The 265,387-nt window shown below is 62.4% G+C and overlaps 19 protein-coding genes and 2 non-coding genes across 34 annotated transcripts; 12 read left to right on the forward strand and 9 right to left on the reverse strand.

The window, feature by feature from the left end:
* Nucleotides 1-12,511: 12,511 nt before the first annotated feature.
* AP2M1 (adaptor related protein complex 2 subunit mu 1) lies at nt 12,512-29,183 on the forward strand. The gene is made up of 10 exons (XM_010225797.2): nt 12,512-12,630; nt 17,838-18,103; nt 19,569-19,651; nt 23,764-23,899; nt 24,003-24,144; nt 26,600-26,719; nt 27,244-27,379; nt 28,103-28,200; nt 28,296-28,407; nt 28,736-29,183. Exons 1-10 carry the CDS (start codon nt 12,557-12,559, stop codon nt 28,868-28,870), a joined length of 1,302 nt encoding a protein of 433 aa, XP_010224099.1. The 5' UTR covers nt 12,512-12,556; the 3' UTR covers nt 28,871-29,183.
* Nucleotides 29,184-30,143: 960 nt separating this feature from the next.
* Nucleotides 30,144-40,427, forward strand: ABCF3 (ATP binding cassette subfamily F member 3). Of its 2 annotated transcripts, XM_088523829.1 has the most exons (21): nt 30,144-30,279; nt 30,453-30,600; nt 30,688-30,767; nt 30,993-31,045; nt 32,806-32,903; nt 33,005-33,127; nt 33,389-33,655; nt 33,857-33,937; nt 34,114-34,173; nt 34,589-34,645; nt 34,854-34,876; nt 35,546-35,601; nt 35,698-35,898; nt 36,134-36,210; nt 36,471-36,515; nt 36,825-36,957; nt 37,579-37,667; nt 37,846-37,937; nt 38,665-38,797; nt 39,173-39,260; nt 40,100-40,427. In XM_088523829.1, the coding sequence occupies exons 1-21, from the start codon at nt 30,207-30,209 to the stop codon at nt 40,256-40,258; spliced, it is 2,136 nt and encodes a 711-aa protein (XP_088379955.1). In that variant the 5' UTR covers nt 30,144-30,206; the 3' UTR covers nt 40,259-40,427. The 2 variants fall into 2 exon arrangements, with proteins under 2 accessions (XP_088379955.1, XP_088379956.1); XM_088523830.1 differs by lacking the exon at nt 34,589-34,645 and having other exon boundaries at nt 40,100-40,426.
* A 1,161-nt stretch (nt 40,428-41,588) lies between these two features.
* LOC104578247 (PHD finger protein 13-like) lies at nt 41,589-46,836 on the forward strand. Its single transcript, XM_088523811.1, has 5 exons — nt 41,589-41,729; nt 44,166-44,258; nt 44,430-45,045; nt 45,343-45,381; nt 45,546-46,836. The coding sequence occupies exons 1-5, from the start codon at nt 41,589-41,591 to the stop codon at nt 45,770-45,772; spliced, it is 1,116 nt and encodes a 371-aa protein (XP_088379937.1). The 3' UTR covers nt 45,773-46,836.
* Nucleotides 46,837-48,894: 2,058 nt separating this feature from the next.
* LOC148594788 (uncharacterized) lies at nt 48,895-50,077 on the reverse strand. The gene has a single exon (XM_088523944.1). The coding sequence runs from the start codon at nt 50,075-50,077 to the stop codon at nt 48,950-48,952; it is 1,128 nt and encodes a 375-aa protein (XP_088380070.1). The 3' UTR covers nt 48,895-48,949.
* A 5,199-nt stretch (nt 50,078-55,276) lies between these two features.
* Nucleotides 55,277-62,865, forward strand: VWA5B2 (von Willebrand factor A domain containing 5B2). Its single transcript, XM_088523945.1, has 22 exons — nt 55,277-55,420; nt 55,525-55,686; nt 55,759-55,978; nt 56,072-56,226; nt 56,569-56,700; nt 56,820-56,944; nt 57,017-57,184; nt 57,259-57,369; nt 57,457-57,668; nt 57,862-57,976; nt 58,064-58,249; nt 58,326-58,509; nt 58,597-58,892; nt 59,922-59,988; nt 60,058-60,357; nt 60,454-60,798; nt 60,871-61,008; nt 61,094-61,213; nt 61,483-61,560; nt 61,705-61,774; nt 62,029-62,137; nt 62,272-62,865. The coding sequence occupies exons 1-22, from the start codon at nt 55,282-55,284 to the stop codon at nt 62,863-62,865; spliced, it is 4,026 nt and encodes a 1,341-aa protein (XP_088380071.1). The 5' UTR covers nt 55,277-55,281.
* Nucleotides 62,866-63,434: 569 nt separating this feature from the next.
* On the reverse strand, nt 63,435-66,649 carry ALG3 (ALG3 alpha-1,3- mannosyltransferase). The gene is made up of 9 exons (XM_088523812.1): nt 66,497-66,649; nt 65,652-65,751; nt 65,430-65,577; nt 65,151-65,311; nt 64,800-64,920; nt 64,377-64,582; nt 64,089-64,166; nt 63,709-63,852; nt 63,435-63,615 (listed from the first exon to the last, which is right to left on the reverse strand). Exons 1-9 carry the CDS (start codon nt 66,645-66,647, stop codon nt 63,435-63,437), a joined length of 1,290 nt encoding a protein of 429 aa, XP_088379938.1. The 5' UTR covers nt 66,648-66,649.
* Nucleotides 66,650-66,711: 62 nt separating this feature from the next.
* EEF1AKMT4 (EEF1A lysine methyltransferase 4) lies at nt 66,712-71,233 on the forward strand. The gene is made up of 3 exons (XM_088523813.1): nt 66,712-66,871; nt 68,491-68,774; nt 70,940-71,233. Exons 1-3 carry the CDS (start codon nt 66,712-66,714, stop codon nt 71,231-71,233), a joined length of 738 nt encoding a protein of 245 aa, XP_088379939.1.
* A 2,879-nt stretch (nt 71,234-74,112) lies between these two features.
* On the reverse strand, nt 74,113-76,606 carry CAMK2N2 (calcium/calmodulin dependent protein kinase II inhibitor 2). The gene is made up of 2 exons (XM_088523946.1): nt 76,353-76,606; nt 74,113-74,292 (listed from the first exon to the last, which is right to left on the reverse strand). The coding sequence occupies exons 1-2, from the start codon at nt 76,519-76,521 to the stop codon at nt 74,222-74,224; spliced, it is 240 nt and encodes a 79-aa protein (XP_088380072.1). The 5' UTR covers nt 76,522-76,606; the 3' UTR covers nt 74,113-74,221.
* A 6,182-nt stretch (nt 76,607-82,788) lies between these two features.
* Nucleotides 82,789-84,202, reverse strand: LOC148594792 (mitochondrial ubiquitin ligase activator of nfkb 1-A-like). The gene is made up of 4 exons (XM_088523947.1): nt 84,084-84,202; nt 83,865-83,952; nt 83,658-83,778; nt 82,789-83,514 (listed from the first exon to the last, which is right to left on the reverse strand). The coding sequence occupies exons 1-4, from the start codon at nt 84,198-84,200 to the stop codon at nt 82,815-82,817; spliced, it is 1,026 nt and encodes a 341-aa protein (XP_088380073.1). The 5' UTR covers nt 84,201-84,202; the 3' UTR covers nt 82,789-82,814.
* A 1,282-nt stretch (nt 84,203-85,484) lies between these two features.
* On the reverse strand, nt 85,485-93,360 carry ECE2 (endothelin converting enzyme 2). Of its 3 annotated transcripts, none has more exons than XM_088523831.1 (19): nt 93,235-93,360; nt 91,504-91,590; nt 90,964-91,108; nt 90,457-90,672; nt 90,240-90,364; nt 89,957-90,103; nt 89,818-89,883; nt 89,466-89,654; nt 88,944-89,086; nt 88,712-88,826; nt 88,354-88,464; nt 88,100-88,198; nt 87,903-87,980; nt 87,592-87,695; nt 87,323-87,433; nt 86,890-86,957; nt 86,030-86,220; nt 85,857-85,952; nt 85,485-85,666 (listed from the first exon to the last, which is right to left on the reverse strand). In XM_088523831.1, the coding sequence occupies exons 1-19, from the start codon at nt 93,274-93,276 to the stop codon at nt 85,490-85,492; spliced, it is 2,310 nt and encodes a 769-aa protein (XP_088379957.1). In that variant the 5' UTR covers nt 93,277-93,360; the 3' UTR covers nt 85,485-85,489. The 3 variants fall into 3 exon arrangements, 2 of the variants coding, with proteins under 2 accessions (XP_088379957.1, XP_088379958.1); XM_088523832.1 differs by having other exon boundaries at nt 89,957-90,106; nt 93,235-93,291; XR_015913316.1 differs by lacking the exon at nt 85,485-85,666 and adding an exon at nt 86,647-86,705 and having other exon boundaries at nt 85,878-85,952; nt 89,957-90,106.
* Nucleotides 93,361-95,358: 1,998 nt separating this feature from the next.
* On the forward strand, nt 95,359-102,999 carry PSMD2 (proteasome 26S subunit ubiquitin receptor, non-ATPase 2). Its single transcript, XM_088523846.1, has 21 exons — nt 95,359-95,495; nt 96,193-96,249; nt 96,489-96,653; nt 96,850-96,971; nt 97,329-97,553; nt 97,657-97,815; nt 98,266-98,410; nt 98,614-98,674; nt 98,974-99,120; nt 99,312-99,418; nt 99,830-99,957; nt 100,034-100,121; nt 100,437-100,599; nt 100,716-100,817; nt 100,908-101,053; nt 101,279-101,362; nt 101,540-101,708; nt 102,003-102,097; nt 102,260-102,386; nt 102,485-102,603; nt 102,685-102,999. Exons 1-21 carry the CDS (start codon nt 95,361-95,363, stop codon nt 102,865-102,867), a joined length of 2,727 nt encoding a protein of 908 aa, XP_088379972.1. The 5' UTR covers nt 95,359-95,360; the 3' UTR covers nt 102,868-102,999.
* A 1,175-nt stretch (nt 103,000-104,174) lies between these two features.
* On the forward strand, nt 104,175-124,518 carry EIF4G1 (eukaryotic translation initiation factor 4 gamma 1). 9 transcript variants are annotated; one of them, XM_088523833.1, is made up of 34 exons: nt 104,175-104,253; nt 106,633-106,741; nt 106,850-106,936; nt 107,283-107,315; nt 108,303-108,323; nt 109,023-109,196; nt 109,521-109,620; nt 111,575-111,687; nt 112,634-112,726; nt 112,803-112,869; nt 113,218-114,105; nt 115,451-115,539; nt 115,745-115,931; nt 116,321-116,454; nt 116,716-116,856; nt 117,074-117,247; nt 117,334-117,531; nt 117,802-117,948; nt 118,043-118,279; nt 118,369-118,473; nt 118,964-119,117; nt 119,250-119,350; nt 119,473-119,575; nt 119,695-119,797; nt 120,661-120,917; nt 121,003-121,118; nt 121,279-121,451; nt 121,962-122,087; nt 122,180-122,261; nt 122,537-122,635; nt 122,749-122,883; nt 122,973-123,054; nt 123,125-123,265; nt 123,389-124,518. In XM_088523833.1, exons 2-34 carry the CDS (start codon nt 106,667-106,669, stop codon nt 123,568-123,570), a joined length of 4,917 nt encoding a protein of 1,638 aa, XP_088379959.1. In that variant the 5' UTR covers nt 104,175-104,253; nt 106,633-106,666; the 3' UTR covers nt 123,571-124,518. The 9 variants fall into 9 exon arrangements, with proteins under 9 accessions (XP_088379959.1, XP_088379961.1, XP_088379963.1 ...); XM_088523835.1 differs by having other exon boundaries at nt 119,707-119,797; XM_088523837.1 differs by having other exon boundaries at nt 116,737-116,856.
* LOC148594793 (small nucleolar RNA SNORD66) lies at nt 115,586-115,662 on the forward strand. The gene has a single exon (XR_015913324.1). It is a non-coding gene; the product is annotated as a small nucleolar RNA SNORD66 (small nucleolar RNA).
* LOC148594794 (small nucleolar RNA SNORD66) lies at nt 116,906-116,980 on the forward strand. Its single transcript, XR_015913325.1, has one exon. It is a non-coding gene; the product is annotated as a small nucleolar RNA SNORD66 (small nucleolar RNA).
* Nucleotides 124,519-126,586: 2,068 nt separating the features above from the next.
* FAM131A (family with sequence similarity 131 member A) lies at nt 126,587-130,928 on the forward strand. The gene is made up of 6 exons (XM_088523845.1): nt 126,587-126,632; nt 128,468-128,598; nt 129,606-129,699; nt 129,993-130,175; nt 130,258-130,379; nt 130,474-130,928. Exons 1-6 carry the CDS (start codon nt 126,602-126,604, stop codon nt 130,900-130,902), a joined length of 990 nt encoding a protein of 329 aa, XP_088379971.1. The 5' UTR covers nt 126,587-126,601; the 3' UTR covers nt 130,903-130,928.
* Nucleotides 130,929-133,002: 2,074 nt separating this feature from the next.
* Nucleotides 133,003-134,366, forward strand: LOC148594796 (heat shock protein beta-7-like). Its single transcript, XM_088523844.1, has 3 exons — nt 133,003-133,150; nt 133,694-133,845; nt 134,178-134,366. Exons 1-3 carry the CDS (start codon nt 133,003-133,005, stop codon nt 134,364-134,366), a joined length of 489 nt encoding a protein of 162 aa, XP_088379970.1.
* A 602-nt stretch (nt 134,367-134,968) lies between these two features.
* CLCN2 (chloride voltage-gated channel 2) lies at nt 134,969-147,950 on the reverse strand. Its single transcript, XM_088523843.1, has 23 exons — nt 147,831-147,950; nt 142,958-143,117; nt 142,343-142,474; nt 142,084-142,212; nt 141,611-141,744; nt 141,462-141,539; nt 141,292-141,370; nt 140,432-140,557; nt 140,216-140,300; nt 139,991-140,092; nt 139,790-139,874; nt 139,546-139,695; nt 139,088-139,157; nt 138,881-138,991; nt 138,279-138,492; nt 137,990-138,123; nt 137,591-137,760; nt 137,388-137,493; nt 137,243-137,316; nt 135,707-135,745; nt 135,394-135,498; nt 135,242-135,328; nt 134,969-135,172 (listed from the first exon to the last, which is right to left on the reverse strand). The coding sequence occupies exons 1-23, from the start codon at nt 147,879-147,881 to the stop codon at nt 134,969-134,971; spliced, it is 2,625 nt and encodes an 874-aa protein (XP_088379969.1). The 5' UTR covers nt 147,882-147,950.
* Nucleotides 147,951-150,602: 2,652 nt separating this feature from the next.
* CHRD (chordin) lies at nt 150,603-157,369 on the reverse strand. Its single transcript, XM_088523814.1, has 23 exons — nt 157,234-157,369; nt 156,606-156,709; nt 155,937-156,063; nt 155,501-155,647; nt 155,306-155,423; nt 154,786-154,885; nt 154,546-154,687; nt 154,329-154,469; nt 153,714-153,796; nt 153,474-153,621; nt 153,269-153,375; nt 153,072-153,188; nt 152,828-152,984; nt 152,495-152,742; nt 152,295-152,408; nt 151,912-152,124; nt 151,736-151,829; nt 151,572-151,628; nt 151,393-151,496; nt 151,190-151,292; nt 150,959-151,113; nt 150,747-150,840; nt 150,603-150,661 (listed from the first exon to the last, which is right to left on the reverse strand). Exons 1-23 carry the CDS (start codon nt 157,367-157,369, stop codon nt 150,603-150,605), a joined length of 2,868 nt encoding a protein of 955 aa, XP_088379940.1.
* A 6,312-nt stretch (nt 157,370-163,681) lies between these two features.
* Nucleotides 163,682-165,456, forward strand: THPO (thrombopoietin). The gene is made up of 5 exons (XM_088523815.1): nt 163,682-163,721; nt 164,539-164,666; nt 164,752-164,838; nt 165,038-165,202; nt 165,277-165,456. Exons 1-5 carry the CDS (start codon nt 163,682-163,684, stop codon nt 165,454-165,456), a joined length of 600 nt encoding a protein of 199 aa, XP_088379941.1.
* A 757-nt stretch (nt 165,457-166,213) lies between these two features.
* Nucleotides 166,214-167,827, reverse strand: POLR2H (RNA polymerase II, I and III subunit H). 2 transcript variants are annotated; one of them, XM_088523948.1, is made up of 5 exons: nt 167,744-167,827; nt 167,190-167,273; nt 166,942-167,035; nt 166,713-166,796; nt 166,214-166,613 (listed from the first exon to the last, which is right to left on the reverse strand). In XM_088523948.1, exons 1-5 carry the CDS (start codon nt 167,814-167,816, stop codon nt 166,496-166,498), a joined length of 453 nt encoding a protein of 150 aa, XP_088380074.1. In that variant the 5' UTR covers nt 167,817-167,827; the 3' UTR covers nt 166,214-166,495. The 2 variants fall into 2 exon arrangements, with proteins under 2 accessions (XP_088380074.1, XP_088380075.1); XM_088523949.1 differs by lacking the exons at nt 166,713-166,796; nt 166,942-167,035.
* Nucleotides 167,828-185,749: 17,922 nt separating this feature from the next.
* On the reverse strand, nt 185,750-198,210 carry EPHB3 (EPH receptor B3). Of its 2 annotated transcripts, none has more exons than XM_088523847.1 (15): nt 198,064-198,210; nt 197,002-197,674; nt 190,676-190,831; nt 190,212-190,547; nt 189,167-189,291; nt 188,818-188,986; nt 188,618-188,723; nt 188,180-188,232; nt 187,861-187,983; nt 187,518-187,765; nt 187,070-187,285; nt 186,829-186,978; nt 186,547-186,740; nt 186,239-186,394; nt 185,750-185,941 (listed from the first exon to the last, which is right to left on the reverse strand). In XM_088523847.1, exons 1-15 carry the CDS (start codon nt 198,118-198,120, stop codon nt 185,833-185,835), a joined length of 2,871 nt encoding a protein of 956 aa, XP_088379973.1. In that variant the 5' UTR covers nt 198,121-198,210; the 3' UTR covers nt 185,750-185,832. The 2 variants fall into 2 exon arrangements, with proteins under 2 accessions (XP_088379973.1, XP_010223870.2); XM_010225568.2 differs by having other exon boundaries at nt 188,180-188,277.
* Between the last annotated feature and the right edge of the window lie 67,177 nt (nt 198,211-265,387).

Genomic DNA, 265,387 nt, shown 5'->3' on the forward strand with positions numbered 1-265,387 from the left:
AGGACCCTCCTTCCCAGCGCCCTGGCAGCAAGGCCGGGGGTTGGGTCCCTTCTCCTGCATCCAGCCCCCCGCCGAGGCCCCACACCTGCCCACGGTGTGTGATGTGCGGGGGAGAACGCAAGGACGGAGCTCTGCTTGCTCTGCCCCAGGGAGCACCCGCTGTGCTCTTTGCCCTCCCTGCTGCCATCGCCTGGTTAGGGACTCTCCCATGCCAGGGGCCGTGTCCGCGGCTGGCGCCTTCCCCTGCTGCTCTGCCCTGCTGCCGCTCTGCGCTGAGACGTCCCCCAAAGGCACCGCGGGCAGTAAGGGCCGCTGGCGGGCGAGGAGGGCCGCTTCGGTTCCCTTTCCTGCCCTGAGGCAGGGCGGAGGGCTCCGGGCTCTGCTGGCCTGTGTGGGGCAGCAGATGGGCTCCTGGTGCAGAAAACTGCAGCACGGGGCCTGGCCTGCTGCTGCCTGAATGTGAACTGCTCCCCGAGGAGACACAAACTCCTCTGCGAATTAGGACCGTGGTGGTGAATGCAGGGCCCTGGCCTCAGTGCCACAGAGGACTGAGATGCCAGTTGGGTCTGTTTGCTCTGATGCTCCCTGTGCTGCCATTTCTCTTCCTCTTGGGGGTCCACGGCACCTTTCCTCCTGTCTCCCTCCGGGATGGGCGAGGAGCTGTGCCTTGGTGGCGGCAGCCCCGTCCTCGCTGCGGGGCTGAGCACGGTACAGCACAGATGCGCTCGACCCCGCTGGTGCTAGCGCCCCGCGTCCTCTCCTCTCGCCGACCGTGGCTTTTCTCTGGATCAATGTTGCCTCCTTTGGCCTTTCTTATGTTTGAAGGGGTTTTTTTTATACTTTGGAGATGAGATGTATTTTGCTCCTCAGGGGTCTGCGTGGTGCCTGCGCCCCCTGCACCAGCTCCTCTCCCCTGACTCCCCAAGCCTCTCCACCCCTGTGCCTGCTGGTGCCGGTTTGCCCAGCCTCTGCCATCCCGGTGTCCCCTGATCTCGGTGCTGGCAAGATGCCACCTCTCCCCTCACTCCTGCCTCTTGTAACGCCTTCCCCCCAACCACTGCACCCTGCTCTGCCCACTGGGTTTTATAAAAACAAAGCCAGTTTCCTTGTTTTTATTTATAAACATAGTTTTATTGGATGCCTGCCTTACGTTGTATTTTTTTCCCAGTCCCCTCTTCTTTCCTCTCCCCGCGCCCCGTGTTTCGCTTGGCAGCAGGGGCATCCCGGGCCGCAGCCGCTCCGCTTGCTGTCCCAGGGCTGCTGCAACCTGCGCTCTGCCAGCCCAGCCGCCTGCTGCTGCTGCGAGGCAGGGGGAAGCAGGGGGCTAAACGGTGAAAAACGATGCTCTGCCCCCGCGGAGGGGACACGGGCCGCGCGGGGCAGGGAGCGCTCGGGCGGCTGCTCCACCCCGAGTCCCTCGCCCGTGGTGCGGGGAGCGGAGGGGACGCGGGCCGTGCTGGGAGGGCGGCCTTTCCCCGTGGGGCACGAGGAGAGCGGGAGTTCCTGGCCCTGAGTGCGCCGGGCGGAGGGAAGGCCCCGAGCCCTCCCCGCGCCGTGGGGCGCCCCGGGTCCTCACAGCCGCGCGCGCGCGGGCCTGCTGCCCTCGGAACTACAACTCCCAGCACGCCCCGCGCCGTGGGACTACGGCTCCCAGCACGCTCCACGCCGGCTCCCCCCCTCCCCGGCGGGCTGCAAAGCACCGCCCTTCGCCCGCCCGTCCGCGGCGGCGCATGCGCAGAGGCGCCGGGGCGCGGGCGGGGCATGCGCGGCGGCGGCTCTGCAGTGACAGGGGGGGCGCGGAGGGAAGGGGGGGCGGCGGCCGCCATCTTGGGCGCTGGGCAGCGAGCGGCGGCGGCGGGAGGCGGCAGGTGAGGCGGCGCCGCGCGGCCCTTCCCGCCGCGCGCGGCCGGGGGCGCGGAGCGGCCCGCTCCCCCCGCGGGGCCGCTCCCGAGGGCGGCGGGGAGGCGCTCGCCTCTTTCCGGGGGCCGGGCCGTGGCGGGCGGTGGCTCCCTCCGGGCTGGGGGGCTGCGGGCCTCTCCCGCCGGGTGAGGCCCCCACGGCGGCCGCTCTTGAGGGCTCCCTGGGCGGTCCCGGGGCCTGTCCAGGGTCGCAGGGACATTGGTGGGGGACAGGGGTCTCCGGGGGGGCCGTGAGCTGGGCCTGCTCTCGGGTGGCCCTTGCCGCAGTCCGCCCTCGCGGAGGGGACGGTATCGCCCCTCGTTGCCTCCCGCTCTGCGGCGGCGGCGGCTCCGTGTCCGCCGTGCGGGGGAGGGCGCGGGGATGAGACCCGCGCGGCCCTTGGCGATGGGAGCAGCCCGCGCCGCTGCACCGGGTCACCCCGAGCAAAGGTCCTGCCGTGGGAGCTGCAGGAATTGCCCGCAAAATGACTTGTCTGGCTGCTGGTAGCGCTGCGAATTAGCGAGGTCGTGGGCTTCACCTTCCTGCTTCCTCTCCGGCAGAGCTGCTGAGGCAGAACACGGTTCTGCCAGTGCCGAACCGTGCTGGTTCGGGGGCTCGAAATGGGCCCTCGTCCAACAGCTCTTCTAAATTCATTTCCCCTTCCTTTCTTTCAGGGCCTGGGCTTTGGGAGTATGTAAAGCTACAGGAAATGCAGCCTCTGTTTATTATGCAGCACAGTTGACTCTTGCGTAGGAAATGAGTCTTGTTTTATCTGTCCTCCTCTCAGTATGCTGTGAGGTTCGATGATTACTTTTTTTTTTTTGCCTATTGCTTTAGTATGACAAAGCTGCCATCGAGTTTTAGCCTCAGGATGCCAAAATCTGAACCTGGAACTTTCTCAGATAGGTGAGCCTGGATTGTGCTTGGAAGTCGAGATATTATGGATTTCTGCTTGAATATAGATTCATGTAGTGGAATCTTGTTAGGGAATATCTCCTTGAATGCTATGAGAGCTATAATTGCCATTCTGTTTTGTAGTGCTAGACTTGTCCCTGCCAGTTTTGCTTGCAGGGACAGTATCTCATCTGGTGAGATGCTGCCAAACTGCCTATTTCCATATTTTCCCTGTCAGAAGGAAGGCATCACTCTTCTGTTGGGAATGCCATGTTACTGACATCTAGTGACAGGGAGACCTGGCATTCTTCAGGCTGCAAACTGGCCCTTTTTCCCTTCCAGAAGAGAGGCCATTTCAGATATCTCTGAAGGGGATTATGGTCAAATGCTCCCCTCTGAGACAGCACCTCTGGCTTTTCAAGAATTGAGTCTTGAGGCTCTGGAGGATTGTGTCTTTGTCTTTAAAACACAGATGACTGGAAATACTCTGCTTCCTAATGTCTCTTTTCCCTAATGAAGTGTGAATGAGCCCTGAACAAAACATGCTTTGTATAGAGACTTCCTTTGACCCTAGTTAATCTTTCCTTATCGATGCAGGGGTGAGACAAGACTGTCTTATGCAACACAAAATGTCTTGCATCAATGTTAAGCTTATATTGCTGAAGACCATTAATGTATGTTAAGTATGTTCTAAAGGTTAACTGAAGGGCAGGCAGAAGTACAGTGTAGAGTGCAAAATATAATAGGTCTGCTTTTTTTTTTTTTTTTTTCCTTCCTTTAGTAGATCTCCTACAGTGTTGCAGGGTCATGGAAGGGTTGAGATTGAAAGGGACCATCTACTCCAGCCTCCCCACTCTGCTCATCTAGAACATATTGTTGAGGTCTGTGTCCAGATAGTTTTCAAATATCTCCAGTGGCTGAGGCTCTTCAGGCAACCTGCTCCAGTGCCCAGTCCCCCTCACAGTCAGGAGGTTTTTCCTTATATTCAGGTGAAGCTTTCCATGTTTCGGTTTGTGCCGTTACCTCTCATCCTATCGCTGCGCAACACAGAAGAGTCTGGCCCATCTCCTTTACGCCTTCCCTTCAGATATAAGATTCCCTCTTAGTCTTCCCTTTTCCAGGTTGAACAGTCCCCGCTCTTTCAGCCTTTCCTCATACGAGAGATGCTCAAGTCTCTTAATCGTCTTTGTAGCTCTAGGCTGGACTTGCTCCAGTGCTTCCTTGCGTCTGTTGTACTGGGGAGCTCAGAACTGCACAGCCCTCCAGCTGTGGCCATGCCAAGGCTGAGTAGAGGGGAAGGTCATCTCCCTCAACCTGCTGGCAATGCCCAGGATCCCACTGGTGGTCTTGGCCACGCTTGCGGTCACTCTGCAGCCCACCAAGATTCCCAGGTCCTTCTCCATAGAGCTGCTTTCCAGCAGAGTCGAAAGTTTCTAGCAAGCCATGTCTTATTTTGTCCTCAGCAGGAGGTTGGCATCTTGGCTGGAAGCTCACAAGCTGCAGCGTGGGGTGAAACACAGTTGTCTGTTCCAAAGTCACAGCAGAGGGAGATACCAGCAAGTTGGGGCAACTAGGCCATTAGTGATCCACAGAATATGAGCTCTTACTCAAATGCAGTCCCTGTCTGCGACCTTTTCTGCTAGATCATGAACAGGGCACAAGGTACTATGCAAGGTACCAGCTCAAGAGCAAGCAGTCCAGCAGTGGCTTTGGAGTCAATTTAAAACTGCCTTGAAGCAAAACGATGGTAAGGTGGAGAGATGTTAGAAGCTGTTTCTTTGATGCTCTGCAGGAAGGAGGGAGCTTGGCATCTTCCCTGTGTCAGTGTTATTTCGTGCTATCCGCTAGGCTGGTTGTGTGCAGTGTGTTGCAGGGAATAGGCTATAGGAGGAGAGCCTGATGAGGGCTGAGTGTGCTTCTCCTCTGCCCACCGCTTGTGGGGATTTATGGGATTGGGTTTAAAATAGGAACGGTTTCTCTGAAACCGATGGGTTTATCTTGGTAGCTGTTTAGCTCATGATATACCTCTTAATTAAATTATGTTGCCTGTCTTCATCAGGCTGAAGTGATTGCAGCTACTCTTGTTCAAAACCAACCACAGCCTGTGGCCTCCTGGAAAGTGGCTAATGCAGCCCTCTAAGCAAAGCTTAGGGCTTGGATTAGCTGGTGGCATGATGACAGCACCGTAAGCCTTAAGCCTTTTGATAATGGCTGGTGCTAGCCTGAAAAGACTAGTTTACTAAAATAACTCCTCCTCTTTTTTCGGTGCAGCCCAACTAATCCCCCTCGTTCTTTGACTCTTGTCACTTTTCCAAGATCATACTGAATTCTGGAACGCAGAAATTGTTATGGTTGGTGACTTCGTCTCCAGCCCCCTACAGCGGAGGGGCAATAGCTCTCTTGGTTTCCTCCTGGATGAGAACTCAAGCAGCTAATGTACCTTGAACTGCTTAGTTGGATAAGCTCATTAATGCACAGAAGTCTTACTTACTGTTTAGTCTGAATTCAAACTTTCTTTTAATAGACTGCTAAATAGGTTGGTTGCTTTACAGCAGCTTATTAACTGACTTGTGATTGTGGTTTCCTAGATGTGCTGTGTAGATGACAGAAATTAGTATTCAAGCTTCTTTTTTTTTATGCTCAACGATGCCTTAACGAAGTGACAAAATCAAATAGCTCCGACTGGTGGATCTGCTGTGGATCTGCTCTGCTTGGTGCAAAGGAAGGTGAATGAAGCTAGCAACTTGCCTCGCAGTGGGGTGTCTCCTAAATGCCTTTGCAGATGAGCAGAAGATTTTGTGATTCTTTTTGTAAAGCTTCAGTTATTTGCTCTGCCCATAGCTTGTGGGAGGAGAACCAACCAGGCCATGGAGCATACTTATTTTGACTACCTGTACTACTAGACTTCTACTCTGCAGAGAGATATTTCTGTAGCAAGAGTAACATCTGCAGGGCTGACTTTGCGTGATACTGTTTGTCCTAAAGGCGTAGTCAAAGATGAATGGACAAGTGCGTTCTGTGCTACTGGGATCTGGCAAGCACGGGTGCTGTTAAGAGCCTATTGGTACTAGATAGTGATGTCAAACTAGTTATACTGCTGGAGTAGTATGAGAATTCTTGCCCTCGCTGTCAGGTTGTTTCTGAGCACTTACTCTTGAGCTGCTGTTATCACTGTACCTCAGAGGAGGGAACACAGAGGTCTTGCTAAACAGACCTGACATAACAGCAGGACAAGGCCACGAGTTCAGCACTTGTTCTCTGGGCCAAAGGGGAGCTATGAGAAATGGGCCTGTGAGAATACAGACAAATTGGCTCTTTCCTAAGGCAAAAATACCAATATACACTCCAAGTTTAAGGTGGCTATAGGCACGTTGCTGATGACATGTTCCTTTGAAGCAGTACCTTGTCCTTTAAGGACTGGAACAAGTGTCTTGTGCCTGGATGTGAAGCAGTAACTACTGCAGCTGTGTTGCCTTATACCACTAATACTATGACTAATAATTCATTATTTTTCCTGAGCACTGAATTTGAGCAGATTTTTTTTTAACCTTTTCAAAGAGCTGGGAGGTATGTGCAAATACAATTGGAAAAGCAGATGGCTGTTCTAAAGTCTCTATGGTATAAATTGAAATTACCACTGTTTCTGCTGGTGCAGGGTAGGATGGATGGTTTATGTGGTGTTGCTTAGAAGACTTTGGGATACGGGATATCAATGTAGGAAGTCACTCATTTGAATGTCTGTATACATGTGGGACTTGGACTAGGTTTAGACTCTGTCCTTCATACCCTAACCAACAAATCAGCTCAGCATGAAAGTGGTGTTTTGTTCCTGGCACAATACGAGTCTCCTCAAGGGAGGTGAGTATGGGAAGCTAAAGTACAACACAAGTTGCACCTTTTCATGTGGTGCTTCTGGAAGAGTCTGCAGATACTGAAGGGCCATCTTGACTCTAGAAGAGACAGCACCTCAGCCTGTGTTCTTTGGCAGTGCCTGTGGGAAGAGGGAATCAGTTACAACTGACTGTCCTTTTCCTACATCTGTCTTGTGTAGCCTGAGAAAGCTCCATGCTATATGTTGTTCTCTTTCCCTTCAGCTATTCTAGGTCAAAATCCAAGAAGAGGCAATGGAAATGAGCTGGGGCCCTTCCTTTCTACAGGAGGGAGTTACTGAAGCTCTGCTAAATGCAGGGTTAGTGATGCCTTGCCTTACTGCATCCCAGAAGATGTGAAGCTACTGACTGGGATTGATGCTGCTGATTGCATCCTTGCAACCTCCAGTGGATTTAGAGGCCTGTTTTGGCGTGTGCTCTGTGTCATGCTGGATCCTCTTGCATCCTAAGTATGGTTTGAAATAAGTCACAGTGCAAGTACTGTATAGCAGCATAGGGAGCCTACTGACCAGAAGTATTTGTAAGAGCATCATCTGAGTGTTAAGTGTCACTGCTACCCCAGTAGAAAGCTGTTTGAAGAATTAAGGGGTCTGTTATGAGAGGATATCTGTTTCTGAATTAAGATGATTAGTCGCTAACTGGTGCTAATTCTGTATCTATTATGCTTTTTTCCTGAACCTTAGTATGGATGGATATATTCCAGCTATAGCTATCAAGATAGCATGGGTTACCATATGTTCACGCTTGTGAATTGGAAGAGGCTGAGTTACAAAGCTCAAAAAGCAGTTGATGGGCTGTTCACCCCATCTTCAGATAGGCTTACCTCAAATTCCAGTCACTTAACAATGAACAAAGGTAGCAGCTTCAGGCTCCTCTCTAAGACTGTCTTGCAGTGAGCTCTTAGCCTGAGGTAGCTCAAAAGCAGTGTAGGGCAAGCTCCCTAGAGAAGGCTCACTGGGGAGAGGAGCAGAGTGAGTCACTGAAGGCTGATTGAGCAATACTCTTACTGGGAAGCTTTGAGTCATGTTGCTAATGTACAGGCAGCAGATGAACCCATCTCCTGCGGTGGATTTCTTATTCTGGGCCTTCTGATTGCAAGAGCTGTGAGTCATGGAATGTCGGTTCCAAATTAATCTGAGCTCTGTTTCTGCAGCTCCTTAACCACTGCAAGCACCAGGGTGTTTCATTTTTCAAGGCCCATCTTAAAGGAGCAGAAAACTATTCATTGTCACAGAAGATGTGGAGGATCATACCAAATCTGAACTGCACCACTCAAACCCCATTCTAGTTGCAATGTCACCTTGAAATAGTTGAAATAAGCAAGTGTGAAACAGAGGAGATGGCCAAAACAAAGCAGGCTTATTTTCCTTCCCTCTGCTTCAAGGAGAGCCATTGTCTCTTTAGAGAGCCGTTCTGTTTTGCTAAGCTCTAAGCAACTTTCTCTTGCATGCTTTCCTTTGTGTAGCTTTCTTATTATCTGTTCATATATCCTTGGGCTGGTAATTCCAGCTCTTGAGTTTCCCATCTATGTAAACATGCTCTGATTAGCTGGTGGGAGTAACTCTAATGGGGGCTGGGAGCACAGTGGTCACTCTAACCTTATGTCTGCGAGGGATGTAATGCTGGGATTGATGAGAAGACTGGAATGTCTTAAGTCTTCCCCAAACTTTCCTCTGCAGGTTCCCTTGGTTCCTGTTTGATGGAAAAGTTTAGCTGTTACTGCTTGGAAAATATTTTCTCCCTTAACCATAACCAAAGTGAGCTGGGTGTAAGTATGGCTTTGCTGTCCCAGACTCAGTTTGCTGTAAAGCTGAGTTGTTGATGTTAATGCTTGTATCATTTAGACTTTTCCAAGATGTTTGACTGAAGAAGTCAAGCAAAAAGAGAAGCCTGATTATAATTTTATTCTCGATCTCGTTCCTGATGCCTTTGGATGGGAATGCAGCAAGAGCTTTATAGTGTGTCTCTGAACTACCAAAGAGAGTTGATGTGTGATGGATACAGCTGAGTCGATCATCTAGAACTGTTTTCTGTGTTCACTGACCCTAGACTCTGCAGCTTTCTGCAGTGCTGGGGAAACACATGACCAATTGCCTGGGGTAGGGAGGTGGAAAGCTGCTGTACTTAAGGTGTAATCTGCAGAGCTGTACAGTGTCAGGCTTGGTGGACTTAAAAACCATAGCTGGAATGGAGACAAGCTGTATTATATGTCAAATAGTGCTAGTCAATATCTTTCAGGTATGCTTAGGCTTGTGAAACAAACTGGCAGAATGTTCCTAATTCTTTGGATACAACTGCACTAAGTAAAACTTAATGAGTTTTTTCTAACTTTCAGGAAAGTTTAGCCTTATCTTAGTCAATGTGTAAGTATTGAGACCTTAGGAGATTTCTAAGTTGCAACAAAAATTTTTGTTGCACAATCCTCTACCCATTTTGTAGTAGTGGGTATATATTATTGGGTTTCTTTAGTATTATTTTTTTTCAGAAAGCAATTGCCTTGTCTTGCTAACAAGGTACTATGTCTTGTGTATGCTGTGTGTCTGATCCTGGTGCTCATCAAAACAGGTGTTTCCTCATGCTAAAAATAGAATAAATAACTTAAGTGGCATTAAAACCCAAGAGGGAGATTGTGTGTTGGAGATTTTCTTTTTTATTTCTCCTTTAATAGTAGGATATGCTTTCTAGGAATCTTCTGGAAAGGGCTGTGGGATTCAATGATCCAGTCTTGACTAGTTACATAAGCTTCCAGGAAATTCTTTATGCCATAGAACGCAAGTCTTAAAGAGGATGCAGGAACTCTACTTGTAGTAGCAATAGTCTGTATCTGAATGTGGAAATCAACATGGTAGCTGTCTGAAGAGATATCATTGTCTCTTATCTGGAATGAAGAAATACTAATTTTGCAGGAGGCCAATTTCTGGCCTCCCACATCCCAGTTAGGGAAATATGTTTCATTCATGCGACTGTGATATTCTCACTTTCTTAGGTCTTTGGTTCTGACCAATTGGATGGTTTTTGTCCTCTGGTGAGGGGCTGTTGGCCTTGTTGCCTTCTGTGCTGTGTGGACTCATTCCTCCTGTGTAAGGCAATGTGAAGCTTCATAAGGCTTTCCTTGTTCTGTAATTATGTGGGTGTCTCAGTGTTGGCTCTGGGTTAATTGGTTTGGTTGCTGCAGGGGGGTGCAAGAGACTTTTCATGAGAGTGTCATGTAATATTCATGGCCTGAAGTTACATACTGCATTTAGTGGGAATGTAAGCAGTAATTCTAGGTGAGGTTTGGGAGCTCCGCAGTACTGAGGCAGAGGTGTTGGAGCTGAACTACCACCAGCATGTTGAAGTCTGAATTGAACTATGCTCTGCTGCTACAGAAAATGGTTTTCAAACGTGTTTGAAAGCTTCTTCCGTGATAGATGGAGCCTCAGGCCATTAAAAATGTTGACTACAGTGCTCCATGCAGCTTTGAGCAGGTGGCAAGAGGCAGCATATTATTCTCGAGTGGCTGCTGACACTTTACAGTGTGGGAGTAAGTCAGCAAGCTCACTGCGGAGCGGTGAGAAACACAGATAAATTTTCTTGAGTTTCTGACTTAAGGACTTGGTTTTTCTTTCAGAAAGCAGAAGCCATCTGGTAGCTGAAGATACTCTGAGGACTCCTTAAGTGTAGCCACCAAATGTTGCTCCTGGTATAAAGGCTTATGTGTGTGTTTTTTGTTTCTTTTTAACCTGAAATAAGTAATGGCTGTCCTGTGAGAATCTTGTCTTGCAGAGAACTTGGATCTGCAATGCCTCCTCCTTCAATGCAGGCTTAAGCTTCTGCAACGTAACTTTTGAGGATATGTTACTGTTAATAGTGCAGACGGCTACTGTGGAAATCCTTTCATCCTCTGATAAATGTGTTGCTTCTGTTTGTTTTGTTGCTGGTGTTTTGGTTTTGTGTTTTTCCTCTGACCTTTGAGATGATCTGAGGTTAGGTCGCTTCAACCTCGTTGTTGCTGTGTCCCAACGCAAGCACGTATCAGTCCCCTGTCACCAGGCAGCTGCTGTCCTTCCCACCCCCTGGAAAGGGGGTGTAGCCAACCCACCCTAACAGCAGCGTGGCGTGGGTTCGTTATCGCTGCTGTGCAGTGTCAAGCTGAGGAACCTCTATGATCTTCATGCACTTGTCCTATTGCACTTGTGCTGTTTTGGGGGCTAAGCCCCAAGCAGCTGCTAGAGGACATACTGTGGCTTGCACCTAAGCAAAGTAGGACATATAACTACAGGAATCCTTCTCATCTGAGAAAGAGCTGTATTAGAGATGTTACTGAGGCATAAGACACTGCCGCTTTTGTAGCTCTCTTTAGTCTTCCTCTAAAGAAAGAGAAGGTTAGCAGTTTCAGGGGGTGACTTCTGAGATGGTAGCCCCAATTAAGTGGCTCAGGGATGAGGTCTTCCCTTGCAGTGGTACCTTGTGACCAGACTGCCATCTGAGCCGTGATGCAGAGCTCACACCCATAGCTCAGTGCTGCAGGTAGATATCAACAGAAACCGAAACATGGATGCATGGAATTCCTTTTTGAAAAAGCAGGCAAGATGCCAGAGACCAGAGTAACTAGAGGGACCCCAGCTTCTCTGATCATGGCTTGCTCCTAATGCTGAGCCTGTATCTTCCTTGCATTTAAGAGGGAGGCCTGACTACTTAGAGCTTCATTACGGTTTTATCCATGCTGATGAATGGAATAAGAAATAAGCCCTCATTTGTCTTGGTGTTTATTTTAAGCTTCAGGCCTGTCTACAAATTGCATAACACTCAATGCCTCGCTTTGATCTGTATTATTGGATGCACGGTAGCTGTATTTACTCACCTGGACCTAACCTCTTGAGCTGAATTTGTACTAAAGGCAAGCTTGGGAAGCTGCTCACTGAGATCCTTGCCAGGATTCCTGTACTGGCTCCTTGGATTTGGAAGGGTGTAGGTACATCTGTGTACCTATGGTACCATATGGTACATCTGTATTCTGCATTAGGAAAGCAATTTCCAAATGAAACCCCAGAAGAGCAAGTAGTATAGTCTCCAACTGCAGCAATAAGAATCCATCTACCTCCCAGAGTAAACCACTGTTTCTAACAGTCTTTTCTAAGCAAGGAGAGATGTCTGTGCTCCCCATTCAGGCTGGAAGGATGAGGCACTTCCAAGCAACTCCTGAGTAGTTAGCTGCCCTGCTGGGCCACCACAGTTTGTGGCTACCTATGTTTACACTCTGCATATTTAAATTTACATATTAGCAGTGTTATTTGCAATAGTTTTCAAGGTGATGGAGAGTTTTTGTTACCTCAGCTCAAAAATGTGAATAATTTTTGATGTGATTGTTTTAACTTTAGTACACCTCTGAGGCTAGTATGTAGATGTAAGGTTACTGATACAGGGTTGAGATCTCCTGTAGAGCTGCAGGTCAAGGAATTTGGCTGCTGTGGTATAGCTAGCCTGGGTAGCAGGATGGTGGAGTTGACTCTCTTGGTGGTTGGAGTTCCTCTGAACAAACTAAAGTGTGTGAGTGGATTTTTTTTTTTTCTAATCTCCAGTGCTGTATCTGGTTTAGTGGTAATAGAGCAGTTGCCAAAAGAGTTGATCTAAAGTCAAAATCTTTGGAATGCTGCTCTGGCAAGAGGAGCTAATCTTTTAACTCCATAGGATAAGTCTCACAGGTATTGTAAGGAGTAACTTCTCTCTCTGCCTGGGGCTGTGTGTGTGGCACAAAGCTATCTATACGCTGACTAACAGCAAATGGATGTCAAAATCTGTGTCTGCTGTACTGCTTATTGCCATGCAGCCTAACGTGCACTTTATTGCTTCAGGTCTTAAGCAACATGGAAAGGGAAGACTGAAGTTCCATCATGATCGGAGGCTTATTCATCTATAATCACAAAGGAGAGGTTTTAATCTCTCGAGTCTACCGGGATGACATTGGGTAAGTGCTTCTGCTGCATCCTTGGTTTTGCATTTCTACCTCACTTCAGTGCAGGCAACATCCCAGAGCTGCTTGCTTTTTTATTTATTATTTTTATTAGCTGTGCATGCATGTGAGATTGCAACTCAACTTGCTGCTCTAGGCTTAGCACAGAAATATTCAGGAGTTTACTAAGCACTGATCAACTTCAGATGGTAGCAAAGGATGGCTTGCAGGCAAAGCTAGGACTTCTTTTCAGATGGTAAAGATCTGACCATCACTCTGAATGCTTCAACAGCCACGGCAGGAGCCTACCAGCCTCACTTTTTTATACAAGAGTAGTAGTGTAGAAACTTCCATGCCCTGTAACCACGGTTCTGATTTGGGTTTCAATCACAAGTTTCTAGCATTAAGTACAGGTATGCAGAAAACTTTGTCCCTGATATTGGTACCCTACAAAGGTATCACCTCTGCGAACAGTCTCACCGTTACTACCTGTGTACTCTGAAAAATGAACGTTTTTGGTCTTGGCTGCTTTGCATGTACAAAGCATGTATCCGTGGGGTACGTGAAGTCATGGGAAACTCTGAAAGCCTTCAGTAGGTTGCAGGTGTCTCACTGCACCTCAGACAGTGTTACATTGCTCATTTAGACTAGATCTGTACGCTCCTTGGGTTGCAATTGAGTTCCTGTCTGGGAAGTAAAACTTCATGTTTTGTGGGCAGTAGATAGTGCTTTAGGGAAGCTAATATCAAGTGATTGTACTGCTTGGCCAAAAACCATAAGTGACTTTCTCACATGCCAGGACTGTTTCTAGTGTTTTTTCATTAGTATTCTGCATTAAGTGGAAGTTAGGAAATGATCTTAGCAGAGTCAAAACCTAACTAATGGAAGCACGAGAGTGGTAGGAGTTAATCACAAGCACAACAAACATCATTTTTGGCTCATTAAGGACACGGTATAGTTCTGAAAAAGTCTCCAAGATGCACAGTGGTGGTATGTGCTGTGAGATAACTGGTTGCCGCAAATGACACTAAACTGTCAAGCAAGTTTGCCTTCAAACTGCTCCAGTCCAAAGATGGTTGTGGATTGTCCAGTGCTTAAATATGAGGTAAAGCTGTTTTTTAAAAAAAAATGTAAAAATAAAATTGGCTGCAAAGTTCCTGTCTATCCTCTGCTGCGCCAGCTCTTCTGAGAGTTTGCTGCTGAAGCTCTTCAAAGCAGTTAACATGCCCAATCTGCCTTTGTAAAGTTCTCCTTAGTAGGTGTTATGGTGGCTGAAGCAGGTCAGGCTATATAATAGGTAAGTTTCAAGAATGTGTCATGTTTGGCTAGGGACACTGTTAACTAGTTTTTTGGCAATAAGTTCTTCTATTGCTTGCAAACTTGGAGCACTTAAGATAGTTGTGCTCGAACTGATGTTGATTCAGAAATTCATCAACTTTAATTTGAAAAGACTTCTTGCCGTGAGAGTGTAAACTGGTGAGTGAAGTTAATCTAATGTAGTGCTCTTGCACTTGTGTTTGTCTTGGCTCATTGCTCTTGTAAACTGAGAGACTTATGTTCAATATGTGAAAAGTACTGACTAACCAACAGGCCAGGCAAGAGTAGAAAATGAGACATTCTGCTTCACCCTGTCTTAAAACCTTTTCATCTGGAAAAGGATGCCCAAAGTTCAAGTCCTTTCACTATACTTTTAGTTCAGTGTTGCCTTGATTGAAATCCTTCACTCAAATTCCGTGAGAGTGCCTTTCTGTCAGTCTTGTGACTTAGGTGGAGCTCATGCCCACTGTTAGTCAAGGTTGCTCCCCACGGTGTTGGATTCACTCTAATACAGACCTTGAAACTTTGTGATTATTTAACATGCGACCTTATAAAGCAAATCATTTTAGAAAGACGGTCTTTTGTTGTTGCGGTGGAATAGAGTAACTGAACTAGTATATTTATTTCCATAGTAGGAAAGTAGAACTGAATATTGGTCACTTGCTAGTCTTGATACATCAATACCAAGTCTGTTTGAGAGTTTTAGTAGTGTGGCCTTCAGAAAGAGGTAAGGAATTGTCACAACACTGTAAGCTCGTAGTTGCCTCTGTAGAAGTTCTGTTGCTACGCAAAGAGCCTTAGGGTGCCATGCAACTCAATTCCTTAATAGTTCTGAAGTGCTTGGTGTTGGAAACAAGCTTAGCTGCCGCCTGTCTTCATGTGGACTCCGAGTGATTGACCCTTTAGACTCCTTGGTCTTGGCACTAGCCCCTGGTGTTCTGAAGCCTCAACATACCTGTCGGGAGAGATTAAAAGCTATTCGTGGTAATGAGAAACTCTCCCTTTGTGCAGTTTAAAGCTCCAAATAAGCACATACTAGCTCAAATGTTAATAAGCAAAGTGGCAGTCAATGAAGAAACCATCCCCTTGACTGGTTTAAATGCAGAAATAGCACAAAACTTGAATTTTCTTTGCTTGCAATTTAAAAGAATGGCTTTAATGCATGTAGTGCATCAGTCCATACAGCAACTAGCTGCATGCATAAGCAGCCTCTTAACTATAGGCAAAGCACTATGCATTTAATTCGGGATACCATGGAGGGACCTTCAGGTGCCTTGTTCTTCAGTGACATGGTTAGTGGGAGATTCTACCTGCATCTAAATATTTAGCTTTTTGATAAAAATAAGGTGTATGAAACTGAGCAGCTTAAATGACAAACTGCATGTACTTTAAACATAGTAGGCATTTGATTGCTGAACTTCTAATACATCACTTCTGCTTTACAGTTCTTGATCCTTAAGGAAAAAGGGTAAGCTGGATAGAGCAGTGTCTGAATTAGCAGGCTGTGCCATGTCTCTTTGGACCTGCTCCAGCTCTATCAAACTTGCTGGATTTCCTTGTTGGCTAGACCAATCCAGAAAGTATCAGTCTGAACAGCTTCATATGAGTATTGTGATAGAAATGCCCACTTAGACTTGGAGGCAGACTGAGAAGAAGGTACTTGATACTGTGAGGTCCCCCACTGTGCCTCAGATTGAGGGCTTTGAATTTTTTTTTTCCCCCCTTTGCAGAGCATGCTGGATATCACTGATACGATATAGATGCAGTTTATCTAGACCAAACATCAAACTGAGCCTGAGATGGAACCAAGCACAAGTCTATCAACACTGACAATGTGACCATGGCATGCCAGTGTTGTGCCTTGCAGGGGCTTCATTGCTGCCACGGCTTATTTTCCAGGCAATACCTTGTTGGCCTCTTGTGCCCAGGAGCAGGGGGAGGGGGTCTGTTTGGTCTCTCCTTATCTCTTTGGATTCATTGTGCCTTGTGTGTGTGTTTCTAACCCTTTCTCTTGTTGCTGTCACTCCTCCTTTCTCCGCTGGCGCCATTTCTGTCCATCCCATCTCATTGGCTGCTGTAGCAATAGGTAAGAGACGCGTGGTAGGCCCTGATGGCACTGCACAGCGGGCAATTGTGTGTGTGTTAGAAAAGCTTCACCAACCTGAGGCTTCCCTCTAGCATAAACCAGTCTCCTGGTTTGGGTATTTGTTCTGTTGGGTTAAGGGATGGCTTAGTGGCCAGAACAAGCTGTACTTTCCTTGCAAGGCTTACTGGATGGGAAAAATGGGAGTTGGTTATTGTTGTTTTACAACAGATTGAACTACTCTTGCAGAAAATTTAAGGTAGAAATCAAATATGAATTTTAGTCATTTACAAGAGTCCTGGAGCAATAAAACCTGCAATGTTTCTGAGAGTTGTAATTTCACTTATGGGGCAAAGCTTCTGCATGTGTACGCAGGGAGCAATCTTAACACCAATCACAGTAGCGTATTTTCCTTTGAATATGCCTGTGTTTTTTCCCATGTGGGACCATCTACTGGACTGCTGATAACTCTCAATGATTGTGGGGTTCTGTATGCCTGTATCACAGCTTCCAAGGATATTATTAATATCTGCTTCTGAATATGGTTCTGAAAAATCATATCTTGTCCTTGATGCTGCAGTGGGGAGATCCGTGTTCCACATAGTCTCTAAAGAAGACTATGAAGGAAGCACAACTAGATGAGTCTTGAACTGGTGTCTAGACTTTTGCTTGAAGTCTCAAGATTTTCACTGAAAACCTCCAGATGTCTGCTGATGTTCTTAGTGTTTGTAGATTAAATCTAGGAAACTTATCCTGACTAGTAGTTACAGGACAACATAACTCTGGCATGGAAAAGCTATTATGCAGAATGTCACCTGTACATCCCTTGTACCTACAGGATTTGTTCCATGTCATCACTAGCATGGACAGTGGAAAAAGGCTTGAATTAACGGTCATGGCAGGTGAAACTTGCACAGTAGTTTCTCTGCACTGTGCAGAGCTTTCTTACTATAATAAATGGTATTAGACCATCCAGTGCATGTTATGCATTGTCACTAGCATGCTGTACCATGGAGACCATAAGTCTGCCTGCCAGAGAGCTGCTCCAGAGCACAGCAGACTTGAGAGGACACTGTAACTGGAAAGCTCAGAAGGTTCCTAATCCTGCCTGCTGCTTTGAGCCTGCCCTCCGTAGTGCCTGGGGTGTGGAGGTGAGATGGATCTGAGAACTAAAGCTTTCAAGAGCAGTTTTCCCTTTTAGCGTGCACCTGGGCACTGATGTCAGATGACCAGGTTAGGATTTGCTGATTTCTCCTTTTATATATACATATATATTTTTTTATTTTTCCCCCATCAGTGATATATCTGTGAGAAACTGCCTTCAAAGCTACAGTTGCCCGTGATATAGATATCCTCTGCCTTGGGGCAAGAGTATGAAGGCCTGGGTGTGTGGAGTAGACTGGAACCAACTATTTGGTTAAAAAAAAAAAAAAAAAAAAAAAAATCTGTGCTCTTTGAGTGAGCCACAGCCTGTTCTAGTCCCTGTGGTATGCTATGGCAGTAGATCAGGCAGTAGATCACTAGCAAAATGACTCAAAGGGAAGTTTCTCAGCCATCTGACTCCAGATGGAGGTTAGCTTCTCCTGTGGCTAGTTAGTGCAAAGCTCCTTAGAGAGCAGTAGCTATTTACTATGTGAGGGTTCGATGTCTAATTCTACTCGAAGCCTTCAGTTGCCCCCTTGGCTAAGACATCCCCACGCCTCCTTCCCAGGAGGGATGGGTGTACGTAGTTCAACGTCGGGCTGTAGTTCCGCCAGCAGAACTATGCAGCCAGTTTATTTTCTGCGTGCTGTGCTCACTTCCCTTTGTGGTGATCTCGTAGGCGGAATGCCGTGGACGCCTTCCGCGTCAATGTCATCCACGCACGGCAGCAGGTACGCTCGCCTGTCACCAACATCGCCCGCACCAGTTTCTTCCATGTCAAGCGCTCCAACATCTGGCTGGCTGCCGTCACCAAGCAAAATGTCAATGCTGCCATGGTGTTTGAGTTTCTCTACAAGATGTGTGACGTGATGACTGCCTACTTTGGGAAGATCAGTGAGGAAAACATCAAGAACAACTTTGTGCTGATCTATGAGCTGTTGGATGGTAAGACGTTTCCCTTCTAATCTGCTGTGAGGCACTGCACTTGGTCATTCTCTAGCCTTTAGTTTAGCCTCATGAAGAAATAATCATCAAAATATATTTTTGATGTTATTGTGTGATTGAAATTTAAAAAGACTTGTGCTGCTTTTCTACTTCCACCTATAGATAATGTCTTAAACCCATAGCCATGTGTTAACCGTGGCCTGCTCAGCTGAAGCATGGTGCTGTGAGCTTGTATAAACGAGGCAGCTGGTATTGGATCCCCGCTCCTGGGTGGTTCCTGTGTACATGCAGGGCTGCCCTTATACTGAGGTGTGTGAATGGCACTATCAGAAGCTCTATTTAAAGCCAGTCATCTCAGCTGGAGCCCAGCTGGCTCCAGCCACCTGGTCACACTCAGTACAGTTTCCACTCTAAATAGTATCTTTGTGGCAATTCTGGGGGAACAGAAAGAAAGCAATAAAACCCAACTTGCTCTGTCCCACCCCTACCTAACCCAAAGATACAGCTCTAATTTTTACTGTGGAATGATAGAGTGTCCCTTCAGCTGTCCATAATATCAGCCCATGTGTGGAAACTGCCCTTGAGCTGTCTTTGTTTGGCATAACACGAACACTTTGTGTTAGAAATGCTTCAGCTTGTTCCCTAGACAAGGAGCACAAATGTGGGTGTCCCAGGGATTCTTAGCCAAGGGTCACAGTGACTGATGGTTCTTTATTCCCCTTGGGCAGATGGAGAAGCTGCTGTTTCTCTGCCTTGGTCAGACAGTGCTGCCTTCTAAGTAGGCACAGCGAGATCAGCACCTGCCAATGTGCTGTTACTCAGTGTTCATGTCTGTGGGCTCCTGTCTCCTCTGGATCCCGTGCGGGCTACTCCCTTCCTCGACGGAGGTTTGAAGTGCATTGGCTGTCTGTAGTTAATAGCTGGTTGTCACATTGATCACCCTGCAATGTCACTACTCTGCTGTTATTTTTTTAGGTTTTGACTTTTATTACATTTTCATGGGAAAATCAAAGCCTAAAGAAAATGCTGCAAAGATGGATTATTCTGCTGTTGGATTAAAGCCTCTTCACTGACCCCTGGATGTTGTGGGAGAGGAAAAAGCTCTTCTCAGTGTGCTCTGGATGCTTGTTCTATTTAACTGATACTTAGATGTGAAGAGCAGACCTGCTTCAGACAGGGGGAAAGAAAAGCAGATTTGTAACTCTAGACAGCTTTAGCTCCCACTCTTCCCCTCCTCCTCTAAATAAATAAGTAGAATCTCTCATTTGAATGTGTCAGCTTGACAAAGCTTTTCTTCTGTGGGTGCAGAATGCTCCAGGGACTTGTCGAAAGGTTTAATATGTAAGCAGTATCTGTGCAATAATTTGCTCTGTGCTTATAAGACAGTGGTTAGCATGATTGGTTTGCTTGTATCTTGCTGCTCTGACCTGTGTCTCTGAGCTAATTGCTTTTTACCCTTCTGTAGAAATCCTGGACTTTGGCTATCCCCAAAACTCGGAAACAGGGGCACTGAAAACCTTTATCACTCAGCAAGGCATCAAGAGTCAGGTAACTGGCGGGATTGGTGGCTACATCACTGCTCTGCTGGTTCATTTCTGTAAGGCTGTGCAAGAAGTACAATCTCTGACTACCAACTGACCATGGCATCTACACTGAGAGTAGTCTGAATAGTTTGAGGAAATGCTGGCAGGAGTATTGGCTTGATGCCATCTCATTCTCTGCATTTATGTGACCCGATGTGTGCTGGGTCCTGCTGAGGTGAGGGAGGAAGGGCCCTGGGCTGGGATAACACCAGTCCCTTGCATATAAATGTTTGCTGGCTTCAATCTCGTGATCTTTGTCAGATGAAGCTTTTGATAGAATAATTATCTACATACTGAATCAGAGATAGTTCTCCTAGATGTGCATGTAATTGAGCAGGTCTGTTCCTCTGGCCCCTAGTGCTTTTGTGTCTGCCTTGTGATGGAATATTCTTCAGCCTCATAGAAGTTCCTCTTAATCAGTGATCTGTTGCCACTTCCAACATCTTTACGTGCCAGCAGACATAGCAATACAGTCTTGGCTTTTTCAAGTTACACAGGAGGTTGCAATACTGTGCATTTGTCACAGGAGCAATCCTTTCATCAAAGTTTATTAAAGAATATTAAGAAAAATATATCATTGTGTCAGGGGAAAAAGGAAACTGGGGGGTAAAAGACATTTTAATTGGACTATTCCTGGGAATATTTTTTTAAACCAGTTATAATCCTGCTGAAGTCCTAAAAACTTAACTTGCCATCATAGGTAGTTTGTGCTGGACCTCTGAAACGAAAGCATTGTTACAGGCGTCGTTTCTTGTGTGCCTCATTGGTCAAGTGGCACCCTTCCATCTTACAAGGTCTTCCAATTCATAACAAGGGCTCAGTCTAAAACTTGGTCATCTCCCCTGTGTGGTAGGTGAGTTGGGAGAGACGCTGGGAGTTGACACCACGGTGTAAATGGAAGCAAAGTGCTAAACAAACTGCCTCACCACTGTTCTTGCTAAGGATAAGCAGAGGTCACAATCTCTTGAGACTTGGTTCAACTCTTTTGATCAGCTCTGCTTTCCTAAGAATTTATTTTCAAACATATAATTAGTAGCAAGGCTAGGTGCATCTCTGGCTCCAGAGGTGAAACAGAAGCATTCAGCTGTCCAAGAGACACATTTCCTGCCAGAACAGCAAATGACCGTGCAAAAGGATGTGTATCAGTGGCCAGATGTGAGTGCATCCGCTACTCGTCCCCATCCTCAACCCCAGTATAAGCCACTCTGGTGTTCTGCACTGGGACAGTTTGAGCAGTCAGCACTCAGGGTAGCTGAGTCAGCTCCTGTACCTAGGAAAACTTAAAACTAACCACCACCCTCGCTTCCTTCCCCTTTTTCCTCTTTAGTCTGTTTTGACAAGCTCTTAAGCTATTTGTATGCAAGCCACTTTCCCCTTCCCCCACCAAAAAAAAAAAAAAAAAAAAAGCTTTGGCCAACAGATTCTCAAAAGTAATTGTGCAAAACCACTCTGCTCCATGTCCTGGAATTGTGGGAACCCAAGTCTGCTAGAAAGAAGCACGAGCAAACCTTTCCAGGCACAGTATGGCAGGGAAACAATTCAGACCACACTTGCCAAGTTTCCATGTCTGCTCTCTGCTTGGCTACGCTTAGCTTCTAACTCCTGCTTCATTTGTATCTGATTTCTGGCACATGTTATAGGCCAAAATGTGAGACTAGGGTGGTCTGTCATCTGTAGTCCTTTATCCCTGTGTGGTTCATGATGGTGCATTCTTTGAAGTCTTTATGTATTTGAAGACTAAAATCTGCAATTATGGCAGACTTGGCAAACTCTCAGCCTTATCATTTTGTTCTCAAAGAAAATGAGGCTTGCTGGGCTGCTGCCATTTGAATTGCCACCCTGTATGCTATAGGAGCCATTTCAGGCTTGATGAGCTTAGACCCATTCAAAAATAAAGATATATCCTAACACTGCAAAGGAATAGAGTAATGCAGTATGCTAGATGACTTTTAAGAGGTGCTGTTGTGCAAGGTGGGGCTGTACAGCTGCAGATCACGCTCTTTTTCCACAGTGTACAGCTCAGGTACCTTCTTCCAGGAGGGGTTAAACTTGGCCTTGCTGCTCTAGGTGGAGTGATGCTCAGTGTGCTGCTTGTCTTCAGTTGCTGTCTCCCCACACTTAGTGAGCCAGTCGAGTGCTGCTTTCCCTTCAAAGTACTTTGTGAGAGTTTGATGTACTCAGCTCCTAGGTTCGGAGTTTTCTCCAAGTCTTGGATATACAGTAGTAGTCTTTTTTTAGAAGAGGTCTGTCACCAGCTGGAAGTCTGCCAGAGCCCAGGAAACCTCATAGAATCATTATGTTTGGAGAAGACCTTCAAGATCTTTCAAGTCCAACTATAAGGTGTGGTAGTGCCTGTCTCTTACATAACCCAACATGCTGGCAACTGAGTAATCAAGGAATTAGATATTCTTGCCCTGTTTTAGTGACTACGTTGTCTAGTTCAGGGAAGCTTCCAGTCTGGAATAATTTCAGACTGGGGTGAAGTCCTCCTTATATGCAGCTGGGTGACTGCAGCTTTCAGCGTTGCTCAGCCCTCTGCTTCCAGACAGATCCACCCAGTCCCCTTTTGTAGCAGCCAGTAGACATTCACAACACTCCTGCTCAGGAGAAGAGAGCTTCTGCACGTGATCAGAGTCCTTTGGAGTGACTGATGCTGCTTTGCAAGCTGGAGTAGAGTAGTCTGTCTGCTTGTTCCCCTCCTTCCTCTTTCTCAAGCCTGGACAAAGTGCTGAATAAGGCAAATAAGGAGGCTTTTTATTTTGTGGGACAAACAAGGGAGTTTCTTTACACTGCATCGAGCATTTAATCTAGGCAGTTTCCAATGGAATGAAAAAAGGCTCTCTCAGATGTTTCTGTAATGGTTTGGCCAGCTCAAGCAGTGACCAGGTCTATGACAAGAGCCCTGTGAAACAGAACTGCTGCTGGTTTAGAACCGAGCTCAAGCACTGCCACCCTGCGGCCACAGTGCAAGGCTGCTGGCGTAGGGGCCATTTCTGCTTTCTTCTCTTCTGGTTGAAGGGGCAGAGATACCTCTTTATGTCTGTTAAGAGGCCTAATAAATCTGCTTCCTATAAGATACTAAAATGGTCATAGTGTTGGGTACACAGTACCCTTCATTGACTGATCCTGTGCCACAGTGAACATCTGGGGCTTGTTTTAGGAATCGCAACATGAGATGTCTGCTCCGCATAGGAGCGTTACTGGAAGGGGTGTTACAGGGAGCCTGTCTGTCACTCCATCCTCCTGTTTGAGTGGTACTTGATAGACCAAGCCTGAAAAGCCGTTTCACTGTTGGGAGTACTGGGTTTCCTGAACTAAAGATCAAAGCCTCTTCCCTTGTTTTTTGCTGCCTAACTAGTGATGAGCTGACCTGCTTTGTTCCTGTCCTGAGGTAGCCTTAAGCCTAACCTGCCTTTTTCTCCCTTCCTCCCCTTTCTTGCTATTGACCTGCTTGCCTGTTAACCCTGTGTGCGCCACACTTGCTGCTATACATCTACTACTTCACTTTCTGCGTGTGACTGGACCCCGCCTATAGCATCAGGTAGGAGACCTCGCTGTGCCTCTCAACATAATCCTTAATGCTTTTAGGAGGGTTGTAGCCTAAACGCTACTAGGTATGTCAGCGCAGAATTGTTGTCCCAAACTGCATGCTGGCAAGAAGCAGCCCTTGGAGACTGGGTGCCTCATGGCTCTACAGTCTCATGTTGGACAAGGGTGACAAAGTGGCCTGGCAGCTGCCTCTTCTCTAACCTACAGATTAATATAATGGTCTGTCAAACATGACTTAAGTCATCAGTGCACCCTTTCACACCTGAAGTGTGCCCAGAAAGGCAGTAAATAGAATGGAAGTTAAGAGATGGAAATTTTCCTGCTGTCTTGAGGACTAATTTCTAGTCAGGCATAGAATTCACTGCATTGAGCGCATGTTTGGTGATCCAGTCATGGGATATGTGACAGCACGTCTGAGTGGCAAAAGCAGTTGTGTACTGTAATCAGCAAGTGCTTTCTCTTAATTTAGACCAAGCTTCCTTAGTCTTGTTTATCTAGAGGTTTAAGTTGTCATCTCCTTTCCTTCAGACCAAGGAGGAGCAGTCCCAAATCACCAGCCAGGTGACTGGGCAGATTGGATGGAGACGTGAAGGGATCAAATATCGTCGCAACGAGCTGTTTCTTGATGTGCTAGAGAGTGTGAATCTCCTGATGTCCCCCCAGGGTAAGTGGGAGGTGCTAAGCTGCTGTCCTTCTCCCCTTTCAGGGTAATAAGGGGAGACTTGTATGACCTGTATGTGTTCTGAACTGAGTTCTTCTCATGCTAGGTCAAGTTTTGAGTGCCCATGTCTCTGGCAGAGTGGTGATGAAGAGCTATCTGAGTGGAATGCCAGAGTGCAAGTTTGGCATGAATGACAAGATTGTCATCGAAAAACAGGGCAAAGGGACTGCGGATGAAACGGGGAAAAGGTAAGAAGTGCTGGGGTAAAAGCCACTTGCCACCTGGGACCCTTGTGGAAGGGCATCACTTAGTAGCTGTTCTGATCTGACCAATGATGCTTATCTTTCCTTCCCTTCAGGTATTACTGCTATTTTTTTCTTCTGGGTAGGTCAGTTATAGTGCAAGATAACAACTTTAGGGCCTTGTATAAAGGGTTTCTCTGTAGCAGGGCCAGTGTAGGTTAGGGGTCATCTTAGGTGTCTGACACCTACACACAGGCAAATGTCAGGAGCAGTGGGAACTCCTGGGTTGTCATCTTTCTTGAAGTATTAAGACTCAAATATAGTATTAAATGTGGAGTTTTTACAGCTGGAAACCTTCTCCCCACGCTGCCCCCAAAAAAAAGAAATCTCCCAGAATCTCTAGCAGCTCTAGCTGATATAGAGGCCCTTACGGGTTACAGCAGTAGCACTGCCAAGGAACAGTGAGGGAACCCTTCCAGCCATAAAATGCTCTACCCAGACTGTTCCCACTAAGTGGAACAGCTGATAGGACTAATCTCTGGGTGAGCCCCTCCTGTTGGTGCAGGATGGTGAGTGGCAGTGTGGCCTGGAGACTCACCCTGGTGGCCGGCTGCCTTCATCCCCAGCTGTGCCTCTGTCAGTACCTATCTTACGCTGAAGACAGGTGTTATGCTTTTTCCAGCCTTAAAGTCTAGGGTGGAGAGAGCAAGGCACAGGAACTGCCATTTTTTCCCACTAACCATTTGTGACTCAACTTTTTTTTTTTTTTTTTTTTGCGCTGGCCCCCAGTGAATTGGGAAGGTAGATAATCTGCTTCAGCTGTGTGTGCACTCTGCTTCCCTCCCTGTCTATTGCTTTGACTTGTGCATGTTACTCAGATCTCAGTCACTTTCCACGATGGTTCCTATAAACTGAGATAAGCTGCTCTTTGCCTTTTCTCTCAGAACCAAGCCAAGAGCTATCACTTCTCTGTCATGTTTTAATTCTTCTTTCCAGTACCTGGATCTAGTTAGTAAAATGGACTGGCCGGTGGGGAAGTATTCTAGTGAAAATGTCATCTGTGTAAGCTTATGAACAGTCAGGCTTACGAACATGTCACAGAACTTCTGTGCTGCATGAGTACCTTCAGCTATAAAAATGCCGTTTTAAGCTACAGAAGCAGGAGGGAGCTGAGACTCTTGCTGGCTGGCCCTCCCTAACTGCTGTTCTCCAGTAGGCATGAGTGTGGAAATGACATTTTCCAGAAGTATGTAGTAATAAGGTGACCAAAACGAGCAGCTGTTAGTTGTGTTTTGGCCTCTAGCATGTGACAGTACTGCACATCTGCTTGAGTCCTGGACCAGTGCTAGGCAGCAGGGCTTTCCTAGCAGCACCCCAAAGAAACCAAAAGACAAGTCTGCTAATGTTGGCTGCCACCTGGGCAATAGACCAGAAAAGGTTAATTCTAGTTTACGAAGCACAAGCCACACAGCTGGGATGTGTAAAGTAAACAACCATTCAAACAACCATTTGAATTCAGCCATTCAAACAGCCGCTCTGGGTCTGCTTATCACATGTGCAGGTAATGGTTGATCTCAGTAGGGCCGAGAGGGCTCAGTAGGGCCCATGTTGTTTATACTACTATCTCTTCGCACTTAAATAGTGGTCCCGTTGTTCACAGTAGTTGAGGCAGCCTAAATGTCATTCTGCACTGCTGGGCCTTCTCAACGCTACTGCCTCTTCTGTTGTTGCCTCCCTCTCGCTTCTTAGCTCCTCTCAGTACCTGAGACATTCTTTGCTAACTCTGGGGCTAGTAGTGAGGAAGATGGTGACAGACTGGAACACGGTGCAGGTTGAGTACTGGCCAGTGCACCTAGCTGCGCAGACATTAGCTGGCCAGATTTTAGCAGTAAAGAAACTGAAAATGTTTGTGGCAAGATATTCTTGTCCTCAGCAACTTGGTTGCCACACTGGCCTGAGGAGGAAGAGTTTGGCCCTGAGTCAAACCACTAGCTAGCAATGTGGAAATCCTCAGCTGTAAGGAAGTTTTGGAGCAGCAAGACTCCAAACAGGGTTATCTCCAGCTGTGTGGCAGTGGGATAGCTTTGTGGAAAGGAAAGTGCTTTTCTCCCCTTGGGCTGCACTGCAAGAAGACTTGGGCTAGCAGAGTTACCCTTGCAGTACTGAGCATTGCATTCCTGGCTGTGACTGAAAGGTGCTGCTCTTCCCTGAGAGAGGAGGTTAGAGGAGGGAGAGAATTCTTTTAAATGAGCTTCTTCAGGTCTGATCTTGGGGTTGTGACACAAAGGAAGTCTAACCCAGCAGGCCCTTGTCCCCTAAATCTCTCCCTGCCTCCCCATTTCCTGGACACCTGCAATGGCAACATGCTCTGTAGAAAATAGCTTCTGTCTGAGCAGACTCTGCCTGCACCAGGGCACTGGGGCTGCAGCTCGCACTTGTTTAACTCTCTCTCCTGTTTTAGTGGCAAACAGTCAATTGCCATCGACGACTGCACTTTCCACCAGTGTGTGAGACTCAGCAAGTTTGACTCTGAGAGGAGCATCAGCTTCATTCCACCAGATGGAGAGTTTGAACTCATGAGGTACGGTGATAGGGAGCAAACAGTCTGATCTTGGCATCTGCCTGCTGCTACAGTCCTGTTACCTCTCCAGGTTACAGTCCTCTTCAGGCAGTTATTGCCCTTGAGCAAACAGCAAGCACGCGCTCCCTTCCTTTTCACAGAGCAGTCTGAGGTGTCCTATGAGACCTTTTACAGATGCAGTAGACGTCTGACTCCATGTATGTTTGTTTTTATACACCCATAGTATTGGATGTGGATTTCCTTACCCTACTCTGACTGTTTAGCAGTGCCTAAAACTGGTATCTTCGAGCAGGGTCACTTTGTAGGACTAAGATACTGAACTTGAGACTCAAGAAGTCATCAGTATCATACGACAGCACAGTCTAAGTGCTGTTCAATTTGGCATTGATTGTCTTCATAGCTGATGCTTTTAAACTGTTCTTGTGTTTGAAGGCTGTCCCCTTAGGAAGGACCCTATGTGAGGTCCCAATTTGAGGCCCTAAGAGCTAGCTCTTCTCAGAGTTCACTCTTGCCTCTCCCTGCAGATACCGAACCACTAAGGACATCATCCTTCCCTTCCGTGTGATTCCTCTGGTGCGGGAGGTGGGTCGGACCAAACTGGAAGTGAAGGTGGTGATTAAATCAAACTTCAAACCTTCCTTGCTTGCCCAGAAGATAGAGGTAAGAGAATAAAACTTAAGGCCTCTGCCTAAGAACTGTGTCTCACAGATAATTCCTTAAGTCTGTACAGGACTAAAAGTGAACTGCAAGCCCTAGGCATGTGCCTTGCTGCTCTGCTGGAGGCGAAGCCCTGTGAAGTAGGGAGGTGGAAGCTGTTCTTGGTTGCCAATGCCAGAGCAACCAAGAACACTGTACCTTGGCAGAGGATACGTTCCCTGCAGTATCTGCCTGGAAGAGTGCAAAACAACTGTCTGCTGCTTTGGCACTCTAAAAAAGTCATGTTGTCCTGTCTGCATGGGTCTAACAGTACATCACACAGGCAGTGGGCTATGAGATGTTTAAGACAGGCCAAGGGTAGATGCTCAGTCTAGCCCCCTTTTGAGGAGGGGCTTTTGCTGCCCAGAACTCAGTCAGGATGATCTGCCTGCATCCTGCCCAAGCTCATCTGTCTGACTAAGGTTTCCTGCTGCACATCTGCATCCTGAAGGGCTGTGTCCTGTTCCTCACTGTGGAATTTAAAGGCTTGTTTGAGCCTTCTCTCAATGCAGAAAGACAGCCTGTGATGCCTTACGGTAGCTGAGCTAACTGGACTCTGAGATGTGAAGGCTGAGGGGACCAAGACAGCAGCTGGAGTGTCCTGGGAGGGGACCTCTTCCCGTGACCCTGCCTGGAGTGCTCAGGCTGCAGTCTCCTGGCCCCTGCTCACTGGACTCTTCCTTCCAGGTGCGGATCCCAACCCCCCTCAATACCAGTGGAGTGCAAGTCATCTGTATGAAAGGGAAGGCAAAGTACAAGGCCAGTGAGAATGCCATAGTCTGGAAGTAAGTGGGCAGGGCTGGGAAGGCAGAGGCTCTGTGCTGAGCACAGCTAACAAATAGACTCGGGTATTTGTTCACCTCTGGGCTTCCTCTGATAGGATTAAACGTATGGCTGGAATGAAGGAATCCCAGATCAGTGCAGAGATTGAGCTGCTGCCCACCAATGACAAGAAGAAGTGGGCTCGGCCCCCGATCTCCATGAACTTTGAGGTGAGTCAGTCTGTCTTTCAGGACACAGCTAACTTGAGAAGTTTTGTCAGTCCCTTCTACGCTTACAGAAACTATGGAAGTTTGAGACCTCCCTGTCCCTGACTGCTCTGTCACTTTCTAGCCCAAATCTACACAGGTGTCCCAACTAATGGAAGAAAACTGCCCCTAAAGCTAGTGGGGTTTGTCACCATGCACACAGGGTGTAGAGAAAGGAAGTGACTGGTGTCCCTCTCCTAGATACTTGGCTGTAGTTATTCAGGCTATTTTGTGTGCAGACTTTGTAATTCCTCCATGCCAATGCTCTCTATTGCCTTCCCCTTTCTCATAGGTCCCATTTGCACCCTCCGGGCTGAAGGTGCGTTACCTGAAAGTCTTTGAGCCAAAGCTGAACTACAGTGACCATGATGTGATAAAATGGGTGAGGTACATTGGCAGGAGTGGGATCTACGAGACCAGATGCTAGCCCCAGCAAGCTGGCGGGCTCCCTCTTCAAGCCATCCGACGTGTCTCTTCAGTCTTCAAGTACATTCAGAGAAAAATCTGCCTGGCCCCTCTACAGATTGAAAGACCTTGTGGCCCACCTTGGGAATGGACTCGCCTGCCTGTCTCAGTTACCACCCGTGCTGCAGCTGAAGTTCAGAACCGAGTCAGAAAGCAGGATGCTGGCAGCATCCCTGCACATGTCCCAGGGTCGGGAAGGGCTAGTCTAACTCCCATCCTCTCATGATCTTTCTAGGGAACGTCCACCATTAAACTCCTCTTCTGTTGGTGTCTCACTACTTGCATCAAATCCTAGTATTTTTGAAGTTCTTGTGCATATGTACCCGTAGAGTAGACCTAAACATAGACTGGACAAATCCGAATTGAAGTTACCCTGGCTTCTGTACTAGCTATTGCTGTTGTGGTAGATGTTGCTGGCCAGTCTGAGATGCCTGAGGTGGTGAGTTTGTCAGGCCTCCACCAGAGGAGACCTCGCCACCTTCCTATATTTCTTGCAAAGTCTTCAGTATAGAGTCCTGCCATGAGAAGGTTTGTGAACAGAAAGGATGAGGGTTTAGACTCTTGCTGGTGTGTGTGTGGGTGGCACAGCATTTCAGGTCCTTAGAGCACTTACCCCCACTTGCTGCTGGCTTGAGCCAGACTTTCTTCCCTAAACAAATTGGAAACTTGGCCCCTCTATCCCAGGGAGTCAGGCTGGTGACCAGGGTCTGTCCTCTAGAATCTAAAATGCAGGTGGCAGTGAGAGCCCCTGCCCTCCCCACACTTGCACCAACTGCTCTGGGGCCATAGGAATGCTGCTGCTACCCACCATCCTGCTTCTGGTAGTGTGGTCTCCATTTTGTACACTCTGTGATTTGTCCAGCTCTAATCTAATAAAAGTATGTAGAACCAACCAACCTGCCTGCCTGTGCTGCTCTCTGGGGACTTCCACGGGGACCCGGGTGGGGACCCACGCGTGAGACCGCACGTGTGTTGCTCCCCCAGCCCTGGCGTTAGCGGGGGCAAAGAGGAGGGGGAGGCCCCTGCGTGTTTCATTCCCGCTGTGGCCCCCTCTACCTCTCCGGGGAAAGGGAGGGCACCGTGGGGAGGCGCTGGGGCCCGCGCGGCCTCCGGCGGCTCCGTCCCCAGGGGCGCCCCGCGCGGGCCCCAGCGCCGACTACATTTCCCAGCAGCTCCCGCGCGCATGGCGGCTGCCCGCCCGCTTCCCGGCGGCCCCCGCGCGCGCCGCCGTCCCTTCCGCCTGGCCGCTCCGCCGGGCTCCGTGTGGCGGCGGGCCCGGGTCGGGCTCCGCGGCCGCCATGGCGTCGTGCGCCGACATCCTCCGCAGCGAGTTCCCCGACCTGGACGGCGAGCTCTTCGCTTACGTGACGGGTGAGCGGCGGCTCGGCGTCCCTCCCCGCCGCCGCCTCGTGTCGCGACACGCGGCCGCTATCGCGACACGCGGCGGAGTCGCCACGGGGTGGGGGTGAGGGCGGAGTCGCGACACGCGGGCGGAGTCGCGACACGGGGCGCGCGGGGCTCTGCAGGCGGCGCGTCGCCCGCAGGGATCCTGCACGGCGGCAGCGCCGACTTCGAGAGCGTGGACGACCTGGTGGAGGCGGTGGGCGAGCTGCTGCGCGAGGTGTCGCAGGACGCCAAGGACGACGGCGCCATCCGCGACGTGTGCGAGCGCCTCTTCAACACGCTGCAGCTGTAAGGGACCCCGGCCCGGCACGGCACGGCATGGCACGGCACGGCCCCGCTGCCACCCGGCCTCACCCTCCTCCTCCTCCCACGCAGGGACGAGCGCAGGGCCCAGGGCTGCAGCCAGGTGCTGCTCGACGCCCCCATCCAGCTCTCCCAGATCACCGACAACTACGGTGAGTGGCCCCCTGGCACCCCGGCTTCACAGGGAGGGTTCCAGGTCTGTCCCCACAGGGACGCTTGGTGGGGACAGGTTGGGATGCCCCTTTTCCAGGCTCGCCTCCCTGTGAGAGTCGTTTCCAGCCCCTGGCTGCTTGCAGGGGGAGAATTGGAAGGGCGGGAGCCTCCAGCGCTGACTGGAGCCTCTCTGGGCCGCGTTTTCACTCTACGACTCTTTGCAGATGCCAGCGTGGACCTGTTGCCAGGGCTGTTGCTGAAGAGAGACCAGACCTCGGTGAGCGGAGGGCCGGGACGTCCGTGTTGCCGCGCGCTCTGCCTGACTGCAAGCCGGGAACGCGGGCGCCCGCTCCCCGCGGCCTCGGCAGGGGCCGGGCAGGGGGCCGCCGCGGCGGGGCCCGCGGCTGTGCGCCCACGGCTGCGCTGCCGCTTCGGAGCGTCGCTGTGTTGCGTGAAACTGGTTGCTCTCAGTGCGGTGAAGAGGGTCAACAGGAGTTAACAACGCACTGATTCACAGCGTCTATTTTGCTATAACGTAGTAATGAGCTTCCAAGTGTGGCTGATGCAGAGGTAGTGCTTGGAGCGCAGCCTTGTTGACTTCCTAAGGGCCTTTGGCTCCTGCTGCCCGGCCTTTGAGAAATCAGAACTTCCTATCATTGACTTCATTGACTTCATATCATACTGTGGTTAATGATTAGGTGTCAGGATGTTGGAAATGGGGAATGAGCGTGGAGCAGGGAGCCGCCCTTTTCCAGAGAGCTGCTGCAGGGAGACTCTAAGTCCTGCTTTGGAGTGGCTGTGGTTGCTGGGGATTTGAGCAGCAGAGAAGTTTGGAAACTTCTGTGTGGCCTATGGGAAATGAGAACATCTTTGCTAGTGGAAATGTGTACGTAGTCAGGATGACTGGGTTTCCTTCTGCATTGGACACGTGTGTTTTTGGGAGGTGCAGGAATGCATCTGCGAAGCAAAGATGGAAAGAGCTTTACAGGCTGGGGGCGTTTCTCCACCAGGTAGGTTGCTTGGGGAGCCCTCCCTTCGTGGGGTAACGTGCTGAGCACAGGAACTCGCAGCTTGGAGACTGAGACCTAATGTGATCCCTGCAGGTCTGAATGGGGATGTTAGGCAAGAGCTGGATGTGTTGCTTGTTTTGGCATTGGAGTAGTTGTTCCTGGGTTCGCTGACTGGTTCTTGTGTCCATGGCTCCAAGGGGATGTTCAGAGAAACTGGAAAAGATTCAGGGAATGCCCAGGGGAGCCTCTCAGTTTTTTGGAAGACAGGCCACAGATTTGAGGCCAGAGATTTGGGAGATTTGAGGACTTCAGCTTAGTTTACAGGATGATTCAGTCTGTTTGTAGGAACTGGGCTACAAATGCAGCAACAAGGCGCTCCTCAGTCTAGCATGCAGGTCTGTAACATGCTCCAGTGGCCTAGAAATATATAGGAGTGTTCTTGGTCAGCCACAAATATTTGACTTGACACAGGAATAAGCTGGAGTGTCTGCAAGCCTAGCCAAGGCCAGAGGCCAGATTAAAACAGTTGGCTCCTTCTTACCTTCAGACTTAATTAGGTGCTTTTCGTCTCTGTCTTGATTGATCTACTGCCTAACTTGGTTTTGTCCCAAATGGGCTAGAGTTTAACATGCTGGGGAAAGGAAATGCATGATGTCCAGGGAGGTGTAGGGTACAGACCAGGCACTGGACCAGGGCAGGTTCTAGCAGCAGAAGTGACTTGGCTGACCCAGGCTCCTGAAACGAGAGAAAGTGGCTGTGAAGAAGAGCACAGGGTTGCAGTCAGCCAAACCTTTTGCCTTGCTTAGGCAGAACTGTTGTATGTAAGAAGTTAAGTTCGTTCCTGAGCCAACTGCCGAGCCTGATCAGCTTCCCTAACTTGTACTTGAATCTGTCCCCGCTCCCCTGTCCTGCCTCCCTCCTGCCCCTCCAGGCACGGGGGATTGATCTCTCCTTTCTTGCAGTCGGGTTCTCTGGACATCTGCTGAAGATGCCCTCTGTTCTTTAAATTCTATTCCTTGTGCCCTAGGTGGTAAATGCCAAGAAACTGGAAAAGGCGGAAGCTAGGCTGAAAGCCAAGCAGGACAAGAGGATGGAGCGGGATTCCCTAAAATCTTCCGGTCCTCTGTGAGTACAAAGGGTGCCTGGGAATGCCCCCAGCCAGCTGACTGTGCTGGAGCTGGAGCTTTCCTGTTAAACTCCCTTCTCTGCCTCCTGCCTGCCTGCAGGGTCCTTGAGGAGGCATCTGCCAGCCAAGCTGCCAGCAAGAAGGAGACCCGCATGGAGTCATCAGGCAAGAACAAGTCATATGATGTGCGCATCGAGAATTTCGATGTGTCCTTTGGCGAGCGGTGAGTGCAGATGGCCCTGCCTGGGCTTTCAGGCTGGGGTAATGAGACCGCATCAAAGTGGTTGGGAATGACAGAGGGTGTGGGAAGGCTCTGGGAGCAGGCTGGACCCCCCTAATCCTGTTGGCTCCGGGCAGGAAAAGCCTTCACGGGTTGCTTGGCTCCTCTACAGCCTGAAGTCTGCTTGGGGCAGGCGGCTGCTGGTTGCCTCCTCCTCCACAGGACACTCTGAGCAGGAGCTGCCTGCCTGTTTTCCCGCCTCAGGGTGTTACTTACGGGAGCGGAGCTGAACCTGGCGTTCGGACGGCGCTACGGGCTGGTGGGCAGGAACGGGCTGGGCAAGACAACGCTGCTCAAGATGATCGCGAGCCAGAGCCTGCGCATCCCCTCGCACATCAGCATCCTGCACGTGGAGCAGGAGGTGGTGGGCGACGAGACGCCAGCCCTGCACAGCGTGCTGGAGTGCGACACCACTCGCGAGAGCCTGCTGCGGGAGGAGAAGGAGCTGACTGCCAGGGTTAATGCTGGCAGGTGAGATGGGGCGTCTGGGGTTTCAGCCCTCCTATGGTCTTTTGGCTGTAATGGTTTGGTCTGAGATCCTGCTCTTCCGATGGAAGGCTCCAGCAGGGCTGCATTTCACCCACTTTAGTCCTACCTGGGGAGATCAGCCTCCCCCACCACCCAAACCTTGACTTCAGTCAGTCCCACGTGCTCCTCTTTGTCCTTCTCCAGGGGAGAAGGGACGGAAGGTGCCAGACTATCGGAGATCTATGCAAAGTTGGAGGAGATCGAGGCAGACAAGGCACCAGCAAGGTGAGACAGTCCTGCAGGCACTGCTGCCTGTCTGTTTGTATCACCAGAATGTGGCAGTGGTTTGGGGTATGCCGTATAGCAGAGTGCCCCCGACAGTGGCCGTGGGTTTGGTAGCTTGGTCTGTGCTCTGCAGCTACATGGTGTAGGTGAGTTGCAGTTCTCCCCCTTTTCTCCAGGGCATCTGTCATTCTCGCTGGACTGGGCTTCAACACAAAGATGCAACAACAGAAAACCAAGTAAGTCTCTGGGCGTCAAAATATAATGGGTCTGGAGAGATCCTGTGTCCCAGCCATTGGCCTTGGTGGCCAGCAGGGTTATTTCTCTCCTAGCAAAGCCCCAGGCGCTGCCATGGCTGTGGCTTGGCCTGACGCACAGAGAGCAGCTGTAACTGGGAGGGGAGCCCAGCAGGAGGCTCTGGGTCTGTTCCTGCCCTTTTGGTGCAGTCTCCTGCCTGGGGGGTGCCAAGCCAGCTGCCTGCTGGCCTGGGGAGGAGCTGGGCCTGGCAGGACTCGTGCCGTGCCCATGGACAACAAGCAGAGATAAGAGGGCTGTGGAGGAGTGTGGGAGCAGACAGCCTGGCAGGCAAGCAAACTCAGAGTTTTTCTACATTAAGCACTAACATCCCCTATGTGCAACCTCTTCTCTCCTCAGAGAGTTTTCCGGAGGCTGGAGAATGAGACTGGCTTTGGCCAGAGCCCTTTTTGCTAGGTATGTGCCCAGGTGTTTGTGCCAGAGCTTTAGCATGGGGTGCTCTCCCTGCTGTCAGAAGTGCAGGGGAGCTGCCTGGGGGGTTCTCACAGCTCAGCTTGGAACGGGGGGAGTTTGAGGCATTGCAGCTCTGTGTGTGTCGTAAAACGTGCTCTGCGTTAACCCTCTGCTGTTTTTCCTTCTGATGCCTGTGTCTTGCTTTTCCTAGGCCAGATCTCCTTTTGCTGGATGGTAAGTTGATACTGTGGATCTCCTGCAGCACTGCTGCTGGACCTGCCCGTGCCCTTGCTGGCGTTGGGAACGGAGCGTGGCCTTTAACTCCCTGCCCAAAATAGCCCTGTGTGACACAGCCGGCGATAGCAGGGCTGTCAGCGCTCCCCTGGCACGGTAGGGACAGAGCTGGGACCATCAGGAGCTGTGAAATCACTCAAGCAACCACTTCCACTGAGCTCAGCAGATGCTCATCTTGAGGGACTGCCCCATGCCTCAGTAAGGGGATCAACATGTCATCCTGCCCCAGACAGTCCCCTTCTCCCCTCTGTCCCCTTGATGGGATCCTGGCTTCCGGCTGACTGCAAGGGGAAATTCATTTTGCTGCAGGGAATGAGGCAGGAGGCATCACTGGAGCTGGGGCTCAGCTGGTATCCTGCAGAGGTGCCCAGCTTTGATGTGGAGCGCTGAGTTAGACACTGCTGCAGGGTGTCGGGTGCCTGTATTGGCTGTGGGGAACATCCCTGGCTGATCCCTGGCCCTCAACACACCTGCATTCACGAGTGCCCCTGAACTGTGGAAGAAGCTCTTCCTCCTTGGGATGCCAATCACTTGTCCTTCCTGCGTAAAGATACGTGATGCAGCCATCCTAATTCCTCCTGACCTCAGTGCTTTTCGCTTTTCCCTTAGAGCCAACAAACATGCTGGATGTGAGGGCCATTTTGTGGCTGGAGAACTACCTGCAGGTATGGGGGTGACAGGAGGCCCTGGGGCAGTGCAAGGCTCACTCAAGGCTGCTGTGCTAAAGCACAGAGTTGCTCAGGTGTCCCTGTCTCCTGCAGACTTGGCAGTCAACCATCCTAGTGGTATCCCACGACAGGAACTTCCTGAATGCAGTGGCCACAGACATCATCCACCTGCACTCCCAGCGGCTGGACACGTACCGTGGGGACTTCGAGAACTTCCTCAAGATCAAGGAGGAGCGACTGAAGAACCAGCAGCGAGAGTACGAAGCCCAGCAGCAGTACCGCGAACATATCCAGGTACTGGGAGAAACCAGCAGTGTCTGGGCACTGTTCTCCTAGTCTTGTTCCTTTCCCCATACTTCTAGTGAGCCTCTCAAGTTGCCCTGCTTCCAGGAATCTCTGCTCTTTGAGCTTTTGCTGTTGCCCAGTCTTGAGAGGACTGTGGAAGCGGCTCTGGTGTTGCAGGAGGCTCAGCAGCAGAGCAGCGAGGCCCAGGCCAACAGGCTGTGACTGTGATGCTCTTCCCTGCTAGGTATTCATCGACCGCTTTCGCTACAACGCAAACCGGGCGTCCCAAGTGCAGAGCAAGCTCAAGCTGTTGGAGAAGCTGTGAGTGCCTGTTCCTTTTCTCTCCTCTCTGGAGATGGGTCAGGGGCTGTGATTATAGAGAGAAACAGATGCTCCAAGGGGGCTTGAAAGATGATGTGTATCCAGAGGGTGGGAGTGGTTTGGGCTCTGGGTGCCCTGTCTCTGATCAGAAGCTTTTGTTGGGATAAGACTTTGTGGGGCTGGAAACTGTATTCAGGATTCTGGTGGGGAAAAGAGCCACCATGCAGCACATCTTAGTTCTGTGTTTTCTTCTCATGTAGGCCAGAGCTGAAACCTGTGGACAAGGAGTCTGAGGTGATAATGAAGTAAGTGATCCTGAGCACTTGCTTGGAGGGCACTGACTCTACTCGTGATGTGAGCTGCTCCTGGGTCTTGTCCCAGCTGGGATAACCACCGCTTCCTGTGGGTCAGCCTTGTTCTGACATGGAGCCTAGAGAGAATCCTGCCTTCAGACTTAGCTTGCTTCTGGGGCCAGGGCTGCAGATCCGTGTCCTCTTCTTGTGACTGTCCTTCCCAAGGTCCTTGGGGAGCCTCCCTTAGGGGTCATACCAGTTGTGCTGGGAGCAGGATCTCTCATGTTTCTGGACATCTCTTACCCCTTCCTGCCTTCCCAGGTTCCCTGATGGCTTTGAGAAGTTCTCCCCACCCATCCTGCAGCTAGATGAAGTAGATTTCTATTACGACCCTGATCACTACATCTTCCGTTCCCTCTCTGTCTCTGCGGACTTGGAGTCCCGCATCTGTGTGGTATGTGGAATTGCAAAATAACAGTGGCTACAAGGGACTATGGGAGGTCTGCTCCAACTCCCTGCTCAAAACAGAGGCAACTTTAATGTTAAATTAGGTTGCTCAAACCTTCATCCAGCTGAGTTTTGGACAGCTCAAAGAATGACAAATTCCTCCACCTCCTTGGTGGGGGAAACTGGCTCTGTTGCAGTGCTTTATCATCCTCATCGTGAGGATTTTTTTCCTAGTACCAGTTAGAATTTGTAAGTTCTGTCTGTTGCCCTTTATCCTTTCACTGGACATCTCCGAGAGAGATTGGGTCTATCTTTTCTGTAACTCCCTATCAGTTGAAAACAGCAGCATGGGCTTATGCTGAGTTGAGCCAGGCAGCAGCTTTGTGCTTGGAAATGGGGCTGGGACAAGGTGATCCCTAAAGTCAGGGGTAGGGTAAGAACATATTATAGCACTGCTGTCTGTCCTACTCCTCAGTGGTGGAAGTGCAGCTTCCAGGATGCTGGGAGCCACTGATGAGACTCCCACCTTGCCACCTTCCACAGCTTGATCATCAGTCCCCTGATCTCTGCCCTGCTCTCTGAAGTGCTTTCATTGGTTTCATGTTCTCCAATGCTGCTGCTTCTCTAGGTTGGGGAGAACGGAGCCGGCAAGTCAACCATGCTGAAGATCTTGATGGGGGAGCTGGCACCAGTCAGAGGGATCAGACACGCTCACAGGTAGCCGGTGGGATGGCCTGGGGTGACAGGGAGGAGCAGGGCAGATGGGCTGTGTTGTGGAGTGATAGCTGCCCGAGTGACAGGGACAGCCATGCATGTGCCCCCTCCTGCAGCTGCGGCTGAGAGAGCTCTGGTTATAGGGCCCAGGTATCAATGCCTCGTCTCTCTCATACTGCAGAAACCTAAAGATCGGCTACTTTAGCCAGCACCATGTGGATCAGCTGGACTTGAACATCAGTGCTGTAGAGTTACTGGCAAAGAAGTTCCCAGGTGAGTTGCAGAGATGCCAGGAGATGTGGCCAGCTCTTAGTTCCTGAGCTAGGTAGGGCTGGCATCAGGGCAAAACTAAGTGGGCCTGTGCCACTTCCTTCCCCGTGCAGAGAACAGCACTGGCTGGGTAGAAGGCTCTGTCACTGAAGTACTTTGAGGGGAAACCTTTTGCTCTGGGTCAAGTCCTCATGGCAAGCACAAGTTCAGATGCCTGCCTTGAAAAATAAGCTAGTTTACAGGAGGATTTATCAATCTGTTACAAGCTCTGTGGCCAGCAGCCTGTAGCTCCTGGGCTAGTGCTGCATGATAGCCATGTTTCAGAGGTAGGTATCTGCTTTGTGAATCACTTTGCTTGCCAGTCACAGAACGAGCCATAGCTTTGCCTGACCCCCTCCTTCCAGCTGTCAAAACCTCCAGCTTCCTTCTCCACAACTTGAGATTATCTAACTTGGTGACAGAGAATTCAGGGAAGTGTCACTTGGAGTCAACACAATCAGCTGCCCTGCAGTCCCTGTCCTGGTTGTGTCAGTCAGGTTTCCCCGCAAATCCCCGCTTGGGAATTGCCTGAGCGTGGCTGCTGAATTCCTTCCCTCCCTGCTACCGCCGCACAGGCTGCCTGGCCCTGGCGCAGGACCAGGTCACAGCAAAGGGCTCTGTGTCACACCAGGAGGGCCGGAGGCTCTGGGGTGCTCACGTGCCACAGCTGTGTTGTGACACGCTCTTGCAGGGAGGACAGAGGAGGAGTACCGGCATCAGCTGGGGAGCTACGGTGTCTCGGGAGAGCTGGCCGTGCGCCCTGTTGCCAGCCTGTCTGGAGGTCAGAAGAGTCGAGTGGCCTTTGCCCAGATGACTATGCCCTGGTAATTTTCTCCCAGATGCTGTTAATATTTACATGGGTGCATCCCTGGAAACTGCTTCACTGGGGGAAAGGCAGGCATCGAAGGACCTTCTGCTCTCCGGGAAGCCCAGTCTTCGGGACTTTTGTGGGGAGGGAAGTTGTCACCCTGCGGGGACCGCGTCAAGGAGGCAGATGACTTTCTCCTGCTGCTTTGAGCTCTTGGGTGCTGCAGAACTGGGCAACACTGATCTTGGGGCCACGCAAATGCCTGTGGCTCTGAGTAGCTAGAGCAGTAGCCTGGATTCCTGCCCCGTGCAGGGGTTCTTGCAGCACTAAGGGGTGCAGATTCAGCCTGGGTTTGTCCCTGTGCAATCCTCAGAGTTGCCTTCTCTTCCAGTCCGAACTTCTACATCCTAGATGAGCCGACAAATCACCTGGACATGGAGACCATTGAGGCACTGGCAAAGGCACTGAATAAATTCCGGGTAAGATTCTCTAAGTGAGATATCTCGTTTTTCTCAACACTCCCTGCAACCTCTGGCTTGGGTTGCTTTGTATCTCAGCCAACGTGGTAGCCTCAAGTCCCTGGCAGATGGTGGGGAGAATCTGTTGCATTTTGGCCATAGCTGTTTGTCCTGGTATGGGGTTTGCTTCATGTATGAACTTTGGCACCTTGTCCTCCATCTTGGCCAGTCTGTGATTTCTCATGTGCTTCTGTGTTGTTGCATGCAGTGCGCAGCCCTGCCCTGATGTCCTTTGGTTATTCCTTAAACAAAGCTCGTTTTGATCTCCAGACTCAGCTTGCAGATGCCACAGTGATGCGCCGAAATCTTTCCATTTTGGTGTCCAGGTTGGGTTCGTTTTCCTACAACAGAAAAGCTTAATTGTCATTGAAAGGGATCTCCAGAGATTTCTGGTCCATCCCTTTATTTAAAGTAAGGCCTGCTTGGATGAGGTTGCCCAGGGCCTTGTGCAGTCAGCTTCACACTGTTACTGACTCCACCTGGGATCTCTGTCCTTGAGGCTTAGCAGAGATCTGCACAGCCAGTAAGAAACTGCACTTGCTCCAAGAAGCAAAGCAAAATATGTTCTTGCTGCATGTGCAAGAACATGTGTTCTATCTATCCTACCTGCAAGAAGGAGATTCCAGGCACTGCTGGAAAAGCAGGAGTTCTCTAGAGCTTTTCCCTGAAAGGGGTGAAAACCTGACATCCTCTGCAGCCAGACTGGTCCTCTTCACATCACCGTGAGCTGGATCCCAGCTTGTGCTAGAGCCCTGGGTTGTGGTCCACTAAGTAAGTCTCCCTGCGTTGTGCTTCCACAGGGCGGTATAATCCTGGTGTCCCATGACGAGCGCTTCATCCACCTGGTGTGCCAAGAGCTGTGGGTATGCGAGAATGGCACCGTGACGCGCATCGAAGGAGGCTTCAACCAGTACAGAGACATCCTGACGGAGCAGTTCCGGAAGGAGGGTTTCCTATAAAGAAGGCGGGAGCGGGACTGCACGAGCGGGCTGGAGTGCCAAGCTCGGCCCCCTCAGTGTCTGTCCGAACTGTGCCTGGCAGAGCGCTGAGGACGCCGCTGTCCCCATGGATCGTCAGCCGTGCCATCAAACTGCCATCTGAACTGCCCTCCCCTCCCGGGCCTGGAAGAAAGGAACGGGACAGCCCCTGCGCAGCTCTTCTGCCTGGCCTGGCCGGGCAGAGCGGGAGGAGAGCAAGGGGCCTGGCACGGTGCGTGGCCGGGGACACGCGGCGGGCATCGCTCGTAACGGGCACCGCCTGCGTGGCGCTCCCGAACGCTGCTGCGGGCCTGGCCGCTCCGGCTCAGCCCCTGGAAATGCTACACCTGGAGCTGCTGCTCTGCTGGGATGAGGGAAGCAGTTTGGACCTCCCGCATCCCTGCTTTAACTCACAGTGCCCTGAAGGGCAGGAGGGCTCTCCCCTGTTTTTTTTTTTTTTTTTTTTTTTTTTCTGCCCATGCTTTTTTTTTTCTTTTTCTCTCCAACTGGCTGAACACCAGTCAGATTCCTGTAAAATGTTTCCCCTCTCTGCTCTTAATACACTGCCCTCCCCTCCGCCACCCTAAGAGGGGAACGAGGCCTTTGCTGCTAATGGTGACCCTGTCTTTTCACTTGGGGCGGGTTTGGTTTGTCGTTCCCTTTCCCAGCCTGGTGTTTGTGTCACCGAAGGGGAGATCCTGCCTTGGCCCGGGGCCTGGGCCGCATCCACGCACCCTTTCCCCCGCAGGCCTCGATCCCCGTTGCCTCCCTGCCTGCGTTTCATTTCAAAGCCATGAAACGCTCTGCGTTGCGGGCTGCGAGGGGCCGCACTCCCTGCCGATCAGCACAGCGGTTGCAGTGTAAATAAAACCGGGGCGCAGCGGGCGCAGAGCCTTTCCTTTCCTCAGCATGCAGGGCTCCAGTGGGGCCGGAGCTGCTTCCTAGCGGCCCTGGCAGTCCCTGGGCTTTGGAAAAACGGATGTGGGTTGGGGTAGCAGGAGCGGCGCGGGGGCCGCGGGAGGGAGCCCCGCGTGCCCGGCGCTGCGTGCCCCGGTGCCCGGTCCGTGCCGGGCCGCGCGGGTGCCCGTGCCCGGTGCTGGCCCCCCGGGGGGAGCGGGCGCGCTCCGGCTCCGCTTCCCGCGGCCGCCCCGCGCCGCCCGCCCCCCGCCGCGCCCCGCCCCGCCGCCACCAGGTGGTCCCGCCCCTGCGGCCGGGGCGGCGCTCGCAGCCTCGCTCCGGCCGGCGGCACCGAGCGCGCCCCCCTCCCTCCCTCCCTCCGCGGCTGCCTCCCGCCGCCCGCACCGCCCGCGGCATGAGCGGGGAGGCGGCAGGTGAGGGCCGCGCCGCCGCCGCCCCCCCCGGCGCGCCGCCCGCGCGGCCCCGCTCCCGCGGCGCGCCCCGCTCCGCCGCCGCCAGCCCCGTGCCCAGCCCCGGCTCGCCCGCGCGCGACGAGGTGAGGCCCGGCCCGGCGCGGTTCGGTTCGGTACGGCCCGGCCGCGGGGCCTCCGCTGCCCCGGGCGGCGGTGTTGGCGGGGGAGGGGCGGCGGAGCGAGTGTGAGTGTGAGTGTGCCCGAGCGCGGCCGCGTGGTGCTGCCCGCGGGGGGCTGGGTGAGTGTGCGGGGGGGCGCCGCGTGCGAGGGAAACTTGTGTGCGGGGGTGGTGCTGGGGGTGCGGGGTGTGTGTGTGTGTGTGTGTGTGTGTCTGAGTGTGTGTGTGAGTGTGTGTGCGCGCGTGGTGCGAGAGTGCCCGGGGCGGGGGTGCCTGGGGGTAGCGCTGTGTGTGCGCGCGCGTGTGTGTGTGTGTGTGCGCGTGTGTGCAGGGGGTTGTGCGAGGGTACCCGGTGAGTGCGGGGGGGGAAGTGCAGCGATCGCGGTGTGTGTGTGCGGGATGGGGGGTGCCGGGGGGGGTAGCGCTCTGTGTGTGTGTGTGTGTGTGTGTGTGTGTGTGTGTGTGTGTCGGGGGGCTGTAGCGGGGTGCGGGGCGGGAGGCTGTGCCTGTTTCCGGCGGTGCGGGGCCGCGCCGGGTGCGGGTGCCCCGGGCTGGGGAGGCGCCGCGGGGGTGTCGGCGGGTTGTGCGGGGCCGCCCGCTGCGTGTGTGTGTGTGTCGTGGGGGTGGGGGGAGGCACTGCCTGTTCTCTGTGTGTGTGTTGCGGTGTGTGTGTGTGGAGGGGGGTGTTGTGTGGCGGTGCCGGCTCTGTGTGTGTCGGGGGGGTTGTGTGGCGGTGTCTGGTGCGTGTGTATGTCCAGGGCGGGGGTAGCCGTGTGGCTGCCCGGGCGGGGGTGTGTGGAGGTGCGGGGGGACACACGAGTGTGTGTGTGTGTGTGTGCGGCTGTACCGCGTGTGTGTGCGCGCGGTTGTGCCGTGCGCGCGGGGGGCTGCGGCCCCTCCCGGGGCGGCCGGCTCGGGGCAGGACCGGGAGCGCGGGCGCCATCTTGGGAGCCATCAGGTGCCGGGCCGGGACCCCTCGTGTCCCCCCCGCCGCCGCCCGCGCGCGGGGCCCCTCGCGGGGGTGACGGGGAAGGGCCGCGGTGCCGGGGGGGATCGCGGGGGTGTCGCGCGTGGCGGGGGCTCGCGAGGCGGGGGCGCACGCGGGGCGGCGGGAGGGTGCCGGGGGGGCTGGCGCTGTGCGGGGTGCCCGCTCCCCGCAGCGGGTGTGTGTGTGTGTGCGGGGGGGGTTCAGCCGGGTGAGCTCGTGTGTGTGCGGGGGGGGCTCAAAACGGCGGGCGGTCTCGGTCCCTCCTGGCTGTTGGGGGCCTTGGGAACCGCCGGAGCAGAGGGGGCTGCTCCCGTGGGGCAGGGGCTCCCCGAGGTGCCCCCGCGAGCGGTGCGGGGTGGGCAGGCTCCCCCGTCCCCCATCGCTGCCCGCGGCCGGGCGGCCACGCGCCGGGCGGCCGAGCTCCCTTCGCACAGGAGCCTCCCGCGCCCTGCGCGCAGCCCCTGCCCGTGCCGGCCTTCCCGGCTCGTGCCAATTCGGTAGTTAACCCCGGCAGTTCCTCCCCTTGCCCTGTGTAAAGCGGAGAGGAGGAAGAGGCCCCGAGCAGCGGGGCTCTGGCTGCGCTTTCGCTCGGGGCCTCCCGCACCGCTGCCCCGTCGGGGCGTCCCTGCCGCCGCCGCGGTGCCCGCGGCTCGCTGGGGATCTCCGCAAGGGCCCCGAGCCCCGGCCGTGGCTGCGGGGTGCGTTGCCAGCCAGCCGGCTGCACTCCGGTGCCCCTCGCCGATGGAAACGTGGTGGTGGGATTAGCCTGGCTGGGCCCTAGGGGGCTCGTGCTTTGCTGTTTCGCTAAATACCTGTTGCTGGCTGGGGTGGGCTGGTGATTTTCCACCCTTTGTCTCTGGGGCTCGCTGTGCAGCGGGATCCTGGTGCTTCCCTGGGAGGGAATCCTTTCCAGTGGATCCCGTCTCCGGCTGCTATTCGGCTGTGAGAGCCGGAGGGCATTCAGCAAGGGTGGGTCCCCAGAGTTTAATCTCCAAGACTTTGTCCCCAGCTACACTGAACTCTTCTGGTTAATGCTAGAGTAGCAGGGGAATCCTCAAGCGCTCGATGGGGTCCCAGCTGTGATGGCTTTACTCCTGTGGCACAGAGTCGATGGGCTGTGTGGCTGGGGGTGGATTTCCCCCAGCATCAGGGACCCTGGTGGCTTGGAAACCACAGTGCAGCATGAGCCTGCATTTACTGGGAGTTCCCTCTGATCACTGGGTTTTAAAGGAAAGGACTGTTGCTATCAGGCTAGATCATACATGCGTGAAGGATGGATGTTCGGATGACCTGAGAATCAGGTGCTGGTATAATTGTCCACTAATCCAGGACTGTGTGCTGGGGTTGGTTGTGATATGTTACTTGGTTCCAGTGGAGGCACCTGGAGAGTAATCCAAGTGTCATTTGTTGCAGCCATTGCAGAAGCGACAGAGAACTGTGGAAGATTTCAACCAGTTCTGCACCTTTGTTTTGGCCTATGCAGGCTACATCCCGTACCCTGAGGAGGTAAGCAGGGCTCGAGGGTGCTCCTGTGCTAGGGGGCTCTCTGCCATGGGCAGGCCCAGATCCTTAGCTGTCCTTTTACTGGACAAGGGGGTACGTTGGCCCCTTCCCCTTTTCTGCTGAATATCAGAGCTGTGGTCTCTGGTGCTAGTTCTGCATCTTTCTCTCCTGCAGAATGAGCCCTGGACCCACCGGGGCAGCATGAGTCCCCAGAACAGCACGGGCAGCACTCAGGACAGTGATAGCTGGGCCTCATCCCACTCCTCCGATGGTCACATCCTGGCAGATGACAAGAGGAGCAGGAATGCCATGGCCAAGGGGGCTGTGGACAACAGCCTGTTCATGAACTGTCCTGCCTTCACCACCAGCTTCTATGATGTCAGGCCCCAGCAAACGAAAAGGAAGAAACCGCCAGCAAAGAAACTAATTTTAGAGAAGGAGACAGAGAAGAGAGTCCCACTGAGCACTGGGAAAAGCTGTGGGATTGATCAGGATCGGGCGAAGGAGACGATTGCACTGGGGGGACAGGAGCCTCCCATTAAAGAGCAGGTCTTGGAGCCTTCCATCAACCCGGCTGGGGACCCCCAACCCAATTCCCTCCTGGAGGAGCTGATGAAGGAGGAGAAGGACTGGATGCCTGGAGCACAGGGGACTGAGAAGCCAGCAGGAGACGATCCTCAACTAAAGGAGCACGACCCATGTCCTGGAGGGAGGAAAAGCCCCAGTTCTTGTAGTACCCTGGACCAAAGCGAGGGGGAAGATACAAGCAGAGCAAGTTCTCAGCTTAGTGGTGAGTAAGCAAGCGGGTGTATCTAGGAAGTATGGAGGTGGTATGATGTGCTGTGGTTAATGCCACATCTTGTCCCTGTGCTATCCGTGCTCCCCAGCTGCAGGGAGCGCTTGTAGATAGTCCTTGCCTCTCCCGGGTCCCATACATTAGGGACCTGCGAGAACAGGAGAGGAAAGCCCAGGGAGATGGTCCATTCTTTGGGAGGAACATTCTATTCTATAGACTTGAAACGTGGCTCAAAGTGGGGTGTAGGGGTTCCTTGCCGAGCTGGTCTTTATTTTATCTTTTTCTCTCTAGCTGTTGAATTCTCAGCTGCTCCCAACACCAAAGCAGAAGGTAAGTGGGTGACTCTTCTGTTCAGCCCTGGTGGCACTGGCTAAGACTTGTTTAAGGCAGTGCTGGGGTCTTGGAGGCTTCGCTCCCATGGGACTAGCCTGGCCCCAGCTCTGGAAGTGGCCAGTAAGATGGTTCCTGACTAGTATTTGTCTGTCCCTGAGCAGAGGATGACGCCTGGGACCTGATCACCTGCTTCTGCCTGAAGCCCTTCGCAGGGAGACCCATGATTGAATGTAACGAGTGTGCTACCTGGATCCACCTCTCGTGTGCCAAGATCCGCAAATCCAACGTGCCTGAGGTTTTCATCTGCCAGCGATGTCGCGATGCCAAGCAGGAGATTCGCCGCTCGAACCGAGCTCGGACGGTGCCCCGCAAGCGCTTCTGTGACTGAAGCTCTTCCAGAGAAGGGAGGTCGGGGGTCCTCTTCTTAAGCCGAAGACTGTAGCCCAGTTTGGCGAGACAATCAATGCACAAAGTGATGGTTGAGGGAGGGACAGCCCACGGCGTTCGAGGGCCCCCCGTGCACTTCCAGCTCCTGGAAGCTGCCACGTGCTTCCTCCCTGGGGCTTGTGTTGACCGTGGAGCTTAGTTACCCCAGAGGTGTGGGGGGAAAGGAGGGTGGTCCAGCCATGCACTAGGTCACTCAAACATCTCTGTCCTTGCACAAACCCAGCTCAGTGCCTTTCCCCCTGGGCAGCCAAGGAGAACCTAGCTCCAGTAGTTTCCCTGTGGTGTGGTGGAAGCTTACACTTATCCCAAGATGTGACTCCTCTTCCTCCTTTTTTTCTCACCGTTTTCCTTTCCTTGCCTAGGACTTTCAGGTGGGCTGTGATGGTAAAGCCCCAATGACTCGAGTTCTCCTCCAGTAAGTAGAGCCCAGGCAAACTTCCTTCATGAAGCTCTCTGCTCCCTGGAGAGGGAGGGCAAGGAGTCAGTCCTGCTAACCCCTGAGTTAGCCTGGGCTGCTGTCTTGGAGAAGCTGTCTGATCAGCCTTGTAGGATGCACGGGGCAGATGTTCTTTTTGTCCCACAGTGCTCCTGGTTTTGGTTGCTGCGCCTGAGGCCTCAGGATAGTTTTGATAGGTCAGGAACAGAGCGCAGCAAAAGTGTTGGGTAGCACAGGTCAGTGGTTTGCCCCCATCCCTGACTGAGCTCTGAGGTACTGCAGTTGTGTATGTACCCACTGAGAGCCACTGTAAATAAGTTGTGGAACAACCTTTTAGCCTATTACCAAGGCAGTTCTTGCTAACGAGTCCTCCCTGGTTTAGATTTTTCCAGTTGCACTGAAGTCTCCTGTGTGAAAGGGACATGGGATTTGTGGTAGGGGACTTGAACAGTTATCCTCAAAGTTGGCCACAGGTAGGGGCTTGGGAGCCCTTTGGAAGGCAGGAGCAGGAGAGTGTTCCAGTTAGTTTTCCATATTTTCCACTTGCAGATTAAAGCAGTTGAATCTTGTGCCCTGTGGCTGTCTCCTGCGTGCAGGTCTGTGTGGTGAAACACCTGCTTCAACGTCAGCTGGATGCTGAGACCTGCACTCAGAGATCGCCAGGCACAGGCAGGGCTGTGTCTCCGGGCTGCCCTGCCTTGCAGAGCGCTGTTTTTCTCCTGGGCACATAGAGTGAAAGCTGGTGTCCCACCAAGAGTGGGCCTGGAGCCCTTCTGCTATGCAACTGCTGCTCCCAAGACACGGGACGTGCCCTCACCAGGCCCCTTGTAGGTTCCCGAGTGGAAGGTGATCCCCGCGGCCTTCCTGCCTGCGAGCGGTGCGTGTGTGATCCCCGCAGCCCCGTGCGCACCAGCTCTTGGACCTCACCTCCTGCCTCCCCACGAGCCCTCCAAAGAGCCTGGCCCACGTGCCTTCTGCACCTTCTGCGGGGCACACAGCCCCGCTCCTGTCCTGGGGACACTTGGCTCAGCCCTTGGCTCTCTGCTGGCCAGCAGGGCATAGGACAGTCCGGATTTGCCAATCTTGTGGCTTTTTTTCTAAACTGGGTTCTTTCCTACTTGCACATCTGGTTACCGTGGGACCACAGCTGGGGGAGGGTGTGGGGCAGCTGCCTGTCGCTCAGCACCCCCACGCTGGTCCTGTGCCTCTCTCCTCCTGTGGAAAGCCTGGGCCCCAAAAGTGCTTTATGTTTTTATAGTTACTTTGTATTGATATGTAAAATAGCAAATTCTGGTCCTTGCCCTGTGGAGTGTGGCTGGAGTCATCTGTATATAATAAAGTACTTTTGCCATAACTTTACTGTCTTCAGCATGATTCTGTGGCCTCTCTGTAACCTTCCTCTGGGCCTTCTAAGAGTTTCCCGGGCTCCATGTCGTCTGCTGTGGCTGCCCCCTCGGGGGCTCAGAGGTGAGGCTGGGGCTCGGGGAGGCTGGGGAGATGGAGGGCTGGGATGGCAGCTCGGGAGGTGAGGGGGAGCGGGACGCGATGGAAATGGGAAAGCCGGGGTCGGTTTGGAAGGACTGGAGGGGACGGAGTGTTGGCAACGGGACCCCCGGCGGACACAGCCCTGCAAAGCAGATGCCACCTACACCCCAGGCTGGACTGGAGCTCCATGTGACTTTGCCAAGTGGTTTCCTCTGCCCAACTGCTTGAAGGTCTCGTCCCCGCAGCAGCGCATGGCTGGGTGTGAGGCCTGTCCCCAAGTGCCACCACCCAGCCCTGCGCTTCCCTCCAGGAAAGCACGGCTCCCTCCCAGGCCAGCGCTGAAGGGCACAAGTGACAGCACTGATCCAAGTAATGCTTTATTTAACAGAGAAGGTGCCGTTGGTAACGGCACAGTAGCTGCCTCCTTTCCCTGCCGCAGAGCTCGGGAAGGTTTTACAGGAACATCTGGGGGTTTGTGATCACGGAGTCAACCTCTTGGGCTCTGTCTTCCCAAATTTGCAGCCAGGTCTCATGGAGCTGCCATTTCAAAGCAAATCCCTCTGCTTCAGGAATGTCATGGGCTGACTCCAAAGGAACAGAAGGTCTGAAGACAGGAAGGGGGCAAATTCCCTTGCTGTGGGTGTTAAGGCACATAATGGTTCAGCTCAAAAGCCGCGGTTTGTTCTCGGGTCTGACAAATCTTCCTTGGCTCTGTGTCCAGTATGGAGTGAAATTTAGTCCTGACAGCAGTTACATTTTCTTTTTTCTTTTTCTTTTTCTTTTTTTTTTTTTTTTGGTCATTCTGTTTTCTCTGCAAAGTAAGCCTGGTATTTCAGCATAGAGACATCACTGGCTTTCCCTGGAGATCCAGATGTGTGCGGGCTTTTATCAGACAGTGTAACAGGCTGAAACTGGAGATGTGATTGGGAGCACAGCGCGGGGCAGTGCTGGGGTTGAGAGCTGGCCTGGCTCCAGGCCACTTTTTCTTCAGCAGGACAGAAAGAAGTCACTACTTGCAGGGATCCTTGTTCAACAAGGGCCTGGCTACTGAAAATTCTTTAATTCGGGCACAGTGTGCTAGGGCTGAGCCAGAGAATGGCCTAAGAACAGCAGAAAATGCAGGCATCATTTCTGTACTAGGGGCCAAAGCTGGGATTAAGCGGACAACCCAAATGTGAGGGAGCAAGGAAGAAGGCTCTATTCTTCCTTGGCCCAGACAGAGCTGCCTGCCTTCTCTTCCAGGTGGGGAATCACCGCCTCAACGTAGAACTTCTCCAGCTTGGGCACCGTCTGCTCCCAGAAGTGGGGATCGAAATCCACAGGCGCCACGGCCGTCTCCCTGTTGGTGTGCACCACGAAGTCGGCGCTCTGGAAGCCGGCGGCCGCGAGCTGGCACTGCACCTGCGTGTAGTAGGGATGATCCCTCTTCAGCGAGTAGGAGTCCTCGCGCAGCTCCAGGCAGAAATCTTTGTCCTTGCAGGCTTCTCTCACCGTCTTGTTTCTGTGCTTGTAGGGACACTTGACCTCCAGTAGCCCCAGGGAATTCCCTGTATCTGCCTCTTTGATGACTCCATCTGGGCTGGCTGCAAGCCACTCTTTCCCTTTGTGGATGAAGAGGCCACAGTCTTCCACCTTCACAGGCCTGCCCATCTTCTGGGACTTGAGCTGCTCGTAGGCCTGCACGGCTGCCTTCTCGTTGCGGATGCCCCACGACATGGCTGGCGTCTGCACCCCAGGGCCGGAGCTCACGACCGCTTTGAGGTACGACTGAGGCACCTCATCCGTCTTCCCATTGGCAAACTTGCTCTTGGCGATCCTGGGCGCCACGGAGGCCGTGATGCGGTTCTTCCGCCACTCGTACCAGGTGGGATTGCTCAGCTGGCCCCGCGTCTCCCTCTCCACTTGCTCGATGTCCTGGCTCTTGAGGGGAGGCAGAAAACTGCCCAAGGCTCCATTGAGGTGAGAGCCAGGAGGTTTCCTTGGGGAACTGGGGTCAGACCTGGCCTGAGCTGTGGCCCCTCTGGCCTCATGTTGCTTCTTCTGGGCTGCAGAGGAGCTGGGGGCGGACGCTCTGCCCTGCTCCCCGCAGTCTCCTCGGGCACCACGGGGTGCTGCGGCTCTCGGCTGGGACGAGCTCGGCTTGGCCTCCGGCTGCTGCTTTGGGACGGCAGCGGCAGCACCCGGGGTGCTCCTGGAGCGGCTCCCTGCGGCCTTGGCGTGGGCAGCAGAGGCGGAAGGTGGCGGCGCAGCAGGGACGGCTTTGGATGCGGTCGTGGCGGGCCGAGGGGATGAGGTGCTGGTGGCTTCTTTCCTGGGTCTCCCCATTGCTGCAGGTGCTGCGGGCATAAAGAAAACCGGGATCAGGTCCCTGCACCCCAGTACCCCGTCCCTGCCTCCCGGCCCGTCCTTCCTGTGCCTGCAGCGAGGGGCACTCGGGGCCTCCAGCGGCCGGGGGGAGCTCGGGGCGGGCAGCACCGGGACTCCCGGGAAGGGCCCGAGGGCGCAGGCCGGGGACAAGCCCGGGCAGGGCCGCGTTCCCGGCCCCGCTCCCCGCCTCGTCCCGGCCCCGCTCCCCGCCTCGGTCCCGGTCCCGGCCCAGGATGCGGCAGTACCGGGGCCGCTCTCACCGCGCTGCCGCCGCCGCCGCCGCTCCCGGAAGCGCGACCCGCCCGCCCCGTCCCACGTGCCCGGGCCCGGGGCGGAGCTGGGGCCGGTCGGGGCGGCGGGGCGGGATGTGGGGCCGGGGCCCGGGGCCCTGCGGGCTCCTCCCGCTAGAGGGAGGCAGCGGCGCGGCCAACCCCCCCGGCCGGGGCAGGACGGCGGCAGCCCCCCGCCTCCCCGGTGTGGGGAGAACCCCCCTTCGGCGGCAGCCACCGGCGCCGGAGACTCGCTTCGATCCTCCGTCCGTCTGTCCATCCCTCCCCCGTCTGCCCGCCCGTGCCACCATCCCCGGGGCTGCGGCTGCGCCCGGGAAGCAGCAGCGCTGGCCGCTCTCCCGGGCCGCTCCAGGGTCCGGCCGCGCTCCGGAGCTTCCCCCAGGCGCTCGCTTCGCACCAGGAGCTGCACGGCCGGGCGCTCAGACCCTGCGAGGCCCCGGGAAGCGCAAGGCGGCCGGGTGCCGGGTAGGACCTTCCTGCCCGGGAAGAGCATTTCCGTGGCCAGGCCCCCCGGTCCCGTTTTAGGCTATTTGCTCGGACTGTGCTAAAGCCATCCGGCTGCTCAGTGCTTTAGGTCTTGGCAGCACCCGTGGGCTGCACCGCTCCGGCCAGCCATATCCCCAGGGATAACGGGGCTCGCCAAACCCGGGACAGGGTAGAAGTGATGTGGCGGGGACACGCAGTCCGTAGCCCTGCCCCAGCTCCCCGAGGCAGTACGAAGCCCAGCGGAGTGGGGTGCTGAGCACTGCACTGGCTCCGGAGGCGTTTGCAGGGTTTGCGTGAGCGGTTGCAGGGCTTGGCACTGCGCGGGGGTTGAAAGTAGTGCCCAGCTTGTCCCAGGGGAGGCAGCTCCGTGGCATCAATCCAAGACTCCCATTTGGAAGCCTTTCTCGGTGTCTGCTTGGCCTAGAAAGAATATCTCGCAGCAAAATCAAAGCCTGCATGTTCGCCAGGGCCAGGGCGGCGCAGGGGGGCCGGCTCCCGCGGTGCCCCCGAGGGTGGCCCAGACCCCTGCAGTGCGTGTCGGGCACGCAGCAACCTGCCGAGGTGGCACCCGTCATGCGTGTAGGGTAATATATAGGTTAGCCGCTATGCTACACTGTGCTGCAGTCGGGAACGACGAGGAAGGGCGGCAGCTCGAGCGAACGCCTCCGGGCGAGACGCAGCGGGATAACACGGGGTGTCCAGCCCAGGGGATGTTCGGGCTGAGGGGCTCATCCAGGGCGGGATATGAGGGGCGGCAGGAGGCGGCGTGTCCCCCCAGCCAGCGGCTCGCACGTGGTCGGCACCGCGGAGGAGGCGGCTGCGGCTGGAGGCAGCAGCAGAGCCCTGTGTGCAGCCGTGGAGCTCAGCGCGGTGGCGAGCCCCAGATCTGCCGTTTTTCCCTGGTGCAACGTGGGGGCGTCGCAGGAGCGGCTGCGTCTGAGCAATCCCCGCTGGGACGCGCTGGGAAGCGCCGGCGGCTCCGCGAGCTTTCCCGTGCGTGGCCCGGCTCGGCCGCGCTCTCCCGGCGGGCTGTTTCGGCACGGTGTCACCCCAGGCTGAGCTGGCACCCCACGTCTCCCCTCTGCTCTGCTGCCCTTCGGGGCTGGGATGTCGCTCTAACGCTCGAGGCTGGTGCGGGTGGATCCCGGGAGAGCGCCCGGGTCTGGGTGCTCGGCTCCGCTCCACGGGCTCCCTGCCCCGTCCTCTCGCCGCAGCCTCGGGACAGCTGAGACCTCTCCTAGCACTGCGGGTTGTGACCCTTGTTAGGCGGCAGCATTAGCCCGGGGGCGTTGGGCCAGCACACGGGGCTTGTGTTTCACCCCGCGCCTTGCCTGGAATAGGAGAGGCGGTACAAACCGGGCCGTCCCGGGCAGCCAAAGCCCCGGCGCACTTGTCTGTGCCGCAGCAGCAGCCGGAGGGCCCGGCGAGGCGGGCGGCCCCAGGGCGGCGGCGCGGGGGCGCGTGTCCCTTTAACGAGGCTGGGCTTGGAGCAGCGCTCGCTCCTGGCACCGGGTAGCGAGGGATGGAGCGGCGGCGCTGACGGAGCCGGCGCCACACGGGAGGCTGCCGCAGGGAGAGGCGGAGGCGCCGGGCACGCAGCGCCCGTCACCGTGCCCCCCCGCCGGGTACCCCAAACCCAGGGCCGCGGCGCAGCCCAGCCCCACGTGCGGAGGAGGCTCCGCGGAGCCGGGCCCGTGGCATCCACAGCCTCCAGGTAAGGGCCCCTTGCCGGCCGGGGCAGGGATGGAGAGGGGTGTCCAAGATCCTGGGGGATCTCCTGCACGGGGGGATGGCACCGCTGTGGGGTGCACAGCTGCCTTGGGGGGTGCCAAGTAGGGGCAAGGGGCAATGAGGCAGCAAGGCCACAAAGGTGCCCAAGTACGGCCAGGTTTAGTAACTGTCATATGTGCGCTGGGATGCAGGGAATCTGTCCTGGGCTAATGGGCACAGTAGAACCCACCACTGGGACATGTCTGTGCCAGCAGGGCTGGGGCCTGTTTCCTGGGGGTGACTGTGCGGGGCGGGTTGAGGCAGGTGGCACCTGCTTTCTGGCACGGGACTGCAGTTTTGCAAGGGGTTGGTGGGCTGGGAGGCGTAAGCCATGGTGCCGACAGAGACCAGTGCCTCGCTCGGGAAGGATGCGCAGGGTGGTTTGGACTGCTCGCTGCCAACTCCCCCCGATGCTGCGGGGTGGCCGGGGGGGTCCCAGGCCTCAGTGCATGTGCTGGCCTGGGTGCACTTGTGCGCTGGGCACCACCTCCCCTGCAGAGAAGTAGCGGAGAAGCGCACGGGAGCATTGGGGACTGCAAAGGGCGATGCCAGGGCAGGGCCATGCCCAGCGCCTGCAGCCTCCGGGGACACTCTCCTCCCGTGGAGAGGCTGCGCGCTGGCCGCGCTGCGCCTGCTTCCCGGCCCTCCTGCCGTGGCCACGCAGCCGGCACCGCTCGGGGTGTCAGGGGAAAGTTTGGCAACTCCGTGCACAGCCGGTGACAACCTCCTGGCTCCAGGAGCAGCGTGCGCCAAAGCCTCCTGGCAGCAGCCACCGGCTCCCAGGGAAGGAGGAACTTCCCCATCTGAAGAAGTGATCCCCATGCAGAGGAAATTCCTTTTTGCCTGAGCCAAATGATTTCTGAACTTGGGAGCATCCTGTGTTGCTCCTGCCATGAGCCCTCAGCCCCCAGCACATTGGGCAGCTTTTGGGAAAGGAGGAAGAAGAGGGGGCAGCGAAGGCACCAGGCTGTACCTCTGGGTCTAGGCCTAGTCATGAGTCCCGAGATGCTGCTACAGCACAGAGCTGCCAGGGGGACGAGGAGGGTGCATGGGGTGAGCGCTGCGCATCTGCTTTTATTCATTACCCCGGGCTTAGTGCGCCCTGCGCGCCGCGCGGCACGGCCAGATGGGCCCTGTTTACTCTGCTAGTGCAAATGTAAGGAGAAGCGATAAAAAGCAGCCGGGCGGCTTCTCGGTGAGTCTCTGGTAAACAACTAAGTGGTGTCCTGGGTGATGGGCACTTCGCAAATAGCAGGCAGGTTGCTGAGCATCCAGCCCAGCGCCCGGAAGCGCTTTGGGGCAAAATCCATCTTTAGCGGTTTGGCATAGCCCAGCCGTGGAGCCGTGGTGCCCGATGCCCGTTTGGGCTCATTAGATGCCGTGAGCAGGGCAGGGCCGTCGGGCGATGCTGTGGCCTGGGTTGTGCAGGGCCTGTGCCACCCTGCCAGCTGGGAGGTGAGTTTGTGGGGGCTCAGCTCTGCGTGTGGGGATGAAGCACCTGGGGACCTGGCGGTGGCTGGCGGCAGGTTGGCCCCCTGCCTTGCGCCAGCCCTGGCTCTGCCTCTGCCTCCATGGGTTTCACCCTCCTCTGCTCCCAAGGATGCTCTGGGCAGAGGCACCTTTTGCTCTGTGATCCAAGGGCACCTGGAGGCTCCTGTTATAGGAGGTGGCCCGAGGTGCCCCTGGGGCGAAGGCCGCTGGAGCGAGGGGAAGGCAGCGGGTTCGCTTGCTCCTGCCCTTGTCCTTGCTGCCAAGCCTGGTGCCATCGGGGCATCTCGCGTGGGTGGCAGGAGCGAGACACGGAGATGCAGAGCCGAGCCTGGGGCAGGGCACCCCAGCAGTCCGCGCGCGGTGAAGGACAGCTCAGCGTGACCGAGTCCTTTATGAGCCTGTGTGACAGCGCAGGATGGGATGACGCTGGAGAGACCCCTTGGCTCTGAGCAGTGTTAGCTCCCGGAGGGAAAGGAGAAGTCAGTGGGCGAAGGAAGGGGCTGGTGCCTCGTTTGAAGGCAGCCCGGCTGGAATCCCTTCCCAGGCCGGCGGCGAGGGCAGCGCTCCAGTATCTCATGGTGCGGGGTCATTCACCCAGAGGCAGAGAGCATAAGCCAGGAGTCCCCCTTTCACACAGCTCCTCCGTGTCTGTTGACCTTGTCACTAATGATTAAGCCCCCGCAAACACTGTGACCTGTTTTGTCCTAGCTACCCCATGGGTTGCAAGTTTTTCTTGCTCTTTTTTTTTTTTTTTTTCCCCCCACATGTGTCCCTGGTAACTCCTGCAGCTGGACAAAGATGGAGCAGGAGATGCTCCCCTGGTAAACCGGTGTGGGAGACGGTCTAGGAGGACTGAGGCCACAGAGGCAGCCGGGTTTATTTAACAGGGGGTGGAGGGGCTCCATGCAGGCTGAGGATCGTCCCCAGGGCTGCTTTCCAGGGGGAACACGATGCAGGTGCTCCAGGACCAGAGTAATGTCCCCAGCCCTCCCCGTGGTGCATCCCCGTGTTGCACCATGGTGCCTGGGGCAGCCAAGGACAGCGTGTGGCTGCTGCCAGCACCTTGTGGTGGAGCCGGCGGTGGCAGCCAGCAGTGCTCGTGCTCTGCCGCAGGGCGCCGGGGCCATGCCGGGGCTGTACGCACTGGCCACGTGGGCGGCCCTGCCGCTCAAGAGCTCCAGCGTGAAGGCCTGCGCCAACGGCTACTCGCTGGCCATCACCGCCCACCTCATCTACACCAACCCGCACGAGGAACCCGTCGAAGGTAAGGGGGGCGCTTCCCGGGATGCTGCGAACGCCTCCCGGGAGAGGCCGGGCAGCCGGACCCCGCGGCGTTCCTGTTCCTGGAGGCTCAATGCCGCCTCGCAGGCATCTTCATCTACCCGCTGGAGGAGTCGGAGGTGGTGGCGGCCTTCGAGGCAGCGGCGGGCGGCCGGCGGGTGACGTTCCGCATGCAGAGCCGGCGGCGGGCGCAGGGCTGCTGCCTGCAGCGCGGCACCGACGCGGGGCGCCCGCGGTGCTGCGAGGGCGGTAAGGACGGCGCGGGCGGCCGCGCGGCGCGGGGAGGCCGCCCGCTCAGGCGCCGTCTTGCCCCCCTCGCAGGCCACCTGGTGCTGGACGAGGCGTCCGAGCGCCGCACGTTCGCCATGGGCACGGGCGCGCTGGGCCCCGGCGCGAGCGTGGCGGTGCGCGTGAGCACCGCGCGGGAGCTGCCCACGCTGCGCGGCGGCGCCCTGCGCCTCGCCTTCCCCGCCGTGCTGACGCCGCGCGTCGCCGCCGAGCGCGGGCCCGCGGGCCTGTGCGACGACAGGTTGGCCCTATGGTGATTTTCACGGCTTCCTGAGTCTCTGCCGGGGCGCGGGGGAAACGCGGGCGGCCCCGGCGCTGCCTCATCCTGGTTCTGCCCCTGCTCCAGCCCCACGAGCTGCTTCAGGGGCCCTGGCGCGCGGAGCGAACCAGTGGCCGGCGCGTCACCCCAGGACACCGACGTCCTCCGCGGGCTGCCCTGCAACCCGTTTCCCTACGAGTTCACCTTCGAGCTGCTGGTGAAGGGGCCCTGTTTGCTAGCAGGTAGGATGGGACCATCCCCATCTTTATTATCTCTGCTCTGCAGTGGGGTGATGAGCGGGGGGGGCGCCTGGATTTCTGGAGGAAATGAGCCCACCTGCCCCAGCGGAGCCGGGCGGGTAGGCTGAGACCCGCCTCCAACTCAGTGCACATGTGGTGGCACTTCAGCTGCCGGCGATCAGTGCGCACGGCTGCTTGCTTCCCTCGGAGGAGGGAGAGGCAGCTGCAGAGGAGAGCAGGGGAGGCTGGTTGATGTTCCCTGGACGCAGCCGTGGTTTTCCCCTGGGAGGCGGCGGGGCGGAGGTTGCGGTGCGGGCACAAGGGACACGGGCGCTGTGCCGGCAGGCCTGGAGAGCCCGTCGCACGCGCTGCGCGCCGACGCCGACCCCTGGGCCAGCTCTGCCTCCACCGTGTGCGTCACCCTGGCGGAGCAGCACCGCTTCGACAGGGACATTGAGATCATCCTCTACCCGTGCGGTAAGGGCGCCCGCAAAGGCGGCACCTCTTGGGGAGCTCGGGAACGACCCCAAAAGCCTCCAGGGGTCTTTGTCCCGCGGGAGCCGCGTGGCCGCCCCGGCAGCCCCCTGTGCCCGCAGAGCCGCACCGGCCGCACCTCGTGCTGGAGGAGGGCACCATGAGCTACCCGGAGTACGAGGCGCACGTGCGGAGCCGCCGCGACTACGCCCGCGTGGCCGCCAAGGACGGCAGCGGCGACAGACAGGTACCGGGCGGCGGGACGGGGCGCGCGGCCGCTGCGGCGGGTGCGAGGCTGCCCCTGCCGCCCTGCTCGCAGGTGGCCTTCGTGCAGAAGCGCTTCCACAAGGACATCTTCCCCAACCCCGTGCTGATGCTGAACTTCTGCCCCGCCGCTGAGGCCGGCCCCAGTGACCTGCAGAGCGTCACCCGCGAGCTCCTCTTCCTTGTCGACCGTGCCGGTGGCCTCCACTTTGACGGGCTCAAGGTGAGGGACGGCTTCGGCGCCAGGGCTGCCCCGAGAGCCGCCCCAGCCCCACGCCGCGCTGCCCGGCCCCGCAGGAGGCCTTGCTGGTGGCCGTGAAGAGCCTCCCGCCGGGGACCCTGCTCAACATCGCCGGCTTCGGCGCCGACGTCAAGCCGCTCTTCCCGGCCAGCCGGCTCTGCGGCGACGTGAGTGCTCGCCCGGACCGGCCTCCCCGGCTTTGACCCTCTCCTTGCGCACGGCACCGGTGCCATCGTCTCTCTCCGCGCCGACAGGACACGCTGCGGCGAGCGTGCGAGCACCTCGTTGGGCTGCGCGCCGAGCCGGGCGGCAGCGACCTGCTGGCGGCCGTGAGCTGGGCGCTGGCGCAGCCCCTGCACCGCGGCTACCCCCGGCAGCTCTTCCTGCTCAGCAGCGCCGCCGCCGTCCCCGCCGGCGCCGCGGGCCGCATCCTGCAGCTGGTGCGGCGGCAGGCCAGCACGCTCCGGTACGGAGGGCGCCGGGCGGGAAAAGGGCTGCGGGGGGGACGCCGCTCACTCCCCCGGTGCGGCAGCCGGATGCCCCCTTCTGCATCCCCAAGTGTCGCCTCCAACGCCCCCGCGAGCGGAGCCTGCTCCTCTAGTGTTGCTGGCGGCACGGCTGTTGCAGGGCCTCTTTGCAGCGTGTTGTGCTCTCTGCAGGTGCTTCAGCTTTGGCCTGGGCCCGCGGGCTGCCCGGCGGCTGCTGCTGGGCATGGCTGAGGCCAGCCGGGGCTGTGCCGAGTTCCTCGGGCCAGCGGAGCGGCTGCAGCCCAAGGTATGGACCGTGGGGGGCTGCGGGGCAATGGGGTGGGCGGCCGGGCGCCGCTGTGCCCTGTACCAGTGGCTCCTCTCCCTGCCGCAGCTCATCAAGTGCCTGAAGAAGGCGATGGAGCCGGCCCTGAGCGACATCACCATCGACTGGTACGTGCCCGACAGCCTGGAGGCGCTGCTCTCGCCCACCGAGATCGCCACGCTCTACCCGGGCGACCGCCTCGTCACCTACTGCACCCTCTACAACGTGGCCCGCTTCCGCCTCCAGCGCCTGCCGGTGAGAGCCGGGCCGCGCGCGGCTTCGCGGTGCCGCGTCCCCCGTGGCGCTGATGGCTGTGCCTGCTCCGCGCCAGGGCCGGGGCCGGCCGCGCTGCGGCTCCCGCGGCTCCGCGTTCCCCTCCCAGGAGGAGGCGCTGAGCCCCGAGGGGTCACAGCCGCCAGCGGCCGCCGGAAGCCAGGAGCCCTCCCGAGGCACCGCCGAGTCCTGCGAGGTCTCCCTGGAGCTCTCCGCTGGTGGCACGGAGGAGTCGGAGAGGAGTGAGTGGGGCAGGGGATGCCGGGGTGGCTGGACGGGAGCCACTGGGCTCCGGCTGGCCGTGACGAGGCCGTGCGCCCGCCGGGCAGGTGCGGAGCCCATCTCAGGAGGCGACATCTGGAAGCGGATCTACCAGGCGTCCTACATCCAGGAGCAGTACGTGCTGACGCACTGCTCGGTCAGCACCGACCGCAGCGCCGGGCTGCTCTCCCGCAGCTCCACCAGCAGCGAGTCCACGGGCTCCCGCGACGTGGCCCCTGCCAACGGCACCGCGCCAGCCCCCGCCTCCAGCGGCAACTCGCAGCAGGGCCAGAAGAGCCTGTCCCTCTGCGAGTCCTCCACCAAGTCGGCCCCGCTGCCCCCGGCGCCCGCCGCGGCCACCAAGGTGAGGCCGGTGCGCGGCCAGCGCCGACGGGGTGCCCGTGGGCTGGGGGTCTCTCCTGCTCTAGCCGGGCTCCTGCAGCCTGCCAGCCCGGAGGCTGCTCTGGAGTGCACAGGTCTGGGTTTTAAGTTTCTCCAGCGGTTTTGCCTTATGAGAACTGGACAGCAGGGGCCCTAAGTGCCACTCACCCAGCTCAGCAGGCAGCTGTGGCTGGGGAAAGCCTTAAGCAGCTCCAAGCCCTGCCCGCCCCGTGCTGCGGGGTGCAGCTGGGAAGAGCTGCGCCCGCTCCAGGTAAGGGACCAGCGGCCCCTTCCAGCCCTTGGCCAAAGCCTCCCTGTGCCGCGCTCGGCCGCGTCCCTCCTGCTGCTGGTGTTACCCCAGCCCGATGGTCGCGCTGGGGACGGCCGCTCCCCCTGTGAAGGTTTCGGCTCTGACACCAGGTAAGGCCACCTGTCCCCAGGCACCTGCCACCACCTCTATCTGCGGTTACATAACAGGCACAGCTGGTGGCCTCCGCAACCCAAATGTCACGCGTAGGAGCCTTCCCTGCAGCATAAGCGATCCCCTCCCCACGCACCCGTCGCCTGGGGCCAGCAGTGCTGGGGAGAATGAGTGCTGATGCCCAGCTGCCTGCCAATCCCTTCCCAACATCCAAGCCACGGCCCCTCACTGGATCCAGGATTCCCAATGCACTCCAGTAGCAGCTCCCCAGGGCTCCAGGTCACTTGGCAGTAGAGCGAGAAAGCAGTGAGTGGTTCCTCCCAAACCCAGCTCCTCGCAAGCTGCTCCATTTACATGCAGGTGCTAACTTTCCAGCAGTCACAGTGGTTTCCCTGCTCTCTTCTCAGTGCTCCTGTGCTTGGAGATGTTATTTCAACCCCAAGGTTTCTAGCCGAGCTGTTGCTCGGTGTCACTACCGAGGGCCCTGCTGCTCTGTGCTGAGTGGCTGCAGCACAGTCCATCCTTTAGTAACCAAACCAAGCCTCCCACACCAGTAAAAAGGCACCGAAACCGATCCTGCCTTAATGCCAGAGTGGCTCAAACCCCAGGGACGTTTGCACGCTCATTGCATACTGCAGCAAGCCCTTCCCTGGCGTATGCGAGTGCTGCTGGCACATCTGCCGGCTTTGGGGGCCTGGCCGAGGCTGGACGTCACCTTTTGGGACAGCCTGCGCCCCGGGAGGGCAGCAGCAACCGGCAGGCCGGGAGCCCCGGGAGCTGCAGGCGCCTTCCCCTCCGCAGGTGCCAACGGCCCGGAGCGCCGAGGAGCTGGCGCGGAGGAAGAAGGCGCTGGCGCGAGCGGCCCTGGCCGGCCGCAGCTTCTCCTCGCCGCACGGAGAGCTGGACGCGCACCGGCTCCGCCGGGCCCTCGAGAAGGTGTCGCAGAAGAGGAACCAGTCGCTGGAGGGGAAGCTGGATGAGCTGGGCCCCCAGACGCAGCGGCTGCAGCGGAGCATGGGCGAGTCAAGTGAGCGCTGGCTCCGTGCGGCGGCCACGCGGGCACATGCGTGTCCCTGCCGGGCTCGGGGCGGTCCTGCTGACACCGCACCTCGCTCCCGCTCAGACAACCTGCTCTCGCCGACCCACCTGGACTGGGACATGTTGGTGGAGCCCTCCTACCTCTTCAGCGCGTCCCCGGCCTCCGAGGCGAGGGAGCCCGGCCAGGGCGAGGGCAGCGCGCCCCTGCGCTGCCAGGTGGTGATCCACGCGCTGCGCGCGGGGAAGCCGGTGTCCTGGGAAGTCACGGCCTCGCTGGAAGCGCTGCTCCGGCCCCAGAACGGGACAGGCAAAGAGGAGCCCCCGCCGCGGGTGGGCAAGACGTGGGAGAAGCCGCTGCACCACTTGGCTGCGCGCTCCGTCATCCGGGACCACGAGAACGCGGCGCAGCGGGAAGCGGAGCTGGAGCAGGGTGGGTGCAGGAGCCGGCGCGCGGCCCCGGCCTCCCCCGCTCACCCGCCTCTGACGCCCGTCTTGGGGGCAGGATTCGCCCGCCGCTTTCGCCTCAAGGCCATGCAAACCAGCAAAGCCTGCAACGTGCCTTCCCTGTACACGTGCGCGGTGCCCGTGGACGCCACCACGCGCGCAGCCCTGCCCGCCGCCCTGGAGGTGTGGAGCGCAGGTAGGGAGCGCTGTGCCCTGCACGTGGGGCAGCGCCGAGGGCGCCGAGCCCGGCGCGTCGCCCACGCGGAGCCGGTCTCTCACAGCCAGCTCTGCCGGTCACCCGCGCGCGGCCCCGGCCGACGGCTGGCGCCGCAGGAGCCCCTCGGCAGCCCTAGGCCGGCAGCAGGATGCGGAAGAGCCGGATGAGGCGCTCGGCACCGCAGGTACCAGTCGGGCCCCGTGTGGGGCTCGTGCTCCTGCCTGGCCTCTCCGGGGAGCTGTCTGAGCAATCCCAGGGATCTGGGCTATGCGGAGCTGTGGGCTCAGGGCGCTGCAGGGCCCCGTCCCTGCCTCGGGGAGCAGCGAGCCCGGCCCCAAGGCCCTGGGCACAGGGCAGAGGCACCAGCCGTGGGGCTGCTGGCGGCTCCGCAGCCCTGGCAGCAGCTCTGCGCCGCGCGGGAGCCCCGGCGCCCTCAGGGTTCTCTCGCCGCAGAGCGGGACGAGCCCCCCGCGTCCCCGGGCAGCGCGTCCTCCGCCACCTCCGGCTGGGAGAAGCAGACCAGCGCCAACGGTACATGCAGGGCGGAGGGGTGCTGAGGGTTGGGGGGACGGGGTGGGCGCCTTTGGTGCCAGCGCTGTCCTGTGCCCCTGGGCACCCTCGTGTGCCTTCAGGTGCAGCACGGCCCATGTGCACTCACCCCTCTCCCCCTCTCAGGGCCTCCGACCAGCCCCTCCACCACCTCCATGGGTTCCCAGAGATCCACGGAGAGCGTTGGTGGCTCCAGGTGAGGCTGCCCCGCTCCGGTGCCCAGGGCTGAGGCGCTGCAAGGGGCACGGGGGGGGCACTGCTGCTTGCTGGGCACAGATCGGCCGCCCCAGCACTTCCCTCGGTACAAGGGCTGCTCCAGCCCCTTCCTTGGCGCAGCCTGGCCCAGATCCGGCTCCTCTCTGGAAAAGGCAGCGGAACCACTTGCTCATGGAGCCGGCTGGGCCAGGCCGCTTCCCGCAGCCCCCGTAACGAGCCCGTTTGTGGGGACAGGTCCAGCGTGGGCAGGCGCCGGGGGCCCGGCCTGGCGCTGCTCCCGCACTGCCTCAGCCCGGAGAGCGACTGCGCCAGCAGCAGCGCCAGCCACGACTACCTCCCCCTGGTAAGGAGCGCTGGCCCGTGCTGGGCGCCTTCCCCGCTTCCCTGTGCCCAGCGAGGCGGGCAGGGGCTGCGGGATGGAGCACGGAGACCGCGCAGCCCCTGCCCCGCGTGGCCGCCCACCCGCCGTCCCCGCAGGTGCAGCTGCAGCAAGCGCAGGGCCCCTTCGAGCTCAGCGAGGGCTTCTGCGCCGTGGTGCAGATCCCGCTGGAGCGCCTGCGCCGGGCCTCCCCGTACGCCTCGCACCGCGCCAGCCTCAGCCCGCTGTCCCCAGGGGCCAGGGGCAGCCCCGAGGCGGCGGCGCCGGCTCCCGCGGGCAGCCCCGCGCCCGGCTCGCCGCCCTCGCGCAGCACCTGCTCCGAGGTGCCCAGCGCGGCCGCGTGGGCGCAGGCCGACAGCGGCCACGGCTCCGAGTCCGACACGGGCCCCTCCTCGGCCGCCGCCTCCGAGGCCAGCGTGAACTGGCAGGACGCGGGGCCGGAGGAGCTGGAAGGCGCCAGCTGGGCCACGGCCGTGGCCCTGGCGTGGCTGGAGCACCGCTGTGCCGCCTTCTTCGACGAGTGGGAGCTGGTGGCGGCCAAGGCGGACGCGTGGCTGCAGGCGCAGCGGCTGCCCCACGGCGTGGACGTGGGCTGCCTCAAAGGGGCGGCCCGGCACCTCTTCCTGCTGCTGCGCCACTGGGACGAGAACATCAAGCTGAACATGCTGTGCTACAACCCCAACAACGTGTGACGGGGCCAATAAAGACGTGTGGCTCCGTGCCGCCTGCGCTCGGCCCGTGCTGCCCTGCTCTGTGCTGGGGTCCTCCCCCTTTGCTGCCACCTCTCCCGAGCTGGGAACAGAAAAAAGGGACTAGGGAAAGTCCTGCTGGTGGGACCAGGCTGCAGGTAGGAGCCCTGGGCTGCACCATGATGGTTTAAACCCTAAGGAAAGGGATTTTTTTTGCAGAGCCTCTGTCTTAACTTGAGGCCAGAGGCTGCTCCCCGGCTCCAGGCAGGGCTCTCCGAAGGCTATGCCAGCTCCCGGGCCCCGGTGGCTGCTGGGGTGACCTGACAGGACAACTGTCCTGGCACAGCCACAGCACGAGGACACCGCGGCCGGGACAGGGCACACGCAGCCCCCTTTATTGGAGAAGTCCCTCGGGACACTACCCGGGTGGCCCCAAACTGCCCCCTTCAAGCAGTTCTGGGGCTCGCGGCCTTTCTGGGGAGGCCGAGGGCAGCGTGGGAGCCGGGTAGGGAAAGGTGACCCCGGAGGGGCAGTCCCAGAGGCCAGTTCCCGTGGTCCAGCCGGCGGGGCGCTCACTGCACCTTCCTGGGGAGCGGCGCAGGCCTCCTGACGGGCTCGGCGTCGAGCGGGGCCGCTGTGCCGAGCCAGAGCTGGAGCAGGACGAGGCCGTGGCACACGTGCAGCGAGAGGGAGCTGCACGCCGTGGAGGGGTACGTGTTCCAGCAGAGCTCGATGACGCCCAGCAGCAGCACCCTGCGGCACCAAGAGCTTCAGCTTAGCCCGGCGGCAACGCGGCAGCCCCGCGGGCCGCTGCCCCCACGTGTCCCGGGCCCGGCCAGCACCTACTTGGGCATGTGGGCGAGCTTGGCGGTCGGCGTGCACCACAGCAGGTAGGGCAGCGTGTGGAAGTACCACACGTAGAACTGGTAGTGCAGCGAGCGGCTGCAGCAGACGCCCAGGAAGTTGGAGGAGAAGAGCACGAAGACGATCTGTGCGCGGGCATTAAGGCGACAAACGCAGGAGGCTGCCAGTCACACCCGGCAATGACCCCCCAGCCCTGCGGAAAAGCTGCTTCCCAACAGGTCGGGTTGTTGGGGCAGCTCTGCCCGCTCGGGTGCCGCCGCGCCCGGGATGATCAGGCCAGGCCTCACTGTGGGGCAGGGCTGGGAGCCCAAGGATGCGGAGCCCAAGGTCTCCCCGCCTTCCCCCTGCTCTGGCAAAGGATATTGTTGGCGGACAAGGGAGGGGACGGGGGTTTTCTTTCGGCAGGATCCTTTAGCAGGGTCAGGATGCTCTCTCTGGACCTGCTAGGGAAGTAGAGCTGTTGATCTCAAATGCCACCAGGCTTTTCCACCCCAGCCTTCCCATCAGACACGACCACCCCAAAGGGACAGCAACGTCTCCCAACTCACACCTGCCACTCTGGGGGCAGGAGGGCCGCTGGGCCATGTCCTGTGTCCCAGAGCCTGGTGGCAGGAGCAGCATTAGCAACAGCAGGACATCCTGGGCCTCACCTGTGCCACCGATGCAGGGCAAAGAGCCCCAGGCCAGCCAGGTGAGCCAGGAGCAGCGTGGCGTGGAAAGCGCGATGCTGGAAAACCTCTTCGGGCAGGAAGCGCCAGTTCACCGTCCATTTGAACTGGAACTGGCGGCCCAGGTCGAAGGAGCGGCTGAGGTAGCCCACGGGGTTCACCAGCAGGAAGGGCAGCCCCAGCAGAACCTGCAGGGCACACGGTGGCCCCCTCACAGCAGCCGCAGGCCCCGGCACCCCGCGATGCCCGGCAGCAGCGTGGGGAAGGCCTGGGACAGGCAGCAGCCCCAGGATCAGCGCGTTCCGCAGTGTCGGCTCATGGCACGGGGCCAGGCCGGGCACTGGTGCCGCAGCAAAGCCACTGCCTGCCCCGGAGCTAACGTGTTGGGAGCGGGCAGGGACCCACCTGGAGCAGGGCACAGATGCAGAGCTTGGGGATGCAGCCCAGGAGACCGAAACGCTTGAGGAGGAGGAAGAGAAGTCCTGGCGCGAAGAGCAGGATGTTCATCTTCACTGACACGGCCAGGCTGAGTGGGAAGGAGAGCTGAAGCTATGGCCTCCTGGCGCTGCGTGCAGCCTCCTCCATGAGCCTGAGCCCCTGCACGACCCCCTCCACAGACAGGGTCCCCCCTCCTGCCCATGGCAGGAGCTGCTGGGACAAGGGACCTCGGAGCAACGAGCCCTCCTGCTGCAACGTTGCGGGCCGGGCAAGCAGCGACGCTATGTTCATGATGTCCCAGCCCACATGGATCCTCACCTGAAGATGAGGCAGCCCCAAGACCAGCGCTCGTCCAGGAAGAGGTTGATGGCGAGGAAGAGGATGGCCATGGCGACGGTGTCGTTGAAGAGCCGCAGGACGAAGATGGAGTGGATGCGGTAGGAGGCGCAGCACATGAAGAAGAAAACGTACGGGGGGACCTTGTGGGGACGGAGGGACATGCGGGCACTCAGCACCATCAGCAGCCTGTCCTGGAGCCACCGCTGCTGCCTGCAGCCTCCCGGGAGGCTCGGGGCAGCCTCCGCAGCCCCGCGCTACCTTGTTGGTTCGGCAGTAGATGCGGAAGACGAGCAGCAGGTGCAGGAGGTAGAGGCCGGCAAAGAGGTACTGCGCCAGGCGCACGTCGCTGCCGCGGCCCGTGGCGTAGTAGAGGCCCAGGAAGATGTAGACGAAGCCGGCGGGGTAGCTGCGGAGCGGGCAGTGAGTGCGGGGCCCGGTGCCGTGCGCGGGGCCCGGTGCGCTCGCCCGGCCGCTACTCACACGAGCGGCCCCGTGGCGCCCTGCAGCCGCGTGTAGTCCATGGTGCCGTTGGCGAAGCCCTCCACCTCCTCCATGTAGGCCCGCCAGTCGATCTCGGTGTCTGCGCGCGGGCGCCTCAGCCACGGCACGGGGACGGCGCTGCCCGGGAGGACCAGCGGGCGCCAGCGCCGCCCCAGGCCCCGTCCCTGTTCCCCGTCCCCATCTGAGCCCGTCCCTGTCCGAGCCTCCCGGGGCCCCATTCTTGTCTCATTGACCCCCTCCATGTCCCCCCATCCCCATCCAAGCGCCTCCCCCGTTGCTGTCTGAGCCCCCAGGGCCCCCTTTCTTGTCCCACTGACCCCCATCCCTGTCCCATCGCCCCCTCCATGCCCCCTCGACCCCGTCCGAGCCCCCTGGGCCCCATTCTTTTCCCGCTGAACCCCATCCCTGACTCATTACCGCCCCGCCGTGTCCTCCCGACCCGCTCCGTGTCCCTGTGACCCGCTCTGAGCCCCCCCGGGCCCCGTTCTTGTCCCACCGAACCCCGTCCCCATCCCATTGCCCCCTCTGTGTCCCCTCGATCCCGTCCGAGCCCCCCGGGCCCCGTTCTTGTCCCACCGAACCCCATCCCCGTCCCATTGCCCCCTCTGTGTCCCCTCGATCCCGTCCGAGCCCCCTGGGCCCCGTTCTTGTCCCACCGAACCCCATCCCCGTCCCATTGCCCCCTCTGTGTCCCCTCGACCCCGTCCGAGCCCCCCGGGCCCCGTTCTTGTCCCTCCGACACCCCCGCCCCGTCCTCCTCCTCGTCCCACCGCCCCCTCCGCGTCCCCGCGCCCGTCCCCGCGCGTTGGCTCCCCCGCACGCACAGGGCACCCTGCGGATGACCCAGAGGTTGAGGCCGCCCTCGGCCACGCACAGGCAGGCGGCCACGAGCGCGGTGTAGCGGGGCTCCAGCAGCGCCGCGCGCCGCTCGCGCCAGGCCCGCCGCAGCGCCGCCGCCCCGCGCCCCGCCGCCATGGCCGCCGCTGCCGGCCGGGCCGCTTTGCGGGGCGCACCGCCGGAAGCGGCGCGCGCGGGCGGCATGGCGGGGGCCGGGCCGCGCTACGGCGCGCGCGGCTTCTGGGACGGGCGGTACCGCGGGGCCGGCGGCGCCGCCGCGCGCGAGTGGCTCGGGCCGCTGCGCCGCTTCCGCCCGCACCTGCTGCCCGAGCTGCGCCCCGCCGACCGCATCCTCGTGCTCGGTACGTGCGCGCCGGCACCGCGCGGGGCCCGGCGACACGGCGGGAGCCGCCGCGAGGGGCCCGGTGACACGGCGGGAGCCCCCCCTGCCCGCGCGTGGCCCGGTGACACGGCGGTGACACGGAGCCCCCGCTCCCGCGGAGGTGGGAGCCGCTCCCGGTACCCGGCGGGAGGTGGCGCTGGGGGCGCCCGGGCTCCGCCGAGCCGGGCCCGGTGCCGGCAGCCGGGGGAGCCGGGCTGCAGCCGGGGGTGGGCGGGATTCACCCTGGAACCGGGAATCCCGGCGCAGGGATCGGGGCTGGGGCGGGCGGCGCCGGGGCTCGAAACGTCCCCCGGGGCTGGCGGCGGGAGGGCCGGGGTGCGCGGGGACGGCGGGGCCCGGAGGAGCCGCCGCGCTGGGGTTGGTGACCCGGGGGTGCCGGGACCTTGTGCTGCCGAACCCCGCGGCTGGCCCGGCCCGGCCCGGCCCGGTTCGGTTCGGCCCGTGCGGGGCTGCGAGGGCGTCGGAGCCGCCGCGGGGGCTGGTGCGGGCCCCGTCCCCACGGGCCCTGCAGTGTTTTCCCCTGGCCGCGAGCGGGGAGGTCCTGTCCGAGCCGGGGTTTAGCCGGGGAGAGGGCTATAGGCTCGGTTTAATCCTACCTGGGGCTTTAGCTGTTTCTGATCTGGCCGTTGCCGCAGATTTAACCTGGCAGTTTTTTAATCCGAGTTCTCCCCGGGGCGGGAGCCTCGGAGCAGGTTCGGATTAACGGGGTCTAATCGCCTGATCCTGTTAGCGGATCAATCTGTGTGATCTGTGATTAATAGCATCCCAATCCCCCTTGTCCCCCGGGACCAGGCAGCGCCTGCAGCCCCTCTCTCCAAATCCCTCATGGAGAGGAGCCCCGGGAGGAGCCGGCGGCAGGCGCGGAGCCCTTCCCGGTGCCCGTGGCATTCCCGGTGCCCGCGGCATTCCCAGGCGAGGAGCTCCCGGCTGAGGCTGCCTCGACGGACGCTGCTCCCTCCCCTCCTCCCCGCATCCCTCCATCCTCCCCCGCCGCTGCCTCCCGGTTAAGTCCTGCCAGATGGTGCCGGGCTGCCGTAATCTGCTCATTTGCCAGTGGCCTCCGCTGCCGCGCGGCAGCCCCCGCGGCCCCACGGGGCTCCCGGGACGGCGCCGGGAAGGGGGGCAGCGCCGGAGGGGCCCCTCTGCTGCCATATGCTGCAGAGCAGGGGGGGACGTGGGGCTGCCCTCCGTGGCTTCCACGTCTGGAGCCGCTCTGCGCTTCCGAGGGGGTCCCGCTCCGGGGGGGATCCGGCCGCGGGATCCCCGCGGCCGGATCCCCCCCGGAGCGGGACCCCCTCGGAAGCGCCTTGGGTGTCCCGTGGAGGCCTTGCAGACACCCGCCTGGCATCAAAGCGGTGAACAAGACCTAGAGCAACGTCGTTAATTAGCAGCACTTTGGCACTGCCAGCCGTGCAGTGACCCCCCTCCCAGTGTCTCCCTAGGGCTCCAAGAGGGTGGCAACAGGGCTCGGGGTGGCGGGGAGCCCCGTGCCCATCACGGCTCTGCCCTTAGAGCCGCGTGGGGCTCTGTGGGGCTGCCCGGCGCCGCCGTCCGAGCGCTGCCCGTGCCCCCCGGCAGGCTGCGGCACCAGCGCCCTGAGCCACGACCTCCACGAGCTGGGCTACACGGACATCACGAGCATCGACTTCTCGCCCGCGTGCATCGAGGCCATGCGCGCCCGCTACGCGCACTGCGCCGGCCTGCGCTGGGCCGTCATGGACATGCGCGCCCTGCGCTTCCCCGACGCCTCCTTCGACGTGGTGCTGGAGAAGGGCGCCCTGGACGTGCTCCTCGTGGGCGAGAAGGACCCGTGGCGCGTGTCGGCGCAGGCCACCGCGGCGATGCACCGCGTGCTGGCGGAGGTACGGCGCGCGCGGGGCTCTCCTCGGGGACACCCCCCCTTCCCCCAGGCTGCCACCTGCCCCGAGGGACCCGCTTGTCCCCTCGGGGGTGCAGAGGGACCCAGGTCCTGTTGCAGGACAGTGGGTGGTGGCAATTCCCCCGTTTGCAGCCTGACTGTTAAGGGGCGTTACCCAGAGCTGCCCCTTCCCTGCAGGGCCGCAGGGGGGGCCTGGGTCTGCCCGGGGACATCAGGGCACCGCGGGGAGGGGGCGGCGGTGGCCCCGGGCAAGGTGACAACGCTGCGTTAGTCACCGCCCTGCGGCTCCCGGCTCATTAGCCGGGGACCCCGCGTTGTCCGGCTCGGCGTTGCCGTGGAAACCCTCGTCCCCATCGAGCAGCTCCGCTGCGTTGCCACGGGGACGGGCGATGCCTCCGGCCCCGATTAATTGGCAGCGGTGGCGGGAGCCGCATTGAGCGTCCCCCCCTCCCCGCTCCCTCCATCCCTCCCTCCTCCGCGCCGCAGGGGAACGGCCGGCACCGAGAGCCGCGGTGCCGGCGCCCACCTTCGGGGCGGGCGGACGTGTCCGCGTGGGCGGCACCGGGGCCGGGGCTGTCGCCGCGTCCCGGCTGTGCCCTGCCGGGGATGCTGCCCGTCCTTGTCGTTTGGGAACGGGGAGGATTTAGCCCCCGCCGCCTTTAATCCTCTGCTCAATCCCTGCGCTCCCTGCGCAGTGCTGGATGCAGCGCTCCCGGCACGGGAACCGCTCGTCCCTCTGCCCTCCGTGCCGGGGCCTGGCATGTCCCCAGCCGCTCTCCACAGAGATGCCCTGTCCCTTCCCGCGTGTTTGTTTCTTTCCCAAGTGGTGGCACCCAGGCTCGTGGGATGCTCCATGAGGGGGGTGTTTTTGTGCCCGGCAGGGGAGTCTTTGGGCCTGCTCTGTCCCTAGAGCCCCCTTTTTCATCTCGGGGGCTCCCATTGGGACCAGGGAAGCTCCGGGGCCCGTGGTGGTGGCTGGCAACGGCGCGGAACCGCTGTGCCGTGACCCGCCAACTGCTGCCCGCAATCCTCTTAGGGCACCGTGCGGGGCTCTCGCTTTAATGGGATCAGTTCTGCTCCCGGTGCCGGGGGGGACGTGAGGCCCGGCACATCCACCCGCCCATGGGGATCCCCAGCCCCGCACGGCCTCGGGGCCGTCCCGGAGCTGTCCCGGCCCTTCCGCTCCATCCCTGTCCCCCACCCGCGCTGACTCCTGGAGTTGGGAAGGTTTTCGGGAGCCAGGGAGATTTTTCCAGCGCCCGTCTCTTAGCAACAGCCGTTGCTGCTCCATTAATGAGCGGCGGGATGTGGGGCGCGCGCCGGGACGCGGGACCGGCACGGCGGGATGTGGGGTGCCCCGCGCGCCGCTCGGCTGCCGTCGCTGCCGCCGAGACCCCTCGTCCCCATATCCACATCTGCCCTCCCGCTGCAGGATGGGGACCGGAGAGGGCGACGCTTCCTGCCTGCCTTCCCCTTTGCCGGGAGGATGCCGAGGTCTCCCGCATGGAGACCCGCGGTGCCTGCTCTGGGCTCCTCTCCCTTCCCCTGCTCTGCCCTTCCCAAACAGGGATCTCACCGTGCGCTTTAGCTCTGGCCCCGGGCCTCGGAGCCCTGCCGCTTCCCGTGGGGATTAACCCAGAGCTCGGGAAAGCCCGGGGGCTCCGTCCCCCTCCCGCGGCTCCCGGGCAGGTCCCGCTGCGGGGGATCCCCATCCCGGCGCGTCCCGGCACATCCCGGCGCGGGCAGGGAGGGAGGGAGGCGCCGGGGGCTGGCTGCTCGCCCCGGCGCTGCCTTTGCATGCCGAGCACGCGGCCGCTGGCCGTAAAAGCCTTTTGACATTGGATAAAGCCAAGCAAGAAAATTGATGTTCTTTTCCATCCTATTAGCGGGGGCTTAGTTCCAGCGAGGAGAAAACGGTGATTAAAAGGGTCGAGTCCTTGGCGATTCGGAGGGCCCCGCTCCCGCCGCGGCGCTGCGAGACGAGGGGGGTCCCGCGCTGCTCTGGGGGCCCCGTGCTTGGGGGGCAGAGGTGGAGAAGGAGGTTTGGGGCCATGGGGGCGCACAGGGGGGTGTCTGGTACATGGGGAGGTCAGACCCTGGGCTGTCCCCAGCGGGCGTCACCGCGTGTCCCCGCTCTTCTGTGCGCAGGTGAGCCGCGTGCTGCGCCCGGGCGGCCGCTTCGTCTCCATCAGCTTCGCGCAGCCCCACTTCCGCAAGCCCCACTACGCGCAGGAGGCCTTCGGCTGGTCGCTGCGGCACGTGGCCTACGGGGACGCCTTCCACTACTTCCTCTACGTGATGCGCAAGGGCGAGCGCCTCGCGTCGCCCGACCTGGCCCTGGGCCGCAAGCTGCACCAGCCGCCCCCGGCGCCGGCCCCCGCGGCCCCGACGCTGCCCCCGGAGCCTGAGGACGAGGACTTTCTGCAGGCCATAGAGCTGTGAGGCCGCTGCGCCGAGCCGTGCCGCGCCGGGCCGTGCCGGGCTGCAGCACCCGGCACCCTAAAGCCTTAAGGAGCAGCCCTGCAGGTCAGCCCTCCCCCGGGGACATATTTGGGGCATGGCCCAGCCCCAAGCAGGGGCGTCAGGGGATGCCATGGATGCCCTGGGAGCAGGACAGGGTCCCGACAGCTGGATGGAGGAGGGGAAATGGGAATTGCCACCTGGGTCCTGTCTCAGGGCCTTGGTGATGGGTTTTTCTTCCCTTCTCCCCCCGTGCCTCTCCTCGGCTCCTCTGGAGCCCAGCCAGGGCTCTGGGCTTTGTGGCTGGTAATGAAACGGAATCGGGTTTAATTCCATCCATCCATCTTGCGGGGGACCTGCTCCCGCCTCCCTCCTCCGCCTGCCTCCCCGCGCGCCGCCCGCGCCGGCTCCGGCGGAGGCTCCGCGGCAGTGCGGAGGCGCGGGAGGCTGCGCTGGGGCTGCTCCCGCCCTCCTTCCCTCCCTCCTTCCTTCCCAGCTGCGAGCAAATCCCGCTCCGGCCGCGCAGGATGCAAGCGCGGTGCTGGGGCAGCGTCCCCCTCTCCTGCAGCACTTTTGTGTCACCCCCCCAGGACTGGGACACAGGGTCCTGGGCTCTGCAGGAGCCTTTCCCTCCCCGTGGCAAATTGCGGTTGATCCCTCCTTTCCGTGCCCGGCTTTGCTGCGGCGCCACGGGGCTGGGGTTGACGTGTCCCCCTTGCTGCCCGTCCCCTTGGTGCTGCGATGCTCACAGGTGTCACCGGCGCCGGGGCAGCCTGGGCTCCCCTGGGACAGACACGGGATGCCCCACGCCTGGGGGCTGCCCCTTGTCTCCAGCAGCTGCTGGCGCCGCTCCGGCCTTCCCAGTGCGTCCGGACAGTTTCCCTGCTGCCGGGCGGGGGGCTCCGCGCGGCCCCGCGTGGAGCTCGCCCTGGCCCACGTGCCACCGTTCTGCACAGGGACATCTCCGCTGTGGCGCCGGGCAGCGGGGCAGGGGCGGTTCCCACCCTGTCCCTTGTCCCCCGCAGCCCGCGGTGGCACCCAGGTGTCTCCGGGATCCAGGGGGATGCGCCGGCGCCGCGGGGCTGGTGCCGCGCGTGCCGTGGGGGTGGCAGCGGCGCGTGCCGCGTTCGGCGCCGCGGGGGCGGCCGTGGCGCCTGAGCGGGCGCGCGGCGGGGCCGGGGGCGTCGTGGCGGCTGCCTCGGCGGCTCGTCCCGGCAGCGGCGCCTGCCCCGCGTACATGTGGGGTTTGCCCCATGCGTGTGTGCGGTTCGGCCCCATGCGTGTGTGCGGTTCGGCCCCACGCGTGTGTGCGGTTCGGCCCCACACATGTGCGGTTCGGCCCACGCCGCTGCCCTCCCTCCCAGCGCTGCCGCCGTGCAAAGAGCCCGGGGGAGCTCGGGATGCCCCTCGCCCTGCTCAGCCCCGGGGGGCAGCGATGCCGGGGGGCGGCAGGGGGAAGGGACAGCTCCGCGGAGGGACGGCAGTAAAATATTTAACGGGCACGAGCTGCCGGGCTGCTATTTCTGGCGAGAGGCAAAAGTGGGTCAGCCGGGAGCTGCACCCCCCTCGCCGGGAGCCGCCGAAGGGCTCGGGGCTCCGTGTCCCCCTGGCCCGGCCACCGCTGCCCGCGTGGCCACAGCCCTGGGATCCATCCCACTGCAGCGCCCCGCTCCAATCGGGAAGGGGTCGGGGAAAGAAAGGAGCAGGCAGCTGCCGGCCTCGAGTTGGTACATGAATGTATTTTATTCATTGCGTTTTGTTCACCAGTACAGTGAAAAATGGCATTTAAATTTACAATGGATCAGTCGTAGAACATCATGACACAAGTATCTTTTTTTTTCTTCTTTTTTTTTGTTGTTTTTGTTTTTTTTTTTTTTTGCGTTGTTGTCTCCATAAATGCCACTTGTAGGTTATTGAAAAAGATGACGAGTTTCTCATGCACATCAGACTCCCCCGAGAAGCTTCTTAAAAAATAAAATTAAATTAAAGTACAAAATTAAAAACAACAACTCAGAACGGCCCTTTTACCACCCCCCTTCCCACCTCCCGCTCCCTCCCCGGACCCCCAAAACCCTGGAGAAAGAGGCAGCGGCTGCCCCGGGGGGCCGCGGCCGCCCCCCGCCGCGCTGCCGGCCCCGGCGCTGCCCGCGCCCGCGGGAGAGGAGCTGCGGAGGCTCCTGCGGATGGAGCGTGCAAAACCCTAACGACATTCACGACGTCCCGTCCGATACTGCTGCCGGCTGCGGAGGCCCCGCCGTGGATTTCGCAGGTCGCCTGGCCTCGCCGTGGGAAATCCGGGCTCGGGGCCTCCGGGGTTTGCTTCCCACGGTTTATATTTTTCTCGTGCTCCCTCTATCTCTCTCTCGCTTTTTTTTCTCTTTTTTTTTTTCTTATGGAAAAAAATATGAACCATTTTTTTTGTTTTGTTTTGTTTTGTTTCCCCCGATGCAGTATTTCGACATCCCAGCGTCAGCAGATCGTTTTTAACAAAGATTCGGATATAAAAATACAAATATGAGGAGTTTTTTTTTCTTTTTTTTTCTGTTTAAAAAGAAGCGTGCCGGAGTGGGGATGACCCACGGCACCAGGACAGGGCGCCCGGGCCACCAAGCTCATGCAAAAAACGATGGAGCAAAAAATGTCTCTGGACAGCAGCCCTCGGTGTCGGCGGGCGCCGGCCCCGCGCGCCCGGGCCCCGCTCGGCCCCGCGCGGCGCCCCCCGCGCGCCGGGACGGGGCCACGGGGATGGGGGGGGTGCGCGTGGGCCGGGGGGGGGTCTCTGCCCGGGGTAAAGTGCGTGGCGCGGGGGGGGGGGGGCCGGGGGCGGCGGGCAGAGCCCCCGGGCGGCCCGCGGGGCCGGGGGGGGCGCGGGCAGGGCCCCCCCCTGCTCGTCCTCAGTCCAGCCAACATGCACGGCCGAGGGGGCGGCGAGCGGGGCGCGGCGAGCGGGTCCTGGCGGCGGCTCCCGGCTTATACCCCCGACGGCGACTTCTCCGTCATGCCCTTGAGCACCTCGTCTATCCGGTCATCTTCGATCACCACTGCGGGGACAGGCGCGCGGGGCGGGCGTGGGCGGGGGGCCGCGGGCGCGCGGGGACGCGGGCAGGGGTGGACACGGGCACGGGCGCACATGCGTGGGGAGGGGGACGCGGACAAACATGCAGCGACACGGGACGCACGCGGGGACACACGCAGGAGTGACACACACACACACACACACGCACGGAGGCGGTCAGAGCCCAGCTGCCCTCCCCAGGCCCCCCATCCCAATCCCTGGTGTCCTGGGGGGCACCCGGCTCTTCCCGCTGCCCCGAGCCTCCCATCTCTGCCCCACTGATTGCCCCACGGACGGACGTGTCCCCGCGCTGGAGGACGGGTTTCGGGGAGCAAGGGGAGCAGGGCAAATGGGGCGATCGAGGGGCAGAAGAGGGGCCACCCCATCCCCGGCTTGGGTAGAGGCAGCCCCCGTGATGCAGCAAGGCAGCCGCCTTCAGAGCGGGATGATTCGGGAAAAAGGGGGGTAGGAAAGACCAGGAAGGACCCCCCCCCCTCCTCTCTGCGGCAGGAGCTGATGAGAGCAACAGGACTGGAATGGGTAATGACCCAGCCGGGGAGGGGGGGCCGCCGCCGCGGGGGTGGCAGCCGGGCCCCCGTCAGCAGCAGCGCCTGGGCACCGCGGGCGGCATCGCCGTGGGGGGCTCCATGGACCCACGGGGGGCCTCGGCAGACCCCCATGAGCTGTGCCCTGGGGGGAGCTGCACGCGTCTCGTTAGCATTGCCTAGGGGGGCTGGAGAGACCCCCAGCAGCATCGCCATGCGGGGGCTGCACAGACCCCATTAGCGTCGCCTTGGGGGGCAGGATAGACCCTCACCATCATCGCCATGAGGGGCTGGGAAGACCCCTGCCAGCATCACCCACGGGAGAGATGCCCCCATGGGCACCACTCCGGGGGGAACAGCAGGGTCAGGGAGACCCCCCCTCCACCATCCTCACACTGGGGGCAGATCAGCAGCCCCCAACCCCTGCCGAGGGGGTCTGCTGGACCCATCACCCTGCGGGGGGGTGGGCTGGAGCAGGCGGCGGCTGCTCCCTGGGGCTGGGGTGCGTTTGTGCACCCCGAGGTGCAAAAACAATAACAAATAATAAGGTCTCTGTCTCCCTTGCTCCTTTTCCCACTGCAGCTCACGGGAGGGGACTGGAGGGGGGGGGGTTGTTTTGGGATGGGGGGTTAAATTGTCCTTGGGGGGGCTCAGGCATCGGAGGGGATTGACTGGGAGCCATCGGGGCGCGGGGGGTGGTGTTTATTTGGGTGCTGAGTGAAGCGGGGGAGTTGCTGGCGGGGGTCGCTGCGGCAGGCGGGGAGGGAGGGAAGGAACGGGGGGTTGATCAGCATCCCTGGGGGTGCTGCTGGGGGCTCTGCGGCAGGCAGAGATGTGGAGGGGCAGAGCTCTGGGGGTTGTTTATGGAGAAGAGGGGCAGTGCCAGGGGCTCGGGGGGCTGTCGGGGATGCTGTCCCTGCAGTGGGGGCTGTCGATGGGCAGCCGGGTGCTGGGGGGCAGTCCTAGGGGCGCAGCGGGATGGAGAGGGGGATGTTTAGAGGGGATGTGGGGCAGTCCCGGGGATGCCGCCGTCCCGGGGGTGATGCCGCTGCGGTTGGGGGGCAGCCCCGGGCTGCAGGCAGCGCTGCGCTTGGCGGGCAGCACTGGAGATGGAGGGCAGCCCCACGGGGGGCGTCGCGGGGGCTATGTCGGGAATCCCGCAGTGTCGGGGGCAGCACGGGGGTCCCCGGGGGCCGTGCCGGAGCTACCGGGGGTTCCCGGGGGGGGTGCCGGGGGCAGCGGCGGCGAGGCAGGGGGATGCCGGGGGTCCCGAGGAGATGCCGAGAGGAATAGGGGGAAAGGCGGGGGGGGATGCCGGGGGTCCCGAGGGGATGCCAGAGAGATGCCGAGGGGATGCCGGGGGTCCCCAGGGGATGCCGCGAAGATGCCGGAGGGATGCCGGGGGTCCCCAGGGGATGCCGAGGGGATGCCGGGCGTCCCCAGGGATGCGGGGGGCTGCCGGGGGGCAGCGCCGGGGGTCGGGCGCGGGCGGTGCGGGTACCTCTCTTGGCTCGGCCGATCTGGCCCAGCTTGGGGGGCCGCTTGCCCTGGTTGCCCCCGAAGAAGGCGTTGGTGTCCTGCAGGCGGCAGCTGAAGGGCAGCTCCCCCGCCTCGGGCTCGGCGCCGTAGCGGCCCACCTTGTCCTCGCCGTAGGGCAGCACCTGCGACATGGCGGGGCCGAGCGGGCCGAGCCGCGCCGCGCCGAGCCGGGAGCCAGTCTGCGGCGGCGGCGACGGCGGCGGGGAGGAAACCCGGGCGGAAGGATGAAGTCATGCATCCGGGGGGAGCGGGGACCCCCCCGGCTCGGCGCGGCTCGGCGCGGCTCGGCGCGGCGCGGGGGGGTCGCTGCGCCGCCCGCGCCGCCGCTACCGGGACGGGACGGGTCGGGTCCCCCCCCCGCGTAGGCGGGACGGGCCCCTCTGCCCCGTATCCCGCTCCCGGCGCCGCCGGGGCTGGCAGCGCCGCGCGGCCCGTGCCCCGGCTCTTACATAACCGCAGCGGGAGCCCTGGGCACTGGGACAGGTTCCCTGCCCGATGTCCCTGCACAGCTGGTGCCCTGGCCCTAAAGTGTCCGGGACAGCTCCCCGACATGGCCGGTATCCCATCCAGGACTGGTAGCCCATCCCTGACACGGGTGGGACCCCAGTGCAGCCGGTACCCCCAAACAGCACGGTTGTGTATCCCTAGCCATAGCACAATGGGGTTCCCCAGAGCCAGGTAGCTCCTGGCCTGGTCCCCCCCAGCCTCCCAAGGGGAAGACCAGCAGTGCCCCACAACGGCTGGCTCTACTCCCCTCCGCACCCCCGGGTTATGTCCCAGCCCTGTCCCCCAGCCAGGCTACCCCAGCCCCCAGGGCTCTGCACCCCCCCAATCCTGCCCTGCTCCCAGGGCCAGTCCCCGCTGTGAGCCCCCACCAGCACCTCTTGCCCTGGTACCATCCATCCAGCCCCTGAGGTCCCGGTGCTGAGGGGGACAGCAGTCCTGCCCCGCTGTGCAGGACTGTGCAGGCTGTGCTCCCCGCCAGCCTCCTGTGTGGGTCTGTGCACGCGTGTGTTGGTGCATGCATGTGCACAGGCACATACACACGTTTATGCACATATGGCTGTGTGTGTACACGTGTTTGTGGGACTGCGGCACAGGTGCAAGTGCCTGGGCAGGTGGATAGGGGCCCACATACCCAGCCCACACGGAAGGGGGAATCCTGGCAGGCTACTTGCCCCACGGTTTGGCGTTTCCCCAGGAGGTGGTGAGGGTTGAACACGCTCCCAGGGGGGCTCTGCTGATAAGGGAAGCCAGGGGTGTCCATCTTCTGTGGGGACTTGAAACTGGTCACCAAAGGGACACTTAAAACTCACCACAGGGGGCTGAGCAGCCCTGCTAGAGCCCTGGTTGTTTCTCCTCCTCCCTGCACACCCCACCCAGCTCCCTTCTCCTGTATATTCCATGCTTAGGGACCTGTTAAATGGCCTCAATGGCCCTAACCAGTCTCACCTGGGACCCCCATCACCTGTGGGCCAGGGGCTCCATTTAAACTCCAGTCTCTCCAGCCCACTTTTATTCTCTCTCTCTCTCTATATGAGGGCTGTAAAGGTCCCCTGGCTCTGGTGTTCCTTTTAGTCCCTGCCTAATCCTACTTCATGGGGCACCCTACTGCTGCCCTCCCCCCCTGCCCTAGATCTCTCTGTTAGGATGAGGGGTGCTGGGTTCTCTGCAAAGCCAGAGGCCTCTGCAGAAGCAGCATTTCCAGCCTCTCCTCTCAGTGCTGGCCTGTGAGTGCTGCTTTCTGGGTTTCTCAGATGGGTACGAGTTGGGATTATATAGAGGGCCCTGGGGTCTGCCTCTGCTTGCTGTTGTTGCTGCTGGCTCTGCATCCTGTGCTTTGAGATCCCAGATGAAAGGTGATGGAGAAGAACATTCTCTGGGTAGGTCCATGCACAGGGAGCGGGTATTTCTATTTTGGGCGGGCTTGGACATGCTTTTCCTTTGTGTTCATCTCTGCAGCGAGCTGGTCCCTGCTGTCCCCTCTGAGATCAGAGGTGGGGAGGGATGGAGGTAGAAATGTGCCCTCTCTGCTGGCAAGGCAGCAGCTTTATCCCTGCCTTTGCTTGGGCTCAAACTTTTCATGTGACAGCTCCTGCTCCTGCGAAAAGCGCCCGGGAAAATAGGCGAGAGGCCCACGCTGAGATGTGGCCTGCTTTCCCCGTCGCCGGGCCCACGTGGCGCTGCCCGTGGGCAGGGACAGGCCGCGGCGCGCCGGCCGGGGGGCGGCGAGAGGAGCAGATGGGCGCGTGGGAGGCGCGGGGAGCAGCGGGGCCGGGGGCGCTCCGGGAGCTGCTCCTGTGGCACCCTGCGCGCGCGGTGGGTTGCTCGGCCATGGGGCTGTGACCAGAGGGTACTTGGGGCGCCCGAGGGGCACATCCAGGCTGCCGGGATGGGGCTGGAGCAGAGCAGGGCTGTGCTGCCCGGCACGTCCTCGGGACAGCTCCAGGGCCGGCTCCCTGAGCGCGGGGTGACAAGGCCTTTTGTCACCAGGGGGAGAGGGAAGGAGGCACCTTGGGCACGAAGATGCTGGTGGGATGGGGATGCAGGAGGGATCCAGTCTGTTATCCCTGGTGCTGGGGGTGACGTTCCCCCTTGCCATGACCGTGCACCCCCCCCTTTTCCCGGCTCTCATCACACATTCACTATCCGCCTCTTAGCATCCACGTAATCTCTTTTCTCGCTTCCTTTGCAGCCTTTTGTCCAATGCAAAGTGGGAAGAAGGGATGTGGGAGTGGGGGAGGCAGCAGCTTCTCCCTGCCTGGGCTCATCAGACCTGGGCTCCAGCCTCCGGGCTGAGACAGGGCACGTCTCTGTAGCCACTTCACAGGCGATGCTGGGGCTGGTGGCTGGTCACAGCCGCTGGTTAGCGGAGGGGACATGGAGTTGGCGATGGAGGTCATCCTACTTATGTGGCTTGCTTTGCTCCTGTGGTCTTGGGCGATGCTCAAGGAGCCTGGTGGCTCTGGCTGTGACCTCAAGTTGAACGCTACCCCTTGAGGTCCTGCATCCTCGCACGTGCATTGGGGTGGTGGCTCTGGAGGCCTTGACACGGGTGATGGGCTTTAGCCCAAGGTCACTGACGCTTCAAGTGGTTTCACAGGTGAAAACACCCGTGAAGCTGGTGGTGGGGCATGTCCAGCCTGGGCTATGTGGGGACACCCGGGAGCACCTGAAGATCCCCAAGACCTGCCAAGGATGAGATGGGGTCTGAGGCTTTGCCAATCTGTCAGGCAGCAGCTGGGTAAAAGCAGGCTCAGAGGAGGAGGCAGGCAGCCCTGGGCCTGCTGCTGGGCCTTATGGTGAGCTCTCCTACACAGATGACTCTGGAGATCACAGTTTTCTTCTACCCTGGCCCAAGCAGAAGCTGCTGCTTCAGCCCCATCTGGTTCCCCTGGCCTTGGAGGCAGCTGTAATGAGACTCCAAACCTGTCCTGGGTTCCTCTTGCCACCTAGCACAAAGTTTCCAGGTATCTTAGGGGAGGCCACATCAGGTGCATCCCTCCTGCCTCGTCCCAGTCATCCCCAGCATGTTGTGTAACCGGCCTGACCGGATCTCCCTCTCGAGCGGTGCCCTCGGGGCTGCTGCTGGGAGAGCAGGGCCAGGTGCCCTTGGGCTGGCCGGGCTGGGTGCGCGGCGGGAGGGTGTTTGGGGGCTGCAGAGGCGCGTTTGGAGGCTGCTCTCGGTGTCTCCAGCTCTTCCATCTGTTTTGCTCCCGGCTCTGCCAAGAAACGTGAAATGGCACTTCTGCTCCGTGCCGGTGGTGGCCGTGGCCTGGGGCTCCTCGCTGGCACCGTGTCCCTGCTGTCTGCCTGTCCCAGGGCTCCTCTCCAGCCAGGTGTGCGGCGCGGGCGAAGGGCGTCCCCAAGGTCGGGGCCCTCCGAGCAGGGTGTTTCCCTCCCTTGCTGTTCCCAGGTGGCTCCCTGCAGCCAAATGGCTCCTGGGACACCAGCAGGGACATGAGCCCAGTGTCCCTGGGGCCGTGCTGCCAGCACGGGTGGTGGTGCTGGCTCTCATGGCCCTTACTGCTGGGGGTTAGTGGTGAGGGTTGGGGGAGGCAGTGATGGGTGAAGATGGGAGGGCCGGGGCAGTGTCATTGGTGAAATGAGTTTGTCTGCCTCAGCACGCTCCAGTCTGGGGGACGCAGCTCTGCTGGGAGCTCCCCCATGGTCTCCTCCAGGGCAGCTGATGGGTGATGGCACCGTCCCCATCCCTTGAAGTGGCCCCGGGCAGAGCTGCAGTCTCGGCTGTGGGGGGCCGCGGAGGGGACCCGAATGGAGGCCGCTGGCGCGGTGGATGGACGGGCCTCGCTGCCGGGCGCGGAGCTCCGGGCTCGTCTGCCACCACGTCACCATGGCAACAGACGGGGACGAGCGGAGCCGGGCGCTGCCACGCGGGGCCCCGCGGATGGGGACCCGCCACCCCTGCCGCGACGGGCACAGCCCCGGGCCGGCCCGTGCGCTGGGTCCGGCACTGCCTGCTCCGGCCGCTCCTGCTGTGGGGACAGCGGCTCTGCCTGGGGACGCTGGTGCCGCCACAGGGCCCCTGTGCCAGGCACTTTGGCACCGTGTGGCCCTGGCTAGGGCCGTGCCGAGCAGTTGAGTCATGCTGGAGGCCGGAGCGGTGCCAGGCAGTGCCGTGTCCCTGCAGGGGCTGGGCCGGGGCCGCCTCGGGTGACGGTGGCTCCCTGCAGGCCCCAGCACGGGGCTGTCTGAGGGGAGCTGTGTCCTGGCACCAGGTGGCAGGAGGGCTGTGGGGGTGTCCCCAGGCACAGGGCGACTCCGGGACACGCCAGGATGTGTTTCCCGGTGCCCTCAGCACCCATGGGCAGAGATGGGCCTTGGCCACAAGCCACCCACAAGGGAACGAGCAGAGCAGTCTCCGGGAGCGCGGGTGCCTCCTGCCCTCGCCGGCCCACGCGCCCACTCGCGCCAACTGCTCTTGGCACGCGGGGAATGTGTTCCCGGCAGCCCGGCCCTCTCCCATCTGGTATTTATCTCCTTCCCGAAATTCCTCCCTCTGTGGGGGGGACGCCGGGGCTCCGGAGGGGAGCGCATCCCGCTGCTCGCTCCCAGCCTGCTGCCGTGGGGGGGGGTCCTGCGCAGGGTCGGGCTCGCATGGCCACCCAGCGCTGCCCCCATCCCGACTCCGGGTGCCCTGGAGCCGGAGCGTTGCCCAGGCAACCGCAGGCAGGCGGTGAAGGGGAGTGGTCCAGGGGAGCCGTCACCATGGAGACGGGGAGAGCACGGTTGCTGTGGTAACGGGCCCCCTCCTCGCACCCGCCACACCCTGCGCACGGTGACACCCTGGGTGGCCGGGGAAGGGCCCCTGTCAGCCCCGGTGCCGTCACCCCCCGCTCATCCCTTGTGCCCCCGGGTTCCGCAGGGCGCTGGTAGCCCCGGCACGGCTGCCCCTTTGGAGCCCTCCAGCTGCCGCCTCCTCCCTGCGCTGTGCGTTAGTGTGACGGGGTGGGGACACCCGCCAGCCCTCCCTCCCTTCCCGGGAAGGCTTCTCTGCTCCCAGGGCGTCAATGGGACCCCAGTCCCCCCTTTTCAGCGACCCACAGAAAGGCACGAGGCTCCGCTCCATTCGTTGACTTTATCAATCCACAAGCAGCAGCAAGTGCCCCCGGGATGGGGACAGGAAAGCTGAGCTCCGGGGCTGGCACGCATGGGCCTCGCTGAGGGCTGCGGGTGCCTGCACTGCCCGGTGTCTGTCCTCTGCCTCACACACAGATGGGGGCTCCAGGCTGCGGGACGGCGCCACCGCAGCGTCACATCCTGCTTGCGGGACGGAGCAGCGGGGGACAACGGCCCAATCCGGCTCTTCCCTGAAACGGGGACTCTGTCCCCCAAACGCCCCCGCGCAGTTTGTGTAGTGGCCGTGGCCACAGCAGTTAAGGGTAGAAGAACGGTGGAGCTGCAGCCAGGTGCGTGTCCTCCCACCTTCCCCAGATGTGTCTGCCCTGTCCTGGTACCTCCCCCCTGTCACTCGTTCTGGGCACAAAGCCACGTGCTACAAAAGCAAAACAAGGAAAAAAACCCACACAGCTCCCGGGAGGAGGGGTCCCTGCCTCGAGTCAGAGCTGCAAAAACGGTTCAAACAGCCCCTGGCAAAGCAGCTGTCCTGGGTGCTGCAGGGAGCTTCTCCCCAGGGCCGGCACCAGGGAACGGAGCGCGTTTCCTCCCAAGCAGTGACGTTCAGGGGGCTCCCTCCAGCAGGCAGAATTCCAAGAGGAGAGTGGGGGTATAAACCTGCCCTGGCTTTGTAGGGAATGCCCCTGACCGCTGAAAAACACGAGAGAGGCAAACCAGGAGCCCTGCCTCCCCAAGAGGAACCACACACCTGCATGCGAGCGGGCAGCAGATGTTACGTTCGTGCAGGCCCGAGGCTCGGCGTGGCGCCGCCCCTGCCCCCGGGCGCTCACGCTTGGTACAGGGGCACCACGCGCTCGATGGGCCCCCGGCAGATGGGGCAGAGGCGGGCGGGCAAGGCCTGGAAGCAGCGGAAGCAGCAGCAGATGTGGCCGCAGCCCAGCAGGACGCACTCGCGGGGCCGCGCCAGGCAGATCACGCACGAGTCCTCGAGCACGCCGTCGCCGAGCTCCTCGCCGTCGGGCTCCTTGTCCTCCTCGGGCTCGTGCCGGAGGCGCGCGTGCCGGTAGGCCCGGCAGAGCGCGTGCAGGAGGACGGCGACGCCGGCCAGGGCGCAGAGCGCCGCCGCCGCCTTCCAGAGCCTGCGGCTCGACTCCAGCTCCGCCAGCACCGTCTGCCAGTCCCCCAGGCACAAGAAGTACTCGGCACCGCGGCCCGGCGGCTGCAGGTGCAGGGAGCCGTCGGGGTGCAGCGCCAGCTCCCCGATGCCCGTCAGCCCGGCCCCCACTCGCAGCATCTCCTCTGTCTCCAGGATGCCCTTGGGCTTCTCCCCGCTCAGGTAGTGGCCCAGCAGGTCGCGGAAGCCGTGCGCCGGCTGCTGGAAGCGCTCGTACACCGTCTCCAGGGGCAGCTGCGCGGCTCGCAGCGGGCTCTCCACGCTCACCCGCGTCGCCGCCGCGGCGTCCGCCGAGGCCAGCAGGAAGGGGACGGTGTAGACCTGCTCCGAGAGCACCCGCTCGCTGTCGCTCCTGCAAGCAGCCAAGGGCACAGCGCTGAGAACGCTGGCAGCCTGGAACAGCCCCGAGCTGCCTCCTGCCTCCCAAAGAGCCCTGGGGAAGGCAGCTGGAGCCCCAGTGCAAGCCCAGCCCTGCTGTGACACCGCGTCGCTCACCAGCTCCAGGCCAGGCTGTTCCAGACCAGCCGATGTTCCTTGAGGAGCAGTTTCTGGATGACACCCTGCATCTCCTCGTGGTAATGGCTGGACAGCGCGGCCTTGGCTGGCAGCACTATGCCTGAGGGCGAGGGGAGGCATCAGGGCCGAGCGAGGAGGGCCCTGGTCCCCGTGCGGGGGCCACGGGGAGCCTGTAGGCGCCCTTACCTTCCAGGGCGACGTACGACAGGCACCTCCCCTCGGCCGCGGACACCAGCGCGGGCAAATCGTCATCTACCCGGAGCTTGGGGGCCTCCTGGAAGAGCAGGGGCCGCGTGTGAGGAGGGCAGGGGACACGGGGGGCTCAGGACGCGGCTGGAGGATGCAGCCGCGGGCCCGGGTCAGCCGGGCCGCGGGGCAGGGGGCGGGAGGGCCGGGAGCCGCTACCTGGATGCGCGCCGCCACCCTGGCCTTCCTGCGGTACAGGTAGTAGCAGAGGCCCGAGAGGGCGACACTGGAGCCCAGGCAGAGCAGCTCCCCGGCCGTGATGGGCGCCGTGTCCATGGCGGCGGGGACGGTTCGCGCGGGGCCCCGCGCGCCGCCGGCTGCGCTCAGGCCACGCCGGGGCCGCTCGGCCCGGACCCGGGCTCGGCTCCCGCAGCCAGGCCCGGCCCGGACCCGCCGCCGCGGCGCCCCACACCGCCGGAGGCGCCCGGGCCGCGCCGCGCTGCCTGCTGGGAAATGGAGTGTGCCCCTCCTCGTGGCAGCGCCGGCGGCACCCGCGCTGAACTACAGCTCCCGTCGGGCCTTGCGCCGAGCACCCCTGGAGTCGCCTCCCCGGGAGACCTCAGGACTGCAACTCCCGTCGGCCTTTGCGCCGTCTCGCCCCCCCCCCCCATGGCTGCCCGCGCCTGCGCGCTGGGCGCGGTGAGGGCGGTGAGGGCAGCATGGCGGCCGGGGCCCCGTGCAGCCCGGGCGGGCGCGGGGCCGCCGTGGGAGCGGGAGGGCGCCGGGCCGGCCCCACCGCATCCGCAGCACAACCGGCCCCGCGCCGTGCCGGTGTCTAGGGGGCGGCAGGGCTCCCCGTTGTCCCCACGCTGCCATGCCCGGAGCAGGGCACGCAGTCTCCTGCCTGGCTCTGAGGCTGCCACGTTCCCTGGAGACCATCCCTGCCTGGGAGACCTCCTGTCCCCGAGGAGGGCTGGTCTCCGGCGTGTCCCCAACCCTGTGTGTTTGTGCCACTGTCTTTGTGCCCAGTCTGGGTTCTCTTTCCATCCCAACGCTGTGAAGGACTTGGAGCCACTAGCATTAAGTGGAAACTGCTTTTAATCATTAAATAAATTCAGCAACAGCCACCCACAGCCCAAGGCACCAGTTCCCTCTGCCGCCCACTGGTCCCGGCAGACGTGGATGGGGAAGCCAAGCTGGTTCAGGAGGGGATGGAGTTAAGAGCAGGAGCCGGGCGGCTCCCAGCCTGGTCGCTCTGCCTCCCGCAGCCCGGCCTGGGGACAGGGGGACCGTGTCCCTGCGCGGGGCAGCAGGCAGGGGTGGCGGCAGCGGAGCGGGATCTGGCCCTCCCGCTGCGCGTGGGGCCCATCCGACCTGCCGGCTCTGCGGGGCCGTGATGCCGGGGGTGCCGCGTTCCCGGGGGGCCACGGCGTCGTGGGGTCGGGGCGGCGGGCGCAGCAGCTCCGCTCCGTGCCCGGCGCGGGGCCGCAGGAGCCGGGATGCGGGAGGAGCTGGGATGGAGGGGCACGGCGGCGGCGCGCGGGGGGCGCCCGGCAGGCGGCCCCGCTCCGCGCGCGAGGCTGGGGTGCGGCGGGACACGCGGCGCTCTGTCCCCGGCGCCGTCCCTACCAGACCTCACAGTGCTTGCCGGGGTTCATGGGCGAGCCCAGGGGGCAGCCGAAGTGTTCCACAAAGTCCCGGGAGTTGCTGAGGGTGCCGATGACGCGGTACTTGTCGGGGCTGTGCGGGTCGGTGACCAGCCCTTCGTGGGAGCTCTCGGGCGTCCGCACGGAGCACCACACCTGCCGGAGCGGAGCGGCCTTAGGGACGGGACGGCCCCGCTGGGAGCAGCGGGGGGCCGGGATGGGGGTTTCCCCAGGCTTCTGGAGCAGCAGGATTGCGGGATAATGGGACAGGGAGCTGCAGAGGAGCAGCTCGGAAGGGACAGGGTGGCCCTGGCGTCTCGGCGCTCCCCGTCCCGCTCGGCGGTACCTGTGCGAAGCCCACGAAGAAGAGCTGGTGGTTGGTGAGCCCCAGGGCGGGCAGGCGCTTCTCCTCGCCGTTCTTCTGCAGCCACGACTTGTAGGCCTGCGGGGGAAGCGCCGTGAGGGGCGGCGCGGGGCGCAGGACGCCGTGCCCGCCGCGCCGCGCGCGGGGCCACTCACGTTGTAGGCGGCCTTGAGCCCGCCGTTGTCGGCGATGTTCTCGCCCAGCGTCTGCCGGCCGTTCACCTTCTCGCGGTGCACGGTGTAGCGGCCGTACTGCTCCGTCATGCACTCCGTGCGGTTCTTGAAGGCCTCCAGCGAGGAGTTCTGCCACCAGGGCCGCAGGTTGCCCTCCTTGTCGTACTCGCGCCCTGCGGGAGGGGGCCGTGGGGCAGCGGGACGGGGGGCAGCAGCCCCGCGCCCCAGCCAGCCCCCCATGGAGGAGATCCCCAGAGAGATGCCCCGGTGTGAGCGTTAGGGCTTCGGGGATGCGCTGGGGGACGTCGAGGGCACTGGAGCCTTCATGTTCATGCCAGCCCCTGCTCCAAGCTGTCTCTGGCCTCAGCTACATGCTTGGGCCCCAAACACCCCTGCTGCTCCAAACCCCCTGACTTGTGTCACCCCTGGTTCTCCCATCGCCCCCAGCTCGTCCCTGCTGGCCCCAGGGCTATGGTGAAGGTGCAAAGCAGAGCAGATGCGCGAGAGCCCTGTGCCGTGCCCCGAGGGGAGGATGAGGATGAGGATGCGGATGCGGATGAGGCGGTGGGGAGCCCGAGCTGCAGACACTGTGTCCTCACCAAGCAGATGGAGCGAAAGCTGCACAGAGAAGCCAGGGGGAGGTATCGGCGGGTGCCACCTGGGGAGACAGGACGATAGAAGGGGAAACCTGCGAGCTGGGGGGTGCAGCGCGGCCGGGGCACGGACACACAGGATGCGATGGATGGCGAAGCGGTCTCCCCGCGTGCCCCTCTTCCCACACCGAGGGCCCAGGGGCGGGCAGAGGGGTCGGGGGCAGGAGGTGCCACGGGCGGCAGTCTCACCTTGGTCATCAAACGCGTGCGTCAGCTCGTGCCCCATCACCACGCCGATGCCGCCGAAGTTGAGGGCTCTGTGAGGCAGCGGGGGAGCCGGGTGAGTGTCCCCGCGCCCGCTCAGCCTCTCGGCTGGCTGCCCATGTGTGCCAGGAGCTGCCACCACATCCTGAGCTCCCGCTGCGCATCCCGGGCACCGCACCACATCCCCAGCCCCGCTGCCCACTTGGCAGCTTGGGGACACCGGTGGCCTCATGGGGACTTTGCAGGGCATTATAGACGCCAGACGCAAGGCCTGGATGGAGCTTTGCCCCCCCGGGTTTTCCTTCCACAGCGGCTCTTCCCCGCCAGAGAGGGGGCCGTGGGCTCCGGCCCTAAGGGCTGCATCCTGCCATCGCCCCCCATGCCCCCGCTCTTTGGAGGTGTCCCCGGCTGTGCTCACTTGGGGTGGTTGCGGGCGTAGAAGGGGGCCTGCAGGATGCCGGCGGGGAAGACGATGCCGTTCTTGGTGGGCAGGTAGTAGGCGTTGACGGTCTGCGGGGTCATGCTCCACCTGGGGCAGGGACCGGGCACTGGGGACGCAGCACGGGCTGGGCAGGGACGTGTCCCCGCCTGCTGTGTCCCCCAGCATCGTCCCGTGGGACGTGCAGCGTGGTGCTGGGGCTGGCGCGCTCCCGCGTTCCCCCCAGGCCGCGTCCCACAGCTCCTTACTGGTCCCGGTTGGGGGGTTTCCGGAGCTGGTCGGCCATGACTTTGGCAGAGAAGTTGTAGAAGTTGAGCATGTTCTGAAAGAAGGAGTCCTCGGAGACCTCGTACTGGACGAGGAAGAGGACGGGATGAGGATGGAGCCCAGCCCGGGGCTCTTCTCCGCCACCAGCGATGGCTACTGAGATGTCTGGTAATGTCCTCCCCTATCGTGCTGGCCTCCCACCCAGCTCTGCCGCCCACAGGACTGCCCAAAGGGTCCCAAACTCCCTCCTTGGGGGTCTGCAGGGCTTGGCGGGAGCTGGGTGCTCTCCTACCCCGTCATAGACGTCGTCCAGCTCCTTGTTGTCCAGGATGAAGTCTGGGAAGCCGATCATGTCATAGATGGCATCTGCCTGAATGGAGAGAGGCCCCAGGCAGTGCCTGGTGGTGAGATGGGACCAGGGCATTTGCCGGGGGTCTCCCACCCACTGGCCTCCCCGAGCCCAGGGACAAGCCTGTCCTTCTGGATTACCTTCTCCTTCGCAGCCTCTCTGGTCTTCTCATCCATCCAGTCGAGCTGGTCCAGGGACACCTCGAAAGCCGTCCGGATCTCGCTGATCATCTCCTCAGCCTGGGGAAAGAAGGGAACAAACCTCTACCCACAGCACCAGCTGTGCCCATGCCACCCCAGACACCCCTCACGCAGGGACAGGGTGGTCAGGGGGCGGCTATGGGGAATCCCCCAGGGGAAGCGGTGGGGAATGAAGGGGGCACAAGTGTCCTCACGATGGCCTTGCTGTCACGGTCGAAGGTGGCTTTGACGAAGAGGGAGCCCAAGGCAAAGCCCAGCGTGTCATCCGTGTTGGAGATGCAGGTTTGCCAGCGGGGTGTGCAGGACTGTGGGGGGTGAGACGGAGTCGTGAGACCCTCAGGACACCCCAGCAGCCCCAGTCTCCCCTGCTCCCCTCCCCGCGCCCGTCAGCAGCTTAAACCCCTGCACCCCAGGAGACGGTCTGTGGTCTGCAGCATCCTGTGTCGCTGCTTCCCAAGGGCATCCCAAGGTCAGGGGTGGTCCCGACTGCCCCTGTGTTGGTGTTGGTCCAGGCTGTGGGTGGAGGGGGCTCATCCTGTGCCCCACTGTTACCTTCCTGGTGCCATAGAGCGTCTCCAGCAGCCTCTCCTGGGCCGTCTCGAAGCGCTGGTCCAGGCTGGAGGCAGTTTTCTGCACCAGGTTCCAGATCAGGTAGTTGTTCAGGACACTGCGAGGGGCACAGAGATGCCACAGCTCACCGTGGCCTCAGTCCACACGGGATCCCCCATCCTCCAGCCAGTGGCCTGTCCCAGACGTGTCCCTGCCACCCCTGCGGGCTCCTCACCTGCGCTCGGTGCTGTTGATGAGCTCAGAGAGCTGCTGCAGGTAGGCGTCCCCGTACACCACCACGGGCTCCGTGTCGGCCAGCTCCAGCGGGGCCAGGGCATAGGCCAGGTAATCCAGCCAGTCGATGGCCGGGGCCAGGGCCTGCGGGGACACGGGGCGCTCAGCATGGCTCTGCTGCGCACAGGGAGCAGGGACCGCCAGAGAAGGGCCTCGAATCCCTCCGCACCCTGCAGCTCTCCGTGCTCCAGGCTGAGGAGAGGATCCCCCCGCCGTGCCCAGTGGGAGACGGGGACCCCTCCGGTGAGGAGCGGCAGCTCCTGCCAAATCCTAATGACAAAGTGAAGGGCACCTCGCTGCCAGCACCTGCCCTGGCACCTGCAGGAGGGTCAGAGCTGCCCGAGGTGGGGGTTTCTGTCCCTGTGTGTCCTTGGGGAGCAATGCTGATGGACAACCTCTCCAGGTATCCAGGGTTTTCCCAAGCTCTTCCCTGCTGATGGGACCCTAGGCTGTGTCAGGCTACCTGCAGCTCGGCGATGCTCATTTTGTGGTAGATCTTCTCGTCGTCCCGCCGCTCGGCCTGGGGCACGGTGATGTTGGCCAGCTGTGTTTCGAAGTCCAGGACCTGCTGCATCTGGAGCTGGGTGGGCTCCTTGGCACCTCCCAGCAGCATGCCCAGCTCCACCATGTAGTCCAGGTACGCCGCCAGCACCTGGTAGGACCGCGCACCCGGCCTCAGCAATGTCCCCAGGTCATCTGCTCAGGGGCTCAGACCCACTGCCCGCGTGGGCAGCGTGCCCGTTGCAGCCTGATGCGGTGCTGGACATGCGCTGGCCCCGTTTCCCCACAACACCATGGGTTTCCCCCAGCCTCACCTTCTCATTGGCAGTCTTGTTCAGGTAGTAATCCCGGGATGGCAGGAAAAGCCCCGACTGGTCCACCTGGGGGAGGAGAGAGGCAGCGTGAACAACCGGTGCCACCGGTGCCTGCGGCCCCCGGTGCCTTGGAGCTGACCTGGATGATGTTGCTGTTGGAGCTCTTGGAGTCTGCACCCACATACACCGTGAAGAAGGGGGTCGCCCGGTATGTGCCAGACACCATCTTGAGGACCTCCATGAAGTTGCTCTGGTTCCAGGGCCCCGTGATGTTCCAGCCACCGATCTGCTGGCAAACAGACCCGGTGCCTCAGGGGCTGTCCCGCGTTTCCAGGGGACGTTTCCATCTCCAGTCACCCAATGTAACTGTGCCCAGGCCTGGTGGGGCTGAGACCTGACACGCGTGAGCCCTCTGCGCCCACCTTGTCGATGAGCTCCATGAGCGGCTGGGAGCCCAGCTCTTCTATCCGCTGCTCCTTGAGGCAGGACAGGTAGTAGCGCTGCGTCTTCCTCTCCGCCTCGCTGCTGGAGTTGAAGGTGGCATTCTCTGCAGGAGAGCCAGCCCGCAGGTGCCACCATGCGTGGGGAGCACGGAGGCGCCCCGAGAGCAGGTGACTGCTGCCGGACCCTCGCGCCCACCTAGGAGGTGCTTCATGATGGCCTGGTTCTGGTCCCAGATGCTGTTGAAGGTGCTCCACTTGGAGCGGCCGTTGGGCAGCGGGTTCCTCTTGATCCAGCCGCCGCAGGAGTACTGGTAGAAGTCCTGGCATGGGTCCATCTCCGAATCCAGCGCCTCCAGGATCTTGCTGGCCACGCGCACGCAGGCGTCCGTCAGGCACGTGCTGTGAGAGGGATCTGGCAGGGAGGGCATGCCCGGCGGTGGGCACGTGTGCGGGGGGACGCCGAGGCACGGAGTGGGGCAGAGCTGGGGCAACCCCCCCGGCCTCCAGCCTCCCCTCTGCACCATGAAGGAGGCACTGATGGCTGGGGGGCATCAGGGGGCTGTTGGGAGGTCTCTCTGGCGTTGTATCCCAGTGTGGATTGCCCCAGAGGAAGGTCCCTGGGATATGTTGAAGCCAGAGGCCCCATCCCTTCCCGTCCTGCCACCCCCGTGGCTGGGGGCCACCACCCGGGGTCTCTCCCTACCTCTGCGGTACTGCATGGCCAGAGCGACGACGGCGATGCCGAGCAGCAGGGCCAGGGAGACGGCGACGGCGCAGAGCACCAGCTCCAGCTGCGTGCGGGCGGCCAGGCGGCTCAGCAGCGGCGCCGTCCCCTTCCGAAAGCCCACCTAGCAAGGGCATAGCGTGGGTCACGGCACACGGACGCCCGTGGACCCCCGCCTCCGTGCGTCTCGGCAGCGCATGAGGATGGGAAGACGCATGGGAACACGGAGGGGAGCAGCCAAGCACTGCCGGGAAGTGGCCTCCAAGGAGGGAGCAAGATGGGTACCCGAGCACCCCCTTGGGGCTGCCGGGATGCGGTGTCCCTGGAGGGGACACGGAGGGGGACACTCCTCCCCAGCACAAGGACAGACCCTCTGCAGCATTTTGGCTGCCTCCCAGTGCCACCCTGCAAAGGGCCAGCGTGGCCCTGGGGGCTCTGGGCCCCGCTGCGTTGCCCCTCGCACACACAGGCACTGGAGATGCTGGGGGCTCGGAGGGGACGCCCGGGGACAGAGCTCACCTCCACGCTGTCCGGAGAGGCGCCACCGTCCCCTGCCGCCTCGGGGCCCTCGTCGTCCTGCAGCGTGGCGCGCTTGTAGTCGGGCATCTGCCGGTGGAGAGAGCGGGCTCGGACAGGGCCGGGGTGCCCGGCAGCGCGGCACGGGCGCTCACAGCGCTGGGAGGCACCAGCCCGGCTCCGGCAGCGCCCCGGGCTCTCTCCCCGGTGCTTTGGCCTTCCTCGCCCTCGATGCCCCTCCTCATCATCCCGGGGGGCCCGGGGCGGGCAGCCGGAGCATCCCTCCACGTCGCCATGGCGGCAAAGGCATCCGCCAGGTGCCACATCGCCGCGGAGACGTGGTCCCCGTCGCCAGGCAACCGGCTGCACCGTTGCCTAGTGCCGCTGCCTCGCCCCTCCCCCTGCCTGGAACTTTCCATGCAGATGTGCACGGCGCTCCGAAACATCTGGAAGCACCGGCAGCCCCCGCGGGAGCCCCCGGCCCCACACGCTCACCCACGGGCAGGCACAGCCTCGCGGGGGTAGACGGGGGACAAAGAGGGATTTGGCGAACCCGGCCGGAATCCCCCCGCACACCCAGCTTTCCGGGGCAGCCCTGTGTGGGCTGTTTGTACCCAGCCAGACATGAGGGCTGCCAAGAAATCAACTAAGAAAGAAGCAGTGGAGATGAGCCAGGAACTTGGTGGGGGGGAACGAGCTGGAGGAAAAGGCTGGATGCTTCGGTAGAAGAGAATCGACAATGCTGATGTCAAATACATCCTTAGGCTTCAGAGTTAACACCCTGTTGGGTTGTGGCTCATCCTTCTTGCCCAAAGCTGCAGACTCAGGCAGATGCCGTGGGGCTGTCTGCAGGCCCGGTGTCGGGGACCGTGGAGGACCCAGGGACATGGGGGGAGGATGCCAGGAAGGGGGTGAAGGGCGGCAGGTGCCCCTGCCCAGCCAGGGTGGGGGCACCACGGGGGGCTGTCCGGGCAGGAACCCGCACGAGGTGACTGGCAGCGATAGCTGGCAGGAAACCCCTCACTGGGTGGGTTCCCTGGAGCCGCCGGCATCGGCGAGGGATGATTTGGTGTTTCCTGACACTCAGCAAGCTGGGCTCCCCCACCATGGGCCCTCCTGCCTGGGGTGGCCCTGTCCCCCCACCACCCAGCTGTACCCCCTCCCCTGCACCGGGGACACCCCCCAAGGCCAGCCTGAGGCTCCTGCTGCAACCCGCCGTGGCCTGCGGAGCCAACCCATGGCTGCCAGCAGGGCTGGCTCAGGGCCCCCACAGGCGGCCGTGCTCTGCCCTCCGGCTGGCTCCGTGCCCTCCAGAGCAGGGGCTGGGGGTGCCCACCATGCCTCCTGCAGCGACCCAGTTCCCCTGCCCTGCACAGGAATCCCTTCTCCCCTTTGGGTCCCTCCAGCAAGGGGTCTCCCTTGCCCCCAAGCCTCCCTAACCCCCAGTTTCCTGCAGCCCCCAGGCCCATCCAGCCCCCTGCATCCACTCCTCTCTCCCAGCCCTCTGAGCCCTCCCAGGGCCCGGAGGGCCCCCCCAGGCTCCTGGGGTCCCCCAAAACCCTCCCAGCTCCTGGTGCCCCCCCAGCTGCCTCCCAGCGCACGCGGGGGCTCCTCCCCGCGGCTCTCCCTACTCCCCCGGCCCCATCTCCCTTCCCGACCTTTCCTCATCCCCCCGCCCCGTCCCCTTCTCCCACCCGCTGCCCCCCTGGGCCCACCCGCGCCGCCGGCACTCACGGCGTGTCCGAGCTCCTGGAGGGCCACGTTCATCCTGGCCATCCCGGGCCCCTCCCGCCTAGCTCCGCTCCCCGCCCGGGCCGCGCCGGGCCCCCGCCGCCGCCGCCGCCGCAGCGCCGCCTGCCTCCGCCGCCGCCGCTGCCATGGCCCGCGCCGCGCCGCCCCCGGGGCACCGGCGCTGATGGGGCCGGCGGCGGCCGCCCCGCCGAGGTGGGTCGGGGCTCGCGGAGCCGCGGATGTCTGGGCACCGGCGGAGGGAAGCGGGCGCGGCCGCACCGGGGGTCGGCACCGCCTGGGGCCGGGGCCCCGGCGGCGGGAGCGGGGACAGCGGCGTGCGCAGCCCGGCCACTCCGCTCCGCTCCGGTCCCCGCCGCCAAGGTGACCGCGAGGGGCCGCGGTCGCCGTGCGCACGGGCGGGCCCGCAGCGGCACCGGCGCCCGCAGCGACACCGGCACCCGCAGTGGTACCCGCCTCTGCCCCTGCCCCGCAGCAGCGCTCGCGCCCGCACCGGCCCCGGGAGCCGCTTGGCGCAGGGAGCAGCGCTCGCCCCGGGGCTCGCACTCCGGCACCCGGGCGGGAGCCGCCCGCAGCCGCAGCAGTGCGGCCCTGCACCGGTACCTCGGCACCCGCACAGGCGGTGACACCGGCGCACACACAGACAGGCGCACACCCAGCGCCTGCGCTACACCAACGCACAGGCGGATGCACATACACACACAGGCCCGTGCCAATACACCCTGACACACAGTCGCACACACTCTGCACACCCCCACCGCCAGCCCTGGGCAATGTGTACCCTCCTGTCGCGCTCAGCTGCCCTTGCATGCGCACAGCTACTCGCACAGCCTCAAACACCAGCACAGTCAGCAACACGCCAAGAGGGTCCCGCTGCACCGAGGCACGCTGCTGCTGGACAGCACCCACTTGGTGCGGGTAGTGGGATGCTGAGGGTGTCAAGGTACAGGGACCTTGTGGCTACACCGTGGCTTCAGCCAGTCCTTCCAGAAGACCTGCAGTAGGAGCAGCTCCTGGTGACGCAGAGCACATGCTGGCACTGCCCTTGGCACGGTGTTGTGCATGTACCGTGTGGCTTCCTGCTGCTTGCCTGCTTGCAGGTGTCACACGTGCACACATGCACACACATTGCTCAGGTCTGTGGTGCCCAGCACATGTTGCAGTAGCAATGGTTCAACACTGGCATGAATGACTGGCACCCCGACAGCTCCCCCTGTGCCCCATGGAGTGGGGGAGTCACCATGGAACCAGCTGTGCCCCTGGTGCAGATTGTCAGTCTGCTCTGCAGGGCTGGGGGCCAGACTCAAGGGGCAGGTGTGGGTATGCGTCAGCTCTGCATGTAGGTGCACAGTAACCCACCTGGCCCTGGCTTGGTCACCCCCTGCATTGGGGTGAGCCCCACGGGTGCTCCCGCTGCCCAGGGCTGGTGGTGCAGGATGAGGCAGCATCACCTGCCTGAACTGGGGGCCTGCTGCCCCGGGACACCAGGCATGTGCAGGGCTACAGGCACAGCGGTGTGCGCGGACACAAGCGCACGCGTGTCTGTGGTGTGTTGGGTCCAGCGCTTGTCCTGGGGGATGTGTCCACGCTTACGCTGCGGTGCCCTGGCAGCCCTGGGCACATGAGGGTGGGCAAGGGACATCGCTGCCAGCTACGGCCCTGCCCAGGGACCGGCACCCCTGGGTCCCCCGGCTCCAAGGTGCCAGCCCTCCCGTATCCCCACGATGCCACTGCCGGCTCTGGGCTGCCAGGGCTGCTGTGTCCACTGACCCCGCACCCCTCCAAGAGTGCCACCGCTCCCGGAGGTGCCAGCACTCGCAGGTCCCCCGGCCTTGTCCCCGCCCGGGGGTGCCACCCTGCCAGGGCTCGGCATGGCGAGCTCCGCCGCTCCGGGGTCCCCTGTGCCCGGGGTGCCAGCGCAGCCGCCCCGCAGCCGCTGCCCGGTGCCCGGTGCCCGCGGGGCCGCCCGGTTGCGCCACGTGGGGGCCGCCCCGCCCCCAGCCCCGCCCCCCGCCTCGTGGCCCCGCCCCCCGCCTCGTGGCCCCGCCCCCCGGGCGCGCGGCGCTGCCGTCACGGAGGCCGCGCAGGCGCAGAGCGCGGCCGGAGCGGCCATGGACGCGGGCGGCGGCGGCGGGCAGAGCCGCGTGCAGGGCGGCCCCGGCTCGGGCGGCGACGAGAAGCCCGCGCCGCCCTGGGGCCGGGACCGCCGCGACGGCCCCGCGGCGCCCGAGAAGGAGCAGGAGCTGGTGAGCGCCACCCTTCCCCCCTTCCCGCCCCGTTCCCGGCGCGGAGCTGAGTCACGGCCGGGCCCGGCGCCGCCGCCCCCGCCCGCCGCGGTCCTACGTCACTGCCACGGGCGTGACGTCAGCGCAGCGGCGGGACCCCCCTCCGGCGGGCGGCCGTGACGTGCCGTGGTGCGGGGGCGCTCCGCGCGGGGGGCGCATGACGTCAGCAGGGTAGGGACGTCCTTTCGGGAGGGGGGCGTGACGTCATGGGGTGCCCGGGTGATGACGCTGAGGGGTCCCTGCGTGACGCGGGTGCTGCTGGGGGCTCATGGGGTGTGACGTCACCGGGGACAGGCCATACTGCCAGTTGGGGAGCTGTGATGTCATCAGAGGGTGCATGTGACAGCGAGTGCTGAGGGGCTCCCCTGGAGGGGGAACCCCAGGTGTGACATCAGCGGTGGGTGACGTAACGAGGGTGTGCGGGTGACATCGGGATCCCTGCCGGCAGCAACGGGACCTGTGCTGTGTCACCTCTCCTCCCCCAAGGGACGCCAGCGACCCCTCCCGGGTGGGAGACACAGCCATGGGGACACCCAAACCCAAACTTGGGAAGCGCGGGGGTTTCCTAGGGATGAGCTGCCGCCCTGGGGAGCGCTCCGGAGCGGGGGTGTCCATGCGGGGCAGCCCTAACTCTGCCTTCTCCTGTGTCCCGGTGCAGTCCGAGGAAGACAAGCAGCTGCAGGATGAGCTGGAGATGCTGGTGGAGCGCTTGGGGGTAGGTTCACGCAACCCAGCCATGGCCCAGAGCTGTGGGAAGGCAGTTTCCTTCCCCAGTGCGTGCCTCGGCTCTTCCAGAGCATGGGAATGTGCCTGGTGGCACTGCTGCAGCCTGGCTGCCTTGGTGGGGGGCCAGCTGCATGGCTGTGGGGCAGGAGGGCCCTTCGTTTGGGTCTGGATGCAGCTTTTGGGGAGGGCGACCCAGGAACCCACCTGACAGGCAATCTTCCTCTGCAGGAGAAGGATACGTCCCTCTATCGCCCTGCCCTGGAAGAGCTGCGGAGGCAAATCCGTTCTTCCACGACCTCCATGACCTCTGTTCCCAAACCCCTCAAATTCCTGCGGCCGCATTACGGCAAGCTGAAGGAGATCTATGAAAACATGGCTCCCGGAGAGAACAAGGTAAATGCAGGACAGCACAGGGGCAGGTGACCGCAGAGCCGTGCCAGGCTGCCAGGGGTAACGTCACCCTTTCTAACTTGCCAGGGCCGTGCCTGCTCCCTCCGTGACTACTTGTGGGTGCAGGGAGGGCCCTCCTGGCTGGCGCGGGCTGCCCCTTGCCCGGGCTGTGTGTGAACATGCGCTGCTCTCCCCGCAGCGCTTCGCAGCAGACATCATCTCCGTTCTGGCCATGACCATGAGCGGGGAGCGCGAGTGTCTGAAGTACCGGCTGCTGGGCTCCCAGGAGGAGCTGGCGTCCTGGGGACACGAATATGTCAGGTGAGGCTGGCTGAGAGCAGGGCTTGGGAGGGATGGGTGTTTGGGGTGCTCCTCCATCCTGGTCCCTTCTCGGAGGTGTCCGAGGGCATTGGTTCAGATGTCCCTGTCACGTCTGTATGAGTGTTTCCTCACCCTCTGCCAGCTGCAGATATCTTGCTGCCAAAGAGAACTGAGATGTCTGGCCTCTGCAATCTCTGCTGTTAACTCTCTGGCTCCCCTGGGTTTACTACAAGCTCTCACAGGAGAGCAGGACTGCTTATGTCCCCCACAAACAACACACAGGTCCAGCTATCTGGCAGCAGCTGCTCTGTGTGCTTGGGGCTGGACGAAGCTGTTGACATCCCTCTGTCCCTGCAGGCACCTGGCAGGAGAGGTGGCCAAGGAGTGGCAGGAAATCGATGAAGCTGACAAGACCCAGAGGGAAACATTGCTTACCCTGGTCAAGGAGATTGTCCCCTACAACATGGCTCATAATGCGGAGCACGAGGCCTGTGACCTGCTCATGGAGATTGAGCAGATGGACATGCTGGAGAAGTACATCGACGACAATGCCTACTCCAAAGTGTGCCTCTACCTGACGAGGTGAGGGGCTGGCAGGCCTGTGCGTTGTCCTTGGCAGGCCGGGCTGGCCCTGCCTCACCGTTTCATGCATTTGCTCACTCTTATGTTCATCTCCTCCTCAAAGCTGTGTAAGCTACGTCCCAGAGCCGGAGAACTCGGCTCTGCTGCGCTGTGCCCTGGGCATCTTCCGCAAGTTTAACCGTTACCCTGAAGCCCTGCGCCTGGCCCTGATACTCAACGATGTGGAGCTCGTGGAGGACATCTTCACTTCCTGCAAAGATGTGTGGGTGGAAACTCACTGCCCTGTGCACAGGGCCTTCACAGAGGTCATCCGAGTCTAACTTGAGATCCTTCCCTGTCTGTAGTGTCTGAGACACAAATTCATCCCACTTGTATTAGGAGCACAGTCACCCTATGCTCCCTACATAGCACAGTGGAGACAGAAAAGTAGATTTAGACCTCAATAAATAAAAGCAGTTGATGATGGCAAAGGCCCTGTCTCTGTCCAGGGCCCCCCTGTCCAGCCAGATGAGATCCTGTCACCACGAGAAGTGTCTGGGGGCTTGGGCAGAGATTCTTACCCCTACAGTTGAGAGGGGCAGGAAAATGGGCTGGTTCTTGTGTGTTTGAATGGCAGAGCAGGTTGATGCCTGTCTGTGCTGATTTTTTAGCATGCCTCTGTCCTGGGACTGGCTCAGGTCTGGGCACTTGTAAAACTTTTCCCTCTTTCCAGAGTTGTCCAGAAGCAGATGGCTTTTATGCTGGGCCGCCACGGGGTCTTCCTGGAGCTGAATGAGGATGTGGAAGAGTATGAGGACCTGACTGAGATCATGTCCAATGTTCAACTCAACAGCAACTTCCTGGCTTTGGCCAGAGAGGTGAGTAACCTGTCTGGGAAAAAAGTCCATGAGCTGTCCTGGACTATGGCCTTGCCTGGCCCTGTGCCTGCAGAATTGCTGGAAAAGGGATACTTCATCCCCAGCTTGGCTAGGTGCTGTGTGGAGAAGAGGGTGCTCTTGTGGGGCAGTGCTATGTGGTGCATCTGTGAGGAGGTAACTCTCTTCTCCCCTTGTCTCTGCAGCTGGACATCATGGAGCCCAAAGTGCCAGATGATATTTACAAAACCCACCTGGAAAATAACCGTAAGGGCTTGTGTCGTGGCCTCTGTTGTCCCTGACCGCGGGGAGTTCCTGGGGTTCGGAGGTGTCTCCTGGCATTGCAGGGAGCCTCTGTAACTGGGGCGGGCAGACAGCTTTCCTCCTGTCTGTGGACTGCCCACCTGGAGTATCCTCAGCTGCATACGGTGGATTTGGGCTCCTCCTTGCTGCTGGTAGCAGACAGACCCTTGTGCTTCCCAAGCCATGGGGCAGTTGTATGGTGGAGGGCTGGGCTGCAGGCCGGGCTGTTTTTCTGCCTGGCTCACTCTGACATCGTTCCCCAGGGTTTGGAGGCAGCGGTTCCCAAGTGGACTCGGCGCGGATGAATCTGGCCTCCTCCTTTGTAAACGGCTTTGTGAATGCTGCCTTTGGCCAGGACAAGCTGCTGACAGACGATGGCAATAAATGGTTATACAAGAACAAGGACCACGGTGAGGGAGTCGTCGGGGCAGGGGTTGGAGGTGCCCCTGGGTTTTCCTGCTACTCTGTCCTCTTCAGCCCTGCTGAGAGTGGGGCCTGCTGGGCACAGCTGTGGCATCTCTGTGTCCCTGGGCACCACCTTCCCTCGGCAGGGCACGTCGATACGGGGGCTGACGTGGGCTCTCTTCCCCTGGCACTGCAGGAATGCTGAGTGCTGCTGCCTCTCTGGGCACTATCCTGCTGTGGGACGTGGATGGGGGGCTCACGCAGATCGACAAGTACCTGTATTCCTCAGAGGATTACATCAAGGTCAGTGGCACCCATCCCAGCCTAGGCTGTGCCCAGGGCTCCTGCTCGTATCCCACCTGCTGCTGGCCAGATGTGAGGTTGTCTTGGGGGAACATCTGACCTCATCCTGGTCTGCTGTACGGCTTGGCCCCAGCCGGGAAGAGGGGCTTGGAGACCGCATGTCCCACATGTTTGTGAAGTTCTCAGCAAGGCTGGTGGCTCTTGGGGACTCTGTGACGGCATCCCCTTGTTGCAGAGCTACCAGCTTTGGTCTAATGAGCTGGATTGAGGGTCCCGTTGCTATTTTGGACTTGCAAGTGAATGATGCTAGCTTGTCTGTTCTGGGGAATAGGTATAAATTATGGAGTGACATTAGTTGTAGAAAGATATATGTGTTGATAGTTGGTGTGTGACAGTGCTTCTGCTTTGTAGTCGGGAGCCCTTCTGGCTTGTGGCATCGTCAACTCAGGTGTGAGGAACGAGTGCGACCCTGCCCTGGCCCTCCTGTCAGACTACGTCCTCCACAACAGCAACACTATGAGGATTGGAGCCATTTTTGGGTAAGAGCTTGGCCCCAGCCTCTGCTGACTGCCCAGGGCAGCACAGCGTCCTCCTAACGCTCCTCTGGCTCTGCAGGCTGGGACTAGCCTACGCGGGCTCCAACCGTGAGGACGTCCTGACTTTGCTGCTACCTGTGATGGGAGACTCCAAGTCCAGTATGGAGGTAAGGAGTGAAGAGGGACTGGAGTGTGGACCCTGTTTGGTCCCAGGCAACTCCTGATGGTCTGTCCTGCTGTCAGTTTGGCCTCTGGGTGCTGGAAGATTACCACCCTGTTTTTTCCTCCCTTGAGCTGCTCGCAGATTGGGGCTGGTGCTGATGCAGGAGAGTGGGAAATGATCAGCCTCCCATTATCCCAAATTTCTGCACAAAGCAGGGCCTGGGCACTTTGTCCTCTTGAACTGTGTGGGCCTGCGCGTGGAGCTGTGCTCCAGCTCACACTGAGCTGGCCTGCAACGTTTTCCTTCCCTACTTTACCAGGTGGCTGGTGTGACTGCCCTGGCCTGTGGGATGATATCTGTGGGTTCCTGCAATGGTGATGTCACCTCAACCATCCTCCAGACCATCATGGAGAAATCAGAAGCAGAGCTGAAGGATACGTATGCTCGGTGGTTGCCCCTTGGCCTGGGTCTGAACCACTTGGGTAAGGCTGGGCAGTGCCAGTGGCTTTGTGGCACTGGGGACTTGCAGGTGGCGACTGGGAGTGAGAGCATCCTTGGTCACTTGTGTTCTGACCACGACATCTTCCTATCTTGGCAGGGAAGGGAGAGGCAATTGAGGCCATCTTGGCAGCGCTGGAGGTGGTGTCAGAGCCATTCCGCAGCTTTGCCAACACGCTGGTGGATATCTGTGCCTATGCAGGTGAGTTGGGCTGGCTGAGGTTGCAGGGGAAGGCAGGAACAGGTCCTGGGTCCTCCCTCTGCTGATCCTGCTCAATTGCTCTCCTTCCAGGCTCAGGGAATGTCCTGAAGGTGCAGCAGCTCTTGCACATCTGCAGTGAGCACTTTGACTCTAAGGAGAAAGAGGAGGATAAGGATAAGAAGGACAAGAAAGAGAAAGAGAAGAAGGAAAGCTCAGCTGACATGGGAGCCCACCAGGTGGGGAAACCTAGGCTGGGAGCCCTGTCCCTAGGGGCAGTTGCTGACTTTAGGGGGTTGTTCGCCAGCCTCCTGTGAGATTGAGGCTGCAGGAAAACAGCCCCTAGTAGCATCTCCTACTTTCTCTACCCCAAATCAGTAGGTTTTGGGTGGGCACAAGGACTGTAAGGACCTGATTTGAGTGCTCTCTCTCTGCTCTTGGCTCAGTGTCTGTGTCCCTTGCAGGGTGTAGCAGTGCTGGGGATCGCACTCATTGCCATGGGTGAGGAGATTGGTGCAGAGATGGCCCTGCGTACGTTCGGCCACCTGGTAAGTGATGCTGAGGAGACAGCACAGAGCAGGGAAGGGGCTTGGGGAGGGACAGACAAGGTCTCTTCATCTATGTCCACCTCTGTGGACCTTGCTGCCCTCAGTAAGGCAGGCTATGGGCACCCCAAATAGGTGCCCTGCCCCTGCCTGGGGTCTAACACCCTCCTCCCTGTGCAGCTGCGGTACGGGGAGCCGACCCTGCGCCGAGCTGTGCCTCTGGCCCTGGCGCTCATCTCCGTCTCCAACCCCCGGCTCAACATCCTCGACACCCTCAGCAAGTTCTCCCACGACGCTGACCCCGAGGTCTCCTACAACTCCATCTTTGCCATGGGCATGGTGGGCAGTGGTAAGTCTGGGAGGGGGTCTGCATGCGGCTGCCGCTCGGGATGTCTGTGCACTCACCTCCTGTGGCCCTTGTCCTGGGGTATCAGCACGGCTGGGGACACTGCCCCGGGCACTTCACTGATCAGAGTGGTGGACACGGCCTTGGGGGTGAGGGGAACTGCACTCCCTGGAAGCTGCATATTTGCCCGTTCCAGGGTTTGTGGCTGGTTGCCCTGCACCCTCATGAGGGAAAGTGGAAAACTGGGGCTGTGTTGGTAGTGTACCCTCATCTCTGCCTCCACCTTCTCTTCCCCAGGTACCAACAACGCCCGGCTGGCAGCGATGCTGCGACAGCTGGCCCAGTACCATGCCAAAGACCCCAACAACCTCTTCATGGTGCGGCTGGCCCAGGTGACAATCCTGCACTCGCTGCTCATGGAGGGAAAGGGGAGGATGGGGTGCCCGTCCTGGGTGTGTGGGGGGAGCGCTGGCTCTGTGCTCTCGGCCCCTTCTTGGGTAGGTCTGAGAGGTGCCCGGTTCCCTAGTTCTCATGTGCTGTTTCTGCCTCCATAGGGCCTGACCCACCTGGGTAAGGGGACTCTTACCCTGTGCCCCTACCACAGTGATCGCCAGCTCATGAGCCAGGTGGCTGTGGCCGGGCTGCTCACTGTCCTTGTGTCCTTCCTGGACGTGCGCAACAGTGAGTAGTGTGGGGACATCCCCTCCCTGCCACCCCTCTGCCCTCCCCTGTGGGGCCCTGATCTGCGCTGACCGAAGACCCTTGTGTCTCCCTTCCAGTTATCCTGGGCAAGTCCCACTACGTTCTCTACGGGCTCGTTGCTGCCATGCAGCCCCGCATGCTGGTCACCTTTGACGAGGAGCTGCGACCGCTCCCCGTATCGGTGCGGGTAGGACAGGTAAGGGGGCAACCGGGGGCGAGGACAGGGTGCGTGGGGTCCCTGTGGGGTCGTGGCCTTCATCTCCCTCCTCTCTTGCAGGCTGTGGATGTGGTGGGCCAGGCAGGAAAGCCAAAAACCATTACTGGCTTCCAGACTCACACAACGCCAGTGCTGCTGGCCCATGGCGAGCGGGCAGAGCTGGCCACGGAGGAGCATGTGCCCGTGACCCCCATCCTGGAGGGTTTCGTCATCCTACGCAAGAACCCCAACTACGATGTTTGAGGCAGCGGGGCCAGGGAAAGGGGTGGGGGACAGGACTTATAGGGCAAGTTTCAGGGGGTGGGAAGGGTGGAAGGTGGTTTGTTTGTTTGTTTTTGTTACTGAGCGGTGAGAAAATAAATTCTCCGAAGACTCTGGTGCTGTCCTGGCACTCTGGGCGCTCCTCCCCTGGGCCAGGTAGCGCGAGCTGCCCTGGGACCGTCTCTATTAACCCTGGAGCCCTGAGCTGAGGGGTTGCCCAGAGGTGCCAAGGGCGGCCCAGGCGCCCGCGGGCTCCTCCTCGCGCCCCTTTCCTTTCTCCGTGCCCGGTGCAGGGCCGTGTCCCCGCAGTGCCCTGCGTGCAGGGTGTGCCCGCCTGGCGCCCACGCTGCCCTTGTGCAACTTCCTGCCCTCCGCGGCGCCGCCTCCCTGCCCCGCGCTGCCCCGGGTGCCCGGTGTGGCCCGGCATGAGCCCGGCCTTTCACCAAGGGGAGACTCTGCTGACTAAGAGGGAGCTTGGCTACTCTCTGGTGCCTGAGCTCCAGGAGGGCCAGTCCTCGGGAGCCGTAGGGGGCTGGGAGCAGAGTTCAAATCAGTCTTGGAGCAAGCTGAAGGAAGGGGGTAAGGAGGGGAATACCCAGTGCTGTTTCTAAGGCTACTGGTGTCCTAGAACTGCCTGAGTTGCCCAAGCCCCTGGCAGCCCCTGGGCACGGTAGGTCCCTGCCGCAGGGGCTGGGGGTGCTGCATCCCAGCCCAGGGGAGGGGGGCAGGATCGATCCCAGCTGTAGGGTGCTCCATGCACTCCCCATGCTCGGGGGTGGACATAGGGGGTGGTGGGTGTCTTGTCGCATCGGGTGCTGGATTAGTGTCCCAGGGAGGGCCGCGGTGATCCCCGTGGGTGCCATGGGCTGTGACCTGAGGGGTCCTGGATGGGTGCTGGTGAGGTGCGGAGTGCTGCATCCTGCAGGGTGCCGAGTTGATGGTGCTGGGTCGTGGGTGGTGGCCGGATCCCGGGTGGGTGCCCGGTACCGAGTGGGTGCTGCCATCCCGCGTCCCGAGTGGGTGCCGGGGCGGCACGTGGGCCGCGCAGCGCCGCGGTGGGCGTGGCCATGGCGATAGGCGTGGCCTACCGCGGGAGGGAGGGGCTCCCCGCGAGCCCCGCCCGCGGTGGGCGGGGCGGAGCGGAGCCCCCGCCCCATCACGTGATGGCGGCGCGGGGCGGGGCGGCGGCGTCACGTGCGGCGGGCGGTGCCCAGGGCGGCCTCCGGCGGCGGCGGCGGCGGGTCCCGCCCGCGCCCCTCCCCCGCGGCGGCGCGTGGCCCCGCCCCTGCGCGCGGCGCCGCTCCGGAAATGGTCGTGCTGCGCTGCGCTGCGGCTGCGTCGGGCCGCGCGCGCTGAAGGAGACTGAAGGTAACCGGGATGGGGGCGGGGCGCCGCGCCGGGGAGGGGGGGGGAGTGGAGGGGGGGGGGGCACCGGTACCGGTACCGCCCGCGCCGCTCCGGGCCCGGCCGCGCAGCCCCCTCCCCCCCGCCGCGCTCGCCGCCGTCGCCGCCACCACGTGGGCGCCGCCCCGGCGCCGGCCCCCGCCCCTCCCCCACCGCGCGCCCCGGCCCGGCCCGGCCCGGCCCGGCCCGCGCGGCCGCCGCTCGGCGCCCACGTGTCGCCGCCGCCGCCGCCCGCGCACGTGCTGGTGCCGCCGCCGCGCCCCGCTAGGCCCCGCCGCCCCACGTGCTCCGCTCCGCGCCGCCGGTGCCGGTGCGTCCCGGCGCGCCATGGCGGCGGCCGGCAGTGACACGTGTCCTTGGCAGAGGCCGCCGCCGCCGCCGGGGGGAGCGGGCCCGGCCGGATGCGGCACCGGCAGCGCCCGCCGCGGCGCCCCGGCCTCCCCCAGCCCCCCCCTCCCCCGGCCGGGTCCGCCGATCCGGGCGGGCCCCGGCGGCGCCGCTCCCGGTGCCGCGGGCCGCCCCCCGCCTCGATGGGGCGGCGGGTGAGTCAGGCCGCGCCGCGGGGCCGGTCGGGCCGGTCCGCGGGGCTGCGTCAGCCGCGGCCGCCCCGCGCGTCCCGGGCGCGGGTGCCGGGGGGGGCCGCGCGCCCCGCGGGGCGCCGCGGGGACGGGGGGGGAACGCGGCGGGCGGAGTGTCCCGTTCTCCTCCCCGCACCGCCCCGGCCGCGGCGCCGCGAGACGCCCAAATGGCGGCTCGGGCCGGGGGGCCCCGCGCCCGGGGGACACCGGGCAGGGCGGCGGGGCCGGGGCGCCCCTGGGTGCGGCCCTGCCCCGGGCTCGGCCCCGCACTGCAGCGCGGCCGGCAGCCCCGCGCACGCGGTGCCCTCCCCGCGGCGCCCGGTGCCCTCCCCGCGGCGCCCGGTGCCCTCCCCGCGGCGCCCGGTGCCCTCCCCGCGGCGCCCGGTGCCCTCCCCGCGCCGGCCGTGCCCTCCCCGCGCGCCCCGGCTGATTTTTCTCTCCCCCCCCCCACCCGCCCCGCTCTCCTTCCCTTTTCTCCCCGTCTCTTCCCCTCGTCTCTCCCTGCTGCTCTCGCTCCAAGTCATTCGGATGAGAGGTCCCTGCAGGCCCGCTCAGCCGGCCCAGGTTTTTCCCGCGGGGGGGTGAGTATCTGCCCCGGTGCCGCGGCTGCCGCACCGGGGAGCCGGGCTCGCCGCGGGCCCGTGTCCGTGTTTTAATCCTTCTCCCCCGTCTTTTTTATTTTTTTTTTTCCCCAAGTAACTTGTGCCAAGGCCAATGTGTCTTTTTAAAATGGCCCACGCTGCCGCTCGCCGGGGCGCCGCAGCGGCCCTGCCGAGCAGGGGGCCAGGGCGAGCGCCGTGGGGCGCAGCCTGCCCCGCGGTCTCAGGGTGCAGCGGGGTCGATGCCGCCCTGGGCTCGTGGTGCCGGGGGTGCCCCGGAGGCCCCGCGGGGCGCGTGTCCCCCCCGTGCTGGTGGCAGGGCCCCCGCGGGCGCAGGGACAGCAGGGAATCCTGCGGCGCTGGGGGCGGCGGGTGCCGACGCGCTCGGGTTACAGCGCGGCCCCGCCGGCCGCTCCTCGGGGGGGTCCCGCCGCGCCGCCCGGGGGGCAGCTCTCGGCGCGGGGGGCAGCTCGGCCGCTTCCCGCCCCGGCGCCCTTTGCCCTCGGGCGGAGAGAGCGGCACCGGGTGCCAAGTCCCTGCCGGGATCCTCATCCTGGGATCCGCGCGGGGCCGCGTGCGGCCCGGCAGCCCCGGGCAGCGGCGCCGGCGCGGGGGGCCGCGGCAGCAGCTCCCTGCCCTCCCCGGTAGGCGTTTGTGGTGCGCGCCGGGGCCGCGGCGCTGCCGGCAGGAACAGGTTTGGCCGGCCAGGGAAAGCGTTTAGTAGGTCAGCCGGGGTGGAGCTGGTCCCTGGCCGACGCCGGGGGGCCCACCCAGCCCCCCGGAGCTGCTGTGGGTCCGGCCGTCGCGGCTGGGTGCCGTGACGGGGCCCGGGGCTCCCCGTGGCTGCGGCTCTGCCTGTGCCGGGTCACCCAGCCCGGCTGCCCCGGGCCAGCTCGGAGCAGCCGTGCGGCGGATGGGACAGTCCCCGTGTTCGTGTCCTTGCCTCTCCGGCCCATGGGGGACAGGAGGTTCCTGGATACCGGTGCCAGGGCTGTGGGGACAGCGGAGCTCTGTGTCCCTGCCCCGGGTGGGTTGCGGGGCCAGGACGCCCCGTTTGAGGCGCTTCCTTGGTGAGGTGGCACATGTGTGGGCCGGGGCTCCTGGGGGTCACCGACGCGGCCGTGCTGCCCGCCTGCGGCTTATGCCCGCTCTCCGTGTGCCTGCAGATAGCGAGGGGATCCTTATGCACAACCACATGAAATGAACAAAGCTCCACAGCCCACAGGAGGAGCCCCGACAGCCCCGCACCCTGCCCCTTCTCCCGGACTTCCACAGGTAACGGCCCGCGGGCGGCGCGGGGGTTCCCGGGATTGGCGGGGGGCTCCCCGGGGCGGCGCGGGGCCGCGGTCCCGCCTGGCCTCACCGACGCTTCCCTCCCTGCAGTCAACGTTCCCACCCGCTCAGACGGCACCTGTGGTTTTTAACCCGGCACCGACCTCACAAATGAATACGCCTTCCCAGCCGCGACAGGTAAGGGGTTCGCCCCGGGCAGAGGGGGTACGTCTGGGAGCTCATCCCAGGCTTTGGGAGCTTGTGTGCGACTCCCGGAGCCGCCTGGCCGCCCGCTGTGCGCTCCTCCCGTGGCCACGTCCGTAAACGGGAGCAAGGAGCCCCGTCATTCCCTGCGGGACCTGCGTGCCAGGGGCAGCTGCTTGAGCCCGGGGTTGTGGCTGGCCCTGTGCGTGTGCCCTGGGGCCTTGCCCCCTCCTCGCTGGCCCTGGGGGGGTGGCATGTGTCCCCAGCGGCGGTGCCCACCAAGTGACTGCTCTTCTCTCCTTCCTCCCTCTCCCTGAACCCTGCTCTCCTCCTCTCTCAGTTTCCAGCAGGGCCTCGTGCTATTCACCAGCAGGTACTAACCAGCCCCTGCACCCCGCATGCTGAGCCCGGGGCAGCACCCTGCACTGCCCACGAGCGCCCGCCTGGGCATGGGGGTCCCGGGGGCACGCGGGGAGCGGGGGGCGCCCGCTTGGCTGCCCGGGGGTTTCGCTGCCGTGTCCCCGAGTTCCTCGGGGTCGCTTGTGCATGAAGCCTGGAGCATGCGGCTGTGTCTGTGCTAACCCCCTGCCCAGGCCACCGCTTCTGCCTGTGTCTCCACTCTTGGGGGGGTTCCCAGTGTTACAGCTGCCCCCTGAGGTGTCTCAGGGCTGCTGTTGCTGGCCTAGTCCAGCTAAAATGGCATCCTGGGGCGATAAAAACCTTTTGCCATGGTCCTGGCTTCCCGCTGTGCCAGGATGGGGTGGTCTGGAAGGACCCAGTGGGTCTGCTAGGCTGGAGCTGTGGAGGAGCTGGAACCCCATAGCCTCTTGGGCCCTGGAGGCCCCAGGCGGAGGCTGGGCCCTGGGAGGCTGGATGTGGCCCCTGGGTGCTGGTGGTGCTGCTCTTGCAAACCATCCTGCTTCATGCATCCTCCAGGAGCGCAGGCGAAGGCTCTGAGCCACCGTGTGCCCCCCTGTACTGCAGGGGCTGCTAGGGACAGACTTAGTGCACTCGCTGTCCCTTGGCGTGTCCAGGGACCTCCAGAGGGTAGGGGGGCTTCAAAGCACCCCTGGCCGAGCGGCAGCTCCCCGTGTCCCCTGGCACTGGTGGGTTTGGGCCGCGGGGACGGCGGGAAGGGCTCCCCGTCCTCCTGCTTCTCTGCTGATGGCCGGGACGTCGCTGCGCCCGGCCCGGGCTGCGCGGCCGCTTTCCCCCTCTGTGGCCCCAGGCTGGCGCTGCCCCCGCTCCCTGTCCCGTCCTCCACCCAGCACCTGCTCCCGGGTCCTGTCTCAACACGGTGCCGGGTAACTCCTGTCTCTCTCTCTCCCCTCTCCCTCTGTATGCGTGCGCTCGCTAACAGGGAGGATTCAGGTCTCTTCAGGTAACGCTTTTTTCCGTGCCGCTTCCCAGCCTTGCCCTGGGCGAACGGGGCGCGCGCGCGGACGCTTCCGCTCCGGGCGCTCTCGGACGCGCTCGAGCAGTTTGTCGGCGCTGCCCGGCCTCCTGTTCCGGTTGCAGCATCCTAGTGAGGCCAGGGATGTATCTGTAGAGCAAAGAACCCGGGAGGGAGGGAGGGAGGGAAGCCGGCGCCTGGAGGGTGTAGCCGGCTCCGCACATGCCGGCTGTCCGGCTCCGGCACGGCTCCGTGCCAGCAGGACTACAGGTCCCAGCATTCCGTGCGTGCGCCGGCTCCGGTGCGGTGCACGCCGGGATCCGCCGGGATCCGCCGCCGGAGCTGCGTGCGGCCGTGGCCGGCCCCGCGCGCTGGAGCTGCCGGCCCCGCGGGCTGGGAGGGGGCTGCGCCGGGCATGAGCTGGGTCGGATGGAGCCAGGCGGCGCCGCAGGTGCGTGCGGGCGCCGGGAGGGCGGCTGCGCGGGGGGAGCCCGCGGGGCTGCCTCGGGGGGTCTCCCCTCTCCAACCCTGTGCCCCGGCCGGCCCCTCTCTCCCTGCGCCCCGGCGGATCCGCGGGGCGATTCCCGCCCCGTCCGGGGAAGGGGTAGGAGGAGGGAGCCGGGCCGGGCCGCGGGGCGGCTGCCGTGGGCGCTCCCGGCCTCACGCGCTGCCCCGTCTCTCCCCAAGCATTTCTACCAGAACAGGGCCCAGCCTCCCACGAGCGCGTCCCGCGTGCAGAGTAACACGACGGCCCGGCCCGGCCCGCCTGCCCATGTGTATCCAGCTGCTTCCCAGGTGATGATGATACCCTCCCAGATATCCTACACACCTTCCCAAGGAGCGTATTACATTCCCGGACAGGTGAGGGCTGTGTCCTGGGCATCCCTGGGTCTGGAGGGTGGGCTGGGGGTTGGAGCCTGGGGGGAAGAGGGGGTCCCCGGGCTCTGCAAGCGTGACCTGATCGGAGCAGGGTGCTGCTTGTCACTGCACAGAGGCAGTGCTGGTTCTCCCCTTCCTTCCACTTCTCCAGTGCTGCTGGCAGTACTGGGATGCACAATGCCTATTTTTCCAGGATCCTGCTCCCTGCCCTCCTGCCAGGGACAACAGTTACGCAGCCGTGAGGTTCAGGGGTACCTCCATGCCCTGCAGAGGGTGGTAACAGACTTTATTTCTGCCTCATTGCAGGGTCGCTCCACGTACGTTGTCCCAACCCAGCAGTACCCAGTGCAGCCCGGTGCCCCCGGTTTTTACCCTGGAGCCAGCCCTACGGAGTTCGGGACTTACGGTACGGACTGCGGGAATCTTTGCTTGCTGTTGGTTTTCCATCTGCAGCGCTTCATCCCTTTTGCTACTCTGACTTTGGGCTGCCTGCAGCTCCCCCAGATTCAGGAGCTGAGTGCAGACACCTCCCTTGCCCAGGCTGCTGAGAGAAGGGGCCTTTCTGTACCCAGTGGCCCCCTGACAGACTGTTTTGGGCTCAGGAGATGTTAGTGTCTCCCTCCAAAGTGTGCTACCTGGTGCATCGTGTCCCACCTGCCCGTCCTCCCACCCATTTTTCCAAATCTGCCCCGTTTAATGTTTAACCGGCCTGGCAGGGAGGCAGGGCAGACTTTATCCCCTGCTCCCGCTCCGGCCACTATGGAAGGCAGGGAGCAGTCGCTGTGTCTCTGCTGCCCCCCAGACTTCGCTCCTATTTTGTCCCCTGTCCCCCGCTGCACCTCCCAGAGCTGATGGGGAAGGGGCTGGGGCCGCGGGCGCTCCGTGCCTGCCCTCTCCCGGAGCTGGGGAGCGCTGGTGCAGGCAGCCCCCCTTCTTCCCCCGCTCACATGTGGCCACCCGGTTCGTGACTATATTTAGGCTAGGTCTGTCCCGGGAGGCCTTGCACACACAGAAATGTGAGCTGAGGCCTCCGTCCCGTCCCCGGCACGGCAGCAAAGCAATCCGGGCCGGAGATGGGTTTCTCTTGAGCCAGGTATGTGTCTGTGCTCCCTCCCTTTTGTCCCATGTCTGACGTGGGCCCCTCGGAGGAAGGAAGTGGCCCCAGGCAGCAGCCGGCCGGCTGGCTCCACCGCGCGCTCAGGCCGTGGCCTGTCTGCTCCTCCGTGCCCCGTCACGGGCAGTTCCATGGGCCTCTCTGCTCCGGAGGTCTCTCCCCTTGGCCCCTTTGCCCTCAGCATGGCCATTCCTGGGAATTGTGGCCCTCCCGCAGCCCGTGGCCGAGCGCCAGCACCTGGAGCCACCCGCACTGCCCGCTCCGGCGTCCCTGGGTCCTCCCTGCGGCGCTGGCGCTGCCCACGTGCGCGGGCTGCGCGCGGGGCCGCCCCGGCATTCCCGCCGGCTCGTTTTTCCCTGCCGCTGCCCCCGGAAGGGGCTGCTTCCGCCCGGCGAGCTGGACTGGCCCCGTGTCCCGCCCGGGCACGGGGAGTCCCGGCGGGTGCTCACGGGGCACGGGCGCTCGCGCCCTGCGGCCTTGGCATGGCTGGGAAAGGGCTGGAGCTGGGAGGGGGCAGGGCCCAGCTGTGCCTGTCTCTCCCTGCGCGCTGGCATCGGTGTCACCGGCCCTTCCCGGGAGGGCCCGAGGTGTCCGGCAGCTGCCAGGCCGCTTCCCTCGGCCTGTTTTCCTCTTTTCCCTCCTTGCCATAGTTTTGCGGGGGATGCTCTTGGGGACCACCCAAAGAGCGGAGCATCCTTGCAGGGAGATGCCAGGCCCGGATCAGGGCCCAGCGCTGCCTCGGGTCCCGGCATCCCTCCGTGCCGTGGCCTTGGCCCGCTGTGGCACCCCGGGTGGTAGCCGGGGGGTCAGGCCCGTGGGGCCGAGCGGAGCGTGGGTGGGAATGAAGGGTGCGGACGGGCTGCGCGGAGCCGCCCTGGGGCTGCCGCCGGCCCGCGGGAGATAAGGGAGCCGGCAGGAGCCGGGACTCGCGCGCCCGTCCGCGGCCCTGCGCTCCGGAGGGGCCCTTCCGCGCACAGAGCCGGGGGGCCCCGCGGTGGCCGCGAGTTTGGGGCCTGACGGCAGGCGTGGGGCAGCGGCTGGGCGTGGGGGCGGCGCGGGGACGCGCTGCTTCACGGGGAAGGAATTCAGCCGGGCCTGTCGGGCAGGTTGGGGCGATCCGGCGCGGATGCAGTCGGGGTTCGCTGGAGGGTGGCACGCGCTCCCCTCGCTCCTGGGAGCGCCCCGGCGTTCGGAGGCGCCGGGGTCCCCGCGGCCGGCGGCTCTCACCCTCGCTCCTCTCCTGCAGCGGGTGCCTATTACCCGGCCCAGGGGGTGCAGCAGTTCCCGGCGGGGGTGCCCGCGGCCCAGGTCATGATGAGCCAGCAGCCGCCCATTCCCCCCAAGCGCGAGCGCAAGACGGTAAGAGCCGCGGGCGCCGGGGGCTGCGCCGTGCGCGCGTGGGGCCCGGCGGGCACCGGCCCCCTTCGCCCCGGGTCTGGCGTGGGGATGCGGAGCCGGCTCGGGGCGGCACTGGGCGCAGGGGTGCCGGGGCGCCGGGCTCGGCGCGGGGCCGGGGGCTGCGGGCGCCGTTGTGCTGAGTCACGGCTCCCGGGGGTGGCGGTGCCGCGGCTGCCAACTGCTGTCTGCTCCCGGAGATGCCGCCGCTCGGAGGCCGCGCGCGGGGCCTATTTATAGCGGGGAGCCGAGCGGCTGCCTGCCCGGCCCCGTGCCGGGGGGTGGGCTGCGAGTGCGGTGCTGGCGTTTTCCTGGGAATGCTGGCGTTTTCCCGGGGATGCTGTTGGAGGGCAGTGGTTGGGCGCGTGGCTGGTGGGGAGAGCGCAGCCCCTGGCAGTGCCCTGGGAGCATTGGCTGTGTGTGGGGATGGAGATGAGCCCCCTGCCCGCTCTGCGTCCCGGCTCCTCTGCTCATCCCACATCTGCGGGGGTGCCATGGGGTCCCCCAGCACGTGCCCAGCCCCGGAGGCGGGCAGTGCCTGGGCCATTGTGACACTCCAGAAGGCTGGGGTGGCCTGTCCCCAGCCCTGGGGACACGGCGCTGCTTCTGGAGCCCCCGGCAGCAGCTGCCAAGGCTCCCCTGCCCCGCAGTGTCCCCTCCTGCCGGGCACGGGGCGGGCACCTTGTCCGCGGGGCGCTTGGCTCCACGGCGAGGGGCGATGGCGCCTGCCGGCCCCCGCGCCCTGTGAGGCCGGGGCGAGCGCGGCGCCGGATGAGCCCCTCGCCCTCGTGCTCGGAGAAGGGGGTGTCCCGGCGCCGCTGGGCCCAGGGCAGTGGGGGGCACCTGCATGTCGTGACCCCCGCCCTGCTGACGGCTTCCCTCTCCTTCCTGCTTCCTGGCACGCGGGCAGATCCGAATAAGAGACCCTAACCAAGGCGGCAAGGATATCACTGAGGAAATCATGTCTGGAGCGAGGACCTCGTCCACCCCCACCCCTCCCCAGGTGAGAGGGCTCCGTGCCCCCCGGCCGGGCAGCACGGGATGCCCAGGGCCCTGCTGAGGTCCCTCCTTGCCCCCAGGCTGGAAGCGGTTTGGAGCCCCAGGCCAACGGAGAGACCCCCCATGTAGCAGTTATTGTCCGGCCAGGTAGGTGTGCGTGGCGGGGTGGCTGGTGTGGGGCACCCCGTGTGCTCGGTGCTGCGGGGAGGGATGCGGCTGCCCCATGAGCCCAGGGTGGAGCGGGAGGCTGGCACATTCCCTGTGTGTGTGAGGAGCAGCGTGTCCCTGTGGTGCTCGGGACTGTTTGCAGCCCTTGCCTTGTCCCCTCGCCTGTGCTCCAGGTCCCCTGTCAGACCAAGGTCCCCTGCTGTCCCATGGTGCGTCTGTCGGCACCAGCCTGGGGTGCTGGGCACGTCGGCTCTTGCAGATGGGGGTCTGGGGAGGATCAGGGCGCTGGGCGTGTTGGGAAGCCCCTCAATGCCGTTGGCCTTGCAGACGACCGCCCCAAGCCCGCGCTCGTGGTGAGCAAGCCCGTGTCCCTGGAGCCCAGCAAGTCGGCGTCGCCGTCGCCTCCCCCGCCCCTCATTCCCGAGGTGGAGCCCGTGCTGCTCTCGGCCGTGACGCTGGTGCCAATGGAGCCCCCCGTGGATGCGGACACTAAAGCGGAGCTGGGCGAGGCGCCGCCCGAGCCGCACAAGACTTTTAGCGCCGTCACTACAGTGCCAGGGGTCGTGGATGTGCCCCTCGTGCCTGCCCCCGACGTGGACACTGTGGTCCTGGAGGAGGAAGCCGCCATCCCCCTCCTCGAGCCCGCCCCGGAGGCGCCCGAGCTGCCCGAGGCGCAGCCGGCGCCCGTCGCGGCGCCCCCGGTGCCAGCCGTGCCCCCGGAGCCGGCCCCGGCGGCGTCGCCTCCGCTGGTACCGCCGGCCCCCGAGGCGCCCGCCAAACCCGCCTCCCCCAGCCCCCCGCCGCCCGCGCAGGAGCCCTGTCCCGAGGACACGGCCGGCGCCGCCGAGGCCAACGGGCTCTCCGAGGAGCTGCCCGAGCCGGTCCCCGAGGTGCCCGCGTGCCAGCTGGTGCCCGAGTCAGCCCCCGAGCCGGTGCCTGCGCCCGTCCTGGACTCCCCCATCGCCCAGCCCGAGGAGCTGCCCCTGCCCAACGGGGTGGAGGGCGCCGACAAAGCGGAGCCGAGCGAGGAGCAGCCAGAGTCGGACGTGAGCCCCATCTCGGAGCCCGAGGAGCCAGCCCAGCCGGACATCCCCGGCTCGCCGCCGGCGGAGGAGGAGGAGGAGGAGGAGGAGAGCGAAGGCCCTGCTGAGGCCCAGGAGCGGAGTTCGAGCCCGGCCCCTCCCCCTTCACAGACCTCGGAGGCGACCGCGCCAGGTTGGGACGTGCGGAGCCGTGGGGAGGGGGAGCGTGGGGGGTCCCACGGGTGGGTGTTGGGGTGACACGTGCATAGGGGCTGCTCTGTGGGGTGCCGGGAACAGGGGCTGGAGGGTGAATAAGGAGGAACAAGAGGAACAAGACAGATTCCTTGGGCGTGTGGATATGAGATGAGGGGAAGTGAGGTGACATCGTGGGTGACTGAGTGCCTGTGGTTAGTCGGATGGGGGGAGATGTGTGGGGAGTATGTTTTTATGGGGCACCTTGCCCAAGAATATGTTGTGAGTGTGGGGGCTGCACAGGAGTTTGGGAGTTGCTCTGGGACATGTGGATGTTGCAGTGGGAGGACAGGGAATGGACTGAGTGTGTCTATGTAGGATCAGGTGTGTGGGGTGGGGGTGCTGGAGTGGTGTGTGGGGAGGCATCCTGAGGCGTTCTGGGCCATGGCAGGGCAATGGGATGTGCACTAGGGATGTGTGGATGAGGGGGAAAAGTGCCAGAGGGGCTGTGTGCGTATGGGGCACCCTATGCAGGGCCCATCCGTAGGGCCCGTGCAGAGAATGTGGTGTCCTGGGGAGGACTGGGTGTTACATCCTCCTTGAATCACCGTGCAAAGATGCATGGGGACGTACGTGTGTGCGTAGGGGTGCAGTGAGCAGACGGGGTGCGCTGGGGCGGCGGGGGGAGATGGGGTGCAGAGCCCGTGCCACACAGCCTGTGCGGGGAAGCAGTGGGTAGAGGAGGGTGGCCTGGGGGTGCTGGGGGCTCTGGGAGCCTCCAGGAGGTATGCAGGGTGCCAGGAAGGGTCCCAGGAGCTCTGAGGATGAGTGTGTAAGTGGGAGAGGTTTGTCTGGGGTGGTTCTGTGAAGGGGGCGCTTGGCAGAAGGCAGGGGCGCGGGGTGCAGTTTTGGGGTGCTCAGGGAAGGCACTGGTGCTGCAGGCAGCCGTGTGTGTCTGCAGGCTGAGCGGGGCTGGAATCACAGGATGGCTGAGGTTGGAAGGGACCTCTAGGGATCATATAGTCCAGCCCCCCTGCTCCAGCAGGGACACTAGAGCACGTGGCGCAGGGCGGCATCCAGGCAGGTTTGGAAGATCTCCAGAGAAGGAGACTCCACAACCTCTCTGGGCAGCCTGTTCAACCTGTCCCCTAGGTTAGGGGCACACAATGCTGGGGCTCAGAGGGGACTGGCCTGGGACAGTGGGACCATGTTCCAAGGCTTCCACTGGCCGTGTCCTCATGTTCACCCAGTGTTACTGTGCCTCCCTGGGGACACTGGAGCTGGTGTCAGGGTGTGTGGGGGACTGCGTTGCTACCTGGCCCCTACGTCCTTGTCTCTCCTCCCAGTCGCCGTGTCGGTGCCAAAGAAAAAGCGACGGATGAAGGAATTGAACAAGAAGGAGGCAGTAGGCGATTTGCTGGATGCCTTTAAAGAGGTGAGTGTCCCTGGGGACTCCGGAGCATCACTCCACCTTGCAGCCCTTGTTGTGATGAACTCTGCTTTGTGCCATCGTGTCTGGGCCACTGATGCTCTGTGATGGTGATGAGGATCTGAGCGGGGTGCAGGGCACCTGGGCTTGGGGCAGAAGGGACAAGGCTGGGCTTGTGGCATGACGCTGTCCCCATCCCTCCTGATGGCAGTCTCAGATCAGTGACAGTGCCTCGGAGGCAGAGAACAAGCCCCCTACATCCGCCCCTGCCCGCGAAGCAGAGGACACAGCCCCAGCCCGTCCCCAGGAGGAGTCGGAGGAGACGTGGGAGGAAAAAGAGGACAAGCTGGCCCCAGAGAAGGGCAAGGCTGCGGATCAGAAGTACCGCTACAAGGAAGGTGAGCTGTGTTTTGGCCACGTGGCAGCCTCCTTTGGCATCTTGTGAGGTCTCTGCTAGGAGCAGCTGCCTCTGGACCCAGTGGCGGGGATGGTGTTGTTCAGTGTTCCTAAACCTCACACACTTCTGGCTTCTCCCTGAGTCTGGCATGGGGTCAGGGACAGAGACCAGCCTGGGGGTCCTGGATAAGACAGGACTGGTGGCCTCAGACTTCCCACCCCTGTTTAAGTGAGCAGGAGTGGCATTCATGGCGTGCCAGAGCAACACAGCTCCATGGTCACCGGAATTTTTACGATCTGGTCTCCATGTAGGCCCAGGTTGGCCCCATGGCTCAGGGTAGAAAGAATGGGACAAGCTGTATCAAGGTCTCTCTCTTCCTTCCATCTGCAGAGCAATGGAAGCCCCTGAACCCTGAGGAGAAGAAGCGATATGACCGTGAGTTCCTGCTGGGTTTCCAGTTCATCTTTGCCAGCATGCAGAAACCCGAGGGACTGCCCCAAATCATGGACGTGGTGCTGGACAAGGTGGGTGGTGTCCTGGGCATAGGGGAGCGTGGGTGCTGCCTGGGGAGCGGGGCTGGTGCCTCAGCTCTGCTCTGGCAAGGCAAGGGCCTCTGTCTGCCCCACTGCAGCATTTGCAGCGAGCCTTGTGCCTGAGCAGAGCCCTGGTGGCAGCCTGTGCTCGTGCCCTGCTTCTGGGCACGGCCAAGGCTGTTTTCTGCTTCCTTGTCCCGGTGATAAGGCAGGGGAATGGACGCACCATTCCCTGCCCCTGGGCATCCTCAGCCCTGTCTCGTTCCTTCGCAGGCCAACAAGACGCCTTTGCGGGCGCTGGACCCCATCCGCCTCAGCGGCATGAACTGCAGCCCCGACTTCACCCCCTCCTTTGCCAACCTCGGCCGACCCGTCATGGGTAACCGGGGCCTGGTGAGTATCTGCTGGTGTCTCCTGCACCCCACGCTGTCCCCCTCCGCCTCTCCGTGATGATCATGCTTTCGAGCCACTGTGTCTGGGCCACTGATGTCCATGATGGAGTTGAGGATCTGAGCAGGTGGACGGGGACACCCCAGGAGCCAGCCTGGCTGGTGTTGCCCCGCCGAGAGCAGATGGGGCAAAAGCCTGATGTTCCCCCACCCCGTGTCAGCCCTCAGGGTTGGGTCCCCGCCGCTCCCAGCAGAGCCAGAGGAAGGAGCCCCGCAAAATCATTGCCACTGTGTCCCTCAATGAGGATGTCAAGCTGAACAAGGCCGAGAAGGCCTGGAAGCCCAGCAGCAAGCGTGCCTCGGAGGAGGAGGATCCCGAGAACATCAAGACGCAGGTGGGAGCTGGCACAAGCAGGCAGCACCACTGGTGCCCGCTGCTCAGGGGATGATGCCTAACTCGCTAACTCTGCTGTCCTCCCAGGAACTGCTCCGCCGCGTCCGCAGCATCCTCAACAAGCTGACACCCCAGATGTTTCAGCAGCTGATGAAGCAGGTGATGGAGTTGTCCATTGACACGGAGGAGCGGCTCAAGGGTGTCATCGACCTCGTCTTCGAGAAGGCCATCTCGGAGCCAAACTTCTCTGTTGCCTATGCTAACATGTGCCGTTGCCTTATGGGGGTGAGCAAGAGCTGTGGGGCTACTCTGGTCCTGGAGCTGTCGAGAAATGTTTGGGGACTTTAGCTGAGCTCTAGGGGGGTGCAGAACCTGCCTCCAAGATGGGGAATCTGAAGCATGTGGCTGGCAGGTTGAGCCAGATGCCCTTGCGGGGAGTCATTAGGTGCAGGGTGGCTTTTGCCTGGGTTGAACAGTGCTTGGGACTTTGCCTACATTATTTTGGGGGAGGCTTGTGACTCATATTCCGTTCCTGGGTTGTACTTCTCCCTGCAGCTCAAAGTGCCCACGACAGACAAACCCACGGTGACTGTGAACTTCCGCAAACTGCTGCTCAACCGCTGTCAGAAGGAGTTTGAGAAGGACAAGGATGACGACGAGATCTTTGAGAAACGGCAGAAGGAAATGGACGATGCCAGTGCTGTGAGTTGGGTCGGGAGGCCGTGGTTTGAGGCTGCAGTGAGAGTCCTCAGCGCAGCTCTGCGGACTGACCTGCCCTGTTGTGCTCCCCGTGCAGCCCGAGGAGAAGGCCCGCATGAAGGACGAGCTGGAGGAGGCGCGGGACAAGGCCCGCCGGCGATCCCTGGGCAACATCAAGTTCATTGGGGAGCTGTTCAAACTGAAGATGCTGACGGAGGCCATCATGCATGATTGTGTGGTGAAGCTGCTCAAAAACCATGATGAAGAATCTCTTGAGTGCCTTTGCCGCTTGCTTACCACCATTGGCAAGGACTTGGACTTCGAGAAAGCGAAGGTATCGTATCCTTGCGCTGCGTTATCCTGCTTTGTTTTGCTTTGCCTTGCCTCTGGGAGGGATTAGATCATGGCTCTATCCCCTTACAGCCCAGGATGGACCAGTACTTCAACCAGATGGAGAAGATCATCAAAGAGAAGAAGACATCATCCCGCATCCGTTTCATGCTTCAGGATGTGATTGACCTCAGACGGGTAAGATGCATGGCCTGCTGTTGCCCAGGGACTGTTCTTCGTCCTCTGCTTGGCCCCATGGAGCTGCTGACTTGTGTCCTCCAAGTGCTAGTAGTCTGTGTCATTGCATCCCCACACAGAAGGACGCAGGGGGATGTAATTTGTGGCAGCCCCAGAGACACCATGCTAGCCCCTAGCCCTTGGTTAGCATGGCAGCAGTAGGGGGCACACAGTAACTGGCAGCTGTTTAATGCAGGAGGGCTCCAAAAACTGAGTCCTACTGTGCCAAAAGCTGCCACAGTGCTCAGGAAGCTGTACAGGCTGAGTAGCCCTGAGCAGGGGGACCAGCCTGCAGCTGTGAGGGGGCACAGCTGGGGAATGGGGAGCCCTGTGTTAAGCTTTTTGCCCCCACAAGTGGAGTGTGGTATCAGGGCACACCTGGGAGATGGTCTCCACTGACCAACACTCCAGCTGGCTCAGTGTCCCTTCTCTTTTCCTGTGCCTTCTGCAGAATAGCTGGGTGCCGCGGCGAGGAGACCAGGGCCCCAAAACCATTGACCAGATCCACAAGGAAGCAGAAATGGAAGAGCATCGGGAACACATTAAAGTGCAGCAGTTAATGTCAAAGGACAAGAGGAGAGGACCCCCCGGACCATCCTCCAGCAGTGAGCGACTGGGCTAGGGGACACCTGAGCCTCCCAGAGGCTGGTTCTTCCCTGGGCTCTCAAAGTCCCGGGCTCCGTGGAGGTGCTGCCTTTGGTGGGACTGTTCTTTATGTCTGTCCCCGTTGTGTGCAGGTGGACGCGGGAGCCTGGTCGCGGATGATGGCTGGAACACGGTGCCCATCAGCAAGGGCAACCGGCCCATCGACACCAGCCGGCTGACAAAGATCACCAAGGTGAACCCGGCTCCTGGGGGTGCCGAGGCTGCTTGTGTGTGGCTGAGCTGGCTGCCTGGCCCGGGTCGTGCCCCCCTCCCTCAGTGTAGGGCTTGGAGCCAACTCTGTGTCTCTCCCCGTAGCCTGGATCAATCGACTCCAACAACCAGCTCTTTGCGCCAGGCGGGCGGCTGAGCTGGGGCAAAGGCAGCAGCGGAGGCTCTGGTGCGAAGCCTGCAGATTCAGGTAGGCAGCGTGGAGCTGGCTCAGCGTCACGGTAAGGGGACAGAGCGGGGACCCTTTCCAAGGCAGCTCCTCTCTTGGGGACGTGCTGAGCTCTGAGACTCCCCTCTTTTCACACCCAGCATCTGATTCAGGGCGACCGGCCACGAGCACCTTGAACCGCTTCTCAGCGCTCCAGCAGTCCACCCCTGCCGAGAGCCTGGAGTCCCGTCGCGTGGTGCAGAGGTGAGTGCCACGGCCCCGGGCCCTGGGGAGGGCTTGGACTGCGGTTGTCTGGTACCTGCTTGGTGGGCTGGGGTGTTGGCAGGCTGAGGAGAAAATCCCTAAGTTGGAGAGCAGTTTGTTGGGCAGTAGACAAGCCTGGAGCCCAGCATTTGGGCTGGGATAACCAACCTTTGTGTTAGGAAGGAGCTGTGGGATCCTGGTTGGAGGATCCCTGGGCTGCCTGAGGACAGGGCAGGGTCTGGGCTCTCACCCTGTTGCCTGGCACTTAGGAGGCTGCATCTGGGCACCATGTCCAGTTTGGTGATCCCAGGACAAGAGAGAGATTGATGGACAGGAGCAAATCCTGTGGAGGCTGTGAGGATAGTCAGGGCTGAAGCACAGAATGTCTGAGGAGAGTCAAAGTTGGGTTTGTTTAACTAGGAGAGGAGGAGGCAAAGAGGGATCTTTGTGCTGTGTGCAGCTAGGAGCCAGAGTTGTCTTGAAGAGAGAGGGGGAACAGGGCAAGAGACTGTGGGCATAAGAGGGAATTTCTGTTTAAATGCAGGGAAAAATATTTTCACCTGGAGGGTGGTTAAATACTGGAACAGGGACCAGAGAACAGCTCTCCTTGGCCGCCTAGGCCTTCTGCTTCCAGAACACCTTAAACTTGGGTGTGCTCTGTGCTGCAGGAGAAGTTGGACAGCTAGAGCCCATCCTTCCGCAAAGGCCCTGTCCCTGGCTGCAGCTCTAAAGGGCAGCTCGTGGCTTGTCACTGGGACTGTCCCATGTGCCTCTAGGGATGAGACAGCCCTGCCTTGTGTAGCTCCCCTCTCCGAGGTCAGGGAGGGTGGTGATGAGCTTCTTCACGTTGTCCTCTCTCTTAGGAGCAGCTCCAGCCGCGACCGGTCAGAGAAGGCTGGGGACAGAGGGGACCGGGAGTCGCGTTCGGAAAAGGGCAGCGACCGCCTGGAGCGCCCTGACCGGGGGGAACGAGGAGAGAGGAACAGGTCCGCCCTCACCAAGAGGAGCTTCAGCAAAGAGACAGAAGACCGGAGTCGGGAACGGGAGAAGCAGGGCGGCCCCGAGGCCGTGCGCAAGGTTGCTAGCATGTCGGAGGAGCGGGACAGGAGCCGAGAGACGAGTGAGTCTGGGAGCAAAGGTGCTCGCTGGTGTCTGGCTGTGGGCTGGGTCCCAGGCAGAGCCTGATGCCTTTTCTCTGCTCGCAGCTAAGCAAGAGCCAGCCCCTCCTGCAGAACCCCCCAAGCCCACACTATCAGAAGAAGAGCTTGAGAAGAAATCCAAGGCAATCATAGAGGAATACCTGCACATCAACGACATGAAGGTGAGAGGAAGGGGCAGCCAGGCACGTGCCATGTGCTCCCCATAGCACCCCATCCCCTTCCCCAGGCAGCAGCACTTTGGGCAGGATGTTGGCAGCGCCTGGATGAGGAGGGGGGATCTGGGCCTGGCCATGGGGCAGCTCTGACACCCTGTCCCTGCAGGAGGCCCTGCAGTGCGTGCAGGAGCTGGGCAGCCCCTCCTCGCTGTACGTGTTTGTGCGGAACGGCATTGAGTCCACGCTGGAGAGGAGCACCATTTCCCGCGAGCACATGGGGGTCCTGCTGTTCCAGCTGGTGAAGGCGGGCACGCTCTCCAAGGAGCAGTACTACAAAGGGTGAGGGACCGCGGTGCCCCCCGCTCTGTGCTGCTTGGCAAGGGCACAGCTAACGGGGCAAGGGACGATGCTCTGTGTTCAGCATCCAGCTCTGTTGCTGGCTACTGAGTCCAGCTTTGGGCTATCTAGTACAAGAGAAAATGACTGAACCTGGTGGTGGGGGGGACACGGGAGGGATACAAAGCTGAGGGAGCTGGGCTTGTGCCCGTGCAGAGAGGGAGGATCTTACTGCTGCCTTCAGCTACCTGATGGTGAGTTAGACGGTGCTTTCTCACTGGTGCCTGTGAAGGGACATGAGGCAACGGGCACAGGTTGAGCAGGGGGAACCAAATGCCCACATGGTGGGTGTGTGATTTCCAGTCCTAGGGATGCTCAAAGTTTGGCTGGGTAACCTGCCCTAGTTTTGAATTCAGTCCTGGTTGAGCTGAGGCTGTGGGGGCTACCTATTCTGCTGCCCAAGGCTGGGGCTCCCTGCTCGATCCCAAGCCCAACCCTGCCTCTGCCCTGCAGGCTCCGGGAGATCCTGGAGATTGCAGAAGACATGGAGATCGACATCCCCCACATCTGGCTGTACCTGGCTGAGCTCATCACGCCCATCCTGCACGAGGAAGGCATTCCCATGGAGGAGCTCTTCAGGTGAGGGCAGTGCCCCTTGGCAGGGCTGGAAGGGGATCTCAGAGCTGAATCTTTGGGGCAGGAATTTTAATCCTGTTGCTTGTGCCCTGTAGGGAGATAACAAAGCCCTTGGTGCCCATCGGGAAGGCCACCACGCTGCTGGTTGAGGTTCTGGGCTTGTTGTGCAAGGGGATGGTAAGTGTGTGTGGGGCTCCCATACCTGGCGCCTCTGCCTTGGACTGGCAACCCTGCCGTGGGCTCCCTGTCCCCCTCTTTAGGCAGCAGGTTGGCACACGGGGTTCAAAGCACTTTGTAGCTGGAGAGCGTGACAGTGTCTAGACCTGGGTGTCCCTTGCTGTGCTCGGTCCCCGCGGTGCCGCACTCGGGCTGCAGCATCTCCTGCCTGGGTGGGGAGCAGCGCTTCCAGCGGGGACCACGGCACCAGGGTGCTGACACTGGCTGCCTTACAGAGCCAGAAAAAAGCAGGAAAGCTGTGGCGGGATGGAGGCCTGAGCTGGAAGGAATTCCTGCCTGAGGACCAGGATGTCAACAAATTTGTCACGGAGCAGGTGAGAGCTTGACTGTGGTGAGAGGCAGAGAGAAGCTGTGTGGGGACCCTGCTGCCAGGAGCATGTGCTCCCAGACTTTGCCTTAAGCAGCTCCTCTCTCCCTGGTCCCCCAGAAATTGGAGTACACCATGGGAGACAGCTCGGACACGCCGAGCCGCAAGGAGCTGACCTCGGAGGAGCTGTGCAAGCAAATGGACAAACTGCTGAAGGAGAACTCAAACAACCAAAGAATATACGACTGGATCGAGGTGAGAGCATGGGCAGGGCTCCTGTGGGTGTGGGAGGGTCTTCCTGGCTCTGTCCTCCCCTCACGGGCCCCCTCTGTTCCCTCCTTCAGGCCAACCTGAGTGAGCAGCAGGTCTCATCCAACACGTTTATCAGGGCGCTGATGACGTCCGTGTGCCACTCGGCCATAGTCTGTGAGTAGGGGGCCGCGGTGGGGACACGCGCGGGCGCTGCCTGCCCCCCTCTCACGCTCCTCTCCTGCAGTCGAGAACCCGTACCGCGTGGACGCCCAGGTCATCCGCAGCCGGGCCAAGCTGCTGCAGAAGTACATGCGGGACGAGCAGAAGGAGCTCCAGGCACTCTACGCCCTGCAGGCCTTGGTGGTGAAGTTGGACCAGCCTCCGAGTGAGTGTTGTGCATGGCACGGGGACAACCAGGAGGCCTGGGAGAGGGGTGTCAGGCATGTCCCCCCCCAGCTCTGCTGGCGGCTGGGCAATAGCAGGGTTCTCCTTTGTCCCCCCCGCCCAGACCTGCTGAGGATGTTCTTCGATGCCCTCTACGACGAGGACGTCATCAAAGAGGAGGCCTTCTACAAGTGGGAGTCGAGCAAGGACGCAGCCGAGCAGCAGGGCAAAGGGGTGGCCCTCAAATCAGTGACAGCGTTTTTCACCTGGCTCCGGGAAGCCGAGGACGAGTCGGACAACAACTGAGCAGCCGTGAGAAGGAGGAAGGGGGGAGAGAGCAGGGCAACCCGGGGTGCGACTCCATCCCCTCCCGCCCCTGCCCCGTACCCCCGGCCCCCTGGACTTGCTCATGCCGGGGTCGAGGGGCCTGCTGTGCCCCCCAGCAGCCCTCCTCTCTCTCTCTCTTCTTTATTTCTCTCTCCCCTCTTCCCCCGTCCCGGTTTTGTTTGCGAGGCCTGTACTAGTTTGTCACGATGATAATAAACGGATGCTGATGGAGGCGGCTGTCGCTGTGGGTCCGCTCTGGGCCCCTCCTCTACCCCCTCCCAGCGCAGGGACCCCCGGTCACCAGGAGGGGGGCAGAGAGCCCCTTAGACTCATGTCATGGGGAGAGGGGACGGGATGGGGACAATCTCTCCCCTCCTCTCCCCCCTCTTCTTTCTCCTCCCCACTTGCTGAAATATAGAGAGATTATATATATATATAAACTTATTAAATTTGGTTTGGGGACAGGAGCGTGATTTCTCCCCCTCCCCTGTCCTCTCTTTCCCCATCACTGCCTGGACTCCCTCCCTCCCCCAGTTTTTTATTTTAAATGGATCATTCCCCCCCCCAGCTCCTGCTCTGACACCTGGGGAGGGTGCCGGGGAGGAGGGGGGGTGACCCCTTCTCTCGGGGCCAGGCCAAGTCCCTGTCCTCCCCTCAACAGCCTCATTCCTCCCCCAAACGTTTAAGGCCACAATTGGGCAAGCGACGGGGCGGCCCCGCATCCGTGTCCCCTGTATTTATAGAGCGCCGGATGTGACGAGCCGCACGTGTAATTATTAAAACAAGGATTCAATTACTGGTCACGTGAATTTGTAAATAATTTTTTTTTTGCTTTCTTTTTTTTTTTTCTTTATGGAGTATTTAATTGAAGATTTAAAGGCATCTTTTCACCTTAAAAACTGGAAATAAAAGAACATTGCTAAATAACGCCCCCGTGTGCCGCTGTTGCCGCCCTGTCCCCTGTGTCTCGTGCCCGGGGTGCTGCGGGGCTGCCCGGGGCCTGCGTGGGCTGCCGCGGCGGTGGCCGGGCCCGCCGAGGGCAGGGGTAGGTAGGTGCCACGCTCCGCAGGGGCCGTCCCCGAGACGGGGAGCGCGGGGGCGCCGGCAGCAGCCCCGTGCCCCTGGAGCGGGGTCGGCCCGCGTGGCCCTGGGCTCGGGGCATGAGCTCTGCCTGGCGCTTGCCCGCACCGTGGGGCAGGACAGGGGCTGCAGGAGGGTGTTCCCAACCTTTCCTCCCTTCCTGGGCCTCTCTTTCATGCCTGGTTAGCCAGAAATGCCCAGAAATGCCCCATGTGCTGGGGCAAGGCTGAGTGCCTGGGCCCGCGGCGGTGCCCCCTGCTCTCCCTGGAGCTGCCCCCAGGGCAGGTCCTGGCGGGGCTGAGGCCAGGGCTGCCCCCCAGGCCTGGGGCTGGTGTTCAGTGTCTTGGGCTGGTGCTTGCTGAGTCACGCTGGCCGGGGCCCAGAGGGCACAGAATGATTAACCGGAGGCTGTTCCCCAGATTGGAGTCTGAGCTGCAGCCCTGGCAGGACTAATGCTGGGAAGTGCTTGGCAGGAACACGCCTGGCAGGGCCCATGGGCAGGTACCAGGAGGGAGGCCCCTGAGCTGCACCCGTTTCCTGCTGGGCGCTGGGGGAGGCACGGTTCTTGCAGGTGTGTGCTGGAGGAAGGACGCTCCAACTCTAATAGTTGTCAGTAGGTTTCAGAGTGAACAAATATCTGTGTTGGCTGCAGGCTACCTTAGCCCCTCACCCTGCAGCCTCATTCTGTAGATCTGCTTGCGGAGGCTCCCTCTGATCAGGACATCTCTGCAGGGAGAGCAGAGGACGGGGGCACAGTGGGGGCCTTGGTGACCCGAAGTGTCTGAGGCTGAGATCCCACAGGTGCCTGTTGTGGCACGTCTGGCCTGGGTGCGGGGGGAGCAGGGGGCCTCATCCAGCCGTGGCTGCCCCGCTGCTGCTGCTGCTCTTTCTGGGGCTGTTGGAGCTGAGCAGACGCCACGGAGCTCCCCGGCAGCATCGCTGCCCAGTGCGGGGCTCATGGGGGATGCAGGACCAGGGCAAAATGCCTCCCTGGCAGAGCTGAGTCCTAAAGGCCGCAGAGACTCATTGGTCGTCCCGAGCAGCCCTGACCCTGTGGGTCGAACCCTCCTCTAGCAGGACAGAGGCTGGTACCTTGTTCGGCTCAGGCCAGGCCAACAGGCAAGGCCCTTCCCTGGTCCCTTGCTGCTGGAGGGGGGCCAGCCAGATGTGCGTGTACCCAGATGTGACACGGGTACAAGGGGACATGCGGCTGTGCGTGCCCCATGCGTGTGTGCGCGAGGGGGTGTGTGGGGCTGTGCGGGGGCCCCCGTCCCTCTGCCCTGTGTCACCGCGAGGGCTGGCGCAGGGGGGAGCGGGCAGCCCCGGTGGCACCGTGCTGCCTGGGGCTGCACGGGGGCTGCTCCGCGGGCTGGGGGGCTCCGGCAGCCCCGGGGGGTCCCGCGGGGCCCGGCGCTGTCCGCGGTGCTGGGCGCTCTCCGAGGTGCCTGCCCTTCCTCCCCTCCTCCTCTTCCTCCGCCCCAGCCTTCCGCTCCATCCATCTCCCTGTCTTCCTTCATCCCCTTCATCCCCTCTTCCTCTTGCCCTCTTCCTTTATCCTCCCCTCCTTCTTACTTCATCCCCCTTCTCTCTCTTCATCTCCCCTTCCTCCTCCTCATTCCCAACCTTCCTCCTCACCCCCCCCGCCTCCCTCTCCCCCAGCCTTCCTCCCCTGCTCCTCCTCCTCCTCGCCAGCCTCCCTCCCTCCCCCATCCTCCTCCTCTTCCTCCCGCCGCCCTCCTCCCCCTCTCCCTCCTCTTCCTCCCCCCGCAGTGACGTCGCTGGACGTGCAGCTCCCCGGCCCGGCGCTCGCAGCGGCCGCTCGGGGCTCGGCCGCGGGCGGGCCCGGCCCCGGCGCGTCCCATGCGGCCGGGGGGCGATGCGGGCGGCGCGGAGCCGCCGATAGTGCCCGCACCGGGGCCCCCCCGGGAGCATGGGCTGCATCGGCTCCAAAACCACCATCGGTGCGTGAGCGGCGCGGGGGGGGCGCTGCCGGGGCGGGGGGGGGTGCTGCTGCGGGGGGCTCTATGGAATGGGGTGGCTGGTGGAGAGGAGGGTTTGGGGTTCGGGCTGCTCCAGGGGAGCGGGGGGGCCTGGGGGTCGTGCGGGGGGTGCATGGGCTCCGGGGGACCCAGTGGAGGCGGGGGGTGAGGCCTGGGGGGGCCGCTGGAGCCTCTGGGGCTGGGGGGGTTGTGCGGGGCGGGGGGCACCACTGTGGGGTGGCAGTATGAGGGGGCGAGGAGGGCGCTGCGGGTGCAAGGGGTATGGGGCTTGCGAGGGTGCAGGGCTGCTGTGGGGAGCTGGGGGGTCAGGGGGAGCACTGGGGCTGGTGGGGGGCTGTGCAGGGCTCGGGGGTGCTGTGGGGAGCAGTGGGGATGCTGCAGATGTCCCGGGGGTGCAGCAGGACGGGTGGGGGCTGCGGGGACGACGGGCGGCTGTGGGGGCTCTAGCTGCATGTTGGGACCCCGGGGGTGCTGCAGACGGCCTGGGGGTGTCCTGGGGGTGTAGGAAGGGGTGCTGGGCTGTCACCCGGGGTGCCTGCAGCCGAGGTGGGGGGTGATGCCAGCAACAGCTGCCCCAGGGGCTGCCCCAGCTGGGGTCAGAGGGAGTGCGTCACCCCTCCGTGTGTCACCCCGCTGTGTGCCACCCCCTCCGTGTGTCACCCCGCTGTGTGCCACCCCGCGTGTGCCACCCCGATGCCGGTTTGCATCAGCCAGGCCTGGTTCTGTGCGGCTGCGAGGAGGCTCCTCGGGAGATGTTTTTCCTGGCCCTTGGTGGGGCAGGCTGGGCTGGAGGCCGCACGGGCACCTGGGTTGCCGGGAGAGGGGGTGGGAAGGGGCCCCCTTCCTGCTGGGACCCCCGGCATGTCCCGGTTTGGGGTGTCAGTGCCAGACAACCGGGCTGCTGGCCTGGAGGATGGTGCCGATGCTCCCCCCCCCGCCCCTTCTTGCCCCTCTCTCCCCTAGCCGGAGGGCAGGGAATTTGGAGCAGTGTGTGTGGAGGAAGGGGCTGAAGGTGACACACGAGCAGCAGCCCCCGCAGTGGGACCCGCTCAGCTGCCCTCCGCACACCCGCAGCCGGGCCCATAGCCGGTCCAGCTGCCCCCCAGTGCCCAAAGCAGCACCCCATAGCCGGTCCAGCTGCCCCCTGGTGCCCAAAGCCCCCACCCCATTGCTCCCCATCTCCTGGGAGCCTGCACCCCATCCCGGGGTGACTCCCGATGCACTGGTGCCTTGGTGCCAAGGCCGCTGCTCTGCTGGCAGATGGTGCCGCTAGCTGCTGCCCTTCCCTGTCCATGTCCCTGTCCCCAGAGCAGGTCCCTGGGCTGGGCTCCCCGGGGCCGCTCACGACTCCCAGCCCCGGGGCTGCCCCTTCCCACCCCACGGCAGGCCGGAGGTGCCAAGGGCCCTGCCGAAATGCGCGCCAAGCCGGGAGAGGTGCCCGGGCCCCGTTGCCAGCCGGGCCTGCGCGTTCCTGCCGGTCCCGGCGGGAGGGCTGCCCGGCCCTGAGTCACCCCCCTGCTGCTGCCCTCCCCTTGCTGCGGCGCCCGGCCGCTCCGCAGGGCCCCTCGTGTGCCCGAGGGCGCAGGGTCCCGCTGTGGGATGGAGCACTGGGGTAGCAGTCTGCGCCCGCTGCATCCCTGCAATGAGCTGAGGCAACGCTCAGACGGGCTGAGAAAACTGGTCACAAAGCACTGGGCGAAGCTGCCAGGCGCAGGCAGGGGGGCCATGGGGCAGCGGAGGGTGTCCGCGGCGGGGAGGCCGTCGTGCCGCTCACGCCGCCCCGGCTCTTCCCGCAGTGGCCGTGGACGCGACGCTGCACGTGGAGTGGAAGGAGGTGAAGGCGCTGCCCGCGCTGAGCGCCGCCCGGCCGGCCCTGCTGCACCGCCTGGCGCGACAGGCCTCCTTCGACAGCCAGGACTTCCTCGAGGTACCGCCGTGCCCGCCACGGGGACGGGGACGGGGATGGGGACAGGGACGGGGACGGGGACGGGCAGCACCCCGCGCGCGGCCGCTGCGTGTGCGAGCCGGGGACGCCGGCCCCGCCGCGCACCCGGCACCTTGGCCGCCCCTGCCCGGTCCTGCCAGCTCGCTGCCGTCTCCGGAGCTGCTCTGACGTCAGCTCCGAGCCGGGGCTGTATCCTGGGAGAAATCAGTCCATGGTGCCTCGTTGCCATGGCGATACAATTTGTTGCAAGCCTCCGAGTCCCGAATCGCATTCGTGGCGGCTGCGGGCACAGGGCCCCGGCGTGGCCGTGCCGGGGCGAGGGCCGCGGGTGGCCCCACAGGCGCTGCGGGGACACGGAGGCCCCTGCACGGGGGCTGCTGCTGCCCCACGCTGCAATGCCTGGGGAGCTGGGTGCGTGTGCGTGTGTGTGCACACTCAGCCAGGGTTGCACACATGTCACAGGGCTGCATGGGTTAGGACAGGGCATGCACATGTGCATGTTCAGTGAGTGCACGCATGTATTTGTGCATGCGTGTGGACACGTGTGGGTGCCTGCATGAGTGCACGTGTGCACATGTGACTGTGGGCACAACCAGCGTGCGCAAATGTGCCTGTGCACCATGAACGCGTGTGCATGCAGAGGCGCTGCATGCGTGCACATCTGCGCACAGGGAGCACACGCGTGTGTGAGCGTGCACACTGTGCATGAAGCAGCAGCGAACACGTGCAAACAGCGTGAGCAGGCGCAAGCTGTGTGTGCGCAGGGTGTGTGCGCAGGGTGTGTGAGTGCCCATGGCGGGTGCGTTCTCCCGGCACCGTGTGTTGGCTTGCAGCATGCTCAAGCACATGGCATGTACAGGTGTGTTGGGAGTGCGCACGGAGCCGGCCTGTATGCCCGGAGGAGGAGGAGGAGGAAGAAGAAGGAGGTGCTCAGGGTGGGCAGGGGCTGGCGGGTGCTGGGGTCGTGATGGCCCTGCTGCCTCATGCAGGTCAATGTTGAAGACACCGTCGAGATGCTGCCCAAGTCACGGCGCGCGCTGACCATCCAGGAGATCGCCGCCCTGGCCCGCTCCTCGCTGCACGGTAGCCACCACGCAGGGGCTCGCGGCGGCGCTTCAGCAGGGGGGTCCTGGGCAGAGGGGCACCCTGGGGCAGAGCAGGGTCCCCCTACGGGAGAAGGGGCTGAAGCGGAGAGCACCCCTGGGGGAACGTGAGAGCACCGGGGACCCCTCATGCTTCAGGGTGTGGGGACCTCGAGGTACCAGCGCCTGGAGCAGGGTGCCAGGACTGCGGCCGGTCGGGCTCCTTGGGGCAGCATCTCGAGGCGCTGCGGGGATGCGGGGAGGGCGGCGGGCGCTGACGCGGCGTCGCTCCAGGCATCTCGCAGGTGGTGAAGGAGCACGTGACGAAGCCGACGGCCATGGCGCAGGGCCGCGTGGCCCACCTCATCGAGTGGAAGGGCTGGTGCAAGCCCGAGGAGCCGCCCGCCGCGCTGGAGAGCGCCTTCAGCTCCTACTGCCACCTCAGCGAGGGCGAGCAGGAGGCCCGCTTCGCCGCAGGTGGGCCCGGCGCCGCGCGGGGGGACACGCGGGGACACGGGTGGGGACACCCGCGTGACCGCCGTGGCGCTGCCCGCGCCAGGCGTGGCCGAGCAGTTCGCCATCGCGGAGGCCAAGCTGCGCGCCTGGTCCTCGGTGGACGGGGACGACTCCAACGACGAGTCCTATGACGAGGACTTGGTGCCCTCGGCGGAGAGCTCCCAGGCCACCGGTGAGCGGGCGGGAGCCGGGCTGGGGACACGCGGCGGCGGGAAGGGCCGGGGCGCCGTGCTGATCCCTGCGCCGGTGCCTTGCAGAGCCGCCGGGGCCGGTGGCCGCGGGCGCGCTGCTGCGCGACCTCCTGCACAGCCACTGGTGCGAGCTGAGCGCGCGGCACGGCTCGTGCGAGCCCGAGAGCGACTCGTCGCGCACCCTCTCGCCCGAGACCCTCTGCTCGAGCCTCTGCAGCCTCGAGATGGTGTCGCCCTCCGAACTCACTGCCAAACTGCTGGGCTCCCTGGGGGGCGAGGACCTGCTGCTGCCCCCGCTGCCGCCGCCGGGCAGCCAAAGTGCCTTGCGGGGCCTGGCGCGGCTGCGCCGCCGGGACCCCCTGTACGCCGTGTCCTGCCTCTCGCCCGCCGACGACGAGCTGCTGCTCGGCAAGGACTTCCCGCTGCGCCGCAAGGTCTCCGACGTCGCCTCCTCCGGGGTGGTGTCGCTGGAGGAGGACGAGGCCGAGGAGCCGTGAGGAGCCGCGTGGGGAGGACGGCGCCGCTGCCCCATCCTGCGAGAGCCGGGCGCGGAGGAGGGACCGGGGACCCTGCCTGCCTCCCCCCAGGCCGCCCCCGCCGTTTCTGCTTGTCCACGTCTCTCTTCCCTCGTCTGTTTTTTTTTTTTGCATGAGCTGGGAGGGGGCAGCTGGGAAGGGGCTTGGCGGGGGGGGGCAGGTCTGAATCCACCCCCGTGCCTGCCCCCCCGGACCCCTGCAGACTGACGGACCCGTGTGCCGGGGTCCGCGCGCTGCCCTCCTGCCCCCGGCACGGCTGCACGGCGTGGAGCATCCCCGCCGCCTGCTCCCGGCCCCGCGCCGCGGCCGGGGGGACATTGCGGGAGCCAGGAGCAGCGGGAAGAGGGGGTGTTTTCTCGCCTCTCCCTGACCGGCTTTTATTGGACTGAGTTTTATACTGTGAACTGATGCCTGGCAGGGGCCGTGGTGGTGCTGAGCCCCGGCGCCGCGTCCGCCCGGGGCTGTCCCTGTGCGCACACGCGGGGGCAGCCGCGCGGCCCCTGCCATCCCGACGGGCGTCTCGCGCCACCAGCAGCAGCAGCGGGTCCCGTCCTGCGCCCTGGGCCACCGCGGGCCAGGGAGGGACCCGGGTCCTGGGTGCCGAGCTTGGGGGGCACCCGGTGAGCATGAGGGGGGTGGTGGGTCCCTGCGCGCCCCCTCGTCCCCGAGTCGCTCCCCTGCCCCCAGCAGGGAACCAAGTGCCTACACGGAGGGTCAGGCCTGCCCGGTGCCGCCCGCTCCCCTTGCTGCTCAGGGTGCCTGGGGCAGCGGGGGCCCCCCGGCCGCAAGGAGTCCGGGCCCGGTTTGGGGGTGGGGGATGCCGCCTTCACCCCCGCTTGCCCCCTGCCCCGTCCCGCATGGCACGCGCTCCCGCGGGGCTGCTCGCCGCCCGCGCCAGCCTCTGCATGACGCCCCCCCGGGGCCACCGCTGCTTCCCCGCGCCGAGCCCCAGCTCCTGCCCCGCTAACCGTATCCCGCAGCCCCTTGCTGCCCCCCACCCAGAGCCTCTGCCCCGCCATGGGGTGCCCTGCACGGCCACGCCATTGGCAGGGGGTGCAGTCGGGGAAGGGAGGCTGCAGTCCTGACGCGCCGGTGAGGGGCTCCCTGCCAGCTGGCCCAGCTGCACCGCCAGATACGCACATGTGGGGTGCCTGTCGTTGCCCTCTGCAGCCCCCCGACCCCTCCAGAGCTTTCGGGCCTGCAAGGTGGGGAGCTGGGGGGGGAGTCAGTCCTGCCTGTGGCACCCGCCAACCTGCCCCTTGGGTGCTGCGATGGGGGTGGGTGAGGGGGCAAGGGGAGCCTGCAGCGGAGGGGCTTTGCTCTGAATGTGTGTGTGTGTGTGTGTGTGTATATGCGTGCATGTGGTGTTTGCACACGTGTGTATGCACGGACACACATGTGTGCACACAGGCGTGCGTATGGGTGTGCATTCGTGTCTGTGTGTGTGTGTGCACAGGAGCGTGTGGTGTTTGCACACATGTGTATGCACGGGCACACACGTGTGCACACAGGTGTGGGTGTGCATCCATGTCTGTGTGTGTGCACGGGAGCGTGTGGTGTTTGCACATGTGTGTATGCACGGGCACACACGTGTGCACACAGGTGTGGGTGTGCATCCATGTGTGCGTCAGTGCAGGGCCCTCCTTGCACGCCCGTGTGCATTTGTGTGTGTGTGTGTGCACGCGCCCATAGCCGTGTGCCGAGGAGCTCCCGCAGTGGGGCCGTGCCATGGGGTGCCCGCACCGTTGTGTCCTGCCAGGCCTCCAATAAAGTCAGTCGTGTGAGCAGCGCCCCGAGCGCCTCCTTTGCAGTTTGGGGACCACGCGGCGCTGGCCGTTGTGGTGGGGCTGTGGTGACATGTCCCCTTCGTGCACGTCCCCGCCGCGGCCTCGCAGGGTGACAGCGAGGCCCCAGCCCTTATCTCGCATTCCTGGGCCGACGTGGCCGTGCGGCAGCTCCCGGGCTAATTATGGGCATGGGGAGACTGCGGGCGCCCGGCCGGCCCCCTGCCCCGCACTGCGCGGCCGTCGCGGGGGGCTCGCGGTCCCCCGGCGCAGGGACATGGCCTCGCGCAGCGCGGCCGCCGCGTACCGCGCCGAGCGCGTCAGCACCTACAGCCAGGGCGCAGGTGGCAGCGAGCCCCGCTTCGAGGGAGACCCCCGGCTCGGCCCCTTCGCCCCTCGTGCGCACGAGGCCTTCGCGTGCCCAGGTACCGAGAGGAGGGGATGGGGGGGACGCTCCTCTGCACCCATTTCTCCTCCCTCCAGCTGTGCCCAGCTGCCTTGTCCCATGCATGGAGCGGGGACATCTTTGCATGCCGTCCCCAACCGCTGGCCTGGGCCTGGGGGGGAGCCTAGGCTGTCCCCGTTGTGCCCTGTGTCCCCTCAGCTCCCACCAGCCCCCCTCCACATCCCCTAGGGCTCCCTGCTGTCTCTCTGCACCCCCGGGGACCCTCCTAAGCCCTTCTGCACCCCCTGTGTCTCCAGCCCTCCATATCCCTTCCCACTGCCTTCGCCCCCCACCTCCAATATCTCCAGACCCCCCACCTTGCCCCTGCTACCCCCCCATCTCTCCTAACGCTCCCTGAATTTCCTGTTTCCTCCCTATACATCCAGTCCCCGAACCGGCCTGGCCACCCCTGTGTCCCCAGCCCTCCCTGCTGCCCCCCAGACCCCTTCCACAGACACCCTGCTCCTCCTCAGCACTGCAGACCCCCCCCGTGCCCCACAGCCCCCTGACGCGGTGCCCGCAGGCGCCCCGGGCACCATGTGTCCCTGCAGCCTGGGCACCTGGGTGCGGGCCCAGGGTGACACCTACCAGGTGGTGGCCGACGTGAGCCAGTTCGAGCCCCCCGACATCGTGGTGACCACGTCCAACTGCCACGTGGCCATCCAGGCCGAGAAGGTGAGTGGGAACGGGGGGGCCAGAGCCTCCTGCCCCAAGCAGGCAAGGTGCCTGCACTGGTGTTAGTGGGTAAGGGGGCACCTGGGATCTCCTGCCCCATTGCAGGGACCCTGCTGGGGTAACCAGGATCTGCTCCCTGCTGGGTAACCAGGAATTGCCCCCGATGTCCACCCTGATTAGTAACTGGGATTTGCCCCATGGAGCTCCCCGCTGGTGCCGGGGCGACTGGGAGCTGCCCTTACTAGGCCTGGGGTAACTGCGGGTCCTGCCCGGTGTGGGGCAGCAGACCCTGCTGCACCCTGCCCCACGGCGCGGGTGCCGCCTCCCTGCAGGTGGCCGAGGACGGCACCGTGTGCGACACCTTCACCCACAAGTGCCGGCTGCCCGAGGACATGGACCCGCTGTCGGTGCGCTGCGCCCTGACCGAGGCGGGCGCGCTGGTGATCACGGCGCGGCGCCGCGCCGGCGCCCGGCCCGGCGAGCCCGCGCAGCCGCGCTACCGCAGTGAGGCCACGCTCTGAGCGGGCACCGCACGCGCCACGGGGTCGATAAAGGCTTCTTGCCCACCTTGGTGATGCCGACTGGGTCTTGTGTGCCGGTCCGTGCCCAGGGCATGGGGTTGCTGCAGAGCTCTGGCTTGACAGCTCTACTTATAAAGTGCTTTTATTAAATTAATATAAAAATCTCTGTATTTACACGGTGAGGGGCCCAGAGCTGGGCACACAGCAGAAATGCAGGCGGGACCCCCCTGCCTTGCAGGGGTGAGGTGCACGGGAAGGATAAAACGCCCTCCCCGGGGGCACCGCCAGCCCCGGTGCCCCTTGGCCCCCACGTCACTGCCCGGGGTGAGCGGGTCCCTGCGGGAGGGGGGCGCCGGGGCCGGGCTCGCAGCATGGAGGGCAGTGGGCTGCCGGGGGCAGAGGTAGAGAAGTGGGAAGCGCGGGTCAGGGGACAGGGAGGTGGGCACAGCGGTGGCGGGGGGCACCACGGCACTGTCCAGCCCCCAGGCATGGGGCGCGTTTCACTGGCGCTGGATTGAAGGCATCACCCCAGGGCTGGTGGGCACGGGGGGGCACCCCCTGCCCGTGCCGGGGTGCTCCTGCACGGCCGCGTGGCCGCGGCCTCACTGGTTCTTGTCGGGGGCAGCCTCGTCGGCGGCCGGGGCGGCCTCGCGGGGCATGGCGTGGTGCTGGTGGCGGTCCCAGAGCTGGCGGATGTCGGTGGTGTCGGGCTCGCTGGCGCTCGTGGTGCTGTCGCGGAAGCTGGCGAGCGGCGGGCGCACCTTGACGCCCTTGGCCGTGAGCGAGCCCTCGATGGCCTTGCGCAGCTGCGGGCAGCGCGTGAGCGCCGGGCTCCACGGGTCCCCGCGCCCCGGCGCTGCCCGCCGCGCGCTCACCTCCTTGAGCGACACCATGCCCACGAGGCGCCCGATGCTGGTGACGTACGCGTGGTCGAGGCCCAGCAGCGAGAAGACGGTGTGGGTCTGCAAGAGGGAGGGCGTCAGCGGGCACCGGCGCGGGGACGCTGGGCGGGCGCGCGCGGGCGCACCTTGTGCAGCGACGTGTGCTCCACCAGCTGGAAGGGCGCCGGGTCGATCTTGGCGTTGCTGAAGTCCACGGGCTGGTCCAGCTGCTGCTCCTCCCACTCCAGCACCTGGGGGCAGAGGCCGTGGGGCATGCGGGCACACAGCCTGCGCTCCCTCCCCGTGTCCTCGGGCTCCAGCAAGGGTGCCCCACCAGCCCGGGCACCCAGCACTGCAGGGGCACTGGAGACATTCCCCTCTGTGCTCAGCACCGCTGGGCCTTGGGGGTCCTGGTGAGGCTGGGGGCGCCCAGCGGCACTGCCAGCCCTCCTGTCTCACCTCTGACGGAGTCATCTTGTCACCCAGGTCCACATCCTCCTGCAAGAGAGGCGGTGGTGAGCGGGCCTGGCAGGGCGGTGGGGCGGCGTTCTGGGCACGGGCGGGCTGCTGGCGCGGCACGGAGCAAGCAGGATGCGGGATGGCACGGAGCAGGGCATGGGAAGGGCATGGGCAGGAATCTGGCAGGACGCGGTCAGGGAGTGGGCAGGAATCTGGCAGGGATCAAGCAGGAAGCAGGCAGGGATCCAGCAGGGATGTGGCACAGAATGGGCAGGGACCTGCCAGGGGACAGGCTGGGAGTGGGTAGGGATCAAGCAGGGATCCGGCACAGAATGGGTAGGGATCAAGTGGGAAGTAGGCAGGGATCCAGCAGGGATCTGGCACAGAATGGGCAGGGATCAAGCGGGAAGCAGTCAGGGTTTGGGCAGGGATGTGGCAGGGATCAGGCGGGCAGGGATCGTGCCAGGTCCATGACTGGCTGGGAAGAGCTGGGCTGGTGATCCAGGCCATGCCGTGATGGGTGAAGGAGAGTCAGACCCAGTTTGTGATTGGTTGAGAGCGCACAGGCTGTGCCATGATTGGCTGATCAATGTAGAGCTAGTTCCCTGATTGGCTGACAGGGACTATTCACCAAGCAGGTCTGTGATGGAGAGGACAGAAGCTGCGCCGTGATTGGTGGAGCAGAATCAGGACCATCTGTGATTGGCTCACGCACACACAGGGAAATCATGATTGGCCAAGCAAAACTGTGCCAGGCCCCTGATTGGCTGACAGGATCCAGTCTGGGCTCCCATTGGCTGGGAGGAGGCGCATCCAGCCTGTGAGTGGCTGCGGCTTACCGAGAGGGAAATGCGGACGTGCTTGGTCTTGCGCTGGGCCGTGCCCTGGGCCTGGCACCGTGCCGGGAGAGACACAGGAGTCAGGGGGACCCACGGCAGAGTCGGCTGGGGTGGGCAGGAGCTGGCGCGGATGGGCAGGGATGGGTGGGAATGGCGAGGGTGGGCCGGGGTGGACAAGACCCAGTAGGGATGGGAAGGACCAGGCAGGAACGGGAAGGACCAGATAAGGATGGGCAGGGATGGGAAAGACCAGGTAGGGATTGGTCAGAGATGGGAAGGGATGGGCAGGGATGGGAAGGGACATGCAGGGATGGGAAGGACCAGATGAGGATGGGCAGGGATGGGAAGGACCAGGCAGGAACAGGAAGGGATGGGAGGAATGTGCAGGGATAGGGAGGACCAGGCAGGGACAGGAAGGACCAGATAAGGATGGGCAGGAATGGGAAGGGACATGCAGGGATGGGAAGGACCAGATGAGGATGGGCAGGGATGGGAAGGGACGTGCTGGAACAGGCAGGGATAGGAAGGACCAGGCAAGGATGGGAAGGACCAGGTAAGGATGGGCAAGGATGGGAAGGACCAGGCAGGGACGGGCAGAGATGGGCAGGACCAGGCAGTGATGGGCAGGGATGGACAAGACCAAACTGGGCCGGGGAAGGACAGGCCATGGATAGGCAGGAGCAGGACGAGCCCCCACCTCGGCAGGCTCCGTGGACGCGTTGGCACAGAAGAGGCTCTTGAGAGCGATGCCGCTGTGGTCAGTGGTGCCCGCTGCGGACGTGGAGAGCGTGTCAGGCCCCCGGTGCCTGGTGGTCCGGGCTGCGGGCAGGGCCCGGGCTTACCCTGGGTGCCCTCTGCCAGGCTGCTGGGCACCCGCTTGAGCGCTGGCTTCAGGGGCTTGCGGGAGCCGCTGCGCGTGGGCGCGAAGGATGAGGCCTCGGTGCTGATCTGCGGGACGGGACGCGCTGGCTGGTGCTCTGCACCCAGTCCCTCCCCATCCCAGCGAAGGGCAGCGGTGCCAGACTGGCTGTCCGAGCGTCCTCACCTGGAAGCGGACGCCGGTGTCGGAGAGCCGGTGCCCGTCCTCGGCGGCGCCCTCCTGCTCCGCCAGCGCCTTCTGCCGCAGGGCCTGGAGCCGTCGCTCGGGGCTGAGCTGGTGGCTGAGCAGGGCCACCACCTGCGTCCGCTCGATGGAGCCCAGCAGGATCATGGACTCTGCGAGCAGCGAGGGGCCCGCGTGGGCACTGTGCGCCCCAGGCACCAGGGCACCGCTGCGGGAGCGCGGCTCGGACGCCTGCCTTCCCAGCCTCATCCCGTGCCTCAGTTTCCCCAGTGGCCACAGAAGCCGGTGCCACCCTCTGCCTGCGCCGCTGTGCCCGTGCCCGAGGAGGCCACCCCGGCGTGGTGGTGGAGCCATCTCCGCTGCCCCGCGCCTGTGTCTCACCAGCCGACTCCACCAGTGCCAGGCTCTTCATCTTGGTGCTCTGCAGGACGTGCTGCAGGTCCCGGTACTTGCAGTTGAGGGTGACGTAGGGGATGTCCCGCACCATGATATCCTCCACCCGCACGTTGTATTTCCTGCCCAGGGTGACACGCTGCCCTCAGCACGGACGGACAGAGCCAAGGTACCCACCAGGGCACAGCGGCTGTAGGGTTGGGGATGGCACCTGTGCCCAGCAGGGCCATCCAGGAGCTGGGAACACTCCTGAGGATGGCCTGGGGGTGCCACTCACTCGTGGTGCCCCCAGCCCAGCTCGGGGAGGTAGGGCAGCTTCTTGATGCGGATGATGCTGTCGTAGAGCGAGGGCTGGAGGCTCTGGGCCACCGTGTTGGCCAGGATCACCGCGATCATGACGGGCAGGATGTGGGAGATCTGCCCCGTCAGCTCGAAGACGATGACGGCCGTGGACACCGTGTGGGTGACGGCGCCTGACAGCGCGGCCGCCCCTGTGCCCGCGCATGTCCCCGAGAGACACAGGGGCAGCTCATCAGGTCCTCGTCTGCCTGCCCGCGGGGTCGTCCTCCCACCATGTCCCTGTCCCCTTCCCTTAATAGCCCTGAAGACATCTCCATCCCTGGGACAGCCCCCATCTCCAGGGAACCCTCAAGCCCTGGGGACACCCCCACACCTGTGAGATCCCCTAGCTCCTGTGATACCCATCCCTTGCGACCCCCTGGGGACAGCCCTGGGGTCACCCCGCTCCCCGAGGACACTGTCCCAGCCCTGGCCAAGGCCACGGAGCACTCCCCTGCGCTCATTTGCAGCTCCTCTGAGCAGGCAGCGGTGCGGTGGGCACGTGGCATCCCCATGCCGGCCCACGGGCACGGTGCTTACCCACCACGGCGTAGCCCCCGGGCACGATGCGATGGGCCGTGCTGTCCGTGTGGATGCCGTCAGGGAACCAGGCGGCCATGCTCTCGCCCACCAGGCGCCCGAAGGCTGCCCCTGCCCAAAGAGAGCGGCTCAGAGCGGGCAGGGGCTTGGCAGGGCCGCGGGGTGCCCCTCAGGCTCTCCGTGTGCCCAGCGTTGGCAGGCTCTCACCGATGACGAAGACGGGCATGAAAGCTCCGCAGGGCACGGGGATGGTGGTGGCCAGGGCTGACATCCAGAACTGCGTGGTGGGCACAGGCATGTGTTAGCCGGCACCCTGGCCCGGGCCTCCCGCCAGCTCAAGCTGTGCTTCCCAGCTGGCATCGGCACCGCCTGTCGCGGAGCGGGCACAGCGCTCTGCTGAGGGGCAGCCGGGCTCCTCCGAGGGGACACCCGCCAGCGTCTGCCTGCGGTGGCACCTCTGGACACCTGCCAGCACCTCCCCAGGAGCATCTGGGGACACTCAGCCACCTAGTTTAATGCCTCTCTGTTGGCACCCAACTAATGCCTCCCGGAGACATCTGTAAGCACCTTCCTAGCACACTTGGAGGACACTTGTCCAGCATCTCCTTAACGGCACTTGAGGACACCTGCCTGTGTCCCGCCTGGAACATCCAGGAGATACCCACCTTCATGAGGATGAAGACAGTGAGGGTGATGAAGACATTGGAGCGAGGGTGGTGCCAGGCCTCCAAGATGCCCAGGTACTCCTCGCTCAGGCCCTGCTTTGCCCACGTCTGATTGTCAAAGAGTGTCACCAGGGTGTCCTTCTGGGTGAGCTGTCAAGGGAAAGGGATGGGACCAGGGTGGGTACCAGCCTCGCGGGCACTGACTGCACAGACTGCAGAGTGCCACGTTGGGCATCACAGGTACCTGGCCAGCCATGAACTGTCCGAAGCCAGGTGGGAAGGTCAGTGTGGAGATGACCAGCGTCACCAGGGCAGGGAAGAGCAGGCGCCTGGAAAGGTGGCATGGGGTGATGCCAACACACGCTGGTGCCTGCCACCCCCCAGCTCCTACCATGCTGGGGTGATGGCCACTCTCGCCAGGTAGTGGTAGGTGCTGGGCACCTACTTCTTCATGAGGAAGCGGTTGATGGTCTTCTGGCGGCGCATGAACTGCACAATCTTGCGGTTGAGGTAGACAAAGAGTGCGCCCCCAAAGCCACTGGCGATCCTGGGCACGGGCACGGCGTGAGTGCTGCTGCTGGCCCCACCGCCGCCGGGGGAGCCCAGCGGGAGAGGGGTCCCCTTGGCCACGGTGACGCCACGCGGGGTGCCCGCGCGCAGCCACGCTCACCCGATGACGGCGAAGGCGGGCAGCTCCTGCAGGTCAAAGGGGTAGTCGAGGCGGAAGCGGGTTTTGAACAGCGCTGTGATTGTCTCTGGGGGGAAGTTACGGGGTCAGTGGGGACCCCTCCGTGGTCCCCTGTGCCCTCCCCCATCTGTTTGCCCCACAGCAGCTGGCCCTGGAGCAGCAGGGCGGGCAGCGACACCCGCATGCGGCAGGACGGACCTTCATCCTTGTTCCAGACAGCCAGGACGCGGAAGATGAAGGCGCTGAAGGTGGCCGCGAAGAAGCCACGCCAGTAGTTGCGGACGGCAAAGAAGGTGGAGGTGACCTCGATGCTGAACAGGACACCTGGCACCAGCGGAGGAAAGAGACGAGGGAGGCGGCGAAACGGATCCAGGGCCCGTGGACACCTGGCATGCTTCCCGCCTGGAGCGCCCATGCGCGTGCAAGGCCCTCACGGGACTGGCTGGCCCCACGGGCACGCAGGCTGGCGGCGAAGGGCTTCCCGGGGCTCCTTGCCCAAGCACACGGCCAGTTCCCCAGCTATCTGCAACAGGCACTGGAGGGCAGAGGACGGCGCGAGCAAGAGGGCAGTGCAGGGATGCGAGCAGTGGCCACGGGGCTGGAGGCAGGTGGTGCTGGGCTCGGGGGCACAGGCGCACACACACGCACAGATGGATGGACGGCCTGGGCAGCTCAGCGCGTGGGGGGCAAGGAAAGAGTTAGATGTGTCACCAACCTATGGGCATGGCTCAGTGGGGCCAGAGCGGGGCGCTCCCTGGAGCACATTGCGGCATGGGGAGAGGACGAGACAAGACGTTACATCTCACGCACGACAACGCCTGCTCCTGCCTTCCTCCTCCCCCTGTCTGCTGCGGTGCTGCCCTCGCCAGCGCCAGCTGGGGCCTCAACGCAGGACGGGCGGGCAGAGCCCTATCCCTGTCTGGAGGTGCCCGCGGGGCTCTCCAGCCACGGGGACCTGGTTTCTTCTCCAGAGAGGCCCGTGTCCCTGGGCACAGTGGGCATGGGGTGCTGTGCCAGCGCCCAGGGCAGGTGTTGGGGGGCACCAGGGACTGCCCTACCTCCGATGGGGGCAGCAAAGCAGCAGCCGACCCCGACGGCGCAGGCAGCTGCCAGCATCTCGATTTTCCTCGCCTCGTTCTGCAGGTGGAGAGGCCGGGGCTGAGCGGGGGCTGCCCTGATAGAGGGCACAGTGGAGAACCCCCTCCCCAGTGGTCCCTTCCCTGCTCACCTCGTAGATGCCGCCGAAGAGGGAGAGGAAGCGGCTGATCAGCGCCGCGCACATGCTGGCGATGTGGACGAAGGGGCCCTGCGGGGACAGCGTGGGTGGCCAGGGTGCCCCCGTGCCGCCGAGCGCCCGCTGCCCGCCCTGGCCCTCACCTCCTTGCCCAGGGGCATGCCGCTGCCCAGGGCGCACGTCAGCCCGATCACCTTGGCCACAAAGGTCTTGAAGGTGAGGTACTCCTTCAGCACGACGCCCCGCAGGATGGTCTTCATCTCGGGGATCCCCGAGCCTGGTGCCACGGGACAGCGCTCACCCAGCAGCCATGGCCAAGGGGGACCCCCGCGCTGCCCCAGCGAGACCCCCCCAGAGACACCTCTCCGTGCCACAGCCTGGGGTATCCCTGAGGTCATCCCCATAGCCCTGCAGAGGACCCCAACCCCTCAACCAAGATGAAGAGCCTGGCACTGGTGACACCCTCCATACAGAGACCAGCCCATATCCCTTGGAAGACCCCCCCAGGTGCCACCACCCCATAGCACAGGAGGACCTCCTGGAAGCCCCCACTGCAGGGAGACCCTGGGGCAGCTCTGTCACCCCGGGGGTGTCTGCAGTGCTGGTGGGGCCCTACCCACAGCCTGGGGCGCCAGGATCTGTGTGAAGCCGGCTGAGAAGGTGATGAGCACGGTGGGGTAGGTGACCCAGGCCAGGTACTGCAACAGCACGTTGGTGTCCAGACCCCCGTACATCCACTTCTGGGCTGCGGGCACAGTGAGGGACACGTCATGGGCGTGAGGGGCACAGTGTGGTCCTGTGACCCCAACCACGGGGCACCAGGTGGCTCCTGAGGCCACCCCATCATCCTTGGGGGCCCTGATGGTGCCACTCACCTTGGAGGCAGGTAGCGATGGCGAAGTCCATGGCCCAGCTCACCAGTGCCATGACCAGCCCCAGGAGGATGAGGAAGATCCAGTCCTCACCCACCTTGGAGATGAGGAACTGCTGGCACTGCACGGCGCACACTGCGGGCACGAGAACAGGCTCAGGGCCAGGCGCCGCGGGGACGGGCACAGGCTCTGCTCTCCGAGGACGGGGACAGCGTGGACATGCGCCCCCGCGCCAGCACGCCAAGCCCGAGCGCGCACAGCCGGACGCGCAGCGCTGCCCTCCTCCCGTGCGCAGAGCCGGCACGGGGGCTGCCCGCGTCCCCTCCCCGTGCAGCGGTGCCCACACACATTGGGGCACTCTCGCCCACCCTCCGGCATGGGCTGACACGACCCCCAGCCCCACACGGCTGCGCCCGCCCGCCCGAACGCTGCCCCTGGGCACGGTCCCCGGCGGAGGCCCCCGTCCCCGCAGCGTGCCCGGCTATTTTGGGCCGTTGCGTCCCCGGCGGGCAGGTGGCATTGTCCTGAGCACCCGCGTCCCGGGAGAGCAGGAGAAACCCAAGCCGCTGCCGCGCGAGGCCGAGCGCGCCCGGCGCACGTCCTGCCCGCGCCCCTCACCGCGGCAGGGCGCGCAGCGGCCCTGGCTGTACTCGAGCAGCTCGGAGGGGCGCCGGGGCCGCCCGCCACCGCCGCCGTCCCAGCGCTCCTGCTGCAGCCGCAGCCGGGCCGCCTCGTCCTTGGCGAAGGTGCCCAGGTCCTGCGTGTAGCGTCCGTACATCTGGCGGGACAAGGATGGGGTGCGGGGGTCAGGGACGTGCTGTGCTGTGCCCCACCGCCCACACGCCCCGGGCCAACCCGCTCCGTCCCCGTGCCCACAGGGACCGGGCTGGGCTGGGAGGAGTTGCCTGCGCCCACACGCAAGGGGGGAACCGAGGCAGGACACTTGGGTTGCCACACATGGGGGTCCCAGCCTCCACAAGGGACATCCCTGGGAATGAGGTTCAAGAAGCAGGGGTGCCAGCCAGGGGCACTCGCCCGTGGAGTCTCAAGGAGAGGTCCCATGGGCGGTTCGGCTCCTTGCCCTGCCAGGGAAGGGCTGGGTAGATAAGGTGGCGCGGGGATCGATGGCAATTGTTCCTGCTGGTACCAGCCCCTGGCCCTGCCCAGGTGCCCTGGACATGGGACTGGGCTGGTGGCAGTGAAGGAAGAGCCTCCCGCTTCAGGAGTGCTGCCAGCCCGGCCCAGGGGATTCTCTGGTGGCTACTATTGTGGTTGTGCCCCTGCTTCACCCACAGCAGGCAGGTGCCTGCTTGCCTCCCCTTGGCATCATTAGCATCCCGCCAGTGGCAGACATGCTCTGCATGGCTGACGTGAACTGAGTTGGCCAGTCTCAGCCAGCGAGGGGGGCAGGAGGGCAGTGGGAGGCGCAGCAGCCTGGGGACACCCCCTGCAGCACCCCCCTGCCGTGCACAGGGCCGCTTTGGCCTCCTCCTCCAACCCTCCCGGCCTGGCAGCAGCACAAGGGCTGGCTTGGGCGATGGGGCAGCCCTGGCACTGCCCCCCGCACGGCCTGGGAGCTCTTTGTGCCCGTCCCCACCGCCGGGCGCGCGGGGCCTTCGTCCCGCGCTGGTGGCCCTGCCAAGGACTCGGTTGCTTGGTTTCTGCCTCGCTCGCCCCCCCCGGGTACGACCTGAATGCCAAGCGCCAGCGGTTGGCCTGGCACAAAGGGAGGTTTCAGGGCGCGCGGGGGGACCTGCCAGGGCTCCCACGTCGCGCCGACGTGATCCCCATGCCGATGTCCCGCCACCCGCCACCGCGCTGCCCCGGCACGTGGCCGCCAGCCCTGCGGCAGGGGCAACGACCCTCCCTGCACGGCCCAGTGACGGGGCGGCGTGATGGGCACCGTGCTTGGCTCGCCTGTGAAGCAGCCCTGCCTGCCAAGGCGCTGCTTGTCCCGGATGCCTGGGCCCCTTTCACGCTCCTGCCCACGGCCCGAGGACAGGCAGGACCACCGGCACGGCCCCTGTGTGCCGACACGTGCCGGAGCCCTTAGGGACAACGTGACAGTGGCACTGAATCGGGCACGGGGCATTTCTCCCCATGGTGCCGCCTGCCCAGGTCCCTTTGGCAAGCAGCAAAAAGCAGCCAGACGGGCGCCGGGTGGATTCTCTGCTGTCTAATATCAGGGTTGAGCTCAGCTGTGGGCGGGAAGGGAAGGGGGGGTACACTCATTTCCATTGCTAACCCTCCTGCTACAGATTTTCCCCCAAACTCCTTCCCAACACGGGCTAGGCGGCCCCTTGATCCCATGGAAATGTGCGTGGGGGTCAGGAAGGAGGGAGGCGTGCGGAGCGGGGGCCGGATTCAGTGTCACCTGCCAGAGAGGACCCCAGCCCCGCACGGGGCCTGCCCCGGCCCCGTGTTCAAAGGCTCCCTTCGGGCCAGGCTTGTTTCCTCTGGAAGAACAGCCAGCCCCGCGCCCCGGGGAGAGCTGTCGCCCTGCCAAGCGCCCGCCTCGCTCCGGCCCCGGCTCGCAGCCAGCGCGGCCCCGGCAGGACCCCCAGCCTAATCCCCCCGCTCAGCCCTGGCCCCCCCCGCAGGTCGCTGCGCGCGGGCCCTGCCGCGCTCTGGGGTCACCCGTGCAGTTGTGCGGGGTCCCACCTATTCCCCCATCCGTGCCCAATCCCGCTGCCTGCCCCTGCCAGGGGTTGGACTGGGGGACAAGGGGACATGGTGACGCAGGGCCCCCCATTGTGCCTGCACCGGGGGTGGGCACAAACCCCGTCCCTGCAGGGGCGCGCGGGTTGGTGCGGCGCTGCCCCCATCCCCTGACCGCCGCGGGGCGAGGGGACACGCAGCGAGGACAGGGCACGCGGAGCATCCCCGCAGCCTGCCCGCCCACCGCCGCGCTGGGCACCCCCGGCAAGGGCCAGCGGTGGGTTCTCTCCTTCCTCCCCTCCTCCTCCTCCTCCTCCTCCTGCTCACTCGGGTTATTTTTCCACAAAGGCCTTTTGAAACACAAACAGCCCCGGGACTCCGGCCTCCGCCGCGAAGCAGCTGAACAATCACAGTGCCGGGCGGGCAGGGAGCGGGCACGGGGGACGCTTGGCAGGGGGCACCCGGGGACACGGGCACAGGCGGCCGAATGGATTTCAGGCCCCGGCACAACCCCTGCCGCAGCGCTCCGAGCCGTACCAGTGCCGGGCAGGACCAGCATTCGGCACCGCGGCGTTCCCGTGCGGAGCGCGGCCGGGGCGCATGGAGCTTGCCCAGGGGGAGGGATGCCCGCCCCTGTGGGAAGTGCAGACTCGCCCCGTGCCCCTTCCCATCCCAAGTGGAAAGGGGGGAGGACCAAGGCTCCCATAGCAGCCCTTGGAGCCAGCCACAGGCATGCAGAGAGGATGCCCTGGGGGGTGCCCGTCAACCTGTACCCCCCCACCACGATCCCGGGGAGCTCCTTAGGGCAGGATGGTCCATCCTGGTCCGGCGGTGCCGGGAGCTGCCGGGCAGAAGGAGAGGCCGGGGTGGGGGTCTGGGTCACGCCGCCTGTCTTAGCCCGGCTCTAATCGCCCTGAGCGGCTCCACCACAAACAAGGGCAGTTTGTGAAGCTTAATCCCCCGCTTTGGAGGCCCTTTGCTCCCCCCATGGCCGCTTGGCATGAGGGGGGCACAGGGACCAGAAGGGACTTTCTGCGGGGCAGGAGGGCAGAGGAGACTGGTTCCCCCCATGGGAGCCGGGACTCGGAGCAGGGAGGGCAGCGCAGGGGCTCCCCGGGCTGCCAGGCTCCAGGCAGCACATGCCAGGCTCCAGCTGGATGCCAACCCTCCTGGCAGGTGCCGGAAGGCACTGGTGCCGGCTCAGCCTTCCTGGGAAGGGCTGGGTAGCCCTCGTGCCTGGCATGTGTCCGGACACCTCCCCAGGGGCAGGCGTGAGGCTTCGCGAGAGGTGCCCATGCCCAGCCTCACCCGTCACCGCGTCTCTGCCCTCTGTGGGCTGAGCCCTCCCGGACGCCTGAGCCCACCGGCAGCCCAGAGACCACGGGGATGGGTGTCCCGGGGCGCCCCCGCTGCAGGAGTTGCCCTGCCAGGAGGAAGGCTTGGCAAAGGCTTCCCGCACCCTGCAGGGCTGCCCTGATGCTGGCCCCGATGCCCGTGTGAGCTCTCCCCTCTGTCCTGCCTGCAGAATCCTCCATCCCCATGGGGCTCTGTGCCCACCCCAGAGACGTGGCACTGTGGGACTGAGCTGTGAGGAGGAGGAGAGCAGCAAAGAGGAGCCCCCTCCACATGGTCCCACAGAGCGGTGCCCTTGTCCCGCCACTCACGTCCCCGCACTGGCCCCCGGCTCGGCTCTGCCTGCCAGGGAGACGCCCCCGATAAGATCGCGGAGCCGCCGCGCACAATCGCGCTTTCACAGCCCTGGCTCTGCCAGGGCCACAAGGAAAGGCTCTCGGTGGCACAGGGCGCCCACCGAGCGGGACCCTGGACCACGGCCTTGGGCGCTGGGAAGGATGAGCTGAGGGTGCCCTTGGCAGCCCAGGGTCGGATGGGGAGGGAGGAAGGAGTCAAGCAGACCCCAAAGCCTCCCAGCACCCGTGTGCTGGGCTGGGAAGATACACGGGGAGCTTCATCCCACCGGAGCAACTGGCTCAGGCTCTCTGCAGCCCAGGGGCAATTTGTTCCCCGCCATCCCATCCATCCCTCGCTCTCTCCCCACCTTTCCCGACCCTGCTTCTCTGCAGGCCCTTGCCAGGGCAAAGTACCCATTTGCTGTGACACCCTGGGCACTGGCCAAGCTGAGGCCGGCGAAAAGCACCTTTGCCCGAGATGCTGGAGGGCGGTGGGCAGCGCAAGGGGCCGAGCCACCCCATGCTGCCGTGCCCACAGCGGGAGGGCAGGAGGCCACCCCACTGGTGGGGACCTCCGTGCCAGCCCTGGGCAGTGCCAGGGCAGCGGGAGGCCGTGTGCAGGACGGAGTCGTAAACACAGGGCTAAGGTTGAAGGCGGGGGAGATACGCTATCTCTGGGGCAGAGGGCTGGGGCCGGGCGCAGCGCTGCGGGGCAAGGGGTGCCCGAGCGGCGCTGCAGAGACAGGCACTGGTACGAGACCCCACAGGGATCTGGGGGACAAGGAACCCCCCACAGTGGTGCTGGGTGGTTCCTTAGGAGGAATGAGGGCACAAACTCCTGCCGAGGGGCTGGTGGCTCAGCTGGGGTCCTGGGCAGCTGGGGGTTATGGAGGGCGCTGCAGGTGGCACCGGGGTGCAGGTGGCACCCCGGGGGTTCCCCCTGCCCTCGGCTGCAGATGAGGCGAGCGGGGGACCGGGGGGGTCGCTGCTCCTCATAGCAGAGCCGTGCGCCGCAGAGGAGCCGGGACCGAGCCGAGCTGGGTCGGGTCGGGGCTCCGGGGCCCCAGCACTGCCCCGAGCGGGGGTCCTTGCGCGCGGGGGTCCCGCCGTGCCGCCCCCGCGCCCCTCTACCCGGCCGCACTCACCAGGGTCTGCTCGTACTGCAGCGCCCGCTGCGCCGCGCTCTCCGAGGCCATGGTGCCGGTGCCGCCGCCGCTGCCCCTCGCCCTGTCGGTGCCGGTGCCGGTGCCGCTGCCCCGCCGGCGGCTCCGCCCGGGCGAGCGGGGCGGGCCCGGGGCGCTGCCCGGGGGAGGGACCGGCCGCGCTCCGCCCTCGCCGCCGGCACCGGCACCGGCACCAACCGCCGGCAGCGCCCGCCGCCGGCAACGGCACCGGCACCCGCCGCCGGCAGCAGCCTCCGCCGGCAACGGCACCCGCAGCACCCAGCACCGGCACCAGGATCCTCTGCTAGCAGCACCCCCACCGGCACTGGCACCAGCACCAGCGTTCGCCACCAGCAGCACCCGACACCCGCTGCCAGCCGACACCGGCACCGGTGCCCACCACCAGCAGCACTGGCACCCAGCACTGGCACCCAACACCGGCACAGGCACCTAGCACGAACCACCCACCTCCTGGCATGGGGAACAGGGTGCGGGGTGCCAGGCTCGGGAGTCCACTGCCCTCCATGGGGACCAGACATGGGGTATAGGGAGCAATTGCACTGCCAAGGGTGACTGGGGAAAGGGTCCGGCCAGGGGTGGTGGGAAGGAGAGGCACTTCCCTGGAAAGGGCTGCCTGGGGACATTTGGCTCCTCTGGGTGGGTGCTGATGCCCCACCAGAGCTCACGCTGGGACCATGCCAGCCCTCCTTGCCAGCAGCTTGGGGTGGACCCAAGGACAGGACAGAAGAAGAGGGTAAAGCCTGGAACTGGGTGGCTTTGGGGACCTTGGAAGCAGCTCTTTTTTGGGGGGGATGTTCCCTCTCTCCAGGGGCGCTGGGGCTGCCATTGCCTGCTGATTCCTGCCCTGTGCAGCCCCTGGTTGCTCCTGAGCAGGATTTGGGCAGCAGAGCCTGAGTGGAGAAAACTGCACAGGCTCACAGCCATGCCAGGCAGGGCACAGGCTTTGGGGCTTGGGTGGCTTGGGAAGAGGGTGCCCTTGAGGAGGTGCCACTGAGGGTGCATCGGGAGTCTAGGGATCCCCTCAGCCTGCAGGAGGTGGTGACAGTGGGGACTCGCTGGACATACCCGAAAGCTGGCAGGGAGCTCGTCCTTACCCTGGCAATGCTGAGCGCCCGCGCGCGCCGGGCCGGTGGAGCTCGCTCGCTGCCCGCGCGCTGCCGAGCCGGCTGCGCGGCCCCGTCTCGGTGCCCTGCGGAGGGGCGCGCGGGCCGGGCTGGCGCTGGCGACCCTCAGGCAAGGCGCTCCGGCATGGCCCAGTGGCCACAGCTCCTCTGGGGTCTCCGTGTGGCCCCGTGGTGGGCTCAAAGGCGCCTGGCAGCACCGAGGTCCCTCTCCTCTCCAGGGTGCCCCATGGCACGTTGGCGGCGAGGACGGTGCCGTGGCACTGCCGGGCTGGCTGCGCGCGGCCAAGAACGGGCTGGTTCTTGCCGCCCAGGTGCCACCCTCCGGGTTGACGTTGGCACCCCCGAGGGGGTGAAGAGGGGCAGGGCAGGGGCTGGGAGATGCCCTCCAGCAGCCTCATCGCCGGACGCGAACCGGTTTGCGGCAAGGAGGCGATCAAATGAGCTCCCCGCGCGCTCATTGTTTCGCCGGGCACGGAGTCCCCTCCTCGCTCCTGGCACAGCCCCGGCGGCTGGCGCGCGGCTCCGGAGGGGAGCCCGGTGCCAGGACGCGGCCGCTGCCAGCTGCGCCCGGGGTGCCCGGCCGCTGGCCCCCGGCACGTGGCGAGGCCCCCTCGGCACCATGGCTCGGGGCCAGCGTGTGCCCGTGGCCTCCTCCTGCCTCCAGCCCTGTGTCACCGCGCTGGAGCACAGGGGCGGGCCCAGCACAGCCTGGTGCCGTCCCGCTATAGCCTTGTCTGCAGCCCGGCATTGCTTTCCTTACAGCTCTGGCCCTGCTCCCGCGCAGCCCGGTGTGGCTCTGCCACCATCCCGGTTCGAGCGCAGTGATGTCCGGGGAGGTGCCCCCCTGTGGGGATGCTGGGGAGGTGGTGCCTGCACCCGCCACCAGCCTGGCCAGGCTCAGGGGGGCTGCATGGGGACACCTGAGGTGCCAGGTGGCTGGGGCTGGCACAGCTCCCCCCTCGCACAGAACCCCTGGTCCAGCCCACGTCGGTGTCCCAGGGCCTGGCACTGGCTCTGGGGATCCATATCCCCCTCAATCCCCCACACACAACCCCTGTGCCACCCCCCGGCAGTGCCAGGTCTTGCAAGGCCAGGTACAGATTGAAAGAACTGGGAGGAACGCAGCCCTTCCCAGGGAGACACAGAGGGCCAGGTGGGCAATAGCTCTGTCTTTAATAAATACATCAGGGCCCCCCGCCCCAGGCACCATAAATTACATGTCGAGTCCAGCTGAGCCGGGGGGTGCAGCGAGACGGGGCTGGGGGAAGGATTTTACAGTATGTACAAGGCGGGCACGGTGCCCGCTGCGCCCACCGCCCGGGGGGCTCGGAGGGCACGGGGATGGTGCCCCTGGTGATGCCCTCAGACCCATCAGGGAGGGCAGACTTGGCCCCCTCGGCCTCGCAGCCCGCAGGCTGCTGCAGCGGGCGCCTGTGCCCGGTGTCGCGCCGAGCTGGGGGCCCTGGTGAGCCCCGTGCAGTCCCTGGGCACGCGCGGCGCCCCACGCCTCGCCGGCAGGGCAGGGGCGGGCGGCTGGGGCGCGCGGGCCCTGCGCGCGGCTGCCCCGCGCCGCGCCGGGCGGGCTCAGCCCTGGGCATCGGCTCCCGGCTCAGCGGCTCCAGGCCTCGGCGGTGGCATCGCGGACCTTCTCCCGGCTGTCCAGGGGGGCTGCGGGGGGACAAGTCACAGCGGCAGGTTTGTGTGCGTGCATGTGCGTGTGTGCGGGAGCGCGTGCGAGCGCCTGGGCACTCACCCCGGCACTTGGCGCAGCAGGGGCTGTCCCTCGCGGCGGGGCTGGCGCAGGCGCCCGGCGGGCACTCCTGGCGCTGGCAGTGCGTCTCACCCGACTGCGATGGCAAAGCGGGGCTGAGGAGCGGGAACCACAACCGGGGCTTCCCGGGGTGCAGCAAGGGCCCCCAGAGCGCACGGGACGGGCACGGTGCTGCCGAGGCCTGGCACACTCACCACACACCAGCACAGGATGCACTTCATTTCTCCGAAGGGCGGCACGGAGGGGTGCCAGCTCTCGTTGTTGAGGTACCAGCGGCGCCCGAAGCGGCAGGCGCGGGGCCCGTCCGCCTGCATGCCGTCGGCCAGCTCGGGGACGCTCTTCTCGGCGGCTGCGGGAGAGGCCGGTGGGACCGCGAGCCGGTGCCAGAGCGCAGGGCGAGCGGGCCAGGGGCCGGGCACACGCACCTGGGCACTGCTTGCAGCAGTCGGAGGGGCTGGCGCGCACGGGGTTGGCGCAGGTGAGACGTGGGCACTGCACCTTCTCGCAGTGCACTTCACCCGTGGTGCCCTGCGGGGAGGGAGCTGAGTGGTGACAGGGCCGAGCGGCACCAGGACGAGCGCCCGGCGGCACCGAGCGGCTCCCTGCCCCTCGTGGCGCCCGCGCTCACCTTGCAGGTGCAGATGGCACATTTGATGAGGCCAAAGGGGGGCACGACAGGGTGCCAGCGGGTGCCAGAGCCTCGCCATGTCTTGTCGCCATCGAAGTAGCAGCCTGGGGAGGAAGAGGAGGAGGAGGAGGTGGGCAAAGCCCCACGGGAGGAGCAGCCTCTCACCTGCCAGGACTCACCCTCACTGCTGTCCCGGACCCGCTCCGCTTTCAGCTCCTCCTGCCCGGCCTTCTTCTCTGCAAGGACAAGGGGAGCAAGGGGAGCATCCAAGCAGCACCCAGCATGGATGCCAGGGTGCAAGAGGGACCCGCGGGACCCGCCGCCTTTGCCTGGCACCCGGTACCTTCGCACACGGGGCAGCACAGCTCCTCGGGGTGCACCTGGCGGGTGCAGTTGAGCGGCTGGCACAGGATGGGGTCGCAGATGACCGTGCGCTTCTGCAGGGAGCACAGCCCATTACACGGAGCCTGTGGGGCTGCCCATTGCCCTGTCACCCCCCCCGACTCCTGCCATCCTGACCTGGCAGCTGCAAACCGAGCACTTCTTGTCATAGTCAGGAGCCCAGCGGGCGCCGTGCGCCCGGTGCTGCCCCTCGAAGAAGCAGGAGTTGGGGTCCTTCTTCAGCTGCTCCATGTCCCAGGCTTTGGAGGCCTCCGCCAGCTCGGCCTCCCCCTGCGGCCCCCCGGGGGCCAGGCGGGCACCCCCAGCCTGGCACCGGTTGGGGATGTGCACCTGGGAGGCAGCAGCAGGGTTGGCACAGCCGGGGGGACAGCGGTCCCTGTGCCACCGCCCCGCTCAGCCCGGGTGGCCCTTGCCAGAAGGGGCTGGTGGAGAAGGTCCCGGGGGGACAGGGACCTTGGGGCAGGAGGGCACAGGGAGAGCAGGGCAGCGCGGGTACCCACCCGGCCCCGCAGCTCGCCGCGCGGGTGGGCCTTGGTGCTGACTTGCAGGAAGGCCGTGCCCTGGTCCAGGTGCTGCAGCAGCTCCGCGTCCAGGTCCTTCACCACCCCCTGCGCCTGGGGGCGAGACAGGGGCAGGGCCGCGTGAGGAGGATGAGGAGGGTGGCATCCCGCGGAGGAAGGCTCCCCGGCGCCCTGCTCACCTCGCTGCTGTAGAAGCCCTTGAGCAGGCGCTTGTGGTGGTGGTGGGGCGGGCGGGCGCCCAGCTCGCCCAGCTCGGCCACGCCGTGGAGATGGGCGCTCACGGTGCCGTCGGCCGGGCGGCCCAGCCCCGCCACCGAGATCTCGTAGTGCAGGTGACAGTGCTCGTCCAGCGAGAGCCAGGCGTGCGCCCCAGCACCGCTGCCCACCGCCGGCGACACCAGCTGCCCTGCCAGCGCCACGGGCAGCTCTGCGCACAGGGACGGCGCCGTGAGAGGCAGCAGGCGTGGGGGCACCCGCGCCGCCCGCCCCCCGCGCGCCTGCCCCACATCTACCCGTGTAGCGGGCCAGGAGGCCGCTGTAGGGCAGCGAGACGATCTGTCCCCGCAGCTCGCCCTCGGGCCAGTCCTTGGTGGCCACGTTGAGGAAGAGCTCGTTCTGCAGCAGCATGTGGGCGTCGCGGGCGCTGGGGCTCGACCAGGCGCCCCGGGCCTGCCCACCAGGAGAGACGGCACGTGGTCGGCATGGGCAGATGCCCCCCAGCACCCCCTGCCCTGTCCCAGCCCCAGCGGCACCCACCAGCCCGTCCCGGTAGCTGGGCGTCATGTCGAAGAGCACGTTCCTCTTGCTCTTGCGCCGCGGCTTGGTCTCCAGCGTGATGCTCAGCACCTCGCTGGCGGTGCCCACCACCTGCACCTGCGGGCAGGGCACAACCAGGGGCAGCGGCGCAGCCAGCGCGAGCGCCCGGGCCACCCCGTGCCTGCCCGGCTCCTTACCTGGTACTCCAGCGTGCCGTTCTCGTGCAGCGCCAGCTTGGCCGAGCCCACGGCGCCCGTCTTGGTTGGCGTCAAGGCGTCCGCTCCGCACAGCACGCTCTGGATGGCTTGAGGAGCCCAGGGAGGGAAGGCCGGTGGGGGTCAGGCTGGCACGGAGGGCCCGGCGTGCGCGGCGCGGGGGTGCCCGAGCCCGCCCCGCGCTCACTGTCGCAGCTGCGGCGGGCGGTGATGGTGCCCGCCAGGCGCCGCGGGTGCCGGCCCTCCGTCTCGGCCACGATGCGCAGCTGCCCCTGCACCAGCCACTGCAGCTCGCGCGCCGACAGGTCGCTGAGCACCTCGGCGAAGTCGGGCTCCTGCAAGGCGGCGGGGACGGGGCCCACGCTCAGCCCCGGCACGGCGGGTGCCGCGGGCTGCCCCACGCGCACGGGGCGGCTACCGGCCTTACCTCCACGGTGATGTTGGCGCGGACCTCGCGCAGCACCCGGCCCTGGTGCAGGATGCAGACGCGCAGCGGGACCCAGGGTGACTCTGCGCAAGGTGGAGGGGGGGAAGCCCATGGTGGGTGCCCCCAAGCCCGTTCCCCAGCCTGCCTGGGGCGCAGCTCGCGGGCACCGTTCGCACACAGCCCACGGTCCTGCAGCTCCCAGCACCTCCCATCCCCTCCTGCACCTCGGCCCGCAGCCCTCCCAATGCACACGCAGCCCTGTGGCGTGTGCTGACCCCCATGCACAGCCCAACCCTACTCATCCCGTGCACATCCCGATGTACCCCCTGACCCATATGCACCCTGGGTGAACCCCATATGCCCACCTCGACCCAAATGCATCCCATGAACATGCAAACCTCAATCCCTGTGTGCCCCATGCACACCCCAACCCCTAACCATCCAGGTACAACTCCCTCAGCACACCCTGCCCCATATGCCCGCCATGCACCTATGATCCACATCCATCCTTTATGTACCCCCCTACACCCTCTCAGACCTGTACAGCCCCACACTGAGCCCCGGACACCCGCATCACTGACACTCCCAACGCACCCGCCGGCTCGTGGCCCTCACCGGTGGCGCCGGGCTCCAGCAGCCCGCGGGCCATTAGGATGAAATGCAGGTTGTTCTCGGTGTCGCTCAGCGTCAGCATGGCCATGCCACCGGCGCCCAGGTGCGCGGGCTCCGCCGAGCTCAGCACGGCCCCGAACGTCTCTGGAACGGGCAGAGGTGCCGTGAGAGGAGTCGCGGCGGGCACGGGGCTGGGGGGCGCGCGGGGGGCGGATCTTACCCGCGAAGAGCGCGCGGTGCTTGAGGATGCGCCCGTGGACCTCTCCGGAGGGCTGCGCGCGGGTGACGAGCGAGACGCGGAGCTGCTCCGCGCGCAGCAGCTGCACGTTGGCCTTGGACACGGTGCGCCACATGCCGCAGAGCTGCGGGCAGGGAGGGACGTGGGCCGGGGTCCCCGCGCACCCCGGCACCGCTGGGGCGGGTTGGGGGCACCGAGCGCGGCCCCCGCGGCCCCTCTCACCATGCCGTCCGCGGCGGCTGCGCTGCTCTTCTGCACGGGGTGCTCGAAGAGCACGGTGCCCTCGGCGTCGCTGAAACGCACGCGGCTCGGGCGGCCCAGCCTGCGGCGCCGGGACGGGGCTCAGCACCGGGACCCCCTCACCCTGATCCCGGCGGGGCTGGGGCTTTGGGGACAAAGAGGAGGAGGAGGGAGGCCGGGGCGCACGGCCCAGCTGGCAGCGGGCAGCAGGGAGGTCCCCGCTTGGGACGGCCTCGGGCAGGAGTGCGGGGAGCCGCGCGGTCGGGCCCGGCTGTAAATTAGGAGCATTTTCGTCTCCATTTGGCTTCCCGGTCGGAGCTGGAAATTAGTCACCACTTTACTATGCAAAAGGGCCTGGAAGCGAGGAAGAGAAGAAACCGGAGAGGGAAGGAGGGAGGGCGAGCAGGGGCTCGGTACAGCGGGCATGGAGGGAGGCGCGCGGGGGCCCCGGGTGGGAAACTGAGGCACGGGCGGCACCGGCGCACGCGGGGGCGGCGCTCACCGCTCGTAGCTGATGGAGAAGAGCAGGGAGGAGCGCAGCAGGGTGAAGCGCGCCTTGGCCACCGCGCTGGACGTGGGCTGCCAGGGCTCCGCGCCGCTCGTCAGCAGGGCCACGAACTCTGGGCAGGGGGGGCGCCGGTTACCGCAGGGGCCGCGCGGGCACCGCCGCCCCCACGCTGCGGGCGCCGCCGCTCACCGGCGCGGGCATCGTCGCGGGCCAGGCCCTCGGAGCTGAGGTAGGAGCGGTCGTTGTAGGGCTTGTCCAGCTCGTCCTCCTTGTCCTGGAAGTACTCGAAGGCGTCGAAGGGCGGCTCGGGGCTCTTCTCCGGGGGCCCTGGCAAGGCTGGTGTGGGCACAGAGAGGACAGCATTGCACCCGCTGCTGGGCATCACTGCTTGGGGGCAGCGGGAACCCCCCTCCCCAGGCAGGCTTAGATGTACCCTGGAAACCACCGCAAGGCTCTGCTGGGAGGGCACGTGTGGGGGGACCGGGGCTCAGCACCGTGTCCCTTCTTTGCACCCCGTCACGGTGTGGATTCTCCCTGGGCACCCCAAAAAGGGCCTTCTCTTCCCACACCCCCTGCATGGACCGAGTGTGGAGGGACCCCATGGGCACAGGGGCAGCCCCCTCACCTTTGGGGCAGGTGTGGCAGCAGTGGCCGGGCAGCAGCGTGGCGTGGGGGCAGGCTGGCACGGGGCACTCCTGCTTCATGTTCTTGCAGTTCACTTTGCCCAGGGCTTTCCCGCGGCGATTCCTCTGCTGCGGGGTGAGGGGGACAGAGGCCGCGAGAGCGGGGCCCAGGCGTCCGGATGATGGGCAATACCCGGGCGCGCGGGGTGGCACCGTGCAGGGCATGTGAGGTGCCAGCCCCGCTGAAGCCCCCGGCCCGGCCCATATGGTCCCTGTCCCCAGCTGCCTGCAGGCACCTTGTGCAGCCCCCAGCGCCGCGGCCGAGCGCGGCCCCCTCCCCGCGGCCCCATCCCCCGGCCCAGCTGCGCAGCCGCCTCCCAGCCCGGCCTCGGGGGGCTCCTCGCAAGGAGGGGGGCCGGGGCCACCCCCGGAGCAGGAGGAGGGATGAAGCCTGATCCTTTAAGACCCCCCCGCCCTTCTTCCCCCCCTCCTGCCGGGGGAGGGGGCCCAGGTGTCCGGCTGGTTGGAGGAATTCCCTGCCCGCCCTCTCCATGGGGGTCTTGAGTGAGGTGAGACATGCAGCCCCCGCCCCCAGGGGCACCTGCCCTGCACTGCTGACACGGGGGGAGAAGGGGGTCCCCAGGGGCTCCGGGGGGGAAGGGGGTCCTTACTGTCTCGCAGTGGCAGATAACGCAGCGCATGATGCCGAAGGGCTCCCCCAGGTCCGGGTGCCAGGTCTCCTCCAGAGCGTAGAAGTGCCCCCCGAAAGCGCAGCCTGTGGAGACCCCCCCCCCAGCCACCCCATCACCTCCGAGTGGGTGCAAAGAGCAGCGTTCAAGCGGGGAAGGGGCGCCGGAGGTGGCTGCAAGGAGCAGGGTGCGGGGAAGGGGTGTCGGGGAAGGTGCCAGGGGGAGGTTCAAGAAGGGGTGGTGCAAGAAGGGGAGGGATGCAGGGACGGGGCTGCAAGAAGGAGGTGCTGGGAGGGGTGCGAGAAAGGGGGTGCCAGGGAGGGGGTGCAAGGAAGGGGTGAAGAGAGGGTGGGCGAGGAGGGTGCAAGATGAGGTGGTGCAAGAAGGGGGCGTTGGGGAGGGGTGCAAGGATAGCGGTGCAAGAAGGAGGTGCTGGGAGGGGTGCCAGAAAGGGAGGTGCCAGGGTGGGGGGCTGCAAGGAAGACACGCAAGAAGCGGGCACGAAGAGGGGTGTGCCAGGAGGAGCTGCAGGGAGCAGGGCGCGAGACGGGACGGAGGGAGCGCGGTGCGAGGAGCCGGTGCGCGCAGGGGGCTGCCGAAGGGCTCCTACCTGCCGCCCCGCCGGGGGGCAGCGGCTCCGTGTCGGGCCGGATGGGCAGCGCGAGCTTGGGGCGCGCGGCGCGGGCGGGCGGCGCGAGCGGCGGCAGCAGCAGCGCGAGCAGCAGCAGCAGCAGCGCGGGGCGCATCGTGCCGGCCGCCCGCGGGACCCAGGCGTCCGGGGCCGGGGAGGGGGGCCCGCCCGCTGCCTGTCGCCGCCGCCGTCGCCGCCTCTGCCCGGCCGCCGGCCCCGGCCCCGCTTTATAGGCGGCGACATGGGCTAGCGGCGGCCGCGAGCCCTGTGCAAACAAAGGCCCCGCTAATGAGGCGCAGGCAGCGGCCGGACGCGGGGGGACGCGCCCCGCCGCGACCCGGCCCCCTCCCCGCCCGGGGCATCCCCCCCCGGCATGGAGTACCCCGGCCCTGCGCATCCTGGAGGCGTCCTGCTTCCATACGCCTCCCCACCGCTTCCCTCGGGCACGGGAGAGCCCCCCAGCATGACACGGGACACCCCCCTAGCCCGGGCATTGGGCATCCCTGGGACCTGCACATGGGGCACCCCTCTGGATCTCCCTCAGATGCACCAGGTTTGGCTCCTGTGGGTGTCCCCCTAATTCAGCCTCCCCCCAGAGACAACCCCCCAAGAGCATGGGCACCCCTCGATATAGCCCCTACAGTCCACACTGCACCACAGCCCAACGGGGCAGCCCCTGCTTTGTGAATCCACACAGCCCCCCAGGAGCCCCAGACTCACACAGGCCCCCCTGCCACATACACTGTGCCCCAGATGCCCCCCATGCAGCACCCCATTGCAGTGCCTCTAGTGCTGCAGCACTCAGCATCTCCTGCCCTCCCCACCACCCCCCAGCAGAAATCACCCGCCCCAGGAGCACCGCAAGCCCCAGAGACACCCCCAGGCCTGCACTGCTCCCTTCACACCCCCAAATCCACATTGCAAGTGAGAATTCACACGCACCCCACACCTTGTCCTGCTGACACCCCCAAAGCCCCCCAGCTGCTGCCCACCCCAGGCAGCGAGGGCCGGGGCTCCTGCCCGTTGGTGGCAGAGGTTCAAGCGGGACAGGAGCCCAAATGCCTGGACTTTCTTTCCCCGGGAAGGCAGGGGGGAGCTGTGGAGAGAGCAGCACCCAGCACCAATCCTGCTCGTGGCCCACATGTGCCCGGGCTGGCGAGGGTGGCGGTGGCGGCAGGCGGGGAGCAGACACCATGGAGAGGCCTGGGGAGAGCATCACACGTCTGGGGAAACTGAGGCACGGAGCCCCGCGAGGGGACGCGAGCCCCACTCTGCCCCATGTCCCGCTGCCCTGGGGAGCCCAAGGTGGGAGGGATGGAGGGATGGAGGGAGGGGTGGCGGGTGCACGGACGCCCGGGAGGCGAGGGGAGGAGGGGGAGACCGGGGCTGCCAAAATCAACTCTCGGCGGTACAAACACCCGGCCAGCTGCACGGTGTAGCTAGGGAAACACGGCACAGCTGGAGCACAACAGGCCCCTGCCTCCCCGCAACGCTCCTCCCGGGCCTCCCAGCGAGCGGGCGGCCGGGCACGGCTCGAGGGCGCCGGTGCCTGCGCTGGTACCCGCTGTGCCAACGTGCCAGCCGCGCTCGGCATGTCCAGCAGCCCCCGGCACTGCTGCAGGCTCCCAGCACCGCTTTGACCCGTCTCCATCGGCGCGGGCACCTCTCCGCAGGGAGGGCATGGGCGCCGTGCCAGGATGCCTGGGATGCATCCCCATGGCGGGAGCTCCCCTGGCACGAGGTGGGTGCAGGCAGCACCAGAGCAGCAGCCAGAGTGTCCCCAAAGCTGTCACTTTGCAGGCACCCTGCAGGCCGCGATGCCAACGGGGACACCCCCCGGGAGAGGGGACACAACTGCGGCCCCGTTCCCAGCCGCTCGCAACACCTTCCTGAGCACGGAGGGGGGACCGTGCCCGTGGGCGCCCCCCCCGGCCCCCTGCCCTCGCGCTGCGACGCGGAGGTGGCACCGACCTGTCCCCTCTGCTCTCCCGCGGCGTCCCCGCTGGCCCGGGATGCGGCGGCGCCCGGGGCACGGCAGGGCCGCGGTGCCAGCGCGGCCGAGCGCGGCGCGGGGCTGCGGCCCGTGGGCAGGACGAGGCCGAGCGCGGCGAGGAGGCGGGCGGCGGCTGCCGGCGGTGCCAGAGCCGCGCGCAGCGCAGGAATCCGCCGCTGGCTCCGCGCTCCGAGAGCTCGTCACAGTCTCCTGGCTCGGCCCCGGCCGCGGGGATGCGGGGAAGCGAGCGCGGGGTGGGGAAGCGCCCTCCCCTTTCCCGGCGAGGAAGGAAACCCGGGAAACCTGCCGGCACGCAGCCCGCGGCGCGGGGGGAAACTGAGGCACGGGGCCACGGCGCGACGAGGCGGGGGGCCGGGAGGGCGCCCGGGCTGGATCAGGGAGGTATCTTGGCTCCCGCACTCGGCATTTCCACCCGGGGAGGGGAAAACTGCAGCTTGAACGTGGGCACATGGGGAGAAAGGAAACGGAGGCGGGCGGAGGGGGGGAAGCCTGGAAATCTGCCCCAGCTGGGCCTGGGCATCCCTTAGCCCCAGCTCCAGAAATGCTGGCGGTGCTGGAGCCACAGGGATGAGGATGTTGCTTATGGGGTCCTTGAGGCTTATGGGGTGCCCCCGGGTCCCCCGGCTCCCCTTCGGGAGCCGGGGGACCCGGGGGCACCCCATAAAGCAGTGTCCGGGGGCACCCCATAAAGCAGCATCCGTGCTGGCACTCCGGAGTCAGGATTGGCGCCGTGGCCTCCCTGCCAGCTGCAGGCAGCTGGATCCGCTCGGTGACAGAGCCGGCCGGCCCCGGCCAGCGCGTCCGGGTCCCCGCCTGGCACCCTGCCCCTCTGCCGCTACCTGCAGCAGGTGCCCGGAGGCGCCGGCACAGCGGGATACGCGGCTCTCCAAAGCCCGCGGGACACGTGCCCCGGACCCGCGAAGCCGGGGGGGGGTCTCCAGGATGGCCCCGGCCCCCCTCTGCGTGCCGATCCCGCTGCCAGCGGCCCCACGCAGCTCCCTATTGTATGTCCCCACGAGCCGCTCGCTGCGCTGGCGCTTGGAACGCCAACCAGGCCCAGGCGGCAGGAAGGAGCCTCTGCTCCCATGGGATGGGCTCCAGGCGGAACCGCACGCCCGGGACCCCCCATCCGCCCCGCCGGGCACTGCCACCCCGGCCCCCTTCCCCTTGGGAAGCGGAGGGGATCCCGCGGCCGCCCCGGCGCTTTGTGCCCTGTGACTAATCCACCCCCCCGGCCTCGCGCACACGCGGCAGGGCGGGAAGAAGGGGGGGAACCGCTGTCGTAATGGGTGGAAATATCTCATAATTCACGTTGGACGCGGGGATTACAGCCGTTCCGGCAATATTTGCACAACTGGAAGGCGGCTCGCGGGGCTGGGCTGCCCCAGACGGGGCCGAGGGGGGCTGGGGGAGCCGGGGGCTGCGGGGGGCGGCAGGTACAGGCGGGAGATGCAGCCGGGCCGGGGGTGATGGAGGGGGGGAAAGGGGCTGCTTTTCGTCTCCGAACACATGGAGCTTATTAGAGCCCTGGCGTTCCCGGCATGGCGAAGGCGCCGGGGGCGCTCAGCCCCTTCTCGCCCGGATTGCAGCCCCTGCTCCGTGCCCTCTGCCTGTGCGGTGCCCCCCGCGCAGCCCCACTGCCCTGCCCGGTACATTCGGCCCTCGCCCTGTGGCATCGTGCCCATCGGCAGCACCCCTAGCAGGGGAAGGGGTCCCCCCCCACACATTAGCCCTCCCCACACTCAAAGAGGAAGGGGGCGCATAGGAGCGGGGCGGGGGGCTTGTTTGGCATGGGGATTAGCGAGCTCCCAGAGCGATGGTGGTCTCCCCCCTCCCCACCGGACATGCAGGCAAATATTTGTGCCCAGACTTCGCAGGACGGCGAGAAGGAATTTCATTCTTGCGCCCACCTGCGGCTTGGCCGCCTGGCATTAACCCCTTCGCCACCCCGTGCACACCAGCGCGCGGGGAGAGGGGCCCGGTGCCCCTTCCCAGACCCCTTCCTGCTGCCCCCCATGGGAGCGACCCAGCGCTTGGGGCATGGGGGAATCCCTTGGGACAGCATGGGGACACGTGCCCGTGGGCTCGGGATGGGGAGGACGAGCTGCTGGAAGAGGCAGAATGGGCACCAGCCGCCGCCTGAGCCGGGCGCCCTGTGCCAGGCCCTTGTCCCCATGGCACCGCGGCGGATGCCACCCCTGCACAGCCCGTTCCCAGGCTCGGGGCCGGCCGGGCGGGAGGGCCCGGCTGAGATGTGTTTGCCCACGGATGTTTATTGGCAATTTGCACGTGTGAAGTGCAGGGGGCGGGGGGCTCTCGCTGGCACCGCCGGGGCCGGCCGCGCTGCTCCCCCCGGCCCGGGCCAGCTGGGCGCTGAGCAAACGGGGCTGTTTGCTCACGCAGGATTAGCCCTCTCTTTGTTCCTTTGACTTTCTCCTGCCTTTATGCCGGGTGCTTTTATGGGGGCTTCAAAGGGGCCCTCCGCGTGCTGCCTCTCGAAACTGGGGTTTGCTTCCCACCGCCTTGCACCAACATCCTGGGGGTGCCCACTGGGCACACGTGGGTGGCCATGGGGACGGTGACAGTGCCACCTGCCCGAGCTCACCCCCTCCGCCTGGCACCTCCGGCTGCCCGCGGCACCTCGGCAAAGTGGGTGCGAACGGCCGCCCCCCCGGTGGGATTCCAGGCACTTTGCACCCTCTAAGGCCAGGTGGGAAAGTTGGCACCAGGGGTCCGGCCAGCTGCAGCGCTGCAGCCCCCTCCTCGCTTCCTGCCCCCCGCCTCCACACCGGGGCCCTGCACGGGCAGCAGGGATGGCCAGAGCAGCCCGTTCCCCTCAGGGGTACCCAGAGCCCCCCACATCCCCCTGCATCGCTCCCTTGTCCCCTACGTGCCCCGGGCGCTGTGCAGTGCCAGGTTTGCTCCCCTGTCCTGCCTTCATCCTCTCGGTGCTCCTGGCTGGGGCAAGAGACAGGGGCGCTGCCCTGTGGGGGGGAAACACCAGGCTGCAAGGGCAGAGCCTCCTGCTGCCTGCCTAGCTCCCGGTGAGCCTGGAAAAGGACCGTTTTGGGGTGAAAGGGCTGTCTGGGGACCCTCCATCAACCCCGGAGCTCCATCAGGCAGCTTACCAGGCATCAGCAGCACCCCCAGGGGCTTGTCTGCCTCAGAACGGAGGCTTGCACAGAACCGGCACCACCAATCCTTGGGCACCACGATTCTGCAGCTGGGCATTGCGGAAGGCACCGCGCGCCCGTGGGAGCGGGAAGCGGCAGGGACACGGGCGCACGCGTGGGAGCGGAGGCAGGAGCCGCGGCGGCGCTGGCCCGGAGGCCGAGGGGCTCAGGGTGCCAGCACGGCGCGTTTGCACTGTGTCACGTCCGCAGAGACGGGGCCCAGCGGTGCTTGACCCCGCTGCTCGCGGCACCCGCCGTGCGCGGCCTGCGCCAGTGTTGCCGGTGCCGCCGGAGCGCCGTCCCATCCCGCCGGAGCGCCGTGCCGCCGCGCTGTGCCGTGCCGTGCCGCAAGGTGGGCTGCAGGGGCCGCGCGGGCCGGCGCCGCGCCGCGCGCTCCGTGTTTACTCTGCCTCTTGTCACCCGGCCAGGCGCTGCCGGGAAGCGCCGCGCGGGCCGGGACGGGCCGGGAGCGCGCGGGAGCGGGGAGCGTGGGGCGGCCGTGGGGAGGGCGGTGGTTGCGGATGGTCCCCCGCCTGGAGGAGGGTGTTTCCCTCTGCGTCCCCAGCCTGCTGGCACCTGTGGCTGCTGCAGGAGCAGCCCTGAGGGCCACCTCTGCATGGGCTCCTGCTCCCTACCCCTCTCCCTAGCCATGGGGGCTCCATGCTCTGCAGCCCCTGGGGCGCTGCTGTCCCCGGAGCGAGGGTGGCAGCGCTCACAGCACACACAGGCAGAGGGTGATGGGGACAAGGCCGACATCCAGGTGACGGGCAGAGGGCCCGGCTCCTGGGGGCCCTCCTGGCCACGCTGGCCCAGGAGCAGGGGCCATGCCGGGCGCTGGTCCCCTGGCCATCCAGCGCGCCCCCGTCTTCTGCAGGTACCAGAGGCGCCTCCTTGCCCAGGGCGGGCGCCGCTGCCAGGCCGAGCGCACAGGGAGCGGGCGCAGGTGAGGGGGCCGGGGGGGCGACGCGGCCGCCCTCGTGGAGCCCCGGCCCCGGGGAGGAAGCGGCCGGAGGCAGGAAGCCCTCCCGGGGGCCCCGCGGCGCTTTTCCTCGAAGGTCAGCAGCGACACAACAGGAAGCGGCGCTGCCTCGGCACGGCCGGAGCGCCGTGACGCCCGGGGGGCACGCGCGGCCCCGGCCCTGCGGCCCGGCGCGGTGGCTCGCGGGGAGCCCGCGCCGCAGCCGCCCTCCATGGCAGGGCGGCGGGAGCCGGGGAGCAGCCACCGGCCCCGAGGTGGGACATGCAGGGCCGAAGCCCCGAGCCGAGCATGGAGCTGAACAGTGAGTGCGGGCGAGCGGGGTGGCAGCGGCAGGAAGGGGCAGCGGTGGCTGCTGGCGCCGTGTCCCGCAGCCCGGGCTTGGGCAGCAAAGCCCACGTGCGGCTGCAGAGGGGCGGGATACGGCCCTGCCAGCTCCCGAGGTCCTCCAAGCATTTCCCAGTGCTGGCTCTGGGGAACAGCTGGCAGCAGCTGGCTCCAGAGGAGCAGGTAGATGCTAAGGGGGACTTTGGAGAGGGCAGCTGGGCGCAGGGCGCCCAGGCAGGGGTGTACCATGAGTGCTGGGAAAGGCCGTGCTGGGCGGCCTGAGGAGCAGACGTGCCGGCAGGCCAGGATTCCCCAAACACACGTGACGCCTGGAGCGGCTCCAGGCACGAACGCCCCTCACCGAGGGCAGGGCCCGTGCGGGAACGCGGTTCTGCTCCCGGCGCTGGAAACCTGGCACGGAGGCAGCGGGGCGCGGGCCTCGCCACGCACCACCTGCCTTTCCGGGAACAGGGCACCTCCTGGCTGCCATCCCGAGGGGCAGAGCCTCCGGAAAGGCCGGGCTCGACAGAGGCCGGCTGCACAGGGAGGCAGGCAGGTCGCCTCTCCTTGCGCACTGTGGCATCGCGCAGACCATGGGGTGGCAGCAGGCCCCCTTCCCCCTCCAAAATCTTCCCTGGAGCCCGGGGTTGGTCCAGGGCTGGCAACGCGCCCAGCACCGAGCACGTGAGCTGCAGGGTGGCTCATTGCAGAGGCAGCTCTCGGGGCTGCCCAGGTGGGTGAGCATCCCCCTGAGGAGGCTGGCACGGTGCCACACGTGAGCCCTGTCCCCCCAGGGCTGCTCCTCCTCACCTCTTTCCTCCTGCACATGAAAGCGGGCCGGGCCAGCCCGGCGCGGCTCTTCTGCGACACCAGACTGATCCACAAGTACATCGGGGAGGCCAAGGACATGGAGAGGAAAGCGGTGAGGCCACGGTGCCCCCTCCTCGCGGGCAGGGCCGGGCTCGGCTCCGCGCGTCTCACTGCGGCATCGCCCCTCTGCCCCGCAGAGCCAGTGCCAGGCGCTGCCCCCACTCACCTGCCCCATGGTGCTGCCCTTGGTGGACTTCAGCCTCAAGCAGTGGAGGGCCAAGACGGTGAGAGGGGCTGGGATGATGGCTCGGGTCCTGCAGTGCCCACGGGGCTGGGGAAGGAGCCGCAGGGGGACACGGAGCCACATCGGATGGCACTGGGGCATCACGCGGGCATGGGGGACCATCCTTACCTAGGGAATAAGGGGGACTCGCAGCCGTGGTGCCCACGGGGGTGGGCAAGCTCACCGCGCGCTCCCCTCAGAACGAGACCAAGCGGCGGGAGATCCTGTGCGAGCTGGCGCTGCTGGCGGGCGCCGCGGCGGGGGCGCGCGCCGAGGTGACGCAGGAGTGCGCGGGCAGGCAGCTGGGCCTGCTGCAGCGACACGCCGGCGCCTTCCTGCTGCTCCTGCAGACCTTCGGCTGGCAGGTGAGGGCTCCCCGCGCGCCCGCGCACCGCGCTGCCCGCCGCGGCCATCGTGACCCCTCTGCTCCCCGCCGCAGGAAGCGCCCCCGGAGCCCGGCTGCTCCCCGCGCTCCATGGAGCACGCGCAGCTCGCTGGCATCTTCCTCACCTACCGGCAGCTGGTGCAGGGCAAGCTGCGCTTCTTCTTCCACGACCTGGCCAAGGACGCGTGCGAGCAAGGCCAGGGGGGCGGCAGGGACCCCCGCCAGGCCCGGTGAGGTGACGCACAAGGCTACCGCTGATGTGAGGGCAGAGCGAGCTCGGAGCTTGGACCATGCCCTGGCAAGCGGGCCCTGGGCGCCCCGGAAGGTGCCCACAGGGAAAGGGTTGACTCCCATTCCACAGGCCCTTGCTGCCAGCCTCCATGGGCCGGGTGGCAGCAAATAGCTGGGCACCAGCCCCGCTCCCACCCACGAGGGCAGCTCTACTGTGAAGGCGTTACAGTAAAATAGCTATTTTTCTACAGAGCTGCTTGTGTCTCCTTCCTCTCCGGGGCTTGGTTGGAGGACGCGCTCCGGGGTGTCCTTCCCGTGGCAGCTGCGACACACGCAGGGCAGACGGGCCCCGTGGGTCTCCCCACGGTGGGACGAGCTCCCACTGAGCAGCCCTTGAGCTCCTCTAGCGACTGCCCCAGCAGGTCACAGGGAAGGGCCCGGGCAGGTTTGGGGGCACGCGGCACCTCTCTGCCCGGGCTGGTTCCCCGTCCTCCGTGCAGCGGGTGCCGTGTGCCCCCCATGCTGCCCCCTCGCAGAACGGCCCCCGTGTCCCATGCAGCACCCAAGCCTGCCGTGCCCCTACCCAGGCGTAAGGGCTCCCAGGCAGCCTCCTCTCACAGGCAACAGACGAAGATATAGAAAACACAGCCCAAACTTTAATTGGGAGCGAGCCCAGCCCATCTCGGGATGGCTCCTCGGATAAGGATCCGGCCCCAAGGCAGGTGGCTGTCCCAGGCCAGCTGCCCTCGACCGGGGCTGAGCCTGATCTGCAAGTACAAAAATAAAGGTAGGAAGAAACTACTAGTGAGCAAGACTGCAGAGTACCCAGCACGGCCCCTGCTTGGCTGCCAGGCACCTCTCTCCATGTGGAAAGGGGTTGCAAATCCCAGCAAGTGTCACAAGAGACAAGGAGGGACTGTCCCTTGTCCACCAGCACCGCAGAGGCCAGGGAGCACCGATGCCAGGGCAAGAATCAGGGGGATCCTGTTCACTTGCCAGCAAAACGTCTCTGAGGCAGCCCATGGAGACAGGACATCCTCTTCTAGAAGGCCAACTTCTTCATCAGCAGGTAAACCCTGGAGTCCACCTCAAACCCATGCAGATTGTTCGCATCTCCCTGCAGCCGCATGAGCAGCCCCCCATAGGACACGTAGGCAGAGCTGAGGCAGGAGGAAAGGAGCGGTGAGAGCGGGGACACCCACGGGCACCGAGATCCCTGCGCCCGCCGCGTCCCCCGGCCCCGCTCCGGGGACACTCACAGGCGCGTGGCTGCCTCGGTGGACGTCTCGTCGCCCTCGATGCGGTACACCTTGCCGTACATCACGTACTCGAACTGGTCTGCCCTGCAATGGGACAACGTGACTGCGCAGAACCATCAAAACTGGGAACTTCCTTCGGGAGAAGGTACCAGCAGCCTCTCGGCATCCAGCCGCTGCCCTCTCCACTGCCTCCCCAGCTCTGCAGCTTGTGCTACCCGGATCCCGGTACCTGGACGGCCTGTCGTCCGTGGGGTTGTACTCCCCGTCGTCCAGGGTGCCGTCTTCATACAAGGTGCTGGCAATGACCAGGCGGAACTTGTCACCTGGCAGGAGAGGGCACAGTCAGAGCAGCATCAGATACGGTTCTTTCGGTTTTCCCATAGAACATGTACACAAAGCCGAACCCAAACGAATCCCCCAGCAAGGCGGGCTGCAACCCAGCCCACCCCAGCGCAGCCCTCCGGGCTAGCCGCTTACCAAGGTCCACGGGGTAGATCTGGATGTTCACGTCCAGGATGAGGTCCATCTTGAAGGACTCGCTCTCGCAGTGCAAGCGGGACACTGCGGAGAGCAGCGGGGTCAGCGGGGCAGCCAGAGCCTCCCCCGGCCCCGGGGACAGTGTCCTGGGACCAGGCCTTGCCCCAGAGCTGCACCAGAGCTTGAGCTACATGGGGCAACTGCAGAACTCGGGCCAAGCGCCCAGGGCGGGCACCGGGGTGCGTGGGGAGACACGGGGTACGGGGCCACGCGCACATGGGGACACAGCGGGTTAGGGCAGCCCAGGACACGCCGGGGGAAGGGGACAGGACACGCCGGGGGACAGGGTGCAGGGAGACGGGGCAGGCTCGGACTGAATGTGGGGGGCACACGGAAAGGGCAGCCCCATCATGGGCAGGGAAACCTGGGCACGCAGAGGGGAGGAAAAGGGGGAACGGGGCCCGCAGGGAAAGGGGCCGCGTGGGGCTGGGGGGGCGCCATGGCGGGCGCCTTCGAGAAGCTTCGCCGGGGGCGGCGGCGCGGGCTGCGCTCACCGCGGTCGAACTTCTTGCCCTCGGGGTCGATGTCCTTCACGTCGAAGATGTCCTCGAAGAGGATCCCGGCCATGGCCGCGCCGCGACCGCCTCCGCCGCCACTGCCGCCCCGCCGCGGCCGCCGCTTCCGCCCGCGCGCCGCGGAAGGGCGGAAGTAGCTTCGGGGAGCGGGGGAGTGGGCGGGGCAGCGTGGCGCATGCGCAGTGCGCGGCCCGGCGGCGGGGCTCCGCGTGGTCCCGGTGCCTCCGTCGATGCTCCCCGTTTAGGGCTGCACCGGGGAGGGGACATTGTTAGTGGGGACACTGCAGTGGGGCATCGCAACGAGGGGACATTGTTAGTGGGGACACTGCAGTGGGGCATCGCAGCGGGGGCACATTCCTCCTTGGGGGGCATTATAGTCGGGGGGTGCCCGGGGACGCAGCGCTCCCGCGCAGCATCGCGCGTGGGGGTGATTCCAGCGGGGCAATGAGGGCGCCGTGCGGCGGGGTGAGGGCCCCCCGGGGCGGGGGGCGTCGCGTTGCAGCGGCCGGGGCGGCCCTGCAGCGGGCAGGGGGCTGCGGCGGGCGGGCTGTGCCGTGCGGGGTGCCCTGCAGTGGGGCTGCACGGCGAGGGGGGCGCGCTGCAGTGGGGAGGGGGCTGCGCTGCAGTGGGGAGGGGGCTGCACTGCAGTGGGGCTGCACGGCGGGGGGGGCGCGCTGCAGTGGGGAGGGGGCTGCACTGCAGTGGGGCTGCACGGCGGGGAGGCTGCACTGCAGTGGGGAGGGGGCTGCACTGCAGTGGGGCTGCACGGCGGGGGGGGCGCGCTGCAGTGGGGAGGGGGCTGCACTGCAGTGGGGCTGCACGGCGGGGAGGCTGCGCTGCAGTGGGGAGGGGGCTGCGCTGCAGTGGGGCTGCACGGCGGGGGGGGCGCGCTGCAGTGGGGAGGGGGCTGCGCTGCAGTGGGGCTGCACGGCGGGGAGGCTGCGCTGCAGTGGAGGGGGCTGCGCTGCAGTGGGGCTGCACGGCGGGGAGGCCGCGCTGCAGTGGGGAGGGGGCTGCGCTGCAGTGGGGGGCCGCGCTGCAGCGCGGGGGTCGCGGATCGCGGATCGCGTCGCGCGGGGGCGGCGCGGCAGGGACGGGCCGGCAGGGGGAGCTGCGAGGCCGCGGATGGCCGGGGACGGTGGCACCCGCGGCCGCGGCCACCGCCCGGTCTCGGCCCGGGGGGCAGAGCCGCCCCACGCGCGCTCGCGGCCGGGCCTCCCGCGGGGCCTCGGCGGGAGCCGCCGGGCGCTGCGTGAGCCGCCGTGGTGGCGCCGGGCATCAGTGTCATGAGTTGGGCAGCCTCGGCTGGCCCGCGGTGGGGACAGGGGTCAGAGAGCCCGGGTCATCCCGTCGTGGCGTCACGCCGGTCTAGCTGGTGTGAAGCCCCCGGGCCAAGCGCGGGACAGGGGCCGAGGACGGGTGGATGGTGTCACCCATGGCCGGCAGATGAACCGGAATGGCCGCAGGAGGAGGGGGAGGAGGAAGGGGGTGACAGCGCGGGGACACGCACCTCAGGTGCTGTAGGATGCTGCAAGGGGCGCGTCAGAAGTTTGGGCACCGGCAGATCCAAGGGTGATGCCCTGGCTCCTGTGCTGCCACCTTTAACCTCCTGTCCCCCATCTCAGCTGGGACATGTGCCACCCCACGGCCCACGGGCAGAGCCTCGGCGAGGTTTGGGGAGCGGGTGGCACCAACGTGGCACGGCAGTGGGGTCGGTGGCGGGGTGGTTGTCCCAGCAGAGCTAGAGGGAAGGCAGCATGGTGTCACCTGCCCCTGGGGATGGGGACACCGTGAGCGGCGACATGTGCGGATGCGGAGCTCTGGTACTCGGCTGGGGCGGCTGCAGAGATGAGTCTCCAGAGTCCATGCAGCTGAAGTGGCTCCAGGGCATGGGCCAGGACGTCTAGAGCCGAAACAGCTCCAGAGCGGAGCTCACGGTGTCCGGAGCCGCGACATCACCAGAGCTTGGCCCAGCATGTGCGGAGCCGAGATGTCTCCAGCTCGTGGCACGCAGCGTTTGGAGCCAGGACGGCTCCAGAGCTTGGCCGTGGTGATGGAGCTGAGACGTCTCTGGCCCACGGCCCTTGGTGTCTGGAGCGGCGCTGCGGTTGGTGCATGGCTGTGTCACCTGGAGCGAGGATGTCCCCAGGCTCAGCCCCGGGTGGCAGCAGGGCTGAGGTGGCCCCGTGTGGGTACTGGGATGTCTCAAGCAGGCGCTGCTGGCACCCAGGTCTGGCTGCCAAGGCCTGGCCTTTCCAGTGCCGACCCCGTGCCGGGAGCGGGGCCAGGGCACTGGCTGGGCCGGGGGGAGCTTGGGGGCTACAGGAGGGGACAGGAGACACCCCGAGCAGCCCTGGCCCCATTGCTGAGACCTGGCATGCTCAGTGCAGGTCAGAAGGGCCAGGACGGGTGGCGGGGGCTGTGCTTGCCAGCTGGTGAGGCGGGCGCCCAAGGGACACCGCTGCCACAGCCTGGGCCGGCTGGCAGTGCTGGTGGCAGCCAAGGTGGCCCAGACCCGGGGGTCGCGGGACAGTGAGGGACCAGCTTTGGGCTGCGTCCCAGGAGCCGCAGTGCCCTGGCGGCAGCCGGGACCCGACGCAGCCCCTGGCCCCTCGGGGCGGCCTCCTGCCAAGTCCCCCCTGCCTGGGCTCGTGCCCAGGCTGGATCAGCCTTGTCCCCTGCTCCGAGGCCGCTTGTGGGGCATGACCAGCGTGGGGTTCATGTGTGGGTGCAGGACGGGGGCCCAGCACTGCCGTCTGTGCCACAGGAGGCCACCGGAGAGACGGAGGCCTCCTTGTGCCCTGGCCAGTGCCAGGGACAGGGGGACAGGGCAGGGCCACCCCCTCCCCAGCCCCCTCCCTGCCTGGGTGCCGGCAGATGTCACTGTAGGCCCAGAAGTGCCAGCGCCAGCGCCTCGCTGTGCAGGGAGACAGGGCCAGCGCAGAGGGACCCCCGCCGGGGAGATGGGTGCCGGGGGTGGCTGTGCCCCCCTTGTGCCCTATAGGCATCGGCACGGGGATGGGGCACTGCCTGGCGCCCTTGTGGGCGCTCACACGTGCTGCCCGTGCCGAGCTGGTGCTCCCCGTGCCAGAAGTGCCCGCGGTCCCCTGGGATGATGCCTGCTCCGGTGCTGCCAGCCCCGTCCGCCCATGCCCAGGGCTCGCGCTGGGCTCTGTGCACTGAGCTGTGGGGCCCAGAGCCCCCCAGGGAGCAGCCCCTGTGTCCCCCCGCGAGCCCTGGCTTGCGCCCGGCATCGCCCCTTCTTTGGGGTGAACAAACCATGGGGAGCGGGTGTCGGGAGCTGCTGTTGCCTCCCCAGTGCCCCCCCAGCTCCTGTGCTGGGGGCAGGTCCCCCCAAGTGCCCTCCCTGGGGGTCCCCATGCCAGGGCGGCCCTGCAGGGGCATGGACGGGGGGGGCAAAGCCCCTGACCTGCACCCCCAAAGCAGGACACAAACCAGCCTTGGTTTCCCCCCCCCAGCATGGGCACCCCAAAGCCCCCAGCAATAGCAGGGCCCATGGCGGGGGTGAGGGTCGCCCCCTCCTCGCGTGCGGGCGCAGCGCCGCGGCGGGCACAGCCCTGTGCCCCGCGGTGCCAGGCTCCCCCCGAGCCCCCTGCGCTCGTTAGCCGCTCGCCTCTTATCTGCAGCCGATAAATTATACAACACAGCGCCTTTGAAACGCGGCCAGCCCTCCATCCGGTGGGGGGGAGCGTTTTGGGGTGGAATGCGCTAATTTACAGGCTGGCTGCTGCTGCAGCCCTTGCCAAGGGGGGACGGGCATGGACGGGGGGCACCGCCGAGGCCTGGGGGCTCATGGGTGCGTGGGGGGCGCTGCGGTGTGGGTCCGCGTGGCCGTGGGACCCCAGGGACGGGCCCGGGCCGCGCGCGGGCGCTTCAGAGCGGCGGCGGCCCCTGTCATGTGCGGCACAAAGGAGCCGCGGAGCCGCCGTTGGGGCAGCAAACACGGGCAGGGAGAGGCCGTGGGGCCGGGCAGCAGCGGGGGACACTGCAGCTCGCGGGTGGCTCCGGTGGCCCCGGACATGGCCCCCCGCTTTGGGGCTGGGGGCTTGGGCAGGAAGGGAGAGATGAAGCCGAAATGAAGCTGTTAATGAGCCCGTCTGTCACCGGGCGCCCATGAGCAGGGCTGGTGATGAGGAGATGATGGGGATGGCGCGGAGGTGGCGGGGGGCAGGATGTGTCCCTGGGGGGGGCACAGGTGGCACCGGGAGTGGCCTTGGGCTCGTTCCCAGCCGGCTGCCCTGGGTTCCGCTAATCCCCCTCATTAGCGCCGTGTAATCCGGGCCGCTCCTTTCGGCAGCTCCAGGTGTGCCCAGCGGGGGGGATTAGCCCCGTCCCCCCTGCTGGGGTCACAATGGGCTCCCGAGGGCAAAACCGGCTTCCGGGAAAAGAAACCCCCCCTGTTACCCACCCCGGCGTCGAGGGATGCGTCACCAGTGTCACGAGCCCTCTGCACTCAGACGCGTGTCTACAGGCCGGGATATGTCCCCCCAGGGATGCTCTGAGGACCCTGCGTGCCCCAAGGAGGGTGCAAGGAAGGGGAAACAGAGGGTCTTTTAGGGACCCCCTGGGACCTGTGTCCCCCCACTGCCTCCCGGCAGCACCGGCCATCGAGGCCGAATTCCTGCAGGCCGCTGCTGACGTCGTTTTTTCCGCGACACCTCTCCATGGTGGGGCCACCCCCCCAGCTGTCATCACGTCCTCCTGTCCCCACCACGGCCCTGAGCTGCCACCAGCCCCCAGTCTGGCTGGTGAGGCTTGGGGGCCCCAGGCTGGGGGGGGCTGCACAGAAATCCCCTCGCTGCCTCCCTCGTCCTCGCTGTTGGTGACCCCACGATGTTCCTGTCCCTCCTCTGCCCCCAAAGCGCTGCCTGGCCCCAACTGAGCCGAAGCACCGGGGTGGGATTAGGGCCAAGGGATTTAGGAGGGCTCGAAATTAGTTTAATGGCTTTGGAAGACAAACAGCTCGAAGCGACTGCAGATTGGGGCAGGAGCGGCGGGACTGGAAGCAGAGGCCGCACAGAGCCCCGCATCTGACCCGCTCCCTGCCCTCCTTCCCTGGCCCTGCGGCCCTGGTTGCAGCTCCCCGTTCTGCCCTGGTGCCCGTCACCCTGATCTCAGGCCTGGGCGCTCCTGTGCATCCGGCTCCACTGCCCTTTGGCGATGGCCGCCTGCTCGGGGACGTGGTGAAACCTCCAAGGGTGTCTCGGGCTGGTAGAATCCCCCCATGTACTGGGATTTGGGACTTTCCTTCCCTTTCCCATTCACCTTCCTCACCCCTTTCCCTCAAATTTCCAGCCTGTGCTGGCCACTGCTCTGGCCCCATGTCCTAACCCATTCCCAATGCTCCCTGTCTGACCTCTCCCCATCCTGCATTCGGGCTGTCAACCTGTGACCCGGCCCCCATCCCGCTCTGCCGTGTCCCCCTGCCCGCTATCCCGGAGCATCCCGCACTGCCCGGGCGCGGAGCGGGGGCCTCTGCAGTGCCCAGCGCTGCCCGGGGCCCCGGGCGCCACGAGGCTCCGGGGTCGCATTCCTGCCCCGATAGCATCGCGGCCCAGGGCAGCCCCACAGATCGTATCGCCCTAACCAACAACATCTGCTCCCAGCCTCCGTCCTCGCAGGCGGCGCGGCCAGGCACGGCGCAGGGGACACAGGGGACACAGGGGACAGCCCCGGCCCGCTCCGACTGGGGGGAGCAGGAGGTAGAAGCCTCATTGCGGGCTGGGGCACTGCCCGGGCAGCAGCTCTGTGAGGAGGCGACGTCCCTGTGCCAGGGCCACCCGTGACCCGAGCGCGGCAGGTCTCAGCTGGCCTTTTTGGGCTCTGGAAAGCTGGGCCGGAGCCAGGCTGCAGCGCGGGGGTCCCCGCGCCGGAGGAGGAGGAGGGGGCTGTGGCGAGGAAGGCCCGGTGTGGGGGACAACCTCCTGCTGCCGCGTCCCCCACCTCCGCCGCCGCTTCCTGCGCAGGCGGCCCGGGGACGGCGATGAAAGCAGCCCCAGCAGATGTTTCTGCCTTGTTTTCATCTCATTAACCGTTTCCTCTTTTATTACGAGATAAATTATTAATTGTTCGGAGCGAGGAAGAAAGAGAGGAGAAATCCTGGCGGAGATGCCGTGGGGCCCGGGGCGGGAGGCGGGCACCGACCGACAGAGCCCACGGAGGCAGGGGCGGGGGTCCCGGGGGGCAGCGGTGACACCCCCCGGCCTCCATCTGGGGCGGGATGAAGGAGGGGGAAGCGCTGGGAAGCGGCGGGACGCGCGGGGCCTTCCCAGCACCTGGTCTCCATCAGCAGCCGCTGGAAGTAACCGGGGCGGACAGGGCACCGCGGGGCCGAGGCTGCCTGGCACCCGGTGAGCGGCCTCCCCAGGACCCCCGTCCTCTCCGGCCACCGCGTCCCCACGGCTGCGGGCTGAGGACGGGCACAGTCATCACACGCGTCCCCGCAGAGCCGGCTCCTGCTGCGCAGCCCCACATGGAGGGGTGATGGGCAGCGGGGCCGGTCCCATCCGCCACCCCTGCCCCTGTGAAATATTCATGGTGCACGAGGAGGAGTTAATTTAATTGCCCTGATGAGGAGCTAAATAATTTACGCCCTTTGCAAGCGGCTTTTGAGACGTCATTAGCGGCTGATCCGGGAGCCAGGGCGGATGTGGAGCCCCCAGCCCCTGCACCCGTGGGGAGCTCCAAGCCCCACAGAGCCTCCCTCTGTCCCCCACTGCAGCTTTGAGTCCCAGCCAGCGGCCGCAGATGAAATATGGATCCAGCTCGAAGCAGGAGCCAGAGCCTTGCTGGCGCTCCGGATTCCGGAGATAACGCGGACAGGCGGGACAGGGACCTTTATTTGCATTTTTCCCATCAAATCCGGGCCTCGCTCTGGCGAGACCCCGGCCGGCTGCCGCGTGCCCAGCAGATAAGCGGGGCACAAGGGGTGGCGGAGCTGCAGGGAGCCCTGCACGCAGCGGCCCCGGAGCCCCCGTGGCGCAGCGGGAAGCGGGAGGCGAAGCCTCGATAAGGAAGCGCCGGGGCAGAGGCCGCGGTGGAGGCCGCGCTGCGGCCAGCGCCCCGATAGCGCCCGCGCTCCCTCCCCGGGGCGCCCGCTCGCGCGGCCACGCGCGGGCCCCAGGCACGGGGCCTGGCAGGGCGCTGTGTGCCCGGGGTCGGGATTGCGGGCGGCTCCGGGGGGCATTTACAGGGACTCCGTCCCGATGGCAAGAGCGCTGCTGCTTCCTGGGATGCTGTCCAGCAAGGGAGAGCGCGTGGGGCTCCCCTTCCCGTCGGACGTGCCGCGACGGGATGTGCAGCCTCCCTTCCCCTGGCCGGGATGGGGCAGCCGGTCACTGTGAGGCGTCCCAGCCTGGCCTGCGGGATGGCCCCGGACCCAGCGACACAGAGAGGTGCTACACTGGGGACATGGGGACGCCGGGGAGCTGCGCGGGGATGCAGGGAGGCCTGTGTGGGAGGCGGGTGGCCACGCGTGGCCGGGACGCCCAGGGTGCAGGCGGTGCCCGGGCAGCCCCTCGCCCCCCGTTAATCACTGCAGGGCCTGAGCCGCACGGCCGTAAAAAGGGCAGTAATGCGCGGCCTGGAATAAATGAAATATTTAATGTGCGCCATAAAGCCGTGGGAGACCATTAGCAGCAGCTCCATAAACACGGGGACCCAGGGTGCTGGGTGGAGGGTGCCTGGGGCGCAGGCTGGCCCTGTGCTGAGGCTGGGGGGACAGGTTTCTCCTGGCACACACATGTGCATGTGCATGCACGCTGGCAGCCCCATGCACACGCACGCAGCCATGCACACTTGCATGTGTGCGACCCCCTCCATGCACACGTGCATGCACCTCTGTGGACGCGCGTGTCCATGCACATCGGCAACCCCATGCACACGCGCACAGCCATGCACACTTGCATGTGTGCGACCCCCTCCATGCAGGCGTGCATGCACCTCTGTGCACACACACGTGCACGCACACGTGCGGCCCCCCCAGGTGCCTGCCGGGCCCTTCCCCGCGCAGCCGCTGCCCCCCCGGCCGCTCTCTGGAGTTTAAGAGTGAGGAGGAATTTTAAATGCATTGACCCCCTGACCCGGCCCTGCCTGCGAGGGGAAGTGAGACCCCGGGCTGCCCCCAGCCGGATGGGGGGCCCGGGGGCGCCGCGGGAGCCCTCGCAGCCCCCGCTCGATGCGGGGCCTCCCCGGGGAGCACCCGCAGCGCCGGTGCCCGCGGTGCCCTCGCTGCCATCGCTGCCACCGGGGCTCGGCCACCCCGCCGCACCACGGCCCCCGCCCGCCCGCTCGGCGGGGCTGCAGCGCTCGCGGTGTAATTAAAAACGCAATTAAGCGCTGCCACTTAGCAGAAAAGTCCCACAGTTTGGGGATAATTATCTGACAATATAACAAGTTGCCCAACATTAATCAGGCGCTGATCTGCGCCAGCAGCTGCGCTCCCGCGCCGGCCGCGCTCTTAATGGCATCGCTTAGGAGGCGGCCATAAATCAGGCACTTAGGGGCGGCCCGGCGGGCACCGGCCAGGGCCGCTGCACCGGGTGGCGATGCCACCGGGGCCACCCTGCGCCGGGGACACCCCAGCACCCAGGGGTGCGCAGGGACCCCCCGCTGTGCCCCCCGCCGGCCGCTCCGCACCCCCCTTTCCCACCTCGTGCGCGGAGCAGGGGGCGGCGGCGGCCCCGGCGGCTGCGACTTTGAGGGCCGGAGATGAAAGCGGAGATTGTCCCTTTGTGCCGGCTGGGGCGGCGCGCGGAGGGAGGAGGGAGGGAGGCGGCCAGAAAGAACCCGCCGGCTTAACACATTCACTTCGCCCCTAATTTGCCGCTTCTGCCATGAAATCCCATTACAAAGGGCTTAGCGGGCGCGCTGAGGAAGAGGTCGCTTCTGGGGGCCTCCGAGGAGCCGCAGCGGGCACAAAAAGTGCGAGAAAAGAGCAGCCCCCGAGCGCAGCGCTCGACCCGGCACGGCACTGCGGCCAGGCCCTCGCGGCAACACGCTGCCAAACGCCCCCTTGCCCTTTCCCGGCCCTCTGCTCCGGGTCTGGAGGCCGGGGAGGATGCATAGGGCATGGAGGGGATGCCAAGGGGCAATGCCCGCCATGCCAGGGGTCCCCTCGGGACATATGGCACTGGGAGCTGCCGGAAGCGCGGAGCAGGCGGCAGCTTTGCGCGTCCAACGGCCGGGGCAAATAAAAGCGGCGCCCATTGATGTGCGGTATCAGCACAGGGCCCTAAAGCAGCCGCTATCTCAGGGCGCTGCCGATGGCTGCAGCCGTGTCCGGTACCAGTGCGCGAGGCGGGGAGCGTGCGGGGCTCCACATCCTCCCCTGCGTCCGGATGCGCCGGTCTGCACACACACACCCACGTGCAAGGGGGCACGCTCGTGAGGGCGGCGCTGAGCATGCAGGGGTGTGTGCATGCTCGTGTGCAAGGGGGCACGCTCGTGAGGGTGGCACTGAGTGCATCGGTGTGCACACACACTCGTGTGCAAGGGGGCATGCTCATAATGCAGCACTGAGCACAGTGGGGTGCACACACACTTGTGTGCAAGGGGGCACGCTCACAATGCAGTCCTGAGCACACTGGGGTGCACGCACACACTCATGTGCAAGGGGGCACGCTCACAATGCAGCACTGAGCACAGTGGGGTGCACACACACTCGTGTGCAAGGGGGCACGCTCACAATGCAGTCCTGAGCACACTGGGGTGCATGCACACACTCATGTGCAAGGGGGCACGCTCACAATGCAGCGCTGAGCACAGTGGGGTGCACGCACACTCGTGTGCAAGGGGGCACGCTCGCGAGGGCGGCTCTGAGCGCACCGGCGGCAGCCCAGCTGCAGCCCCGGCTCCGCTTTTGTCGTCGGCTTCGCGCCCGGCCCGCATGGAAATGAGCCCCCGGGGGTCCGCGCGGCACAAAGCCGCCCGCCGCGCGGGGCCGAGACCTTCCCAGCCCCTCTGCACAATGTTTGCAAATACCAGAGGCCACTTATTGCGGGGCCGCCGGCGGGGAGGCCGAGGGGGGGCCGAGCCTGCGGGGGCCGCCGATGCCACCAGGCCTCCCGTTTGGGACACGCTGCCGCCTCCCCGGGCATCCCGAGCCCCCTGGGAGCGCCGAGCAGGAATGTGCCGCTCAGTGCCACCCGCGCCGGGGTGACAGTCCTGGAATGGGGCTGTCACGGGTCGCCCCACCACCCCACTCGCCCCGCCGTGTTCGGCTCCGTGCCCCATTCAGCCCAAAGAAAGGGAGCACTTAACCCCCCGGGCCCTTCCAGAGGGAGCGCTGGGGGCCCGGCCGGCTCCAGGCAACGGGATGTGGCCACCCGGGGATAGAGATGGGGGGACGCCCCGCAGGGACGGCCATGGGGGTCACCAAGGTGCCCACGGATGCTCCCCGAGGATGGGGCACTTGGGGGGTCCCTCCTGCTCCGCACTCCGTCACCCTGAACATGGGACCCCCAAGGTGCCCATTGTGGAGGGCTCTGCTGTGACTCCCCTGCCGGGACACCCACCCCGCGGCCACCACCGCGATACGCCCGGGGTCCCCGCGCCTCCGCTCGCCGCAGTGTGTTAAATTAATGTAGCAGAAAAAATCATTATGCGGGGACACAGATGGAAGTGACCAAGCAGAAAATGCGATGTGCAGCGGCGGAGGACCCCGCGCGCCCGCGCCGCCTCCGAGGGGAAGGGCAGGATTCCCAGCTCCGCGGCTGGGAGTGACGGGGGGGCTCCCCCCTGCTCCCAGCAGCCAGACCGAGCCGGACACCGGGGCCCCGAGTGCCGAAAGGGCTGGTGGTGCCAGTGCCGCGGTGGTGCCAGGGAACAGCCCCAGACCTGCTCCCACATCCCAGCCGTCGGCCCGGGGGAGCCGCCGGAGGCCTGCGGCTCACCGGGGAGATAAGCCCCGGGCGCACAAAGCCCCGGGCGCCGGCTCTAAGCTGCTGCGCAAACACGCAGGGCCCTGGGCGGCTCGCTGAGACCCCCGGGGGCTAAAACCAAGCGCCAGGCAAAGGCGGTTGGGTACCCCCGTGGCACTGCCTGCATCGGCACCGTGAGGGCACCGGCATGCGAGGGGCAGACAGCACTCAGCACCCAGCATACAAAACTGGGGGCTGCCAAGGGGTGCCGAGTGCAACCATCTCCTTCCTCCTTCTCCTCCTCCTCCTCGTGCTGGGTCCTACCTCGGCGGTGCAGGCAGAGGCCAGGGTCCCTGCGCTTGCTGCTGATGGTGCTCGAGGGCATCGGGGCTGACCGTGCCCTGCCCAGCACCGCATCACAGCACCAGAGCGGCACCCGGGACCGCCCAGCCCAGCCTCGGGGCTTCATCCAGCCCTCGATCCTGCCCAGCCGCTGCGGCCGCCCCGCCGCGAGGCCGAGGGCTCAGGGCCCGCACGTGCCCGCACCCCCGCGGCCGCCCCCGGGCACGAGGGCAGGACGCGGCCCGCGGAGCGCGGCGGGGAGCAGGGGTCGAGGCGGGCGCCCCCGGCGCCGGCGGGGTTATCGCGGCGGGGCCGCGCGCGACGATAACCAGAGCCGGCTGCTGTCGGCAGCGCCGGGTGCGAGCGCCACGGGGACAGTCCCCCCCGCGCGGCCGCCCCCGCGCGCTTTGTCTCCGCCAGCCTCCGGGGCCGCGTTCCCACCCTCCGAGCAGCCCCGGGGGCCCCGCGGGGCTGCTAATCCCCCCCGAAACGGGCCCGAGGAGGGGGTTGTTGACCGAGCGGGGCCCCGCAGCTGCGGCCGGATTAGGAGCCACCCTTTCGGTGCCGTCGGCGGGGGGCTGCCGGGGCCGGCCCCCTCCTGTCCCCTCGCGGAGACGTGGGACCCTGGGCAAAACCCAGGAGCACGAGGACGCCTCCCTGGGAAGGCTTTGTGGGGACAACCGGGGGGGCTCATGAGAGCAGGGCTCTCCCGGCACCTTGTAATCGCGTTGGGTGCCCGGCGGGGAGCTCGTCTGGCCGGGGGCGCCCGCCCCGACCCGCCTGCAGCCCGTGTTAGCCCTGCGCTCGCTCCCTGCTCGCACCGACGCGCAGGCCGCGCTCGTCGCGGAGCCCCGGGGGCTGCAGGCACAGCCCAGTCCCGCTCCCTGCAGAGCCCCTTGTCGGCCCATCCCGGGGCTTTGGCGCTGACATGTCCGGCCCTCCCAGAGTCGGCCCTTGGAACGCACCTGGCTCCCGTCCGCTCCTTCCCAAGGCTGCTGGAATGAAGCTCCATAGGGAGGCACAGGCAGCACGAGGCAAGAGGAGCCTTCTCCCTGCTCCAGAATTCTGGGTCAGCCAGAATTAGCTTAATTAACTCCTGTTAATGGTGGCTAATTGGCAACTGGTGCCGATGCAGGGCCAGCACAAGGCGAAGCGGCCGGTGGTGGTGAATGCAAGCGGGTGACATCCCACTATCAGCGCCGGGCCCTGCAAAGTGACCCCGGCCCGGGAAGCATCCTGCTCTCCCCTTATCTCAAGGGCTCGTGCAGGCTCGGGATGGAAGTGTCCGCACGGAGAAGTGGGTGTTGCTGGAAGCGCGGAGCCCCTGTCCTGTGCGGGGGAGCGGGCTGGCCTGCAGCGCGGGCGGGCGATGCATTTGGCGCATGCCTGCGGTTCCTGGGATTGCAGCGCTCCCGCTGACTGCATCGAGAGCCCCAGCAGCGCTAATCCCGGGGAAGGGAGCGGGGTGGAGAACATGTCCCCAAGAGCCCCGGAGGAGCTGGACAAGGCACTCACCAGTGCCTGAGCTCGCGGGACCCCTGGGAGCGCCGCGAGCCAAGCCGGGGCTGCGGCCCTCACGGAGGTCCCGGGTTATTCCTGGAGATTGGGAAGTCCCGGGTTATTCCTGGGAATGGGAAGGCCCTGGGTTATTCCTGGGAAGTCTCGGGTTATTCATGGGTATTATCCCCTCGGAGGCAGCACCCGGTGCAGGGTGCAACTGGAGCCCTCACCCCAGCACCCCTCGACGCGCGAGCGGAGAAGGCGGCCGCGGAAATTGCAAACGCCGGCACAAGCTGTCCTGCCTTCAATGCAAGCGGCGAGTGTGAAGTTAAGAGATAAAGAGGGAATTAGGAGATAAAGTCTGCTTAATCCCAGTTGCTCTATGCAATTAAAATGAGCTTCACCCCGCTGTAATTGGATGGAAGCTGCCTGCCAGCATCAGCGCGACCGGGAGCATCGTGCACGCCGGCACGGAGGATTCGCCGAGCCGAGCGCTGAGACTTATCTCCCCGCCAGGAAAACCGAGAGGGCAGCGGCACGGAGAGCGGGAGTTAATGAGATGAAAGCGGAAAGCCTGACACAAAGGATTAGCTCCCGGCCTGCTCCGCTGCCGAAATCCCAAGGCTTCCTGGGAAGCCTCTCCTTGCATTGCAAACGCCGCGGCCGCATGCTGCAGAGACCCGGCACGCTCGGTGCAGCTCCTCGCCCCGCGGCTGCTGCAGGGGACAGGGCTGTCCCCCGGATGCCACCTCCGTCCTGAGCCCCCTGCGAGCTCTGCTTCCCTGCAAGGCTCCATCCCTAATAACATTTACAGCTGCTGGCATTAAACACAAGTTAAAAAAATCCAAGTGCAGATTAAAAGGACATTGATGAAATGCCAGGAGGAGAATTACAGCCCTAATAAAGCAGAGCCTCGTGACGCGGGGGGTGCAGCGCACGGGGTGGGGGTTTACGAGGCCATTTAAACTTCGCTGTCAGAAAGGTGCATTAAAGCCATAAAAGCCCCGCTGCCTCCCGGCCCCTCCGCGCGCCGGAGCAGGTCCCGGGCCGTAAATCCACCTGCCCGGAGTGGGGCAGGAACGGTGGCTGTGGCCAGGCGGTGGCAGCGGCGCAGGGCCCATTCGCGCGCCCATCATCGGGGCGTCCGGCCGGGGGAGCCGCTGCAGCGGGGCCGGGGGATGCCCAGGACGGGGATGGGGATGAGCACTGTCGAGAGGACGTTTCTCCTTTGGCTGGAACGGGGCTGCCCCTCAGCTGCCCTGGAGGGAGTGGGGGCAATAAAGGGGAATGAGCAGCCGGGGCAGCTTCTCACCCTGGCAAGGGCACTGATGGGGTCAAGGGGAGGGATTTCCCTGGCTCCCTGCGCTCCCTGGAAGGGCTGTCCTCGACTCTGGCGGCATTGCATGGAGAAGGGAATTTTGGAAGCGCGCCGGAGCGTGCGGGGAACAGGCGGCCTCGTGTCTTCCACTTCGAGGAGACCCCCTCGTCCTCCACGGTGCCGGCGGGCTCGGAGGAGCCCCGCGTGTCAGCACTGGCTGCTCTCGCTTTGCTCGTGCAGCTTTGGCTCGTCCTCGTCCTTCCATGTCGAGCCAAGCGCTCGCTAACCTGAGGTTTAATTAACTTTCCCGTTAGCGGATCCCGGGGCGAAGCTGACGGCTCTCGGCGCCTCCGGGTCGCCCCAGCGCCGCTCTCGAGCCAGCCGTGACGTTCCACCCTCTCCGCGTGCCGCGGGGCCGGCGTTTGCCGCCAACGCGACCCTTCCCCCGAGCGCCGCAGCGTCCCCGCAGCGAGGCCGTCCTTCCTTCCCTGCATCCGTCCCTCCGGACGGCCCGCTCCCGGCTCGCGCTCAGCTCCTTCGTGCGCGCCGAGGGGCCGGGGATGATTAACGCGGGCGCATTCGCAGCGAGCTCGCGCGCCGCCTGCGCGCTGCCAAGGAAGATGTCAGCTCCGAGGCATCCGGGGGAGAGGAGCCGCCCGCGCGGCTCCCGGCGCCGCTCTCGGGGCCGCGCGCCCCAAACCGGCACCCCGGGAGACGACTCGTCCCCCTTTTTCGAGGATGGAGCGTGCGGCGAATGTGCTGCCTCCGTGCGGCCCGACAGCGGCTCCTTGGTGTCCTGGGATGTCGTCAGGGATGTTGGATGGGTGGCACGTTTGAGCCCTGTGATATTGCCCCCTGCCCCAGTGTGTCCCCATGGGCCCAGGACAGGGACACTGCTGCATGTACAAACCTCCTGTTCGCTCCCTAAGGGGTCCGGGAGGGAAGAGTGGGAAGAAAACGATTAAGGAAAAAAAAAAAAAAAAAAACCCTGGGAAAAAGCCATGCAGGGTCCTGGAATGGGAACAGTCTGCAAGTGGTCTTAAAAATTACCAATAAATAATCTTAACGGGAAACAGAAGGAGCGGAGCCGGGGCGCTCGTGGGTGTCCCGCGGCTCCCTGCGAGCATGGGGAACGCGCCGGGTGCCGGCCTCGCGCCGCGCGGGAAAGCCCTTCCCGCCGGGAAAGCCCTTCCCGCGGTGCGGAGCGGCGGTGGTGGCCGGGCTGCCGCGTGTCCCGCTGCGGGGCCGGGCCGGGGCCGCGCGGCCTCTCGCTGCCAAGTCGCGGCGGTGTCGGCCAAGGGTGAGCGGCGCGAGCGCCGGGAAGGCGGCGGCGCCGGCCGATCCGTCCCCGCTCTTCCTCCCGCCTTCCCGCACGGGCCCTGGCCGCCCGCGGACGTTCCGGGGTCCCTCCGTGTCCCAAAGCAGCGGCCCCGTCCCCGCTGTGCCCGCTGGCACCGCCGCGGAGGCTGCTCCTGGCCCTGGCCTTGGCCTCATCCCAGCTCTGCCCGGGTTTCCGTCCCCTTCCTCCGGGGCTGTTTGCAAAGAGACGGTTCCTGCCTTCCCCCTGCCCGAACTTTCCAGCGCTCTCGGGCGCGGGAACAATCGCAGCCTTTGTCTTGCGCTTAATCTCCTAGTTAGGAATTAAAAGGGGGGAAAAAACCGGCAGCACAAAAGGCTCTTTGGCACGGGCTGGAGGGGGGAGCGCAGGGCTGGGCGCGGGACACGATGCCTCCCCCTCCCGCTTCACCCACAGCGCCCAGCAAGAACCACGCGGGCACCGCGGACCTCCATAAAACTTCTTAAATAATTTAATTGGAAAAAAAAGGTATTCCTGTTAAAAAATATTTTTGTTTTTTTTTACAAACTCACGCTCGCAGTGATTTCTCTGGACGCTGATTTTTGACGTTTTGTTTCTCTTTTCAGCATTAAATACATCTCTTTCTATATATATATCGGTATCAAAAGCAGGGTGGCAGGTATGGGAGAGGAGAAGCAGCGCAGGGAGGCGGAGGGAGCTGCCACCACCGCGGCGGCCCTGAGGATGCCCCAATCCCCTGGGAAATGGCAGCAAAGCCCAGGAAAGGATGCGAGATGCCGAAGGGGCTGCTGGTCCCCGCGTGTCCCCGGCACCACGCGGCCCTGGTGGGGACACGGGCCAGCCCAGCGCTGCTGCTCGGCCGCGTCCCCACTCCGGGTTTGCCCTTCCCTGCGGAGGAGGCCGGGGTTAATGAGAAACCCAGGAGCTGCGGAGTTTGCAGGGAGGGGAACGTGGCACCTGCGCGGCCGTGCGGGGAGCGGGAGGAGCCGCATCCTTGGGAAGCACCTGCTGGCGCCGCTGCACTGTCTGCCAGGCCCTGCGGCCCCGCGTGTCCCAGCAGGGGCAGCCCGGGCGATGCCGGCGGCTCCACGGCTGCTGTTTCGCGGGAGGACCCGGGCCAGGGGACCCCTCCGATGCCACCCACATTCCTGCCTCGAGGCCCGTGGCTGCATGGGAACGGCAGCCTCGGCTGCCCTAGGAAATCCCGGGATGCAGGAGGAAAGGCGGCGCTCCGGGACCGCCCGGGAGAGCTGCCCTGAGGCCCACGCGCACCCACCAGGGCGGATGGGGAGGGAAGCCTGGCCGTCCCCTCCCAAACCTGGGGGCAGCGGCTTTGGCAGGGCTTTCTGGCTGCCCTCCGTGCTCCGGCTTCACTCCCTGCCTCTGGTTCCCACATCTCCGGCTTGGCCGGAGCACACGGCGGGTGGTGGGTGGCAGGAGAGCGCGCGGGAGCCGCGATGCTCCGAGGCGGAGCCGTCGGCGAGGGGCAGGGAGGCTCCGCGCAGCGCGCGAGGGAGCGAAGGAGACGCACGTAAAATTCTTATTGCCTTTATTCTGCCCCTCGCCTCCCGCGGTCCTGCCGGCCAGCGCACACGCACGCCTCGCTCGCACGCACACACTCACGCACACCCACGCACGCCGCCGGGAGGCTCGCCCTCGGCTCCGAGGGAGCGGACTGCAGTAAATAAGTCGGAGAAAAAGGTGAGTGAGTCTTTTGGCAGCAATCACAGCGTGTGTCAGGAGCGGCCCTGCTCCTTCTGCATAAAAACGCGAGGCCGGGGGAGGGCCAGGCCTCCCCCCTCGCCCCGGCGCCGCTCGCCGGCCCCGCTGGCCGGAGCGCGGCCGCCTTCGGTCCTGGGGGCGGAGGGGTCCCTGTGCAAACGTGCTGACGGCCTTTGCTCTGCAGTCCAGAGCCGGCCTCGAGAACCAAGAGGGGCAGCAGATGCAGAGCTGGGCGCCTGGTCCCCTTCCCTCCCCTTTCTGCACCCTCTTTTTTTTTTTAATATATATATCTATATATTTCTTTTTTTTTTTTTTTGCCTAACTCCCTGCATAGTAAAATCTCACTGGGTTTCGGATTCTGGCGTGCAAAGCCAAGAAACGGAGCAAAGCCTTCCCTTCGGACACGTTCCAGTGCAGACCCTCGTGCGGAGGGGCCGCGAGGGGCGGAGGAGAGAGAAGTGATTGTCTGGGGCCACGCGGCCCCTGCCCTGTCGCCGTCTCCACCGCGGGCAGCCCCCGCGTCGGCTCGGCCTCCCCTTGCTGCTTCCGCGTCGGGAAAGGCTTCAGACGGCTCTGACGGACTCAGCGGACGGGTAAACAGTCTGTGGCCTCGGAGAGAGGCAGGAAGTGAGGACTTGGTGCGGGGAAAACGGGGTAAAAAGAAATCCAAGAAGCAGAACAACTCTTCAAACCGACGGGCACCGAGACAGGGCGGGAAGCGAGGTGTGCCGTCTCCGTCCCATAATCCGTCTTCAATATGAAGACTGCATTGCTGCCTCATCGCTCCAGGACACAGAACGAAAAGCTGGGCTCCCTCCCGGCATGAGCGCCTCCGGCCCAGGGACGGGCGGCCCGGCCCGGCCTGTCCCAGGCGACCGTTCGAGGCAGAGGAGCGCCGTGGAGGGGGAAACGGGAAGCCGGGCTGCACCGCAAACTGGAACCCGGTGGCAGATTCCCTCGGTCCGTTCCAATGCAGAGTCCCCTGCGGTCAAACCTGAACCGGGAGCGTCTGGTTCATTTGCAGCCTCATGTCCTGAATGCTGCTCAGGATCTTCTTCTGGTGCCCTGCTAGCGTCACCCCTATCCTCAGCAGGTCTCTGCAAGGAGGAGGTGACAGGTTTAGTGGCCTGGCAGCTGCTATAGCAGCACACAACCCCGCCAGCCTCACTGCTGCTGACACCCAAATCTTCGTAACAACCTTCTGCTACTCTTGCCACGGGGGATCAGCAGTTCTGGGTGTTGAACGCCAGGTCTTTACCCGCTTAGGAACCCCCCCACACACAGCTCACCCCTCTGCACGCACAGAGCAAAGGCTGCCAGCGAGGTGAGGGATTACGCGCTGCACACCAAGCCCCAGCCCCCCAAGCTCTCCTCCTCCGCCAGCAGGGACTTACTCCGCCGTCATCTGTGCCACGAGATCGAAGGAGGCAAACCCAGCGTTGACGAAGTTCTCCTTGTACCGCCCCATTTTGATGGCGTCCAGCCAGTCTCCCACGGTGGTGAAGGTGGTGTAGTCCGGGACTGTCCGGTCCAGGAGCGGCTGGGAGACACTAAGGAGCAAGAAAAGCACAGGTCACCGGGAGCAGGGGGATGTGCTGCAAGTGGGGCTGACTTCTCTCTGCTATTCCAGAGTGCCCGTCCCCAACATCCCTGCATCCCTTAGGCGCAGGGAGCTCTGGCTGCAGGCAGGGACCCCACTGACCCAGACTGGACACTGGCGATGACTTTCAGGCTGGCAGCATTGCGGATGAGCTTGTCCAGCGTGTTGACGATCTGTGCAAACTTGGGCCGCAGGTTGCGGTCCCGCACCCAGCAGTCCAGCATGAGCTGATGCAGCGCCGTGGGGCAGTCCATGGGGGGTGGCAGGCGGTAATCCTGCTCCACGGCATTGATCACCTGCAGAGAGACAAGCAGAGGTAGGCTGTGAGTCACCCGCACGCCCGTGGGCCGGCCCTTAGCTGCCCGCTCCCTGGGGAGCACTTACATCCTGGTTGGACATGTCCCAGTAGGGCCGCTCCCCGTAGGACATCACTTCCCACATGACGATGCCGTAGCTCCACACATCGCTGGCCGACGTGAACTTGCGGTAGGCGATGGCCTCTGGAGCTGTCCACCTGATGGGGATCTTGCCTCCCTGCAGGGATACACAGCTCTGTTATATAGTGCACACATGGATGTCTCCTACACACACCTGGATCTGTGCATTCCCTCCAAGCACCCCGTACCAGGGAGCTGGTGTAGGTGGGATCAGCCGGGTCGTCCTCCAGGAAGCGAGAGAGCCCGAAGTCAGACACTTTGCAGACCAAGTTGCTGTTGACGAGGATGTTGCGGGCAGCCAAGTCCCGGTGCACATAGTTCATCTCCGAAAGGTACTTCATGCCAGCAGCGATGCCTCGCAGCATCCCCACCAGCTGGATGACTGTGAACTGCCCATCGTTGAGCTGCCAAGAGAGATCCGCAGGGTTTGCAAACGACTGCGGAGGGATCCTAACCTGCTACCACCCTCTCCCTCCTCCCTAGGGCCACTTCCCCGCTCCGCAGATGCCACTTACAGCCTGGGATTATAATCCCTGTGGTATCAGCATGATAGTGCTGGCAGAGGAGAACATGAGCTTGGGGTAACCCAGCCCCTCGCACTGAAGCCCCCAGCGCAGGGCAGGAGGGGACATTTACCCTGAGGAAGGAGTCGAGCGCGCAGTTCTCCATGAACTCTGTGATGATCATGACAGGGCGGCTCTTGGTCACCACTCCCTCCAGATGGATGATGTTGGGGTGGTCGAACTGGCCCATGATGCTGGCCTCGCTCAAGAAGTCCCGCCGCTGCCGCTCCGTGTAACCCACCTTCAGCGTCTTGATGGCCACGAAGATCTCGCGGCGGCCGGGCAGCTTGAGGCGCCCGCGGCACACCTCACCAAACTCCCCTGCGGGCGGCACGGCGCAGAGAGGGAACGCGGTGAGCCGGGAAACGCGAGAGGAAGCAGCCGCAGCAGCTGCTCTGCCCAGCCCCAGGACTTGCCTGCTCCGATGACCTCCTCAATTTTGACGCAGGAGATGTCAATCTCTTTGGCAAATTCCCGGACGGCTTCGTTGGGGTCCTCGTAGGTGAAGGGGTCGATGTAGACCTTCATGCCGGGGGTGACTGCAAGAGCAGAGGGCACGTCAACAAGAGGGACACAACATGGGTGACAGATGTGCCGAGCCAACTTTGCCCCGGCCATCGGTCCATTCGCACAGTCCCCAGGAGAAGGCTCCCCCTTCCCAGTGCAGGGGCAGGAGGACACGCTTCCCCTCGAGGGAGGGCTGGCAGAGCCCGCGTGCCGGGCTCTCCCGCTCACCGTATTGCTGCAGCTTCTCCGTGTACTCGGGATCTGTGCTGTTGCGCTGCTTCCTGCCCAAAGGAGACGAGAGGAGGTTTTCAGTAACCATCCCTTTCCTGATGGGGCAAAGACATTTACTGCCAGATTCCAACTCCAAGCACAGTCAGTCTATGCTAGAGAGCTTCAGCTCTGGCAGCCCGCGAGCAGAGCGATCCCTTGGCCTGTGGGCCAATGGCAGAAGGTGGTCTAGCTCTGCCAAAGAATGGCTGAGCCCAGGATGGGTGCTGGGAAGGCTGAGCCCTCCTGCAGAGCCTGCACTCTGGTGCCCACATGCAGTGGGTCCAGTCTTTGCTGTTAGCCCAGAGCTGCAGGAGCTCTGCCCACAGGCAAGATGGGGCTGCAGGTCCCGAACGCAGCTCTGACCCCCCTCTCCTCTCCTCCCTGCAGAGCCGGTACCTGAAGCAGACGATGGCGATGACCACCACAGCGATGACAAACACCAGCACGGCGGTGGCTGAACCCACAATCAGAGGCAGCTCCTGGAAACTCTTGCTGGTGGAGCCTGAGGGAAGAAAAGGCAGGAACCAAAGTCAAGCTGGGGAGGGAGCTTGTGTTGAGAGCGCTGAGGGACGAAGGCAGCCCACCCTGGTACCTACCATTCTCTGCAGTTGTCTGAAACTCCATGGGGAGGCTGTAGAGGCCATAGCCAGCCACCGTGCGTGCCCGGACCTGCACCACGTACCGGGCACTGGCTTTCAGCCCATCCAGCCGCACCATGTTGTTCTGACTGGTGACGGTGTTGGCAATGCCATCGCTCTGGCCCTGCTGCGGGGGAGACACGTGGATGTCAGCTCTGGGAAGGGATCCCACCTCTGCCGTCTCCCTACCCCACCACTCCCTCCTACTCCGTGAGGACCCTCCTCTCTGCAGGGATGTCCTTGGCTGCAGGGCTGACTCCGGCCCGGAGCGCCGCGGCGGGGAAGGCCTCACCACGCTCTGCCTTACCTTCTCAGAGTACTTGATCTCGTAGTCGAGGATGATGCCGTTGGGCCTCTCCGGGGGAGTCCACGAGAGCGTCATGCTGTTCCCGGTGCTGCCCTGCAGATGCATCGTGGGCACGGCAGACGGGGCTGGGAAAGGGGATGGGAGAAGCGGGGCTGAGCCGGGGCTGTCGGGCGCTCTGCGGCCAGTGGGGCTGGGCATGCGCCGAGTGTGCAGACGTCCTGTGCAGCCACCCCTGCAGCGACTGCCCCGGCCCATGCAGCCCGCGGGCAGCGCGTCCGCCACCGCGGCAAGGCCACCTGCAGCAGCCCATGCCCTCCACAGCGCCATATCCGTGCGGGGGCTCCCTGCTCAGATAACCCCAGCTGAAAGGCACAGCTGTGACATCGATACCCCACGAGTTTCTGGAGGGAGGGTCCATCCTGGCATCCTGCAGTGAAGCTGATACTGGACCCTTGGAAATAGCTCCAAGGTGACACCTCATCCCACGCCCAGCTGCAAAGCCAGCCAGGGAAGGGCCCTGCCTGCCGAACATGGAGCTCCCTGGCTTCCTCCTCCTGCCAGGAGCTCCCTGCTCCACCCCGCTGAGGAGACCCGTGAAATCAGATCAGAGCGCGGCGGCTGGAGATTACCAGCATGCTGGAGCAAAGCCAGAGAGGGAGGAAGGAGGGAATGGCAGAGCACTTGGCCAGCTGCAAAGGTTTGGGCTGGTGCTCAGCTTTCCTGGGCCCACAGGGGAGAAATCTCATTTCCTTCCTCCTCCTTTCACAGCAGGCACAACATCTCTGGGGTGGGTCTAGGAGATCCAGGGCTCTCCAGAGCATCTGCCAGCCCAGCCCTTCGCTACTCGCATGAGTTCTGATCTCATCTCCTCCAGGGATATGTGTTTAAATGGAGAGGAGAATGTCCTCAGGGGATTAGACGCAGGCACAGAGAGCCTGTAACGCAGCAGCACAAAGGCCTGCAGCCTCCAAAGCTGTCAGCAAGAAATCCCTGCACCGGCTCTGCGGTGGGGAGCTACCCCCTGCTCGCTGGCAGCTCCACTGACCTGCCTGGTTGGTGGTGATGTTGACAGAAGCAAAGTGGGGAGAGTAAGGGCTCTTGCTGGAGATGCCGTTCACCGCCTGGATCTCGAAGGTGTACTGGGTGTGGGCCATCAGGTTGCTGATGTAGATGCGCCGCTCGGTGAGGCCCAGCTGGCGCGGCACGAACTCCACGTTGTCGTCGCAGCGCGTGCACACGCGCCGCTCCACGCTGCACTTCTTGCAGATGACGTTGTAGAGCAGGTCGTCCCGCCCGCCCGTGTCCCGCGGCTCGCTCCACTCCAGCACCAGGGACGTCTCGTTCACGTTGGAGATGACGCTACGGGGGGCGGATGGGACGCCTGGGCAGGGGGGAACGGAAAGCACAAGGGTTAGGGATTGCTGCCACGCAGCCCAGCTCGCTTCCAGGAGCAGATCCGTAACTCCAGACCTCCCCTCCGCTGCCGGGCTCTGGCCCGGCTGGACTCACTGGTGCAGGCACTGTCTGCGGGGTCCGTGTCCGCCCGATAGTAGCCGTTTCGGCACGTGCAAACCGTGGCGGCGCCGGACGTCGTGCGGCTGTTGGGAGGGCAGGGAGAGCAGGGGCCTTCCCCTTGCTTCGACTTGAAGGTTCCCGGACCACACGCTGGAAGAAGGGAAAACGGATCACGGTTAAGCAGCGTTCCCAGCGAGTGCCCGCGCCCCGGGCTGCGCAGAGCCCTTCCTCCTGCCCGTGGAGTCCCTGACCGGTGGCTTGTGGCCACCTTCCCTCGCAGGTGGTGGCCACAGACGGCCCAAGGGAAGAGGGAACGTGAAGGCTGCTGTTCCCTGCGCTCCTGGACCGTCCTCTCGGGGCACGGCAGGCCCTGCAGCCGGCAGCTCTGCGCCCGGGTTCACTCGCTCACGCAGGGGCCGTGTCCAGGGATGCTCTTCCCAGGCTCCAAGGCTGTTTCCGCAGCACTCCCTGCAGGACCCACGTCCCCCGCGACCGCGGCTGGGCAGGAGGAGCCCGAGGCCTCCCCAGAGGCAGAGGAGACCGAAGCTGCTGTGATTCGGTGAGCAGGACACGCCACGCGCGAGCAGGGAGCCGAGCGAGGCTGAAACGCTCCAGCGGGCCCCTCTTAAACAGCAGCTTTCATGCACGGTCAACACCTGAATCCCTCTCCCCGCTTCCCACCGGAGTCCTCCAGGGAGCCGCGAGCCCCGGGGCCTGGCTCGCAGGACAGGGCGCTCCGTCCCAGCGACGGACACGTGAAGGGATTAACACCCGAGGGGCACAGAAACAACCCACGCCTTGAAACGGCCGAATTTATGGTAACCCCATGCCAAGCACACGGCAAGAGGGGTTGGGAGCAGGTCAGGACCACTTTGGTGTTGGGGACACTGGGACCAGGTCTTTGCGCTGCGCTTGGGGGTGCAGGATCTGGTCTGTGCTCCGCGCTTGCCGACAGCCGGAGCGAGCGCAGGGCCCGGCAGCGGCTCTGCTTTGGCATCACCCGTCCCGTCCGCGGCTGGCGCAGCCTCAGGATGCAGAGGAGGTTCCTTCCTCCTCCTCCTCCCCCTCCTAGCATTCCCACAGCTCCCGAGGGCACTTAAGGCAGCCCCGCTCCCGAAAGGGAAGCGGGCGGCCCTTGCCCGCCACATGACATCACGCGTAAACAAGCGGAGGTTTCTCCTTGCCTCATCCCCGCGGAGCAGGCGGAAGCTTCCTGCGATGAGGCATCTCCCAACAGCCCGGGCGGGAAGTTTTCCGGCTGGCGGCGGCGCCCTGAATCACCCGCTGGCTCCTCTCGCCTCGGCCGGCCCCATGGGCGCCCCTGCCTCCCGCTGCCGCATCGCAGCCCGATCCCGCAGGAAGCAGCTGCTGCTCCGGGGTCTCCGGGCACCTCCATGCACAAGCGCAGCCCTGGCCGCGTCCCGCCACATCCAGCTCTTCCCGCCCGGCTCCGCAGGACACAGTCTGCGGCAGCCGCTTCCCGCTGGCGGCCCGGGAGCTTTTGGCACGGAGCCTCCCGTCCAGTCCAAGCAGGACTGACCGCGCTGCCTCCGCTCGCTCCATCCCTCCTTGACCTCAGCTCACCCGGCCTCCGGGCCTCCCTCTGGAAATTAAAGTTCAGCCCCTCCTGCCCGCGCAGCCGCAGGGCAAAGGACGGCTCCAGGCTGCTCCGTCGGCTGGAAGCGAGCGGGAGCCGCCGCCGCAGCGCGGGGACGGGGACAGCAGCCGCCCCGAGGAGCCCGCGCGGCCCCGGCCCACGTCGAGCCGGCCCCTTGCGGCCCCTGCACCAGACGGATGCGGATTCACACACGAGAAACCGGATTGCTGAGGAACGAGAGACGACTGAAACCTCTTGGCGTTCCGCTCTGGGCGCAGAGAGCTGCCAAACATGCTTTGGTTATGGAGAGCAGCCCAGAGCCGTCAGGGATGAGCCCCCTGGAAGAAGAGGCTGGGGGAGAAGGAATGAAACCGGAGCAAGCAGAGCCTGGGGGGAGCCAAAAAGCCCCAGCGCAGCGCTGGGATGGGGAGAGCGCGGTGCTCCGGAGAGGCTCCAGCCTGGAGACGCCCCCTTGGGACACAGCGCCGTTGTCCCCACTCCGAGCTGTCCTAGCAGGGCTGGGACACCCAAACGCCCCAAGCCCTCCGAGCCTCTCTTTGCAGGGGAGAAGCCTTCCTCACTCTGCCTCCTCCTCCTCCCTGCGGCGGCAGCGGGGCATCCCGGCTCCATGCTCGGATGCGAGGACACGGAGGAAGCGCACGGCCCTTAGGAGCTGCCTCAGCTGCCCCGGCCCCGTGCGCCCCAGCCGGATCCCGCAGAAAGGACCGTCCCTGTCCGTGAGCTCCCAGCAAAGCTGGAGCTGAGGAAGGTCATTTCCGCGGCCCCACAACTCCCCCCGACCTGTGCAGAGCAGCTAACTCCCACCCAGATTTCGGAGGGAAAGGGGCCGAGGCCCAGATCCACTGCAGCACTGGAGAGTCCAACTGCCTGCCATGAATCAGAGCATAAAGACCTTGGTGGCAGCGTGACAGCGTGAAGCCCGCAACAGAGCTGGAAACCCATCCCAGCTCCCCGGTGGACAAGCCGCGGTGTCATCTCCTCTCGGCAAGGAACAGTGCGCCGGGAGCGAGGCCGGCAGCTCCGGAGCTCTCCGCAGCCCAGCTGGCGCCCTGCTCCCCCCTGCCCGCGGCATGGGAGCGCTTTCCTCACTGAAGTTTCCTCAAGTAAAACAGGAATCCTGGATCTTTACACGTGGATCACCTCTCCCGGCGCTGGGCTGTCACCGCCGGGGGACATGACAGTCACTGGCAGCTGCGGGATAACAGGTCAGGGAGCCGGAGCGCCCGGCCGGGCTGCGGGAGGGAAGCGGACGGGCCGGCATCGCCAGCGGGTACCGGCTCCGGGCACGGCAACGCGGGCCTGGCCGCTCTGCACCCCGGCACGACGCCGCTTCTGGCAACGCCTCCGGGTTTCATCTGTGCCGCTGCTCCGCGGGGACGGAGGCCGCGCTCCCCCCAGGCACAGCCACTGCCCCTGTGAGCAAAGCCAGGAGGAGGGAGCTGCAGAACACCGAAATGAAACCCATCACCGCGGCCTCAGAGCGCGGTGACTCAGCCCGCGCGGGATGCAGGCGGCCACGCGGGGACAGCATCCTCCAAAACTTTCGGGGTGCCCTCCCTGGGCACGGGAAGCGTCGGGAGAGCCCCGGCCACATCATTAGGGAAATGATCTCGCTGCCCCAGGCCAGCTCCCGCTCCGAGAGGTGAATAAGAGCCCCGGATGACTCCGTTTAAGGTCTCTCGGGCTCTCCGCGCCGCTCTGTGACGAGCCGGGCAGCATCTCCGCATCTCTCCCCTCCTCCCTCTCTTCCCCCGTCCGAGTCGGGGCAGAAACCTGCGCTCACATCTAGATAAATTAAACCGATCGCATCCCTTTGCCCAGCCACCCTGTAATTTCTCTGAAGGCAGCAATCAGGCTCGCCCGGGACGGGCTGTGCTGTGCCAACCTCCCTTGCTCCCTGCGCCTGTCCCAAGTGGCTGCAGATGGATCGGAGCCGCGGAAGCACCGGCGCAGCTGCCGTCCAGGCGGTAACTCTCAGTTTCAGTCTCTTTTAAAAGGCACTTGATTTTTTTAAAAAAAATCATCCTCCAGGCGGAAATATTTCACGCTAGTGCAGGCCAGAAGTGAACGGAGTAAATCTGAAGGTGAACGGAGGGAAAGAGCCCCTGGGTGTTTGAACAGTGCCATCCAAACGGCAGGCGGGAAAGCACTTTCTTTAAAAAAGGGGAAAAATTTAATGGAGCAAAGCTGTCCTGAGAGCCACGGCGGGTCCCACGCGGGCCGGCGGGAGCAGATTCCCTTGACCGCGCTACAAGCAGCCCATTGTGGAGCTGCCCGGCTTGAAAGCAGCAGCTCTGCTCTCGCGGCACCGCTGAGCCCTCTTTGATCTCTAATCCCGCACAATTAATAGAAGCAGTTTCACTTCCTGGTTTTCGCGCAGCAACCCGGTGTTGCAATGCAAAGCTGCAAACAGTTGGCAAGGGTTATGCTTGCCTGGCATGTTTTTTTTTTTTTTTTTCCTTTAATTCGCGGTGATGTTTCCATTAGTCACCGATTGCAAGGAGAATTTATTTTTACAAAATCCAGATTCCGGCCCCGCTCTGACCTGACATCACTTCTCGAGCGTGCCCGAGTTTACAGCGGCCGGCACCTTCCGACCTGCCCCCTTCGCCGCTCTGCCACCGCCGTGGGAAGAGGAAGAAATTCAAAAGGCTGCGGAAAAGGCTGCGAGGAGCCTCCCCGGCCCGCGGGCCCGTGGATATGCACTTACTGCACCATGCAGGAACTGCTTCCCGGCGGAGCGTGGAGGCCGGGGCGGCAAATTCTCCGGGGCCGGTCACCGGGTCTCGCGTGGGGACGGTGCCAGCGCGGCAAGGAGGACCTCGGGAACGGCCACATCCAAAGCACAGCTCCCTCCGGGCGCCGCTGGCAAGCCGGGGGCTGCAAAACCCAGCGCAACCCACCCGCAGGGCTGCCGGCACCGAATCGGGGTGAATTTTAGCCAAATGTGGCGTTCGGCCCAGGGTTAACTCAACCGGCTGTGCAATGGGAGCCTGTTTGGCCTCCAGTGACGGGCGCCCGTCTCCCCGCAGCGCCATGGGGAACCCCAGCGCAGAGCACGGCGCAGTGGGGAACACGCTCTTCCATAAAAATGATGGAGAAGACGGGGAGCTGCCGTGGGAAGGGCCGGGCCCTCGTGGGAAGGCGCCGGGAGCAGGGTGGACGGGCGGGCGCACGGGTCCCGTGTCCCCCGTCACCGCCGGTGACTTCCCGCGAGCGCTGCCTCCGCAGATCGCGGCAACAGGGAGCGTGTGGGAAGCGGCGCAACCCCCAGAAGGGCCGTGTGCTAATTAAATAAAGATAATGAGGCTGAGAATGAGATGCCAAATCAATGCTGTGGCAACTTATGACTAGAGCGCCAGATACCAGCCTCGCATATCGCATTACAAAGCATGCCAAAGAAACTGCCTTCAGCCGGGCGGGATGAGCCCTCCGCTCCCGAGGGACCGGGATACAAGCTGCATTGTAACAGGTCTGAATGCAAAGTCTAATCCTGGCTCTGGATGGAGATAAATAGGAGGAGGAGGAGGAGGAGATCTTCAAAGGCCACTGAAAGTCTGGGTAAAGGGGGAGATTTACAACAGGGCTTATCCCATCTAAGCAGCAACTCAGTATTGTTATTTATTAAAATGCCATCTGGCACTTCGCAGCGCTCCTCACCCATACGGCTCGGCGCAGGCGGGAGCGCCGCGGAGCCCAGCGTGGCGCGTGTCCCCGTGGGCCGCGCGGCCCCTCCGCTTTGTGCTCCGGGAAGCTGCCATTTGCAGCCCTCTGCCCCGGGAGGAGACCCCGACGTGGGCGCACGAGGCAGCGGCGGCTCCTGGGGTGCCTCTGTGAGCCACCAAAGGGGGAAAAATAACGGAGACGCCGTAATGAAGCGACTGACGAGGAGAGCAGAAAATGGAGCTGCCTCTCTGGGCTCTCCAAGCCCTTTTCAGCTGTTTCCACTTAAAACACACAGTCACATGGCGGAAAATCTGACTGCACCGGGGCTGAGCAGCTTTCCCAGGAGATGGGGCAAAGACCCCCTCTCCACCCGGCAAGGGGCAGGGTGCTGCAAACCCAATACTGCCTCGTCCCCAAGGACCCCATCAGCGCTGAGCACGAGGTGCCCAGCGGGGCAGCCCACGCAGCTCCAGCCCAGGGGTTGTGCGAGGGCTGCTCGTGGTGCAGACGGCTCCCAGGGACCCGCCGTTCCATGGAGAGCAGCATCCACCTGGGAAGACTCTGCTCCCGAGGAACACACTCCTCTGCCGTGGCGGGGCACGGGAGACCCGCATGGGTTAGTGCCACAGGCCACCACCGGGTTGTGTGAACGCAGCAAACGGGGAGCTCTGGGTGCCAAGAGCAGCCACTTGGCCAAGCTGTGAGCGCCCGCGCAGGACGGGGGCATTGGACACTCAGCAGCGGGGGAGACTCTGGCCATGCTTGGGGGCTCTGGGGACGCAGATCCCTGTGGGGATCCGTGCCCAGGGCCACACGTGGCTCCTCGGGGCAGGCGCATCCTGCTGAGCGCGGCCTCCAAAGCTTCAGGATACGGAGGCGAGATGCAGGGCAGCGCCCCGCGACACCCTGCGATTAAAACTTGCTCTCTCCGAAAAGAGCTCAAAAATGAAACCAGCCCAGTGCAAAACCATCTCCCCTGCACCCCACACGCGCTCGCTAACGCAGCAGAGGGGTCAAGACATCGCCAGGTGCTTACCTTGGCACTGGGTATCCTTCATGGCTGGCTCGTATCCCGCGGCACAAGTACAGGCTCCCACGGGCACCATCCACTCGCCGTCCCCGTTACAGTAGAGCTTCAGCGGGACAGACACTTCCACCGCGTTGGCGATGCAGGTGCCCGGGGCAATGACCAGAGAAGTGGGCTCAGCCCCCGTTAAAGTCTCCGGGAAGATGGCAAAGCCAGCAATGGTGTTGGAGCATTTCTTGTAGAAAGCCCGGACAGAGATGAGGGACATGCAGGCTCCCAGGTCCTGGAAGGCCAGGTAAAAACCATTCTTGGAGAGGGGGCCAAAACTGCGCACTTTGGTGTTCATGCGGCCAGACTCCAGCTTGGAGAAGCTCTCATCAGGAGCAATTGTATCCACTTTGATATAGGGATTCTCCATCCAGAAAGGGCTATTTGCAGAGGCAGAATCTGTATCCGATTCGTAATAGAAGAGGTTGAACGTCTCTTTGCAGGACCCCGGGATGTTGGGGATGCTGTTGCAGTCCCGCACAGTGAATTTCAGCTCCACGTAAACGCGCTGGACATCCTGGCGCTGGATGAACTTGGTACGAAGCCAGTTGTTCTGGTTGGCCTCCCGCACGTTGCATACTTGGTATGTGCGGATGGGGTTCATGGCCTCGTCGTAGCCGCTCACTTCTTCCCACTGCCAACGAGAGGGAAGGGAGCGGGTTAGATGGCTGGACAGGGCGACAGGCACCACGGACCCATCGCTGAAGCAAACAGCATGGGGTGGGGGCAGCCAGAAAACAGTTAACAGGGAACAGCAGTGCTTGCACTTCCACCTGTCCCAACCCTTCTGGTCCCTCCTTGGTCATCAAGGTGACTAAGAGCAATCTGGCCCAGGGACCATGGCGTGCCTGCACGCTGCCATCCACGCTCCAGCTCCGCCAGCGCGGAGTCAGCGCGGGATAACACGGATTTCACAAGGCAGGAGCACCAGCGTAGCACGGAATGGAGAAGATGCAGCCAGCAACGCAGAAGGGGTCAGAGCCAGTTGTGCCCCTTGGAGGTCAGGGACAGGTTCAGACTTACCCCTGTCTCCGGATGAGTTGTCCATGCCAACTCGGAGGTCACCCACTTGGTGTCCATCAGCGTCTCTGCAGAAAGAGAGAGGAAAAAGAGAAGTAATTGGAGAGGAAGGCCAAGATTAGAGGAGAAAAACAGGAGGAGTGGGGGAGAAAAAAAGCTTCGGCTGACATTTCTGTGGAAAACAGCAACTTGGGGGGTGAGACGTGGTGGGAGGAGGGGGGAGCGGAGCAGACAGACTCCAGATTTCTGTTCTCCTGTCAAGAGAACAGGAAGAGCGAGATGTCCCCAGAGAGCCATGAGGGAGCAGGGAAACGGCCGGGCGAGGAGCGGGCCAGGTGGCGAGGGGGAGCCGCGGCCGGGCTGCCACCGCCAGCGCCCGGTGCCAGCGGAGCAAGGCCAGGCGCCCCCGCGCCCTCCCCCTCGCCTTGGCACGGCGCGTATTTACTGTGGCCGGGCTTGAAAGGGCCCGTTCCCATGACAGGGCGGTGCGGGCCAGGCAGGTTTATCCAGAGGAGGAGGGACTGGCAGGCTGCTCTCCCAGAGACGCCCCACATCACTCATTTTACAAGAGGGGAGAAGAATTTGACCGTCTGGCCAACATTCCTGGAGCAGACTACAAGACAAACCACCCCGGCAGCATTCCCCAAACAGCCCCAGCCCCAGCCTTGGGGGAGCGAGACGCTTGTCTGGGAAGAGCTGCAATTGCAGGCAGCTGTCGCTAATCCCAGGCAGAGCCGCGCAGCGCCTGGCAAACGCCACCCGCAAAAACGGCAGGAAAACGCGGATATGGAGAATAATCTTTGCTGCCTCCACACCGGAGGCGGCCCTCCAGGGAACGGGAGTTGTTTGAGGGGTGGGAACAGGCACCTTGGGATTGTCCAGCCCCTTTCCCAGCGCAGCGGGCTGGGAACGCTGGGCAAAGCCACGGAGCCTGGGACGTGCTGCGGCTTGGTGGGACTCACCCAAAGCCCAAAGCCTCCCGGCACGGGGCGCACTGGACTCCGCGGCTCGGCCCTTGCTGCCGAGGCGGCCGCCCCGGGGCAGCCCGGGCACGGAGCGCCGCGTCCCCTCGCGCGCCCGCCCCGCAGGCCGGCGGCGCCCGCCCCACGCGGTGCCCGCGAGGTGCCCGGCACCGCGCTGCGCTGGCAGTGCCGTCGGGGCAGCCTCTGCGCCTGCACCGGCTCCCAGACGCCTCCCTGACGAGGGCACGTCCCCTCCCTGGCCGCAGGGACGGCCCCAAGCGCGAGGCCAAACGCCTCGGTGCTGCCTTCTCCTTGGCAGGGCTCCCTGGGACTCCCCGGGTGCCCCTTGGATGTGGGGCTGGCCCGGCGCAGCAGCTCCATGCAAACATTTGTGCTGCCCCACACGGGGCTTTTCCCAGGTCCTGCGGTACGGGCTCCTCGCGGAGGCGAGCGTGGCATTTCCGAGGTCACACGGCCATCCCGAGTGCCAGAAACAAGAGGAGGAAATTTCAGCTTCTCTCCTTCCAGCCCAGGAAAACCACGGGCTGACCAGGCCAACGAGGAAGTACGGAGGAGGAAGGAAACGCTCGCGTATGAGAGGGTTTGGGAGCAGCGCGGAGGTAAACACCACCACGTCCTTCCCGCGTCCCACCCAGGGCGAGCGGCCAGCGAGCACCTGACCGGGCAGGCGAGGCCGCGCTCCCCGGGGACGCCGCGGCCGGCACGCGCAGGCGCGCCGGGACGGAGCCTCCCGCCCGTGCAAACAGCCCGGCCGGGCGCTCCGCAGACCAACACAAAGTTGTCGCGAGCTGCTCAGCAAAGCAATCCCGGTGTCAAGGACAAAACTGAGGAAACCCCCACGCCGCTAGGCCACGACTGCCCCTGTGCTCGCCCTGGTGCTGGCTGTGGGCCCCAGGGACGAGCTAGGAGCGGGACACAGGGCTGGTGGGTGGCTCGGAGGGGCAGCCCCGCGCCAGGAAAGGCCAAGCCAGTGCTGCTCTCCTGGGTGCAAACGGGACCAGCACAAAGGTAGTCATTAGGCCACAATTATCTGCTTTTTCTCAAAACACAAATCGAGGGGCATCCAGCAAAGCACCCGGCGCCCAAGCAGCGCATAGGGAGGACTCATTAGCACAGGGTGCCACACGGCCGAGCTGCGGAAAGGGCTCTGGTACCCACAGGGAGGACGGCTCCGGCCGGCGCAACCGGAGCACGGAGCGAGGCAGGAAACGGCTCTCCCTCTGCGTCTCTTCCCCTCAGTGCTGCCCCGGGCCGTGGCCGCGCAGAGCCGCTCGCCCCGTCCGAGGGGGCTCCTGCAGTAATGAGGCTGCGATAGCACCTTGGAGAGGCGGCTGCAGAGCAGGGCCGCGGTGCTGCCCTCGGCCAGGCCGGGCCCCGGCTGCCCTAATAAGGACGCGCTGGTGCTCCGCACGGAGCGAGGCCGCGGCTGCAAAGCGCCGCGGAGGCCACGGCAGAGCCCGAGCAGCGCGCGGGGCTGCCAAGGCCCCATGTCAGGGATCCCAGGATGCTTCCAAGCAGCGCTCGGGATGGCAGACGTTCCCGGGAAGCGCCGCTGATTCTCGGGCGGCCACGTGAGCTGGGAGCCTCGGTTAGCCGAAGCGCTGCAATACCGGGGCGCAAGGCCTCGCTTCAGGCACGGCAGGCAGCCAAATGGGGCTGGGGACTTGTGCAGAACATGCAATTTCTGCCCCATCCGAGATCTCTGCAGGAGCAGGAGCACTGGGGCACTGTCCCCGCCATGCGCCCAGCGGGACCATTCCGGGGCAGGGAGCCCCACGCGGAGGGGAAACGGCCACCCCGGGCGAGCGAGCGCGGCCGGGAGCGCTGAGTCCAGCCCGGGAGATGGGGATCCGCACGGCACGGTGTGCCGGAGCCGGGATGCCACCCCGGGCGGCACCGCGGGCCAGGGGGACCCTCGGTGGCCCGGCCACAAGGACAGCCTGGCCCCAAGGACGGCCGGCGCTCGGCAGGGCCCCGCGGGAAGCGCCCTGCTCCGCGAGTGCCGATCCGTGACAGACACTCTGCTCTGACAGGAGGCTCGCTGCCTGCATCCTAATTTGGCAGCATCTGCCATCCGACCGGAGGAGGAGGGAAAAAAAAAAAAAAAACAACACAGAGCCGAGCAGGCCCTTGGCCCGAGAGCCACATAAATGGCATGGAGAGAGCAGGGAAGGGGAGAGGGGGGAAATGAAGAGAGATCAAATCACCGAGCTCCTCCACGAGAGGAAACGGGGCCAAACGCGGAGGGCGGTTTCCGAGACCCGCAGCCCGAGCGGGAAGGAGAGAAGGGCCCGGAAGGGTCAGGGACCCTCCTGAGCCGCGCGGGCGGCCCCGGGGCTGCTGCTGTCGGCGGTGCCGCTTGCTGCCCTTCGTGCCATCGCGCCAATCCGCGGCAGGCTGGCCCCAGAGTCCCGGCCCCGTCCACGCAGCCATCGCTTCTCCCGTGGGGTACAGGACACTGGCGTTTTTGCAGCTCCTGGGTGCTCTGGGGAGGACGTGAATCGAGTCAGGGCTGGCCGAGCGAGTGAGTCAAAGCCTTTCGGACCCGGCACTCTGCACCGAGAGCTCGGTCCTATTAGTCAACTGGAAATTGGCTTCCAATTTCACCAGCTCCAATTTCACCAGGAGCTCGCCCCAAGGCCCGCTTTATCGCTCCAGGCTGTAATCCCGGCGTGTCGTCCTCTCCTCGGCTCCGGCCAGGTGAAGGGAAGGAGAGCTCGGGCAGGCCAGAAGCGCTGCTACGGTTTGGCAAGCCCCACTGCCCACCGCAACACCCAGGCCAAAGCGGGATTTCCACGGCAGAGGCGCATCCAGAGCCCGGGAAAGGTCTCGCTTCTTGCCTGGGAGAGCAGGGCTCCCGCAGCCTCCCCCCGCGCCACGTCCTCCCACGCACGTCTCGAGCTGCAGGAGGGCAAGGGTCCCGCTATCCACTCGCCCACCGCCTTCGCAGAGCTTTTTGTCGGGCATTTTGCGACCCATCTGGAGCCCGGGACCTCTTCCCACGCAGGGGCTCAGGAATGCTGCGCACATGGGCTGAGGCCAGCAACGCGTTTGAACTCCCCCTAAGAGGCCCAGAGAGCCCGTATTGCATTGCTCAACGGCAGACAAACCCAGCAGCTACCGCGGGGTCTCTGCTTAGCACTGGCTCAGCAAGAAGGGAAAATCTTTTCAAGATGAAGCCGCTGGGGAAGACTCAATCGTCTCCACCAACCGGCTCCGGCTGAAGCGCTCTCGCTTTGAACGCGGGGCCTGCCTGCTTTATCAGGGTGCGCTGGCGAGGTGCGACGCCAGCTCCTCGCCCGCACGGCGAGCAGGGAGCGAGCGCGGAGCATCCTGGAAAAAGGCAAGGGAGGAAAGTTAGCAAAGACGCCCACGCGGCGATGCTGCAAACAGAGGAACCTGTTCTGCGACGCCACCGTGCGCGCCGGGAGCCGCGCGCGCCATCGTGCCCGGACGGCAGGAGCCCTGTCCCGACTGCCCCGACAGCACAGCCCCACACGCAGCTCTGCTCCACGGCCCCACACGCAGCTCCGCTCCACGGCCATGAGTGGGGACCGGCCCCGGCCAGCGCCAGCACCGGCTGCTCCGCAAGGAACAGCGGCTTGTTCAGGGCAGCAGGAGCTGGGCAGGATCTGTTTGCAGTCTTGGTCACTGCCCACTAGTCGGAAAGCCACCCAAACAGGGTATCTCCTGGACATTTTAATTTCCTTCTCAGTTTTGAGATAATTACAGCAGGAACGAGCGGCCTTGTGCACTCCCCATTCAAGCACCTATCGGCACAATTAATCCCAGCACCGGTCTGAACAGCGGCACAAAGGCCCTTTGGAGCAGGGCCCTTTATCCGCGAACAAAGAGCTGCCTGTGGGAGAGAACCTGAGGTTGCACTTTTCGCGCTGACGAGCGCCCTGCGCACACAAAAGCGGAGCCACACAGCGCGCCGGGCCGGCCGTGCGGGGACTCCCCGCTCCGCGCTCCCCCGGAGGGTCCTTCCTTGTGACCCTGCTAAACCCGATGGCCGCCCTCCCTGGCAGGGCCACCGGCAGGGCAGGGGTCGGTGCCTGGGAGAATTGCTCCCGTCCCGCGCATCCTGGGCGCCTCCTGCGCCGCGCGGGCTCGCTCGCCACGTCGCAGCGGGCGCTTCACGGCGTGCTCGGAGCTCAGCCCCTCGCGCCAAGGTCCCGGGGCCGGGCTCAGCAAGGAGAGCCGCGCCGGGATGCGGCGAGCAGGGAAAGGGAGAGCGTGGCCAGGCGGGCGGCAGCAGGAGCCGGCGCGGCGGCCTCGGCGCCAGGGCTGCCGCTGTGTGCCAGCTCCCTCTGCAGGGACGGGGCTGGCAGCGCCGCGGCCCCTCGCCGGCTCGCGGGCACCTCGGGACGCCCCAGCTCTCCCGGGGAAGCGGCAGCCCGCCCGGCCGCGCCGTCCCCACCGCGGCAGCCCCGCGCACGGTGCGGGCCCTCCTCGGGCGCTGCAGGCCGCGCGGGCCAGGGGCGGCGCGGCTCAGCCCGAGGGAAGGGCTGGAGCGCTCCCTATCGCCGCCCACGCTGGGAATCCGGCCTCCTGCTTCCCAGCGAGGCCGCTGGCAGGAGCGGGAGAGACGGGAGACATGGGGGAAGCGGCTTCCCCCGACGCCGCGGCCGTCCTGCAGGAGCGGGGGTCACACAGCCCTCACCCACCGCGTCCGGGGCGAGCAGACAACTTGCCAGCGAGCTGGGAACAAAGGGGAGAGGGAAAGGAAAAAAGTGGGGCCTGTATCACAGCTGTGGCCCTTCGTGCCAAGGGCGTTTGGCCCATCATCAAAGGGGATCAGATTTGCTGAGGCAAATGATGACACATCCACTTCAAGCGGGGCAGGTTCTGCCTGCTGCTGGAGGCGAGCCACCGGAGTGAAGAAGTACTGTGGGCACTTAATAATAGACTCATTATTTCTGCATTATGGCAGGGCCCAGAGGCCCCAACTCAGATTAAGGCCCCTTTGTACCCAGCACAGCCGCGCACAACGGCGGGCAGCCCGCTCACCCGAGAGCTGCCCGGGGACGGGTGGCACCGGAGCCCCGCGGTGCGGGGCGATGCCCAAGGAGGATGCTCCAAGGAACGCTGGCCGCATCCTCCCCGCTCCGTTTGCCCATCCCGCGCCTGCGAGGGCAGCCGGAGCCAGGGGTGTTAAACTGCCCTGGCGATGGAGCCACGTGGCTCCGAGATGCATCGCCCAGGGCTTCCTCCGACCCTGAGCCCCAAGCCCATCGCCTCCCGACCTGCAGGACGCGCGCGAGCCGCCTGGCACCCGGCACAGGGGAGTGCGGCAGCACCGCCGCCAGCCCCGGCTCCGCCGCCCACCCAGCCGGCTGCGAACCGGCTCAAGAGGGGTTTTCCGGCCGTGCGCTCCTCACCCGGAGCTGTTCCCTGACGGCCGCGAGACAGACTGAAGCATGTGACACAGGACAGGTGCCAGCGCTGCAACTGCAAAAAGCAGCTGAAGTGGCAGCACCCGGGACAGAGGAGGACGGGTGTGCTCGCTTCCTGCTGGTCACGCACTGGCTCGAGTCCTGCACGCATGTCACCCTGCACGGCCAGGACAGGAGCAGCGCCAAGCTGGGCTCCAGCACCACGCGCCGTGCGTGTCACGTAGGGCTGAGCCCCCAGATCGCAGCGCTCGGAGCCGGGCACTTCTGCAGCAGGATGACAGGTTCCTGCCCGGCACCCGCACCCCAAGGACTCGGCTGCAGCCCCTGCAGCTCCGCGCGCGCCCTGCCAGGTCCTGGTGCCAGGCTCCGGTCCCGCAGAGCGGCCGTATCGATGCTGGGAGAGGACACGAGCCAGCTGTCCAAGCCCAGCTCTGCACTGCAATTACTGTTCTATTAATACCGCAGGATTTCGGATGGCAGAGCCCAGCGCACCACGCTGGGGTCAGCCCTGCTGCGGAAGAGCTGCCATCGCTGCCCACATGGGCGATGTGCCCTGATGCTTGGCTACTTGTGCCCTCCTACAGGAGAAAGCCCCTCCGTTTTCCCAGCCCGTAGGAGAGGGGAACTAGCAGACTCGCATGCAATCTCCCAGTCCCATTTGCTGCCTCACGGGCGCAGACCCAGCTCATTTATCCCGCCAGCCTTCAAAACACCGCTCCTCACCCACGATGGCCCCGTCCCCGCCGTCGGGAAGAGCCTGCTCTGCAGTTCCCGGCCACCGGCTCCCGCCGGACAACGTGACCAGCCGTCCTGGGCAGGCGGGAGCTCTGCAGGCCAGCAGGCAGGAGAGATTTATAGGTCGCCGTCCCCAGCAGGAACGGCCATGCAGCCGCCCTCCGCTGCCACAGAAATAACTCATCCCCTCGCGAGGCGCCAGACCTGCTCGAGCCGCGAATACCATTAACCGGGACGTGGGCAGCAAATCGGCCCGCAAGCCCGCCTGCGTTTCCAGGCTCCGCTTGGAGAAGGAAGCGCTCCCAACCGGAGTGCCGGTGCCGCTCCGCGCCAGCCTGGCGTCACCTGGCAGGTGTCCCCAGGGGGCCACAGCGCCGGGCTGCGCGCGAGGGACGAGTGCCAGCTCCTCCGGGTCACCGCGAGGCCGAGGGAGGGCCGATGGAGAGCCCCGACATCCCAGGAAGCGGCGGGACGCCGGGCACCGCAGCCCCTGGCACAGGGCTGCCTGGGGAGGGCGACCCTTGGCATGAGGCTGCAAGCTGAAACACCTCGCTCCCCCCCAGCTGTTTTTTTCCCAGATTACAGCTTTGGATGGAGTCCAGGGAAGCAGTAATGATATGTAAGAAATGCCTCCTCTCCCCCTCCCCAGAAAAGTCGCTCGCTGCACACACGAGCGCTTGCCCCACAGACAAGCGGCTGGGCTGCCAAGCTGCATCCCATCCCGGCAGCTCGGAGAAGCGCTTTCTGCCAAGATTTCCCTCCTCTCTCCTGCCTGGGGCAGTTACCCAAATCTCCACGCTGCACTCCGCTCGCTTCCTCCGACTCTCCTCGAGCACCAAACCCATCTGGAACTGTTTAAACCCAAATATCCTTCCCACCCCCCTCGCTTCTCCCCCCACCCCCAAAGTCAGATTCTTCCAGAGTTAAAACAAGCACAGAGTCAGGAGGGGGTGCCGGGCCTGGCTGACTCGCTCCTTCATTTCAGTTTAATTTCTGGGGAACTAGAATAAATCTGTTCCTGGCGATCGTTCAAGCCCTGCACATTTTTCTCATTAATAAAAAGGGCCTTGGATCGCATGCCGTTTGTGCGTGCATGCTGAACGGGCCCCTTCCCTGCGCGCCGCCGCATTCCCCCTCCAGTAATCCCTAGCGCGGGGTCTCGCGGGTGCCTCGGCCCTCGCTGGGCAACTGGATGAAGCAGCCGAGTGACAAGCAGGGCCGGCGGGACCCCCCCGCTGCCGCACGGATGGATTTCAGCCGCCCGGCAAAGGGGCCACGGCAGCAGCCCCACCTCGGAGAGGATCCGCGCGGCGCAAATCCTGAGGCAGCTGCTGCCGCCGGGCAGGAAAACCCTTGGCGGCCACGGGGCTGGCTCCCATGGGACAATGCGGACCAGGGGGTGTCCCTGCTGTCCCCTACCCGCCCGTGTCGGAGCCATTCCTGGGGAGGGAGTCGGGAAACAGGTGTTTGTCAACAGGCCCCGCGGCAGCGGGAAGCCTAGCGTCAGGCAAAAACAATAAAAATAAAAAATAAATAAAAATAAATAAATAAATAAAGGAAAAGCCCTTGTCCCCACCCGGAGAGCCCCAGGTGACTGCACGTCCCCAGAGAGCGTCCGTGGGGCCAGAGCAGCTGTGGAGCTCCTGCCTCTTCCCAAGATGGCTCCCTCCTCCCCAGAGGAGTGGCTGCGGCCCGTCCAGCGGGGACCCCCGAGAGTGGTGGCCCTGTCACCTTCCCTACCAAGCGAGCCCCCCATGGCGGGTACAGCCCAAGCTTGGGAGATGAAGGATGAGCCCTGGGCGATGCGAGCGGGGAGCGGGTGGGCTGCCCGCTCCGGACTACAAAATGGCTCCCCGGCCTGGCCACCCCGCGTTGCCCTGACCGCCCCCCAGCATGACCGCCCTGTTCCCGACACGGGCGGCTCCACAGGGGTTCCTCCAGATCCTGCTTTTCCCGCACAAGGGAGGACGGGTCCGCAGCCAGTGGCCTGACATCAACCCTGCCAGCCTCTGCCGACAGTGCCACGGGCAAGTCAGGGCTGCAGCGCAGGACTGGTTTTTGAGCCACAATAATAAAGATGAGGAGAAAAACAGAAACAAAACTCAGGGATTTGAATGGAAGCAGTCGGTCCCCGTCCTGGGAGGCTGGAAACCCGCAAGCACAAAACGTCCCCCAGCCTTCAAAATGGCGGCCCCTCCCGTGGCCTCCGCCTCGCGTGTCCCGGCTCCGCTCCGCTGGGCGCAGGCCTGTCTGAGGCCACGGAAGGAATTGCGGAGCGCTCCGGAGGAGCCGCAGGGATGAGGGGTTCCCACGTGTGTGTCCCCGCAAAACCCAGAGGCAAGCGGCCTGCCCGGCTCCCTGAGCCCGCTCCTGTCCGAGTGTGCCGGGTCCCACCGTCCTTCCCTCCCCCCTCCGCCTCGCGCCCGGCTCCCAGGCGGAGACGCTTAATCCCGACAAACCAGTTTGACTCAGCACAACAGGAACGGCCACAATTTTAAAAACATGCAAGTCTGTGATTCAGAGCGCCGGGGCTGTTTTAATTAAACGCCAAGCGCCCGTGTACCAGCGGCGGCAGCAGCAGCAGCGAACGGCTCACGGGGAGAAAATGCAACCGACTGGTTTCCCCAAATATCTCCCGCACTAAGTCATCACAACAAAACAGGGAGTTTCGGTTCATTCCTTAAAAACCAGAGGCCGCTATTCGGCGGCGCGGAGGGCGCGCGGGCGCAGCCGCGGACGCGGGCGGCCGCCGCGCGCAGCCTGGCCGCGAGCCCTTCCCTCTCACCACCTCGCCACATGCTCCGCTCGACACAAAGGAAAGCCCTGCTCCTCCCCGCCTCGGCCAGGGCTCGCAAACACCGCGTGGCTCCGCGCATTTATTTATTTATTTCGGTTTCTTTCAGAGGAACGGGAAGGTTTTAACGAACGCAGCGAAGCCCCGCAACCCTCTTCTTTGCCTAGCCCTACCCCGAGCATCAATAAAGCAGCAGGATGAACTTTAGTGAATCACCCCATCGAGAAACAAGCCGTTTCGGCGAAAAGTAATTAAACGAAAAGCAAATCTTACTGCCAAGGAAATACCTGGCAGTTCCAACACAGGGGTCAATTAGACGGGGGGTTGCCGGCTCAGCACACCACTCACACGCAGCCCATGGAAAGCTCGGAGGGAGCTTTGGAGCAGCCAGCGGACTGAGTCCGGAGGAGTTAAAAGACCCCCCTGCCCTGCAGTTTTAGGCTAAATCCTCCCATTTTGGGATGCAGGGAAGCATGCTGGAGTCGGGGACATCACCAATAGCGTCCATGTCGGCTCAGGGCTGCCCGTAGCAAGAGGGGGTCTGTGCTGAGGGGGTTCTGCATGAGCAACACATGGAAAACGCCAAATCTGAATGGAGTCGGGAAGCTGCCATCGAAGGGGCTGGAGAGCCGCAGGCACCCAGGAGAGTGGCACAGGGACAGCTTTCTCCGGAGCGCAAATAGGTTCCCCACGCACCTTGGGAGACCATGGCGCCCATCCATACGTTTCCCCACCAGGATACTTTGAGGCCTGGGCGTTTTAACCCTGGGGCAGGAGCAAGTGTCCTCGAAATGCAGCATTGGCCCCGCGGCTCCCGCCGAGGCTTTCCCGGGGCACTAAGGCCCCGGGGCCTCCCCTCTCCTCTCCCAGCTTTCAAATCCGTCGCCGGAGAAAGGGCCTGCTGTTGCCCCCGGACAGAGAATTCCTTCTCCGGCAGGCCGGGGACTGCTGAACCGGAGAAGAAAAACACATTGTGACTTCAAACCGCGGCCCGGCGCGCTCACGGGATCTGCAGAGAAACCATTTTCTCCTCGGCAGCACAAAGCCCTCACTGAGCCGCCGCCGAGCGCGGCTCCCCCCGGCCCCGCGGGGCCTCCCAAGGAAACCCAACGCGGTGCCGGCCCCCGAGGACGGCAGCACGGCCCCGGCCCCGCCGGGCACCCGCTGCCCCGGGCATCACGCACCCCGGGCCCGTAATACGGTGTTGGGGCCATCGGCTTGAGGTTGGCAGCACCGATTTATGGCCGGCGCTCACATACCTGGACGAAGGCATGTGAGATTTACAGGAAGGGCTCCATCGCTCCGCTCCGCATCGGGAAGCGGCTTGGGGAGCGGGATGAGAGCGCCGGGAGCTGCTGGCTCCCGTAAAGGGGATCAATCATCTCCTGGCCCCAGCACCCCAGCTGCTCCCTCCAGTGAGGAGGGAAGCAAAGAGGGGCAAAAGCCATCACAAAAATGCAGGGCATGCAGCCGGCACGCCAGCGCCTTCGGCCTCATATCCTGCCGGGAAGCACAGAAATCCCGGCCGCTCTCCCTCCCAGGCTGTTATCGTCTCCTCCGGGCTCTGCACGGCATCGAGCTGCCGCCTCCCCACAGCCAGGGGAATCGGCCTCAGCATCCCCGCGCGGCGCACGCCTCGCCGGGCCCCCACGCCGCCCTCCTCCTCAATTCCCAGCTCCTTGTGTGAGACTAATTAGGAGCAGCGCCGCAGCGGGCTGCCCGCGAGCCGAGGGAGCGCTCGGCCCCGCTCCGCGCACGCGGTGCAGCCCGGCGCGCGCCGCGGCGCCCGCCCGCTCCCAGCGCTCCCGTCCGGGAGTTTCCAGCTGCCTCAGCACTGGAACCAAAAGGGCTGGGTACAGGCCGGCTTCTCCCTTTCCGCAGCTTCCATTGCATGGAGGAAAGGAAAAAAAAAAAAAGAAAAAAGAAAAAAAAGGAAAAGGGAGAAGAAAGGAGAAAAAAAAAAAAAAAGGAAAAAAATAATAAGAATTGCACACTGCACAGGAGACTGACCAAGCACACCCAAAAACTCCATTTCCTCCAGCCTACAAAGGCGAATGGTTCCACACACATTCCAAAAAGAAAGAACAACAACAAAAAAAGACACTGGGAAAAGAGGGAGGGTGAAAAGAAACATTTGTAACAACAAAATCCCAAACTTTCTCACACGGCCCAAAGCCAGAGGAAACCTTCCTTTTCTTTTCCTTTTTCTTTTCCTTTTTTTTTTTTTTTTTTCTCCACCCCCCCACTCCAAATTGCAGCGGGCCAGGGCTTCTGCCCACAATAACCCCCAAAATAAACATCCCCCCCCACGGTCGCAGCCCAAACATTGCAACACGGGGCTATTGCAGCGGAAGGCAGTGCAGAAATGACTACAAACAAAAGCCGCCACGGCCTCCCTCTATTTTCTTTGCCACAAACAATTCAAGCAGTATAAACAAAAAAAAAAAAAAAAAAAAGAAAGAAAAAAGAGAGCGAGAGAAAAACCACAACAGCCAAGCGAACGTTTTTGGAGCAGACTTGACTTGTTTTCCCAACAAACTGGGAGATTCCCTTTATCTGATTTTTTTTTTTTTTTTTTTTTGCGTGCGTGTTTTTCCCTCCCTTTGGAACACTCGGGCCTCCCCTCCCAGCCCCCTCTCCCGCCCCTTTCCATCCTGCAGCTCCTGGAGCGGGGGAGCCCCGGGAGGCAGAGCCGCCTCCCCCGGCGCGGGCGCCCGCGACCGCCCCGCGATCTCGCCTCGCCGAGGGCGGAAAATTAATCGCTTTTTAGCCCCCACCGAACCGCAGCACCCTCGAGTTGGGTGTTTTGTCCCTTTCCTTCCTTCCTTCTCCTCCCTCCTCGATTCTCTTCCGCGGCCGCCGGGACGCGGCGGGGAGGGACGGGGGCGGCCGGGGGCCACGACGAGCCCCGGCAGCGCCCCCGGGCCGGCGCCGCGGGGGTTAAGGCGCCGGGGGCTCGGGCCGGACGGAGCTCGGCTCCCGGACACTCCTCCCGCCGCCCCGTCACTTTTGGCACCGGGAGAGCTCGCGCTGAAGGAAATATTAATTTTCCAGCCCTCCCCGTGGCGGCGGAAAGCCGCTGGACGTGAAGCGAGTGTGCAACGAGGCGCTGCTGTAGCCGGCCGCTGGCGGCAGCCCGCCGCACGCCTCGCCCCGCTTCCCCTGCGCAGACACGGCGCGTTCACTCTGAAGCCTACCGACGGCGGCACGGGCCGCCGAGCTCCCCGCAGCCGCGCCGAGCCGGGCCGCGCTCCCAGCGCGCCCGGCACGGACCCCGACGGTTCCGCAACCAACTCGGCGGCGGCGACGACCGGCGGCCGCCGCCCACCCTCCTCCCGAGCAAGCGGCGCCGGCGCGGCGGCGGCGGGCACCCACCTTCCAGCGCGCGGCGTCCGGCGGGCAGCAGCAGCAGGATGAGGAGCGGGAGCGGCGGCGGGGCGGCCATGGCGGAGCGGGGCGGCGCCGCCGGGCGCCGGCGGTCGGGGGCTGGCGGCGCCACGCGCGGCTCCTCTCCCGCCGCGCCACGCTCGCGCTCTGGCGCCGCCGCCGCCGCCGCCGCCGCTCAGCCGCGCGGGGCGGGGCGCGCCCGCCGCCCGGCCCCGCCCCCTGGCGACGCGGCGCCCCTGGCAACGCCGAGCGCGGCGCTCATTGGGCGGCGGCGGGGAGGGGGCGGGGCCGCGCGGGGAAAGATGAATTGGAAGGGGCGGGCGCGGAGAGGCCACGCCCCGTCATCGGGCCACGCCCCCCGGCGCGGGAGGCGCAGGGCGGGGAGCGCGCCCCACCCAGCGGCCGCCGCGGGAAGTGGCTCTTAAAGGGGCCGCACGGACCGCGGGCCCTTCCCGCGCTGCCGCCCCCGCGGGGGCTCGCGGGCCGCCTCCCGGGGGGGCAGCGCCGGGGAGGGCCGTAACCCCCGGCCCGCAGACAGGGTGGGCGGCCTGCGGCCAGCACTGCTGTCCTGGCCCCTCCCGGCCCGCCCCTCTGGTCCCAACCCCCCAGTCACATCCAACCCCATCTCATCTCTCTCCAGTCCAACCCACCCTGTGTCATCGCATCCCACCACATCCCATGCCTGGTGGTCCCATCCCACCCCATTCAATCCCCCTGCAGTCTCATTTCATCCCCAATTGCTTCCATCTCACACTGTCCCACCAACCTCTAATTCCATCCCCTCCCTGATGGGTCTCATCCTATCCCATCCCATCCCACTCCAGCCCCTCCCGCCGCATCCCAACGCCTCTTGCCTTATCCTCACCTCTTCAACCCTGTCCCAACGGCTCCAGTGTGATTCCCACTGTGGTGACACACACTGGGTGTGGGATCACAGTGCCGGCAGCAGGACACACAGCCCCGGCTCCTGGGCCTGTGGGTGCCCCAGTCCTTCCTCCACCCTCACTGTTACAGAAAGATTTTTGGAGGAGGTGATGCAGAGGGGTGCAGGAATGTGTCCCAAGTCAGATGTATCAAACAGCTAGGAAGGGCATCTGCCCTCATTCGTGCCCTGCGCCTGGGCCGGGCTCCTGCTGCCTCCGCTGCCACCTTTCCTGGCATCCTTGCAGCTGCCTCCGGAGGCTGGGGCAGCCCCACGGCACGCTGAGGCGGCCGGACACGCAGACAGCCTCCTTCCTGGCCGGGCGCGATGCCGGAGCCGCCGGAGCCGTGCAGAGGGCAGCGGAAACCTGACCCGTGCTCCCCCTCATCCGCCCGCTGCGGCTCCCGGCGCGGGGCGCCGAGCCCACTCGGAAGCTGTTGACACTTCCTTCTCCCAGCCCTGCGGAGCCAGAGCCGCCGGGAGCCTCCCAGGGACCTCGGGCGAGGTTGGGGGGCAGCGCGAAGCCAGTGGATCCCAGAGTCTGTCCTCTGAGCAAAGCTGACAGGGCCGCGGATGGAACCATTTCCTCATGTTTTTCCTCTCCCCAAAAAGGCTTTTCCTTCCCACTTCTGTGCCAGGCGCAGAGCGGCCGGTGCAAGCCCGAGCCTGACATGGGCCGCAGAAGGTTTGGAGGTGGCCGCTTTGCACACAAGAAGCCTTTGCAAGGAGCCTTTGCACGTGCACGGAGGGGTGACATCGTGTCAGCAGGAGGGAAAGTCATGGAGAATCCAGATGGAGAAGCCGAGAAATTTAAACATGGTGCCAACACAGGGTGGGAAAATCCTGCCGGCTCCCTGTGAACTTGCCCTTGGGGAAGGCTCCCCTTCCTGTGCTGGTGCAGCAGGAACCTCACAGCTTAGTGAGATGCAGAAACCTCGTTTATTCTGTAATTTCAGAGGTTTGAGTTACCCAAGCACGAAATTTCTGAACGGAGCGTGCGGGGAAATTGCTTATTCACACTTGAATAACTAAAAAATGGCTGAACCAATCTTGCTTAAACTTTCCCCAAGAATTCCCTTTGGAGCCGGAGTGTGCCTGGCAAATCTCAGCCCAAAAGGAATTTTCTTTCAGAAAGCAACAAGAAACTGGAGCAGGGAGCAGGGGAGCGAGGATGCTCGCTGCAATCCCTCCTCCCTGCGCTCCGTAAGGAATCAGTCCCGTTGGCTCCTGGGGGGCAGTATCCTGGGACAGGCTTTCTAGGCGAGCGTCTCCCGGGTTTTTGTGCAGAGGGTTGGCGGGTGCCGATGGTGTGATGCTCCCAGCTTTCCATGCACGGGATGGCTGGGTTGCAGCCGTGTGTTGGTGGGGTAAATCCTGGCACTGTCGGAAAAGCCAGCTCTGAGTTTCACCAGAGCAATGCCCCCAGGGCTTTCCTTGCAGGAAACATCCCGAATCCCATCGCTCCCCTGCACAGCTTCAGGGCCCTGATCCCAGAGCTGCCCATGTGACATTCCAGCCTGAGCAATGACCAGCTTCCCGAGGGAGCTGGATTTTCACACCCTCCTTAAAACGCGTCCCGGCCGTGGCCGCGGTGCCCGCGCCGGGGCTGCGCACGGGGCTGTTACCGGCCACGGCGCTTGCAGGCAGTCACCGCGGCTGCAGCGCTGCGCGGAGCGGGCGATTAGGGAGCAATTACAGCTGCTTTCGCACAAGATCTAAGGGGCATCAAACGAAATTATCCAGCCGAAGTTTTAAAACAAACAACAGGGAGTGCATACCCCGCCGCGCTATTAACCCGGGCAACGCCGTGCCCGGAGATAACGCGGGCGCCGGGAGCGTGCATGTGTTTGACAGGGGAGCCGGCGAACGCAGGCATTGCAGGAGGGCCCTTCCAAGTGTGCCCTGGCTCGCTCCCTGCGGGAAGAGCCATGGGAAGAGCCGCTGGGAGCTGTGGGCGGAGGGGCAGGCCCTGATCGCGGTGCTGGCGAGGCCATGCGGAAGGCACGAGCCGAGCTTTGCAAGCACCGCGTTGCAGAAGGGTTTCTTGCTGGGAATGTCGGCCTGGCTCCAGGTGAGACACCCCAGCCGGCTGCCCCGATCGCAGGTGGTTTCTCCGCTTCCTCCCTGAGGGACGTTCCCACTCGGCCTCTGCCCGGGTCGCATCCCGGAGGCCCTTGTGCAGCCTCGCGGGGCCACGCGCGCTGCCGCAGGGCGCCGGCATCCCCGGGCAGGGCCGCGGCGCCGTTCCCAGGGCAGGTAGGGCCGCTTTTCCCAGCTCCGGAACCCGCTCGGCAGGCGCGCGGCTCCCGCCGGGTCAGCTCGCCGGCTCCAGCCTGTCTCTTTCCCAGGCTCGCTCGGCGCTCGCCCCTCCGGGCTCTCCTCCCCGTGCTGCCGGGTGCTGCCAGGTCTATGGGGCCAGCTGGCAGCGCCGGCCGTGCCAGCCCGGAGCCAGGAGGGCACCTCGGGAGCCCCGCTCCAAAACCCTCTCCCGTCCCACCCACATCCACCTCCCCCCCTACCTTTCTTTGGCAGCGCCGGGATGCAGTTAAACACTTCAGCACTTAAAATTTCAGGTGCTAATTGCTTAGTAATGAAAACTTTAATCACAGGGCAATTAAAACCTTAAGTAGCTGTGGGAGATCCATTCCACGTCAACAAAAAACGAGCGCACTCACTGCCCCGCGTCCCGGCCGAGACCCTCTCCCTGCCACCCGTGGGTGCCATGCCGGGAGCTTCCCGCCCTTCCCGCGTGGAGCGGGAGGTGGCCGAGGAATGATCAGCTACTGCTGTAAAACCTAAAACCCAGCTAATTTCGGATTAAGTGCCATATGAAAGGGTTTTGTTATTTTAAATCTCCTGCTTTCCAAATTCCCAGGATTAAAATTCTCCGCATTTATTTTAACCGCATACATTTGCAGACAAATCACTTCTCCCAGTGCAAAGTTTGAAGCAGGCTTAGGACAGAAAGCCCGGCCGCAATCTTTGGCGGGGGATTGCTGCAAGTGTCTGAGAGCCTGATTTTACGGTCGCCGGCTGCAGGAGAGCTCAGCTCCCATTTCTGCTCCGGAGCAGGCGGGAAGGGGCTCAGCCTGCGAGGTGCCAGGCTCCTTGGGAGCAAGGACGCCTGGAAATCTGACTCCTAGGCCAACTCCTGAGGCGGGGATGAGCCCTTGGGAAAACCTGGCGGGGTTTGTGCCTGGCCTGAGCGTACCCAAAGAGCGAAAAGAAATCAGGTGCCAGAAGGTGCAGGAAATGTGGCTGCTTCTGGGCAGCGAATCCCCCCGCTCTTTACCAAAAGCACTGTCGGAGTCTGGCAAACGTCATCCTCTCCCATGCTTCCCGCATGGAGCTGCGCTTCCTCCAGGTGTCCTCTCCCGGCTCCTTCCCCAGCAGGAGCTCACACTGAGCGAGGGTGGCCGGCCGCCCCTGGCACCGCCGTGCCGATGCCGCGCTGCTCCGTGCGGAGCCCTTCCGGCACGGTGGCTCCCGCAGGACTGTGCCCTGGCTCCCGGCACAGCCCTGACAGCCGTTCCCAAGCAGGGATGACTCCAGCGGGACAGGAGCTTCACGGTTCCTTCTTGCAGATGGAGCGGGGGGTCCTAGCGGCGCTCGGAAAACTCCCGGGGCTGCAGCACCCGGCAGGCCTCGCTCGGCCCCCGCGCGCGGGGAGCCGGTCGCTCTTGGGGAAAAACCACGTGTCCCGCCGGGAAGACCTCTGGGACCGCCGCGTCCAGGCGCCCCGGCGCCCCCTCCCACCCCGCGAGCCCGGCCGGGGATGCTGCGCTCCCGTTGCCATGGCAACCCCCCTGCCTGCGCGGGTTGCCATGGCTCCCCGCATCCTCCTGCGGGGAAGGGACCGCGTGGGCCCCGGCCGCGGGGGACGCCCCGGGGAGGCGCCACGGAGGCTCCGTGTGGGCAACGTGTGGGATGGGATCCCCCAGGAGCATCCCCAGCGGTGGGCGAGGGGGTGGCATTGGGTCCCCCTCAAGCTCTCCCGCCTTGGCTCCTTCCAGCCCAGGAAACACCCGTGGCCGCGGGGGCTGCAGGCGCCGTTGGCAGCAGCCACGTGCACGCTTGGCACCAGCGCCAGCCCCTCCAAACCCCCTCTTGCCTGCGGCAACGCAAGCACCGGCGCTGCCAAGCAGGCTGGCACCGCTGGGTCAGGGAGAGCTGCTGGGCTCCTCACACCGCCTGCCCGCTGCGGCGGCACGGGCCGGTCCGGAGCCCCGGCCACCTTGCCGAGCCCCGCTCGCCGTGCCAGGGTGGCCACGCGGTGCAGGGAGCCCGGCGGGCCGCGGGCGAGCTGCGCTAAACCAACACAGCGAGCGTGAGAAAAGTCAGCCAGGAATAAACAGCCAAACAAAATAATAAGCCGACGGAATAAACACTGCGGGGACGTGCCCAGGCACAGCACAAGCCTCCCACGAGCTCTTCCAAGACGAGCTGCAGCCCAGCCCGGCTCCCCGGCGGCGGCGGCGCTCAGCCCACCGGCTCCCCCGGTGCAGGGATCCCCCTTCCTGCAGGGCTGGGATCCCCCTTGGCTCCTAGGGCAGCCGCCTGTCCTGGTGCTCAGGTCCACTGCTCCAGAGCTGCTTTGCTGTGGCCCTTTCCTGCACAAGCTTGCGCTGAGGGAGCTTCCCAATAGCTTTAACGGTGCAAAATGAAGCTCTCTGCGAACAGGCCGTGCACAACGGGTGAAAAAGAGGGAACATTTGTGTGCTTTGCAAGCAAAGGGACACCTCAGATCCCCAGGGGATGCAGTACCCAAGGAGGGAGCCACAGGCAGCCTGCAAAGCCACCTTCCTGCTCAGCACAGCCCATCTGCGTCCCCACCTGGGGTGGCAGAGGAAGGGACCAGGGTGCAACGCGCTGCCCCCGCTAGCACAGCCCTCCCTGGGAACCCTCTGCAGGGCCCTGATCCTTCACCTCGCTCCTGCTCCATGCGGCACCCGTGATGCTCGGGCGCAAACAGCTCAGAGCGGGAGGCTGCTCTAAAGTAGCCGGTTATTTTAAGCGCCTGCAGTGGCAGCGACAGGCAAAAAATAGAAAGAAAAACCAGAATAAGCAACAAAAAAGCATTCCCCCATACATACTTTCACAGCAGCGCTTTGATGCATTCAGTGTAAAATCTGTTGTAGGCAGAGGGAAAGAAAAAAGAAATTCAAATAAAAGGAAAAGGATGCAAATCCAGTGTGGTGCATTGATAACGGGGAAGGACGGCCCAGAAAGCGGCTCCCGCACAGGCTGGCAGGAACGGACACGGGAGCCGCAGCGCGATGCCGGCCAGCGCCTGGCTGTACGGACACCGGGATTCGGCACGTGAGCTGGGTGGATGCAGCTCTCCCAGCGCACGGCCCCCGCCTTGGGGCTTCCAGCCTGAAAAGCCGTGCACAAAACAAATTGCTGGCATGCCAGGAAAGAGGCAGCCACGGCTGGCGGCTCCGGGGCCTTGGCGCAGCCCGGCTCGCCACAGCGCAGCTCCGGTTGCAGCGCCGCTGGTTTGTCTTGGCCCGGACATCCCTCCTGTCCCCTGGCACGGCCGCGCCGGGACTCTCGAGCGAGCCTCGTTTGATCTTCGCCTCCACACGTCTGGAGGAGCGAGATGGTTTTCCCTTGCCCGGGCAGGATGCTTCCCATTGCAGCCGGGACCACGAATTGCGGAGAGCTCCCCAAGGAAGAGGTTCTGCCTCTCCAGTGCTGCCTCCCCTGTCCCACTGGTCCCTTGCAGCTCTCTGCAGCGCACGCTTTTTGCTCGGCTCTTGGCATTGCTACACACGCTGAGGTTGGAAAAGCCATCGGGAGACACGGAGGATGTGGGAGGCTTCTCTCCCGCGGGCCAGTGGCCGGGTGACCCTGGCGTGCCCCGGCCCGCCACCTCTGCCGGAGGCACCCGGGATGGGGAGGAGCGAGGCGGCGGGAAAACCTGTTTTCCTGATGTCGGCCCATGGAGGAACGATGGGCAGAGGTGCATCCTGCCGCTGCGCTGTGCGTATCCCAGCTCCAAGGGCTGCAGAAGCAGGATGTGCCCGAACGGGCAGCCCAGTGCCAGCGGACACCCGCTCTCCCAGTGCTTCCACAGGATCCTGACCCCTGTGCTGAGGATGGGGGCTGCTGCGGGGGGTCCTGAGCCTGCAAATCGGCCCCTTTCCTCCATCCAAACTGCCCTCAGCCGCTGAGGTGGGAGCACCTGGGAACGTGTAGGGCTGGGGAACACCAGGGTCCCCTCAGCTCCATGTGGGGCAGGTGCAGCCCTGGGTACCCCCCGTCCCCCGGCCTCCCGCAGAGAATCTGGGGCAAAATAGGGCTTTTTCTTTTCGCCTCCCTCCCTTCCCCCTTGCCCTTCCACGATGAAGAATTTAATTTTAGTTTTTACAGCTCCTCCTAGATGGATAAATCCCTTCCTGGCGAGTCCAAGCCCTGGAAAAATCTTGTGAATCTAACGCTGGCCCTTCTGGCAGTTACCGGAGCAATTCCTGTTTCTCTCCAGCCGCACTCTGTAAAGTTTTATAGTTTCCTGGTTGGAGCTGTAAGGCCCCAGCCCCGCTGGTGCGGGTGGAGGGGGAGCTGGTGGGCAGGAAACTCCAGGCCAGGGAACTGCAACCAGGTGGGATGCACCGTGGTGCCGGCTCGCTCCGCGGGCTGCTCCGGGCTCCGCATGGTCCCACCCGCGCAGGGAAACATCGGTCATGCCGCTGGATGCGAGCGGGAGGGAGGCACGCGGGGCTCCTCCAAGGCTCCCTAATGGAAATCAGCTTTATATCTGCTTCCCATCAGCTCAATTCCACTCCACATCCGAGCGTGCACGGGAATGCGGGGCACCGTGAGGTGGCCGGTCACCGCACGTGGCCGTCCATCCGCCCTCTCCTCAATGCTCCGCAGGGATCACGCTTCCAAAGCGCCTCTGAATCTTCCCACTTTATTTTTGGACCCTGCCAAATACAGCGATTCTGGACGGGTGTAATCCATGCGCTCGAGGCAGAGGGACTGGTCCAGCCACTTGCTGGCTCACGCAGCAGGTAGGTAGGGAGAGGAACAACCGCTTAATGCACAGCCCCAGCTGGAAATCCCAGATGACGTTAGGCCGTATTAGGGAAATGATGGGAAAGAGGAGCACACAGGGATTATACCGCTGTCACCTTCGCTCAGGTGTTCCTGCTGCCTTTGAAGGCCGAGCCGGCTGCTCCGTCTCTGAAAGGATATGGCAAAAATAGCCCCGAGAGAGGCAGCGAGCGCAAGCGGCAGCGAGAAGCTATTGCTGTGGGAAGAGAGAGGATTAGCGTGGAGAAGGGAGGAAGAATGCATCAAAAGAGGAAAGCGAGGCTTGCAAAGCATGGGCGAGGAGGGGACGTGGGAGCTTCCCCGAAGCCTCCCGTGTGGCACAGGGAAGGCCGCAGAAGAGCAGCCCGTGCACGTGGTCACTGCAGCGGTGCAAGGGGGTCACGGCTGGGGTGCTGCAGAGAGTTTTGCACGGCCACTTGAAGGGCCGTGCTGTTTGGGCAGTACCGGGGTGCAGGGGGCTGCTGGTGCTGTCCTGCGCCCTGACACCCCCTCGCTAGGGAGGGCCACCCCCCGGCAGCAGATCACTCCAACTCCTGCCAAGCAGAGAGGCTGCAGAGAACCTAGAAGCTCGTTTCATGCAACACAACACAGGGTCCCAAGGGTCTCCCAGGCTCCCGGCGACAAAAGTGAGCCTGCATGAGCACCTGTGAAAGGAAGAAGGTGCTGACCAGCCCCAAGGTGGCTCCTGCAGCCCCTGCTCCCTCTGGCAGCAGTGCCCCGGCGCTGGCCCGGCTCCAGGCTGGCAGGGAGCAGATGGGTGGGCAGCTTGCAGGGCAGCACCAGGAATGCAGAGAGCCACGAGCAGCTGGCGCTGCCTGGTGTGCAGGGACACTCCGCTTCCTTCCTCTCCCTCCTGCCCTGGCAGAGGCCAAGTCACTAAGGAGCAGGATCTAGCACCAGGAACACCCTCCTGTCTGCAAAATGCCCCAGGAGGGGCACAGCCTTGGCTGGGTCTCATGACACCAGTGCAAAGCTCCCACTTCAGAGAGGGCAGCCAACTCTCTGCACTTACCACCACCTGGCAGGGTCACTGCAGCCACAGGAAAGGGGTGATGGCCACTGCCACCCCTAGGCCTTGGGCTGCCAGGGCACTTGCTCCACTACAGCACTGGCTCCAAAAGCTGACCCAAGCACCACCTGCATCCCCCAGCAGCACCAGTTTTAAAGACTGGGGGGTCTCAGCCCCGCAGGCTGCAGGGAGACACCCCTGGCATGCAGGAGTGCTAATTAGCACTAACGAGCACTCAGCACTGGCTGCGAGGCCCGAGCTGCAGGTGACGGGCCTTGCTGTGCAGCTGGAGCCGGGATCCCTGCACCTCCCTGGTCCTCACCGGCCTCCCTGCGAGCAAGCGGAGGCAGTGCAGGCCTTGGGAGCTCAGCCGGGCTCAGTTCCCCTTCCTCTAAGAAGACTGTTTTTCCTCCAGCAAATCTGCCCCTCCAAAACTCTCGGAGGCTTCTTCATCCCTTGCCTGGCACGTGGCCGTTTCTAGGGCCCGGTGTGGGACACGCGGATGGGCTTCGTGGGAGAGCCGGCCCCACGCTCAGGAACGGCCGCTGTGGGCACAGGAGGGGTCCGAGCTCCCCCAGACACCTGAGCTTTAATTCTCCTTACCGCTATATATGCTTGTGTGTCCATATATACACATACATATATACACACGTATACATATATATAAATAAATAAATAAATAAATATTCTCTGCACTGTGTTTCTCATTAATTATTCACATCTCATGAAACAGGAATGAAAACAGATTAAATGCTGTTGGCCGGAGTCCTGCAGGAGTGAAATCAGCCTGAAGATTTCCCACTCTGCCTTCCTGGCTCCGGGCGAGACGCCTCATCCGCAGCCGGATCCCGGCACCAGGGAGCTGCTCGGATCCCCTAGGTCCCATGGAGAGGCCCATGCGACCCGAGGGTGGTGGTGGGGCCGGGAGCTCCCGGTGCCACCGTGGCCACGTGTGCGGCAGCGTGAGCCCTGCTGCAGCCCCCGCAGCCGCTGGGTTTCATTACGCGTTTCCGATGGAAAGAGATCCCTTCCCCATGGAGGGACGTGTTGACGGTGATGGAGTCACATCTTAACCTCGCCAGCAATAGACTAAATAGACAGGGGCCTGCCTTCAGTCTCCTGCTCGCAGGCATTTTCCCATATTCCTGCCGCTCTTTGCTGAACCCTCTCCAATTTTTCCTCATCCTTCTTTTTTTTTTTTTTTTCAAGCCAGGATACAGCCTTGCTCAGCCCATATAAGGAGCCGGAGCACCTCCTTCATTCCTTCCCCACCTTTTCCCCTCGGGCGTCCAATTCCCGGCCGGCTCCGGCACTCACAGGGTGCCCATGCCAGGCAGGGCACGATGCTGCAGACCCGGCCGCTATCGCACCCTGCTCGCAATAGCTTCCTGATTAGAACAGCTCTGCTTTTATTTGGCTTCCCCTGCGATGGGTTATTTCAAAGCCCTATTTCCCCAGCATCACCTGTTGGAACCATGTTGCTTTAAGCAGCAATACCACCATATTTCTATTGCCCGTTGCGATCTGCTCTTTGCTCTTCTGACCATCAGCGTATATTGAATAAGAGCTCTTAATTGAGCCGTCTGCATTGACACGTTCGGCTTGTACTTAGTGGCTATAATTAATTTAGGACAATATATGTGAATTATCCTGATTAGTCTATCCAAGAGGCCTCATCTCGCGCTGGCCCGTGGCGAGTGTCGTCTGTCCTGGTGCGCTGCATTCCCGGTGCTACGCAGCACCAGCCTTAGCCATGCTGCTCGGGTCACATTCTGCGGCCGTGCTCCCTCCTCCGCGTGCCTGAGGAGCACAGTAAACCCCGGGATGCTGCCGGCCGCGGGAGCCCCTTCCCGACGCTCTCGGGGAAGCGCGTTTTGGAGAGGGCGCCGGCAGCGCCTCCGGGGCCGCTCCGGCAGGACGGCTCGTGCCTCGCTGGACGTGCCGCGGCTCGTCCCGGCGGCTGCTGGCCCCGGGGCAGGCGCTCCCCGCCTTTGATAGCTGCGCTGCAAACAAACACGCGGGGCCAAAACGCAGTCGCGGGGCTCACGTTTCCCGGAGCCGCCTCGCGCTCCTGCCCCGCAGAGACCCGAACCCAGGAGCCGCTTCCCTCTGAGGCCACTCGTGGGTCTCCCCGAATTTCCCAAGCCGCGCAAATGAATTAGTACAAGAGCGCGTGGAGACGGAGGAAGCCCAGTCTGGGACGGGCAGAGCGACACGGCGGCGATGTTTAGGCTACGTCCTTGGGATGCAGGCGGAGGAATGTAACCCCGCTGGTTCTGATTACGGCTCGCGAAGTTCAGTTTCCCTCTCAGGCCAGCTTCTCGCTTATGTTAGAGCATGCAAGGCTGCCTGGGACCCTCGGGGAGCTTCAGAGCTTCACCGGTGCAGCCCACGAGGAAGCAGCTGGAGCGGCTGCCCTGGAAATTCCGGGGCCATTGGGAGCTGCAGACAAACCTCAGCCATGTCCTTGATCCCCGAGGGGGCTCACGTCCCAGTCCGGGATCCAGGGTCCGGAGGGAGCACTTGGCATCTGGGCAGTGCTTGCTGGGCCCAGGGTGCCGCCGTCCTCTTTTCCTGGTCTCAGGACAGGATTTTTCCCTCCCTGAGCTGCTGGACGGTGTTTTTGTTTTGAAGCCGTTCGTCGAGAGCGTGTGAAAGGGCTGAGTGCTGAATCACGGGGCCGGGCTGCCTGCGCGGAGCCACAAGAAAGGCTGAGGCTCTGGACTGGGCGCAGAAATCCTCTGCGGTCCCGGGATTCCCCCAAGGACAGCGCAGCCAGCGCTGGCTCCACACACGAGCCCGGCATGAGCGTCCCTGGTGTCCCCAGCGTCCCCGGCATCCCCGGCGGCCGCCTCCTCCGCAGCCAGAGGTTCCCAGCTGTGGCCGCTCCTCCTGCCAGCTCTGCAGGCTCGAGGAGCAGAGCTTAAACTACATCCTGGGATGGCCGGGAGAGCCCGAGTCTCCAACCATGGCAGCAAGCACACACAGGGGTGTTTAAAGGAAAACACAGTCAGGCTTCTTGGTTTCTTTGTACCTCATACAGCACCACAAAACAGGCACCCGCCCATGGTCTCCCCGTGCCAGGGCGTCTTTAACGGGAGGAAGCGCCCTGCAAAGCACCAGACGCTTGGAGCCTGGCGGCAGCAGCTGCCACCACTTGGAAAACCCTCCCCGTAGGCATGGGCAGGAGGCTGGGAGAGGACACGGAGCCTGGGCTCACTGCCAGGCTCAGGAACCACGGCACCGTGAGCATCATCCTGCTGGATCCTGCCCCTAAAGGGCTGTGGAGGCGCCGGGCAGGAGGGACCTCCAACACCAGCGCTGGGCCAACGCACAGGAAAATGAACCCAAATCACTCGATGTCCTGATTTTGGTGTGGGGTTGTGGAGACTATTTTGGCCAAGCCTCGAGAGCTGCTGCCCCTTGGCACATCTTCGAGCTGCGGAGCTGCCGCAGGGACACGATGGCCCTGGGGATGCTCTCCCGGAGGACATGCCGCTGACACCAGAGATGTTCCAGTGGTCCAGGGCAAAGCCCCGAGGAGCAGAGCACCCCCGACGTGGCTGGTGACATCCCAGAGGGGCTGCCAGGGTGCATGGGGCCAGGGTGCGGTGCTATTCGCATCCATAGGAATGCGTCTGTTGGGGCCGGGGTATCTGCTGATTGTTCCCAGGACGCCCGTGTCGGGAGCCCTCCCCGCGCTGCCGCTGTCTCCCAATCCATGGCTTGCATTAGGGGATGAAAGTGAGGCATAGCTTGGGGTTTTGGCACCGCCAGCCCCATTAAATTCTCCCTGGGAAAACGATTCCACGCGGTGTTTCAGGGCCTGGAGGCACTCCGAGCACTTGGAGCGGTATTTACAAGCTCAGCACTGCTGTCCTCATCCTCTCCTCCTCCGGGTCTCCCCATCCCCTGCCCTGGGAGTTCTCCCGCTCCGGCCATGGCAGGGAATCAGAGCAGGGCGCATTGGAGTGTGCAGCGCCAGGGCGCAGGGAGGGCACCAGCCTCCGTCTCCAGGTGGGATAGGCAGTGGCAGATCCAGCTGCAGGATGCGGCATCGCAGGGTGCCCAGGGCCCTCTCCGAGCCCTCGCGCCGCCGGCCCCGCTGCACCGCGGCGCGTTCCCCCGGCCCCGGCGGCGAGGGGCGGCCGCTAGCCCTGGAAAGCGAGGCCCTGGAAGATGTCCAGCTCCCTTTTAATTAACCTGAACAAGCCAGAGCTTAAGTTTCCGAGCCAAGCCGAAGCCTCTCTGTTAGGGGAAGCCGGCAGTACCTGGCAGTAATTTAATAACTCGCGTTCTGAGCTCTCTAATAGCAGCGCTGTGGAATGGCTCCAACCCTCCCGGTCTCCCTGCCTTTCTGCAGTCAGGTTACCTTTATTGCTTCAGAGCAATATTAACAGAGATAGCAGTGTTAATGCCTCACCTCAGGCTCGGCTGGCAGGGACGGGCCTGGCGGAGCCGGGAGAAAAGCGGCCGGCACGTGGCAGGGCCCCGGCATCGCCCTGTGCTCAAACACTGCCTGGCACCCAGCATCGCCTTGTGCCCTGGCACCAGCTCCGGTGAATGTCACTGCTTGTCCGGACCCCCTTGTGCCCCATGAGACGAGGACCAGGAGTCTGGCTATCTGGGAATGAGCCCTTTCCAGGAAGACGCCGACATTGTTGGTGGGGAGGAAGAGCATCCTTGCCCCACAGCATGGCCCAGCCTGCAAGCTCAGGTTCCCCGCGCAGCCGCCTGTGTGACCATCACCCCTGGCCTCAGGGCTGCAATTAGCTTGATTGCACAAACCAAGAGGAGGGCTCTGGGGCTGGAGAGACCTCAGCAGTACTGAGTCCGTCCGTCCTTCCTTCCTTCCTTCCCTCCCTCCCTCCTTCCTTCTTTCCTTCCTTCCTTCCTTCCTTCCTTCCTTCCAGCCCAGGCCTGGCTGCTGCTGTCGTCCCCATCACCATGCTGTCCTCCGCAGTGACATGTCACCTCTACAGAGCACCGTGACCCCCGTGCTGTGTCCCCCCGGCTCCCGCACGCTCCCTGGGAGCAGCAGGAGGCAGCGCGGGAAGCGGCGGCAGGCGGCACCTCCGCTCTCGGTGCCGCGGGGCACTTGTGTCCCCGGGGACGTCGGGCTGCGGCGGGTTGTTTAGAAGCCACGGGCCGTTCCCAGCCGCCCGCGAGCGGAGCCTCACAAAGCGGCACTGTTCCCGCTCGCGGGATTGGAAACAGATGCCTGCTGCGAGTGGACAACTTGACACTGTCTGCGAGGGACAGGGCGGCCGGCACCGAGCCTGCCCTGCCGGGTCCCCGCTGCAGCCCTGCTGGGTCCTACTGCTTTCAGCTGGGAATTTGGCTCAGAAGTTCCCAGGACCGTCCCAGAGGATCTGCGATGCTCCAGGGCATCCCTGGTCACCCCGGTGTTGTCCCTGGCAGCACCAGGACATCGTTTCTGCCTTGCCGTCATGCCACCATCCACCGACTTCACCTCCTGGTCCACACGTGGGAGGTGGCTGTGACCCCTGTAGCCTGGGGACACCGCGGTGGCCCGGGAGCCTCAGCCGGTCAATGTGGCTGGACCAGGCAGCGCCAGGACCAGCGCGTGCTCAGCGCAGCTGCTAATACCAACTCGGCTGTTTTTAGCTCCGCAGCATTGGGATGTTGGTTGCAGTGCACTTTTTATTCTATTTTATTTTATTATTTTTTTCCCACAGTAAATTCCAAATCTTTTTTCCCTCTCTCTCCTTCTATTCCAGGATTCTGCCTGCACCAGCCGGCTTTGATCTGCGGCGATGCCAAGTGTGTTTTGAAACTCTAAGTATAGCACATCCCTTGAATTTCTCTTATCTGGCAAAGCAGTAATATCCTCAAAGAGCTCCGGCGGGCTAGTTAAACACCTGACATCCCGCGGCTGCGTCCGCGCCGGCTGGCCCCCCGCCTGCCTTCCTGGGAATTTTCCCCTCTCGAGGACGTCGCTGGAACATGACCGGGCTGCGCGCAGCGCTGCCGCTATCGAGAAGTCACTGTCAATCTTATTTTACAGATCAGAGGCTTGAAAAGGGCAGCAGGGAGCAAAAAAGGCCAATTTTATTTATTTATTTATTTAGTCTTTCCCCCAAAGATGTCTGAATGCAGCATCTAATTTTGCATTAGCAAAGTGATTGCAGATTAAGAAAAAAAAATCATAGTATTTAGGACTTCAAAATAGCTGATTTGCCAACGCAGGCAGGTAACGAGTCGGCTAAACGCTGTCATTTGCAAGCTGCAATGGATTGCAAGGGCAGAGATCTGAAGGCTGCTCTTAAATTCGTCCCCAAAATGTCTAGCGCTCCGTACACAAATACTGTAACAAATTAATGTCAGATGCTACCCTCAGTATAATTAGATGGGATTTAGAGTGGCAGAGCCAGCAAATTACTACAATTTACATGAAGCCTCTACCCAGAATCCTGCACCAACCGCTAGTTCACCACCACTAAAAATTAATTAATTGTTTGGAGGCTACCCAGGGCGAGCCGCTGCCCGGCGCTCCCCCGCGCGCTCAGCCCCGGCGCTCGCGGCCGGTGCCTTGCGGGAGCGCCCGTCTCTCCCGTTAAGGCTCTTTTCCTCCCTTTCCCCAACACATGCTGTATGAATTAAAAAATAAAAATAAATAAAAGAAAAAAAAAAAAAGAGAGAGAAAGCGCCCAACCCAGCAAACCCTCATTCCCGAGCTCTCATTAAAGGATGAAGCCGAATGGGAGGATACAAGCCGCGCTCTCAGGGAGATGAGCGCAGGAGGGATGCGGGGCTGCTCGAGGACGGAGCCAGCCCCTGGGCCCACATTTCAGGAAATATCTCATCCAACTAACCTCAGATTTTTCCCACAAGCTCCCCTCGAGCTGCAGAGCACATCTGGATAATTTTAGGCAGAAAGGGATTTTCCCAGAAAGCTGGAGGGGGATGGCGGCGGCGGTGGGGAGGGGGGAAGAGGGGCTGACTCCACTTGCAGATGGCTTTTGAGCACAGTCAACTCGGGGTGGCTCCGACGGTGTGGGTGACACCAGCAGCAGGGTGACAGGACAGGGACCCTCTGCTCCCTGGGGCTCCCCAGGCTCCGTGGGTGAGTTTTGCCCCTGCTCCCTGCTTTTTTTGGGGGGGTGTTGCACACTGCAGAGTTGGGGATAAACTCCGCAACGGAGATTTTATTCCAGTGGTCCCATGGTGTCTCTGCATACGGCATCGCTCCCAGGCAGGAGCAAAGCAAAAAGCAAGAAAAAAAAGACATCTTGAAAACACAGAGATGCTCTGAGGTCCCAGTGAGCAGAGTAAGGAGGAGTCAGCGCAGAGAGGAAGAGGAGGCAGCTCATGGAAGCCTTATTAGCACCAGAGCTGCAGAGAACAAATTAATGTGCACGCACCCGGCTCGCCCCAGCCGTGCCCGCTGCTCGCCGCGCTCCGAGCGCTTTAATCAGCTCCGAAGGCAAATTGTTCCCACTCCGTGCATAACCTTGGCAAGCCGGGGGGTTATTTTTAAGCATAGCACCCAATGCAAATGCTCCCTCCTCCAGCGACATCCCCAGCCCGGCCCCGGCGGCTCCCGGGCTGCTCCGGGACAGGCAGTGGCCGCCGGGAAGCCCATGGAGTGAATGTGCTGGCCATGCCGAGGTCTTCCCGTTGGGAAGCGGGTGGAAAGGCCTCCTCAGCGGCAAAACCACGTCAGCCAAGGCGGGCGAGGACAGAAAGAACAGCAGGACCTGGCTTTGACACAAAGGTCTGACAAGTTCCCATGGATCTGCCGCAGGGACGTGCTGCACGGGTGCAGGGCTCCGGTGCCGGAGTGCAGGTCTGGGGGTGCAGCAGCCCCTGCGCTCACTCCCGCAGCATCCCTTGCTCCTCGCCCGCCCGCATCCCATCCCTTCGCTCCTGTGAGAGCCAGCACCGTAATCCCAGGCCGGCTTTGGCCTGCATCAAGGCGCACGGGGAGCTGATAAGCTTTGCCCTGTGGAACCTCATTAACAAAGTGAGAAAGAGACAAAACTGGAACAATACGGCTGGAAAAGGGCGACCTGGAAACCCGAGACCGAAGGCAGCTGTCTCCGCTGCCTTGGTGTCCTCGGGGTGCCCGGACAGTGTTTGCTTTGGCCGGCCACTGCCCCGTGCGCGTGAGCAGCTGCTCAGATTGGCCCCTGATATCCCAATTAGCTGCAAATTGGTTAATACTTTCCCAGGGAGCAGGATACGGAGTGCAACGAGGCCGTCACTCCGGGCTGGCCACCCCGCTGCGGGCGGCTCTGCTCCCTGGGCGCCCGGTGCCAGGAGGACGCGGTCCCGCTGCCGGGGGGGACACGGGCCGGTGGGCACCGCGTTCCCCGTATCTGCTGGAGCCGTAAGGCACATGGAGATCAGGATGGGGCCGGGAAGGGGGAGCGCCTTGGGACTGACATTCTGGGTAAGAAATCAGGAAAAGCCCTGAAATCTGGGGCTGATGCTCTGAGACCCCCTGGGACCCCGCGGCCTCCCTCCCCGCAGGCCAAGCCCTCCACAAACCCTTGCTCCCGTCTGGCACATTACAAATAAACATTAGGGCAGAGCCCTTGCTTTGGGGTCCACCTCATGTTTTCCAGGGGAATTCCCAGGCCCGGCAGGCCCGTGGGTCGCCCCCGCGCCGCAGCGGCCCAGCGCTCGCGCCTACGTAGAATGAGCGGGGCTGAGGGACGCGATTTTTCTTTATTAGGTTAAAGGGTAAGTAAATACAATCAATCTAGTCGTACATCACAAGATGTCAGCAACTTCCCACCTTAGCCAGAAAATTACTGACTCCTAAGTGAATTGTGGAATTGCATTCATAACTAGAACAAAAAAAAGTGTGTGTATATATATATGTGTGTGTATGTATGTATGAGTGTTTATTTTTGGAAAAACTAAAGGTCACTACAGCACCTCACCATCCCAAACAGGTTATTTCCGAGCGAATTTAATCAGCTGCCAGACGGGGGTTATGGATTTGCCCTTGGCACCCAGCCCTTTGGAGCAAGGGACTGTAGCTGCTTTGGGTCCCTGGGTCTTAGGGATGCAGCCATTTGAGTCTGGCTCAGGTTGGATTCTTCATGGAACCATTTCCTGGTGTTTTTGCTCCCTCCCAGCTCCTTCTCCTCTCTCTCGCCGCTGCTGATACAGATAAGGGAGCCGAGCTCACCCCGCAGGCACAGCGGGTGAAGCTGCTAATCGAAGCTAATGGATTAACCAAGCAGTGCTGATTCCGATATGGACTGCAGGAGCAGGAAAGAGGGATGCTCCCTGCTCTCTCCAAGCATCCTTGTTGGGAGCCGAGCCATGATAGAGCCACGTCTAGCAAGGAAAATAAAAATAATGTTTTTAATCACAGCCTGTGATGCCCTGAGCTTCCCCAGTGCCACGAACTGTGCAGAAAGCTTGGAGAGCCATGAGCCTGGGATAACGCTCTGGGATTTTCCTGCCTTTTCTCTTTCCGTTACGCCGACCAAGCACAGGAGAGAGCACAAAGCTGCTCGCGCGGCTGCCCCTGAACCCGTGCCCTGCTCGCTCCGGAAGGAACAGCCTAAATCCCTTCCCCTGGCACTGCCGCCTCTGTCCATCCCCGGCGCTTCCCACGGAGCCAGGCCAGCTCCCGGGGCAGCGGGCGACGGCTTCTCCTCTTGCAAAGAAGCAGGAGGAAAAAACGGTGAAGGGGTGGCGAGATGAAGGTTAATCCCCCTGGTGTCGACAGCCCCCCAGTTTTCCCACACCGGCACCACCGGGACCCCGTGGGAGCGCAGGCATGTGCACAGCTAGAGCAGAGCGCTGATTTATCTTCCCTCCAAATTCTGAATGAAGACGCTTTCTCTCAGAATAAACACCCATCGCACGAACGTTGTTTTAGGGCTGGGCTCCGTCGCTGGAGTTTCCTCGCCCGCTGAGGCCCATCGCATTGTTTTCCGCTGTTTTCCTTGGCCAAACCCCAGCTCTGGGCTCAGAAGTTATTACTGTAAAAGTCAGGCTGCTTTGAGGGGGGAGGCAGGGCTGGGGAGGAGAGGGAAGGGGATTCCTGGACCAACTCCAGCCCGGAATAAATGGGGAGCCGCGCATGGTTTGATCCGGCTCCGGCACTCTCACGGGAGCGTCTCGCCTGGCCCGCGGCCAGTGGGAACAACAGCTCCCAGCGCAGGAGAAGGGCGGCTTGTCACGGGGCTGGCACTTCAGGGACATCCCAGGTCCAGATGGGGACACGCCGGGCTGGGGACATGTGCCCAGCCTGCCCTTTCCCTGCTCCCGCCCAACGCCGGGGCTCATCCGTGCAGAACGGCCTCGCCTTCCCAATCCATGCAGAACGGTATCGCCCCCCGGCCTGGCGCTGCCGACCGCGTCCAGCCGAGGCAGCGCCGCTTCAATTCTACCTCCCACCCCTTACCCTGCCTCCTCTCCCTGAACTCCGTGCCATTTTCGCTCCTTTTCTAAATAACTTCCAGGAAACAAGCACGCTGACGGTCTGAGCAACCTCATTAGGATGCAGCCCGCTCTCTCCTCCTCTCCAGGCCATGGTATTTTTATGATTCCCGGTACTGAAGGCCGACGTGGCCGCGCTGATGGACGTCCCCGCGCCGGCAGCCCGGGGGCAGAGCCGCCCGCCCCGGGGCTCGCGCGCAGACCAGCGGCCCCTCAAAGGCGCCGCGGGGCTGCAAACAGGCCACGCACCAGACCCGGGCACCAGACAGGAGAAAAGAGCTGCTTCGCCTTTGATACGCGGAGCTAATCCGCCCGGAGCAAAATCATCAGCCCCGGTGCTCACTCCGAGAGATAGAGCCGGGCACGGGATGCAGCCGGCGAGGCCTTGGAGCGGCTCCACAGTCCCACAGGGCTCCCCAGATGGGATGCGGGATGCAGCATGGGGGCAGCAGGGATGGAAAGCAACCCGCGACGCTGGGGACAAACAAGCACAGAGACATCAAGTGAAGACTGTATAAATCACCAGAAATGAGGAAAATCCAAGGGGCCGACGCTCGCCCCTGCCCTGCGAGCCCCCAGCGCGAGGAGGACGGGCTCAGCCCCGTCGGCGGCGGGAGGGCGGAAGAAGCAGAGTTGGTGGAGACAGATTATAAACGAAGTAACATTACCCGCGGAAGAGCCCGCGGGGAGCAGGTTTCCAGGGCTACTTTAGCCCGGTGGAAGTTGCAATTAATTTGCAAAGGAAGTTGCTTGGCATTAGGAAACCCCCCTGGGCAGATCCCAAACCAAGGGACATGCATCATATTAGTTTCCCATTTAAAAGCCATTGCGTTGTGGCAACGAGTGCGTGGAGGAGCTCCTGGGGGGAGAGGGGGGCCATGAACCAGTGCGAACAGGGAGCCCCGAGGGCTCGGATGGGGAAGAGGCGGCTCCGGAGGGGAGAGACCCGTTTGGAGAGCGAGGGAGCAGAAATTAACCTTGGAAAGCATTCAAATTAGGCTGTGTAATAGGAGAACCACTTCTCTGGGTAAATTTGTTAGGATTAGGGCTCACTGAGCTGTTGAGGAGAATTCAGCGTGGCTCGGAGCCAGCGCAAAATGAAGCTCCTGGCTTGGTCGGCTGCGGGAAAGTCCAGGCTAATGGGCTTTGGTTCAAACTTTGATAGGAAAAAAATCCAGGAACAAAGGCATTAATTCTTCCAAAAGCCCCAGAATCTCAGTTTATACATTTCTGTTTATGTTCATTCATAATAGATATACACAGCTGTTCTTATCATTCATATTCAAATTCCATATGCATCTTTAGTATTTATTACTCTTGCTTCAAAAAGAAGAAGAAGAAGAAGAAAAAAAAAAGAGCCATGTGGAAGGAAGAGAAAAAAAGCCCAATGCCTTGGGGTATGAATTTTCCCAGCAAGTCTGCGTCCCAGCTGGGGTCCGGCTGCATGGGTAGGAAAGGGGCCTGCTGCCAGCACAGATACTTAAAGTGTTGTCAGTAGGTTTCAGAGTTAATCCTGTGGAGAAGTTCCCAGCTCCGAGGTGTTGTTCCAAGCTGTGAATCCAAGGGTGAAGCACCTGGAGAGGAGGAGGCTCAGGCCCCCAGGCAAGAGCAGCTCGGGAAACTCCCCCATTCCCAGGAAGGTTGAGCCCTTGTTCCCTCCAAACAAGATGTCCCACATTTCCCCCACTTCCTGCTGTTTGCAAGTGGGATATCCCAGCACAGAGTCAGAGGTTGGTTCCCGTGAGCAGGGCAGAGGTTTAACGCCTGAATTGGTGTCATTCTGAGGCCGAAAGGCCCCCTCAGGGCTGCGCGAAGGGCCTGGAGGAGCGGAAACCAGGATAGCGCAGCCGTCTTCCATTTATCGAACAAACATGCGGAGCTGGAAGCAATAAATCCCAGGCCCGGACTGCACAACCAAACACGGCTCCACTCCCGGCTGGAGCCGTCCTCCCTGCTGCGAGCCTGAGGAAGAGGATGGCCACGAGCAGAGCCACGGAGCAGGGACACCATCCCCTCATGCCATCCCCTTCCAGGAGGCGCGGGGAGCCAGACCCCACGGGGCCACCCTTGTCCCTTTGCCCCAAATTTCCTTGCAGATGGGATTTTCCCCCTGGCTGGTGATGCCCGATGCCCAGCAATGTCCCCATCACTGCCACCACCCCCAAGGCTCGCAGCTTGCCACCCTCCCTCCACTCACCTCCGGCATTGCCGGAGCCTGGGAAATGCTGGAGAACCACAAGGCAATCGGGAGCTGGCTCGGCCTCCGCAGCCTTCCCAGATGCCGGAGCTGCTGCTTGGAAAGCCAAGGTGCCAACACCACATCCAGCAAGTGAGGCAGGGGAGAAGCTCGAAAAGGAGATGGAAAAAGGGATGAAAAAGGAGGAAAATAAGGAAGAAAATGAGAAGAGGCTCCAATGTCCCAGCAACGTATGGGGTAAGGTTAAACAGACTAATTGGACTGCCCTTGTCAGCTGTGCCGAGACATTCCTGTGGGAAAGGCCAGAGACTGCTGTCCCAGGGGCTCTAGCCAGACCACAGCATCCCTTGTGCCACCTTGGATCCCTGCACTGGTGAGGCCGGATCGGTGCTCGGAGCCGGTGGCGGCCTCGCTGCCTTCCCGTGCCGCGCGCCTCCGCGCGCTCCCCAGACAGCACGGAGGGGCTCGGCCGTCTGCTTAGCAAATGCTTGGCTGTTTTATTGCCACCGTAAATTACAACCTCGCTTCCTCGCCGCGCTTAAACGCCTCGTGTCTCCTAGGCGCTTTTCCTATTAGTGGATAATTTTTATTGTTCCTAGACGACCGTCTGCTGTTGTTGAAACGCCAGAGCGGGGCACGTGCTCGCGGTGCCGCCGCGCTACCCGCTCGCTGCGGGGAGGACCGTGCCCAGGCTCCCCCTGCTCGCAGCATCCGGGCGCCCGCACCCTTTCCAGCTTTTCCCAAACTTGGGGGGGTTCCCGGGATGAAAGGGACGTGCACCGGGGCTCATCCTCTGCTGCTCCCAGGAGCGAGCAGGGCTGCCAGTGATCTCTGCCAGCCGGGAACCTCTGCGCCAGCGGCCGCGTCGCACTGACTCGCCGTCACGTGCAACGAGTTGCTGCGGTCTCAAGCAGCGGGGCTTTTTATCGCGTTATGGGAAAGCACTCGCGGCTCCCTTTCTCCAGCAGCCCTGGATATAATAAAAAGGGCCTCCTTGGGCTTCAAAGCAGGCAGATTTTCACTGCTTCCTGGGCCGGGAACAAAGCGCCATTGAGCGGGGCCACCGCTCCTTGTCTCTGCCCCTCCATGTGCATCAAGGAGCCTCCTCGGGACCTGAGTCGCGCGGGCACTGCCAGCCCCACGGCGCTGCCGCAGCCTGGGTGCCTTCCGGGATGCTCCTCCAGGGGACACAGGGCCACGCTGCCCCGGGGACGGGTCCGATCCCCCTCGGGCCATGGGAACCTTCCCGCCTCCAGCTCAGGGCTCCCTTCCCACAAATTTATCAACAGTTAAAAATATTTTATGTGGCCCTGTAAACTCAAACACGTTTAAGGCCAGGCAAGGCCTGAATTATGTCTGAGAGCGCTGCCCAATTTGTAAGCATCATAAAACCCCAGAATAATTTATCTCAGGAATAACTGGGGGGAGTCTCAGTCCCAGCTGGCAGTGGATGAGGCCACGACCTAGGACGTGAGCAAAAACGTGGCTAGCCCAGTGGCTGCCACCCTATTTTAGCCACCAGGCCCCGTTACCCGGCTGTGTGGGGGGTCCTGGGGTCCCATGGGGCTGGGCAGAGGTTCCCCTCACAGCGCGGTGCTGAGAGGGGCTAAGGGAGCCGGCTCTCCGCGAGCCCCGGACGGGAATGGGAGCCGCGCGGCGCTGCCAGGTTATCAGCGGATCCATCAGGCCATGCCTGCGAGACGCCAAATCCATCAGCTCTCCCATATGGATGCCATCCACGCAGAGCCGCTTCCTGCCTAATCGCTCTCAGCCCCGCTCCTCCCGTGCCGGCAGCGCTTCGTGCAGCTCCGCAGGCCTTTCCCAGCAGGTAAAAGACAGGGAATTATCCCCCGGCACCCCAAGTGCCATTGAGGGTTTTCCCTGCGTGCACCCAGTGTGAGAGCTGGAGCTGGGTTAGGGAGTACTAGCACATCCCAATGGGGAGAGAAACTCCCCTTGGGGTCTGATCCTGCTTTGCCCCCTTGATTTTCTCCATGGCTGAAAATCAGCGTTGGAGCCACGGGGATGCGGGGAGCTGTGCCGGCAGCCGCCGCGGTCCCCGTCCCCATCCCGGCAAGGCTGCTCCTTGTTTACCCTGCGCACGCAGCCGAGCAGGGCTTACCTGGCGCAGCTCGTGCATCCCAGAGCCTGGGCTTATTTTGGCTTTCATGTGGTCTCTAATGAAAGGGAGTCTGGAGCAGATGCAGATTTGAAAGAAAAGAGGAGGAGGAGGAAATTTCTTAGCATAGGGTTTCGGTTCCCCTGCCTATAAACAGTGCTGACAGCGAGAGGCGGCCGTGATAAACACCAAGATAAGATCCCAGCTAGACAGGTAATTTGGTGCAAAAGGTTTGTCTGGGGAAGCGTAGGTAAAAGTCGGCACCCACTGTTTAAGAAAATAAAATGAAATAAAAATCCCAAGCCCTGGCTAGGGTGAGTCAGAGAACCAGCTGTTTTGGGGGATTCCTGGTACCACTCAGGCATGGGACACCCAACAAGTGGCAGATTTTTACCCCATTATTAGGGATAAAAATCAGATTCTTTGGTTTGGCAGCTGCCCAAGGTCCCTTGGACAGATCCATCTCAGAGAGGCCGGTTCTGCCTCCATGAGCAGAGCAGAGCTTAGCATTCCCCACGCCTCCCCAAAAACCTTTTGCTCCTCGCTCGCTTGATGAGCTGTCACATACTCTTAAAGTTAAACGTCTTCACGAACGTTCGCTATTCTGGGAAATAATTCCTCCTCTTTAAAGATTCATTGATACTGGTGCCAGAGAGAAAACAGCATTTTCCCCTTTCTCCCGGTCAGAAATCACAGTGGGGCCAGATCATTTCTGATAACAATAAATAGTGTCCTGGCCCTGGGATCATTTCATCAGCGGTCCAATTTCCACAGCTCTAGGTAAAGGGAGTGTAAATCCTCAAGCCTTGAATAAAGAGTGTAAATGTTTTAACATGGGAGCAGCACGTATAAATTGTGCCAAACTTTATAAAAGTAGCAGAAATACAACCCTGCTGCTCAAACGGGGCAAAACTTGCACAACAGAGGAAGTGATTCACGGGTGCAAAGCAGTGTTAATCACGCAGCAGCGGGTGAAACAGGTTTTGAGCCGATACCTTTAATGTAAAGGCAGGCTGGCTTCAGCTGGGATCTTATCGGAGTGATCCGCCTCCCTCAGCACCACTGCATGAGTCAACTTGCCTGGATCCCGGCAGAGCAGTGGGAAGAGCCGGCTTCTCTCGGTCTGTTGCTGCCTAGCTGGGATGCAGAAATCTCTCCTGCTTTCGGGTGATGACAAAGACGTATTTTTACCAAGAGAAGCGCCAAAGGAGCTGTGATTTTATGGTTCTGCCCAGCCCAAAGCTGCTGGGGCTCAATGGGATCCACCCAAAGGCTCTGCTGGATCTCGCTCCGGAGAGACCCAGCTACCGGCAAAGAGCATGGAAGCTGCCTGCTCCCTGGGAGGCTGGAGAGAGGAGGGGGATGCTGCTTTTTAAGGCTGCTAGAATCGAGCTGGTGATTGCAGATGAAGCTGGTGAACTTTCTCGCTGTTTAACAAACACTTAAGTTAAGAGAGGAGGATGGGGGGCAATCTGTACCAGTTTCCTGGAAGGAAATTCACACCTCTGTAATCTGCTAGGACACTTTATCCTATCATCAGGATAGTGAATTAAGGGGAACAGCCTGACATGATATATTTGGGGTTTCAAAGATCTTTGACAAGGTCTTTTATGACAGTCTATTAAGGAAATTAAATATTTGTAGGACAAATGGAAGAAGCAACTCCATGGGTTGGAGGCAAAAAAAAAATATTCATAACCTTCCAAAAAAAAAAAGTTAGTCCTAACAGGTAGACTCCCCAGCCTTTTGTGTTAATATCAGTGGTTAAAGATATGCATTAATGAAGTAGAAAAGAAGAATGAAAAATGTCATAACAAAATCTGGCAGAGAACCTAAATTACAGAGAGTATTCAGAGCAAGAGACGGCTACGGGGAACTTCAAAAGGCCTGAAGAGAGCTTGATGAATGGGCCAGTCGATGGCAGATGAAATCCAAAGGAGACGAATGCACAGTCATGCACACTGCGAGGAACAAGCTGAGCTAATTCAAACAAAATGTTAAGATGCATACGGAGCGGGATGGATAACAACGTGGAAATACCGCAGTGCCAATACCTTGATCAATAGCACCCCATCACCCTGAGTCCTGCACGCACCTCTGGTTACTTCATCGCAAATATATGCTTGGATAACGGCACTTTTAAGTGCTCTTTTGCATAGTGGGAGCATTCCCAAGCCCAGATAGGGTTGGGATGCGCTGCACTCAGCATCACAAGGGCACATGTGGGGAGCCCCTCCTGCCCATCCTGAGCCACTAGAAACTGCAGAGATGGAGAAGGTCCCTGGGGACTTGGGACAGTGGAAACGGAGCACTTCCTCCCATTGGAATTACAAGATGAGACCCTCGTTTTGGGTGCTAGGAATTGTCCTCTGGGGAGCCCCTCATTGAATACCCAAAAGGCACTTTGCTCTTGCAAAGACCCCTACAAAGGAGGGATAGGTTCTCTTTACCCCTTTGCTGCAGGGAAGGGGACATCAGGAAGAGAAGATGACAATCCCATGAGACATCCAGTGCAGAGAAAGACCTGTCCATCTGACGGGGGCCAGCACAGTGATGCTGGGTCCCCTCTGTGCTGAGTGTTTGTGTTATTTCTGTATTTGTGCCACTCAGGATGTTGTCGGGTCTGCGCTTTGCGACCGCCCTGTGCCCCAATCCTTGCAGACACCGCCAAGAGCAACGTGGCACGCAAGGAGCCGGGGCTGCACTTCGTCAGCCTTAACAGCCCCCTTCAGCGTTCGCTCCAGAACGATAAACATCTCTGGTGCCTTTGAAGCAGATGCAGATGTTGAGGGGAGGTAGCCGGAGAGGCCAGTGCCGCATCTGGGGTAGGGGCTGCCTTGGCCCGGCCTCCAAAGCAGAGCAGAATCACCTAGATCACTTGGGGTAATTGCTTATTACAGCGTGCCCAGGCTGTACCCTTGCCAGCCCCACAGGCATCGTGCCCACTAGCTCCTGGGATCCACTCACCAGCATGGAGGAAAGTGAGCCAAGATGCCCCAAGACCCCTTTGAATCGCTGTTGGCCACTTTGCTTTGTCAATAGCTCATTTTCTGCAAATAAATTCGATATTTATTTCCAACAAGTGGCTGGCGGGAGGTAGAGGAAGGAAAGGCGCTTATTGAATAATTGTACAACCTTCAGGAAAAGCCATAAATTACCCAGCTCTATCTGTCACTATAATTTCCAGCCAAAGTCCTAATGAATCTTTCCCAACAATAGTGTAAGGACAGGTCTGGAAATGTATTGAACCTTATAAGCACTTGGGTAAGCAAAGCGGAGACATTAATAACAACTGCAAGACATCCTGAACTACAGCAGGGACTGAACATCTCAGGCCACCTTCGCTTCAGGGCTTCTGGTCCCGGTTCCCATCTCGCCCGCTATGAAGCGAGGGCTGTGTCCAGGAGAACACCTGCAGGCTTAGCTATTCCAAAGCTTTGACAGCCACAGGCAGGAGAACTCCACAGCAGGAAGGCATTCCTGGTGGAAACCTGGACCTGAGGTCATGTCCCAGGTGGTGTGGGCAGGAGAGGGGCAGACATCAGCCCTGCAGAGCTGGTCCAAGCGCGGGAGAGGAGCAGGACACGAGGGCTCGTTCACACAGGGAGTGTGCCCAGCCTGCAGGTTTCACTCCAGCAAACCAACTTGAGGGCAGGGAAGGATTTAAGCAGATTTGTGGCAAACAGAGTAAAAATTACTCCTGTGAACTGCTTCTCCAGGGAGTGTTTGAGTAACTAGTTCAAATACACCTTTTTGCCTTTTTCTCTCAAACTCTTCCTGCAGCTAGCATAAGAGAAGGTTAAAAAAATGTGGATGATGGCAAGCGGAAGAGGCAAACCCAAGATCTCACTGGGTTTCCCCTACGCATGCATTTCCAGGCTTCTTCTAACACCCACTCTGTGGGCTCTCTGCTTCTGACCAAAATCTCTTCTTTCTACTCTTCTCTCACAACTAAACTCAACATTCAGGTGAACTACAACATGCGTTTCACTCTCCCACTTCTCCAGCAAACACTTGGCAAATTCTGCAAGTTATCTGTAGTTTCACAGATTCTGAACTTCAGTCCCACTGTTGCTTTTGTGCAGCTCTCAGGTCCATCAGTGCGGTGGTGGCAACAGGGTGCCCTTGCGACCAACACAACCGAGGCCATGTTCAAAACCGAACTAGCCTAAAGCCACCCCGCCCTGGGCCACGAGTGCAGTAATACTCCAAAGCCCCCGATGTGCAGTATCTTTTCACTTCATATTTCACTTCTGCACTTCAAATGCTATTCCCACCGTGAGGATTTATTGCCTCAAGGTTTGCAGCCAGGCTGCCACCGCATATCGTGTAGTGGCATCTACAAACAGCCAGAGAGACTCTCTCCAGTACTTAGAGGACCCCCATTACTGCGGTATCTGAGCATTTCAGAGACCTTAATGGATTTAAGCTTACAACCTCCAGATGAAGCAGGGAAGAATTATTACTCCTGTTCACACAGAGAGGACCATGACACACCACGACTGATCGCCTTGCCTGCATTCACAGGGAAATCTGTAGCACTGTGGGCAGCTGGACATTGTTTCTTGTCTCTCCATGTAGCATCCTAAACCCAAAGCTGCCCTTCTCCTCCGGTTCCCACGAATGGCCTTCCCGCATGGAGATTTCAGCAGTACTGTGCCTGCCTACCCAAAACAGAATAATTTACCAAGGCTTCAGATGCATGGGGAAATACCCCAAACTCTCTCCTGTCTGACTGGTGAGGGGACAGGAGGTGGCAGAGAACCACGGTGCATCACGGACTCATGGACAACTTGCAGACCAACAGAGGGGTAGGGCTCCCAGGACCACAGTCTCCCAGGAACAGCAGATTAACATTTCAACTTGGCTTGGTATGACATTTCCATTTGGTTTGACAAGCTAAACATTTGAGTTTGCAAATGTCAAAGTATTTCCATCAAAAATGTCGACAGTGATGTCTGACATTTCTTAATCTTTTCTTTGTTCTCATTTGGTGAACACTTTTGATATTTCAACTTCTTGTCTTGATTTGAGAAGGAAAACACATTGCAGGTTTTTTTGACCAGTTTAAGCAATTACATATATTTAAACCTAAGATACTAGCTAGGTCTTGGTGGTTATTTCTGCTAGGAAGAGATATCGATGATAGTGTTGCTCAGACCTTTGATGCAACCCTGTTTATTTACAAAGGAACTCAAAAATTACACATCCCTGAATATGTCAGGAAGCAAGTGGCTGAAGTTTCCCTGCTCCAGGCTGCAAGCCACATCCAACCAATACTTCATCTACAACTCCTTGCTCAGCCTTTTCACCAGATCATGCTGGAATTACCTCCCCAGGGACTTGGGTAAGGGGACTTCCTGCAACCTAGTGAAAGAAGGAGCAGGAAAGTCAATGCAGAAGTGCACGTGCCGTACAGAAATCTATAGTCAGCTGCATTTTGATACAGTCCCCAAAGTACCTAATTATGTAGCTCAGATTTCTTCCTGTTCCTCATTTCAATGAGTGCTCACCCTGAATCTTTATCAGGCCTTTAGGTTTCAGAGACGTAAAAGAGGCACTCAGTTCCCCCGTCTTCTTGGCAGGATGGAAGTGCAGAGGTAGAAGGAAGACCTACCTCTCTTGTTGGACATGCAAAACGCAATGTTGGCAAGTAGGCATCTAAGTGTACATCCTAAATAAAGGCTTAACTTCCCAAAGGTGCCCAGGCTCTGTCAGGGAGGGACGTTACAAAGCCAAGCAGGCAGCTGCAGCAGCGCAGGAACACACAGCCAGCAGGAGCATTTCTCCAGGGGATTTGGAAAAAAGGCAGAGCACACATGGAGACTGCAGCAGAGTGAGAGCTAATTGCCAAGATATCAACAGGCTCCAACAAGCGAAGGGCAAGCACTTGAAGTATGAAGTGTTGACTGAGATGCGAGTGTTACCCATGGAGCCAAGATGGTCTGATACAGAGAGGGGCAGAGCTATTGCTGAGCAGAGACCAAGGTATGTAGCCCCAGCTGTTTTCCATTGCAAGAGGAAAGATGGAGGGATTGGATCAGCCAAGCCTGTCTCAGAGACACGCCAGGAAAGGCAACTTGGACAGGTCGCAAGACTCCAGATGGGCAGATGTGAGCGAGGACAAAGCCGAAGTAGAAGGGAACCATGTGTGAGCTCTGCAAGCTCCCATCCCTGGGTGTTCACATACCAGTGACTTCCCTCACAAAGGGGACAAGGACAGATGGCAGCTCCACCAAGAAGGATGGGTGAACCTGGGAAGGAGCTGTGGCCTGGCCCGAGAGCAGCAGCTTGGCCTTGCCAGCCCCTGATTCCTCAAAAAGGGTGGAGCGCGAGCAGGGAAGGTGCCTGATCACGAGCTGAGCTCCCAAATGATGGTCCCCGTTGTCACCACTGACCTCGTGCACGGCCAGCCCTCAGCATTATCCCCTGCATGAAGAGGACGCTGGTTTTAAAATGAGGCCTCTGCTGGTAACGCGACACGAGTGGCTGATCACAGCAGATGCATGGAGAGAATTGGCCATGAATGACCCACAGGAGGACATCACCAGCACGAATTTGTGCCTTGTCCTTTCTACAACAGCAGCACCTCCAGGCCTCTGAGATAGGGTGCTCGAGGCACACGTAGCAGGAGAGCTTAGACTTACAGGGCTTAAAGTCTCAAGGAAGGGGGAAAAGATGTGTTTGCATTTTGGTTTAGCAATGAAGGGGTGCAACAGAGGATGACAACGCGTGAAGCCACGGCGGAAACCAGTGCCCGAGGTGGGACCAGAGCAGGTTTCCTGAGCCCGTGACACGCCACAAAGGCACCCGCTCCTCCTTACCAGCACATTCCCCGAAATCAGGTTTGGGCCGAGCATGATTCATGAACCAGCGAGGAACTTGTAACAAGTATTATTTGCAAACATATCATTCACCCAGCTCTGTTTCTAGGTTACACAGCTGACAATTTTGTAATGCAGAAAGAGGAAAAAGATCAAAACCAGCCGACATGTCAAGGAACATAAGCCACAGGCGACAAAACACAGGGAAAAAGGCTGGTTTTGAAGAAGAGGGGGGAAATTAAACCACAAAGTGCCTTGAAATCTCCCCTAGAAGCAGAGATATCAGTGTCTCTGCCTGCTAGGGCTCAGGAAGCAAGCAGCAAAGTGGTACAACTTGCAGAACTATTTGCAGTAGGTTAATTCAGGGCAGACAGTGCAGCGCGGGGCTCGTGAAGGACCTGGCCGGGCTGAGTCACCGCACGGCAAGCGCTGGTTAAACAGTGCCCGTTGCTGGGGATATTTTGGATTACTTGTGCCTGAGACCTGGTTCGAATGAAGTGTGACTGCTCAGGGTCAAAAGAAAAAAACCCCAAGCGCCACTGCAGCTATTTCCACAAATATATCCCCATGCTGTTCAGCAGCCCTCAGAAACCAAATAAAATATTATAGAATATATAAAGGGCAGGATAGGAAATAATAGTATTATATAAACCTGTCTTCACATCAAGACTGGATGCCTTTCTGAAAGATATGCTCTAGCCAAACAAATTACGGAGCTCAATACAGGGATAATCGGATGAAGCTTAATGGCCTGTAATATACAGGAGGTCAGCCTAAATCATCTAACAGTTTCTTCTAGCCTTAAACTCTATGAATGTATGAATAAATCAAGGGAATACTTGTTTAGTTCCAGTCACCCTGCCTGTAGAAAAAAAAATGATACAGCAGGACTAGAGGGAAATTAGAGACGGGCAGAAAATGCAGCACACACGGATGGAGAAGCCAAATGCGCTCGGCTGCGTGGGAGCAGGAGCAGGGGCCCAACTGGTGGCAATGGCGTGAATCAAACCCCAAGGCTGCCAAATAAGACACGATTTTTTTTTTTGCATAGCAGGCGACTGACCTTGGAGCTGCTGACCGGGAGGACTCCCCAGAGCTGAACATATTTGCAGAGATAAGGAAGGCTCCAGCCTCACTGGTGGCTCAAGTGCTGTGGGCATCCGACACAAACATCACTGCCTGTCCTCTGGCTAATGCAGCGCTGGGTAAGAGACAGCAGAATAAACAGAGGCCCAAAACGGCAAAGAAGAACCCGAACCTGCACCATGAGGCATGTGGAGCCACAGGGATGAGATAGAGTGGCTGAAGTGTTGAATAAGTCAGCAGCAATAAAAATGGGTTAAAATTACTGGGAATAGGAAGGGCTTTTAAGGACATTGGGGAAGAGAAGTGCTGGCAAGACAATGGATAATAACAAACGAGACAGCCTGGAATGAGTGAAAAGCTTTAAAATGGCAGTTGCCGAATTGCTTTTTCAAATTGCTCTTTAAGGCGATAAGTAAAGAGGAGCGGCACGGTCAATTAGGGAGTAATGAAGACCTTGTAAATACACGGCCTGATAAAAAGCACGTAGGGGAACGCTTGACAAACCCAACATATACAAGTCAGCCAGGCTGAGCAACATGCGTTTCAAATTATTAAGGGAATTTGGTAACGAATTCACACATCTCTGCCACTTACAAACCCACTGTCATCAGCAGCAGTGACAAGAAAAAAAAAAAAAAAAAGACTCAGTTGCCCAAACGCAGAGCTGGTGCAACAAATCAAGAGTGGCTCAGGGGCTTTGCAAGGACCAGCGGGGAAGGCAGGAAAAAGAAGAAAGGAAAAAGGTGACACTGGAAAAGGAGACCAACAATTAGGAAAATGGTTTCCTCTGCCAGGCAGAGTGCTGCAAAAACTGGGGATTAAGGAAAAGGCATTTTCTGCTCTTGAAGGAGAGTGGCTGCAGAGCGAGGATTTATTAAGGACAGACGATGCCAAAGCTGAGTGGTATTTTGTAGGGGATTGCAGGCTCAGTGGCAGGAGGACTGGGTAGATGAAAGCTTGCAGGATACCCAGCATTTCACTTAGTTTTTCCAGGAAAGCTCTTGGAAATGCTAATTGGCATGGAAGCAGCAGCGATGCTGGAGCACCGGCATGGCCGGAGCGAGCCGGGGGCAAAGTCCAGCAGCCGCCTTGGGAACCAGCACGAGGCCCCGGCGTATTCGGGGTGAGCATTAATGATCGCAAAGATAAACGGCAAAGTAATTGCATTTGCACATGGTGCTTAATTAGGTCACATTGAGAACATCTCAGTGCAGGAGGAGCAAGGAAGGTTGGAAACACAGGTGGGAGCGAGTGAGCAACTAACCCAGAAAAACACAAGGATGTGGAGAGAAAAACATATCCTAAACAGAAATTGTAATTGTCAGGGAAATAAAAATAAATAAATAAAAATCAAGAAAAGCTCAGAGGCTGTAGATGGTTGCAAGCAGTAGTTTGGAGGGGCAATTGCAGCAGGTCAGTGCTGCACTCGCCGTGTGTGGATGGGCACCAGGTCCCTGAGAAGGCCAGTGCCAGGCCACACATCTGCCTGCATTTGAATGCTGCTTGCAGCCCAACTCGGATATTTTGGGGTGGAAAGGGCTGTTCTGAGCATCGCTCCATGGGGCAGCACTGGGTTGTGGAGGGACCGGCAGGGCAGAGCAAGGAAGCGCGGGTCGGGAGCGGGGTCCGAGCGTGCGCTCCGGGGGCTGCTCTGCTACCCATCCGCCTGATGGAAGCTGACGTTGTGTGAACCTTCCCGGGCAAGCCCGAATTGCTCCAATCTCTAAATCCAAACAGCTCCAATTAAACTGTTTCCCCTGCGCAATGGCGGGTAAGGCTCTCTCGTGGCACAAGCATCTGGGGGCCTCCCACGCATGGGGAACAGGGCCCAACAGATGAGGCAAAATGGGGCTTATTCACCCCAAAACACTCGCAGGCTGCAGGCAGCCATTCAGGGCCCAGGGAGGGAGCACAGAGCCAGTGCGGGGACAGGAGCCTTTCCCAGACATCCTTTCCTTAGGAAAAAGGAGAGAAAGGGGTTGTTTGTGTGAGCGGCATCGCTTGTTTTTCTTGGAAAGCAGCAGAAGCCTCAGATAGGGGTAAAATCCTGATTCCACAGAAAATTAAGCCATGCGGATTGCAGTCGGGCCTGGTCAAAGGTTGATTTCCCCTCGCACAAGAAACCTCTCATAAATCACCGCTCTCTCGGCGGGCTTTGCCGAGCCCTGATGCTAAACAGAGCCGCGCTGTGCGCCCCACGTGCGCTGTCCCCTCGCTGCAGGGACGGGTGACAGGAGCCAGGGACACCCGGGCACCGTCCCCCTGCCCGGCGCCGCGGCTGCGTTCGCTGCTGTGCGCTTGCTACTAATTACATTAAAAACCTGGCACGAAGATGATGATAACGGTGCCCTGGCTGTCAGCAGGAACCTTCTCAAATTGACTCATTACGGAAACCCGGTTGCTGATAGGGCCCTTTCTTTAAACAACAGGCTTTGGGTTTCTCTTGCTTGCTGAAATTTCTTCTAAAGGAGAAATTAAAAGAGATTTTCAGCCCCTTTGATCATTTTGCAAGGTCCGTTCCAGCCCAGAAGGAAGCGAGACCCTGATTCGAGAAGGAAGATGACTGCACAGTGCAAGGGATGTGCTCGGAGGGGCCCATCCTGACCCATGCTGTTGCTTAGTGGAGGAAATCCGCCTCTGTCCGCATGCTGCCACTAGCCAGGTGACATTTCTACAGCGCTAGTCCCTGTCACAACTGGGTGTATTTGGATGGGCAAGGACACTGGGTGAAAACACAGCCAAGGGTGAAGCCAGTGCACCCACCACTGCCTGGCATCACAGTTGGGTGACAGACAACATCACTGCTTTGCAGCCAGGTGACGGACAAAGTCACCGCAGAAAGACCCCTGCTGCCATGGCACGGGAGGGATGAGCTGTTCCTGCAGCCACGCGCATCCTTTGGCTTAAAACCTGAAGTTATTCCAGTGAAAGTTGATTTTTTGCCTTTTTAATCGATGGACGTGATCTGCTAGGAGGCAGCTGCAGCTGGATGTATCCCAGCACATCCCTATTTCTTTATGCCTATCTCTGCCTTAGTTTTTCTCCACTGGAAATTAATTCAGGTGGGTTTGGATACACGTCTTTCCTCAGGCTCAGGGAACACTCCGCAGGACCCTAAGCAAACAGGAGCAATAACACTGGGAGCGGGAAGTCTCTCTTCAGCCCTACGAGGATAGTACATGGCCAGCCTTTATCTAACACATTCAATTAATTATCCATGAGAGGGAACAAACAGCACCTTAATTAAATCTCCCGATGACACAACGTCCAGAAGGTGCTAGGCACCAACAGAGAGCGAGCAGGAGCGCACAGGGAAGCTGGAAACACCAGAAAAGGGACTGAGAAACCCTCTTTTCCCAGCCACAGGCACCATCCCCTCAAAAAAGCAGCCTTGGACCCTGCACCATCCTCGAGCCCTTGCAGAGCTGCAGGCAGGTGGGCGCTGTGCAGAGCAAAGCTCAAAGCCCTGCAACGACCGCAGTCCTTGTGCTGGAAACGGAGTGGGCTTCCCGGAGACGAGGCCATATCCTTAATTAGAAATGCCGGGAATATTAGCAAAGAGACCAGCGACAGAAATTTCTAGACAAAAACTTAATTAACTAGAAGTTGGGTCTGGTGAAGGAAGCTACATAAACAGCTGGGGAAAAATACAAACAGGCAGAGTGTTTTACGGAGAATTAAAAGGCGCCTTAACTATCTCAGCCTGGGAGCGAGACACTAATACGGGGAATGTAAAGCTCCTTTGCAGCTTGAACATTTTACAGCAGAAACCCAGACATCTAAAAAAACGAAATAAAACATTGCAATAACAGCCATGACTCCAGCTCCTTCCTCCTTTTCTCCTTCCCTGGTGCTAAAACAGCAGCTCAGAAACGCATCCAACACCTCGAGCTTGGGGGCAGAGGCGGCTCCTGTAAAGGATGAGAATTCAGCAGGAGATGCTCCCGCTTCCCATCTTTTTGGGAGCTGTGCGGACGGAGCCTGCTGTTAGTGCTGGGAATGCACGTGATCAGAGGAGCGAGGTGAGCTCCCACCACACAAACTGCATTTTGGGTTCTGTAAAGCAGCACCCATGGCCCCAGCAAGGCTGGGGAGAGCTGCTGTCCCTGGGATCAGAGCCCCAGGGACCAGGGCGTGCCGGAGTCCCAGCACCAGGAGCTATCCCCGGCCACCACAGGATGGCCTTTTTTCCTCTGGAGAGTGTATCCTTTCCTTCCTGCATGGATATATGGTCTAAGCCTGCATAGAGGACCCAGCACACACACAGGGCCACTCCTGATATATGTTTCTTTGTAACTCTGGTTTCCATCTATTTAAAAAAAAAATAGATTTTTTTTTTTAAACTTTTCCAACTTTCCCCTCCACTTCCAAACCTGCAATAACATTTCAAGCCCGCCCCTCCGCCGAGACTCCAGAGGGGTCCAGGAAGAGGGAGGTTGGCGATAAACAGATGGGAAACGGGGAAAAAGAGTCAAACAAAGCGAGGAAGGAGATGGAGAAGAGAACAAGGTGCAGATTCCCGGCCGGCCGGGCGGCGGGGGGGAGCGAGGGGATTATTACGTTAGGAGCAGCTTCAAACTCCCAATTCTCAGGGCACGAAACCTGCACAATTTAAAGTAGTCAAAACAAACCCTTTGCCGCTATTTATACTCGAGCTGCCTGCAGGCGGCAAAACCTTGACTCCATATTCCGAGCCTAATAGATTCCAGGTGTTTTCCAATAAACTCCCCTCTTCCAGCGAGAGGCCCGAATAAGCTCCCGGCACCTTTCAGTCCTGCTTTTCCTCCTTGGAGAGGCCGCTCCTGATCCCGGCCTGTTGGAGAAACCCTGGTAGAGGGCTCTGGCTGGCCGTTCCGTAGGGAAAGCCGGAGCACCGATGGGAGACGGCACCAAACGGGCACCTGGCTCATGTGAGTGTGGGCAGCGCTGAGGACGCTCAGCTAGGCTGGCTCCTGGTGGCTGCAAGTGCAGGAAGGGGTCCAGGACAGCCCTGTGCCCCAAATCCAGCATGTCCTCTCTTTCCCAAGGGCCAGAGGATGCTCCTTCCCAGCTCCCCAAGACAGGGAGCACATCTGCCTCGGAGTGAGGCATTGCCCCCAGAACCGCTCACCCAGGATAAACTTTAACCCTGCTGCCTTATCAGGCCTAGCAGCCCTGCAGCAGGAGCGCGCCGGGGCAGAGGTTGCAAATCCCGCTCCTACCACAGTCTGTCTCCAAAGAGGTGGGTGGGAATGAGCTGGGAACGGGTTCTGTTTTACTCAAGTCCCAGAGCCAGAAGAAGCCATGGGGACTGGCTGTCCATCACGCACAACAGGGAGAACTCCCCCCCAAGCCCTCTGTCAGGCCTCAAACGGGACCGTGACATCGAAGCAGGCTTGAGGAGCCCGTACATGCAGGGCTCGGCACATGTCCCTTCCCTGCTCCCATGGTTAATCCTTCTCCCAGTTACAAATTTGTGCCTGAATTCGAGTTGCTTCTTTTCTTTCCCTCCCTTTGAAACCTCCAGCCGCGGCATCCGGCTCTACCTGCTAAGCTGGAGCAGCCTCCGCTATCAGATACCTCCCCCGGCGCAGCTCGGCTCCCCTCTCCTTTGATGAGGGGATTGGGAGCCCGGCGGTTCTCACGGCGAGCAGGGCTCCCGCGCGGCGCTCCGCTCCGCCGGGCGCATCCTGCCTCCGGCACCCTCGGCACAACGGAGCTCTCCGAGGCCGGGGATGCCCCTGCTCCCTCCCGCGGCAAGGGAAGGGGCAGGATCGAGCCCTTCGGAGCAGCTGCAAGCCAAACAAAAAGGAAAGCGCAGCAGGGAAGACAAATAGTTTTCCAGCACCGTGTGGGCATTTTGGCCTAATGACTGATTAATCCGAAATGGGGCCTCGTTACGGATTCATGGGTGTCGATCGGATCAGATCGTTAATTCCAGCGCTGGAGATGCGTGATTAGCAATCGAAAGCGGCAGAGCTCGTGGGGACGGATTAAAAGCTCACACCAGGAGCAGGGAGAACAGACGGGGCAGAGGGAAGGCCCCGCCATGGAGGAAGAGCAAGGAGCTCGTTGCAGATGAGGGCAAAGCAGGACACACCACATATTTTAACAAAATCCCAGTGCTCTAGAGACTTTTGCACCACTTTTCTGGGTGAGCAGAAAAGCAGCCAGCAACAAAACAGCCCTCACTTCTACAGCACCTTCCATGCAAGGACCCACTGCGGGGGGACGCAGCCCTCTGTACGCCTGGAAGCGGCAACGTGGCTCCCACTTCCAGGAGATGGAACCTGTGCAGAACAAGGGAATGACAGAGGCCCACAGATCCAGTGGGGTCCTTCCCTCCAAAGGCGGGGGCAGATGCTCTCCGCTGGCTCTAATGCCACTGGCAGAAGATTCGGCCCTGGAGGGATTGCCGCGCGCTCTTCAGCTGTCGGATGTCAAGTGATTAATTTTGCCTGGGATTAATTAAGGAGCAGCGGCGCGGGCGGCTGGCGCTGACCTCCCGCAGCAGGAAGCCGGGCTCAGCGACCTGCCCTGCCGCTGTCGGCGCCTCCGGGAGCGCGACCGAGTCCGAGCGAGCGGCACAGCCTGAGCCGGAGCAAAGGAAGCGAGCGGGAAGAGACAGCACCGAGACGGGACTGGATCCCTCCCGATCCCACAGGGAACAGGACAGGGCTCAGCAGAACATCGGCCCTGGCACCGCGCAGGATGCTGGAAGCGGATCCCGGGCACGGCGCATCATCTCTGGGCTTGATCCGCCCCGGCAATTCCTCGAGGATTCAAGGCTCCGGAGAGCCCGCGTTGCTGGTGGTCCCCAGCGCAGCCCCATGCTGATGGCAGAGCCTGCGCGGGGCGGCAGCGACGGGATCGGTTACAGCGGGGCCGGCACGAAGGCGGCTCGAGCTGAGCCACTGCTGCGCACAAGGGAGAGAGAAAAGCGGGAGGAGGAGAAAAAAATGGAGACCCTCCCGTAGGGAAGATTTGCCTGGAGTCCCCAGCTGGGGCATTATTACCACTGTTGCAAGAGATCCGTGTTGGAGTTTTACAAAGAAAAACTACCAGGAGAAATACATAACCTTTTCTTAACATCGGCAGCTCAATTAACTAATGACAGCAGAGCGTTCTCCGGTGTCACTGGCCGCCCTCGCCGCGGAGACGGGGGCCGCCAGGGCCCCCTCGTATTTGTACAGCTGCACGGGGCGCTGGCTGGAGCCGGCTACTTGCTTCTTATCTCCGAAAGGATCTCCCTGCCTCGCGCGTGCGCACGTGGCCTCGTGAGGAGAGTCCCGCTCTGCACGAGAAGGTTAACAAATACCAGACGGGCGCTAAAAATACCTCCCCAATCGATGCCGAGCATGAGCCATCCGCAATGCAAAGAGCGGCGAGAAAAGCCCCATCTCCTCGCCGTGAGATGCTCCGACTCCGTGCCGGGTGCCCATCCGCTCATCCCCACCTGGCTGCTGCTAAACGGCTGGGCGCGCTCCATCCATTCACACGGATGCCTCCATATTAAACCATTTGTCTGCACCGATTGATTCAATATTGAGGCGCGACTTGTAGCCACTTGTATCTAAATAGAATCTAAATTGTTATTACGGCCCCGCAGTGGCAGCTCCTCCGGCATCGCCCCGTGCTTTGCCAGCGCCGCTCCACTCTAATTGCCTTCGGCGCGCTGAAAACAGGAGCGCGCCCAATTTGCAGGGAAGAAATTATCATCACATCTCCTTTCAGATCTCACTAAATGCTGTTGTGTTTATTCATTCACCCTGCGATCGCTCCCGGGGCAGATAGCAGCAGGCAGGCTAATAACAGGCAGATAGCACGCGCTTCTGAGCCGAGGCCAAGAGGAACAGGAAAAAAAAAAAAGAGGGAAATGCGTCGCTGTGCTTTGCCAGAGGAGCACGTGGAGTGCAGCAGGGTCTGCCCCTGCGCAGCCAGGGCCACCCTGGCCCTTTCCACGGGCAGGAGCACAAATGCCAGAGGGGCCGCCTGCCTCATCCATCCGGAGCTTGGCGGCTGCTCCGAGAAAGGGGCACGGGCCCAGGCCGGCAATAAATCACCGCAGCGTGTGCGTCCCTTGGCTCTTCCTGCGGCTGGAGCCGAGATTGATGGAGTCTCCGTTTAACCCCGCTAGCCCCTAAGTAGCCGTGAAGCACAGGAATAGCTCCCCGACGGCACCGCGGGAGCAGCGCCGCTCCGTGGGTGGCTGTCCAGCTCCGAGGACACCACGAGCCCCTCTCTATGGGGAAAGGCCACCTGGAAAAGCCGTCATTCCAGCAGGGACGAGCAGGCTGACACTTCTCCCTGCAAACACAGCTTGACAAGAAGCGCATTTGGGACACACGGGGACAGGCTGCAATGCCCTGTGCCCATTACTCCCTCTGGCCTGTCCAGGCAGGGAAAAGGCAGCTGGATCTGCCCTTGCAAATGCAACTTCCTTATGCGCCTGCCGGATTGGACGGCTAAGAATAGGCACTGGAGTCGGATGTCCAAGAAACGCAGCTCTCCCTCTTTCAATATTGTCATATGGGAAAATGGAGAATAAATATGAATGAATTCAATATTAACTCTGAGATAGTATACCATATATTCACACAGTTAAGTAAAAGAGAGTAAATGGAAATCTTTATCACTATAGACTGCTGAATATTAATAGTTATTGTTTGAGTCACTGCAGCGTGGAAAAGTCAATTATAACCTAAGTGTAAAAACGTCCTGAATTATAGATAAACTAGGCAAGGAAGAAGACGAATCTTCACAGTACAATACCAAAACCTCGATAAAAGAAGAAATAAATGTGATAAGAACTTTAAGACAGTGGCAGAACAATTCTTTACATTATTTAATGCTATGCACAAACTAGACTCCCTAAAGGGTTAAACAGCCGCGTGTTAAACATTTCCTTTATTTCCGCATCCTACACAGATACAGGCAATAGAGGGGAACTAACACGTTTGCATCCTCAGCGTGAAAGCCAGAATTTTCCAAATAGCTCAACACCCTTATCAGGGCTGAATTTTCCCAACAGCCTTTGGAAGACCGAAATAAATCATCACATTTCTCAGGCCTTGCAAGACCCCTGCAAGCTCAGCTCTCCTCAGCACCCTGCAGTAAATCCCTTGGTGGGCGCTGCTGGCCCTGAGTGGCTCAGAGAGACTTACCCATCCTTTGGTCCCTGCACAAGAGCCAAACAGCGGGAGCCTCCAGAGGCTGAAACCGGAGAAACTTGAGTGCGATCGTCTGCATCAAGGGCCAGCATCATTTATGGTCCCCCATGCAGGCTTCTAGATTCCATTAGCCCCACATGCTGCTAATCCTAGGCAGCAGTAAATGACCCATCCCGGGGTTACAGCAGGAATAAGAGCAGCAGGTTCCCCGAGCAAGCAGGATGAACCAGCTCTAAGGTGAGCATCTCCTTCAGCCGTCACCCTCCACGTTCCCACCATGCTGCTGCACAGCTCAGGCTCTGCTAATGCAGGGAAAACCATTGTCTGCCCCCAGAAAATGACCCTCCATCCTGGGACTCTCCACAGACCTCACAAGCTTGGATGGGTCCTGCATCCCAGGGTGAAACCCCAGCTCACAGGCTGCACATCTCACAGCTCTCACCCACATGGGGGTGGTGACAGAGGCAAGGGACACTTTTATTCTCCTGGAAAGCAGGAGCCAGACAAAGCCCCATCCTCAGCAGAAGGGTAAGGGCAGCACGGCCCATGCAGATATTCCCACCATTGCTTCCCATCCCCATTCCCGAGGCGCTTCCCATGAACTGCTGGCCAGGCTGCTGCATCCTCCTGTTCCCGTGGCCCTACCTCATCCTCAGAACACAACCCGCTGGCATGGTTGCACGGCATTTCCATTAGAAGCCATAATTAAGGTCAAAAAAACTATGTATTATAACCCTGCCCAGAGCCTGTTGACCAACTCTCCTTTGCTCTCAGTTTTTCCATGCTTGGAGCCCAAAGGCAACCCGGGAGTTAATGTTTAAGCTAAGGCTGCTGAGGAGCATCCAGGGCTGCCTGTCCAGGCCAGGAAGTCACACTCAGAAGAGGGGACTTTGTTAGACCCGAGCAGAGGAGAAAGCTGATTAACTTTAGGCTGGTTAATACAGCATTGGGAGCAGACACCTCAGCACCATCCTCTCGCATGCACTCTCTGTGGGGAAACGGCTTTTTGACATTAGTGCAAACTCCTTTTTTTCCTTTTCCCCCATCCCCAAAGACACTGCATCTCCAAAAGCAGCCAGTATTCCCACTCTTCCGGAAATACAGGTTAGCAGCGCTGTGCTCCCAGCCAGCACTGCTAAACTGCCACACTTGCAGGCAGAATTTGTGACTCATTAAAGCAACAAATACCAACAGGATCGATAGTGCCTTTTAAACAACTCCAAACACTATTGGCCTAGGGAAAAAAAAAAAAAAAAAAAAAAAAAAGGAAAAAAGAAGTCCCACATGCTTCCAGCTGCTGGGAGGGAGAGCCTGGAGAAACACGCTCCAAGGTGAGATGCCACAGGGACTGTGGGGGTATCTGTGGCTCCTCTGCTCGCTAAGGAGGGAAGGGGCTTTTGGAAGGTGTCTCTGGCTGCGGTCACTGCTCCCAGCAGACACAGTGTCCCCAGGCACAGGGTGGCACGGAGGGCCCGTGAGGGCACAGGAGCAGCCTGCTGCCACCGTGGATCAATAGTAGCCAGGCAGTGATGAGCTCTCCCTTGTCCCTCCCAAGGATGCGCACGCTGGGTCACCTTCACCTGGAGCGAATCCGCCTTTGCGGCCGTGACTCCCTAAACAGCAAGAGATGAGGCTGGGATTTCACCCTGCGCTGGCGTCCCTGGACCCTTCCCGTCTGATCAGCGCCTAATCACGGCATGCAGGGAAACAGGCAAGCCAGGGACCCCGAGGTGAAAGGGCAGGATCTGACTCACAAGCCACCCAGCCACCGGAGCAAAATCCCCTTCTAACGCAGCACGGAGCAAACAAATTATCTTTGTGGTGAGGAAACCTGCAAGCACTTATGCTATAATTACCATCTGCGGCGCAGGTAAGCGGCAGCCGCGCCACTGATGCGGCTTCGGTGCAGCCCCGCGGGCCGCTAATCAAAACCAAGCGGCCGGCCCATGGGTCGGGAGGACGTCAAAGCTGATCGAGCAGCCCCCTTTGATGGCTCTACCTGGGACCAGGCAGCATCTGTGCCCAGTAGCTCCGAGATGCAATTCGCAGGGAGCCCTGCATCCCTCTCCCCAGCAGGGACAGACATGCTTCAGGAATCAATAAACCCTGATTTCTCCTCTTTTTTTTTTTTTTTCCAAGTGTAAATAACAGAGTGAAGCCCATAGAGCTGGTCAGAAGATTTATACGCAGCTTAGTTCGAATTTCTGTAATCTATTTAAATTAATAGCCACGTCCCATGCTAAATTGTTTCCAGAGGCCAACAGCTTCCAGGTTATTTCATCCTCTGCAGGGAAGCAAGGAGGGGGGTTTTGCCATGAGGTCAGCGACAGAGGCAGCTCCTCAGCTGGCAAAGCTGGGGTGCCTGGCATGGGGAAAGGTGGCATTTTCTAAAGGGAAATACCTTGGTCTGGGAGCAAAAGCCTGAATCTCCCCACCTCCAGCAGGAACCGAACCTCGGTTTCTTGGAAGCTCGGAGACGCCAGCCCCGGAGGCACAAGCCCTCGCATCCAGAAACCATTGCACAAGCTGGGGCTGTTGCAACACGCCCGCGGCGCAGCCCGCCCGGTGCTCGACATACCAGCAATGCCATCGGAGCCCTGCGTCACCACGCGCTCCGCGGGAGCCCGTGCCCGAACTGCTCCGCTCTCGGCAGCGGGGCCGAGATCCCCGTTCCTGCTCATGCGGCCCAGCCCACGGGAGCAGCCGCTCACCATCTTCTCGGTGCCCTTTCGGGGACACCCCGGTGGCTGTTGGAGCTGCCACGTCACCAAACCACTCTGCCAAAGTGATGCAGGGAAACAACATGCTGCAAACGCAGCCTCATCATCCGGCAAGGCCACCGATACCACCTCCGTCTGCGAGCACGGGAGCCGCTCCTCCCGCTGCGGCAGCAAACCCTGCGCACTGCCCGCCCCACGATGATGCCAGGACGCTCCGCACCGGTGCTTCCCGCAGTTCTTCTCTTGGCCAAGGCTCCCTCCCGCTTTCCAAATACTGCCCAGGATCTAGGGGGCCTTTCCCTTCTCCTTATCCTACTAATCCCCTCCCATCCATCCGCACATGCCTGTGACAAGCGCAAGGGAAGGGAAAAGCTCAGGCAGTGAATTCAGGCGGGCCTGGCTGTGGAGCAGGAGGCAGGGCAGCCTGCAGTGCGGATAACCGATTGCTCTGCTCCTTCTGGCCTGACCCAGAACAAATGCGCTTCATTTTTCCAGGGAGCTAGGGAAAAAAAAACACTACAGTCCCATTATTTCTAGTTTATTTAGAGCTTGTTAGGGTTTGTTTGCTTGTTTTGATTTTTAATAGAAGCATTTCAGACCAAAAAGCCAAAATGGTGACTCAAAAAAATGCCACCTCTGTAGGATTTCCTTATTCTTGTCGATACACTGTGCCCTACTCAGCCTGGACTTCGCAAGCCACTTGCCTTGCTGAGATGCTGTCATTGAGCATCCAGAGGCTGCAAACTTCAGCTCTGCTTCCCGCACAGCCCTGAGGATGATGATGGTGCCGCTGGGATGGGGACGAGTGTGGCACAGAGGGGCTCATTGCACAGACCATGCCTTTCTCTCCACACTGCTAAGTGCTGAGCACATACTGGGGCACCATGAAGGTAACCCATAAGAAAAAAAATAAGGTTTTGCAAGGTGAGCAATGAAGCAGGCAATCCTCTGCACAGGGGGAGGGAAGCAGGGTGTTTGCCCAAACATCGTCCCACCTGCAGCGCCAGCACAGGACACCGTGGGTCCAAAGAGGTGGCAGGAGCGTGGGATGTGCTCACTGAGCTCCCCAAAGCATGAGGCCTTCAGCTATGAAAGAGCGTTAAGAGAGGGGGGGGGGGAAAAGCCCAAGAATTCACCAGCATACTCACATTCATGAAAAGAATAAATATCTGGAAGGAGGCTGCTGTATTGCTGCAATAGCGCGATCAGAGAACGGCGCTGCAAACAATTACGCGGGAACCGCGAGGGCCGGGCTCGCTCCCCGCGCACAATTAGCACAGCGATGAGTCAGGAACCAGCGTTTTCCAGAAACACAGCATTGCTCCCGCGCAGCGCAGAAACCACCTCCTGGATGGCAGCGTGAAGTTGAAAGAAGGAAAAAACAGCAAAGAAAACCCACAACGGGAAAAGAAAACTGCAGTATCAGAACAGAAATCGCAGATCAATGCGTTTGCCCTAGGAAACGAACAGATACAAATCAGGACTTGGCAGCTAAAGGAGTCTCCCAAATGAAGCAGAAACAGCTTGGGAGGAAGGAACAAGAAAGGGAGAGGAGCTGGAAGGGTCTCTGAAGCCAGTGGCACTGGTCGCACATGCAGGGATGGAATCTGGTACCTGCCTCCTGACCAGCAAAGGCTGCACACGGGAAGAGGGAGGACAAGCAGGCCTGAGAACATACAGATGATTTGCTTCCAAGGGTTTTTCCTTGCCAAAACATGGAGGCCGGCAGTTCTCACTTAATAGATGGAGCTCCCCTTAGCGCGCCTAATGGAAGCGGCTGGAATGAAAACCACCCGCTCCCGAGGCGGGGAAGGGGGCCAAAGCGAACCGCCTGCGAGAATGTGTTCTGCATCATCTCGGCCGGGACAGACCCCGGACACCTCATCACACGCGCCGAGATAACGAGCTATGTGGAAGCGGGAATGCGGCTTTTCAAATTAAAAAAAGAAAGAGGAAAGAGAAGCAGCCGCCGCCGCCTCGCGCACAGGGATCATCGGGAAAAACACATGGGGGAAAAAATCACCGTGCTCTGCTCGCGGCCCCCCATGCAGGTGGGGGCTCTCCTGCCTGGGAAGGGCAGCACGACAGGGAGTTGCCGGCTGCACATTCCCCTTGGGAAGCTGGGCATGCCTGGGACACCTTCCACTGCCTTCGGCTCCATTCCCCTACAAAGAGGTTTTTCCAACTGTGTTAAAAGATGCAAACAGAAGTGAAGCAAATCTACTGGAATTAAGAGCTGCTCAGAGGCTGCTGAATCCACTTGATTCAAGTGCATGGGGAGAGGAGAAGCTCCCCCTTCCCCATGCGGCCACCACGAGCTCCCTACCAGGATGCTGGCTGCAGAGCAATGCCCTGGTGAGCTTGGCATGTGCCAGCCACCTGGATAACCCACTCCCAAGGGGGTGTTAGCCCAGCCCCATACACCGAGCAGACCATAATCAATAACCTGCCCGCATGGAGAGGATCCCAGACCCGCACGGATTGGCAGGCAGCAAGCAGCTCGCTGTTAAAAATGGGCTCCAGCAGCTATTAAACACAAAAGGCAGCAAACTCCTCGATCGATATTCTGGACACCCGACCTAACTCACGCCATAAATCACAGCTGATAACGGAGCCTGCAAGCCTTGCAGAGCGGGCGAGGGGCCGCGGCTCCGCGGCACGAGCAGGAGAGCCCAATTAGCCGGCTTGCACGTCCGCACGTCCCGAGCTGTCAGCCCGCGCGCGCATCCCAGGCGGGATCCAGCGGAGCGCAGCGGCAACGGATGCAAAGCTGTCATGGAAAAGCCGGGGGAAACCGGGTGGGAGAGGGCAAGGGATGGGCGCTGGAGGAGAGACCTTGCACGTGGCTCCGCTGTTCAACGAGGTACTTGTGCAGGGGACTCGTGCGCCAAGCTAAACACACAACGTCCCCTCATTATCAGGAATATATGGCACAGTGCCACCGGGAAAGACCGCGTGTAAGCCAGCAGCATAGCCCCAGAGGGCACGCTGTACAGTAGAAAGGCACATGCAAGTGCACATATACAGTATCGTGCATGCATGTTTAATGTATTTGCTTGGCAGATGGAATAACTTTGTTAACAGACTATTTAAATTCCTGAGGGGGTACCTGTAACTATTAGAAATTGATTTTATGAGCCTGTTATACAAACATTACTCTTCAAGGTCTAAAGCATATTGAAATTCTTCCTGTTCGCTCTCAAACAGATGGTGCGAGGAATTTTTCTGAACCGACTCGTATCCATAAATACTGCCCTCCAATCCCTCTTGCAAGCCAGAAACGATCCTAATTAGAGCGGTGAGTCCTCGCCATCTTTTCCTCATCACGCGGTTCCTATAAAAGCGCTCCAGAAGAGGCAGGTTTTGGCAGCCCCCTGCCCCAGCAAGCGCCTGGGACCGTTCCAGTTACGCTCCTCGTCATTTGGCAGACTCAAAAAGGGGCTTCGGGGCCGCTCGCGAGCCTGGGAACCACGACGGGGTGAGCACGCGATGCAGCAGCAAGAAAGGGCATCGGCACCGTGACCTCTTGGGACCTCTCCCTGGACAACTCTAACATGGAGCAGCAGTTACATTTGCTGAATAAATCACTCGGGGAAAAATTTCGCTTTAAACAGGATTAAATACTACTTCATAGTATTAATACTACCCAATACTATTTCAATACCTGCTGTGCGAGTGTCCTGCGGGGAAGCCGAGGCTGTGGCAGAGCAGCGAGGCCAGGCCGAGCACACGGATCCCCGCGGTCCCATCCCGGGAATGCTGCAGTGGTGACACTTCCCGGTGCCATCGGCAGAGGGCAGGGGCCGGCCACGCACCGGCAGCTGCGGATACCGGGGGGCTGGAAGGCGAGTGGAAGAGCCCCCACATCAGCAGCGTTTTCTTCAGCGCTCGCATTTGGGGAGCTGAAACTGCTCAGGGCAGAGGTGGCAGCTTGCAGGGACAGGGACGTGTCCCTATGTGCCACCCTCAGCCAAGAGCACTGCTGCGCTCATCCACTTATCAGCCACTCTTATTCCATAGGACCTCGGGGAAGGGAAGGGAAGAGGAAAGAGGAGAAAAACATGCCTAAAAGCCTCAAGTGACATCCTGGTCCCATCTGGCCACATTTGGTCAGCTCCAAGCAGCTATGTGCTGCTGCCTGGTAAGTGGGCATTATATAAGGGTATTTTATAAGCTCCATCCTCCATGGAGGCAGCAATATTTGCCTTTAAGAGCAATTAACATGCAGAGCCACTCAGGCCAGGTCCTCAGTAAATCCTCAGGGATACAGGGTGCCACAAAGCAGGGAGGTGACAAGGCTGCTGTGGAGGGGACGAGGGGTTCAGGCACCTCCTTGCGAGGCAAAAGCCACAGGGATGCCGGCATTGAGCGTTTCCATCACCCTGATGCAGCGGTCGCAGATCTAGCCAAATGGATAGATAGGCTGGAGGGCCTGATTTAAATAAATAATAATAATTTAGCTTCAAATTGCTCCCACATTGAGGTGCTCCAGGCTTTGCGCAGTGCAATAAAAGGCATCAAAAAAACAACAACAAAAAAGCTCACTAAAATGTTATCAGGAAAACACTTCTCATTAAAATTAACAATTAAAACAAATTAGAAAGGCTCTACTGACACTGAGGGGGAGGAAGAGCATCCAAACGAGAAAAAATGCCTGGTAATTTTCAGTCACTGATAAGTAAAATAATGGTCTCATTTAGTGCTGATTACCTAGAATTATTTAATTTTACTTCAAATTATTCAATTTTTGGTTGAAGTTACCTAGTAATTTTTAATTACCGATACCTAACACAATGATGAATGGCTCTTGTTTACCCTCTGCCTGCACAGAAGAGCCCAAGAAATCAATAGACATTTCTGGCAAATTATCCAGCGCCTTGATGAAATGATAAGGACATTTCCACCTCGGCAGGAACCTGTTTCACCCTGCCAGGAGCAGCTCCAGCCCCGCATCCTTCCTGCCACCTCCTCCTCTTCCTCCTCCTCACATATTTAGAGGCATTCGCAGCCCTTGGGGCTTGTTAAAGCCCAGGAGGTGGCAATGGGACCGTGCTGGATGCAGCCCGAGTGCAGGACGGCTGCTCCTCGCAGGGTGGCCACACACAGGACTGTGGCCTCGGGCCCATTCTCAGCAATTAGCCCAGCCTCCACCGCAGAGCCTTGGCTGAATCATCGATTTTCCCTCCTAATGGAAGCAACCTGCAGCACTGAAAATATTTACAAACTAACTCGGGTCAGGAGAGGGAAGAACAACAAAAACAGCAGCAGCGTGCCCGGGCCCGCTGGGCTGCTCACCCACCTGGGCCAGCCCGTCCTTTGCACCACGCGGACCAGCCTCTTCTGCCAAGCGAGGAGAGAGGAGGAGGAAACCTGGTGGGATGGACATCCCCAGCCCCATAACCTGCATGTCCCCACATGGGCCAAATCCCCCACTCCATCTGCTGCATCTCAACAAGAGATTAGAAAGGAAGCACTGTTTGGAGCTCTATAAGGAACACAGCCTTCAGGACGCTCCCCGGCTCTGCCACTGTCACTGCCATGGGAATCCCCTGTTCTAGGCTGTGCCAGGCAGCAAAGGTGGTAAATAGCAGGATCAAGGCTAAGGACAGCACCAAGCACTGCGGATCTGGCAACACGGCCCACCTGGAAAGGTAGCTGGGTCGGGGTCACCCAGCCAGCAGGGACAGAGCAGCTTGGGAATGCAGGAAAGCTGCTGCAGAGAGGAAGGGATCCAGGTGCTCAGCACAAGAACAGGCCTAAGCTGCATCCACAGGGGAAAATAAGCCTCAACTTATCTATAAGGAATTTTTTCCCAGGAACCAAGCCCTGGTGCAGGAGGCATTGGGAGTGCGGGGTGTATCCCAGGAGGCACCCGAGTGCCCCGACATGAATCCACAAGGAGCAGCCAGGGCCTGTATCCCCCTGGACAGGGCAGTCTCATCCCCAAGCCATGCTGCCCAAGGAGCCACAGCACTGGAGCCACTCATGGTCCCTCCTTTTTATTCCCAAGAGGAAGAAATAAATATGAAACAATGAGAATCCATAGCTCTGCCCCAGGAACACAGGTAACACCACAACAGCTTGCGCTGGAAATTCCATTCAGCACAGAGGGATCAGGGCCAGCGCTCTGCAAAGCCCCCATACATGATGCCCACACTCTGGTGCCCACCAAAAGCATCCCAGGAGCCAGCTCCAGCCTGGAGCAGCCCTGGGCAATGCAGCTCCTGGCACCAAAGAGGTGCTGGAAGGAGCCAGGAGGGGAGGATTTCCAACCACCAGGGCTTTTAGGAGATTGAGAAGAGCTGGATAGAAAGGGCCAAGGCAGAGACGTTACCACAGGGGCTTATCTGATCTGGCACCCAAACCTGCCACAGCCTCCACTTCCCTATCTTGAAGGTTGCCTTTTTTTAAAAAAAAAAAAAAAAATTACACACAGCTACAAATCACCCCCTCCCCGCTCACGCGTCAAATTAAATCAAGACGAACCTTCCCTGGCTCCATCTTCCCGGCCCTTGGCTGCGCTCCACGGCGCTCTCCCACCCGCCGGCTCCCACGGCCTGGCACGAGGCGCCTCCAGCCCCGTCCCGGCTCTGCCGCGCATGGAGCGGCTCCAGGCCCTGCGCTCCAGCTGGGACCCGGCCTCCTTGGGCAGAGGAAGGGTCTCCAGCAACTGTCCAGCTGTGCCAGCCACAAAACCGGAGCTCATCTTGGCCAGCAAGAGGGATCCTCTTGGATGCAGCCAAGAAAGTAACTCAGATATTTTTACAGACCTCGTTTTCAAGATACCGGGACAGACGACTAACACTGAACACAGCTAAGAAGCTCATTCCTGCCCTAATGCACGATTAATGCGTGGAACTCATTGCCCTAAGACACGCAGCGGATGGGAGTTTTGTATTTTTTTAAAGAAGATCTGACATTTATGTGGCTAATAAAAGTTCATGCTGCTCCATGAGTCAAGGTAGATAAAAGAGAGATGCCCGGAGGGGAGGTAAGGCCAAGTGCTGCAGAGCACAAGCTAGTGACTAATAGCAAGACACGAGGAAAACACCTCCAGGAGGCCGGGGTTTTCCTGCACACCAGGTGCTCCCTCGCTTGCACCTTTGCGGAAGGTCCTGGCACAGGCTCCTGTGAGCAAGGAGACACAACGAGCTGGATGCGGGACTCGTCCCCAGGCAGCAGCTCCCATGCTCCGAGCATCCATGGCTTGCAGTGAGGTCCTGAACCTGGAAAGCCCCACGAAGACTTTATCATTAACCCTCCTGATGCTCCACTGGGTGGGAAGCAGCGCTCAGGGCTCTGGGTCTCTCTGAGGGCTCCGCCAGCCCCAGAGCACTGGGAGGCAAGTGCAGTGGGAACAGGGAAGCACAAGCTGCAGAGGCCCCACATCTTGGGAAAGTTGATAGCAACTCGCATCAATACCTAGCAGAAAGTTTGGAAAAGTGCTGCAGGGCTGAGGCTGGAGCTCAGCACAGGGCACACCGGCCCAAATCCATCCTGCCTGGGGCTGCGCTCCCCAGCTGCAGCCAGCGCTCTGGATGTGCTGGTGGACTCACATTCCCGCATCCTGCCCATTCTTCCCTCCCACCACAGGGCTCCAAAGTCTCTCTCTTGCACTTTCAGCACAAACAGCAGCCCATGGACACAGCGGTACCTGCCTCCCGAGGGGTCCAGCCTGCAACCACCGTCGCACACTTCACCAAGTGCCCATGGGTCACTGAGACAAGGAAGACGAGCCAGGAAATGCCAAGAGCTCCCAGGCAGCTCCCACTGCACCAGGCTGCTCACAGCAGAGCCCTTAAGGGCTAGGGGAGATTCTTCCCAGCTTTAAATAGGAGCAGCTGCAGCTCAACGGGAATCACCTGCGTGCGGGGCCGCGAGCTGCAGCCCCCGAGCCCTGCAGCCCAGCAGGGCCACCGCTGGGCACGGGGCACCCGGCCTGCCTGCTGCAACCTGCTGCATCTTGCAAAGAGCAAAGGCAACTTGCTGCGTCTGCAGTTAGCAGAAAGTGCCCAAAGGGGAGGGCTCTGGGGTTTGCTATGAGACACATCTTCCCCTGCTTTTATTTTTTAAATCAAAATATCTGCAAATATTAGCAAAACACAGCAGGGTGTCAGGCCAGTGCGGTACCCGCGGGCTGCATGCCCAGCCAGTGCCTCCGGTGTCCCCGGCCCTGCCACCCGCTCCGGGCCGGAGCGGCTCCATGGAGGGCGTTCCCGGGCTGGATCCATGGAGAGCGCGGCCGGCGGGAAGGAAGCCAGCGGGCGAGCTGCGGAGCGCTTTCCACAGGGCCATCCAAGATGTAAAAAAATCTAAACAGATTTTACATATTAAGCCTCCAAGCCTTCAGTGCAGCATTAAAGACTATTTACTTACGGGGCCGTGTGTGCTACACGGGGTGGTTTCCCTGCCGAACGTGCTCCAAGTAGGAGTCCGCGGCCACGTTTGGGGTGTCTCAGCACGTTGGTGCTGGAGCCCACAGAGTCCATCGCCCTCCCAGAGCAGGGGCTGAGTGGCTTCGCCCTGTCACTCTGTCACCAGCATGTCCCCACCACCACTGTGACTGACGGAGGAAGCCCAGAAGTGCATCCTCGGTGACATCCATAAAATGCCGTTTTCCAGCAGCTGCCACGGGCCCATCCCTCCTCCCCCCGCAAACACCCATCCTCAAGGTAGTGCATAGGGAAAGCTGGAGGAATTACGGATTAACAGCGAAAAATATTGCACCTAATCAAAAAACGATATAATCAGGCGTGCTCACTGTAAGCTCGAAAACTTGATGAGCTCCAAATCTTCAAACGTAACCTCTGGAGCACGGGGAGCTGCTCCCGCTCTGCTGCTGGCGGGGAAGAGAGAGCACGGGGCTGAATCCAGATAACACCGGCATCTCCCGGGGCAGGAAAAAATGGGTTCGGTCCGTTAACCAGGAGCAACTGGAAACACGGACTCCAGGTCAGCAGGTTTATGATGGGACGGGTGAGAACAGAGTTGGTTTGGTCACACGTGAGGCGGGTGCTGCTGCTGCGAGTCCCCTGTGCTCCGGCCACCTGAAATTGTGCTTAGATGAGAATTGCAACTTTCATTAATGTATAACGCGTCCCCCGGGTGCCTGAAAAGCTCAGAAAGCAGAAGAAAAATTAAAAGCCATAATGTATTTTTTATTCTTATTGATTTTTTAGCCTATCTTATTTGGGGGACCTGGCCTGTCATTTCAGAGCGCTTGCAGGACAGCGCGAGCTCCCTGAGCCTCGCCATGGGATCGCACAAAGGCTTTTCCCCATGGTTTATTTTTCAGTAACCTTGATAGCTAAAACCCAGCCTTGCGGAAAGAAAGTTTTAATATTCAGGCTGACAAAAATAATTAGTTTCCAGTCTCGTGTAATAAAGCGTCCCGGCCAGCCGACGGGAATACTTCCCGGCATTGGAGTCCACGCGGGCAAGCCAGCGCTGGGGACTGGCTGCCTTCCCGACGGGATGAGCGTCCCCCAGGCGGGAAGGCCCTGCGATGTGGAGGCCCCACGTGCTGTCCTCGCTCGGGACGCTGTGTTTCAGTCCGGGCTTGGGGATCTTCCCGGGATTTTACCTCCGGCAGCGTTAGCGCGCGGCGGGGAGGCAGCGCGTCCTCCCGGGGCCGCCGGCGCAGCCTGGCTCTCATTTGCGCCGAGCGCGCCGGGGGAGTTTCCCTAATCAAATAAAAAGAAAATGAAAAACGGTCTCTTCTCCAAGAGCTGCATTCTCTGAAGTGTTTGAGCCGGAGGAACGTGCAGCATCCTCCTTGCGGGGACCCGTCCCGCCGCCGCGGGCACCTGGGAGAAATCGAACACATGAACGCGGCGTCGGAGCCATCGGCAGCACTGTCTGGAGCAGCAGGGCCGGGGGCTCCGGTCGGGCACCCCCGCGCCAGCTGCCGTCCCACCTGCCCGGCCCGGGCGCCCCCGTTAAATATATTAAATCCATGAGCTCGCGGACGGCGCCGCGAGGGAGAGCGGGGAGGTGACGTCGCGGCGAGCCACACGCGGGGGGTGGATGACGACGGGGTCCGCACCGGGTGGGCTCAAGCGCCCACGCTATTGCCCCGGGCTTTGCTGACGCCGCAGCAGGAAAGGTGACTATATATACACACACACACATATATATATATATTAATATTTAATGGGAAAAGTCTGGGTTCGCTGTGTGCACACTAAAAGCAAAAAGGAAGAGGGAAGAGAAGGGAGGCGGCCAGCCCGTTTGGCTGAATGCTTTCATTCGGTTCAAAAAAAAGAAAAGGAGCCACCTTTGCAGGGAGCTCGAGTCTGGAAAATTCCAGCCCGAACAGCATAAATTACAAGTCATTGAAATCTGGGATTGAAAAGGAAGCGAGCATGACACCTCGAGCACGGCTGTGAGCATCCCGCTGGCAGCCCCGGGTCCCCCCGCGCCGAGGTTGCCCGTGAGACGGTGCCAGGACACTCACAGGCACCTCAGGGCTTCCCGGATTAAGGGCTCCAGGGGCAGAGAAGGGCCCAGAGGCTCC

This window comes from Tinamus guttatus, unplaced genomic scaffold, assembly GCF_059628265.1.
Source record: "Tinamus guttatus ecotype Peru unplaced genomic scaffold, ASM5962826v1 Tinamus_guttatus_pri_ptg000198l, whole genome shotgun sequence".
NCBI lineage: Eukaryota > Metazoa > Chordata > Aves > Tinamiformes > Tinamidae > Tinamus > Tinamus guttatus.

Coding starts and splice junctions, on each gene's coding strand:
- AP2M1 (XM_010225797.2), top strand. CDS start 12,557: ATGATCGGAGGCTTATTCATCTATAATCACAAAGGAGAGGTTTTAATC. Junction 24,145..26,599: donor GCGGATGAAACGGGGAAAAG/GTAAGAAGTGCT, acceptor CTCCTGTTTTAG/TGGCAAACAGTCAATTGCCA. Junction 26,720..27,243: donor GGAGAGTTTGAACTCATGAG/GTACGGTGATAG, acceptor CTCTCCCTGCAG/ATACCGAACCACTAAGGACA.
- ABCF3 (XM_088523829.1), top strand. CDS start 30,207: ATGGCGTCGTGCGCCGACATCCTCCGCAGCGAGTTCCCCGACCTGGAC. Junction 31,046..32,805: donor TGAAGAGAGACCAGACCTCG/GTGAGCGGAGGG, acceptor CTTGTGCCCTAG/GTGGTAAATGCCAAGAAACT. Junction 39,261..40,099: donor AGGCACTGAATAAATTCCGG/GTAAGATTCTCT, acceptor GTGCTTCCACAG/GGCGGTATAATCCTGGTGTC.
- LOC104578247 (XM_088523811.1), top strand. CDS start 41,589: ATGAGCGGGGAGGCGGCAGGTGAGGGCCGCGCCGCCGCCGCCCCCCCC. Junction 44,259..44,429: donor ACATCCCGTACCCTGAGGAG/GTAAGCAGGGCT, acceptor TCTCTCCTGCAG/AATGAGCCCTGGACCCACCG. Junction 45,046..45,342: donor AGCAAGTTCTCAGCTTAGTG/GTGAGTAAGCAA, acceptor TTTTCTCTCTAG/CTGTTGAATTCTCAGCTGCT.
- LOC148594788 (XM_088523944.1), bottom strand. CDS start 50,077: ATGGGGAGACCCAGGAAAGAAGCCACCAGCACCTCATCCCCTCGGCCC.
- VWA5B2 (XM_088523945.1), top strand. CDS start 55,282: ATGCCGGGGCTGTACGCACTGGCCACGTGGGCGGCCCTGCCGCTCAAG. Junction 57,185..57,258: donor TCCACTTTGACGGGCTCAAG/GTGAGGGACGGC, acceptor CCGGCCCCGCAG/GAGGCCTTGCTGGTGGCCGT. Junction 61,561..61,704: donor GAAGCAGACCAGCGCCAACG/GTACATGCAGGG, acceptor TCCCCCTCTCAG/GGCCTCCGACCAGCCCCTCC.
- ALG3 (XM_088523812.1), bottom strand. CDS start 66,647: ATGGCGGCGGGGCGCGGGGCGGCGGCGCTGCGGCGGGCCTGGCGCGAG. Junction 65,578..65,651: donor GGCGCCACGGGGCCGCTCGT/GTGAGTAGCGGC, acceptor CCCGCTCCGCAG/CTACCCCGCCGGCTTCGTCT. Junction 64,921..65,150: donor TGGGGCTGCCTCATCTTCAG/GTGAGGATCCAT, acceptor CTTCCCACTCAG/CCTGGCCGTGTCAGTGAAGA.
- EEF1AKMT4 (XM_088523813.1), top strand. CDS start 66,712: ATGGCGGGGGCCGGGCCGCGCTACGGCGCGCGCGGCTTCTGGGACGGG. Junction 66,872..68,490: donor CGACCGCATCCTCGTGCTCG/GTACGTGCGCGC, acceptor GCCCCCCGGCAG/GCTGCGGCACCAGCGCCCTG. Junction 68,775..70,939: donor TGCACCGCGTGCTGGCGGAG/GTACGGCGCGCG, acceptor TTCTGTGCGCAG/GTGAGCCGCGTGCTGCGCCC.
- CAMK2N2 (XM_088523946.1), bottom strand. CDS start 76,521: ATGTCGCAGGTGCTGCCCTACGGCGAGGACAAGGTGGGCCGCTACGGC. Junction 74,293..76,352: donor GATCGGCCGAGCCAAGAGAG/GTACCCGCACCG, acceptor CTGTCCCCGCAG/TGGTGATCGAAGATGACCGG.
- LOC148594792 (XM_088523947.1), bottom strand. CDS start 84,200: ATGGACACGGCGCCCATCACGGCCGGGGAGCTGCTCTGCCTGGGCTCC. Junction 83,953..84,083: donor GGGTGGCGGCGCGCATCCAG/GTAGCGGCTCCC, acceptor CTGCTCTTCCAG/GAGGCCCCCAAGCTCCGGGT. Junction 83,779..83,864: donor GTCGTACGTCGCCCTGGAAG/GTAAGGGCGCCT, acceptor CCTCGCCCTCAG/GCATAGTGCTGCCAGCCAAG.
- ECE2 (XM_088523832.1), bottom strand. CDS start 93,276: ATGGCCAGGATGAACGTGGCCCTCCAGGAGCTCGGACACGCC. Junction 89,087..89,465: donor TGAGCATCGCCGAGCTGCAG/GTAGCCTGACAC, acceptor GTGTCCCCGCAG/GCCCTGGCCCCGGCCATCGA. Junction 87,696..87,902: donor TGGACGACGTCTATGACGGG/GTAGGAGAGCAC, acceptor TTCCTCGTCCAG/TACGAGGTCTCCGAGGACTC.
- PSMD2 (XM_088523846.1), top strand. CDS start 95,361: ATGGACGCGGGCGGCGGCGGCGGGCAGAGCCGCGTGCAGGGCGGCCCC. Junction 95,496..96,192: donor CCGAGAAGGAGCAGGAGCTG/GTGAGCGCCACC, acceptor GTCCCGGTGCAG/TCCGAGGAAGACAAGCAGCT. Junction 102,098..102,259: donor TCATGGTGCGGCTGGCCCAG/GTGACAATCCTG, acceptor CTGCCTCCATAG/GGCCTGACCCACCTGGGTAA.
- EIF4G1 (XM_088523833.1), top strand. CDS start 106,667: ATGAACAAAGCTCCACAGCCCACAGGAGGAGCCCCGACAGCCCCGCAC. Junction 109,197..109,520: donor CGTATTACATTCCCGGACAG/GTGAGGGCTGTG, acceptor GCCTCATTGCAG/GGTCGCTCCACGTACGTTGT. Junction 122,884..122,972: donor GAATATACGACTGGATCGAG/GTGAGAGCATGG, acceptor TCCCTCCTTCAG/GCCAACCTGAGTGAGCAGCA.
- FAM131A (XM_088523845.1), top strand. CDS start 126,602: ATGGGCTGCATCGGCTCCAAAACCACCATCG. Junction 126,633..128,467: donor CGGCTCCAAAACCACCATCG/GTGCGTGAGCGG, acceptor CTCTTCCCGCAG/TGGCCGTGGACGCGACGCTG. Junction 129,700..129,992: donor GGCCCGCTCCTCGCTGCACG/GTAGCCACCACG, acceptor GCGTCGCTCCAG/GCATCTCGCAGGTGGTGAAG.
- LOC148594796 (XM_088523844.1), top strand. CDS start 133,003: ATGGCCTCGCGCAGCGCGGCCGCCGCGTACCGCGCCGAGCGCGTCAGC. Junction 133,151..133,693: donor CGAGGCCTTCGCGTGCCCAG/GTACCGAGAGGA, acceptor CGGTGCCCGCAG/GCGCCCCGGGCACCATGTGT. Junction 133,846..134,177: donor TGGCCATCCAGGCCGAGAAG/GTGAGTGGGAAC, acceptor GCCTCCCTGCAG/GTGGCCGAGGACGGCACCGT.
- CLCN2 (XM_088523843.1), bottom strand. CDS start 147,881: ATGGCCTCGGAGAGCGCGGCGCAGCGGGCGCTGCAGTACGAGCAGACC. Junction 141,371..141,461: donor TCTTCGGCGGCATCTACGAG/GTGAGCAGGGAA, acceptor CTCCACCTGCAG/AACGAGGCGAGGAAAATCGA. Junction 139,875..139,990: donor AACCGCTTCCTCATGAAGAA/GTAGGTGCCCAG, acceptor CCACCTTTCCAG/GCGCCTGCTCTTCCCTGCCC.
- CHRD (XM_088523814.1), bottom strand. CDS start 157,369: ATGCGCCCCGCGCTGCTGCTGCTGCTGCTCGCGCTGCTGCTGCCGCCG. Junction 154,886..155,305: donor TTCTCCATCAGCTACGAGCG/GTGAGCGCCGCC, acceptor CCGGCGCCGCAG/GCTGGGCCGCCCGAGCCGCG. Junction 153,622..153,713: donor GCGCCAACATCACCGTGGAG/GTAAGGCCGGTA, acceptor GCCGCCTTGCAG/GAGCCCGACTTCGCCGAGGT.
- THPO (XM_088523815.1), top strand. CDS start 163,682: ATGCAGGGCCGAAGCCCCGAGCCGAGCATGGAGCTGAACA. Junction 163,722..164,538: donor GCCGAGCATGGAGCTGAACA/GTGAGTGCGGGC, acceptor CTGTCCCCCCAG/GGCTGCTCCTCCTCACCTCT. Junction 165,203..165,276: donor TGCAGACCTTCGGCTGGCAG/GTGAGGGCTCCC, acceptor TCCCCGCCGCAG/GAAGCGCCCCCGGAGCCCGG.
- POLR2H (XM_088523948.1), bottom strand. CDS start 167,816: ATGGCCGGGATCCTCTTCGAGGACATCTTCGACGTGAAGGACATCGAC. Junction 167,036..167,189: donor GATCTACCCCGTGGACCTTG/GTAAGCGGCTAG, acceptor CTCTCCTGCCAG/GTGACAAGTTCCGCCTGGTC. Junction 166,614..166,712: donor ACCGAGGCAGCCACGCGCCT/GTGAGTGTCCCC, acceptor CTCCTGCCTCAG/CTCTGCCTACGTGTCCTATG.
- EPHB3 (XM_010225568.2), bottom strand. CDS start 198,120: ATGGACACCAAGTGGGTGACCTCCGAGTTGGCATGGACAACTCATCCG. Junction 197,675..198,063: donor CAACTCATCCGGAGACAGGG/GTAAGTCTGAAC, acceptor TCTCGTTGGCAG/TGGGAAGAAGTGAGCGGCTA. Junction 187,286..187,517: donor CGCTCGACTCCTTCCTCAGG/GTAAATGTCCCC, acceptor CTCTCTTGGCAG/CTCAACGATGGGCAGTTCAC.